This window comes from Xyrauchen texanus, chromosome 15 (assembly GCF_025860055.1).
Source record: "Xyrauchen texanus isolate HMW12.3.18 chromosome 15, RBS_HiC_50CHRs, whole genome shotgun sequence".
In the NCBI taxonomy this organism is placed as follows: Eukaryota; Metazoa; Chordata; class Actinopteri; order Cypriniformes; family Catostomidae; genus Xyrauchen; species Xyrauchen texanus.
Genome location: NC_068290.1, coordinates 8,960,488 through 9,170,494, shown reverse-complemented (window position 1 = coordinate 9,170,494; position 210,007 = coordinate 8,960,488). Strand labels below are relative to the sequence as shown.

At 36.7% G+C, this 210,007-nt stretch overlaps 10 protein-coding genes and 1 pseudogene across 14 annotated transcripts; 2 read left to right on the top strand and 9 right to left on the bottom strand.

The window, feature by feature from the left end:
* Positions 1–2,852: 2,852 nt before the first annotated feature.
* LOC127656215 (CKLF-like MARVEL transmembrane domain-containing protein 7) lies at positions 2,853–5,579 on the bottom strand. The gene is made up of 5 exons (XM_052144419.1): positions 5,268–5,579; positions 4,214–4,390; positions 3,987–4,085; positions 3,642–3,723; positions 2,853–3,424 (listed from the first exon to the last, which is right to left on the bottom strand). The coding sequence occupies exons 1-5, from the start codon at positions 5,376–5,378 to the stop codon at positions 3,411–3,413; spliced, it is 483 nt and encodes a 160-aa protein (XP_052000379.1). The 5' UTR covers positions 5,379–5,579; the 3' UTR covers positions 2,853–3,410.
* Positions 5,580–10,427: 4,848 nt separating this feature from the next.
* Positions 10,428–11,904, bottom strand: LOC127656139 (sialic acid-binding Ig-like lectin 15; annotated as a pseudogene).
* Positions 11,905–14,275: 2,371 nt separating this feature from the next.
* On the bottom strand, positions 14,276–21,662 carry LOC127656403 (uncharacterized). Its single transcript, XM_052144723.1, has 4 exons — positions 21,553–21,662; positions 20,064–20,172; positions 17,172–18,398; positions 14,276–15,692 (listed from the first exon to the last, which is right to left on the bottom strand). Exons 2-4 carry the CDS (start codon positions 20,110–20,112, stop codon positions 15,247–15,249), a joined length of 1,722 nt encoding a protein of 573 aa, XP_052000683.1. The 5' UTR covers positions 20,113–20,172; positions 21,553–21,662; the 3' UTR covers positions 14,276–15,246.
* Positions 21,663–21,822: 160 nt separating this feature from the next.
* LOC127656332 (ribonuclease P protein subunit p25-like protein) lies at positions 21,823–25,250 on the bottom strand. The gene is made up of 2 exons (XM_052144610.1): positions 25,036–25,250; positions 21,823–24,423 (listed from the first exon to the last, which is right to left on the bottom strand). The coding sequence occupies exon 2, from the start codon at positions 24,405–24,407 to the stop codon at positions 23,730–23,732; it is 678 nt and encodes a 225-aa protein (XP_052000570.1). The 5' UTR covers positions 24,408–24,423; positions 25,036–25,250; the 3' UTR covers positions 21,823–23,729.
* A 3,148-nt stretch (positions 25,251–28,398) lies between these two features.
* On the bottom strand, positions 28,399–33,839 carry LOC127656399 (uncharacterized). The gene is made up of 4 exons (XM_052144718.1): positions 33,819–33,839; positions 33,537–33,618; positions 31,712–32,917; positions 28,399–29,830 (listed from the first exon to the last, which is right to left on the bottom strand). The coding sequence occupies exons 2-4, from the start codon at positions 33,574–33,576 to the stop codon at positions 29,403–29,405; spliced, it is 1,674 nt and encodes a 557-aa protein (XP_052000678.1). The 5' UTR covers positions 33,577–33,618; positions 33,819–33,839; the 3' UTR covers positions 28,399–29,402.
* Positions 33,840–39,353: 5,514 nt separating this feature from the next.
* Positions 39,354–59,898, bottom strand: LOC127656203 (IgGFc-binding protein-like). Of its 3 annotated transcripts, none has more exons than XM_052144395.1 (7): positions 59,860–59,898; positions 58,464–58,581; positions 54,548–55,735; positions 48,155–49,719; positions 46,530–46,648; positions 43,465–44,670; positions 39,354–40,907 (listed from the first exon to the last, which is right to left on the bottom strand). In XM_052144395.1, exons 5-7 carry the CDS (start codon positions 46,582–46,584, stop codon positions 40,453–40,455), a joined length of 1,716 nt encoding a protein of 571 aa, XP_052000355.1. In that variant the 5' UTR covers positions 46,585–46,648; positions 48,155–49,719; positions 54,548–55,735; positions 58,464–58,581; positions 59,860–59,898; the 3' UTR covers positions 39,354–40,452. The 3 variants fall into 2 exon arrangements, with proteins under 3 accessions (XP_052000355.1, XP_052000357.1, XP_052000356.1); XM_052144396.1 differs by having other exon boundaries at positions 54,548–55,730.
* A 3,725-nt stretch (positions 59,899–63,623) lies between these two features.
* On the top strand, positions 63,624–69,130 carry aste1a (asteroid homolog 1a). Its single transcript, XM_052143967.1, has 5 exons — positions 63,624–63,737; positions 64,527–65,840; positions 66,459–66,672; positions 67,880–68,039; positions 68,691–69,130. The coding sequence occupies exons 2-5, from the start codon at positions 64,539–64,541 to the stop codon at positions 69,121–69,123; spliced, it is 2,109 nt and encodes a 702-aa protein (XP_051999927.1). The 5' UTR covers positions 63,624–63,737; positions 64,527–64,538; the 3' UTR covers positions 69,124–69,130.
* Positions 69,131–69,152: 22 nt separating this feature from the next.
* LOC127655909 (calcium-transporting ATPase type 2C member 1) lies at positions 69,153–118,951 on the bottom strand. 2 transcript variants are annotated; one of them, XM_052143965.1, is made up of 27 exons: positions 118,904–118,951; positions 108,300–108,404; positions 107,297–107,413; positions 101,048–101,137; positions 100,921–100,956; positions 96,513–96,574; positions 95,157–95,265; positions 93,646–93,801; positions 93,270–93,338; positions 93,085–93,160; positions 92,883–92,949; positions 92,647–92,771; positions 90,294–90,391; positions 89,088–89,183; positions 88,905–88,994; positions 87,639–87,743; positions 85,948–86,104; positions 85,447–85,617; positions 82,469–82,566; positions 81,944–81,994; positions 81,425–81,591; positions 81,255–81,323; positions 80,499–80,615; positions 80,190–80,337; positions 78,530–78,625; positions 76,830–76,971; positions 69,153–72,625 (listed from the first exon to the last, which is right to left on the bottom strand). In XM_052143965.1, exons 1-27 carry the CDS (start codon positions 118,925–118,927, stop codon positions 72,504–72,506), a joined length of 2,763 nt encoding a protein of 920 aa, XP_051999925.1. In that variant the 5' UTR covers positions 118,928–118,951; the 3' UTR covers positions 69,153–72,503. The 2 variants fall into 2 exon arrangements, with proteins under 2 accessions (XP_051999925.1, XP_051999926.1); XM_052143966.1 differs by lacking the exon at positions 118,904–118,951 and adding an exon at positions 110,624–110,654.
* Positions 118,952–127,400: 8,449 nt separating this feature from the next.
* cep85 (centrosomal protein 85) lies at positions 127,401–146,045 on the bottom strand. Its single transcript, XM_052143531.1, has 14 exons — positions 145,819–146,045; positions 143,456–143,504; positions 143,234–143,359; positions 138,732–139,450; positions 136,029–136,159; positions 135,785–135,902; positions 135,519–135,704; positions 134,886–135,038; positions 133,050–133,204; positions 131,834–131,951; positions 131,601–131,651; positions 130,727–130,834; positions 130,338–130,590; positions 127,401–129,254 (listed from the first exon to the last, which is right to left on the bottom strand). The coding sequence occupies exons 2-14, from the start codon at positions 143,487–143,489 to the stop codon at positions 129,091–129,093; spliced, it is 2,316 nt and encodes a 771-aa protein (XP_051999491.1). The 5' UTR covers positions 143,490–143,504; positions 145,819–146,045; the 3' UTR covers positions 127,401–129,090.
* Positions 146,046–148,627: 2,582 nt separating this feature from the next.
* Positions 148,628–166,473, top strand: LOC127655635 (protein LYRIC-like). The gene is made up of 13 exons (XM_052143532.1): positions 148,628–149,105; positions 149,325–149,414; positions 156,516–156,600; positions 158,672–158,887; positions 159,042–159,095; positions 159,213–159,383; positions 159,551–159,610; positions 161,786–161,848; positions 161,954–162,075; positions 162,166–162,273; positions 162,386–162,463; positions 162,551–162,650; positions 165,394–166,473. Exons 1-13 carry the CDS (start codon positions 148,773–148,775, stop codon positions 165,456–165,458), a joined length of 1,545 nt encoding a protein of 514 aa, XP_051999492.1. The 5' UTR covers positions 148,628–148,772; the 3' UTR covers positions 165,459–166,473.
* A 4,471-nt stretch (positions 166,474–170,944) lies between these two features.
* LOC127655636 (beta-1,4-galactosyltransferase 3-like) lies at positions 170,945–208,972 on the bottom strand. 2 transcript variants are annotated; one of them, XM_052143533.1, is made up of 8 exons: positions 208,853–208,972; positions 183,428–183,885; positions 182,729–183,037; positions 181,481–181,716; positions 179,058–179,245; positions 178,264–178,386; positions 177,796–177,900; positions 170,945–176,017 (listed from the first exon to the last, which is right to left on the bottom strand). In XM_052143533.1, exons 3-8 carry the CDS (start codon positions 182,985–182,987, stop codon positions 175,855–175,857), a joined length of 1,074 nt encoding a protein of 357 aa, XP_051999493.1. In that variant the 5' UTR covers positions 182,988–183,037; positions 183,428–183,885; positions 208,853–208,972; the 3' UTR covers positions 170,945–175,854. The 2 variants fall into 2 exon arrangements, with proteins under 2 accessions (XP_051999493.1, XP_051999494.1); XM_052143534.1 differs by having other exon boundaries at positions 183,511–183,885.
* Between the last annotated feature and the right edge of the window lie 1,035 nt (positions 208,973–210,007).

Genomic DNA, 210,007 nt, shown 5'->3' with positions numbered 1-210,007 from the left:
TTCAATCAAGACGAGCCGAGATGGATCCACAGAATCGACGATCTCAGGTAAACAGTTTTATTTGTTTTGATGTTAAATATGTCAAATGTATCTTAGAAATGTCTGGGAAGAGGGCGATTGGATTATTTTACATATAAATGACCTAGACTGTCAACCACATTCATACTACAGGCGCTATGCCCATTGTAGTGAGATTTTTGAGCCAAATAGATTTGAAAGCCGATTCCAAAAGGCAAAAATAATATTTTACGTCTGATAATTAACATTTAAAGCCCTGTTTTAAGATTGTTTCTGATGAAATAGAACGGTTAAGATTGAAAGATTGGTTAGGGTTAGACCACTAGGAGAGCCTTCTGGCCCATATATATCTGCGTCTCATATTGACGCTAAAGGGTGCCATGTGCGTTGGTTTTATGACGCCTTGGTCCAAATTTTAATCTTAACCGTTCTATTTCATCAGAAACGATCTTAAAACAGGGCTTTAAGTGTAAAATACCGAACTTGTCCTTTAATCAAAATGCCTCTGATTGGCCAAACTGCATTAATTAAGCTCAACAGAAAGTGGGTGATTGATTAACGTTATAACACTCAACGCTGCAATCCGCGATAAAGAAAATCTATTGCAGATGACACTTTTCATTTCACATCACTTCATTCGTGACAGCCATAATAGATATAGGACTAGCATAATTTTACGGGGGCATGTTGCCACCTTATCTTTCCCCAAGTCTTTTTTCAGATTTTAATTTAGCAGTTGATCTCGCTACGTACTTAATGTTTAATCACTGGTGTGATTGCACGAGACAATGTGTTAATTATCAGACGTAAAATATTATTTTTGCCTTTTGGAATCGGCTTTCAAATCTATTTGGCTCAAAAATCTCACTACAATGGGCATAGCGCCTGTAGTATGAATGTGGTTGACAGTCTAGGTCATTTATATGTAAAATAATCCAATCGCCCTCTTCCCAGACATTTCTAAGATACATTTGACATATTTAACATCAAAACAAATAAAACTGTTTACCTGAGATCGTCGATTCTGCGGGCCATCTCGGCTCGTCTTGATTGAATTGAATCGTCTTGATTGAACACATGAACATGTGCGGTTCAATATCAACCAATAAGATTCCATGTACGATGTCGCGTTTTCATTGGTCAGTCGTTGAAGCCTTTTCTGATTGGTTGTTGCCGTTTTGACAGCGTTTATGCCAAGAGCAAAGAGAAAGAAATCGAAGAGAAGAGTACTTGGGCATGCGCGAACGCACGGGACACAGTCTAAGCACAAACACGCTTACTTTAAGCGAAGAGGAGAGATTCGCGATTGCAATGAACACGTTTTAAGTGCAGGCATATTCTCTGAGCGAGCGCAGAGAAAATTCTTTCAAGAGCAGCGTGTATCTGAGAGCGCGCGCCCAGTTCCCGCGCGCGAGCAGAGGGATTCGCGCTCGGCGCATTATATTCCGCGCGCGAGCAGAGGGATTCGCGCTCGCGCATAACATTAATGTACTTTCGCGTTACAATAATGCGCTCTCGACATTTGACAGGGAAATAACGCCATAAGATATCTGATGTGTATTTGCAGCGTCACTCCTTTCTATACCCGTATGACCGGGGGAGTCGGGAGTGGCATGCAAATTCCACACGCCAATTCTCATTGGCCTTTTCTCAAGATCAGAGATGTCTGGGCTCTGCAGGAGCGACACCTAGTGTCAACTCATCGACACAACGTCGAGTGAGTGACAGACGGGGAACTGTATATATTTAGCCACCATTGTGAGAAACTCAATATCTTTGTAATAACACAACCACTACCATTTTGCAGACATTTTGGACTATACATACATTTGGGATGACCTACTGTGAAGTAGTCAAAACTGACTTCTAAACACAAGTCTGCACATTTCTACGCTGTTCTTTTTTGGTCTTGTTTAGTCAAGCATATCATTGACATGCTGAACATAAGAAATCAATTACAACAACCAAGCACCATGAGGAAGCGCTATAAATCAGATTTGAGCCATTGGGTAAGCTTTCACTCTGTCCTTGCTGGACAATAAACAGAGCTTGAAGGAGTATTCAGGATGTGCATGAGTCATGTTTCCATATTAGCTGGAATGCTGTTCTAACAAACAGCAGGTCCAATTTCCATCTTGTACTTTCCTTCAGATATTTCCTTACCTTCATATATTCTGCATGATTTTTCACTAAGGAATGTATTCCTTAATATTTTCCTTTCTACCTTAGCAGTGTTATGACAACCGAAGTGAAAGCATTTTCTAAATGATTTGTTAACTTAACAAAGTATGCATATTAAATGTGCATTCCTTCCTTTTTGTTTTCAATGCATTTCCTTGGAAAGGGTTAGTGTTTAGCTAGTTCTAGGCTCTTTTTCCTAGTTTCAAGCACTGCAACACCTACTTACCTGTAAGTACAAGCTGCTCTAGATAAATGTATATGCTAAATGCTTTAAATGTAAATATAAATGGGTACCATGCCTACCATATCATTTTGCTACAAAGAAAAGTCACATTGACTAAATAGTAATAGGATGATTAAGTTTAAAATGGCATTTACTGTTTTTTTTACCATGCAACAAATTAAAAAAAAAAATTGCCATGCAACAAATAACATTTTGGAATATTTTTTGAAAATGTTTATTTGTTACATGGTAATAAAACATTAACTACCATTTTAAATTAATATCTAGCATATTACCATGTGATCTGAGTCCCAAATTCTTCCTTAAGCAGTGGAGGCAGTTGTAGTTTAGTTTTAGTTAGTCTCTTTGGATTGTTCATTTTAATTTGGAAAAAGAGAAGGTAACACAATATTAGAAGTAAATACTTTTTATAGCACAGTGTACAAAACAATGACTCAAAAAGCCAAAAATACATTCTTTAAACTTTACAGTACTGGTGCATATTATAATAATATATGGATTCTGTGAAAAACAAAACTACATTTCAGCTCTAGTAACAATACTTTAAGTCTCACTTCAGTCAAAACCTTCTGTAAATGCAGTAGCTGAATCAAATCTACACCACATGATATGCTGTCAAATAAATGATGTAAACATTCTTGTGGATAAATGACCCTGTTAAGCTACAGACATTTTTGATAAATACACCAAAATATACCAGTTTACTCTACAAATAAACCAGTTAGAGCTGCAAAATTCATGTATGCATTCATGTATATCAAAGTATTGTCCCAGCACTGAGCAGGACAAGATAAGAGACAATTAGATTATTAAGGCATTTAAGTTTTGATGAAAATAAATTTGCTCTTGAAAACAGCATGTACAACATAGTCCCTTTCAGGTCCTTAAAGCACCAATCATATAATCTAGAACAAACTAAGTATGTTCCTTGCTACTTCCTGCTGATAAGACTGTGACTTCCTTCATCTTACACGGCAGCACCTTTGGAAGAATGTTAAGAGGAAATTAAAAAAAACATGCAATAAATCTGAGCAAATTCTGAGTCAATCTACTTGTGTTCTGCCTATTTTAACATTGTTTTTATTATTTCTTTCCTCCTGCATAAAAAGGATTTTTATATTACATAATTTACTTTTATTTATGAACTATTTAAAAAAATAGATATGTATATTTCTCAAATTATGTAAAACAGACTCACCAGTTGGTTGAGAGCCACAAGTGACCTTATAAGAGGTCCATATACTGATTGCAATGAGAAAAGTAGCCATAAAACCAAACACCTGTGAAGGTTTATGTAAAAACAGAGGCATTAGTAGCAGTAAAATAGAAACAGTACTCTGCACATATAACTGTAATTGTCTTTGATGCCAAAAAAGACCTTTATAAGATTTCAAGCACCTCCCAATTACTCTTGCACCATGTGATTCAGAATGACAGATATGCACTTCCTGTTTCCTCTTCCCTATACAAGAGGGCTGTGTGTTTATCCCTGGCCAGTCAGCATCATGTACTGCACATATTGCAAACACAAAAGGGCACTCACAGATCCAGCGACTAAAGCTGAGATCCCATGACTCTTCACAGCCGCAACTATAGAGGCAATAAAGACCAGGATCCCTCCCACAGCATAATGTAAAAACTCCTGTAAAAGAACAGAGTCATTTTAATGTAAATATCATTGAAATGTAACAGAAAGTAGCTAAACAACACTCTCAGTCATTGAGAAAAATAATACATTTTGTTTTAAAAAACAGAACTGTGCTGCCTTACCGTCAATGTCCAATTAATGCATGCAATTTTGCTTTGAAGTCTCATCACGTACATCAAGAAAAAGAAGAGGAAGACAATGAGGAACCACACGGTGACCACCTCAAAGTACCGAAATGCAGAGTAATCGGTCCATCGCTTTTCACAGTGCACACATAGGAAGGCAATCAGAAGGATTACCTGTTCAAACAAAATTTCATTAAACAAATGTATATACACCTTTTGTCCTTCAGTCAAATACTAATGTGATTACTCTGACAGAAATATAACAACAGAAATGACAAAATTATTTTCTCAGTATAACACAGAATAGAAAATCTTTATATAATAAAATTTCCCTTTTTTGTGTGTGTGTTTGAATATTATATAATTTGGAAATATATAAACACATTTTTATCAGTATTAAAAGTGAGCCCCTCTGATATGGTGTATATTACATTTAATGGAGTTAATTCTGTAGGGCCCTTCATTGAGGCCCCACATGCTGTAGAGTAGCAGTGCAAATCTCTCTCATCACTGTGTCCATTTTAGCAGCCAGTTGTTCCTGAGCATCCGGGGTGTGTGAGTGTTAACAACTTATCCCTGCTAGTTAGCCAACTTCCAACTTCACACACACACACTAAAACGAACCCTGAAATATAACCATTCTAAGTAGTGGATAAAGACATACTTGAGACTCTTAATTAACCTTTTTTCCTCTTTTGAGGCTGTTCCCAACACAAAAAAGTCATTTGTACCAATGCCATTGTGCAATGATGGTATAAGATGGTAATGCCTTGACGTTAATTGTGTATTTATTATTAGTAGTAGTAGTATTTAGATTTATTTAAATAATAGGGACATTTTCAGCATTTTCCCCAAATAAAAATACATTTGCTGTGCACTCAAGCAAATAAATTCATTTGAAAGGTCCGTTAATCAGCAAATGATGACACTCTTGCAAAATAATCATCTTCAACATCTACGTGTAAAAAACATCTGTCTGCTTGGATTATATTCATTAACTAATCTTACAGCATGCCATAAATGATGTGACGGATGTATAATTTTCTCTTACCACTTGCCCAATTTTCAGTAGTCCTTGAAATGAACGCGCATAACCGATGTTGCAAAATCCTCCATCCGATGGTGATGTAGTAGTTGTAGTAGTTACAACAGTGTGAGACATTGTGATATATTTCTAAATCTTACGTGAAAGCGCACTTTAATAATTCATAAAAAAATAAAAGCTACATAAAGCAGCTCAACTGGGGACAAATGTTTGAGTCAGTGTTTGAAACACCGCATCAGGGTGTGGCCATCGGGTAAAGTTAATAACTCTTACAGTAACCCTTTTCACACGGAACACAAAGTTGCCTTTGTCCACGAGGAGCGCATGGAGGCTCAAAAACCGCAATCCTCCTGAGGGGCATTTCAATCTCAAGACGTTTTTTGTCTTAGTGTAGATAGTCATAGATTAATCCTATGTTGTTTTAAATCGAATAAATACAAAGAGTGGTACCAGATAAACAAATGTAAATCTACCACAACAAACCTTATACAATTTTTAAGAAGCCTAAAATGTAACGCTTGTACTGACAACGACTACGATTGGTCTATTTTGATCATCGCTGAGAAAGGTAACAGATACACGTGACAACGCCGTCCAAGTGCCAGGTCAGCAGAGGTCTGAGTAGTACTTTTCACCGTATAATCTTGACACTGAGAAATTGTAATAGCAATTGATTTGAAAATACAAATGTGAAGGTTGAAAACAGAACAATTATTATTCAAACCAGTCGTGTCTGACCAATTATGAACAACTTAGGGGACACCAAGCTCCGCCCATTAAAAAGCCCTGTTTGATGCTACTTGCCATGCTACTCGATTGTTATTCTCTCTCTCTCTCTCTCTCTCTCTCTCTCTCTCTCTCTCTCTCTCTCTCTCTCTCTCTCTCGTGTGTGTGTGTGTGTGTGTGTGTGTGTGTGTGTGTGTGTGTGTGTGTGAGCATGTATTTATCACTTTGTGGGGACCAAATGTCCCCATAAGGATAGTAAAACCCGAAATTTTTGACCTTGTGGGGACATTTTGTCGGTCCCCATGAGGAAAACAGCTTATAAATCATACTAAATTATGTTTTTTGAAAATGTAAAAATGCAGAAAGTTTTCTGTGTGGGTTAGGTTTAGGGGATAGAATATAAAGTTTGTACAGTATAAAAACCATTATGTCTATGGAAAGTCCTCATAAAACATGGAAACACAACGTGTGTGTGTGTGTGTGTGTGTGTGTGTGTGTGTGTGTGTGTGTGTGTGTGTGTGTGTGTGTGTGTGAAATCACAATAAGAGGGACTAAAAGCACTTATCTAATTCATTTAAAATGTGTGGTTATAATTTTATTTGTGGTCAAGATTATTTTATACCCTTAAAAGTATATATATATATATATTACATGTTTAAAGAACGTTACACGCAATAGTTTACGTCACATGCTGGAAACAGCCAGACAGCTCTTAAACCAATTTATTTAAAGCTACACTATGGCCTTGTTCGGACTGCCATACTTTTTGATAGCCTGGACTGTCAAAAAACCACATAAAATCAGATTTTTCCAAATCTGTTTCAAATGCAATTGAAATCTGATTTATTCAGATGTGTCTCAGTCCGGATGCTCTGGCTGCTTAATTCGGATTTCAGATGGTCTTTTGCGTCACTCTTAACGTGACACAATGATGACGTCAAAAATTGGTGACTGCAGCATGGAACATCACAATATTTACTCCGCCATCGTTGAGTTTTTCTTGTGCGACAGAGGAGTTCTGCACCGCAACTGGACAGGGCTGTTTTTGGAGAGCGAGATGACGCACCTCCATTTTTCCCTCATCTGTTTTGAAAGCATTGTCATGTGGGTAAGCCTACATTGTTACCAAACTAACCCATGCAGATAGGTTGGTTATGTCTGAATGCGCAAATCTGATTTGATCACTTGCGATTAATAGTGCAGACAGTCTGCCTGAAAAGATCTGATTTGAGAAAAATCTGATTTGCCTGCAGTCTGAACATAACCTATGTAACTTTTGGCCCCCAAGTGGTTAAATATTTAAACTGCATGTGTCTTGCGGAAGGACATTGTTTTGGTTGTGCCTCTGCACAAATTAATGTGGTTCGAGGCACCGGTGTACACTGGATACAGGACATCTTATCAGAGCGAATGGACAAATAAATAATGAAAGACAGGAAAAAAAGGAATATCCGAAGACATGTCATCTGAGCAGATCTTATGTTGTTGTTTTGACTATTTGGAAACATTGATGTTTGAAATAAATGACGCTACAAAAGTTAGGCAACATTTTTTAACATTTCGACATAACGATTGCTAGTCTGATAAGGTCAAACATTGTAATGTTTTTATAACAGCAGGATATTCTGGCCAAACAGGAAATGGTAGTAACTAATTTATATATTGTTCTTGTTACCAACCAGCGGTCAATATAATTTCAAGACACTCATGTACATGGCAAGCTTAGGAATAAAGGATTTATTTATATAAATTATTGCTTTTATAAAGAAAAATACACACGCATGCTAGCAAGTGAACAATTCTGCCCCAATTACAGTATAATTATTGCATTTCACTACACACACACACACACACACACACACACAGCTGTGTGTGTGTGTGATTACACAAGTATTCATAAAACATCAATAAAATATTTTACCTGTTGAGTAAGAAAAAAGCCATCACTGGGTTGCTTTTACATCTTCTCAGTTGTCACCACCTCTGAAAAGCTGTTGTTGAATCACGTTTTATTATGGAATGTGTCACTTTCCCTTTTTTGCTTGCGTCAACACGCACGGGCGAATGACGTATGTATGCAAATTCCTGCGAAATCCGTCCCGACAGCTCTAAAATATAAATAGTTATTATAGGTTTATCAAAGTGTATTTGGGTAAAGACATGGTTTGGAAGATGGATTTTTGTTGCACTCTCTCATTAATTACATGTTGTTATTTTTTTGACCAAAAAAATAGTTACATAGTGTCGCTTATCTTATTTCAACATGAATGTGTGAACATTTTCCACCACAAACAAAGATGCTATCGAAAATGAAGACTAACATTCTCCTACTCTCGGCCAATGGCTGGGGCCCTTGCCAAATCACACAGGATATGTAGTACATCATATGTAACATGATGTTGAAATTGTGTTTATTGATGGTAGAAAGTGGTTATAGAAAGTTTAGGAAGAGAATTAAACCATTTAAGATCACAAATTAATGTATTATGGTTCCTTACGTTGAAACTTTCAAACTCTGAAAACAATCCTCAAATGAATACACATATATATGCATGTAAAGGCCAACAAAGCTGACCCCAAAAATGAAAATCTCTCAACATTTACACACTCTCATGCCATCCCAGATGTGTTTGACTTTCTTTCTTCTGTTGAACACAAACAAAGATTTTTATAAGAATATCTCATCATAATGCAAGTGAATGGTGATCAGACCTTTGTAGCTCTAAAAATCATATAAAGGAAACATAAAAGTAATCCATATGACTCCAGTGGTTAAATCTATGTCTTCAGAAGCAATATGATAAGTGTGGGTGATAAATAGATCAATATTTTAGCCCTTTTTACTATAAATCTCTACTTTTACTTTCAGAAGGGAGTGTTGGTGGTTTTGATCATATCATCAGATCGGGTGTTGGGGGATCGGGTGTAGCTCTGCCCCTGTTCGCTGATGCTGCTGGTAGTAATAAACATGTATCAACTATTAATAAATTATTAATATTAATAATACACAATACTCAAAGTTCCATGTTCAATTTTTCTAGTAGTGACAATTAATTTAATGTAATGGAATAACATTGACAATAATCATTTACATTTCATTGTGGACTCAGCTACGATGATTGAGTACACTTGACGTTGTTTATCTTCGCCACCTAGTAAGGAACATTATCATTTAAGAACATAATAATGTTTGACATATATAATCTGATTTATTTCTCTATTATACTGTATGTTTTTCAGTATAATGTCTGCAATGTATTACTTCCTCAGTTTAATGTTAAACAAAGTCAACTGGACAATTAAATAAACTTTGCATCTTTATACTCACCAACAGGGTAACATTTGACATTGGCGTAGATTGGTGTGTCATTGTCTTGATCAGTGGAGGTTTTACCTGTCTGTACATTTTCCATGTGACTGGAAAATGAAACAATAGTTTTTTCTAATAATGTTTTTCAATATGTGAAAATGTTTTGTACTACAGATGCAATTTTTCAGTTGACAATGTAAAGGAATAACATTCAGTCTTACTGTTGCACGGCTCTCTGCGAACATCGTCCTTTTCGGGGGAGGGGACAAATTACACATACAGCAGATCACAATGATAGCTTAGAAAATCCTAAATATGCTTATCAAAGCTCAAAAATATTGGTACACTGTAAATACTAATAAATATATATATATATATTTTTTTTTTTTGACTCAACTTAAATTTATATTTTACTATTCTTACTACTTTAATAAAGTTGCACAAGGGTGTAGATTTGGCTTGAACATTGTCATTAATAAAAACAACAAAGTGTTAAGTTTAGGGTTAGTACTAAAAGTACTTTAAATGTCTCATTTTGGAATCACAACTCAAATATTTACACATTACTTAAACACTGACTTTTAAACAACTAACTCAAAATTATCACGTACAAAATTGTGGCTGTGTGGAATACCCATAAATCCTTTCGCTTAAATAAATTATGTATGTTTGGTCGAGACAATGGAACGTATGGAGAAACATAATAAATGTTATAAAAAAATGTAGATAGTTTTATTTCTTATGACTTTTGTTGTTGTCTTGTTGTAGCTGGTTGATAGTTTTTATTTGTGTGAAGTCACCATTAGGGTGATTGGTGTTACTTCTGGTGGATTTGGAGCCTGGTAAATTTAAATCGTCCTTTACTGCAGGAGAATCCAAAGTGCCATATGGCTGACCTACAGCTCAGTCATAATTTCCCAATTACTGTATGTGCTATAACTCGATTTAAATAATGAAATAAAAACAACAACACTGTAATCACAGATATGTTAAGTTTACTTGTAACTAGCAAACTGTGCTTTAATAATTAAGTTCACTTTATTTGAGCCAAATAAGTCGGCAAATCAATTGCCATAAAAAACTAAGTAAGGTCAACTAATTCGATTTTACAGTGTACTTACATCTTGTTATCATAACAACAGCAAACATCCCAGAGCACTAAACCATGACAGAAGACCAGAATCCTTTGGAGGAAATGTTCTCTCAGCCCGGCCAAGGAAGTTCACAGCCTGGCAAGTGTACACATCCTGGTCAGAGAAGGGGACTGATCTAATGACTATGAAGTTGCTGTGGTCATTTATATTTTTTGGAAATCTCTCAAGGAGCCAGATGCAGAGGTCCATTTAACATCTGGCAAAGGTTTCCCTTGAGCAATACATGTCATCCCACCCTGATCTGTGGCCTCTGAGTCCAGGGCCAAGCTGATGATCTGTGCTGGAGCTATACAGTGACACACACACACACACACACACACACACACACACACACACACACACACACACACACACACACACACACACAAAACAAAGACAGCATTAGTCATTTCATCTACTTACACTGACCCCCAAAAGTATTTGGACACTTAAGCCACACATATTAATACTGTATATGAATGTCATTGCATCAGATATAATACAAAACCAAGTCACAATATATCACAAACACATTTTTCAGTAAAAGAATTTTGAAAGCTTTTAAATGATAAAACAATACACATTATGCTATTTAAAATTAAGACGTCTGGATGCCTTCTGGTTGTCAACCTTAGAGGAACATGTTCATAGGTATGTACAGTAATCACTGTGGGACAAGTTAGTTCAAAGTAAATGCTCATGTGGGCAAAGAAGGAGAGCTAGTTCTGAGAAAAGATCTGGCATTCTTTGATTGCACATGCAACTTGGTTTGATATTTCTGTGATACATTTTTCGCTATGAAGTTCATAGCAGGGTTCCCACTGTCATGGAACCGCTGGAAATGCACACAATTTTAATCATGTAAAAAGTAAAAATAATGGAAATGTCTATCAGTAAAGTTAAAAAAATATATACATATTCACAACTATAAAATGTTTTATTTAAATGCACTTTGTGAATGCAATCCATAGACAATCGTTTTTAAAAAATCCATATTTACTCAACACAAACCACTGGAAAAGCCCAAGTTCCCCAATACTTGTAGTTTTAATTTCAAGACAGCTGACAGTACAGATTTTTCTTATTTATTCACATGCAGAATAAATCTCAGTCCCTCTCTCACCAGTGATATGAAGCAATGTGCCGATCGTGTTCCGGAAATGATCTTATTTCAACTCCACCCTGCAGAAGTACTTTTTGGTATTATTAAATTACAAGTTAGTGATACCCAAGGAAACGTCTCCTTTTCTGGGGTTACCATGAAGAAAGAATCGCTTTGGTGGTCTGGCATCAGAGCAGTTGTTTTGCCAATTTGTGTTGTTCCAAAAAGTGCACTTAAAAAAGGTGGGTTTTTATAGCTATCCTGCATCCAACAGACATTGATGTTGCTAGTGTAATTATTTTGTTTTGGATGTGTGAAGACACAGGGGAGAACCACCCTTTGACCCATGGAGCCGTGGAGTGGTGGTGGTGTAGTGGTCTAAACCACAGTACTGGTAAACTAGTTATCAGAAGGTTGCTGGTTTGAGCCCCACAGCCACCACCATTGTGTCCTTGAGCAAGGCACTTAACTCCAGGTTGCTCTGGGGGGATTGTCCCTGTAATAAGGGCTCTGTATGTCGCTTTGGATAAAAGCGTCTGCCAAATGTATAAATGTAAATGTAATGTAAATGGAGCCGTTGACCTGAGCCTGCATAGTCATCGACCAGTGTGATGAACATGTTGAACCTGCAGATGAGAAGAAAGCGTTGTCCAATACTTCAAAATATCCTGCACTTGTTCTCATTGGTTACATTTCTTGTTTAACTTTACTTTGATTTTCGTTCTCTTAAAATCAGTTTCATTCTTGCTTTTTAAATTTGAAAAATTTTACCTTTGAAATGACAAATTAAAGAAAGTAAACCAAGCAAAAACTCATGCATCTTCAGAGAGAACATTCCAACAGTCTCACAGACAGGCACTCCAAAATGAAGGTATGTTGACTTAAAAAGAGGGTAAGTTATGACTAGGAACCATGTCCTTGTGTTGTCACCAAAATAGCTATTAGTGAACTGGTAAGTAAGGTAGTTTCCGTTGAATGATAATTTGTTAAAAAAAAAATAATACTTTTCCATATTTACTGTAAAGTGGCTGGAAACGATTCCTCCATCACCAGCATTTTTTCATGTAGCATACTACTGTTAATGATAAACAGGACCTTCTGTATAATGAGAAATCTTTTAAAATTTATCTTATTTTAAGTGTCAGATTAAAAAAATATTTTGAAAGTATTTTTGAATAATTAGCATCACATCATCTCTTCATCGGGATTCTTGTTACTTTTATACAAAAGTGCAAAAGATACAGTTATAAAATAAAATAATATAATACAATATAAAATAAAATAATAATATTTAAATTGTTACCTATTTTTGTTTTCTATTCTTATAGTTTAGAACTGTAAGAGACTTTTCATGGTTGCCCAAAAAGGTCCTTAATTAGATCACATCCGAAGTTTTTTAAATGTTTCTCAAATATGCCGATTGCCCTTAAATGCATACTTCAAGTATTTATTGACCCAGGACTTCATTTCACCTCCAGTACCTCAACCATTTTTTGGAGCTGTGCCCGCCTACACCTCTTTAGTATTCCTAATATCTCTCTTATTAAAAGTGTAACACACAAAAATAGGAGAAAAAAAAAATAAAAATAAGTAAGTGTTGTTTTATTTATTTTATCTTTTTCACTTCCATAAATTATATTTTTATGATTATTTTATATAAGTTTCCTATCACAGGATAACTAATTCTTACTAATAAATAAATGCTATATTCCATATTCGTGTACACACATACATATTGGCCTAACAGAAAAACATAATAACATACATGTTATTTCTTACTCAAGGTGGCACTGTTGTTTCAGTGATTGACTTGATTTATATTTGACATGGCTATTTACAGTTTTTTGCTTTGGCTCAATTCTCAAATAAAAAAATAAAATAATAATAATAATAATAATAATTATTATTATTATTATATATATATATATATATATATATATATATATATATATATAAATATATACATACACACACACACATACATACATACATACATACATACATACATACATAAAAAAAAAAAAACATTTTTCAAAACAATAATTAAAATCCCTGAACAATTAGTTTCTTATTCACTTAAGGAAATTTCATGTGTTTTGGCACATGTGCAGAAAAGTACAATTGTCTTGAGTCTCAGTGAAATTGACATGCAAAATGATCCACTCATTTACCAGAATCTGTCAGATATTACCGTACATGTATATTCCATACGTATCTATGACACGGAATGTTTGTGATGTTGGCCAGACCAACAAGAGTGACAGAATATCCACCAAGAAGATTAGTAGTGCTGTGAGGTATTTCTTGTTTTTTACAGAACTACCGTAGGTGTGAAATTATGTCAGTGTTAAACTACTTTCTCCTATACCATCTAAACATGTAGAGACAAATATGATTAAGCCATTCATAGCTACTTTCTTCAGTGTTTATCAAAAACACTGTGGCTCTCTGGTGCTTTCAAAATATTGCTCTGTTTAGTTCCAGCCTCAGGGGCAGAGGTGGATGGAAGGCCAAAACTTGTTTTCAAACTAAAACATTTTAGTGTGGACATGGCCAAAGTCCAACACTCGAAACGTTGCATCAACGTGCAACTTAGTCAAAGTTGAATAAGCTTGTAAATGTAGTTATGTAATTCAAGCGTGAAAATGTGTAGTCTTTGAAATCATGCGTTCTAGTAAAAGTGTGTCGCTGTCATAAGATAGTATTGGGTGGGGAACAGAGTGAAAAATAAAAGCATGTCAAGTAAATAAAATGTCATTTTTTACTGTGACAAGTTAAAAAAACATTTAATACAAATGTCTACAGGTCTACATTGTTGTTCTATTGACATTCTTTAATAATAATTAAAATCACAGTAATGTTCCTGCCTAGCCTAAAAATGTTAGCTCTACAAGAGGTAGCATGTTTTACATCTAATCTAACATAGGGGCATAACTATGTATAGATACAAGAAAGATAAATATTGAGAATGTCTTACTTGGAATTTAATGTAATCTTTTTTGGGGACTGCTGAAAATACCAGTTCTCTTTGACAGAGAAATGGGATATTTGCACAGAGGAGCAACCACCATACATGTCTAAATCAAACAAACTCAATTCAATCAATAATCAATTTAATTATTTTAATTTAATAAAACTAATTCAATAATAACAAACACAGCTATGGCATTAATTAACAGTTCATATATAATCAACAAGTTGTTATACTAAGAACAAAAGCCTATTTTATCACATTGTTTGGTTCCTTTGACTAAGACAAGAAAATAACTTCAATTACCTTTCCTGAATTAAAAACCAGTGCTTGCAAGGCAGCAAAAGAATAATGTTTAGTAAAGTAAGTTTTAATAAAATTATACACCAATAATGCATCTTTTCAAACTATAGAGAGAGTTTGATTGGTTGACTGATTGATTGATTGATTGATACTCCCTAACTACATCTCACTCTTCATTAATAAATCACATAACCTGGCTGCTTAAAAGAGGCCAATCATTCATCAACATGCAAACATCACAATAACAGTTGCAGTTACATTTTGAATGCCATTCTCAAGTATTTGAAGTATATAACATCCATATATACATAGCATTCCTAAGGCTTAAATTATTTACTAACGTTTGATTAGAGGTTGTAATTTAAACAGATAGAGCCAAATTGCAGTAAAGTGAAATGTGAAGGATTTCACCTTGCAGGCACTGTAATAAGATGTCAGTGTTAAGGTGTCAGATCTGAGAGATGAATAAGATATTTTGTTTGGTTAAAACAGATCGGTTTCTTTTTAGAACAGCAGCGTGCGACCTTCCAACTGAAGTCCTTAGTAGCAACCAGGTTCACTGAGGCACACATGCCTTTCTCAGGATTCTCAGGCTGCCCATTTTCCCAAAAGCTCTCGACCACATTTAATTTGTTATTGTCATTACTGCTGCTCCAGTACCACTCTGTAGTGAACAGGTCACGGCGCAGACTGATCCACCCGTCCCCTTGATCTTTGGCTGTCGAGAGCATGGTCATGTTCGTGACAAACTTAGTCTTGTTCTCAGTAGAGATGACCCTGGCAAACTGATCAAATTTATTAAAGCAATACTGATGGGACTTTGACCAGCTCATTTCATCGGTACCAACTATATACATCTCAGGAGTCACCATACAGCCATTGGGATCTAATGACACACAAAAAAATTGAAAGACTGGAACATTAAAATGTACATATTTATATAAATACAGTTAATATGCATGCTTATGGTTCATCATCAAATTTAATCCTCATGTTCTGTTTGGGGTCTGGGATACACAAAAAGCCTTTTTTCTATCTCAAAAACCATGCGTAACGTTGTAATATCAGGCTGATACTTCAAGCCCTTTCCTAATTTATGAAAACTTTTTATTAAATGTAAATTGCAAATGTTTTTTTTATACATTATTTAGGTCTAAGTAACTTCAGGTGTAGAAACGGAATAAAATCAGTGCTGTCAGTCGATAACTTTTTTAAAATTCAGATTAATCGCATAATTTTTCTTAGTTAAACGTAGATTTAGAAATTGCTGACATTTAACTCTAAAAATGCCTCTTTTTCTGTCTAAATGCATTTATTTCCGTCTTAGAAAATAAAACAAAGCAATATGTAAAATATAATGCTTTATTAACATTTTCCAAGCAATGCCTTCTACAGTATAAGAATGCACTTAAATAGCACCAATTCAAGTTTCATTAAACGTTTCCCAAAATCTAAGTGGGAGTTTGACTAATTGAAAGAAGTAGTCTCCCTGTAGGTTGCATATTCATTGCAATGGGCATTAAATCTCTTAAAATCTCATCCTCCACAATATGAATCTGCTGGTAGACTGTGGCTATCTGCTTAGTTACAGCAATCGTGAAGCCTCGTTCATGATTCGCTTCAGGGAGTCAGTGCCAGCGTCAAGGGCCGCTTCGTACTCCACATGTAATGCGCTTGAAGACAAAATGTCTCATTCTGTGTTTTGGTGATAGTTAAGAGTTAACGCGCTTCTGTGGTAATTATAATACACCTTTAATAGGCTGAAAAATACATAAGTTCTATAACAAGTTCCATCTAGGCTTGTTGTGTACAACAAATAGCATTAAGATGTCCTTTTCCCATCACTTTATCACTGACACTGAATCGTCTCTGGCGTGTGTTTGTGGTGTCTGTCAGTGTAATGAGTCCAGGCGGACAGATCACAAAGGTTCCATCCTTCTAACCAGTGTTTATGCTGGTTTATACTGTATTAACGGTAAATGTGTTAATCGTGATTAAGAAAAATTTACTTTTTTAATTAATTGCATGCCTTAGCGCATTCATTTTGACAGCTCTAGGATATATACAATGAATTTTCAAACACACACTGTAGAAGTACAGTCTTTCTAGCTGTTTACTTTGATTTGCCTTTTTGTATTTTTCAGGGGAAAATTGACTTCAAACAGAAACAGTGATACTAAACTGGACAAAAATCACCTTTCTAAATGATTGCATGCCAACTTTGTGGTAAAACAAAAGGATAAAGCTTCAATAACATCTGTCTACACAAATAAGTGGAACATGGGAGCTCAAACATAAAATGGTAATGTAAATTTCAACAGAACATGAGGGTTAACACACAAACACATACACACACACAATTTACCTGGATCTGCATTTATGGTTATAGCTGAACTTCCATAGACAGGCATGTTTCCATCTGAATTCCAACGATCTATCATATACACTGCAATCTTTGAGGTAATATGCCAGATAGTGCTTGATTCTGTTAAATGCAATACAGTCCAAGAGAACTGTGACTCTGAGCCACCCATATCTTTCCAGTCTGAACTCAAAGGTTGTTGGTTTTTTCGCACACCATCTTGTTCGGATTTGTTTGCAATCACCAAGGCCCCACTGCCTGAAGGATGATGATGTACAAGGAAGCAGGCAGCGAACTTGCTTTTTGGAATGAGGTCCAGAATGAGTCCAGGGCTAATTAACTGGAGGGAAACAGGCTTATCTATATTATACATAAAACCCATACTGATAATTGGGAATGATGGCAGGATGTCTGATGAAACTGGCCCTTGAATCTCAACACTAAACATAGAACCATTATTGATATTGACGGTCTGACTTGTTGTTAGTAGCAGCTGTAGGATATTAGAGGTGAAGGGCAGATAGAAAGTCTCTTTACCATCTTGGTTCCCTGTTATATTTGAGTGGTGAAGCTGATGCAACACCATGTTGCATGAGCAGGGATTTTGGGTGATAACGCATGGATGGGTCAGCAGCACAGCCACTTTGGACGTCGCTTTGATTTCTTTCACCTCACCATTACTCCGAAGCTGGAAAATATCGTAAGGCTCAAGGGTTGTTGTATTTTCAATTTCCTCACCGCTTTCTTTTACCCTTTTGAAGGTGACATTGTTGTCTTTGTTCTCTGCATTGATAACGAGCAACCTAAAAGAGTTGTACCTCACCTCTGTATTTGTCACATCACTAAAGGATGCGACTAGCTTAGTATAATTGAGAGTGGGGACCTGATAAGCTGTTCCAAGATTTTGGTCAGGCTGGACAACATGAGACTGGAATCTCCCCCACCACCCAGAGACAGAAAGCACTGTGATATTTTTATCGCTGGTGATTCTGACAGACATATTGGAAGATGTTAACCGGTATTCCTCAAAGTCCTTAGTAAAATTTAAAATCCAAGTTTTCCCACTTTCGTTGATGACTTTCTTCCTCATTTCACCCATATAGACGGTGACCTCAGTGTACTCATGCAGGCTAGTGATCTTGAGTTGATTGAAGGATTTTTTATAATAATAGGCAACATTCTCTGGGAATGCTGTGATGAAACTCGTCCCACGACTGTCTATTGAAAGCCCTGTTAACATTTAATAACCAGTTACTCATGTGTTAAAGAGTTGCTTTTGCTGCTTCTATGTTTCTAGATTTACTGTACATATTTGAATTGCTTGTGCATTTTAGGCAAAGGTATGGTAATAATATTAAATTAATGCAGAACATATAGTACAAAAATCTTCGTTTGTGTTCAGCAGAAAAAGTAAGTCATACACATCTGGGATGGCAAGAGGGTGATTAAATGATGAGAGAATTTTCATTTTTGGGTGAACTTTCCCTTTAAGCCACATTTTAAAATGTATGACTGCCAATGTGTTAAATAACAAAATATCAAGCCAAGTTGCATTTTATGTTAAAGAAAGATAGCATTTTCAAAATCATCAAAAATCAACAAGTTGTAAAAATCATCAAAAATACAGTAATTATGTTTTTGTAAAGTGGCAAGAAAAGTATTGGGATTAGCTGCTTTTCTGCATTAATTGGTCATAAAATGTGATCTCATCTTCACCAGTCACAAGTATAGACAAACATGATGTGCTTAAGCTGACAACACACAAACAATTATAATCTTTCATGTCTTTATTGAATACATCCCATGAAGCATTCACACTATTGTGGAAAAAGTAAGTGAACCCTTGGATGTAATAACTGGTTGATCCTCCTTTGGTAGCAATAACCTTAATCAAGTGTTTCCGGTAACTGCCGATAAGCCCTGCACAACGTTCAGAAGGAATTTTGGACCATTCTTCCTTACAGATCTGCTTCATCTCAGCCATTTTCTTAGGATATATGGTGTGAACAGCTCTCTTGAGGTCATTCCACAGAATCTCTGTTGGGTTTGGGCTCTGACTGGGTCACTCCAAAAGCTGGATTTTCTTTTTTTAAGCAATTCTGTTGTGGATTTACTTCAATGTTTAGGGTAATTTCCCTGCTGATTGCAGGTCTTCTGAGATCTCCTTTTTGCAATGCATGGTCCAGGACAGCAGATGAATCTTGTAAATAGCAAACTGAAACTGTTTGAATGCTTTTTATAAGTCAAAGTAGCGCTAACCCACACCTCCAATCTTGGTTCATTAATTGGATGCCAGGTTTGCCAACACCTGACTCTAATTAGCTTTTGTTGACATAATTAGCCTAGGTGTTCACATACTTTTTCAACCTACAGTGTAAATGTTTGAATGATGTATTAATACAGTAATTTGTATGTTATTATTTAAAACAGATTGTGTTTGCTCATTATAGTAACTTAGATTAAGATCAAACCAGATTTTAAAGACAAATTTATACATAAATGCAGGTAATTCCAAAGGGGTCTCATACTTTTTCTTGCCGGTGTATATAAAAAGCAATAGATATAGGCTTACTGTTAAAAATAGAAAACATTTATCTGGACACTTTTTGGAGCTCAAATCTTAATGGAACATCTCCTTATTGGTCAAAATTGGTTACAATGCAAGGTCACCAGTGTAAACTTTAGGGGAACTCACATCTTCCACTACAAATGGCCTTGAGACCAGTTGCTAAAATGTGATTGCAAGAGAAGTTAGTTCTGGTCTAGAATAATTTTTTGTAGATGCCACTTGATATTTTGTTATCTAATGCAATTAAATCCATACATTTTAAGAATGGTTTAAGTGTCCAAATACATTTGGGGGTCACTGTATTATGTACTATGCACATTACTTGCCTGGGCTAAACATGCAAATGGTCATCAGAACAGCCAATATGACAGCCATTCTGTTTATGCAGTTCTTCCTGCAACTCCTGAAGCTGGTTTCAGATGTCTGTGTACTAGGCTGCAAAAAGAGTAAAAGCCATATTATCAAGTGGATGCAAAAAAAATTAACTCTGGTAATGTGGTGTAAACGTTTTCACTAAGGAGGCTCTTATTACAGTTAGTCAAACCAGTGCTGAAACAAAACTACTATGTTAAATACCTGATTTCAGTGTATTTTCTTACAAGTCATCTTACTGGAAGTCTTTCTACTATAAATATTACATTTCAGATATAAACTAAGATTTTAGTTACAGCACAAATACATTTGTATTTGACTTCAGCACTATACTGTATGTAAATATATATTCAGACATGTAACTTGGTTGCAGTGGTTGTTCCATTTGAAATGGTTAAATGAGTGACAGTGAGTGTAATTCAGAAAATTCTGAATTACATTTATTTGACCCTATGAGACCACATTCACAATCTACTGATAACAATGTTATTACATTAGATTGAGACATAGTGCATTAGAAGAGGAAACTTTAAACAGCATGTAAAGAAGACAGATTACTTCTCAGATTTCTATTACTAAAGGACGATTATCTACTCACACTTCATTGGGAGGAGAATACGTACATTTAATAATACAAATAATTTAGTTTGTTGGAGATGTAAGGCATTGTTGTTTAAACTAATTATATAAAATCACATATGAGCATGGATAGTTTACTCTTTACTCTATAAAATGTGTTGAACTGCTGACTTACAAAAGACATTTTAAATGCTATGAACAAAAATAATTTTTCAGATTACATCTAGGTGGCTATTTAAAAGACTTTGTTCATCCCTTAAAGAAAATAATTAATTTATTTTAATCAGCACTAGCTATATAACCTTTTCCACATCTGCCTGATTTTCTACATAAAAGCTTTCATATTCTATACATTTTACACCTGTCTATAATTACATTTGTAAATGTAATTGTATTGTCTTGCAATAAAGAAAATAATTTTTGAAGACTTAATATTGATCAACAAATCGTTTTCAATTTTGGAGAAACAAAAAAAATTAATAATTACATATAGCTGACATTCTGAACTGTATCTGACTGGGGAGGGGGGATGCATATTGAATGTCACAGCTTACTAAAGTCACACAAAATTCACCCCAAAAGAAAACATGCTTAAAAATCTAGCTTTTATAAAAAAAAAGTGGCTTCCTAAAAACCCTTTCGAGGAGGAAAAACAAAATACTTCATCAGGGCCAATGCTTGGGTCTCTGAGGGATAAAGGTGCTACATCCACACAGACCAACTTTTGCATTGAGCGGATTCTGAAATATCTGTACACATTTCCTAAACTATTCAATTAAACATATCTGGGAAAGTAAAGATGAAATTATTTTAACCCTACTCTTTTTTTTTTTTTTTTACAAAAAAAATAAAAATAAATCCTACCTTAGATCTGGACCAGAGTTCTTCCTCTATCTGAACAGAACAAGCCGAACATTCTCTGTAGATCAGTGAAGATTTGACATTCAAATTTCATCTTTTCTACTCCATGAGGATTTGCATAAGATGCTGGAGGGAGTTGAGTCTTAAAAACACCAAGCTTCATATTACAAGTGTGGAAATGTAGTAACACTATCAGAATCCATATATATACTTAAAATTAAGTAGCTTTTTGAATGTTGATGTAAAGAAATAATTCACATACACACAAAAAAAACTGTCATCATTCACACAACCTCATGTTGTTCCAAACCTGTATGACTTTCTTCTGTGAAACACAAAATATTTTAGGGAGAATTCACGTCTCACTGCCATCTTTTTTTCTATACAATGAAAGTGAATGATGACAGAAACTATCATACTACCTAAAAGCTCCTTTTTGTGTTCCGCGGAACAACATGTTGGTAAGTAAATGATGACAGAATATTCATTTTTGAGTGAGCTAACCTTATTTTTCTCAAAGGAAAAATTGTGATCAATTGTTCTTCTCTTCCCTGCAATGGAATTTGCCTTTTTATACATCTGGATTTTCTTTTGTTGTTTTAAAATTTGTTTTCTTAGAAAACATTTAAAAAAAAGAAGGTAAGTCTAGAAATGCATTTACTTTAAGAACATATGGCATTTTATCAAGAACATCTTATTTCTCTAATTACAGGGTTAAAAGTTTTTGTAACTACTTCCAGCGAATGGTCTGTGCTTGCTAACATGCTAAAATTGAGTTCAAGCATGGACTGGAAAGTTCTCCACAGCTGATATGCCCAACATTTTGATAAAGCACTAAATATGATTTGTAAATAAACTATATATAAAAATGACTCATAGTTCTGTTTAGCTTTCACAGCAACGTCAGCCACACAACATCCGTATTTGTCCATATACCTTCCTATTTCTAAACCAAATGTTGTGTATTTTATGCACAGACATTTGGCATTCAAAACACACAATTTCCTTTCCTTTGCATAAAGTACAGAAGGGCCAAAAGATTACAATTTTTTGACTTCAGACATGGAAAACCCATGCATAGTGCTGTTTGTAAAAAAATTCACATGCATAGTGTTGGTTTACTTAATGGTCTGAAATACTTCCTGACCAGGTCAAATGACAGAGCTATCACTGTTTGCTATACTCCAGAGGAACCTAACTTTGCATCCTAAATTAATATTTAAATGCTGATGAATTAGAAGACCAAAGTGTATAAACTCTGTTGGCTGATACATCTGTAACACTCATGTTACATTATGTGCATTTTTTTATAAAAATGCACATCCTTAAAAAAATCAAAAGCCAACATGTATAACTGAGAAATCTCTTTTCATTTTTGGGTGAACCATTCCTTTAAGTTTATATATACAGTACTGTGCAAAAGTTGTAGGCACTTGTGAAAAATGTTGCATAGTGAGGATGTCTTCAAAAATAATGACACAAATAGTTTTCATTTATCACTTAATGTCATACAAAGTCCAGTAAACAATAAAAAAAATCTCCTACTTAGAACTGGATACAGTTTTTCCTTGTTTGTTGATAGATAGTTCTATCTATTTAGGCTGTCTCAATCGCTTCGGTCTCTTTATGTAATCTCAGACTGACACAATGTTCAGTGGGGGTGTTTGTGGGGACCATGCCATCTGTTGCAGGGCTCCCTGTTCTTCTAATCTTTTGCATAAGTAATATTTGGGAGTCTAACATTTATATTTCCTATTGACACACTAAAGCTGAAAATATAAATAACCATCTTAAGACAAATGTTTTTGCTAAACATCTTATGTGCCTAAGATTTCTGCACAGTACTGTGTGGGTAAATATATATGTGATAAACAAACTTTCAACACTTTTGGGGGCATTTCTGAGGCCAATTTTAGGGCCACTGCTTTTCAAAGTTTAATAATAATAATAATAATAATTCTGGTGCCTCAAAATACTTCAGAAAATAATTTTATCTCTTCCTTAAAGAAAAAAAAAAAAAGACATTCAGAAATGAGTTCACATTAATTTATCCTGCTTATGTAAATGTCTGTCAGACATGACATGAAATAACATTATATTCAAACTTGAGTCCTTTTGAAAATCTAACATTAGTCAGTATGAGTGATGCTTCAACTAAGAAGGTAGTTCCTATGAAACATTTAATTCTGCCCTCCACCTGCACGACCAAGAGGTTTACGTGCCTTCCCACGTTGTCCCGGCCCTCGGCTTTGCCGTGGGCCCTTTCCTCTGCCAGCCCCTTCACCCCTTCCAACCCCTGTATTTTCTCTCTTCCTCCTCTGTCCATGTTTCTGGCCTGCAGCTTCCTCTTTGAGAGCCTGTGCCCACAAGGCATCAAATGAACCTGGTGCTTGGTAGCCTGGCTGGTTCCTGTCAAGAGAATCTTTGGAAAGCAGTACCCATACACTGGGTACATTTCTGCTGACGGTGAGACTCTCCAAACCTGCCTCAGGCTCCAGGGGCTCCCAAACCTCCTGGACGGTTCGGTAGGCCAATTTGGTGTGCTGATGTAGTCCATGTACACGCCGTTTCATGATCTCCACGCACGTGATGGCTTTGGCTACACTTTGTCCCACACCAGTGAACACGATCTGCCGGCTCAGCTTCTCACCTGAACCAGTGGTTGTCTCTGAATCTTCTTGAGTGGCTGTGTGTTCTGCTGAAGCCCCCTTCTCCTCCATTCGGCTTAAAGCAAACCTCATCAGGTTGCGGATTTTGCTGCCGTCTTTCACCCAAACTTCAGGGGTGTCACTGGGCAGGTCTTGGAATGGAGACAGGCAGGGCTGCTCTACAGTACGTGCTTTCCTGTAGTTCTCCATATCATAGAGTCTTCACCTGTGCATATTAAAGCACCAGATAAAGCTTTTAGAATGATTGTATATAAATCAGAACATCAGAAAACAAGGAAGCATCTGTGATCAAGTAAATTCAAAACATGCAGTGCATACAACATAAAGACCATGTTGTGGTCCGTGTGTGTGTGTGTGCGTGTGATCCTTACTGTTTAGGCCTATTTGTGCAATCTGTTTGATTTTGCTGGTGCTTGGTTTTGTGATAAATCCCAGAGAATCCATTAAGTATATCTATTTAAATGATGGTCAAATGTTTGGACACACTTGACAGAATTTATGTTTCTCATGATCTTCAAAACCTTTTCACATAAAGGCTTAATGTTTGACAATTTTTTTGTAGACAAATAAAAATTGGGTGCAAGCATTATTTAAATCATATAAAAAAATATGATATTCTTCAATGTCACAACCAAGCATCAAACCTTCAATGGACAAGAACAATCATTAAGTTCACGTGGCATAGAGAGAGTAAAAATAACATCAGTACAAGTTAATCGAACTGCATAAGCATTGTAAATACTGTCCTCGAAATCTTTAAATACATGGACACAACACCACAATTCACTGTGGCATATATATTATAGCACAAACTTACTTTCCCTTCCTTTGCTAAAGTAGCACGCTGGCTAGCGAGTTCGGGTGGCTGCGGGAGTTTCTCTAAATAACTGTGGACTTGTGTGACGCTCTAAGAGTGAACTTTAGTGGCAAAGGGTACAAAATATTTTTACAGCTGAGTTAACTATAACTAGACAACAGAGTTGAAGAAATTAAACTGTTTTTCCCCCCGCATGTGCCATGGTATGACGTCAGCTCAATTTTGCCGGTTTATATAAAACGCTGTCGTAAAATGTAGCAAGTGTTTATGGGAAGAGTAGTTTTCCATTTTAAAAAAAAAATAAAAGAATCTTAATTATTATTATGAACATTATTATTATTATTCAGTCATTCTTTTTCTTTCTTTCTTATTTTTTTTGTGTGTAAAAACGTTAATAAGAACACGATATGTATGTTCAATAAACTGCTCATTAGCACAAACATTTGAACATTATAAGATCACATTCACCGAGTGTAATAAATGCAAGGAATGGAATAAAACATAAAATAAAAGATAAAGAAGGTAGGTCATTAGTACAAGGCTCAGCAAATACCCCATTACAGCTAATAAGAATTTTTTTTTATTATTATTTATTGGGCTAATCTAAGTAGGCTACAATCATCAAATTATCGACACAGCAAGATATCAGAATTTCCGTTTATGAAAATAAAATGTGTATACTAATGTAAAATTCATTCTGTAAAGTATTTTGTGACAGTCAAGCAATGACCATATATGGTATGAGGACGATATCGTCTTTTCTCTTTCAGTAAAGTCATTAAACCACTTTTACCAAACAAATTTACCAGTGCAACCACATAGTCCTGTCTCTTATGGATTCATTACACCAATTAAGGTCTCAAATGACAGAGAACCCAGTCACGACATACGAGACAGTATTATTAGACCACATTATTTGTCTTTTATCTTAACTAAGCTGTAGCTGGCAAACTTAGGAACACTGAAAGATATATAAAAAGATACATATATATATATATATATATATATATATATATATATATATATATATATATATATATATATATATTAAGAACATCTGCTTCCTCAATCATTATTTCTTTAAACATTGAATTCGCAAGAATGTCAGTGACCATTAAAGGAAGACATTAGGAAGATGATCTCAAGCTCTCACTGAAATCATGTCACAGTTCAGCAAGTTGTAAGATGGGAGATACGGTTCATTTCTTCGTGTGACATTACAGTTCTACAGAATGTTATTTTATTTTATGTATTTATTTAGGCCTATTTACAAAACAATAACTGTGTGAACAGAATTGAGGAGTGTTCTTGCTAATTACTATATCTGACATTTGCAATTTTCTTTCATTCAAAAGTTACACTTTGATCAAATCGAAGTGAGTATAAGTAAACTTTTAATTTTAAACAATTAAACCATTTTAAACTTATAAAAAATTAATTGAGCAGCATTTCTGTGTGGCAGAATTTAAAATGAAGAGAAGTGAAACGTGTTTTTTACCACACCCCTAACACCATATGTTACTGTCAAATTTAAAGAAGTTAATACACAAAAAAACATAAACTTTTCTGCTGTTTTTTATGATTCCATGCTTGATAAGTGACACTTTCCTATTCAATTAAACTAACTCCGCCTCTAATACATGAATAAATCACAAAATAAAAAAAGATTGTATTAATCAACTACCAACGCATTTTTACGTATCTTCTGCATCTAGTAAAGGTGACGTGTTGCAGAAAAGTGCTTAGAAGAGTCATTTATAAGAGCATAGCTCCTCCAAGCGTTTAGAATCAGGAACTGCTTCACAATTCCCAAAGCAGGGCCTGTACTGTACATGGTGAATAAACCATATATTACTTTTAATCCTTTATTACATTATATTAACGAATAATATGGTTAAAGGAAAGTTCGACCAATCATACCATAATTCATTTAATTTTTTTGCTGCATTTCTTCGGAGACTATTTAGCAGAGACGGGCCACTTCTATTTAAACTGAAGGGAGAAATTGGAACGCCGTACGAAGTCCCGCCTTACAGGTAAAAGAGACTGTAGTGTTTTGTAGTGTAGGCTAATCTGAGGTAAAGACGCACAATTTATGATTCCAGTGTTGTTAGATTTGACTGCTGATTTGAAATATTTGCTTTGATCGTAATCTTCACAAACCGTTTTTGAAATGTCCTTGTTCCCCCATTCAAGTAGATAGTAACTGTACTTTCATGACTGGAAATAGCCTCTCGAGAGCATTCCAAAAATTGCCGACAGTGGACTGACTTGCTACATTACATTGAAATCTTCCAATGTAAATCAATATGCTATTTGTAACACTTCAGAATTCAGAATTCAGAAATACATCTAAACCAAAACATATAAATACAACCATGTAATATTGGCTAAAGTACACAGTATATCTGTGTAAATAAAGTTTGTTTTCCTATTTTTAAATAGTGTACAAAATAAAGGCTAAAATAATAAGTGGGAAAGTTTTGATCAAATGCTGAGTCGCTAAAACACACATCAGTCGTAAACTATTTGTTTTGTTTGACCAGATCTGCTGTTAATTGATATTTGATGACACTTGAGCAGGCATGGTTGAATAAATACAAGACTTAATTTTTATAAGTATCGAGATCGCAATCATATTTTATGCCTGATGACTGGGCAAACTTCCAGTGGTAGGCCCTAAATAATAGCCTGTGGATGTCGCTCTCAGCAAATATGCATATAAATCAGGGAAATAGAAGGGTTAGACAAGAGCACACAGAGTGATTATAGTTCGGGCTGATTACAGTTACTAATGTCATAAATAGGTTGATTAATGATCCAACAATCCACAGGGGTGAGATTAGAGCTATTCAGTTCCTCAAGGAATACATCTGATTCATACAGTCTATGCCAGGGGTGTCCAAAGGCGGGCCATCTCCGACAGCTCCGATGGGGGAGAAATTGTATGAAATTCATATTCAGGTCACTGGATGTCTTTATCACACTATACACCATATTATATTTTACTGCTGTCATTAAACTATTCTTTCATCCTATTTATCTTTTTTATTTATTTATTTATTTATTTATTTTTTATAACATAAACAGATGTTACCATGGATAGTATCACATCATGTTTTTTTGTATACAAATTTATAATAAATTGCTATAACTAACAATAAATATCTGTATTTAAATGGTAAAATTAAAAATTTCGGGCCCCCTGGTGGCTCGGGGGCCCTAAGCGGTCATTTATACCTCTTATAGCTAGAAATGGCTCTGAGTGTATAATAAAAACTCAAGATCAACAACATATTTTATCTTTTATATCATATAACCTTTATATCATACATTTTTAATGTGTTAAAATACACCAAGATGTAACCATAGATAAGTAGTATCTTGTTACAATTATTTATGAAAACATATGACAGACTACAATGTATTTTGTAAGGAATTATGAATAGCTTTATAATGCTTTAAGAACATACATGTATGTATAATGGATTTTTCATAGAAAGTGTAATCCGTTCATTTCAAGTACCTCCCACCAGAAACTAAAAAGGCTGTTGCTATTGTTAAGCATAAAGTCACAATCAAAAATCATGAGATGAGATTTAATGTTGGAAAAAAGGAAAGCACAGACGCATGACACCAAAACTATTTTAATGTTACTAATAATATTACCATCTAAAGTGGTTTAATGGAATATTTCAAATAAATTTTTAATGTATATAATTTACTTAATAAAAGCTTATTGTAGCTAAAATTTTATTGTTGATTTTGTATGTGCAATACTAAATTATATAGTCGGCAGTTGGAGATTAATTCAGCATCTGTTTTAAGTCTCCTCCATACATTCATATCAATATATATATACAGTACTGTGCCAAAGTTTTAGGCACTTGTAAAAAATGTTGCATAGTGAGGATGTCTTACAATAATGACAAATATTTTTCATTCATCACTTAATGTCAAACAAAGTCCAGTAAACATAAAAAAACAAAATTAATATTCAGTGTGACCACCTTTGCCTTTAAAACAGCACCAATTCTCCTAGGGACACCTAGACACAGATAGGATGTTCCAAGCTCTTGGAGAATTTGCCACAGTTCTTCTATATATTTGATAGCTATTGACACACTAAAGATGAAAATATAAATAACCATCTTAAGACAATGCTTTTGTGAAACACCTTATAAAGTCTTTTGTACAGTACTGTATATATTACATTTAGCAAAATGACAAAAACAAGGTGTATGTTGGCTGGTGTGGATTACCTCATTACATAAACTATCTGTGCCATCATTTTCCATTTTAAGCTCATGAAAAGGCATTATGCAGAGTAGAACTAAAATATATTGGTGGTCATATAACTGAGAACTTTACCAACTAGAAGTAATGATTTGTGACAGAGTTAAATAGTTAGGCCTTCTGTAGCATATAGGCAGCTTTTTATTACAGCAGCGAGCATTTTTCCATTTGAATTCATTTTCTGGATCCATGGACATACACATGCCCCTCCAAAAATTCTGTGGATTATTGCTGGCCCAGTTCACATACTTCACAGGGGGTGAGTTTTGACTCTCATCCTGCCAGTACAACTCTGTAGTGAGAAGACTCCGGCGTAGACCGATCCAGACTTGCTCCTGCTGTGAGCTCAGGGTATTGGTCATATCCTTCAGCATATCCTCATTTATGGGGCAAGCGAACTGATTTGTGGTAGTCATGCAGTACTCACGGGACTCAAGCCAAGTCATTTTTTCATTTCCAACTAGGAACTGTCCAGGCTTCACCACACAGCCATAAAAATCTGAATGTACGAAACAGTGATATTTAATCATGTGCTTTGCAACCATTTATATATTTTTATATGCACAAAATGGGATTTCTTACACTGCAAAAAGTGGTCACCTGCAATTGTTGCCCTAATGGCAAAGTTTACCAAAAAATTAAAATTCTGTCATCATTTACTCACCCTAATGTTAATCCAAACCTGAATGACTTTCTCTCTTATGTGGAGCACAAAAGGAGACGTTATGCCAAATATTAGGGACTGACAGTCTCTAGTTATTGGCAGATCAAGCTTGTACGGCCCCTGGGCGAACCCACCAAAAATAGCGCCTTATGCTGCCATCGGCAATGTTTCTTTCTTATTCATAGTTACACACAAGTCTTACACTCAGCTCTTCACATTTCTACTTCACAATGACTCGTTGCGGGAGCATAATTTATGAATTCTACATAAATGATCTATTAGAAGTATGCATAACCATATAACGTTTTTAAAAGTAATTAAATTAATTATAAATCTGTAACTGTAATCTGATAACAAGAATTCATGTAATTAGTTACACTACTCTTTGGACTAAAAAGTAATTTGATTACAGTTATGCTGGGTGAAACTGATGTGTTCCAGTTTGATTAACTGATGTTAAATAATATTTCTGACTTGAATAAAAGCCGTTAATTTAGATTAGTTACCAAATTAAGCAAATTTTTTAGGTTAACATCTTAATTAACTGGTGTATTTCAAGTCAAAATTCTTATATAGCATGTCTAAATCAACCTGACTACACTGGGCTACACTAGCAAAACTAATTTAAGGGTTAGATCAAGTAGAAATTGCTCATTAAGCTAACAATTACAAGTTACCACTTTATACAGTGTTTATAGGATAGTTCCAGGTTCAACACCAGGTTTAGAATTTAAGCTCAATCTAAAGAATTTATGGCATAAAATGTATTACCTCTAAAAAATAATTAATACTCTTTTAATTAAAAGTATTTAGCCAAATTTGCGATTACAGAAAGGCACTTACAATGGAAGAGAATGGGGCTAGTAATAAACGTTAAAATACACACCGTTTCAAAAGTATAGCCACAAGATGTAAACAATATATGTGTTTACATGATTTTAGTGCAATAATATCAGGGTTTTACCTGGGTTTTGGCATTTACCAGATTATAGGGTTTATCTATTTTATGTAGTCATGACAACAAAGTTGTAATATTGGATGTAACCAGGGGCAGAGCCAGAGCCAGGAGTTTTTCAAAGGTGTGGCCAGGCAGGGGCAAGCGATCAGTCTGTGGCGGCACAGAAATGTTCAGGCAGGGTTGAGTGGATACAATGACACCCGGGACAGAGAGGTGCAGTGACCTTGGTGTGTGCAAATGTTAAGTTTGTGCATTTGTACAGAGATGATTTCACCACTAAAGAACTAAATTGTGGCAAAAAATGACCATAAAAATGACTAAAACAGCAATTGCGAGTGGGGTGGCCTATTATCTGTGTGAAGCTAGGAGCTAGGGGGTAGCCAGAGGTGGCCGTGGCCAGCATGGACCGAAGCCTGGCCACCCACTGTATATAACTTCACACAGATAAGGTTCGTAAGTGATTATATCACACTAAAATCATGTTAACACAGGTAATGTTTATGTCTTGTGGCCATACTTTTGAAACAGTGGGTATTTTAATGTTTATGGACTGGCCCCATTGTAAGTGCCTTAAGGTAAGCACGATTTTTGCTCTTTTTATATATATATATATATATATGAGGGACGAGACCAAGTAATTTTTTGTGGTAATCAATTTTATGTCACAAATGCTGTCCAATGATCTTAACTTGTACTAAACCTGAAACATTGCTTTAAAAGTGTACTCATTACAGTGTAATGATAATGAGATGTTTTACCTGGTCTTTCATTTATAGATATAGCTGGACCTCCAAAAACTATTGTGTTTTTACTGTCCAGCATATAAACGGCAATCCTTGATGTTCGATGCCAGATGACAGCTGTTTGGTAGTTTATATTTACTCTAGCCGAAGAGTACTTTGTGCCTGCAATTTCGGTCCATTGAGCCGAAAGTGGACTATACTGTAAATAAACATCATCTTTGCTGTCTGTTTCAGCTATCACAAAGGCCCAACCTGTACTTGAGAAGAACTGCAGCAGGTAGCAAGCAGAGAACATGTTTTCTGGGATCAATTCCATGATGAGGCCTGGACTCAGAAGTCTGAGGGACACGTTTTCTGAAGCAGTTAAGTACTGAGATGCAGTCTGCAGATACGGAAATGGCAGGAGCATTGAGGAATTATTGATAGGCTGTAATTGATTGCTGTTATAAAATAGTGAGGATGTGTTTTGATCCGTTGCCACAAGTAACTCGGTCAGAGCTGCGTTCAAGATGGAGGGCACAACAAAATTTTGACCTTGAAATTTTGTGGGAAGAATCTGATTCATTACCATGTTACATGCACAGGCTGCAGTCTCTGCACAGGGGTGGGTCAGTATCACAGCTATTTCATGGCTTGATTCAACCCTCACCACAGAACCACTGGTCAAAACCTGGAAATGCTGGTAGCCCTCAAGGCTCAATGTCTCTTCTTCAATGTCCGTCTCTGTTTTCTTGAATAATGTGATTTTGTTTTCATTGCCCACTGCATTGATAATGAGCAACTTGAATGTGCTGTATCTCACTGATCCACTGGCTGACATAAACTGGGTGAATGATCCAAGCAACTCCGTGTAGTCCAGGGAAGGGATCGAATAGTTTGTTCCGAGATTTGTAGTGGGCTGAACAACATTTGTCTGGACACTGTTTTCCCGACAACTATAAGAAACCACTGTGATATTTTTATCACTGGTAATTCGGACAGATCTATCGTACTGATTTAGTTGATTTATTTCAAAACTTCCTTGCATTGTCACAGCGCTGGTCTCCCCTGACTGTGCGATAGTTATTGTCTTCTCTGTGCCTCTGTAGGTGACTTTAAAATGTGTGTCACTATGAAGGGCAGTGACTCTTATAATTTCCGTGGAATTGAGTGGATAGAAGTAACCTATGTTTTCTGGAAATGCAGTGATGAAGTCGTTTCCGTAGCTCACTATTGTCAGACCTTGCAAATCAAAATAGTATAAAAAATTTAATTTATTATAATTATTTAAGATCACTCATGCATCAGTACGAAAGTAGCAAAGCTGAAAAACATGTTAACCTTAAAAAATGTGCTTCAAGTGGCAGCATCTAAATGCAATTGTACCATAATGAGCTATTTCTACCTGATCTTACCAATAAAATGAGTTTTGTTGGTGTCACCTATTTTAATCAGGTTGAGTCAGTAATGTTAAATAATAATGATTTAAATAAAACTAGTTAATTTAGACATATCACATGAAGCACATATTTTAGGTTAAACATTTTTTTAGTGTGACTGGTTACTCAAGTCATACATTGTATTTATCATTGCTGAATTGACCCGTACACACTAGGTTACATCAACAAAGCTTATTATTAAGGGTTAGATCAAGTACAAATAACTCTGCTAGCAATTTTCTAAATCTAAATGAACTGCTTTTATTCAAGTAAAAAAAATATTTAATCTAACTAAACCAACAAAAGTCGTGTTTATGGTTTAGATCAAGTAGAAATAGATCTGTGAGTTAACAATTGCATACAACCACTTTCTTAGCGTATGATAAAAAATAAACTTATGGAGGATGATAAAGGTTTCTTACCTTGGCCAAACAATGATGCAATCAGCAAAATAGCAAACATGACTGTACCTTATATTTTAGTTAAGTCGAATGCTGTGTACTACTGTTGGGAGAAGACAGATGCCATATATGTTAGTCTACTGAAAAAGAACTGCTCATGATTTTGGATAACAAAATTTCATATATTTGAAGTATATCAGATTAGCATGATTTGTGTGCCATATAGGGATAAAATATTATCACACTGTCAAATAACATCACATTCCTGTAAAAGCTGATCATAGTTAACATCTAACATCTCACCTGATATCTTTTGCCAGTGCTCTTCTTCTGTCTAAAATCCACCCTGTGCTGGATTCTTATTTCAGTTTAGATACATTTGACTTTCAAAATGTTTAACTTTCTCTCAGATTTGCATATGATCCTGACTACACAAAATACTTTACAACATCCGTCCTTTGGCAGAGTGCCCTATTTTGACATTTTACGCCTTGTCTTCTAATAATAATTCAGGCTTATAATTTGCCATATTATACATTCACTAATTGTGATCAGGTGCATTTAAAAACATGTTTTTGACTAGTTATTTCAACTGCTTAGCCACAGTTATGCAGTGTATAAACACATACAAATGTGGTATTCCCTGTTGCCTACAGTCCACTGATGAGCTTTAAAGTGCAAATAGAGTAGGCCATACTTTTGTTAGAAAAGATAGATAGAGTGGTAAAGGTGTAGTGGTCTAAGCACATAACTGGTAATCTGGTAATCAGAAGGATATTGGTTCGAGCCCCACAGCCACCACCATTGTGTCCTTGAGCAAGGCACTTAACTCCAGGTTGCTCTGGGGGGATTGTCCCTGTAATAAGGGCTCTGTAAGTCGCTATGGATAAAAGCGTCTGCCAAATGCATAAATATAAATGTAATGTAAAAGTTGTTTCTCATAAAAAATTACCTTCTATTAAGTTTTTATTTACATTTGTATTTCAAGCATGCATGTGTGTATGTATGCAGGGTTGGGAGAGTTATTTTTAAAATTTATTCCACTGCAGATTACAAAATACATGCTGTAAAATGTAATTTGCAACGTATTGTGTTAGATTACTTAAAGTCAGTAACGTAATCTGAATTCTTTGGATTACTTTTTCAGCACTAGATTCTTTTCACTTGTTTTGACTATAATCATGTTAACAGCAAGTGAAAAAACATCTGCCAGTACAGCGAGACAAAATAAACTTATATTAAAAATAAATTTTCTGAAAAAAGCCTAAATATCTAATGCAAATGTCATGTACATTTTTCTTGTTTTAAACTTAGTTCTTTACAGGTAAACAAAAAAATTATCATCAAGAATAAGATTTTTACGGTATATACTTGCCCTAATATCAAAGATCTTACTGGAAAATTCAGGATGATTCTGTAAATATGGGCTCTTGTGACATCTATCTGCAGAAATATATCAGTATGCTTTGTCCCCCATGTCCTGAGCAGTACTTACGCATTTAACCCGCTCCCTCGTGGAGGTACTGGAAACCATGGCAGCTATGGGCTGATTAACATGTATAAATCCATGTAAACATCCAAGTTAAGTGTAAATTCCTTTTGCTCTGCCATTCGTGTGATTGACATCTGGAGCGTGAACCGGGGTTACGGAGGCTCCGTACTCTGCATTTAGGGAGAGGTATAGAACTAATGATCTAAATTCTTTCAACACTGAAAACTGCAACTACACTGAAATAACTACTAAAATATATGAAATAGCAAAAGTAGGCATTAATAAATCATGATCTTGCTTTGATTTACATTTCAGCATTATATACTGTATAATGTGCCTGTGGGACATTGTTCAGGTTTTCACTGTAATAATTACTAGTAATGCTTCCGACAAATTAATCCAGATCTGACAAGAACCCTTAAAGGAATAATTTACCCAAAAATTTTAATTACCTTATCACGTACTCACCCTCATGACAGATGTGTATGACTTTCTTTCATCTGCTGAAGAATTTCTCTGCTTTCTTTGGTCCATACAATGCACGTGAACGGGTACCAACATTTTAAAGCTAAAAAATAAATAATCAAATAAGTCATCATAAAATTAATCCATAAGACTCCAGTGGTTAAACCCATATATTCAGAAGCAATATGATAGGTGTGGATTAAAAAAGATCACTTTCACGTTCTTCTTGTGTTTTTGGTGATTTACATTGTTCTCTGCATATCTGTCCCTGCTGGGCTGGGAGAAGAATGTCTAGCAAAAAGGAAAGAGGTAGAGTAGCCAAAAACTGTACTCAAGTAAAAGTACAATTACTTCAAAAACATAATTACTCAAGTAGAAGTAAAAGCACTAACATAAATAATTACTTGACTATCCAGAAGTATCCAATTTAAAGAGTACTCATGTATTGAGTAACTCGTTACTTTCACAAATTACATAATAGACGTTTACTCCCTATATTCCATTACATAATACACATTGAACATGTTATTACAATTATTATTATTATTATTAATGGAAATTCTGTGATCATTCACCATCACGTTGTTCCAAACCTGTATGACTTTCTTTCTTCCTGCAACACAAAAAGGAGATATTAGACCGAATGTTTGCCTGAGTCACTATTTAATTTCAGTGAATGTTATATATATATATATATATATATATATATATATATATATATATATATATATATATATATATATATATATATATATATATATTAAAAGTGAATGGTGAGCGAGACTGTCAGTCCCTAACATTCTGTCTAACATATTTTGTGTTCCACATAATACAAAGCCTCACACTGGTTTGGAACTACATGAGGGTAGAGAAATGATGACAGAATATAAAATTCTGGCTGAGCTATCACTTTAAAGAAATAGTTTACCCAAAAATGAAAATTCTCTCATCATTTACTCACCCTCATGCCATCCCAGATGTGTATGACTTAATTTATTCTGCAGAACACAAGTATAAAAAAGTATATTTTAGCTCTATAAATGCAGAGTACACAACCTATGTAGGGCACCAACCCTGATTGTGGAACACTTGCTGTGTTTGAAACCGCCCCCTATCCACGATATAGTGCACTATTTCGAGTTTTCGCTATTTTGTAGGTGTGTCTGAATTCTGAGTGAGCCACTCGTTACCTACTTTTGTTCACTCATTCTTACCCACAATGCACTCTAATTTCAAGAGTACATTTGAAGTACACTAGATGACGGTTAATTTCCCACAATCCACCATGGGGAAGACGTACGAGCTAGGAATTTATAAATATTAGTACAGTATATATTAAAAATTATGAAGATTTATTGTATTAATATATTTAATTAAATATATATATATATATATATATATATATATATATATATATATATATATATATATATATATATATATATAACTTATTAATAAAAATAACTAATAAGGCACAAGTATTTTAAAATGTAATATGTGACGTTTCTGCACCAGACCCAGAGCTCCGACACTCTCGTCCGAATTCACTCATTTCGTTCTCTTACTGCTGAGATATAGTGCACTAACTGCCATTTACTATATAGGAAATAGTGAATGAGTTAACGATAGTGGACGCAGCCACTCTCGTTGCCACGATCGCCTCATGCCCGCGCACCTCGCTGTGCACGTGCAGAAATGCTGTCTGTTCACGCTCCAGTTGTCGATAATGCGAATGGCAGCGATTAACTTGGATGTTTATATGGATTTATACAGTTAATACGCCTGATGTAGCTGTGATTGTTTCCAGTACCCCGCGAGGGCGCTGAGTAAATGCATAAACACTACTTATGACATGCGGGACAAAGCACACTGATATACTGCTGCACTAATTAAAAAATTTACGCTTAAATACTGATGTTATAAGAGCCTAGTTACAGAATCACCCTGAAAATGACCAACTCGTTACACAGAAAAGCCCTCGTTAGAATTAGAGCCAAAATTTACATGTGCAACTGTGAACTTCCGCTCTCATAAAAATCCCCTTCAATAATCTCTCAATAAATTACACATTAATTCAAATTAAACCCAGTAATGTAACGGCAGTAACGCCACACATTGTAAAAAAGTTTTTTTTTTTACTTGAGTATTAAAATTAATATACTGTATACATTTATGGCATTTAAAACACAACACACCCGACTTTCCTGAAAAATACCTTTCACGAGTTCACTGGTTCATATTGTCCTGGAATGCATTAGACAGATCTTGAGCACAGGATTGAGCTTCAGATCTGAGACCCCCCACCCCAAAAAAAAATTTTTTTTAAAGAAATTGAAAAATAGCCTATATAATTATATATATACTCACCTAAAGGATTATTAGGAACACCTGTTCAATTTCTCATTAATGCAATTATCTAATCAACCAATCACATGGCAGTTGCTTCAAAGCATTTAGGGGTGTGGTCCTGGTCAAGACAATCTCCTGAACTCCAAACTGAATGTCAGAATGGGAAAGAAAGGTGATTTAAGCAATTTTGAGTGTAGCATGGTTGTTGGTGCCAGACGGGCCGGTCTGAGTATTTCACAATCTGCTCAGTCACTGGGATTTTCACACACAACCATTTCTAGGGTTTACAAAGAATGGTGTGAAAAGGGAAAAACATCCAGTATGCGGCAGTCCTGTGGGCGAAAATGCCTTGTTGATGCTAGAGGTCAGAGGAGAATGGGCCGACTGATTCAAGCTGATAGAAGAGCAACTTTGCCTGAAATAACCACTCGTTACAACCGAGGTATGCAGCAAAGCATTTGTGAAGCCACAACATGCACAACCTTGAGGCGGATGGGCTACAACAGCAGAAGACCCCACCGGTACCACTCATCTCCACTACAAATAGGAAAAAGAGGCTACAATTTGCAAGAGCTCACCAAAATTGGACAGTTGAAGACTGGAAAAATGTTGCCTGGTCTGATGAGTCTTGATTTCTGTTGAGACATTCAGATGGTAGAGTCAGAATTTGGCGTAAACAGAATGAGAACATGGATCCATCATGCCTTGTTACCACTGTGCAGGCTGGTGGTGGTGGTGTAATGGTGTGGGGGATGTTTTCTTGGCACATTTTAGGCCCCTTAGTGCCAATTGGGCATCGTTTAAATGCCACGGCCTACCTGAGCATTGTTTCTGACCATGTCCATCCCTTTATGGCCACCATGTACCCATCCTCTGATGGCTACTTCCAGCAGGATAATGCACCATGTCACAAAGCTCGAATCATTTCAAATTGGTTTCTTGAACATGACAATGAGTTCACTGTACTAAAATGGCCCCCACAGTCACCAGATCTCAACCCAATAGAGCATCTTTGGGATGTGGTGGAACAGGAGCTTTGTGCCCTGGATGTGCATCCCACAAATCTCCATCAACTGCAAGATGCTATCCTATCAATATGGGCCAACATTTCTAAAGAATGCTTTCAGCACCTTGTTGAATCAATGCCATGTAGAATTAAGGCAGTTCTGAAGGCTGAAAGGGGTCAAACACAATATTAGTATGGTGTTCCTAATAATCCTTTAGGTGAGTGTATATATATATATATATATATATATATATATATATATATATATATATATATATATATATAATTTGAGAAGGTTTTGAATTTGGTGTTTAAAAACCAAAATGTAAAACCTCTGCTAGAGAAACCATATTAGCACAATTGGACTTTGGATTCAAAATCGTATCATTACTGATAGATGTTGCATTCAACTTCCTACCTGGAAAAGTCTAATGGAAAGTCAGACTTCTAAATTAGAAACGTTTGCTGAGACAGGTGTTTAAATCACTGTCAATTTTATTATCTTTTGATAATCATACACCTTTGGAACAAGTGCTAGCATTGCAGCATTATGTATCAATTTGATTGCTAGAAGTTTATTTTCAGTTATTTCTGATGATATGTTTAATAAATATGCAGTACGTAATGTTCCATACACGTAGCAACATGAAACATCTTGCACTTTTCTGTAATAAAACAAATGTAGGCCTATACAGCCTATGGTGGTGTACTGAAATTCTGGTAGCAAACCAACTGAGCAAAATTGCTTTGCTATTTTATATCATGCATATTTTGATTAAATAAACTTGGAATTTTACCTGTTATCTGCCCATGTTATGCCTGTGTGTCAATGGGAATGTTTGCTTCTTAAAAATACAATAAGCAGCTGCAATCGCAGCAGGCTGCACTGAAAGATCTGCCTAAAGAACATCATAGCATGGAGGTGATAGTGAACTTAAAAATATCATGAGGACAATCTAAACTGTGGAGACCCATGCAAATTCAAGAGTATAAGGATTGAGCCAGAACAGAGGAAAGGTTTTAAACACATACAAAAAAAGGTAGCATACAAAACCAAGCCAAATAGACCTCCAAGTCTTTTTATAGGGCCTATAGATCTTTTATTGCACTGTCTATATTCTCATAAGAGCCAACAGTTGTCATATCTATGAGGATTCAGTTTTATTTTGAGCAATATCAAATAGTTAGGCCATACATTTATATTTATTAATTTAGCAGACTAATTGTTCCAAAGTAATATGCAAATTAGAAAAACAATTACAGGCAACTCATCCCAAAAAGACAGTAATATAAGAAGTGCCGCAAACTAGGGCTATAAACAGATCCACATATTTGTAATATTGTGTGTGTGTGTATATATATATATATATATATATATATATATATATATATATATATGTATATACTTTATTTTATGCAATTTTCTATCAGGTTCTATTGAGCGACTGAGCAAAATGACTGTCACACACCTATTCTGTATTTCCCCACTGGTTACAATTGTGACCAAGAATAAATCTCATACTTTCACTAACTTAAAACAATTTTTTTTAAAAAGCATACATTTTCTTTCATTGGGATTTCCAAGGAGTAAAATACATGTGCCTCTTAGTTGGAAAACAACATTATTAAACAGCTGAAATGTTAAAATCAACCATTTCAAATGTAATTTCATTGAAGTATGTGGCACTTTTGAAGCAGACAGGCCTTAATTTAAAGCAACAGCGCACACTCTTCCAGAAGAAATTCCTGCCAGCTTGGGGTGATACAGAAGCACACAAAGCATTTTGAGGCTCCACTGGGTGCCCATCGGCCCACAGCGTATAGTTCACGTTGCGAACGCTCTCATTGCCAATTTGCCAGTACCACTCTTCTGTTAACAGACTGCGCCGCAGTCCTATCCAGATATCCTCCTGATTTGCATTTTTTTGGAGCCACATGGTCATCTTATCCTGGGCCATCTTGTTGGTTGGGCTGAACATTTGGTAACTTCCATTCAAGCAGTATTGATGGGACTCAGGCCATGTCATGAGATCAGTAGCAGTTATAAACTCTACACCTTCTGCCACACAGCCATCATGGTCTATAAGCACACAAATATACGTTGACACATTTATTCACAATAACTTACTTAATTTATATTTTCATCTAACTCAAAGTAGTATGATAGGCTTATACAGTGGCCCTAAACAGTATTTGGACACTTAAAGAAAAATAGTACAACACACTTTTCAAACAAAACATTTAAGTGAGAAAAAGGTTCTTTAGACAAGAAAAAGTTCTTCAAAATTCATATTTTAAGAACCTTTCACTGAAATGTTCTTTAGAGAACCAAAAATGGTTCTTCTATGACATCGCTGCAAAAAACCCTTTATGGAAATTTTATTTTTAAGAGTATACTACCTGTGTGAATTTGAGGGGAACTAAATTCATATATCGTCAGCATCCGAAAGCTTAAAATTGCTGCCTTTGGAGGCTATATATGGAGTTAGATTGACATCGAGACTAGGACTTAATCGAAATAAAATCAAAATCACGTTATGAACTTTATTATGATGATTATTAAATCACAAAAGGCACCGTTTTATATATATAAATAAATAGTCTGCTCACTTCAAAGTTTATTTGTTCTGGTCTATCTTGTATATATTAAGTTAGAGCATTAGTACAGTGTTTTCAGAGCAGTTCTATGGGTAAGGGCAGCTGGTGAACTTTCTGGTGCCCACTAGAGAGTTGGTGCCCTACGCAGACTCCGTAGTCTGCTTATAGGGAGCGGCGGGACTGCCCTTATTACAATCCCAGCCGTATTTTTGACAATTTGAATATGAAGAAGACTTTTCTTTGTTTCACTGTTTATATATTTATTTGTTTGCGGGTGAATTGAAAAATGGTCTCAGTTTGGCTCTTTTTAAGAGTACTCAAGTGTGAAAATCACTGTGGCCTTTTGGCAGTTGAACATGTGAAAAACATTACCATTTTTTTTTGTTTGTTTGTCTATTATAATCACTGTTCAAATCGCAATATATTTCGAAATAATTGTGACGTGACTTTTTTGTCTAAATCGTGCAGCCCTAATCTAGGCACATCCAAGTGTCATTTGTGAATCATGTCCATTGAGAAGCCTTCATATGGTCAATTTTTAAAAGTAGCATAGATCCTGCCTCCAAAACTAGCATAGATCCTGCCTCCAAAAGTAGTATCCTTGCAGAATCACTGCCTTGTGCAGTCATTGACTGACTGGGCCTGAGATGCCTTAGCTTTCGGATGCAACCATCCACTAAAAATCACCTTGGGACCAGATGATTGTCGTAATACTAATAAGAACAATTTTCTGTTAGTGAGTTCTAAGAAGTGGAAGCATCATTTGTTTGCAGATGCAACTTAGTTTGATTTTTTGTTATTAATACATTAAAATTCATAGCTTTGGATGTGGCATAAGTATCCAAATACATTTTGAGGCCACTGTTCTGTATATCAAAGTCAACATGAAATAAAAAAAAATTCCATTAAAATAATACTCTGGGTTCAATACAAGTTAAGCTCAATCGACAGCATTTGTGGCATAATGTTGATTACCAAACAAAAATAATTTTGACTTGTCCCTCCTTTTCTGTAAAAAACAGTGAGGCATTTACGATGGAAGTGAATGGGGGCAATTTTTGGTGGGTTTAAAATAATTTTATTGGAAAACTTGAATACCAAAAATATTGTTTATGTCTTGTGTCTATGCTTTTGAAACAATGAGTATTTGAACATTACAGATTTGCCCCATTCACCTCCATTTTAAGTACATCACTGTCAACAGATTTTTGCTTTTAATTATTTTTATTGCATTTTTTATCCCCAATTTGGAATGCCCAATTCCCACTACATTGTAGGTCCTCGTGGTGGCGCGGTTACTGTTGGAGGACAAGTCTCAGTTGCCTCAGCTTCTGAGTCATCAATCCACACATTTTATTGTGTGGCTCACTGTGCATGACACCATGGAGACTCACGCTACTCTCCGCGATCCACACACAACTTACCAAGCGCACCATTGAGAGCGAGAAACACTAATCGTGACCATGAGGATGTTACTCCATGTGACTCTACCCTCCCTAGCAACCGGCCCAATTTGGTTGCTTAGGAGACCTGGCTGGAGTCACTCAGCACACCCTGGATTCGAACTTGCAACTCCAGGGGTGGTAGTCAGCGTCAATACTTGCTGAGCTACCCAGGCACCTTGATTTTTGCTTTTTTTTTAAGAAAAGAAGGGACAAGTCGAAATTAATTTGGAGGTAATCAACCTTATGCCAAGAATGCTGTCAATTTAGCTTAACTTGGATTTAACCCGGGATATTACTTTAAGAATGTGAATGATTCATCAGTGTGTGCTATTCCTAAAGGAAATGTTTAATTACTCGCTCTGCAAAGAAATCATGACTTAAATTATCAAATTAAATAAATAAGCCCTATATATTATTATTTATTGTTATTTTTTTAAATAACATAGACATTTAGAGACATTTTGTTTCTCATTGGATATCATGTTTCACTGCAGTGTGTCACACGGTGGAAGTAAAATAGTTAGCACACACCGCTTCATGTTGACTTTAATCAATGTCATGATCACAGTCATAGACAAAAAAGTATCATTTTACCTGGCTGTTCATTTAAAAGTATAGCTGGGCCTCCATAAACAATTCCGCTCACCATCCTCTCAAACATGTACACTCCGATCTTTGAGGTTGGATGCCAGATAATATGTGTGCCATCAAGGGGCACTGATTTTGTGGAGTAATTTGATTTGGAAATGTTTCTCCAGACAGACGTTGAAAGTAAGCCATTGTCGATATGCACATTATGCTTATCTCTGTCTTCAGCAATCACAAAAGCCTCACCTTGTGTGGAGTTGAACTGCACCAGGAAGCAGGCACCAAACATGGTAACTGGGATCAGTTCAATGATGATGCCTGGACTGATAAGCCTGAGGGACACATTGTTTGGTGCAGTAATGTATTGGGATTTCACATCAAGGTCTGGGAAGGGTATTAGCTCTGAAGAATTAGACTGAATAAGTGTTCGAATCAGATTTTTGTCAGTATCTTTAGTTGTGGATGTAACATGTAGCCAAGCTGTGCTCATGTTCCTCAATGATGGCACAACAAATTCATTACCCCACATATCCATAGGTAGAATCTGGCTCACCACCATGTTGCATCCACATATTGTTGTTTCTGCACATGGGTGCGTCAGCAGTAAAGCCACTTTATTACTACTGTATACCATTGTCGCTGATCCACTGGTAGAAAACTGGTAAAGTTCGTAAGGGCTGAGTGTAAAGTTATTATCTTTCTGACCATTCGTGCTGACAATTTGGACAGAGATGGTGTTTGTTATGTTCATTGCATTGATAATAATCAGCCTGACTGAACCATATCTCAAGCTGTTCTGCGCAAACAGAGTTGACTCCTCAATCGAAGATGCAGTCATTGCATTGTAATTCAAAGCAGCGATAGAATAACGTGTTCCCAGATTTGGTGTAGGCTGAACAACATTAGTCTGCACGCTATCTCCTCGTTGACTGATCCAAAGCACCACAATGATTTTATTGCTGACAATTTTTACAGACTTTTGGGATGACATGAAAAAACATACCTCAACATCCTTTGGAAAATTTAAAATATTAGTCTGCCCTGAATGCAGTGTAATATTTCTATCTGTGAAGTTGAAGGTGACCGTGACGATGGTGTCATTATGGAAAGCAGTGATTTTGAGAGCATTCCTGGAGTCTTGTGGAAAGTAGAAGGCAATGTTCTCAGGAAATGCTGTGATGAATTCTTTCCCAAAGCTCACCACTGACAGCCCTGTCAAATCCGAGTATATTATTAAAGGCATAGTTCAACCAAAAATGTAGAATTCTAACAGTACCCTCATGGCATTCCAAACCTATATGACTTTCAGAATAGATGATGAGAAAACATGTTCATCATACCATGTGAACATATGTCTTCAAAAGACATGGAAAATGATGCATGAGCCACAAAATTATATAAATGAACACAACACAGGGGTTAAATGAGTCAGTCTCATCTGCTATTGTACATGGAAATCAGCAATTGTGACATTCTTTAAAATATCTCCTTTTATGTTTTGCAGAAGAAGGAGAGTCATGTGAGTCTATATAAAGGTGAATAAATAATGACAGATATTGGGGTTTTTTTTTGGGGGAGTGACATTTGAATGCTGTTTCTTAAAGATGCTGTAAGTGATTTGTGTGTGTGTGTGTGTGTGTGTGTGTGTGTGTGTGTGTGTGTGTGTGTGTGTGTTTGTGTGTGAGCGTGAGCGTGTATTTATCACTTTGTGGGGGACCAAATGTCCCCATAAGAATAATAAAACCCGAAATTTTTGACCTTGTGGGGACATTTTGTTGGTCCCCATGAGGAAAACAGCTTATAAATCATACTAAATTATGTTTTTTGAAAATGTAAAAATGCAGAAAGTTTTCTGTGAGGGTTAGGTTTAGGGGTAGGGTTAGGTTTAGGGGATAGAATATAAAGTTTGTACAGTATAAAACCATTATGTCTATGGAAAGTCCCCATAAAACATGGAAACACAACATGTGTGTGTGTGTGTGTGTGTGTGTGTGTGTGTGTGTGTGTGTGTGTGTGTGTGTGTGTGTGTGTGTGTGTGTGTGTGTGTATGTGTGGCGTGTATTTATCACTTTGTGGGGACCAAATGTCCCCATAAGGATAGTAAAACCGAAATTTTTGACCTTGTGGGGACATTTTGTCGGTCCCCATGAGGAAAACAGCTTATAAATCATACTAAATTATGTTTTTTGAAAATGTAAAAATGCAGAAAGTTTTCTGTGAGGGTTAGGATTAGGGGTAGGGTTAGGTTTAGGGGTTAGAATATAAAGTTTGTACAGTATAAAAACCATTATGTCTATGGAAAGTCCCCATAAAACATGGAAACACAACATGTGTGTGTGTGTGTAAAATAACAAGCAGAAAATCTCCCTATTATCTGTCAGATATCACTAAAATAGTTACAGTGAAATATTACACCTGTCTCTCTGACAGCTCTGAGATCAGATAGGAAAAAACATCCACACACTGTGGTCAGATTGTTTGTTTAGACAATCAGAAGATTTGAGGCATTTTCTGTAAAGAGGGGCCGTGTCTAATTCAACGACAAAGTCTAGTGGAAGTTCCAGAACATCTAACATCGCTTACAGCACCTTTAAAAACATAACTAATATTTGTTATTGCATAATTAACTGTATTTGATTGGTCTTTCTTTTTTTCTCCCATCATAAAATCATTTAAACTCAAATCAATATTTGCATGTCCATTCACTTATTTATTTGGTAAGTAGTCATGCAACATGTGGAATATTATATAGTCAGTCAGTCATTAATAGCAAATATATAACTTCATGTCAGGGTCCTGGTCACCCTGACAAGGTTCATTTTGTAATAATGACCACATGACTTGTTTCCATACTCATTCATTACTGTCAGCTGTGGTAATATCAAAAAAGAAATGATTGATTTGTTCAAAAATAAATCTAAGTATATAAAACTGCTTATATTTTGTAGTTAAAGCACATAATGAGCACTTTCTCCTAATTTATATTTCATGTATTGTTGTAAATGATTATTTGTGTAAATAAATCGGGGAAAAAATCACTTAAAATGTATGTAATTTAATAGATTACTTACCCTGACAAAGCAATGACATGAAAAATACAACAGACAGCATCTCTATTTTACTCATTGGTTTTATGAGACCAGCGCAGTTGATTTGAGCAGTGACAGCTATTAGTTTTGTATCAGTCAAGCTGGAAAAAAATAGACAGAGACAATTAAGACTGATGGAAAAGTTTGCAAATTAAATTCTTACGCATAATGACAAATTCAAATGTCTGTTTTGTGTTTTTCCATTGCATAATCTTTAAAGGAATCCAATAGAACTTAAGCTACATCGATAGCAATTGTGATATAATGTGAATTACTTTACCACAAAAATGTATTTTGACTTGTCACTAATTTTCTTTAAAGAAAAAAAAGTTACAATGAGGCACTTACAATGGAAGTTAATGGGGCCAATCCGTAAACATTTAAATACATCGAAAGTATAGCCACAAGATGTAAACAACATGCTTGCTAATACGATTTGTGATTAAATCTCTAAACCTTTAACGACGTATTGCTGTAAACTGGGAGTGGTGATGGCGTAGCGGGCTAAAGCACATAACTGGTAATCAGAAGGTTGCTGGTTTGATCCCCACAGCCATCACCATTGTGTCCTTGAGCAAGTAAATGCACTGTGATAAATGCCCTGTAAGTCGCTTTGGATAAAAGCATCTTCCAAATGCATAAATGTAAATGTAATTCTGTGATCCTGGTAGTTTAGTGGTCCACTGCAAAAACTTTAAAGCTCTTTCAACTCTATATCAACACTATTTTTGCCTTTAAACCATCCAAAAATGGGCCCCAGTCTGTCACTGTAACCCAGATGTTTTTAAAGAAATGGAGGGACAAGTCAAATTATTTTTTGTGGTAATCAACATTCTGCCAAAAATGCTGTTGATTGAGCTGAACTTAAATTCAACCCGGAATTTTTCTTTTGTAAAGATTGGAGTGATACATGTGATATACAACACAACTTACACATTGTACATGTCAACATGCTCAACACAGGCAGTCTACGTAATGTAGGTACATACAGGCAACATATTCTGTGCTTGGACAATTAAAAAAACTAAATTGAGGTAATTTTGTTTTTGATATATCAAAAAGAGGAAAGATTCAATGAGTAATTCAAATGAAGCCCTTAAAACTGCCTTCAGTGATTTTACATTTTTGATCATTTTTAAAACAGAAATTTCTGCTCTGCCATCAATTGTGATTTTGAATATAAATATAGATATTATAGAATATAGAAATATTTCAATTCCTATAAAGACATGGGGGGAAATTTCAATGGATTTACAACAGTTGAAAAAATTCTACCTTTGAGGAAATATTCCAAAACACTGCAGACATGAATTTTACTCTTGTATCTATGTTTATCTATCTTACAGATGTGATAGGCACATGAAAATGTCATAAGCATATTTATTTCATTACTCTATTCTTCATATCTGAATGCCTATTGACACTTTTGATCTGAAACCAATACTTGGAGCCTCAGACTTGAATTAAAATCCTATTCCTATCCATCTTTACCATTCAGATTTGAAACACCAGATTTCCTTATCATGCAAGTTCATAAACATTCTGCTCAAGTATTTATGTTAATATCTAACATTCAGTTATATTGAACACTACCAAAAAAGACCTACCTGAAGTGACAAGGCCACAGTTCTTTATCTCTCTGAACAAAATGATTTCATGTGTGTGTTTTTTATGCAGTACAAGCCCATTTTGCATTGGAAACACATTATCACCATAGAACTTTGAATAATGAGATGTTGATGCAATGGCAATTTGTCATTTATCACATGTTTCAAATCACAAAACCTCAGTAGGAATAGTATGCACACACTAGGCATGAAAGCTGAAAGTTTATTAACAGTAAGCAATTAATATTCAGTGGCCCTCAAAAGTATTCAGACACTTTAGCCACATTTAAAATGTATGAATATCTTTGCATTATATATATATATAAAACCAAGTATTTTAAAGAAATATAGTGCAAACATATATTTCAAGTAAGACTGTATGAATATCAAAAACAATAGATTCAAAATCAAGTGTGTGGACACTTTCTAGTTGTCAAATTTGTGGAACATGTCCATAGTTAAAGGGTTGGTTCACCCACTCTGTCGTCATTTACTCACTCTCATGTCAAACAAATTTTGATTATATAAACACAGCTTAATAGGCACATATGTATCAAAAAAATAGTGTAATCTAAATGTTTAGAACATTTTAGAGGTACTTTAATATGCTGAGAATGTTATGTTTATAAATGTCCAAGTAATTTCTTTTTCCAAGTAATTTCCTTAAATAAATTAACTAAATGAAATGACGAAACTAACAAAAATTAAATGTATTATTATTATTATTGTTATTATTTTGTAAAGATAAAGTGCTAATAACTGCATAGAAATACATGTCTCCAGATCAACAGTGTGAGCATTGTGAATAAGATATACATGTAACAAGATATAGGCCTAAATACATTATACATGGTAATAGTAATTTCTTGAGATACATAAAGTCATTATGAACTTCCAGAAGGTATTTGTGAAATAAGCTGAAATCATTCATTTGTCCATAGATCATAAACAAATCCACATCTATGTGTATATATATTAACAACAACTAGAACTACTACTTCTAGTAGCTCAATTAGGTTGGTATATTAACATTAGCTTATTTTAATGATGTATACGGTTTACACAATTTATACAAAATGCTATCTTGTAATGTTATTGTATTTTTTTACACTAAAGTTTAGCAACCACTGTGGCTAGTTCTTACAGACTGAAGTACTTAGCTTGCCTGTAGCAGACAGACTTCAAATTAGTACAGCATTGCACACTTTTCCAAGGGAAATCTTTGATGGAATTTGATGGATTTGGGGATGTTGAAGCACACATGCCCTTCACTTGATCACCGGGCTCCCCAGTTGCCCAATGTGTGTAGCTCACGTTGTATGTACTCATGTTACCCTTCTGCCAGTACCAGTCCAATGAGAACAGACTGCACCGCAGTCCAATCCAGAGGTCCTCTTTTATTTCTTGATCGTTCAGAAAGTTGCTGATCAGCATTTGGTCCTCCGCGGAGGTTGGACTGAACAGCTCACCTTTTGTTAACATACAGTTTTGGTAGGATTGAACCCAAGTCATGGGTGTTGGAATGATTTCAAACCCAGAAGAGTGCAATAAACAGCCAAGGGGGTCTACATGCACACAAACATAATACTCAGTTTTTATGTGGATCAGTTAGATATCCAGTAGTACAAAACAATTAAAGGGAAAGTTAACTTAGAAATGAAGAATCTGTCATCACTTACTCACCCTCATGTTGTTTTAAACCAGCATTACATTTTTTTTCTTATATGGAACACAAAATGATCGTTTTTAATGAATATCTTAGTCAATATTTTCAATACAGTGGCAAGACCTAAAAGTATCATAAAAGAAGCCAAATGGTCTCATGCTTCATATTCCAAATCTTGATGTCCATTGTGGGTTTATGAGCGCTGTGAGAGACATTTGTTACAGGAGAACTTTCACAAAGCACTAAAAAACAACTCAAATTCTCACGGGAATATGTGTGCCATGTGTACGAGCTTCTCGTATAGTGCTCATGATCGTGCAAAAGAATTTGATGGGGGCCATTAATTACTTCAATGATAATTTTGGGTCCTTTTTTAACATGATCGCACAGGAAGTTAGAATGTTGCTTCCAAATATTCCAGTACCCTGACATCAGGCACAAATGCAGAGTTACTGACAAGCGCAATCTACCATCAGATATCTGTGCATAAATTGATGTGTGTTACCTTTTGCTGTGGCGTGACTGGAAGCATATTGCATCAGCCGTGTGAGACGCAGGTTCTTGTCTCGTGAGGAAACCAGAACGTAATTGCATTTTCATAATCACAAGTGTGATTTGAAAAGTAGTGTAGTCTAGCCCAGTGGTTCTCAACTGGTTTTGCTTCGGGACCCAGATTTTACATTGGACATCAAGTGGCAACCCAGCATAGTAAAAAACATAACCTGTATTTAATGTCTCCTGTGCCACATTTTATTTATCTTGCATAGATTTGTTAATGGTTTTCAAGTATTAGGGCATGTATAAAATGACATTTTTGTTGTTGATGTCAAAAATGATTAGGGGGGTATATTAGCCTTTTATATTTATTATCCAGTTTTTTTTCCCTCATTTTAAAAATCATTCAAACAGAACATAAATCACACAGGAGGAAAACTGTCCACAATTTGTCCAGAAGTCTTGGAGTTCCAAACCCCTTCGTGAACAGGTAAGACCATAGATGGCTCCTTATTACAATGATTAGGCCATGCTGCTAGTCTTTCAGATAATAATAAAAACCATACAATTTTTTGAAAAAATAGAAGCCAAAACACATTAAGAAAATTTTACAACAAATGCCACTGATGTAATAAAAATGAGGTAGATACCGAATAGATGAATTAATTTAAATGATAATATTTTTGTATAATATCAGTTACTGTTACTAATGTAAAATCATGAAACAGTTTTGTAAGTGTGATGATGTGTTATTAAAAAAAAAAACATTATTTTGGTGTGTAGAACGTTGTTTTGCTCTTTTCCTCAGTGCTGATTAGCATTTCGGGGCTGCCTACTGTTTGAGAAGTTTCTGTTGAATTTCTCCATAGGGCTTTAAATTAGAAAATTGTCTCTAGGGTTCAAATGAGTCACATCGGTTTTGTGGAAGATCGAGAGAAGCCTGGTTGGACCAGAGAGCAGAGCAGATCTTTAGCACGAGTGGTTCGGTTACACTCACGTAAAACGTCTCGGTTCCCTGAGACGAAGGGAACGAGTCATTGCATAGTAACGCATATGGGAGTGCCTACTTACACTACCTAGTTGAACCTCTCTACAATAAGGCCAATATTCTAATATTGGCTATGGTGTTTGAGCCCCGCCTGTTTTGGCCCGAAACTGTCCACGCCCTCCTCGCAACTGTCCAGGTGACAAAAGTCAGGTGTCCATTGCACAACGCCCCCCCCCCAACCTATGTTCGAAGTATCCATGGTCACCACTTTCCACCTGAGAACTTGCCCCAACACAACACCTCGCTGGAAAAATGCAGGAGCTTTCTATGGTGCTAAAGCAGCTATACAGTGGCGGGATACAGTGATGCGCATGCGCCCTCTGCGCCAAGCATGTTGTAGCACATGGCGCTTCAACCAGCACTGAAGAGGTCTCATGAGACCTAATGGATGCTGCCACAATAAATCCCAATGCTTTCTGAAACAGCTTCAGTTGAAGTGTTCCCCCCTGTTTGAACTGAGACCGACACTGTAGAATGGCCTGAACGCGCACACTCATGAGGTGCACGCACCGCAGAGTCGAGGCGGACTCCCAAAAAGGAGATTTTTTGGCTGGGGGAGAGTGTGCTCTTCACCCAGTTTACATTGAGGACTAAGCTGTTAAGATGCTGAAGCAGTAAGTCTCTGTGCTAGCATAACAGAGCCTCTAATTGTGGCAGTAACAGCCAATCGTTGAGGTAGTTCAAGATGCATAAGTCTCAGAGGGGCAAGAACCGTATCAATGCACTTCGTGAATGTGCGAGGGGCCAGAGACAATCCGAAGGGCAGGACTTTGAATTTATATGCAGTTCCCTCGAATGCAAATCTCAAAAATATCCTGTTATGTTGTACAATTTGGACATGAAAGTACACATCTTTCAGATCTATCAACGCAAACCAATTGTGTGGGTGTACATGCGATAAGATCAGTTTCTGAGTAATCATTTTGAATGGGCGCAATTTAAATGTCTCAGATCCATGATTGGTCGAAGTCCGCTGTCTTTCTTTGAACAAGAAAATAGCAGCTGTTAAAGCCTTTTTGTGCTTGACAATTTGGTACAAACTCTATCGTGTTTTTCATGATGAGATTGTGTATTTTGGCTTGTAATACTGGTGCTTTCACGTGAAACCGGTTGTGGCAAAGTTTATACATTTGCACTGTATTACATCCTTAACAGCTAAAAACAACTTGCTTTACAACTCAATCTTGACAACCCTCTGTGGGCAATTTGCAAAAACGCTTCCCACGTTTTTTTTTCTCTCTTATATGAGTTTATATATGTGTCATTGGTCTCTTACTTTGTATAAGCTACTATGTCTTGTTAATTTGTGTGTTTTGATCATCCATCCATCCATCCATCGTCAACCGCTTATCCTGTGTACAGGGTCGCGGGGGGCTGGAGCCTATCCCAGCTAACATTGGGCGAAAGGCGGGGGACACCCTGGACAGGTCGCCAGTCCATCGCAGGTGTTTTGATCAATAATAATAAAAAAAATACTTCACACTTCGTCCACTGGGGTCAGTGCTTTGAATTTCTGTGAGTACAGATTGAGTTAAGATCAAGAAAATTCAACTTGCTGTTTCCAAATTCACTGTGTGATCAGTCCGCTTTAAGCACTATCCAATGCCATAGGCCTTATTCACGGTAGCACCATCTTTAATTTTTGTTGGGAATGACAAGGCATATCATCAATGGGTTGTGCTGTTTTGGATCATTCAAATGACAGGAAAAAGCATTGAAAATCTTTTTAAAAAAAATTTATTGGTAGACATAAATCTTAAAAAAACACAAGCTTTGGAAAATGTGATGTAATCTAGGAGCTTTATGCAGCTTTATACAGTGCATTTAATTGAAGGGATGGTAAGTCTAACCCTCACAGCCTCATTTCCATTACCGTCAAATATCAAATATGGCGCTACTATGTATAAAATCTTTTGTACTGAAAAGACAGACGAGATATTAATTAAAATGTCTACTTTGTGTTCCGCTTCAGAAAGTAAGTCATACAGGTTTGGAACAATATTAGGTTTAGTATAATGTATTATGACAGAATTGTATTTTATGAGAACTACTTTAATACCCAGTGGCCCCAAAACGTATGTGCACACTTTCAACAAAATATATGAATATCTTGCATTATATAACAAACTGTCAAATCAGGTGGCATTTATTTTAAAGAAATATAGCACAAACACACTTTTCAAGCAAAACATTTCACTAAAATAAGTGTTAATCATAACACAACAGATAATCTATTCAAAATTAAGTATTTGTAGACTTTCAGTTTGTCAAACCTTTGTGGAATTTGAGGGAAACTGACTTATATACAATAATTAAAAATTACTTTTGGACCAGTTGGATCAAATTGATTGCAAAAATGGCTCAGAAATGTGAAGTTAGTTCGAAGAAAAGGTTTAGCAATAAATGAATACATCTTAAATGAAAATCCTGGGATCAATACAAGTTGAGCTCAATCGACAGCAATTGTGGCATAATGTTGATTACCACAAAAATTCATTTTGACTCGTCCCTCATTTTCTTAAAAAACAAAAGCAAAAATCAAGGTTAATGAAGCACTTACACTGGAAGTGAATGAGGCCAATTTTTAGAGGGTTTAAAGGCAGAAATGTGAATATTCATATTTTATAAAAGCACATACAGTAATTAATTTGTTCAAAAATATATAATAATAAATAATATATATTATTTAAACTGTATGGTTGTTTAAATCTTCATTTTTACAATGGTTTTAGTGTTTATGCCGTTAAGTTGAATGCAAAAAACATTTAAAATTGGATATAACTTCACACAGAAAGGTAAGTAAGTAATCTTATCATACTAAAATCATGTTAACATGCATATTTTTACATCTTGTGAATACTTTTGAAATAGTAACTCAAGGATTGGCCCGATTCACATCCATTGCAAGTCTTTCACTGTAACCCAGATTTTGCTTTTCGTGAAAGAACAGGGTGGACATGTCCAAACACATTTTTGTGGTAATCAACATTATTCAACAATAATGCAGTCCATTGAGCTTATCTTGTATTGAACCCCAAATATTAGTTTATTGAAAATGTCCAACAGTGTCTCAATGCTTTTTGGGGCCACTGTATTTGTGTTGATGTAAGAATAATACACTAAACAATTAAAAATTAACAATAATGAGAACATAGCTGTAATCACCATAAAATATGTTGTTTACCTGGCTCCACCTTCAAAGCTATAGCTGGGCCTCCATAAAGAATTCCACTCCTCATCCTCTCAAACATGTACACTCCAATTATTGAGGATGAATGCCAGATGACATGATCACCTTCAACGGTCACGGAGACAGAGGAGTACTCTGATTGGGCAATGGGTCTCCAGCCAGTGGACGAAAGCAATCTGTTATCTATGTACACATTATCCTTGTAGGCTGTTTCAGCTATCACCAAGACCTCACCATGTTTCGAACTGAACTGGACCATGTAACAAGCATGAAACCTGTATTCTGGGATCAGTTCAATGAAGAGGCCTGGACTGATAATTCGAAGGGAAACAGCATCAGAGGCGAGGATGTATTGGGAATTTGACTGTAAAGATGGGATGGACAGGAGATTTGAGGGATAGGGTTCAAAATTAGTGGGTTCTAGATTCGCACCACTCAGTTGAATGTTCATTGCTGATGTCACATGTAGCAAAGTTTCGTTCATGTTCACTACTGAGGGCAGCAAAAAGAAATTACTCCACTTGAAATCTGGACGAAGTTGGTTCACCACTATGTTGCACCTGCAACTTGATGTTTCTACACATGGGTGGGTAAGCAGTACAGCCACTTTATAATCAGCTTCTATGGCGATTTCCGAACCATTGATAGGAAGTTGCACAAGGCCATTAGGATCAAGTATGATTTCAGTGTACGGAAACTGTTGTTTTTGAATTATCACATGGTTACTTACATCTTCTGAGTTTATAATGACCAGCCTGAATAAACTGTTTTTCTTGCTGATGTTTTGACCCATTTTATTGAAGGTAGAAATCATCTCACTGTAATTCAGGCAGGGGATAGTGTAAAATGTATCAAGATTTTTTAAAGGCTGAACAACATGTGTCTGCATACTATCGCCTTGCTGACTGACTGACAGCACTACAATGTAATCTGAACTGTTTATTATGACAGACCTGCTGGAGTGACCGAATTTATATAGCTGAACATTTAGGCTCACATTTTCAGTCTCTCCTGATTGCAGTATGCTAGTGAACATCAATGTGTTATACGAGTAAACGTCCACTGAAGTGTCATTATAGAGGGCGGTGATTTTTAGATAATTTGATGGAATATATGGATAGTAGAAGGCGATGTTCTCTGGGAATGCCGTGATGAAGTATTTCCCATAGTCACATGACTGTCCTGTCAATTCAAAGGTTATTAATATCATCAATGATTTAACCACACACATTGTTACTTTCTCAGCCAACTGAACATTAGGCCTTATTAGCCTGAAAACACTTCTTCCATGTAACACATACAGTGACCCCAAAATTATTTGGATACTTAAGCTTCATGTAAAGATTCATTTCTTTTTTCATTATATAAAAATATCTAACCAAGTGGGATTTATTTATAACACGGCACAAACACAATTTTCAGCAAAACATTTCACAGACAAAAAAAGATTGTAAAAAGTTCAAATAGTAATAAAAGAACAATTAATATACTGTTCAAAATTAAGACAAAAAGGATTTAGACACATTCTGGCAATCAAATGTTTTGTGGAGCATGTCCGTATTAAGGTGTAATGTGAGAAAATACACCTAAGGAGGACACCTGCATGAGCTGACTTTACATCCCCTAAATAAAACGTTTGGACTTTTAACACACTCCCTGAGAGGAAGCAAAATATAGTATAATGAGTAAGTAGCCATCCACAAACAATGTGATCTTTTGTTAAAAAGCAGCAGCTAGACAGACAGCAACAAAATGTAGGGGTCTCAAGATGTGTTTTTCAAAGATAAATTACTTTGAACTTGCCACAGTGGAATTTTCAGTGTCAAAACCATTTAAAGGGATAGTTCACCCAAAAACAAATATTGTCTCATCATTTACTAACCCTCATGAAATCCCAGATGTGTATGACTTTCTTTCTTCTGTAGAAGATAAACAAAGATTTTTAGAAGCATTTCTCAGCTCTTTAGGTCAATACAATGCAAGTGAATGGTGACCAGAATTCCAAAAGCTCCAAAAAACAGTCAGCATCAAAGTAATTCATAAGACTCCATTGGTTTAATCAATGTCTTCTGAATTGATCCAGTTAGTTTTGTGTGAGAACAGACTAAAACAGGACTCTTTTTTTTCCCTGTACGTCTTTACATTGCAACCTCTAGGCACGATCATGATTTCAAGCTCGATTACACTTGCACTTGAGGCATGCACAGAGCGCTAGATGACGCTTTAGGAAGTGTAATCGAGCTTGAAAACTTGAAATGATGTCAAGATATACAGTGAATAAGGAGTTACAATTTGGTCTGTTCTTACCCAAAGCCAACTGGATTGGTTAAGAAGACCACATTGATTTTGTGCTGCCTTTATCTCCTTTTAGGAGCTTTTGGAGTTCTAGTCACCATTTACTTGCATTATATGGACCTACAGAGATGAGATATTCTTCTAAAAAAAATGTGTGTTTAGCAGATGAAAGAAAGTCATACACATCTGCACTGAATTATTTTGCTTTTTTTGTTTGTGGTGTAGTAAATATAGCAGAAAAGATGAAGTACTTTCTACATTTTATAAGTTAGTGTTAGCCTGAACTTGAAAATATCAAGTAAATTCTACATTCAAATATTTACAAATTAATGCTCTAGCTTATAAGTAAATATTGTTTATGATTCATTGTTATTTTTACAATGTGTCATCATGATTTATTCCTTAAGTAGAAAACCTTTACATATGTATTTGCTAATTTGAGTAAATTTTACTGGTATATGAAATAAGTATATTTTACTTAACATTTCAAAACTGGTGTTCCCAGCATGTACTTGCATGGTTTCACTGTTTGCAAGTTTTTGTTGTTACGATTTGTAACTTCTTGTTTTGTGTTGTCTTAAATTAATTTTCTACTCAAAATTACCCATTAATGATCAAATAAATTATCTGTTGATTGTCACCATCATGGTGTTTTTTTTGTACCAAGTGTTGAAGTCTGTATGTGCAACTTTATATCTTTTTTCTATTGCTAGTAATGCAAGGTGATGTGGTCTCACAGACAACATAGCATGCGTTCCCTGTGGATGTGACTCCCGTATCTCATGTGTTACATGTTTAAACATGTTTGTAAGGAAAATTCAAAATGTGACATGTTCTAATAAGATGCTTATTTCAATTTTAGCATGTCAATACATTAAGTAGATTTTACTTAGAAAAACATCTTGCAAAAACTTCCAAAATAAAAATTAAGTAAATCTTACTGGTCATTTTTTTCAGTGTGGGATGGTCTGAGGGCGAGTAAATAATGAGAGAATTTTCATTTTGGGGTGAACTATCCCTTTAAGATCAATCAACAGCATTTGTGGAATAAGGTTGATTAACATTAAAAATGATATACGACTTTCTAATTAAAAGTCACATTTATAGTAAGAAACTCATACAGTACAATGAACTTTAAAATACACAATGTTTCAAAAGTATAGCCAAAAGACAAACATTATACAGTATGTGTTAACATGATTTTAGTGTGATAAAATCAGGGATTTTCTGGCATTACAGTGCAGAGCAGTAATTATAAGTGCCTTAGTGTCTACTTTTTATTATTAAATAAACATGGACCAGGTGGAACTTTTTGTTGTGGTAATCAACTGTGGCAGGGCGGAGGACGGGACCGGGTGTGTAGGATCATGACCCGGCCCCGCCCTCTGCCCTGCCACATCAACATTATGTCACAAAGGCTGTCAAATGAGCTTAAGTATATATATTTATAAATAAATAGTTGGCTTAAATATACTCTATAGTTGGCACTTGCCATGATATTTGTTTTTATTTAATGCAAGGAAATTCATTTCAAAAGTGTCCTAATACTTTTTGGGACCACTGTATGTGTGAAATGGCTCGATCTATTAATAAAGTTAATAAAACACATGCTTACCTTGGCCAAATATTACTGCGACCAACAGAATAGTCAACATGACTTCTTGTCCTTGTGACACCAATATATTATGCTGTGTTGCTGAATAAAGTCACCAAGCTGGTGATTGTATGGTCATCTATAAAGCAAATGACCATTAAGGATTAAGACAATCTGGAATGTGTTGTTTATTTACAACAACAACAAAAATTATATATATATATATATATATATATATATATATATATATATATATATATGTTGCATTGTACTCTGTCTTGGACACATTTATTCTGATTCTGATTGAAACTTTGTAATGCAGCAATTGTTGTACTACTGTCTCCTTAAGATGAATCACTTATGTTGTATTATTCCTCTTTTGTAAGTTGCTTTGGATAAAAGCATCTGCCAAATTAATAAATGTAAATGTAATGTACACTTATGAATGGTTTGCATTTACACCATAGTGATGTCTCCACAAATTTAACTCAATAGGCAGTGACGTGTATCTGTTTTCATATCAATAAAACTGTAGTAACATACTAGAGGTTTAAGTAGAATTCTGTAATGACAAATTCAGTGTTGAACCTTTCTGGTTATTTTTTTCTTTGTTTGTTTTGTTTTACTTTCTCATCAGGATCTACGCAGAAAACCTAAGAAACAAGGCTCAGTAAGGATTCGGTTTCCAATCTAAATGTGAAATTATGAACACTTGAGCAAAGAAAGTGAGTCATATTGTGAAGCTGAAGTCCAGTCTCATTAAAAGCTGTTTGTTATGGGCCCCATAAAATAGAAGGGCCCTGTATTAAGATAAAAAATAAAAAATAATGTAAACGTTTTGTGAACAGTTTCAAATATTACACATTATACTGTTTGGATTAATATAAGACATACTACTGGGATTGTTAAATAATGATTCATACAGAAACACTGTTTGACTCAAATCTAAATAGACAAGGAGCTATCTATTGATTATTTGCAGCTGTACAACTTGTTTCCAGTGTTCAGGAATAGAAAGACTCTTATACAATGGATTTCATCAATATAATTCAAGAATTATTGTAAATCCTTACAGGGTTTTAACTAATTCTTAGTTATTCCATTTCCAAGTGCTTACGTATACTCAACATTTCACCACACAATTTAGTTGATTTTCTTGGACTAACAAAACACAGGGTACACCATGATAACATTTCAAACATAATGCAAAAGCATCATTTAGTTGCAATTTATTTTTTTAGAAAGATATTTTTCAAAATGTAGTACTTTTACAATTGGAAACATTTATGTTTTTTTATTATTATTATTTACTTAAAATGTTTTTATATAATTCAGTTAAATCTTGATGTATTAATAGTAAATCACACAAACAAAAAATAGTATACATAAATAAGTAGCAACACATATATATTCTTACCTGATCAGTGTAATCACAACACTCCTCACTGAAGCAAATCGACTCTATGCTGTTGTTTTATTAACAGCAAAGTATATTTGTCATTCAAAATGCATGCTCATTACACAACTTTGCATATGATGCTTTAGACCTACAAGCTTTTAAAAAAAATACATTACATGAGCCAATTTTATATTCCATGGTGGCAAACAGGGATTGAAAATGAAGGTGAGCGCTCTGCATCAACAACTATATAACTATAATTAGTTTGTAATTAGTCCATTTAAGATTTAAACTCTAGTTTACTTATCTGAGCTCAAGTCAACCATCATGCCATGGTTAGCTAACCCACTCATATCCAAATGTGCTAACGTTATTATAACTCTTGCAAGACACTGATGAGATGTCTTTGCAAAGGTGGGAAATGATAGCAGAGATGAAAATTATGGGGTGTAATGTAGATTAATTAAATCAACTTCATATATGTTAAACCAAAAATTTTCATCATGTCAATAATGGCCAGAGATGGATTCATTTCTTCCTTCCTGGTTTAATTACTGTGCTAATGTTGTTACTATTTATCAGTTTATTTTTTATCTGCTGATCAGTTTTTCTCTTCTAAAGGTGAATGACCATAGTTGACTTAAGCGTTAGACACATTATGTAATGACTGACTAATAAAATAAGGGTACAACAGGTATAAAGGCACACCTTAAGAAAATTAGATTTTCTGGTCACAAAATGTATCAAGATTGAAAGAATGTATTTCTTTTTATTGAATACTGATACAGCAAAATCATTTGTGTGAAAATAAATAATAACAGATTCAAATAAAAAAAGAAAAGGTGGTGAGGAAGCCTTTCACCCCACACTTGGCGTAAAAGGTTTTATTGATATTATGTATATATACAGTCAGGGGCGAAAATTTCATCAAAATGTTGGGGGGGACAATAAACATAACAATTTTCAAGAGCAATTTTTGAAGGGGACACCAAGGGTTTTTTTGTTGTTGCCCCGTTTGCATTTGTATTATTTTATTTCTTAAACAATTATTTTAAGAATATATCATTATATTATTTACAATACTCATATCTTAATGATATTTTAGGGGGGGATAACCCTCAGATAGGGGGGGTCCTGACACTCCCAATCCGCAATTTCCGCCTATGTATACAGTAAGGGCAATAGTTAAAGGGCAGAATTTATCAACTAATGCAAATAATTTTTAGACAGTTAGATGCATTTTGAGTGTCCAATTAAGATAATACTCAAAATAAAAACTTCAGAAAAGGGTGCATAATTTTCTGTTATACGGTCAGGTAAAGCATACGGTCAGGCCGCCTCCACCATGCATGCTATGGCCCTCCTACAGGCCAAGGCATTAAAAAAGCTGCACGAGGGTAGTTCTGATCCCAACGTGCTATAAGAACTGCGCTCAGTGACTACCCTCGCCCTCCGCACAACAAAGGTCACGGCGCGGGCACTCGGGCAGACGATGTCCACACTCGTGGTCCAGGAGCGCCACCTGTGGCTGAACTTGATCGAGATTAGGGACGCGGACAAGGCACGTTTCCTGAACGAGGCCATCTCCTAAGTCTGCCTTTTCGGCGACACCGTCGAGGATTTTGCCCAGCTATTCTCGGCGGTGAAGCAACAGACATCTTGCCCCCGCGTGGCTGTGTGCTCACCCCGTCTGTTCGCTGAGGCCGTACCCCTGCAGCGACACAAGCCCAAGCGGCTCCGCCTCAGTCCGAACCAAGCTCTCGGCCATAGTGTATAGCCCCCTGCAGAAGGTCGACACCCCCTGCCAAGACCCCTAAGAGGTCCCCCATTGGATGGCCAGGAGGAGAATCTTTTGTTTCACTTTTCGTTCGCCGTACCCCGGCCAGCCGGTGGTGATGAGTTTCGAGGATGGCCCAATAGGCCCTCCTCCTCAGTCCCCGACCCGCCTTACGCCGGGTATGCAGAGCAAGTTAAGTGCTTTGAGGACATCCTCAGCACTGCCACCTCAGATTGGAGCGTCGCTCCTCGACGTGGCATTTCCTAACCCCCCGCCCTGAAACCCCACCCCCAGGTACGTCGGATGCAATCCTTCCATTAGTGCCCCTTGCACAGAGTTTGGACATGTGGCTAACACTCTCAGACCTGTTGCGCTGGTTGGCCAGAACCATCCGACTCGGCTATGTGATTCAGTTCGCCCTGGTCCCTCGGCGTTCACTTCACGTCAGTTAAAGGCGAGAGCGCCACCGTCTTACATGCAGAGATCAAAGCCCTTCTACAGAAGAACATCTGTTCTTACGCTCGCAGTAGACTGCTTACACCTGCATCTGCAGTTCACGTAACATAGTTCAGCTGTTGTGCCATTTCATATAGGGACCTCTAGTGTCACTACATCGACACAACATCGAGTGAGTGATAGAAGGGGAACGTCTCGGTTACTGTTGTAATCTCCGTTCCCTGATGGAGGCAACGAGACGTTGTGTCCCTCTTGCCATAATGCTGTACTACCCACTGAAATGTCCGAGATCTTGTCTCAGCTCCTTAGCACAAAACCTGAATGAATCCTGCATTCCAGCTCCCTTTTATACTCGTATGTCCGGAGGAGTGGCATGCAAATTCCACTCGCCAATTTTCATTGGCCTTTTCACAAAGATTTGAAGGTGTTTTGGGGCTCCCAAGAACGATCCCTAGTCTCCCTACATCAGGTAGGGACAGACGTTATTGTTGCTATATAGTGTTATATATATATACTGTATATATATCTCTAGAAGACATTAAAAGACCAAGGCAAAATTATCATTTTCTCTGAACTAACTATTTATAGGTGTAAAATGAACATTTTTGTTATATTCTAAAGTACTGACAACATTTCTCCCAAATTCCAAATAAAAATATTGTAATTTAGAGCATTTATTTGCAGAAAATCTTGGCATGCTCACTACCAGTCTGCTTGAATTTTTGCACCAGGAGTGGCATAATGTCACCCAACATCAATGTGAAAGACTGGTAGAGAGCATGCCCAGATGCATGAAAGCTGTGATTGAAAATCAGGGTTATTCCACCAAATATTAATTTCTGAACTCTTCCTAAGTTAAAACATTAATATTGTGCTGTTTAAAAATGAATATGAACTTGTTTTCTTTGCATTATTCGAGGTCTGAAAACACTGCATCTTTGTTATTTTGACCAGTTGTCATTTTCTGCAAATAAATGCGCAAAATGACAATATATTTATTCTAATATTGAACATTTATTAAATATAATTTTAAGCTTTTAGAAACAAGCCTGCAATATGAACAACTATAAAAAATTATGTTTCATGAATACTTTTTGAAGGCATTTCATGTGGCTATAGAAAACTCAGTGATTCAAGTTATGGTCATTCATATATATATGTATGAATTAATTATATTAATAAATAAAAGCAATGCTAGGCTAACTATATTTTAAAGGAATGGATTATAGCCTTAAAACAATATTTTAAAAGGGTTATTGCAATATTTTGTTTCCATGACACTCGTGTTGATTCCCAGGTTTCGGTTTTGGCGAAAAGTTTTACGTCATCTAAGTTTCGCTTTCCAGTCTGGTTGAATTATATTAATAAATAAAAGCAATGCTAGGCTAACTATATTTAAAGGACTGGATTATAGCCTTAAAACAATATTTTAAAAGGGCAGTGGACAAAAGGATCACGCAAGAAAACGGGGTTGCAATATTTTGTTTCCATGACACTCGTGTTGATTCCCAGGTTTCGGTTTTGGCTAAAGGTTTTACGTCATCTAAATTTCGATTTCCAGTCTGGATTAGGCTATATATCAATCCAGAAATGCAAATCGAATGCAAATACGGTACATGCAGCTCCGAGACGCTTCACGGGGAAAATACGTTCATCGATTGTGGTGAGTTTTTTTTATATTTGTGTGTGTATATATATATATATATATATCTCAACAGAGATAAAATCACAAAAAAATAAAAATAGTTTTTTTTTTATATTGTATATTAATATTTTAAATAATAGTAAAGTTGTTAACATATTTTCATTTAATATCATAAATAAGTATAAATGTATTTCATTTTCAAATATTACAGTGAATATTTCACAAGCTAGGTTTATTCATTGATTTGAAGTCTATTTCTGTACAGCCACATAGCATACAATAATGGCTACCAAAAAGCTGTGAATTTTTTCACTATTTATTGTCCAGGGAAATTATACAGTTCATTGCAAACACGATGACCTTTTGTGACAACATGCCCCAATAGCAGGGAATATTGTCACGCTACATGGGGTAAATTGTCACAATGAAAACTGCCATTAAACAACCAATAATGCTATTCAGCTAAATAAAACCATTAGGAAACAAAATACTTCATGAGACGGCAAAAAGTTTTAAGATACAATATCTCTTTTTGCCAACAAATATTAGAATTAATAAAATTGTATAAACATAAAATTTCAAACAAATGTGACAACATGCCACAATCTGACATTTATCAAAAATGATCTTGCCCATGAGAACACTGTTCAACCTTTTGGTAAAAATACCTTAATTATACTGCTGACCATTGCTGGCCCTTGTGACAACTTTCCTGTGTGACAAATTGCCCCAGTATCTTCAGTCAGTCGATTGATAGATAGATATATTTTTCTTTTTTATATAGCAACTAATATACCTTTCATTTAGAGACTACTCAACATGGGAGTCCAAGGACTGAAGCGCTACATTGAGAATAACAACAGAAATTTTTTGAGGGACCATCCATTCAGAGGCAGTAAACTAATAATTGATGGATGTAACTTTTACTATAGCTTGTACTTTCAGTGTAAATTGGATCAGATGCATGGAGGAGATTATGACGCCTTTGAAGAAATTATCAAACAATTTTTCGAGAACCTCACAGCCTGTGACATTAGCCCTTTTGTTGTACTTGATGGTGGGGCCGATCACACTAACAAAAAATTTGACACTCTCATGGAACGAAGTAAGGACAAAATACAACAAGCCTATGACCTGTCTATGGGATCAAAAGACTCAGTCCTCCCTATTCTCATTAAAGATGTGTTCAGACAGGTCCTTCATAAACTAAAGGTACCACTTGTTGAGTGCCTTCAAGAGGCCGATTGGGAGATTGCTGCTTTGGCTAAAGAGTGGAATTGTCCAATTCTCTCCAATGACAGTGATTTTTATATATTCAACCTCGAGGCTGGAGTCTTGCCAATCACATATTTTCATTGGAGAGAAGTAGAAGTGGACAGCCAGTCAAACAAAAAATTCATCCCAACCAAATATTTTTCCGTGGAAAATGTATGTGCATCTTTTAACCATATGAACAAGGATCTTCTCCCACTCGTCGCCCCCATTTTAGGCAATGATTATACGAAGCTGCAAAATATCAGAAATCTGAGTTGGGAGCAGCACTCAGTACAAGATTGGAAGTTTGCCCGTATTGATGGCTTGCTTCACTGGTTATCCAAGTTTGCAGGTCCAGAAGAGGCCATAGTTGATTTGCTTAAGCTAACTACAGACAAAGAAAAGGACTTTGTCGGTAAAGCACTGTTTGAGGCCATCAAGGAGTATAAGCTAATCTCCGGTTCTCTTGCCCAGTTCTTCATCTCAAAGAAAGTTCCACAAACATCCGGTCCACTGCGAGTCCTACCTAACTGGACCCTGTGTCCCCTGCTTGAAGGAAGAATGAGCTCCTCCATTATTGATGTTCTGGTATTGCAAAGGAACATTATGAGACCCCAGGTTGAAGATTTTGAGCTCCCCAGTAGCAATGAAACCTCTCATGCCATACGACAAGTGCTTTATGGTTTACTCTTGTTGGGAGAACAGCAAACAGAAGACAAACTCATGGCAGCTGATAAAGAGTCTACTGGCACAAGCAAGTGTTATGTAGAGGAGTACGACAGGAAAAAATTAAGACTAACCTGTTCAAAAGTTGAAGTCATAGAGACGAGGGTAAATGCAGGACTTCGACTGGAAACATTATGGAAGGTAAAGATGTCTCAGCACTTTTGTTACACTAATTTTATTCATACAAGCTGCAGTGTATTTAACTTGTAATGAGAAATAAAATAAAAAAGAAAAGATACACAAAGCACCTGTTTTGGTTCCTCACACTGCCATATGGAGAACCGCTAGGCACCCTTTCAGTTCTCTGAGAAATAGTCCCTTCAGTAAGACCATCATTAGCTAAAGGTTTTGATGCACTTGAAATATCAAAAAAGTTATTATAGTACAAAATAGGACATTTAAGACTTGAGTGGCTCAAGTGGCTTTTTCTTAAATTAAAAGATATTGGAGCCACCATATGATTGCCACAGCGGCAGAACCCTCTGGAGATCTAAATACTCCCTTAGTTCCTACAAGAATTAAAGAATTCTAAGGACTGTTAGTGGATCCTTCAGTAACACCATCATAAGGGAAAGGCTTCAAGGCTCCTTGAGTACATAAATAGATTATTTGAGGCTCCTTTAAAGAGTGGCTGGAGGATCTCCAAAACATTCTGCACATGAGGAACCCTAAATGGTGCTTCAAATCTCATTTTATAGATTACAAAAATCTTCAAATCGATCTGTAAATTCTTGATTTCTGTCTTTCTGGCATCTCTAGGAACCACACAACGTGCGGCTTCAGGTTCTCTTGGACACTTTGGGTGTGCCGATTGATAAATTAAAAGCAATCCCCCTTGATCTCCAGCTGCAAGTGTTTGTGACACACTACTGGATGGCAAACGCACAACCTCAGCCGAGCCAAGTGCATCTTTGGAGCCTGCTATTGGGCATGGTCTATGGAAAGCTCTGCAGTTTACCCAACAAACAAAAAGGTACTGACGTCAAAATCTAATTACAGAAAGATGTACTTCTATCATGTCAAAAATAAAGTATAGGTTTTCCCTTCAACCTGGTGAGATACTGCCTGGTGTGTACACCATCAAACCAGTATCCAAAACACAACAAATCTTACACTGACAAAATAAAATATTCTTGAGACATTATTTGGGGTATCTCTCTTATCTAGTTGTCAGTGTAAATAATCTCAGCTGCACTGGTAGATCCCTTTGGAAAGCCTTTAAAAGGGGTAGTTCTCTAAGGCACTCAGAACCAATAAGTTCCTGCAAGAACTCTAAAGACTGCCAACCACCAGTAATATCATAAAGGAAAGTCTTTGAGAGACTTGAAATAGATATTCCAGTTTGTTGAGTAACCTATGGGATAGGTGAGGCACATTCAACAGGTTACCTAGAGGTTCTCCTGAGGGTTTTGCACTGTTAAAATGAAAAGATACTCAGAATCAGAATCAGATTTATTGCAAAGTATGCTTACACATACAAGGAATTTGTCTTGGTGACAGGAGCTTCCAGTGTACAACAATACAAACAATACCAAAAACAGCAGCAAGACATAGGTAATTAAAACAAAAAAGAATACAAAATAAATAAGTATACATATACTTACATACACTCACCTTCAAGCATACACACATACACACACGTAGTGCAAATCTATTACAATCTGTTATGTAAATTTGTGGTCCCATTTGGGGTTCCTCAGCTGCCACACCAGCTGAACCCACTGGAAATCCTCCAGGTACCATTTCAGTTCTCTGTGAAACTCAAGAATAATTAATATTATGAAAGAAGACAATTTTTTTTTCCTAGACTAACTAAAACAACATCGTTTATACCAAGCGTGGCACCATTTTAAAATTAGTTTTATTGAGGGTGGCATTCCGTGTTTAACGTACAGTTCCAGCCATGGAAGTAATGCCAAAAATGCAGGTCTTTCTGTGGATTGCAGCTTTTAGTGCAGCATAGCTTCTTTGCCTTATTAAACTTGTCACGGCTCCCCTTACACTTTTGGTGACAAGTGATCTAATCTGACTTCATGAAAACTGCAATCTCTCTCCATGCATTTGTCATGCCCATTCTGTCTTCAAGAAGTTTGTGTATTGAATCATTATAAAAAAAACTTATGTTGTTATGTTGCTTTAAAAAAGTTTATATGTTGATATTTTGGGGGGTTTGGTTTTAGACACGCTGTTGAGCCTCAAAAAAATGCAAATTCACCAGGAAAGCATCCCTTTGGACCACGAAGTAGCTCATCTATACAGCCAGTGGCAATCCTGCCTATTATGGAGTCTCCATCTCAATCGTTTACTGTGTAATCCACTACAAGAACCAGAGTGTGCAAGGTACAACATTATTTTATTTCTCAAAAACCATTGAGAAAACCTTTACTCATTATTTTAATATCTTGCTCTGGGTTGACTTTTGTCATTTTGATCTCCGGGTTACCTAGATAATCTAGTTATCTGTAACCTTATGTTCGGATTGGAATGCTGGCATACTGATTATAGCATTCTGCACAGTATGCACTGAATATTACATAATGTTTTTTGAAAAATGGTATGTGAAACAGTATACAAGTAGTATGTTATGTTGATATCACATGAGTCATGACCTTATTAACATGTGCATGTTTAATTAAGTGTGTCATCCAGGTATCTCATCAGATATAAAAATAGTTATTTGCATTTTTTATGAAATTTTCTGTTAAAACATCTTAACTCTTGGCAGTCTATAATTAATATATATATATATATATATGTCAAATGATACGGAAGTATGGTTTTATATATATATATATATATATATATATATATATATATATATATAAACATATATATATATAAACCATACTTCCGTATCATTTGACACAATGTAAATGGGACATCAAGCATACTGTAGATAAGAGTAGTATGGCAGTATGGTATTCCAAATATACTGCTGTCATTTACTCAGTCACTACTACAACTAAATGTTTTCCTCTCTCCGGTGTTTAGCCTGTACCGTGGAACACTGGTGCACAAGACTGTTCGAGAGCTCAGCAGAGGCATCACTCCAGATACTCTGCTGGTGAGCGGTTCCTATGCTGAGCAGCTGTTCAGACAGTTGAAGGATGCAGTGCTGAGCTTGATGGATAAGGATGGCATTTTGAAAATGAGTAACAGGAATGGGCACAGAACTGCTGGCAAAACTCCTAATGGCTACAGACATCAAAATAAGCCCATTGACGAACTGAGCAGCTTGTATGAACATTTAATGCATGAGGATATTGAGGATGATGATGATCTTAATGGAAAAGGCAGGAGTAAGGCGAAGACCGAGATGCTTGAATGTCCTTTTACCATCCGTACCAGACACAAGTCCAAATCACGCAATGATACTTATCCCTCTAAGAAATACGAGAGGAGATGCTTTGAATATATTGCTTAGATATCTCCCAAAAGCAATTCAAAGTTGCTGGAACAATCTGGGAAGATGGGGTTTTGACTCTTCCCTCAGTTTTTAAAAAACAAACAAAATAGCATTTACAGTAATGCACTTATGCAAAGTGTTAACATGAGACTTAACCTAGTCTAAATAAATGTATGTACAATCTTTTAACTCCTTTCATTGCCATGTAAAGGCAATAAAGCAGGTAACTTTTGCTTGATGTATCTGCAAAATACTGTATACGTAGAGCAAACAGAAATTACATATGATTTATTTTGATGATGCATAACTACAGTAAAGCAAATAACACATGCTTATACAGGAGAACTGATGCAAGAGCTTTAACAATTCTGATCTTTGCATTTCTGCTTTTAAATTCTCCAGAATGGTTTACCCCAAAAGATGTCCACTGTACTTACAGCATGCATCACTTTATACACAATCTCAGTTTGTTTTTACAAACTGAATGAGTCTGAAAACACTGGTTCTTATTTCCTCATTATGAGAGGTTTTTACAATGCACTTTAGTATGTAATATAATTGAATGGACAGTTTATGTTTGCCAACATAAGACTTTAAATCACTTTATGCCTATAACACTCTTGAAACTCACCAAGCTCTTGTAGTCCTTAAATGTACAGTTGTGTTATTAATTTATGAAATGTACAGCATCTATTGAAGTATTCTCCAAAATGTGCCAAATTTTGGAATCTTTTGATTTATGTTTCTTGCAAAAGGCATGTTTAATTGATGTAAGCATACTACACAAAGATCGACAACATCAAATACAAAGTATTTTTTAAATTTGTAAAAATTTTATTGTACAATTGTGTTTTGAAATAACCACAACAGATTTCTGGTTTTGGCTGTGCAAACCACAATCAAATAAATATAATCTTAAAAATAGAGAAAACAAAAAATGCCAAATAAAATCATCTTTAACCTGTCACCCTTCATGTCTTGTATATACAAGTACTTTACTATACAATTATGTTGCTGTGATTTCTCACAGCAAGAACTGTGCTTGAAAACAGAATGGGCGACCACTACTTTCCACTAATTAATAAATATGGTCAAAGTGGCCATCAATACCAGAGAAGAAATATTATTACATACTGCAAAAACACATTTTTAGGTGTCCCTCAGTAACAAGACCATGCTGGCAAAAGGAAATTAAGTAATATGATGGGCTGCACTGAGGGTTTTCAGCATGGGGGTTTAAGGAGGGGTCTATTCAATAATTCTGCACTTCAACATTTAATCAAATGATCAACCATTTAACCAACAAATAAATCAGTATAATTTAATGTACTACAAATTGTTCACCTAAGATGGCAAGATATTATATAACAGGATAGGAAAAGCAATCCTTTGCTCAGCGAGTAAAGGCGCTGACTACCACCCCTGAAGTTGTGAGTTCGAATCTAGGGCATAATGAGTGACTCCAGCCAGGTCTCCTAAGCAACCAAATTGGCCCGGTTGCTAGGGAGGGTAGAGTCCCATGGGGTAACCTCTAGTTGTCTAGTGTCACTATAATGTGGTTCTCGCTTTCTGTGGGGGGCATGGTGAGTTGTGCGTGGATGCCGCGGAGAATAGCATGAAGCCTCCACACATGCTGTGTCTCTGCGGTAATGCACTCAACAAGCCACGTGATGTGCGCGGATTGATGGTCTCAGACACTGAGGCAACTGAGATTCGTCCTCCGCTGACCGTAGGATTTCGAGCACATTGGGCATTCCAAATTGGGGGAAAAGGTGCAAGTACTCTTGAACTGAGAATTGGGTATTTGTACATTTTAAAGGCTTCAAACTTGTAGTGCATGTGCCTTGGAAGCAATCATAAAATGGAACCCTGTAATCTCAATGCCATCATTAAGGTGGCTCCTATAATCTTCCAAAATAAGTAGATGCAGATTATAAAATCTGACTTTTGCAGTGTATAGTCCAGTCTCTACAGTCTGGCTGTTTCATGGTGTTATAAAATGAATGTATAACCATGTATGTAAAATTATGCTTATCCAGTTGTCAGTGTAACAAGTATGGTGACCTAAAACATGATTTTAAGTGGTCCGTTCCATCGTACACTGAAATAATCATCTACTCATGAACACAGATTTACAGCATTCTCCTATGCAAAGAAAATAAATGATTATTAAAGCATTATTTAGAATTTGAATGCATAAAAGGTATTTTCCATATTGTTCCACAAGCCTCTAACCAGAAATTTTCAAAAGAAAGGTTTTAAAAAGACCAAATACTTTTAATAATAATTATATATACATATACACACACACAAGCTCATAAGTTTGGAATAATGTACAGATTTTGCTCTTATGGAAATTAATTGGTACTTTTATGCACAAAAGTGGCATTCAACTGATCACAGTGTATATTTTACAATTTGAAAAAAATAAAAAATAAATTCTTAAACAAGTTCACATCAAAAAAATCATCCACGTGCAGCAATGACAGCTTTGCAAATCCATGGCATTGTAGCTGTCAGTTTGTCCAGATACTCAGGTGACATTTCACCCCACACTTCCTGTAGCACTTGACAGTCTTTTCGGGCACTTCTCACACACCTAACTCTAGCTGATCCCACAAATGCTCAATGGAGTTAAGATCCATAACACTCTTTTCCAATGAACTACTGTCCAATGTCTGTGTTTCTTTGTCAGCTGAAGACCTGTGAGGCATCTATTTCTCAAACTAGAGACTCTGATATAGGATAAGGTGTTGGAGTGATGGCTGCTGGAAATGAGGTCTGTCTAGATTTGATAAAAGATTATTTTTTTCAAATAGTGATGGGGCTGTTTTTTACATCAGTAATGTCCTGAATATACTTTGTGTTCAGTTGAATGTCACTTTGGTGAATTAAAGTACCAATTTCCTTCCAAAACAGCAAAATCTGTACATTATTCCAAACCTTTGGCCGCCAGAATGTGTATGTATATGTGTGTGTATATGTATATATATGTATGTATATATATATATACACACACACACACACACACACACACACACACACATGTATATATAAAACATAATACATCATTTAAATCATGAAATCAAGACAGCCACTGTATGGACAGATACAGTATCTTATAAATTAAGTTTGTCCAGATCCCACAGGTAGTAGTACAGCCATAAAGCAGCACTCCAAAGCATCTCCAAGGGCACAGGCCAGTGCATTCTTCCACAATCAGCTCCATTTTTGCTGGTCATGATGACCCCAAAAAGGAACTGTACATACAGGTTGGATTCGACGGCTCACTCCTATTTGTATTGTATGGTATGAGACCAGCCCAGACGACATTCCAAACAACACCCAGTCACCCTTCAAGCCACTCCAAACATTCTCTGCATGTGACACAATATGCGTCATACATCATGGAAATCATCATTGTCAGTAGTTTTCTCTCCACCTTTGAGTCTCTCTAATTTCTTTATAACCTCAGACACCACGCACACAGAGGATGTGAGGCCCACCAAGAATAGCAGATCTGTGGGGATATGGTACTTAAATCAGTGAACAGATAAAATTAAATCATATTAATTATGTTTGGCTGCCAATTATACAAGTAAAGAGGTGCTTGAAACTTTGTGAACCCTTCAGAATGTTCTATATTTCTGCACAAATATGATGCAGACAAGATTTCAAACAAACTTCTTTCACGTTGTCATTATGGGGTATTGTTTGTAGAATTTTGAGAAAAATAATGAATTTAATACATTTTGGAATAAGGCTGTAACATAACAAAATCCGCTTTTGGCCAGGCTTAAAAACGGAGGTATCCCGATATTGTAAAACATGTCACACGTGTCAAATGGCTGGTAAGCCAAATCAAGTGGTGTCGCCTGCTCCGCTTTATCCAATTCCAGTGGTTGGCGAACCATTTGTACGGGTAATTGTTGACTGTGTCTGTCCACTTCCACATACTAAAATGGGGTATCAGTAACTCTTAACAGTAATGTGTGTGGCAACAGGATTTCCAGAGGTGATTCCGTTGCACAAGATCACGGCAGCTTCGGTTATGAAGGCGCTTGTGAAATTCTTCACTATTTTTGGACTTCCAAAGATAGATCAAACTGGTCAAGGGTCCAATTTTTTGTCAAATGTTTTTCGAAAAACATTGCGAGCTTTAGGTATTTCCCATGCGGTATCCAGTGCATACCATCCTGAATCACAAGGTGCTTAGGAATATTTGGAGTTCCGCCGGTGTTGTTTGCCGCTCATGATGCAAGACAGGAGTCTCTTGGATTTAGTCCAACTGAATTAGTTTTTGGCCACAATGTGTGGGGACCTTTACAGGTTTTAAAAGATCAATTTCTCTCAGTAGGTCAAGGGCCAGAAACAAATGTGCTTGATTTCGTCACGCAATGTCATGATTGATTACATAGAGCGTGTGCTGCAGCAAAAGATGCACTCTCTCTTTCACAAGAGAAAATGTAATGGCAATATGATAAGAGTGCAATTCTGCAAAGTTTTAAACCAGGGGAAAAGGTTTTGTTATTGCTTCCTTTGCCTCTTGCAGCACGTTTTTCAGGGCCTTACATTGTAAAGAGTAAATTGAACGATACCGATTATGTAATTCATACACCGGACCGTCATAGTAAGACCCGTTTATGCCATGTGAACATGTTGAAATTGTATTCCGAACAATCAGGTAAATCTGATGAGACGAATAACATTTCTGAAATAAGTTAATTTAAGGAAAACGTAGGACCAGTGTTGTCCTTTTCTAACGCTCAGATTAGCGATAATGGTTTGGAAGTACATTGTGAGATGTTCACTGGAAGTTGTTTGAATAACTGAGATTTTGAATTCTTTACAGGATAAATTGTCTTATATACAGGCTGATCCAAAGCCCGATATTATTGTATTGATTAAAAGTTATCCTGCTGTTTAATGATGTTCCTTCATGTACTTCAGTCCTTCAGCATGATATTGATGTGTTTGCTGCTTCACCTATTAAACAACATGTTTATCGCCATGAGGTAATGAAAGCAGAAGTAGAATACTTGTTACAGAATAAGTTTGCAAAGACAAATCAAAGCCCATGGAGTTCTCCTTGTGTTTTAGTCCCGAAACAAGATTACCGATTTTCGAAGAGTGAGTGCGGTGACTGTGCCTGATGTTTTTCCACTACCGCGAGTTGAAGATTGTATTGACATTATTGGAACTGCGCAGTTTATTACAAAATTAGATCTTTTGAAAGGTTACTGGCAAGTCCCATTGACTCGACATGCTTCTGACATTGCTACTTTTGTTATGCCTGATCATTCTGCGCAATATACAAGAATGGCTTTCGGTTTGTGTAATGTGCCGGCGACTTTCCAGCGTTTAATGGAGTTGGTTTTAAGAGATGTGGGACAGTGTAACGTGTATCTGGATGATGTGGTGATTTATTCGTCCACCTGGGAGGAGCATATGGAAACATTATGCACCGTTTTTAGTCGACTCTCTACTGCGTCCCTCATGCTTAATTTGAAAAAGTTAGAGTTTGTGAAAGTAACTGTTACTTACTTAGGCAAGCAGGTTGGCCGAGGAAAAGTACGACCACTAGAAGCTAAAGTAACTGCTATTTTGTCTTATCCTGCTCCCACTACTTGGCCGGAACTGAGGCAATTTTTGGAAATGGCTGGGTATTATAGGTGTATTTGTAAAAACTTCTCTATAGTTGTTGCACCTTTGACAGCTTTATGCAGTCCTAAAATGTCTTTCTATTGATCTGATGAATGTCAACATACTTTTACTTGTGTTAAGTCTCTTCTTTGTTGTGCTCCAGTGTTGTCCCCTGATCTGTTACAGCCATGCAAACTAGAGGTGGATGCGAGCACGACAGGAGCGGGAGCTGTCCTCTTGCAGGATGGTGCTGATGGGCTTTCTCATCCTGTGTCTTACTTCTCCACTAAGTTCAATCGGCATCAGTTGAACTATTCAACCATCGAGACGATGACACTGGCAATGTTTTTGCTCTACAGCACTTTGATGTGTATCTGGGGTCAGTATCTGTACCAGTTGTGGTTTTTACTGACCACAATCCGTTGGTTATCTTGTCACGCATGTACAACCATAACCAGCACTTAATGTGTTGGGCATTGATTGCTCAAGAGATATAATTTAGAGATTAAGCACAAGAAGGGGAGTGATAATATTGTGGCAGATATGCTCTCTTTCTCTCCATCTCCGAGTGCACATGATCTTTTTCTCTTAAGTTGACACACATGTTGAGTTAGCTGATTGAAATTGGCAGATAGAAGACGCCGAGGAGGAGAAAAGAGAGACAGACTTGAGCCAGCCAGCAAAGCAGCGTCTTTATGTGTTATTGTCTTACTATACTTAACATTTTCGTAACTCTTAAAAAAAAAAAAATTCCACGTTAAATACATTGGTTGGTACGTCGTTTGATTTTGTTTATACGTTGTCCTGCGTGAATTCATAAATTTAGTTCACAGCAGTGGCCTTGTTCACTCATTTTTGATTATGTACGTTACCTTTCCTTTTTCAAATATCTTGAGGTCACAACAACCACTCTTTGGTAGACAAACTTGTGTGCTTATGGTCGTTGTCTTGCTGCATGACCCACTTTCTTTTGAAATTCAGTTCATGGACAGATGTCAAGACATTTTCCTTTAGAATTCGTTGGTAGAATTCAGAATTCATTGTTCCATCAATGATGTGCAACCCGTCCTGGCCAAGGTGCAGAATAACAGGCCCAAACCATGATAATACCACCACCATGTTTCACAGATGGGATAAGGATCTTAAGCTGGAATGCAGTGTTCTCCTTTCTCCAAAGATAATGCTTCTCATTTAAACAAAAAAGTTATTTTTTGGTCTCATCAGTCCACAAAAAAAATCCCAATAGCCTTCTGGCCTGTCGACATGATCTTTAGCAAACTGCAGACAGGCAGCAATGTTCTTTTTGGAGAGCAGCGGCTTTCTCCTTGCAACCTGTCATGCATGTTCAGTGTTCTCCTGATGGTGGACTCATGATCAGTAACATTAGCCAATGTGAGAGAGGCCTTTAGTTGCTTAAGAGTTTACCATGGGTTCCTTTGTGACCTCGCAGACTATTACACGCCTTGCTATTGGAGTGATCCTTGTTGGTCCACCACTACTGGGGAGGGTAACAATGGTCTTGAATTTCATCCATTTGAACACAATCTGTCTGACTGTGGATTGGAGGAGTCCAAAACCTTTAGAGATGGTTTTGGAACCTTTTCCAGCCTGATGAGCATTAACAACTCTTTTTCTGAAGTCCTCAGAAATCTCCTTTGTTTGTGCCATAATATAATTCCATAAACATGTGTTGTGAAATCAGACTTTGATAGATCCCTGTTCTTTAAATAAAACAGGGAACCCATGAAATGTAATATAGGATACTTTTCCTCAATAAGTAAAAGGCCATGTATAATATTTTTGTCTCATTTGTTTAATTGGGTTTTCTTTATCTACTTTTAGGACATGTGTGAAAATCTGATAATGTTTTAGGTCATATTTATACAGAAAATTCTGAAGTGTTCACAAACATTCTAGCACCACTGTGTGGTGTTACCAGAGAGCTGATATTTCACAAGCAATTCAATAACAGTGCAGCTGTGACTCTTGCTTGTGTGATATTGCTTTAAAACGAAGTATTTCGATGTGCCAATATACATGATATGCTAAAAGAAAAATTGTGTACAGTGGACGTTGCATACCTAAAATGCTGAGGCTCTCAGTTTGAAAGACCTTCTGCAGAGGAGGGAAATAGATGACCAGGAGTTGGCCCATGATAGAGCCCAGCACAGCGTAGCAGAACATCCTGTTACTGCATAAGCCCATCTCATGCACCATCCGCGTCTGCAGGATGAGAAAAACAGTGGCCTCTGATGATTGACTGACATTAAAGGTGTGCCTTAAAGGCACTAAATGAAATTGCAAAAATAATGACCATCTTCCAAAGCCCTGCTCCAAACTCATGTCATTAGCATAACCAATGTTGGTTTGTCAGGCTGGTTAGGATGCTTGAACAGAGAAATGTTTTGTGCCACAGAGCCCCAGTTGTAACACTTTTGGGGGAAGAATTCTTCAACCTAAGGTTTACTTACAGCTGTCTCTGCACAGGTGTTTCTAATGATTTCCTGTTTTAGTGTCATGCCCAAAATTAAAGGCTTATAGCTCTACAAAAAAGCAATGATGGTCAATTGTTTGGTATCATTCAAAAGCAACCATTTTTAAACGTGTATGATAAATTATTTACACCCTGAGATGTTTTATATATATGTGTGTGTGTGTGTGTGTGTGTGTGTGTAAAATCAGAATAAAAAAGTAAAATATTTGTTCTTTTTCAGGTAGGTCTGAGAAACTGCTTTTGTTTTGTTCCCAATCGTCACCTTCAACTGAGTAAAATGTTGTGTTGATAAGACAAAGCAATCAAAAAATACAGCATTACAAATATTATTAATCCTAGTGTCCAAAAATGTCTCCAAATGTCCGAAAGCCTCTACAAAACAAATAAAACACAATAAATGTACATAAGAACTAATTACACATGGAAATACAACAATCCACTCCCTCCAAAGCATGCAGGCATGAGTCCACCTCTGGTTGAAGCGATCTGAATCCGAATACATTTGGTTTAGTGTTCCATGACGCTGGACAACATACTATATTTCCAATTAAGTCATCTGATCCAGAAAAGCTAATGTGTTTTTAGCCAGATAGCACATTATGTGCAGTGTACACATTGTGCTTGATGTGGATTATCTAATGATCTATGCATCTCATTATATTGTGTGTGGACTCGTTTTAACGGGAATCCCCAGTATGATATGGGGCATTTTACGTTATAAGCGAAAAACACTGCTTATATGTACACATGTAACGTGATTATACCGATCAGGCTGGTAGCATTCTACTCTTTGAGAGCTTTCCATTGACATATGACACATGGCTATTTGATTATTTTTATGTTTTTACAATAAAATGTGCAGTGCAAAATTATTAATAAATTATAAAAACGGAACACTTCTGAATTTTCTGCAAATTTCAAAACAAAGTGTTCAATTTTGGTTAAAATTCCTACATGTATAATAAAGTACAGCTTCTAAGCTTTAGTTGGTCAAGATCGCACTTGTTAATATTTTGATAATAATTTTTTTTCCTCCGTGGGCCAAATCGGAGCTTAAAGGGTTGATAACGAACTAAAAATTATGAAAGGGATTCTGCACTTTTGAGCTTTTGAAACAAGAAGATTCTGACTTCTTACAGCAGATGGCAATGTTTAAGATGCTGTTCACCCCAAGTTCTTCAGGGCACCCTAATCTGCCCCAGTATAAAAGTAAACAGGAAATATACTTGTGGTTCTTATACAGTATCTTCTGCAGAAGTGTTTAAAGGAGCAATGAAGTGCTTATACCTGTGATCTGGAACTGAGAGCGTTGAACATATCGAAGAACACGAAACAAGTAAACGTCATGGTGGTGTCCCGTGGTGTGATCTCATTGTCCCGCAGCTGAAAAAAATTAATAAAAAATACACAAAAACAAAACCAGTAAATTTATATCAGACAGCCATCAAGACAAGACTGTGATAATTGAAATGTACTGCTCTACTCCATTAAACTACAGGACCCTGAAGTGAAGTGGTAAAAAAAATAAAAATAAAAAAAAATAAATCAAGGACATGCTTTGTGGTTTCTTGGAAAGCTGTTGTCATTGTGCCTGTAGCTTTAGGGAGGAAATTATTGTATCAGATTTAATGTAGTTTATCACCTACTCTATTTTCCAAAATGGTTTCGATGCTACTTTCCCCAGAGGAAAAACAACATTGAAAAAGTTTACAACAATACCTTAGTGTTTCTAACCAATTAAATGGAATTAAGTCATTACGGTCAAAAATTATAACATGTTTGCTTGCTTGGACTTTCGTTCAGAAAAGTGAAGTTTTTCAGCATTTATAGATTAATGTAATTAGTACTTAGCATCTGTGCAATAGATGAAAAAAATCAAATACTTCATATAGCTGCAAGCAGCAATATTTGGGGTTCAAAAGGCATAGGACCTTTAAGTGCATGAGTAAAGCATTTTTCAAATAGTCTGTTAGCACCAAAATTTAAATAAAACGGAATCCTTTTCAGCAACATAAGATAAATTATCATCAAGATAAAGTCTTTTTAATATTCCTGATATAGCGCCAACTTATTGACTGATCTCCACCTAATTTTGCATGCTTCTTTAGAATCACGTCATATATGCGTACTACATTTGAAATGAAAAATAGGATGTGGCATTTAGGATTTATGGGCTTTTGGGTCAAAAAGATCAAACCCTTCTTTTCTAATCACCTTGTTATAGCCATGCCAAATGCAAAGTTCAAAATGTATTTGATCATTATCGATCTATTGAGTCCAAAGAATTTGACTGCACTCATTTTGTTTGGTGCGAGTGAAAAACTAGGACTAATTAGCAAAAGTAGATTTTTTAAATAATCTCAAATATTTAACAAACTACTTGATTGAGATTAATGGTTCTTTGAGGCAGTATTGTTCAGAATGAACTGTAACATATGCTATCAATTTTTTTTCAGGAGTTCAGGAGTTATAGCCCAAAACACATTTGCCTTTGTTATAGCACCACCGATTGGCAGATCAGGGCAAGTTCTTGCCCCTGAGTAGCGAGCAATAGTACTACCATGCCACCAAGATTCAGGTCTCCATGATCAGTTTTAGCATAAAATAATATTAATAAAAGTTTAACCCTACAACAATAATAGGGTTTCAGCACTTCATGCTTCAACCCCTAAAAATCATTTTGTAAAGGAATGCCACTTTGCAAAGTAGTACCAGCACGCTGTTCTTTGCATGTCTGTTTGAGAAATAATACAATTACACAGCTAACATATAAAACAAAGTTGTGTGATGCCACTGAACAAAACAACACCATTTATCATGTGCAACATGTAAATAGTTCAGTCATTTACCTATTGACCTTCTGTTTTGAATATAAAATAGAACACAAATGGAAAAACAAAACAGAACACAAATGTACACAAATGGGCCTTCATCACGAGAATATTACCTCTCTCCAGAACACAAACAAAGTTCCGCACACGATAATGAAGGACGACACGAGGACTTTCGCTATCAGACTGCGCGTGAGGATGCTGTCTCGTACATTCCGTGGGGGTTTCCTGATCACATCCCGATCGACAGGCTCCACACCCAAACTAGGAATAATTCATATAATTTAAATGTAATAATTAAAGAATAAACTATTGACAAAACCCTATTAGCTGACAAATAATCCAAATATTTTGGGGGGACAAGTCCCCTCCATGTCTATGGTTGTTACTGCCTTTGATAAATCTGATTGTGATCAGTACATTACCTCTGAGCTGGAGGTCCATCCATGATTATGTTAATCCAGAGGATTTGCATGGCATTCAGAGGGTTGGGGAAGTTCATGAGCGTTGCTAAGGAGATGAGGGTGAGAGCAGCAATGCTCCTGAGGAAGTAAGCAGAGATATTCAGTGATCATTTCAATACTATTCATAACCTCGACTTCAAGGTCTAAGTAGGTGTCTTGTGTATAGCGTAAGTAGTGTGTTCATGTACACATCAAACAGATAATGTTTTTGGCCCAAAATATGATATCAGCCCAAAATATTGCAATCGTATTGATGGATTATTGGGGTCATTTTAAAGACCTCATGAAATCAATTGACAAGTGCAGTTTTTATTCTTGTGTTCATTTATTTCCTTTAGAAACAGTTGGGGTGGGACATCCTGAAGGGTTCATCTTTAAGAAAAAAAAAACTGACAATAGCATTAAGCTTACATCACAGGCATAAACCATTTTTGCTACATGGCAATGGTTTTAGGAGGATTGTATTGGACAGAAATTTGCATATGCCCCTTTGAGCAAGATAAGTCATCAATACAATTGGTCCAAGAAGAGAGATATTACATTTAAAATGAAAAAAATCTACTTAAACTTGATTTAGTCAACTTTTTAAAGCACATTAGCATTAAAATTACCTCAAAACTAAATCAAAACAACCATCCAGACTAAATATTCCAAAAATAACAGATCAAGAGAGCTTTTCTTTTCTGATCAGAGTGAAAAGAGAGCTTGGCAACTCACGTGCTCAGCTGAAAGCGCACAAAGTTTTTAATGTTGTTGTAGATCCCTTTCCCCTCTTCAATGGCAGACCTACAATAAGAAACAAGGCTTGAGGACATTTGCCAACTCAAACGTCACATCAACAGAAGTAAGCTCATATCTTAGTTTAAGAACAGAAACTATAAGCTCACAGGATGGTTTGAAAATCATCATCCACAAGGATCATGTCTGCTGCCTCCTTGCAGACATCAGTGCCGGTCTGACCCATAGCCACGCCGATGTCCGCTGCCTTCAGTGCCACTGCATCATTAACACCGTCTCCCGTCATGGCAACAACTGCACCAATATTCTGTAAGGACTGAAGCCAGGAAAAAAGCACAGAAATTTTTGACAGCTCTGCAAAATGAAGAATGCAATGCAAAACTGCAGGTGTCAGGTGACCATTTCTGGATCAATATCTTTTGTTGGTCAAGGAACAAGATTCCAGTCAAACATACAGTCCTAACCCTAGCCTAAAAATAAGAGGAAAATTATTCTGTATGTTGATAAGAATATTGATCAAGCACCAGCCCTAAACCAAGTCTAATCCCTGAAATCTGTTTGGTTGAAAGCGATATTGTATCAGGACCAACAGGGATGCCATTCCAAGAACATATCCTACTTGGCTAAATAATGCAAAGTGCAGATTCTACTGTATTTGGTACACTTACCTTCACTATTTTTAACTTGTGTCTTGGGCTGGCTCTGTAGAATACCACAATCTGTGGAGACAAATCACGTATCACAGTGCCACTCATTTTAATGGCCAGTGCAAAATTTAATGCTGAATAAAATGTTTCCAATTTATATAATTTATACTTGCTAATACATTCAAGTGTGGTAATTTAAGTCTTTTGTACCGAAAGCACAAGACTTCCAACATGTAGGAGAACATGGGGCAAGACAGCCCTTGGGTAAGATGTAACTAAATCTAATTTAATTTAAGCTCTGAAGGTGTTTTTAAAGATTTCTTGTTTCTGTGGCATACCCCAAATTTATTTCCCCTAATAATATATTGGATGATGCATCATATGCCTGTACATAATCAACGCGTTACAATTTGTCAGCAAATGCATAATGATCTTATGGGGATGTCTTGCCCATAATCTTCTGCTTGAAATCTGTCCACTATCTGACTGTGGGCCTTTTGAACTACAGTGACTCAAAGCTGAGAGTGTATGAATGCTTGTCCATACCCTAGACACTATCTGAGAGAGCTGCTGGAGGTCCATATGGTCGACTTCATCTCCAGACAGAGATTGGGAACCTTTGGTGTAGATGCCCAGCCGACTCGCTGTGGTGGGAAAAAGAGATTAAAATACTGAGTGAATACAGAGACACAGCAAAAATATATGTCTAGAAATGATATAAGAAAATACTAAATTAAAAAATTTAAATAAAATGGGACTCTGGTTGAATGCAAGAGTGAAAATTATGTATTTCTTAACCATGTGTAAAGCTTATTTTTGGATAATCCATTGAACTAAACATTTTGCAAATGAAAGGTACTTGATTTCATATTATTATTTTTTCCTTTCAATTGAAACTTGATGGACTGCTGGTCATGGAGTGCATCTATTGTGCTCTCATTTTCTGTTTTCACAGTGTCTACCCGGCAAGTGAGTGGCTCAGCACAGTGTGACACTACAAAACAAGCTGTGCAACACAATTTGTAGGGTATAGCTTTTTGCTTGTGCCAGTTTTTTAAACTGCACGATAGCAGTCGTGCCCATTTATATAATACGATCTTCCTTGTTTTGACTTGTTGGGGACACCTTCCACTCTGTATTTTATTCCATATTTCTTTGTTGCTTTTGTGTTAATAATGTAGAGCAGTCTTGCCCACTAAATGCTGCACAAATACAGCTCTGGAAAAAATTAAGAGACCACTGCAAAATTATCAGTTTCCAGATTTACTATGTATAGGTATGTGTTTGAGTATTTGTTTTATTCTATAAAATACTGACAACTTTTCTCCCAAATAAAAATATTGTCATTTAGAGCATTTGTGCAGAAAATGACAACTGATCAAAATCACAAAGATGCAGTGTTTTCAGACCTCGATTAATGCAAAGAAAACAAGTTCACATTCATTTTTAAACAACACAATACTAATGTTTTAACTTAGGAAGAGTTCAGAAATCAATATTTGGTGGAATATCCCTGATTTTCAGACCCTGTCATGGCCAGCTCAATCTCAACACCTGAACCCAATTGAAAACCTCTGGAATGTGATCAAGAGGAGGATGGAAGGCAACAAGCCATCAAACAAAGCCGAGCTGCTTGAATTTTTGCATCAGGAGTGGTATAAAGTCACCCAACAGCATTGTGCAAGACTGGTAGAGAACATGCCAAGACGCATGAAAACTGATTGAAAATCAGTTTATTCCACCAAATATTGATTTCTGAACTCTTCCTAAATAGAAACATTATTTATTGTGATTAATATGAACTTGTTTTATTTGCATTATTTAAGATCTGAAAACACTTTTTTGTTATTTTGATCAGTTGTCATTTTCTGAAAATGAATGCTCTAAATTACAATATTATTATTATTTGGAAGAAAAGTTGTCAGTACAGTATTAAGAATAAAACAAAAATGTTTATTTTACTCAAACACATACCTATAAATAGTAAGTCCAGAGAAACCAATAATTTTGCAATGGTCTAGAGTTGAATATCTATATTATATTTCTAAAGGTTTCTATAGATAGTTTATGTTTAAATGAATGCTGTTGATTTAACACGCATTAATTCAGTGCGATTAATTTATATATATATATATATATTTTTTTAATAACGCAATGAATCATGTCTCCGGACTGTAATAAGGAATATTCCTTCCATATAAGCAATTCAAGCATGGAGTGCCACTGTTTTCTACAGAGCAAGCGAATCTCACTGTATAGGCAACGCGCAGCTCAAACAGACAGAGAACTAGAGATGGGAAGATCGGATCATTTTACTGATTGAATCTTTGAGTCATGTTCAGCAAAATGAACAAATCTTTATTCAAGTAAAAACAGCATGTTCATGACTCCAAAAGCATCTGTCTGACGCAGATATACATTGACGGGTCCTTAGAAAAGACCTCATTATACATCTTGAACTGACTGATGAATTTAATTGTAAAAAGAAAAAAAGGATTGCTGTGAACCATAGGCCAAAGATAGGCTTATGTTCAACAATAATTACATTTTCTGTATTATTATATATATTTTTATAAATATTTAAATAGAACTATTTATAATTATTTAATCATTATATATTGAATTGTTATGAGGGGCTTTCCAAGTAAATATTTATGCGATTAATTAATCCAATTAATCGCATACATAAATATTTGCTGAGAAACCCTCTTGCTTCCCATGTAATTAATTTGATTACAAATTTTAACCAATTGACAGCCCTAATATAAATAAACTAACATAAATAAATGTATTAATATATATATATATAAAATAAAATATTTATATATAAATATTTGAATACTGTGGTATAAAATGTATGCAGTGTTAACGGTCAAGGAAATGCTCGTGACGAATGTTTTTTTTGATTTCGACAAAGATAACGATGACGAGACGAAAAAGGCACATCATGACGATAATCAAAAATGTTATTAAAGCATACCGTTTCAGATATTAACAGTGCAAGACAGGAAAAGAAGAAACTTCTATAGGATCTGTATATAAAAGGTATTAGATATAGATTAATCTAACCATTAATAATTGGGGATTTCTCCACTTGAGCTGCGCGAGTTGAACACAGGCAAAATAAACCGCTTCAAAATGGGTTAAATACCTCATTCAAACACATCCTATTTATACATGATTTTAATCACTATAGTAGCCTATATGCACAACGTATATGTAATATAACATCTGCACAGTGAAGTGAATGATCTGGTGAACTTGAACTATTATGATGCGGTAGTCAGAATATGCATCATTTGTGTGGCGTAACTTGCATGTAAATACACCGTTTTGACTAAACTATGAGGTGCAAAATATTGACTAATTTTAAAGGACATTTTCATCAAAAGACTACACTATGACTAAAAAACTGTGGAACAAATGAACACTGAAGGTATGGCAGAATCTCGATTGACACATTTTGTATATCGTTGCATGGTAAATACAGTCATACTGCTGCTAGTCTTAGATGAACTTCGTACCTATTGATACTGCAGTCTCTTGAGAATCGCCTGTGATCATTTTCACCGCCACCCCAGAGCTGATCAGTGTCGTAATGGCATCTTTCACTCCTGCTCTGGGAGGGTCAATGATTCCCACCAGCCCAAGAAAGGTGAGAGCACCCATCTCAGATCCAGAGGCAAACGCCAACACTGCCAGAAAAAAAGGACATGAGAATCAGCTACTGCCAAAGCATGTTTCATCTCAATATTACTGTGTCCTCCATTAAATGCCTTTAATGAATGAAAGCAAAGACAAAGGGATGTCAAAATGATACAGCACTTCCTCAATGTCCTCTGAGAAAACTTCATCTCATCAACACAAGCCAATTCATATTCTGGTGAGCTGCAATAAGTGATACATACTTAATTCAATTATAATTTTTCAGTGAACTATCCATTTAAGCCACAATTTGGTGGTAAAGTGAGGTGACCTAAAAATGTATAGTAAAAGAGAGCCATGAAATCAGTGCCGTTCTTTACCTCTGAGACCCGCAGTGCCCATGTAGCTCTTTTGTTGCTGGTAGAGATCTCTCTGCTGATTGTTCAGAGGCAGATTGACTCCTTTACTGTTGTAGGAAGTACAGAAGCGAATGACCTGCTCGTATGCGCCCTTCACGTATAACACACCAGGCTTGTCCTATACATCCAGATAGATTGGAAATTAAAGGTATAGGCTAATCAGTTAGTCTCACAGAGCCGCAGCATAATGTCTGGTCAACACTATACAGATTATTACGAACAAAAACCAGCCAATTAGACAGGAAGTGGCTGTACGATTGACATGTAAAGTGACTAACCACAGTTTATATTGACATATACGGAGCAACTGAATCTGACATTGATTCACCACAATATTAGACTGGCATCCTAAGAAACTGGCATCCTAAGAAATTGGCATCCATCCGAAAAAACATGTCTTTAAAAATGGGTAGGCTGTGCCAAAACATTTCCCCACACAATCAGTCACTGTGCTGGCTGTTTATTATTAGTCTAAGTCTCAGGTGGAGCATTCATGACCTTGTGTGTATTGGACACAAAAAAGGCAATTACTATATTAAAATAACAAGCTCCAAACTCGTTGACTGACTTTAGCAAAAAATACACAGGCGAATTCACAACCTCCGCAAAAGCACCTGTATGGCTCTGTAGGTGGCTACGACTCAATGGACAGAGCAGCGCAAGTGCAACCAGGCACTGCAAGAACCAATGAGAAGCACAGTGCAAGAATTTGCCATTGAAACCACCCTTGAATTTACTATAGTAATACTTACTGTACTTTAGGCAGAAATAGATTCATATCACTACTTAATCTCTATTAATTTTGTCATAGGCTACATTAGGAGAGTGAGGGAATATAATAAAAAAAAAATGTTTACAACTTTTAAATGTTCAAATTTTGTACTTATTGTTTTTACATGTGTTTAGAGTTGGTCTACTGTTTGTAATTACAAAAATTCCATAAATATTTTTTATAGGAATCATGTTACATCTAACCATGGTAGTGAAGATCCACGCTTCCATGTGCTTACTAGGGTCTTGTAACAAATACTACTGTTAAAACTAATCAATAAATACATTTACATTTTCATAAGGGCAAACACAAAATGCATAATTCCTAAAAAGATAGGATAAAATATTTTATTAGTTTGTAAGAAAATATAACTGATTTTATTTGCCTTCAGAAATTCCAAGAGATTTCTCATTTGTATCAATAAGAACCTGATGAAAGGAGTTCCAACTCAGTCACAAATTAGATGTTAACTTTTTAACAGATGTTACAGATAACCTTACTGTTGTGGATACCAATAAATGTACATCTGCATCTGACTCAAAATCAATGCTGTAATGTACAATGAGAATTTCATTTTTCAGTCATTTCAGTCCAAAATATGCAATATTATTGGTCTTTTCACTTATTTTTTAAATATAATAACAAAACCACTTTTATTATTAGTTTCTGTCTTTGCATTTTCATTTTATAGGCCCCAGATATAGCCCTCCATCTGCTTAAATTTAAGAAATGCAAGGTTCGGTCTGACATTCATGAGGTGTAAGCCTTCTGAATTTATAAACAAAACTTTAAAATTATGCAATGCATCGCGGCGGCGGCTGGGGTAAGGGAATGAAGTTGGGGGGCGTTTATCAAAAAAGGTTGAGAACCACTGGCTTACCTGCTGAGTGCGATGGATGACACGGACTGCCATCCATTTCTGCTCTGAGGAGAAGGGAATCTCTTCCAATCGCACAAACTCCTGCTGCAAACCCTCCAAACCCATCTGTGGATAACAGAAAACAAATGCACAAGTGCTCCGTTAGAGTGAACACAATGATAAACATTCTCTGCCCTCTCGAACCCAGTAAAAAAATAAAGAAAATCCAATCTTTACAAGAGACTGATCAGAGCTGGCCCCATAATGAAACTCTTAGTGGTCAAAGTAGGTCAAAACATGTGGCTTGTTGAGAAAATGTGTACTATCAATTCCCTAAGGTATTAGATGGGTGATTTTTTTGCCTGGTGGACGATAAAATGGGGAAATTAAACCTGCAGACTTAGAATCAAGAAAGGACCCGTGCCACAACTGGTACCAGAACATCACAGAAACTGAGCTCCTTTGTAAGCAAATACCTAGTAAACACGCAAAAGACATTGGCAACCACTTAATATGCCCCAGCAACCCAACAGCATTGTGGAAGTGAGTTATGCATGGGCTCGCACCACTCATTTTCTTCAGAAATTGTAAAAATCTAGTTATCCCACCCCCTTGGGACTTTAAATCAGTTCTCTCAGTTTAATGTAAGAGTCCTGGTGGTGACAACAACGTTGTTACTGTACCAGACATTTACACAACCGGGACTCTCGAGGGAGATGCTGTTGCTACAGTAACCTGTTCTATGGTGTGTGGAAGCATGTCTGTTCATCTTAATTAGCATGGAAAACCAATTCAGTCTGTTTGCCAAAATGAGGTGACATAAGGTGACAGACAGCACCACACAGGCAATTATCCCAGAGGCTGCGTTTCTCATGTTTGCACAAGTGGACAGAGGCAACATTGTGCATCCAACCGGAATGTTACATTAGAGAGAACAATTAATAGCATGTCATGCAGAATGGCGACATTAAATAAAAACTTATTGGAACACTGAAACTAAACTAAAATATATTCAAATACACAGTATATTTCATATATTTACTGCAAAATTAAATAAAAAATGGCCTCAAAATAATTCCAATTTTGACACAAATTATATTAGAAAATTCAAAACCTACTTAAAACTAAAAATATATACTGAAAAACAAACAAAAATAAACCTGAAAAGAGTCTAAATAAACTTAATCTATGTCAGAGGTGAACATTAAACTAAATTGAAAAAAAAAAAAATGTAATTCAAATCTATAATAATCTAGCAGAGACCGTTATTAGCAGGTCATGCAATACCTTCATAGCAAGGGCAATGAGGGCACCCTCGGTGGGACGTCCCATCAGGGTGTTGTTCCTGATCACTGCATCATTGCACACACAGCCAGCCTGTTGGATTTTAAAGGCACACTGTGAATATGTTACTGCAATTTAAGTACCCTTCCAGCTCCGTGTTTTCCACAATAGTCTGCTCAACCTCACCTCTACAATCTTGCTGATGGAAGTGTTGTAGAAGCCATGCACCAACTCACCATCCAGCAACACCTCACCGGCATTGTTGTACCCGACGCCTGTGACCTGTGAAAGAAGCTAATCAGGTCAAGGGCACTGCCATACATAAACACACTATACCAGTGATTCGTGACCCAAAATGGCTTGCAGGTCTGTTTCAACAGGGTTGCAGACAGCAGGGGGAAAAAATGCTACATGCAAAAAATATAAACTGCAACTAACTACAGTATATATTCTATATAGTATATAGTTAAGATGGGTTTGTAGGCCTGTTCTGATTGGGACGTGGACAGCAAGGTAAAAAAAAAGAAAGAAAAAACTGCAATTAATGAAATGCTAACTTTCTATAAGCTTAACTAACCATACAGCATAACAGTGCTTAGTTAGGGTAGCAAAATATTCTAAAATCAAATCAAACTTTTCCTACATATTTTGTTATTGACATGAAGAGGCATCAAATCAAACTACTACATTTTAGTGCAGGAATACAGATTCATTCACAATGAGGGCGAACATGGTTTATGGTGATCACATTGTGTTTTGTGCAGTAAATTAATGGATGCTGGGAGCATGAAACAGTCCAAATTCAACAAGGATCGCAACAAGGATAAACATGGTTTGAACCAGTTTTTGCAGTGAATTATTGGATGCTGAGATCATGAAACCATCAAATGTTTCATTTTTAGGCTGCCACTTTAAGATCGCAACTAGGTTTAAAATCTGAGTCTTGAAGAAAACCAGCTAAGAATCACTTAACCACACAACACAGCTGCTTGATTACTTTTAAGCAGTCTTTTGGCATAATTTTGTTAGAAGCAGCCCACGGGGATGTGAAATAAAGCATGAAGTAATAGACCAAGGTCCTAGTAGCCAAGTTAAAATAGTGAGAAACTCAATCTATGATTTATTAGAGCAGGCCGACAGCACGGCAATGAATTCAGGACAATGCACTGATATCATCAGGCCACTGAGACACTCCTGTTCCTCAGAGAGAAAACTACAAGCATTCTCTTCAGATACTCAGGACTAATGATAGAGATGGCTTAAGGAAAAATGAGCTTTGACTCATATTTTGACATATTTTAAGCAGAGGTATGATGGCATTTGGGCTGAAATATTTCCTCAAAATGAGTATGTGGTCATCTGCATGTCTCCTAATGGTTTTGGGGCCCTTACCTCAGCGTGTTGTCCATCAGAAGTAAACAGGTGAGTGACTGTCATCTCATTCTTAGTAAGAGTGCCTGTCTTATCGGAGCATATGACATTACAGCAGCCTGGGGAGGGGAAAAAGGTTTTCAGGTTATTATATACAACCAAGAGGTTCTTTGTACATTCCATGAAATTAGTGACATTTCTCAAGAATGCAAGTATGAATAGAGAGAAAAGCACCAGCACAGTTTGTGTATATGTATTTATACAGTATATTTTAGGGCTATGAATCGATAAAAATAAAAAAAAGATTATTAAAATGGTAAAGAAAAGTGGACACTGCATTAATTTCATGATATTTTTAACACGTTAAATGGTCAGCTATTAACGTGTTAAATTTCCCAGCCCTAATATAGCTATCTATCTATCTATCCACACACACACACACACACACACACACACACACACACACACACACACACACACACACCAGGCCAAAAGTTTGGAATAATGTACAGATCTTTATTTGCTCTTATGAAAAGAAATTGTTACTTTTATTGACCAAAGTGGCATTCAACAGATCACAATATATAGTCAGGACATTAATAAAGAGAAAAATTACTATTACAATTTTATTTGATTCAGAACTTCTTAAACTACTTCAAAGTGTTCTCATCAAAAATCCTCCATGTGCAGCAATGACAGCTTTGCAGTTCTTTGGCATTCTAGCTGTCAGTTTGTCCAGATACTCAGGTGACATTTCACCCCAAACTTCCTGTAGCACTTGCCATAGATGTGGCGGTCTCCTCGGGCACTTCTCACACACCTTACAGTCTACCTGTTCCCACAAAAGCTCAGTGGCGTTAAGATTCATAACACTCTTTTCCAATTATCGGTGTTTCTATGCCCACTCTAACCTTTTCTTTTTGTTTTTCTGTTTCAAAAGTGGCTTTTTCTTCTCTTTACTGTTGTATATGAAACTGGTGTTGAGCGTGTAGAATTCAATGAATCTGTCAGCTGAGGACCTGTGAGGTGTCTTTCTCAAACTAGAGACTCATGTATTTACTCATGTACTAATCTATTTATCCTCTTGTTTAGTTGTACATCTGACCTTCCGCATCTCTTTCTGTCCTTGTTAGAGACAGTTGTCCTTTGTCTTTGAAGACTGCTGTGTATACCTTTGTATGAAATCTTCAGTTTTTAGGCAATTTCAAGCATTGTATAAACTTAATTCCTCAAAACAATGATTGACTGATGAGTTTCTAGAGAAATCCATTTCTTTTGTGCCATGTTTGACCTAATATTGACCTTAAGACATGCCAGTCTATTGCATACTGTGACAACTAAAAAACAAACACTAAGACAATGTTTAGTTTAATTTAATGAACCAAATAGCTTTCAACTGTGTTTGATGTAATGGCAAGTGAGTTTCTAGTACCAAATTAGCAATTTAGTATGATTACTCAAGGATAAGGTGTTGGATTGATGGCTGCTGAAAATGAGGACTGTCTAGATTTAATAAAAGATTATTTTTTTCAAATAGTGATGGTGCTGTTTTTTACAACAGTAATGTCCTGAATATACTTTGTGATCAGTTGAATGACAATTTGGTGAGCTAAAGTACCAAATTCCTTCTGTCCAAACTTATATATATCTCAAATTGTGATTTTTATCATGGCTGAACTGGTAGCAATGCACATTACTGACTACATTCACAATATAACAATGCTTCTTGTAACACAAATTCCTCTCTCTGAATTAATGTCTCTACTCTGCATTTATATTATGCATGTTCAGTGTGACTGTGGCTGGTCATTTGACTCTGTGGGCGGACTGATTTTTCACATGACTTATGATTATGTAATGCCACTGATGAGAGAAAACATTTCTGCTCTCCTTTGAGTTGACAAACAAGAGGGAAATGCACAAGGTCTTTGAACCTAAGCTGTCTGTTCAGTTTCCTGAAACATTAAGCCAATGTGGAGACCATGCATCAAAGACCATTTACTGCTTGTATTTGTTTTTAGTTGATTGCAGTGTGTTTTGCCAAAAAAATGTCAAGCTGCAACGGTGATGTCTGGTAAATTGCCACTTCTTTTGAAGGTAACAACAAAATGCTCTCTTAAGCAACGTGAACACAAAAAAATTTAAATGTATCCCGTTCTGCACAAACAAGTGCAAAAAACGACAAGTGCTTCCACCACGTTCTTAAGAATCAACTTCTTGAGTTGCTATGTGTTTGTTTGAGAATGAAGTATCAGGATCATAGCTACAGTTGCCAAGAAGAATGATCTTATAATTGAGTGATTGTCAATAGAGGCACAACCAACCAACCAACCAACCAAACAAACAGATTCGACAACGAGGATGGGAGGCGTACCCAGTGTCTCCACTATGGGCAGCTTCTTTATAATCGCCTGTTTCTTTACCATCCTCATCACTCCCAGGGCCAGAGTGACTGTCACCACGATGGGGAGGCCCTCTGGGATAGCTGCCACGGCCAAGCTGAGGAGAGAGCCAATGACGCAAGACTTAAAAGACCAAAAACTACACCTCAAGTCACATACCTGTTAGAATCATCTGTCTCTGTGCTGGACTGATTGTATTACGACATACCTAACACCTATTGTGAACATGTCTAGTATGTTCTTCCCCTGAAGCCATCCAACCATCATGATAACCCCTGAAAATTGGAAGTATGTTAGTGCCATCATAGTAGAAAAGAAGAAATTAGGGTTTGCATATTCAATCAGATGCTATGCATCAGTAACTCATGAAAGTATGATGAATGTTAATTAGACAATCATATAATGTCTACCAATAATCCCGAAGGAATAGAGGGAGAGTTGTTTCCCAAGCAAATCCATGCTTTTCTGTAAGGGGGTTTTGGGAGCCTGTTTGAAAAACAAAAAGAAGACTTGGACATGAAACAAAGGCATTTTCATTGCGACATCAATCTTTTGCATTTTAAATGTGTCCGTTTTACAATTTATGCTTGATTACCTCCTCTGCTTGCATCATCTTAAAAACCTCACCAAATTCAGAATTTTCTCCAGTACCAATGACAATGCCCTGCAATTTAAAAGCAAGCTTTTTAAAAATGTGGTGAAACAATTTATTTTATCTCTTTTTTGGCAGTATAAAATAAAAAAAGAAGAAAAAAAACAAGCAAGGGGTGTGGGATGTGTAGAATTTTGTGAATGAAGGACTCACTTTAAGCGTTACAATTTTACACGGCCCTGCCGCATGATTTTAATTGTTAGAAGTACAAATATTCCATGTAGTCTCAAGAAATACGTTCATTAAAGTTTGACATGTCAATTATAATTTTTTTAACCCCTAAATCTAGAAATTATTAAGTATCAGACCATAGCAGTACCTTGGCCTTCCCACATCGCACCAGTGTCCCCATGAAGGAGATGTTACTTCGTGATGTGATATCGCCATTGGTGGCAGCTGGCTGTGGGGCGGAGGTCTTGGTGCAGGGGGCGGTTTCTCCTGTCAGGCTGGACTCGTCAACTGTCAGATCCACCGCCTGAAGGGCAGAGAAAGGTCATCTTGACTAAAAGGTCATTAGAATCATGCTGCTATTTCAGGACACAGGCACAAGGACCTCTGCCATTTAAGACTAATGTGTAAACTTCACCAGCACATATTTTTCTTTAATGTGAGTTTGGCTGTCACTATAGCCATGTGTACATGCACCATAATCCAGTAATAATCCGATAGCTCAATTGGAATAAAAAACTTTCATGTAAACACCTCAATTGGAAGACAGTCTGAATGGCCTCGGCTTGAATTAATTTACTATCCAATTGAAAGTGTTAGTGCAGATCTCAAGTAATTAATTTTAATACATTTTTCATAAACTGATTTAAAAAATACAGTACTGTGCAAAAGTTTTAGGCAGATGTTGCATAGTGAGGATGTCTTCCAAAATAGTGCCATAATTCATTTTAATTTTTCAATTAACATCATACAAAGTCCAGTAAACATAAAAAAGCCAAATCAATATTTGGTGTGACCAACTTTGCCTTCAAAACCGCACCAATTCTCCTAGGTACACCTGGACACAGTTTTTCTTGGCAGATAGGATGTTCCAAGCTTCTTGGAGAATTCGCCACAGTTTTCTATCTATTTAGGCTCAATTGCTTCAGTCTCTATATCTAATCCCAGACTGACTCAATATTCTGTGGTGGTTATGCCATCTCTTGCAGAGCACCCTGTTCTTCTATTCTAATCTTTTTTTATTTGCAAAATAAGTCTAAAATGTATTTTTTCTATTGACACACTAAAACTGAAGATATAAATAACCATCTTAAGACAAATGTTTTTTGTGAAACAAGCCCTAAAACTTTTCCACAGTACTGTAACTTCTGTAACCATCCAACCAATCTTTCCTACCTACTCTTTCAGAGATGAATAGTTATTGGAAGAGGAATCGTGTGAGCTTCTTGGCATATTTTTATATGCCACAAACACGCCAGAACACACTGAGGTGGTATGAGTTACATAACTTTTAAGGGGGATCTCACACAGGATGTATTCTTGCAGTCAGTCTGCACAGTTTTTTTAATTAGTTGGTCTATGACCATGTATTCATGCCTTAGATGGATACCTTCTGCCACAGTGTCATCTTTCTCTGAATTTTACAGCATCATACGTCATGAGCATCATGATATGGAGCCAAGTAAAAAAAAAGCTTTTAAAACTGAATCTCGATACCCCTGTGGTCAGTTCCATTCTGTTGCACTCAATCTAGCAATTTTGAACTCAACATGTCCCATTTGATTTAGTCACTCTCTGTCTATAAAATTCATTGGAATGCAGAGTTTAGGACAAATGGAGACAGAAAGAGAGATTTTACTATGCATCAGTATCAGTTCACACCTCGAACAGGCGCAGGTCGGCCGGGACTCTCTCTCCCACAGACAGACAGACGGTGTCTCCAGGGACAAGCTCTCGTGCCAGAAGGTGTTCCAGACGTCCTTCTCGAACGCTGGAGGGAGACGGACAGGAGATGGAGAGACGGATGGAGAGTGCGACAAAGGGACAAAAAAGACTGAGCATTGAATGATTAAAATTAGGCCAGTGTAGCCATGTGAACAGATTCATGGCCTGTGGATTGGACAAAGGTCAAACAGTTTAGTGAATGTACCTACAACAGTCTTGGCACCATTTAACTTGAAAACATTCACACACCAACAGAAAATTATTGGTGTGTGAAATGCTTTATTGATTACAGCAATAAGCTATGAGTGGCTGTGCACCAAAGTGGCTTTAAACATTTAAACGATGTAAACTAAAATGGCAGGAAAAGTTGTAGAATGGAAGCCCTTATAAAATGCTTTGCCTACCACAATGGAACAGATAGTGGACAATGCAGATAACAAGAACTAAGGTGGTGGAAAAGGCAGAGAACAGAAAATCGGCCGATAGTTTTTAAAATCAAATTATGGATTGTTTTTCTTAATATTAGTCTTTCCTTACTATATGTTTGTGCTCATTATAGTATGGCACAGGCAGCTATATGAATCCAAAATAACTCATCCAGATGCCAGATGCAGTTTTTGTTCAACAAAATCATAAAAATAATTTGGATGTTGTGCATAATGCAGGAGTTTTAACAAAAAACAAGGCAGAGGACTCTTATTTTGAAATGACGGAGACTTGTAAAAATATGGATTAATATCATTGATGAAAGATTTAGATAGAGCAAATCCACATGAGATGCCAGTGATTCTTTTTATTTTACCTCTGGAGGCAGCTATTTTGCTGTAAACTGACAACATCTGTTCCAAAATGCAATTATCAACATAGATTAAATCGGTAAGCCCGATATATCTGACTACCTCCATATATTATCCCATTGCTAAAGTATTCAGAGAAAAGCAGGGCAACAGACGGTGGTGTGAGCTGAGGGTGCTCTACAGGTGTTTGGGGGACAGAACACAAGGCTGTGGCACGGTCTGGTTTTGAAGTGCAAATATAAGGTTTTGTGTGTTTGAAGTGGTAATCAAGCCTCTCATTCTCAAGCCTCTCATTCTCACTCCCTCCATATATCATCTGAAAGTCTGTCTTTTATGAATTTGGTGGGTGTAAAGCTTTAGAGGATACACCTAGGACATCAAAATCTCACACCCACATGCAGATGGCTTCTAAAATTACACATTATTAATGTAGCAGACAAAGAAAATAAGAGAGAAAGAGAATATTAATTAAATAAAAGCAAGAATGAAAGCTCACCAGTGGCATTCTGGAGGCACAAGTTTTCCCAGCTCCTCTAGGGACTTTTCTGAGCGGTATTCCTGAAATGAAACAGAAAGGAATTCATAGTAAATGTCCACCACACTTAAATACACTCACTACATCCCATTAATCCAAGGGACTTTTCCAAAAACCGAAAATCACCTCTAGGTCCCTCTGACCATCAGGAGCACAACTAGAGTTGCAATGGTATAAGAGTTTTACGGTATGATAACAGTCTCAGAAAATATCACTGTTTCACTGTATAACACAATAACTATTATCAGTTACAATGACCCTTAAAGTAGTGAAAACAGATGTTTTTTGTTTTTTTGTTCTGTTGAACAAATGCTTTATTATAATTGAACCTAGAATCAATTTTTTTTTGTTAAAAGCTAACAGAATTATAATAATAAACATGATTAAAAAAAATAGCATGTAAATATAACATGTTATATAACTAAAGCATGTTAGTTTAAATGTTAGCATATCATGTTAAATTAACTACTAAATGAAAAATAACAATAGCTGTGTGAGCTTTTAAAGTAATGTCCTATGATTATTAACAATTAGCATATACTGCTCCTGTCTGTACCTTTAACTCAGTGGTTCTCAACTGGTTTGGCTTCAGGACAGAATTTACATCAAGTGGTGACCCACCATAGTAAAAACATAACCTGTATTTAATGTACCCTGGGTTGCATTTCCATTTACGTTGCACAGTTTTGTTCATGGTTTTCAAGGACATGCATCAAGTGACATTACTTTTGCTGTTGATGTCAACAACTCTCCCCCCCTTTTAAAAATTGAAGAGCATATTAACTTATATGAGCCCATTATTATCCCGTTTGTTACCTAATGTCAAACATAATTCAAACAGAACATACATATTACACAGAAGGAAAGGCTCCTCGTTACCATGGGTAAGTCAGTGTGGCTAGTCTTAAATAATAGTAATAATAAATAATAACAAATTGTAGTATTTATGACAACATAAATACTTGCTGAAACACATATTGAAACTTTAACTACAACTGCCAGTGTTGATATAAAATGAGGAATTGACCTTTAGATTATTTCATATGAAACTATAACATTTTGTCAAAATACTGTGAAACAATTTTGTAAAGGTGATGTATCATAAAAAAATTAAAATAACGTATAGCACAGTGTTTCTCTTTTCCTCCTCAGTGCTGTTTGGCATGTCAGGGCCGCCTACTGTTTGAGAGGTTTGACTTGACTTCCTCCGTAACGCTTTAAATTAGAAAAGTCTCACTAGAATTGAAATTGGTTACATCAGATTTGAGGTCTGCATGCCGCAATATGGAGGGAAGCCCGGTTGTTGCACGTGTGCACAAGAGAGAAGAGCACATCATGATTGTGAGCTGGTTCAGATACACTAGTGCGAAAGTGCAGATAAGAAGTATTTAGCTGATTGCGAGATTATCATTAAATCTGCCTTGGCAGTCGTAAATAGGCTATCACTTGGGCGGCTGCCAAAATATCTTCAATGGGAGAACCATTGAAGCCATTGTTCTTTCCCTGCCATCCATGACCCAAGTCCGAATAGACCTGCGACCCACCAGTTGAGAAACACTGCTTTAACTCACACACACTCACTCGCTTATGTCAGACCCCCTCGCATGTCTCTGACATATTCTCCATTGCATGTGTGTGTGGCGCAAGTTGACGAGTCAGACGGGCAGTCGAGGAGGAAAGGAGATGTGTACGCGCAAGTGAAATTTTCCATCCGGTTGCAATTTTTCTCCAATACTGTATATAAGCAAATGTACATTGTATGAAAACTGTACATTTTCATACCGTGGTATACCATGAAACCGGTATACAGCTGCAACCCTAAACACAACTATAAATTTTTGTCAGAATAGATGCCATATTTAGCACAGGTCCACAATAAAATGTTTTTCCACAAAGCATGTGGTACAAGAGACTAGGTCGTTGTTTTAAGTGGAGAAAAAAGCTGTTCCAATGTGGATAAGAAAAGGTGGACATGGCCTGCAAACATTAGTAAATGCAAACAAAACCAAGGTCAATATGACTTGATTGTAAGTGACATCTAATTTTCAAAATCTATGTTTTATAGAGGCTGGAATCACAAGATAACTGGCGATATGATATTATATTGATATCTAGTACGATATAAGCGATTCTTTATTTTTGGTGTAAAAAACTACAAAACTACTCACTAAGCACTTTATTAGGAACACTATACTTATACTGGGTAGGGCCTCCATTTGCTCTTAAAACAGCCTCAATTATTCCTGGCATGGATTCCACAAGGTGGAAACATTCCTTTGAGATTCTGGTCCATGTTGGCATGAGTGCGTCATGCAATTTCTGCAGATTTAACAGCAGCACATTCATACGGCAAATCTCCTGTTCTGTCACATTCCAAAGATGTTCTATTGGATTCAGATCCAGTGACGGGGAAGGCCACTGAAGTACAGTAAACTCATTGTCATATTCATGAAACCAGTTTGAGACTACTTTTACTTTGTGACATGGTGCATTATCATGCTGGAAGTAGCCATTAGAAGATGGTTAAATTGTGGCCATGAAGGGATGCACAATACTCAAATAGTCTGTGGCATTCAAGCGATGATTGATGGTATAAATGGGCCCAAAGTGTGCCAAGAAAACATTCCCCACACCAATAAACCACAACCACCAGACTGGACTGTTGACAAAAGGCAGGTTGGGTCCATGGATTCATACTGTTGGCTCCAAATTCTGACCCCATCATCTGTGTGCCTCAGCAGAAATCGAGATTCATCAGACCAGGCTAAGTTTTTCCAGTCTTCAACTGTCCAGCTGTCCGTTTGACGCGAATTCGCGTCTGCCACCCGAGTTGAAAAATCGGAACTTTGGCGTCAATTCGCGCGTTAACCAATCAGGAGCCTAGCTGCCTGCTGTCACTCAGGAGGTAAAGTGACGTAAACTCCCGCTCGGAATCGTTCATTCCAAAATCACTGACAGCTAACTTATGGAGGAAAAACTAATTCTTGCTGTAAGCAGTCACCCAGAATTGTACGATTCCACTTCATATTTTACAGAGACAGGAACAAAAAGGACCTCGCTTGGAAGAGGGTCAGTGAGGAGATTGGGCAACCTGGTAAGTTGTAAATACAAATTAATCTTTAATATTTGTCCACTTCTTTACGATAGAAATGCTACAGTCACTGTAATTTCTTGAACAAGAACATGTGGACATCAAAACATGCAAACTCAGAGCGAGGGTTTACAGTTTAAGCGTCACGCGCGTAAATTTCGCTTCAAACTTTAGTTTTTTACGCGCGTCAATTTCGCTCTTGACGCGCGAATGGATTCAAAGTGGTCAAGCGTATAACTAGACGCGGTAGGCGCGAATTTGACGCGCTATTCGCGTCCGGTGTGAACGCAGCATTAGGCTTTCAGTTCTTGGCTGCCAGAAGTGGAACCCGACGTGGTCTTAAGCTGCTGTAACCCATCTGCCTCAAGGTTCGATATGTTGTGCATTCTGAGATGCTATTCTGCTCACTATAATTATACAAAAGTGGTTATCTGAGTTACCACAGCCTTTGTCAGATCAAATAAGTCTGGCCATTCTCCATTGAGCTCTCTCGTCAACAAAGTGTTTTTGTCCGCAGAACTGCCGCTCACTGGGTGTTTTTTGTACCACATCATAAAGTCTTAAACACTGTTGTGCGTGAAAAACCCAGGGGATCAGCAGTTACAGAAATACTCAAACCAGCCCGTCTGGCACTAACAATCATGCCACTATCGACATTTTTTCCTCACCCATTCTGATGGTTAGTGTTAACGGAGGCTCCTGTCCCGTATCTGTGTGATTTTATGCATTGCACTGATGCCTCATGATTGGCTGATTAGATAATTGCATGAAGTAGGTGTAAACTCACTGCTTCTCATTTTACTTCACAGACTTCAGAGAACTGTTACCAAATCACCAAATGCATTGTTAAATTTATATAAAAGTGTCTGAAATCATTTCTATGTGAACATTTATTTTAAGGTCAGTGTTTATGTTCACAAATAAGTCTGTTTATATTTGACTTTGAACTTTTAAACAAAAAACAGACTTGAGAAGTGAACATAAAATATTAAGTCTGGCAGTCCTTGCAACTTAAAGGGATAGTTTGCATGCAGCCTTCTGAGAGACAATGTTTTTTTTATGTTACTGAACATACAGTATATAGTAATATCAAGTCTTTGCAACTTAAAATCAACTTATTTCTAAATTTGAAGTACATAAACAAAGAACACTGCAACAATACTTTGTATATACCAAAGCCTCGTTGTTATTCATGTCAACTTAAATCTGCCATCTATTCTGACTAAGGGTCTACAGCTTCATTTGTGTGATGTTATTAGTGTAATCTGTTGGTCTTACCTGTACAAAGGCAACTGTAACAACAATAATAATGGCCTGCAAAAAATAAAGATAAGAGTTAAGCAAACTGATCCACAGTTTTACGCTAGCAAAAATGTGACCAAGGAGATGATCAGGAGAAACTTACCACGGTGATACTGACAGCATCATCAAACTGTCGCATCAACACACTGATTACAGCGGAAGCCAGCAGCAACAAGATGAGAGGGTCTTTAAACTAGAAAACAAGAGCAAGAAAGTGGAAATCTCAGAGAGACAAAGACTGCATGAGGGAGCTTAATGTTTCTTGGAATTGAGTCCATTGTGGCCAACATCACAAGGAAGGACTTGTTTTGTTCTGCCTCTAGAGTTGAAGTAGACTAATCACTATTAGCAATAAAGAGTTATTGATCTTTGTCGTATAGTGTGCTTTTTCAGATATCCAAAAAATGTGTTTACAGTCTCTACAAATGTCAAGGAGCCAAAGCCAAAACAGATATGCGGTATCAGCCCACAATACTCAGACGTAATGGCCTGTTACAAGAAATCTATGTTTTGATAGCTAGGGCTGGGTGATATCAAACATTTACAATAGATTTTAAGCAAAATCATACAAGCAGGAGAGCAACAGCAGGACAGAGAGTGTTATATTCCTTTTATATAACAGTTCTATAAACAAGAAAATAAATGTAGAGAAACTGACATTTTAGGCACAATATGACCAACAAAAATAGTTACAATGTTGCAAACCATAGAATTACAACACCTGGAAAACTGCATGACTCAAATTAGTGAAACAGAACTGTTTAACTGCTATCAATGTTATTAGCAGTGCAATCAAATCAACATAGTGAATGACGTGACAACTTAAGCTAATTTTTTCCCAAAGGCTGTAAAAGCAGGCCAGTTTTGCACCCGCTCTGAGTCGAGTAGCGTTAAGCATCTCTTTAACCTCAGTTACAAAAAATCTGACAGAGTTGGGAAATTAAATTCATTACATTAATCAGTTTTTATGAACTGTATGATTCTGTGAACTGGTTCTAAACACTGATTCAACGGTTTATTTGCATAATCATGCAAGTTCATGGAAATCCCACCCAATTTGTAAGCTTTCAATATTTTTAGTAAAAATGTATGTAGGTAAATATTTCTGTTTATTAATATGAATTGTTTCATTGGTGCATATAAAAACACTTATGTTCATTTAGTGCCAAACTGTGTAAAATTCAGTAATATTCACTGTATTTTACTTTTACTTTTTGCATTAAATATTTTAAAATAACTGTTTACATGCATACCATTATGCTGATACACACACAAAAAAATGCTGGAAAAAAAACACATTTACATAAGATTTTAAATCATCAGATTATTTTCTGCTTTTAATGTCAAAACAAACAGTCATGTGCACACATTGGATAAGCTAGAAAAGGTGTTCACATTAGAGGTCGAGCCACAATGAATTTTGCTGATACTGCTAACCAAGCTGGTGGAAAAAGCAAATTATTAATTAACCGTTTTTTTAATAACCAGAAGAATTAAGAATTGTTGCATGACGAAGGTCTATAACTATAACCAAGCCCAAAATTCACTGTGGACTTGGCTCTGTAACAATGCTCTATGTTGCTCTATGTCCCAGAAAGGATTATTAGGAACACCTGTTCAATTTCTCATTAATGCAATTATCTAATCAACCAATCACATGGCAGTTGCTTCAATGCATTTAGGGGTGTGGTTCTGGTCAAACAATCTCCTGAACTCCAAACTGAATGTCAGAATGGGAAAGAAAGGTGATTTAAGCAATTTTGAGCGTGGCATGGTTGTTGGTGCCAGCCGGGCCGGTCTGAGTATTTCACAATCTGCTCAGTTACTGGGATTTTCACGCACAACCATTTCTAGGGTTTACAAAGAATGGTGTGAAAAGGGAAAAACATCCAGTATGCGGCAGTCCTGTGGGCGAAAATGCCTTGTTGATGCTAGAGGTCAGAGGAGAATGGGCCGACTGATTCAAGCTGATAGAAGAGCAACTTTGCCTGAAATAACCACTCGTTACAACCGAGGTATGCAGCAAAGCAAAGCCACAACACGCACAACCTTGAGGCGGATGGGCTACAACAGCAGAAGACCCCACCGGGTACCACTCATCTCCACTACAAATAGGAAAAAGAGGCTACAATTTGCAAGAGCTCACCAAAATTGGACAGTTGAAGAGTGGAAAAATGTTGCCTGGTCTGATGAGTCTCGATTTCTGTTGAGACATTCAGATGGTAGAGTCAGAATTTGGCGTAAACAGAATGAGAACATGGATCCATCATGCCTTGTTACCACTGTGCAGGCTGGTGGTGGTGGTGGTGTAATGGTGTGGGGATGTTTTCTTGGCACACTTTAGGCCCCTTAGTGCCAATTGGGCATCGCTTAAATGCCACGGCCTACCTGAGCATTGTTTCTGACCATGTCCATCCCTTTATGGCCACCATGTACCCATCCTCTGATGGCTACTTCCAGCAGGATAATGCACCATGTCACAAAGCTCGAATCATTTCAAATTGGTTTCTTGAACATGACAATGAGTTCACTGTACTAAAATGGCCCCCACAGTCACCAGATCTCAACCCAATAGAGCATCTTTGGGATGTGGTGGAACGGGAGCTTCGTGCCCAGGATGTGCATCCCACAAATCTCCATCAACTGCAAAATGCTATCCTATCAATATGGGCCAACATTTCTAAAGAATGCTTTCAGCACCTTGTTGAATCAATGCCACATAGAATTAAGGCAGTTCTGAAGGCGAAAGGGGGTCAAACACAATATTAGTATGGTGTTCCTAATAATCCTTTAGGTGAGTGTATATTCACCAGATGAAAAGTTTTTGAATATGGTATATACAGTATACACACACACACACACACACACACACACACACACACACACACAGATAAAAGATGAGGTTTATTGATGAGGAATAGTAAAAAATAAATGAAAAAATAGTCGGTGTAAAAATGTGCACGTAAAGCACTGACCGGCTTTTTAGTTGAGTTTTAAATATTGTCAAAATGCGAGGCATGTGGAATGTTCCGGAAATATCTTAATCTACAAACACCAGTTTCGAAGTCTATTTAAATACTTAAATAGACAGACAGAACATCAAATGCAATGCTTTCTGTGGAGTGACACTACACAGATGGGAAAATTAGCCAAGCATGTTATTTATCTTATTTCAAGGTTCCCTAAGGTCATCTGATTGTCAGTGGCACCAGAAATGAATAATGATAGGCTGGCATAGCGTGAGAAAGTAAAGATTAAAAAAACTGGCAGTGCAAGTTACTTTCTTTGATTGGCCACAGACTGTGTGAGCAGCTCTAATCTACAGGGGGATCTGACAACCGCAAATTAGCAATAAACTGCACTGCACAGGATGAGTTCATAATTTCTTTAGAGCAAGAAATACGGCTACCTTTTCAAAACAAACCTGTCAAACTCTGAACGGTGGATGTGAGGCAAAGATAAAACTAGAAAAGCTTGGCTGCATCAGAATGTTTCAACAGATTCTAGGAGTGTGATCTATGGGTGTTAATTAGGGCTACTGTAGATGATATATTGAATATTCATAAAATTAAGGAACAATAAAACCTTTTTATTTGGCCATTATTTGGTTGAGTTTAACAAACTTTCCTTGTCCTGTGACTTGAGTGTTAAGATCGATTGTCTTTGATTTAAACTTCAGTAGCAGTCTAGTGTTAGATTTCAAATCGACCCTTTGCGAAGTCCCGCCATAAAATAATTTTGGAACAATCCTGTCTTAGCAACTGTTGCTGGGGAATCCATTTTTGCCATTTTCAATGAGAGCCTATGGGAGGTAATGTGTGTTTGAGTAGTTAAGCGGGATTTTTACAACACGATCTGTTTTTATAGTAAATTAACAGTTCAAAGAATCAAAATGAATGTGTTAGAAAACGTATAAGCAGTTTCACTTTCATTATTGTTATCAGGTGTGCAATTGCTATTCAATGGCTCTTTTCTCTTTTCATGTGACTGCGGTAATCGTTTTTCTTTGTTCTTATTCACAATCTCTCATTCATTCCTTTGGGGAGTTCTGCAGAGCTTATCAGAGCGAGCAACCGTAGCCAAGGGAGCGGACCTTAGTTATGGGTCTGACATGACATGTGTTACAAGTTTTGCTCCTGTTTTTTTTTTGCTGGATTTTTACACATGCTTTGCAGTTTTAGAGCAATGGGTATATAAAATATCACACGCTGCAGGGGAACCCACAAAGGCAACAAACTGAAGATAAAAGAAAATACAAATCACCCCGGTTACAGCACTATATTTAGCACGGTTTCTGTCTAGAGTGGATGGAATATTTTCACAGAGAACAGCAGCCTTACAGCTCCATATTGAACGAGAGAGGGTGATGAACTGGGTCATTTTACAGCTTTTAGGCTTGTTCACAATTAACAAATATTTTTGCCACAACATGCCTTTCAATTTAAAAAAAAAGCATCACTAAAATGATCATCAAAATATTAATAACTAGTCTTGACCAACACAAAATATGTATTGTTTTAAAGCTTAGAAGTTTTTCTTTACAATGGTTGTAGGCATTATGCCCAAAACTAAACAAATGCTTTGAAACTTGCAGACAAATCAGAAGTGCTATGTTTTAATAATGTATTAATAGTTTTGCACTGTACATATTTGTGTAATCGGTAAAAACATGAAACTGATCAAATAGTCATGTGTCATATGTTGTTGGAAAGCTCTCAAAGAGTAGAATACATCCGGTCTATTTGTTTTCCTCAAAGATAAAATTATAGTGAGTAAGAGCTAAGTACATGTCTTTGATATAATAGTTACATGTATGTAACATGTTGCTCATAAACTGCGTTTTCGCTTATAACTTCACAAAATATAAACAGAAGATAAAATATAATATTCCATTACCTAGAGGAGGGAATTCCCCTTAAAAGAGTCCGCACACAATGTAATCGCATGCATAGATTATTAAATAATCCACACGAAGCACAATGTGCACACAAAATGTGCTAACTGGCTAAAACATGTTTGCTTTCCTGGATCTGATGACTTCATCTGAGATTATACAGTACATTGTCCATCATCATGTAATGCTAAACCAATTGTAATAGGATCACTTCAAGCAGATGTGGAAGTCATCCAAATATGGGCAGAGAGGATTGTTCACTCTTAATTACATAAGGCCACCAGGAGATAGCACCAAGTACATGACAACTCAATGATGGCCCAAATGACACAGAATGGAACTGAATGAGATCCCGTTACTCATGCGTGCATGCTTTGGAGAAAGAGCACACCTTTAGTCATTGTTGCATTGCATGTATAATTAGTTCTCATGTACAATTATTATTTTCAGTAGTTTCATTTGTTTGGAGAGGCTTTTGCATGCAAGGATAAATTATATTTGAAATGCTGACTTTTGATTGATTCATCATACAGGTGACATGATTGGGAACAAAACAAAAGCTGAGATATGTTAAATCAGTACTATATTTTTGGGTTAAGTTTTTCAGAAACATATTCAGAAGAGTAACACCATACAGTATTGTGACAATACATTGACACATTAGTGATTTTAGCAGTTGTATTATGCATAAACACCTGGACAGTGTTTTGGTTTCATATAGTATACAAACTTTTTTCAACGACTTACAAAAAGTTGCGGCAGCCTCAGTGTGAACAGTTTTCATACATATTTTTCACCAGATACTTTTCTCTTGAAATTTGTATCACTTCGTAATGTTGCTTTTGATTTTAACTCTTTCCCCGCCAAACACGGAATTTTCTGTGTTTTATGAAAAAACGCTTCCCAGCCAAACACGGAATTTTCCGGGTATCCGTGTTTTAGGTGTTATACGGTAAGGAAGACCCGCACGCATATTTTGAAAGCGTGCGCAACTCTTTGATCAAAGAAACAGACTGCGATCGTCTCAAACATGAAGAAGTGGAGTATTGAGAAGCTCAAAATATCAGACATAAACATGCCTTTTTCTCAGCTTTTTGTCTGAAAAAGAACAAATGAAGATAAAATAAAATCGTTTTTTTTGCCTAAAAGCAGAGGCTCAGATCTTTATTGTGATATATAGCATCTTCATATATTCATGGAAGAAAATATTCTGCGAGCCATTAAAGTTTAGCGAAAATCGTCAAAAACCCTGGCGGAGGCTGGCAACTTTTTTTTAAAAACGCTGGCGGGGAAAGAGTTAATAGGCCTTTTATGCATTGTTTACTGAAGCTAAAATGCTTGCGAAAAACGTATTACACAGTGCTTTAGTTTAATCCCTTGGGGTGCAGTTAGTTAGTGACAGACTGCTGTTTTTTTTGTTGGTTATGTCTTTATTTTTTCAGCCAGTCAATATCCTACCTGCAAGATGTATTTTTTCCAGAGTGGTTCATCTTCACTGATATCAAACTCGTTCCATCCGTGGTAAGCGCGGCGTCGTGCTACCTCCTCCTGGGTGAGACCAAACTGCAGGTCAGCCTAACAGAGAGAAAAAGGATGAGAATTAAATGCAGACAAAGGCAGCCTTCCCAAAATAACACTCATAGGATGCGTAACCATGACAACTGACATTAACTGCTAACAAATAACAATGCTGAAGTCATAGAAACAACTATTAAAGCCAGTTTCCTGGAACTTTGGCTTCATAAAGTGAACTGTAAGACACAAACAACAAAGCATTTCTGTTTTGAGAACGACCTTGAGACTCTCTGTGCATTCTATTCAGAAATGATCATCCCTATGCCCTATTCCCTCCAAAGGCTTCATTCTCCCCAGTGGGTGTAGGGTTAAACAAATAATGGTAATTTGGAATGTACTTTTAAGTAACTGTTTGGAAACACCCTACAGCTGCCATCATTGACATGAAGTCATCGTTCATTTATAGCAGAGAGAGCAAAAAGCTGCTGGCTGTGCAAAACTAAAAACAAAGGCAGAGTACAACCAAATTTGACCACATAGCATCACTTTACTCCTTCCCTTGTTCAGTTTGCACTTACAAAACATGGCAGCTTCTGATGGCACACAAATGAAAAACATGTTCTTTCTATCTATCTATCTATCTATCTATATATATATATATATTAAAATAGTAATAACCAAGGTGTATTATTCATGGCTTGAGTGCTTCTCTGAGACTGTGGATAAATGTTGATGATAGTGGATGAATATAGATCTTCAGGGATCAGATGGTCATGTCAGTGGGATGATGGAGAATAGAGACATGGCACAACACACTCTATCATCCATGCAGAGACTGTAAGAGCATCCCTGCACTCTTATCCTACAGTGATTCATTAAGGGACACAGTGTGATAGTAGCATGGGATAGATCTGAGTGGTCAATCATCACCCTCATATGGGCATACCTGCAGTAAACAGGCCACCTCGTTCACAGGTAGTTCACTGGCTTTTTTTGAAGTCACAACCGGAACCATGGTCTCATCTTCACAGAGGGGATGACACTCAGCAAGCTGGGGGAAAAAAAAACAAAGGAAAACATTTAAACAAAACATCAGAGGAAGTGTGCATGATAGCCCAGATGATCACACAGAGAAAATATTCCATTAATTGGTTTTGAACTTTAGAGATAATTCACATCAGATCATTAAGTTAATGCTATCATAACCTAATCTCTCCTCTGAAAAAACGTGAGTACAACGTACAAAGGGATTACAGGCCCGAACTTGGACCTCTTTAATGCTGCACATGGAAACAATAGACATATCAAGGAAGAGCACTTTTTTATGACAAACCAGTCTTAGGAAGTAACTCGGATTCATCAATTTCATCATCTGAAACTTCACCCAACCCAAACTGTAGACTCTGTTACAGAAACAAATCTCCATTTACACAGAGCTGCTGCTGGAGGAAGGGCAATCTGACAGCAATCGTGAAACTCATCAATTGAATTAATGGAACGTATTAGTGCACAAAAGTACATTTGAAGCACTCCAAACAGAATAAAACTACCATTACGATGATGCTTCTAAATGGCGAACATCCATGTTCAGGCAATATAAAGAACATTACATGAACAACATTATAATGTCTTGTCTTACATATGACCAGCTAGCCTGCTCAATGTTTCTAGCTCACTGATTTTTGTACTGAAATATCCTAACTCTGGGGAAAAAAACATAGTGAACCAGATTCAGTTGATCCTGTACCATGATATACATAAATTCCATGTTAAAGATTCTATTTAATAGAAAGAAGCCTATATTTTTACTAGAGCTGTCAAAATTAAAGCGGTAATGCATGCGATTAATTTAATAAGTATAATGCATTGATTTTTCTTAATCGCGATTAACGCACTGGATAAAAACTGGTTGGAAGGGCAGAACCTTTGCCATTTGTCCACCCGGACTCAGTGATTCAGTGTCAGTGTAAAGAGATGGGGAAAATAGCTCTTAATGCTATTTGTCATACAAAAAAGCCTAGATGGATGTTGTGACAGAAATCAAGTATTTTTTAGACTGTGTAATGTGCATTTAAATTACTGCAGATGCATGCCAAGTCTTAACTATCACCAAAACGCAGAATATTACATTTTTGTTTGCTTGCACTTTTCATGCGATGTATCAAAGTTTAAAAGTTCAAAGCAGCCCTTGACACGGAAGTGAATCATGAATGCAGCTTTACAATTGCTGCAACAAAGCAGATAGCCAGTCTGCCGGCTGATTAATATTGTATAGAGGATATAGAGGATGAGAGTTTAAGAAACGTAATGCCCATTGCAATGAATATGCAACCTATAGTTCTTTCAATTAGTCAAACTCCCACTTTAACATTTAATGTAACTTGAATTGATGGTATTTTAGTTCATTTCTATCTTTATACTGTGGAAGTCTTTGTTTGGAAAATTTTAATAAAGCATTATATTGTATCATATTGTTTTGTTTCCTTTCCTAAGAAGGAAATACATGCATTTTGACAGGAAAAGAAATATATTTTGAGTCCAATTTCAGCACTTTGAAATCTGTGATTAATCGTGAATAACTACAAAAAATTATGCACTTTATCACGATTAAAAATTCAATCGACTGACAGCACTAATTAACACTTTCTAAAGTAAATGTAAGTGATGCTTGCCCATGCAAAATACTGATATGTTGCCAAGGTGTTTTATATGGCATTGCTATGAGTGGTTGCTAGGTGGTTTGCTTCAAGTCCTAGTCAAAAGAACTCACCTCCAAGTCTCTGATATTCTGGTCACTAGATGATCCAACAGTATGAGCAATAGTAATAGCCAAGTCATGAATTTACCAATAAGACCCATGATACATTTCAACCTTGAAGGCAGTGTACAAAAATGAGAATATAGCCCAGTGATTTAAGTTTAACCTGTGGATGGCAGTTGAACATAAGTAAGGTTATTAAGATGTAGATTTATTCTTGGGTCATTCGGAATTACCCAAGGTTAAATGTTCTGAGACCATGCACCAGAGAGGCATACTTTAAACAAAATAGGTTACAATGGAAATAACCACATAACAACATGCAAATCTAAACAAAATCCTGCTGTGACTAGATTTCAGGACACAACTGAAAAAAAGCCCGGACAGACAATATGCTCAAGAGCATATTCTAAACATAGACTTTAAGAGAGCTACCCTCAGGTAGATGTCACTGGCAGATATCTTTCAGAAGAATGGTTTACAAAATGAGAGTGAAAGAGAATTAGGGCTACCTCAAATATTCTGTATCATGTGGTGTTGGATACAGCATAAATCTTTATAAAAAACTCCCCATTCAATGTCTCAGCATCTAGAAGTGTTAAAAGCCATTCTTCCAGCACCATCATTCAGCAGGTACAGCGTAAAGATAAAAGGATCTTATTGAAGAGCCAGCAAGTCTCAGCCTGAGCAGATTCCCATAATTAAGAGTGGCAAGAGATTAAACGTGAATCAACCAATACATCTTTCTCCTTCAACTCTCTCTGAACAGTCCTCTCTTTACATTAAAGAATGAGTGCTATGGATAACAGTACACAGCTATGGGATGGGTGCCCTTTAAAGAAATGAGGCCATTTCTCTGCATTTTCCTCTCTGGTTTTCTAACACCCAGTATAACAAGCCATATGGTCAAACGTATGCGGACACTGACGTCTCACCTTTATGTGCTTGTTTTAATTTAATTTCAAACCTATTGGCAAAATAGGGAGTAGCTTCCATTCTACTGGGAAGGTTTTCCACTAGATGTTAAAACATGACTGTGAGAATTTGTGACCTCGAGAGTAAAAATGTAAATTTGTTTTTCCGCTATCGGTTAGGTTTAGGGTTAAGGTTTGGGTAAGGCAGTAGAGTTAATAAAATATGCATTCCTGTTGACTTGTGGTTGACCGATATGAGTTTTTAATGTCCGATGCCATATCCAGATAGCAGGGTTATGTTATGATTTGTGAAACAGAGGAACTTTTGATGCTGATCATGAAATTTTTATTTTGGCTGATAAAATAAGCACTTTAGAGGAAGATATTATTTAGATGAGCACTCGACAGTACAAAACAGTTTTCAGGGAACTGTTAAGGAGACAGAGTGAGAGTCAAACATGTGAGCACTTTAACATTATGAGCTCAGAAGTGTCTATCATGGTTCTGATATGTGGACTGTTTAAATGAGACTGTGTTGCGCACCGGTCTATTACTGTAACACAAGGCACGTAACACAAAAGCCTAACAGTGATTGGTCATTTATATGTCACAGATGCTTAACATGCAAGCAGGCCATTCTCGGCACCCTCACAGTCTTAAGAAAAAAAAAAGAAGAAAAAAAAAAATCAGCCAAAAGGGAAAACGTATAGGCCAATTTATCGGGATCTGTGATATATCGGTCAACCAACATTTACGACAAAAATACAACTTGCTTTTGTCGTCACTCTGTGGACATTTAACTCTGAAACTAAAGATTACAAAAGCTCATACGTTCAACAAGACTTCCAGTTTGGGTCACAGAGGGGAAGTGATTAAAATCTCGGTGAGCACAGACTAGTTTCAGCATCACAACTTTCAACCTAATGTCGCAGTAGGGCTAGTATAGATTGTGGCGATGATATAATGTGTCAATCAATAGAGATTTTGCTATATCATGTATATTGCAATATGTAAATATCTATGTGCACAGCGCTATCAGTAGACGAGGCATCACATGAGACTGAGAGAACTAAAGAAACATGAATAGATTTTTTATGCCATTAAACATTTTTTTTTAAATCAACAGCCGCCAAAGAAAATTCAATGGCTTTCATCTTATCCGCAGGATATTGAAAATGTTTTGTCAATTTGAAAGTCGCTTTGGGTAAAAGCATCTGCTAAATGCATATGCGTAATGTAAAAGCATTACTTCAGACATAATATTTTTTGCAAGAAGTGTTTGTATTTCTTAAATATTAACTTTCAGCAAGAAGTGTTTACATCATTTTGGGTATTTTCTGCAGGCGTTTAATTTTGTTGGATTTTTCAAATATATATTTCAAATATATCATCAAATATTCTATTGATAAAAATTGGAACAAAGTGTGCAGGAAAAGGAGCCATTAAGTGCCTAGCATCTATTCAGGAAATCCTTCAATACTGTTGTGGCAGCGGGGGCGTGGTCAAGCGCCCGTCCGGGAGAGAAAAGCGGTAAGGGCGCTCACACCTGAGCTTAAAAGACAACACAAACACACATGACGGACATGTCCGCTAACGATCTCTCTCTCCCGCACAGCCCTCTGCAGTCGACCTTTAAACCTCACGGAGGCATAATTAGCCTAATACGGGACCGGGTGTGTAGGATCACGACCCGGCCCCGCCCTCCGCCCTGCCACAACTGTGTAAAAAGCATCACAGGTAGCTATTGTGTAAAGCACACAAAGTACGTTATCAAGGCATAGGGTGACACTTTGAAGAATCTAAAAGATAACAGCTTTGATGTGCATAAAATTGTCACGAGATCCAATAATTGCTCAACCTGTCTTCGGTGTCCATTTCCTTTAACCTGTATCAGGAATATCACATGGCTCTAATAATTATTACTGTTATATGCTTTTTGATTGATAGTCTTTTTTTAGTATCAAGTCATTTTTTTATGGTGAAATTCTAATTAGAATGTCAAAAACCAGACGAGCCATTTATCTTCACAATAAGCCAGCGTAAAAAATAAATAAATAAATAAATAAAGCTTTAATTGTTTTCATATCTCCCGGGCCCCCCTATCTGGGTCTCAAACTGTGGCTGGATCTCCCACTGACAGAACTGGGCCAAGTGCAGGTTCAAGGCCATACACACAAAGAGAACAAACTACTCTCTCAGCGCTCTCCATTGGATGATTGGTTGTCAGAAGTCTGCTGTGAGACACAGAATGTCAGGTTCACCCTAACAGAGTTTCCACAGAGTTCAAACTGCACTCTCTCCCATCAGCCTCTCCTTTTCAACAGCTCCTCACAGATAGCAAACTTACGTATAAACAGATCAAGCACACAGAGGAAAAACTCAGTTCACTAAAAAAAAAGTAATAAGTGTCCTTAACACACCTCAGTTTCCACTGAGACACTGGAGGCTGAACATTACGCAGCACTCCTAAACAAAGCAACCACAAATGTGTACAAAAGAGAAATGTTTTTGACTGGTCACACTGGAGGTTTTGAATTTCATCTTTGTCTATGGAAATCCTTGGACTTTTGATAGTCAAAATTTTAAATGAGGGGAGGAGCGAATATAATCTCTCGCCTTGAGTTTAAGGTTAGTCCAGATTTTTCCTTTGTTTATTTCAACAAATACGAGGCCTCCTATTTGCGTCTCAGAATATTTAAAATGTTGTACATGGAAACTAATTTTGTTTTCCAAAATGTCATACAATACAAAAATGAAAAGTGAACAGAAGAATCACATTAACAGTGGTGTAAACTTGGCATAATGCCATAGTTTACTCTATTTAACCATAATTAAACTTCCAAATGAAAACTATCTCTGTGAATGGTACATTTTTTGGCACGTTTTTGGAAACAATCCTCCTAACAGATGTTCATATTTACAGCAGAGAACACGGCTACATTTTTTACTTTCTATATGCTACAAATGCTATCGATTGAGCATAACTTGTACTGAATTTGGAATATTCCTTTAAGTGTGAGCAACAATAAATGCGATGCCTGCCTTAGAAAGCACCACAAATGAGAATACAAAGCTTTCAAAATTTCTTAGAAAGATGTTAGAGACCATATTATAAGATATGAGCACCTTTATAAAGCACAAGAAAAAAAGCTAAGATTACCATTTACAATAGAAACAGCCCGGACTCAGAGGCCATATGATAAATACAAAGAAGTAATTTTAAGTTTGAAAGACATTTCTGAGAAACAGTGTTGTTGAAAAAGAGCAAAGCTTCCCATAGAGAGAGAAAATACTTTTTTTTTTTTTTTCTATTCATTCAAAACCAAGGTAAACAAGGGACCAAATATCCAAACATTTGCTGCTCAGTGGTGGGAAATCGAAAGATTGATTCCACTTGCGAAAGTTTCAAACCTTCAGGAATGCATCACAAGTTACACTACTTCAAAACATGTTTCCAAACCCGTACATCTTAATTCAGCAAAGATTTGTATTCAGCATTTCTAAACAAAACTGGGTTAATCAGCATGACCAGAGATTGTAAACCACACAGAAATAGATGAAAATAGAGGTCTACCAATAGTTGATTTTGCGATACCAATAAAGAAGTTGGTGGAAAAGGCTGATAAATTATTAATGAGTCAATAGTTTTAAAATCAATTTGTAGACTGTTAAACAAATTCTGGCATTGAGGCTACATGAGTCCAAAATGAATAAAATCCAAGATGCAGTTAATTATTCAACTAAAATCCCAATTACAACAAGAACAAAAATGTGGTGCATAATGTGGGACTTTTATATAAAACCAAGCTATTCTAATTGTAGAATCCTCCAGCAGAGGCCACAGAGCAAAAAGAGAGAGAAAAAAAACTATCTGCAGCTATCAGCATAGATTTTGCCAAGAAACCATAGTTCCAAAAATAAACTATAGGCACCGGTTAATAGGTAAAACCAATATATCGTTCTACCTCTGGTATGAAACCACTTAAGACAAAACAGAATGAAACACTTTAGCTAGTTCTCAATCTTCAATCTGTCAAGCAAAGCTAATGCGAGCTTCACAGGGCGTTAGATGCTCCGTTATATATAGATGGGGCAGGGGTTGTTGGGACAGAGGGTGGTTAATAATTTTCCTCCTAGCTGTCTTGACAGGGCATGTAGGCTCCCTGGAACTGTTAAGATAGCAGAAGGATGTCAGTCCACAAGTGCACCTGATGGTGCGGTGGAAAAAAAAGAAAGAAAAGAGAACAGGACAGCAGGATAGGAGGAAATCCATTGGAATGAGGTAGCCGGCTTCACACACACATGGAAAGAATAAATACAGCATCCTCATCATCCATGGACTGAACGGACAGTCGGACACCCATTAAACTCTCCCTCTCCTCCTTTATCAGACACGATAAAAACAAGATAAGTATTGCACACTACTGTCTATTAATTAGGCCTATTTTTGTTGACAAGGCTCTCTGGAAAATTGATTGGTAAATTGCAGTATTATGCAGTCAAATATTTTTGCATTTATAAAACTATATAATCGACCATTGTCCCATATAAACGAGTCTCTCTCGAATCTTCTCAACTAACTAATGACTAAATCAATATTTCATGTCCATTGAACAATCAGGTAGTCATTATGGCAAAACAAACCGCTTACAAGAGCTCTCTACTTCACATCAGCATTCATTTTTTGTACGTTTATTTTCACTAGCGGCTAACTTCTAACCAGCCACATACACGCAACTCTCTCGGTACATGGCTATTGTGCTTGATGGGTCACTCTCTCCCTCTCTGATGCTCTGGCGTCCCTTTTAGGTCTCTCTCCGAATCACTATAACGAGAGACATGTGTTAGGTATAATTGTGAACCATGTGACGAGGCTTACCACTCTCTCTCCCGCAGACCGACACATGATCACGCCCACCATGCACACCGGACATGTCTGGTGGACGACATGGCACATTCTAAAATTCAAAATAATTGTTTTCTATGAATGTATGCACACCGCTGCTGACATACATTGCATGTGCGTAATTCAGCTACGACTCCTGAGGCCGATCAAATTTCTGCCGCGCCACAGTGGGAAACTTGTATGTTTTTCCATTAGGGATGAGCACGAGTTGTCGAACATTAGTTCTGCAACAATTATTCAAATAGAAAAAATACTATTCGAATTTAGCAAAGTTTTGCTTTGCTGGCCATAAATACAGTGAGATGCATGTTAAATCCTGAACACACAAACTGAAACTGGCAGTTATAACAGAATGCACTGGGTGGCGCTGTTGAGTGTGGACACAAGTTGATCACATTTGTTGAGCAAACGGTTCTGTCAGTACGTTCAGATGGACATCAGAAAAGCGGGTTATTGTGAGAATGTGGCGTACTGTGATAAAGTTGGGTTCCTGCTTAAATGTACTGGATAAGGTGTGTACACTTTACTCTCGTATATGTGCAGAACGTCAGAAAGCAGCGTCCCAGTAGCAACGTAATCCCTGCGATGCTTCGGTAAACAACAAACATGGCATCCGAGAAAGATATAGCTAGCTGAGGTAAGGGACATTCCATCAATTAAACTGATGTGTATAAATGAGTATAGTTTACAGAGCATGTGGATATGCTTGTTTTTCTCAACAAAAACATGACATGAGATAAAATATAAACATAATAACTACAATACGGCGAGTGTTTATAGTCGTCCTGTACGTTAACTGCGTCAGTCTACTTCATTAGCGGTTTCTTTTTCTTAGCGTGAGCATAAATGCTTTCATTCTATTCTTTTTTTGTTTTCACGCATTGCTTGTTTAAATATTAAAAAAAAACACAGGACATGATATAAGCTTGTTTTGATTATAATTGGAAGCTTGTTTTTTTAATGGTGATGCAACCTTTATAACAAAATAAAATATTCTATAACGTCTTTCTCTCATTAATTTAATTCATTAATTTAAATAGAATATTCTTTTTTTATGAGCTTAAATATTCGAATACCAAATTATTGATGAACGCCCATCCCTACTTTCCATTAAATTCGACCCAAGCCATTATCAAAGGACAAATATTATTTACTCTAGTCACTACTACTGGATGATATATTGTGTATGTTTCTTTCACCTAGCGTAAACAATATTTTTTCAGTTACAAGTATGTCTTTTGTGGTTTGACAGCTTGAATGAAGCCCATTTAAAGCTACAGTATAGAGAAATTGCATAATTAACAATGCCATTTCAAATCGTTCAGTTTGTGCAGTTACACCAGTTTCATGCACTAACCTGCAAACTCAAACGTCACTTTGTTCATTATTGAAGAAAGGAAAAACCTTGGTAACTTGTGTACTGTCTGCCACATGAACCGCACCAACCCAAACTCAAACGTGTTTGATACCCAGGACACACGCTGTGGTGCTTCTTGTCCAGTGTGCGACTGCTTTAAGAGACAACGAAGGTGACAGAGTGAACTGGTGTTGCCATTTGCAGATCATGTGTAGCTTGCTTTCAAGTGGTAGTTCGCTAAAACTCTGCTAGATAAACAGTAATGTTCGTGTCTTTTTTATTGTATATTCTTTTATTGTGTCATTATTTAAAATGTAAAAAATGGCTCTTTTTCAAAGTTCTTTGCTATCAGTTCATTTAAATGGCCATTTAGGAATTGAATAAAGTAATTTAACTTGTTTTTAAGAGAACAACAATAAAGTTTATCTTTCAAACAGTTTTTGTATTATAATTCAATACCGTGATAAAAGCTTCAACAAATATCCTGATGTGAAAATGTTATAATGTCACATGCCTATTGTGCAACAAGCACAATTGCAAACAATGACACTGACAAGAGTGACTTAACATTCTGAAACTGGTGGCTTCTGATGACAGTGAGATTACCCCACTTGACTTCCTGCCATTGTATCTGATCAAGTCTGATGGCTGTGGGACTCGATGGCTATGTCTGAAAACCTAGTGATCTACCTAGTTAGACAGCATTTTGAGGCATAAGGTTGGTAGATTTGGGGGTTTGAGACAGTACATGTGCTCAACTTCTAAAATAAATCCCGGTCCCACTGTTCAAGCATGATGAACTAGACTGCCACTCGCAGCAGGTTTGTTGTCACTGGCACACCTCTAGTCAACTACACCACACAGTGGCAGTGAACTTTAAACTTTTAAGTATTAGTGAACGACAGCAGGTTGGCCCAGGTCATTTACTTCCTCTCATGTAATGCTTATATGACTGCTCAGTGGCCTGTTTTACGAAAATAATACAACCGTTCCTCTTCTGTGCTGTTTGTTTAGATGGAGATAACAGATGGAAAACAAATGAAATGTTTGGCGAAACCCGGACATAACTACAAATCATGTAGATAAAAAAAAAAAACAGGAGAACCTTTAGTAAAAACGCATTTTAGGTGAATTTGCTCAATAGACAACAAACCAATTTACTACAAACGTGGGTTGTACTACTCTCACCTCTCAATTCAAGTTAAGCTTCTCTAGGCGCCCAGATAAGCAAATGCATGCAAATAAACCTAATACATCCATCGACCAAACTAAACACATGCCACCGTAGGAGCAGATATGGTTCTGTCCGTTTAAACACGGTTGAATGTTATCTTAGAGAGGACAACTGACAGCACATCCTCGCTTTATTAGCCGGCGTATCCCGGTCCCGCGCCGAGCCGCGACAACACGCGTTCGGCTAATGTTTCAATCACATCACCGGTTTTTATAATTATGTTTTCGCTGTGTTTCGTGGTACAGGTTCACACATCACGCATTATAGAACAACGCCTAAACAACTGGGGCTTTGTCTGAGGTTAGCAGTGAGGCTTTTAAAGCCATATAAAGCATTTAAATGGTGTCTGAAAACGGATAATTGTGTTTCCTTGAAACTTACCAGAGGGTCCTTTTTCTTTTGCATCTTCCGTGAGGTTCGTCGAGTCTGTCTGACGGCTGCTGATGGCGTCATCACGCAGGGAACGTGTAAGGGGGCGGGGCGACGGAAAGAGACCTTTCGTTAAACCTTACACGCTGATTGTATTTCAAACAATTGTGGAGCAAACAGGTGGTTGATGCAGTGACATCAATGTATCTCAAGCAATAGATTATAATGTAATTATATGTCAGATTATTTGTCTTTCTCTCTGTCTAACTTTTCTATTTATAAACAATAATACGTTTTAGCCTAGAGACACTACCTGTAAATAGTAGTGTTCATAGTGAAGTGTAGTATAAGAACACACCTACTCATTACTCATTCAAAATTTGTAATATTTTCCACAATTTAGAATAATTTTAATGTCCTCAAAACTACACAAAAACATAAATTAAATATGATGATTATTATTATATTTAATCATATAAATAGTATATTATTATATGCCGGGCACTTGTTAGTTGCTTGTCCCTTAATATCTCCTCCAACTCAGCCATTATTATTATTAATATTATTATCATTGTTATTATTATTATTATTATTTTTATTCTATTTTTTTATTTATTATTATTACTATTGTTATCTCTGTCTTGTTGTTGTATTGTTTGTGAACTTTAAGCTTCTGTCACCAAGAAAAACTCCATGTATGTGGAAGCATACTTGGCAATAAAGCTCATTCTGATTCTGTATGTCTATATTTTTAACCGGCAATATGGTGTATGCAAAGCACGTGACAAGAGCCTCAATCAAAGAAATTGTGAATCGCAGCGTCCTCTAGTGGGATGATGACAGCTAGTGGCAGTTTACCACTGAAAACTCTTCAAACAAAACATCCCAGTGCTGCAAACAAACTTAATGAGTGCTCGCATAAGAAAAATAAAAAATAGGTTAAATGCAATGTTTCTCTAAATATATTGTACAACAGTAAGGATTATGTTATTGTATTGTGTAAATACTCTTAATACAGTTTGCATTGTAGATGCCGTGAAATAAACTTCTGCCACTGGAAATATGAGCTCTCCACTTTCCACGCTGCGGAAGAACAGATGAACTCCCCTACCAGGCATAGAAAGTGAAGGGTAAGCGTTGAATGTAAAATGTTGAAAAATATGTCATCATAATGCTAGAAGTTATACTCACCACTTGCTATTTTTTGTTGTTGTAAAAACAGTTATATAATTAATTATACGATTATGCAAATGCATTGTCATAAGCATGTCAACATGCACTGATCTCACAGGCATTCGTTGGTTATTAAAGGGATAGTTCACCCAAAAATGAAAATTCTCTCATCATTTACTCACCCTCATATCATCCCAGATGTGTATGACTTATTTCCTCTATTGAACACAAACAAAGATTTTTAGAAGAATATTTCAGCACTCAATGCAAGTGAATGGTGGTCAGAACTTTGAAGGTCCAAAAAGCATATAAAGGCAGCATAAAAGTAAGGCTGCCCCTAATAGTCGACCAAACATTAGTCGATGAGAAGAGTCTTGGTCGACCAAGTTTTGATTGGTCGGTTGGTCGCAGAAAAAAATAAATAAACAGAAAGTGGCGAAGTCACGCAGTCAGTGACGGACAGACATGTTCATTTACACGGTTGGTCCATGCGGTAATTAATTATACCGGAAATCCAAAGTGTGGGATCATTTCGAGAGGGTAAAGGATGACTCTAAGAAGGTGACATGCAAACTCTGCAGGCAAATGTTCACCTATCATTCATCTACCTCAAACATGGCTTATCATTTGAATCATGTAAGTAGCCTAACGTTAGCCACTCAGCATGGCTGCTCACTCTAACATTAGATAACCTATATAAATATGTGCTATTAGGCTTATCCAAATGTTCGCGGGGAGTGGGGAAGCTAAATTAGTAACTCACTTACTGCATGTTTAAATTAACAAAATGTTCAGACAGTCTTCTTGCTGGTTTTTCTGACACATTTAGGATCAGTACAGCTTTCAGCTATCCCTTTAACAACTTTGCAAGTTTCATGATGAGTTCATGACTCATAATATGCCCTTGATAAGATTTCTCCATTTTTATTTACTTTGTATAATTAACCACATAAAAAAAGATATATAAATCGATTTCTCATTAGCTTGATAATTTAAAGAACTTGTCAGAAATATCGATACATATAAACACAATTTTTTTCTGTGTTTGTAATCTAGTGAGAGGAAGCCTTATGAAGAAAGGCCAGAAACTTGTAAGGCTTATATTTCACAGTTTTCACATCACAGTCTTAAATTCGATGCTCAAATCAAATTTGATGTTCCAGACTATGAAACAACATTATTCAGAGATATGTTCCCAGTAACCAGGCAGTTTCACATATAATCATTTTTCCACACTAAGATCAAAGGTCATGCAAAAGAAGAAAATCAAAGAAGGTTACTTGAATGCCAATTAACTTTAAAGCGTTTTGCAATTAAGCTAAGTTTGACCATTTATAAAAACTCTACATACAATGTGTTTTTTCTCAAATCGTCGTTCACAGTGAGTGGTTTTGAATCGATGTCGAGTATAATGCAGAAGATCTGTCAGCTTGAGAGAAAGGTGAAAACTCACCTTTACAGAGTGCAAAGTAAGACACTCCTTTAAGTAAGTTTGCTCCTTTACAGTGAGGAAAATAAGTATTTGAACACCCTGCTATTTTGCAAGTTCTCCCACTTAGAAATCATGGAGGGGTCTGAAATTGTCATCGTAGGTGCATGTCCACTGTGAGAGACATAATCTAAAAAAAAAAAATCCAGAAATCACAATGTATGATTTTTTAACTATTTATTTGTATGATACAGCTGCAAATAAGTATTTGAACATCTGAGAAAATCAATGTTAATATTTGGTACAGTAGCCTTTGTTTGCAATTACAGAGGTCAAATGTTTCCTGTAGTTTTTCACCAGGTTTGCACACACTGCAGGAGGGATTTTGGCCCACTCCTCCACACAGATCTTCTCTAGATCAGTCAGGTTTCTGGGCTGTCGCTGAGAAACACGGAGTTTGAGCTCCCTCCAAAGATTCTCTATTGGGTTTAGGTCTGGAGACTGGCTAGGCCACGCCAGAACCTTGATATGCTTCTTACAGAGCCACTCCTTGGTTATCCTGGCTGTGTGCTTCGGGTCATTGTCATGTTGGAAGACCCAGCCTCGACCCATCTTCAATGCTCTAACTGAGGGAAGGAGGTTGTTCCCCAAAATCTCGCAATACATGGCCCCGGTCATCCTCTCCTTAATACAGTGCAGTCAGCCCTGTCCCATGTGCAGAAAAACACCCCCAAAGCATGATGCTACCACCCCCATGCTTCACAGTAGGGATGGTGTTCTTGGGATGGTACTCATCATTCTTCTTCCTCCAAACACGGTTAGTGGAATTATGACCAAAAGTTCTATTTTGGTCTCATCTGACCAAATGACTTTCTCCCATGACTCCTCTGGATCATCCAAATGGTCATTGGCAAACTTAAGACGGGCCTTGACATGTGCTGGTTTAAGCAGGGGAACCTTCCGTGCCATGCATGATTTCAAACCATGACGTCTTAGTGTATTACCAACAGTAACCTTGGAAACGGTGGTCCCAGCTCTTTTCAGGTCATTGACCAGCTCCTCCCGTGTAGTTCTGGGCTGATTTTTCACCTTTCTTAGGATCATTGAGACCCCACGAGGTGAGATCTTGCATGGAGCCCCAGTCCGAGGGAGATTGACAGTCATGTTTAGCTTCTTCCATTTTCTAATGATTGCTCCAACAGTGGACCTTTTTTCACCAAGCTGCTTGGCGATTTCCTGTAGCCCTTTCCAGCCTTGTGGAGGTGTACAATTTTGTCTCTAGTGTCTTTGGACAGCTCTTTGGTCTTGGCCATGTTAGTAGTTGGATTCTTACTGATTGTATGGGGTGGACAGGTGTCTTTATGCAGCTAACGACCTCAAACAGGTGCATCTAATTTAGGATAATAAATGGAGTGGAGGTGGACATTTTAAAGGCAGACTAACAGGTCTTTGAGGGTCAGAATTCTAGCTGATAGACAGGTGTTCAAATACTTATTTGCAGCTGTATCATACAAATAAATAGTTAAAAAATCATACATTGTGATTTCTGGATTTTTTTTTTTAGATTATGTCTCTCACAGTGGACATGCACCTACGATGACAATTTCAGACCCCTCCATGATTTCCAAGTGGGAGAACTTGCAAAATAGCAGGGTGTTCAAATACTTATTTTCCTCACTGTATATTCATCATCCAACTCTGATTTGCTAATAGTTTCAATGTAAGTTTGAATGAATAAGTCATCTGAATAGAGTCAAATATTTCTATTAACGCTATTGACAGTAAATGTTACAAATAAAGGTATGAGTGTTCACACTCAGTGTTATGTTAGAGGTCTTCACCTGTGCAGTTGATGATATTGATCAGGTCTCTTGTTCACCTTGCACTTAATTTCCCTATATGTTCTGTTCTAAAGGCACAGAGAATTGCTATTCTAGAGGCGAGTCTTTTTCAAGAAGAAAAAGGTAATGATTAGATGTTAAACAAACAGTTGTCAAAACTGCGACAGGGATTATCCAGTGCAATAGGGACTACAATTAGAATCCATAATGACAAAACCAATATTATTACCATTAGATATAAAGACTTCCTTTTAGTCTTAATCAACAATCTATATTAGCCATTCATTTTGAGGCTTAACTAGGCATTAAAAATATTTCCCTATAATAATAATTATTTATACAGTATTTATAAACATATACAGTACATTCTATATACGTATAAGTATTATATTTGCATTGAAAGCTTTTTTTTAACATCCAGACACTCCTGTTCAGTTTTCAGACTGCACATGCCCCACAACAGCCATTTCTGCCATTTAGTTCTGAAAAAGTGGGAAAAGCCTTATCTGAAAACCCAATGAGAAATCTTTGTAGAAATGTTTTTTACATCAATCTACACCCCATACCCCATAATGACAAAGCAAAAACCAGATTTTTGATAACTTAAAAAGAAAAAACTGAAATATCACATTGCCATAAGTATTCAGACCCTTAACTCAGTACTTAGTTGAAGCACTTTTGGCAGTGATTACAGCCTCAAGTCTTTTGGGGTATGATGAGACAAGCTTTGCACACCTGGATTTGGGGATTTTCTGCCATTCTTCTCTGCAGATCCTCTCAAGCTCTGTCAGGTTGGATGGGGACAGTCAGTGGACAGCCATTTTCAGGTCTCACCAGAGATGTTCGATTGGGTTAAAATCCGGGCTCTGGCTGGGCTGTTGTCCCTAAGCCACTCTTGCATTGTCTTGGCTGTGTCATTGTCCTGTTGGAAGGTGAACCTTTGGCCCAATCTGAGGTCCTGAGTGCTCTAGACCAGGATTTCATTAAGGATATCTCTGTAATTTGCTGCGTTGAGCTTTCCTTCAACCCTGACCAGTTTTCCAGTCCCTGCTGCTGAAAAACACCCCCCACAGCATGATGCTACCACCACCATTCTTCACTGTTGGGATGGTATTGTGCAGGCAATGAGTGGTGCCTGCTTTCCTTCAGACATACCGCTTGGAATTGAGGCCAAACAGACCAGAGGATCTTGTTTCTCACAGTCTGAGAGTCCTTTATGTGCTTTTTCATGTGTCTTGCACTGAGGAGAGGCCTCTGTCTGGCCACTCTGCCATAAAGCCCAGATGGGTGGAGTGTTGCAGTGATGGTTGTCCTTCCTCAAGTTTCTCCCATCTCCACACATGATCTCTGGAGCTCAACCAGAGTGACCATTGGGTTCTTGGTCACCTCTCTTACCAAGGCTTTTCTCCCCAGATTGATAAGTTTGGCGTGGTCAGATCTAGGAAAAATCTAAAATGTCCAAAACTTTTAAGTATTATGAAGGCCACTGTGCTCTTGGGACACTTCTATGCAGCCAAAAAAAAATGTAGCCTTCCCCAAATCTGTGCCTCAACACAATCCTTTCTCTGAGCTCTGCAGGCAGTTCCTTTGACCTCATGGCTTGGGTTTTGCTCTGATATACATTTTATAGATATACATATACATCTGTGAGACCTTATATAGACAGGTGTGTGTCTTTCCAAATAATGTCCAGTCAATTGAATCTGCCACAGGTGGACTCCAATCAAAGTGTAGAAACATCTCAAAGATGATCCAGAGGAATGGGATGCACCTGAGCTAAATTTCAAGTGTCATAGCAAAGGGTCTGAAGACTTATGACAATGTGATATTTCCTTTTTTTTTTTTCTTTTTATTAAATTTGTAAAGTTATTTAAAAAAAAAAACAGTTTTTTGCTTTGTCACTATGGGGTGTGGAGTGTAACTTGATGTGAAAAAAATAAATATATAATTTAAAGCATTTTAGCATAAGGCTGCAACATAGCAATATGTGAACAAAAAATGAAGGGATGCACTGTGTGTAAATGGTGATCGTTTAAATTTGAGTGTGAAAAATTGCAGACGGCAGCCCGAAAATGCCCCAGAGTTGAAGAGGTTAATATTAGTTCATGCAATAACTAATGAACTAACAATTAACGCTATATTTTCACTGCAATTATTAATCTGTGTTAGTATTAACTAATAAAAATAAAATTGTTCTTCGTTAGTTCATGATAGTTCAAAATGCATTAACTAATGTTAATATATACAACATTTGATTTAAAAAAATTATTACTATATATTCAAATTAACATTAACCAAGATTAATAAATGCTGTTTTGTTCATTGTTACTGTTGTTAACTTATGTTAACAAATGGAACTTTATTGTAAATTGTTAAAAATCAAGCGTCATTCATGAAACACCAGCAGAGAAAAATTGTTTGTAAATAGTTCATAAATCCATTCTTGCGTAATCTTTCCATTGAATGATTTTTCTTACTGTGATTTTGTGCAAGATGACTATAGAGGCATACTTACTGGTGTTTAATATTTTGTTAATTTGTGATTTAGTAGAAGAGATTCTGTTCTGTTTGTGTTTTGGGGGTTACTTATATGGTGAATAGTAGAGATTAAGCTAACAATGAGGACAGGTAGATATTGCACATTAAATTAATTGCTCGCTTCACTGAGCAAATGCTGTGCCAACCATAGCATAGTTACTAAACTACAATCAGTAGTGCTTCAAATCAGCATGTATTTAGCATGCTAACATTATCTTCCTATAATTAGTACATATAAAAATAAGAGATTATTAACATTTAATTTTGTTGGGTTTAACCAATTCAACTTAGGTTCTTTCTACACAGTGTTTGTGTTACAGATAACAGTCATTTTAAGTTAAGAAAACTCATTTCAAACACATGGAAACAACATCCACGATTGAATGAAGTCTAGCCATTTTTTTTGAGTGCACATACAGCACAGAAAGAAGATTGTATGTACATCTTGGATTTTATTGAGCTCTCTGTGTGGCATTTAGGCCAAAAAATGTATATGGAACAGTTCTTCAGAAAGCACCCAGAGACTGTGGTGAAGGCAGGCAAAGTGATTAACATTCGGGACTCAGTGAAGGCTCATTTACAGGTGAGAAAGTACAGACTATCTCAGCTTGTTCAATCCCAGTTCCCATTCAACTAAATCTTCACTTTTTAAGGGCTTCCCTGACGGTGCCAAGAATAATTTGGTGACCATTGTAGAAACACACATCCTGCAGGCCCTGAGAGAAAGTACCATATGACAAAGATACCATTTAAGTTGGTGGGAGATTCTGACTTGAAAAAATGATGTTTCCAACCCATGTTATGCAATTCAGTGAGGCAGGCTCTTCACTAGCAGCAAAAGACATCACCACTATGGGTGAAGTCAGATGGTGAACAGATTTTGGAGGTTGTTGTTGATCAAATGATCATTTGCTTGATTACATCTCTCCACATTTTTATTGTATACCAATACACTGCCAGACAATAATTTGAGCCTCTCTCTTATTACAGAGGACCAGGTGCTGCGCCATGACATCATTAGCACATTTCCACAGCGGTGTCACAGATATTACACCCAAACCCTCCTGTCCTGTGGTTGGACTCCAAATGCGGCATTGGTCCTGCACCCACAAGGTTCAACTCACAGACAGCATGAAGGGGGTGACGCTTAAAGTAGAAAGCATGTTAATAAGTGAGGATCAGATGCTTTGACACCCAGAAACCCCTGTTCAGTTTTCAGACTCCAAATGCACCACAACAGCCCATTTGTGCCATTAGGTGTGAAAAGAAAAATACAATTATTTTAATAAATTTCAGTGAAAATCATTACAGAAATCAAATGGTATCCTAAAATGTTAAAATCAATCTGATAATATAAACATAAAAACTAAGCTTATAATAAAATAATATATTTTATTTCTTATATTTACTGTAATTTATATATATATATATATATATAAAAAAAAATATTAAGACAATTCTAAATAATTACTATATAATAGATTTCGATTATCAAATTGTTTATTCTTTTATACATTTATACATGTTTAAACTTCAGAATTGATTAATAGGTTTATTGACATTTACTGATTTCTCAAATTAATATCAAGAGGCACAAACTTCTCACAGAGAGCAAAGAAACAAAGAATGGCCTTCATCAAATAAAGACTAGCCACTCTTACATGACTGGCCGGGATAAATCTTTTTTTTGTGTGGACTATCAGAATTGTACATACTAAAAACAAATATTCAGCATAAGGTTATGAAATTACAAATCTTTATTTCTAAAAAGGAGATAAACATAAGACCAATAAGTCTATATATAAACATTTAGTGTCATTATAAATTTTTGGCATATGATGCTTGCCTGGCTGGTTTAGTGTTAAAACCTGAATGAAATACAATATATATATATAAAAAAAAAAAAATGTAAAGCATCATCACATTATGATCACACTGGTTAAGAGATGATTCTGGACCAAACATTACAATTTTCCTGGCAATACTCAATCACAATACATATGTGCCCATTTTGCAATCCAAAAATCTTGGCAGTAGCACATTATATTAGACAGAGACACTTAGTGTTTACATTGGTATGTTATGCTGTAAAGCTATTAGAAATTCAGCAATTACAGATTAATTCACAGATCTTAAGGCACCAGGTGTAATGTTTAACAGTGCACTCGCAAATACAATTTTTGCTTCATACGTTTACTTTGTCTGGTGTATTGATTTAATGATCTTATTTTCACAGCCGATCAAACAAATTATGAGCCAGACAGCTAATATAATATGGATTACAACAAAGCACATCCCATCCCATGTCTTATTGGCAAGACCTCTCAATGGAAACTAACCATTCAAACAATTACCATTTATATTTGACAGCAATACAGAGTCTGTAAATACTGTGAGGTACTTGGATCAAAGTAAAATATGAGCGACTTTGAAAATACTGAAACTAATCAGAAAGTGCCGTGTTTAAGCCCATCTCTCCTTTGTGGAACAAACTATATTAAACAGAACATGACTTATATGCAATTGATTTTTGAGTTGTTTAAGGGAGAAGTCCGCTTACCTAACTTACCTTGCATCATTCTGCTTAAAATTGTGTCACTATTTATTGGTCTCCATAATACTGTTTACAACATGACTCCTTACAGTATTAGTGAAATGGTTTGGACATGTCTTTAACATATACGGAGGTTAAACACAAAATGTTTCAATTAATATCTCAAACAACTAGAGATTTTGCCCAAGTTTTTCCTCAGCCTTAAATGCCATGTTTGGTGTGGCATGTTCGGTTTTCTTTGAGATGATAGATGACTCATTAAATGTGACCTGTCATTACATGCGACGAAGCCACGCTCTATAGTAGACACTTTACCATTGTAAAAAAATGGCATGTTATTTCTTAACACAAAAATGATTTATCAGTTGATTGTCAACATCACAGGCATTCCCAAATACATGGAAAGGTTAATATTAAATAACATCTCTCTTTCCACTGCACAAAAAGACGTTTTGGTAAAATATCTTATGAAAGCTTTGTATAAAAATATCCCTCTGATTTTGTAGATTATTTTGTCATTAGTGTTGTTAGCCCGTCGTGGAGAAGGCTTGTTTTCGTAGAGCTTCTAGCATCTCAAAATCTTTGAAAGGCACCAAACGATGATGTCAAACTGTTCTCTTGTTTCAAAGTTACCATCACTGAGCACAAACTGCTTTGTCCAGGCTCACTGAGTGATGCAGTTTTCTCCCATGTCTTGAGCATAACGGTCAGAGATGGTGGTTCTCAGTTCCTCAACTTCTCGTCGTAGCTGCTGAGCTTCTAGTATCTTCATCTGCAGGCCCTCAGGGCTGAGCCAGTCCTCCCACTGCTCTGCTACTGGAGGGGGAGCTGCAGGAGACAAGTTAAAACACATTCAGAGCTGCAACAGTTGACAACGCCCACAACACAGATGATATACAGTACGGTCATTAAACTAGAGTTGTAACAGCACAGAAAACACAGTTTCCATGATAGCAAACTGTCAACATGAGTCTTAATTATTTTAGTTTGGCATCAACGACCACAAAAGAATTACATAGAAACTTGAAGCTTGTTGAAAAATTAACGGAGTATCTCACAAAACCTGTCAAGTCCGGGTCATATTTCACTTCAAAATCCAACATAAAATTAAAGAAATCATATTTTGCTAAAACAAAAAGACTTTTAGGATAATTTAGATATTTGACATTATGAATATTTTTTCACGACAATTAAAATTTTAATTACCGTAATACAAAACAAATCTCATTATTTTAATGAGTAATTTATTTAAAGGTCATTTCACACCAAATCCGAGACACAAGGTATATTCACAGGAGTCCGTAAAAAATGTAACTAAAAACTATTTCAACCCTATAGAGTAGGCAGCGCTGTTCTACTGTATAGGAGTCAAATAGTTTTTGTGTTACATTTTCTGTGAATATACCTTGTGTATATTAGGAATCTGCACCTTCATCTGTTAGAGATCAATACATTGAACACTGATAAGGAATTTATTTACCTAATTTGACATAACTGCTGTTCTTTCAATGGTGTTGATGCATTTTGAGGAGTATATAATCAGTGTTTTTTATGAGAGATGAGTAAACATCCCTGTTGCATATTTATTTGCTCATTTATTTTGCTACGAGTATATTCCAAAAAAGACTCCCAAACCCAACTTATCTTTTTATAATGCCTGGATAATAGGTATATTGATATACAATACACATGGAATAATTTACATTAAGAATAACAAGTAGGCTATACTATAAAATAGGATGCATAATACACGCACGCACATTTTTTACCTTTTGATTTTCAGATTAAATTTGACCAACATGTTTTTAATGAGATTCACCCTATCAGCAGGTGAAGGTAGCAGATTATGCTACAACCAACAATATCTGCATTATGTATTATATATTTGTGGACAGCAGAGGACAAACTCACATGCAATGCCAAGCAGCATGGATAAGTTTGGGTCACTGCCCTGTGCTCGCTGGGTGAGAACGTTGCAGAGGAAGCGGAGGTCACACAGACAGGAGGCCATCTCTCCATACAGCCTCTGGGTGAGCCGGGCACATGCAGGGATCATTGGAGCACTTCTATCAGACAGACCAAGACCACTTGACGACGAGTCACCCTGAAGACGCTCCTGCAGAGTGAGTTTGTGCTCCATCAGCTCCTGGTTCTGCACTGAGAGCTGAAATACAAACAGATACAGATCTCTTTGTGTGCTATAAAACAAAAATGCATGAATGAGCACAATGGTCTTCAAAAGATCCAGCAGGCCAAAACATAAAAGTGTTGCTGTGCAAATAGATTTTTGAACTACTAGCCTCCTTCATAACGGTGCGTAACTGTTGCAGACCCTCCTCTTTCTCTGCAACCTCCTCTCGCAGGGCCAGAATACTGCACTCTTCCTGAGAAAGCTGCTCCTCTAGAGTCTGGCTCGACATATACACACAATATTATTGGTGAAACTAATTTTCAACATGTTCTTTTGAAATAGAAGATAATATGTCATCATACTCTAACGTTCAGAACGCAAAGCTACAAAAACTATTAAATCAGAAAGTCATAGTTGTGATGTCACAACTAAACTCTGCAAAAAATAAACATCCTCTCACTTTCAACTGCTTTTATTTTCAGCAAACTTAACGTGTAAATATTTGTATGAACAAAGATTCAACAACTAAGACATAAACTGAACAAATTTCACGAATTTTAATGTGACTAACAGAAATGGAATAATGTGTCCCTGAATAAATGTCCTACTACATCCTACCTACAGTAACCATCTTAAAGCTGAAAAATGTTATTTCTGTGTGCTGACAAATGGAATTGCACAAATAAACATTGTATTCAAAACGGCTTTCTTAATATGCCCCCCAGATGTGCCGTTACTGGTCCGGGTCTAAACGGGTCTCTCAAAACAAAAAGAGGAATTTCAAAGTGCCACAGAGACAGTGTTTACGGTTTTAAAGAAAATTAACCTCTGAATGGCTTACTTCTAGTTGTCTCCACATATTAAGCTGGGATAGAAGAAATTTTCACAGACATACTTCAGCTTTAAGGCGGTTATTCCTTGCCAGTCATCTCTGGCTTGCTCATTGCATATATCAAGTTACTTTTCTTTGTTAAGATGCTCTGAAAAAACATGTACTGTGAAAAGTGCTATACCACATGAATTGAACTAAATTCAGTCTTTACCCTGATCTGTGAGCCCAGCTGCTCCATTATTCTCAGTTGCTTCTCAATGACCTATAAAAGAAAGATGAATTCAGACTGTACCTTCATATATTAGCACAGAACAAATAAATACTGATCAAGACAAGAAGAATAGTTATGTTTTTGCTCTATTAACAACAAAACCTTTGCTGAATAAAGTATTACTGCAGTTTTTTTTTATCATATCCTCTGAAAATACAGTGAGGGATTAAAACCTTTTTGAGCCGTTGTTGCTCTTCTTTCAAGGTTGTGTTTTCTTCTCGTAGCTTCTCTACATCAAGAGAGGGTAATCTCACCCCATCCTCAAGGCTTTCCTTCACTCTGTTCTGGAGACTAAACAACAGCAAATCAAACAATATTAGGACCAACATCTATATCAACTAAGGTTGTCAAATAAAAAATATCACCTAATTTAAAGGTGTTGTAATCACTATTTTCAATCAAATGTATGCAAAAAAAATAAATAAAAAAAATGTACTGCTTCCTGAATCTTAATTAAATAAGTGTCCTGAGATATCTTACTGGCCTCTGTGACAGCTCTAGATTCTGTAAACAGCAAACAATAATGTGTCTGCAGACCATGATGATTTCTGCCTGTCAATCATCTTGCACGTTCTCGGAGTCTTGTAGATGCAGCTTATTGAGACTTACTGCCATTTTTATACCATGTTGCTCAACAGTCGTCAGATGAGAGCGCTATTTTGCTGCTGTTGTCGTTTCAGACAATAGTTTCAGCTCGTGTCAGTCTAAATAAAGCTCATGGTATCTTTGGAGTGTGGGGTTTTGGAAAAAAGGGGTGTGGCTAATCCAACGGCTCAGTTTGGGGAAATTTTAGAGTGCCTAAAACGGACATTCAAATGCGAAAACTGTGCATTTGAAATGTGGATGTTAGCAAAGCACTAACGCTGTCTTCAGACTGATCACATTCTTTGCAACAGATACAGTTTAACAGAACACAGGTTTCTCGAGGTGCGGTATCTAAAAAACACAGTGATAATGCACGAGACACAAAACAATGACAAAAAGTAGCAAAACAATCATAGACATTCATCTAACTCATGTTTACATAGAAAAACAATTGGTAAACTGGATAGTTGTGAAAAGCGTTCGGTGTCAACAGCACCTAAGGTGGAATCTTGCTCTCTTATCAAATATTCTCAGATTACACAATAGATTTTAAAATATTAAGTCAGGAAAAGGAATTCAATTTGGAAATGTGTCTCAATAATTCCACTGTATGGTCTATACTTGCCGACTTTAAAATGTACATTTATTTCAGATTCAGTCATATTTAAGATAAAAATGTGAATTTAGTTTTTCAGCCCTAATGTGAACTAAAAAAATGTACTAAGCTGCCAGACTAGGCAGGAAGCTGTCTAGAGCCATTATGTAATTTTGTTTAAATGTTTGGGCTTATTTGTTTTCTACTACCTGGTGACTGTTGTAAGTAGTTCTCTCTCCTTGCGTCTTTGTTCTTCCAGTTGGGTCTCTTTATTGCGTACAGCACTGCAGGACTCCGCCAGTTGGACCTCCAGATCTTTGACAGTGGCCTGCAACAGAGATGCCCTCTCCTCCATCTCCTCCAGCTACAACACATTGCAACAGGTGTAATTGTTAGTATACACACATAAGATTGGTGTTCAAAATAGTGGTCGACTGATATGGGTGATGGCAAAATAATACCAATATATTCTGTACTCCAAACAATGTAGTGAATGAGATGTACATAAAATTGCTGAAATAAAATTAACACACTTTCACAACTTTTATCCAAAATTCACTAAAAAACACGCATTCGTGCGTCACACACACACACCTGTTGGTAGGCTTTGGAACGGCTACATGATCAAAATTCACACACTGGTTTTCATGTTTTATGGGGACTTTCCATAGACATAATGGTTTTTATACTGTACAAACTTTATATTATATCCCCTAAACCTAACCCTCACAGAAAACTTTCTGCATTTTCACATTTTCAAAAAACATAATTTAGTATGATGTATAAGCTGTTTTCCTTTTGGGGACCAACTGATTGTCCCCACAACATCAACAATTTCAGGTTTTACTGTCCTTGTGGGACATTTGGCACCCACAACGTAGGGAATACCAGCATACCATTTCTGTATATCTTGTCTATTATTAACCAAATACACAAAAATAGGGATGCAACGATATGATTTTTTTTTTGGCAGATATCGATTTTAACCAAAAACTGTTCGCGAATCGGATACCAATATTTTTGCCACTAATGTTATTTTGTCATCAGATGCACAAAGAGGTACAAAAGCTTTTTATTGTTCTTATAATACATTTCTATTTAAAATTGATTGGATCCATTAAACACAAGACAGGCTAATATATTAAAGAGAGCCAAAATGAAAGATAAATAGAAGTTTTTTTTGTTTGACAAATTCCAAATATCAGCCTATAAAGCTTATTTTGTACATAAACATCTGGTTTTTTTTTTTCAGTTCAAAACAACAGAACTCACATTTGACATGTTTGTACTGTATATGATAGAACATCACAAATTCATATTACGCATATGTTCGGCAATTCCACGGAAATTTCAACCACATCATGAAAAAGTTACGAAATTAACAAAAAATCCTTTCAATTTCTATTGTGTTATAATGGATAATGCAATACAGACTGCTAGAGGGCACCGCTTGCTTACACGATGCGGACTGAATCCCGCTTTTAAGGTTTGTGATCGCACAAGACCATATTGCAATTTCACTCTTATCTCAATCAATCGTGTAGCCTTCATGGATACCATTCCAATGTCTCAGAAGTCAAAACTGGTTTCAAAGCATTTTGGATGGTTTTTCCATGTAACAACGGTTTAGTCATTAATTTGAGAAAGATTCAAACTTAACCCTTCTATATTCTGTGGCCATCATTATTTCTGGATTGTGCATGTGAACTGATAGAGATTTTATAAAGAGTTTTGATAATTAATCATAAATTAACTATCAGTTTTTATGGTGTTGTCATGCTTAAAACCGATTAGACGATGGTTTTAATTTAGTCAATATTTGGCTGATAAATGTCCCTAATTAGAAACAATAACCTCCTGGGGAAAAGGCAGAGGGAGCCTGAGATTTCGTGAGACAACACGGAAAGAGGGACATTCCTCTACTAAGATAACTAATACAATAGGTCTAGATGTATGATCTACGGGTCCTGTGGATATTGAAATGGTATCTGGAAACACAACGAAAGAAAACATCAATCGGAGTTGGCGGACCATCAGTGCTTTACCTTTTTGTGCTGGGCCTGATAGTCTTCCATTGTGGGGAGGTCAGCCAGATATCTCTCAAGCGTCTCAATACGTTGCTGCTTTTCTCTGTTCTGCTCAGACTCCTTCTGGCACTTCTTTTTCAAGCTGTTGATGTGCTTGTCTCGACTGCGGATCTTTATAATAAAGAGCAAATACTACAACATGAGAATTTAAATACAAGATAAAATTTTGGTTTTTAGTGTGCTTTAAAGTCATAATTGCATTATAGATGGGGTACCACACCTTTTGACCATTAAAATTACACCTTGTCTATGCCTGACGTGAGCAACGTCATGGTGTTACATGACTTTTCATGTCATTCATGATAACAGAATTTTTAAAAAAGATTTGAAAAGAGATTGGTATTTGTGAGTGCAATTTCTACTCCATTAATTAGTTTAGAGCAGCGTAGAGCTAGTAAACTTTAATTTAATATAGAAATCTCCATGATTGTTCCTTTTAAAAGGAAGAGAAATCTTCCTGCCCTGGAAAGCATCATTTTAAAATTCCATGATTTTCCATGTTTACCATGACCGTATGAACCTGTATAAAGGACTCATCTAGGGTATGTAGAGGTGGTTCATTTAAGTGAATCAAGCTTCGGATATACTCACCCTCTCCTCTTGTTTCTTGAGCTCCTCTGAGTGTTTTTCACTGCTTTCTTTCAAGATCTCATTCAAACGCTGCATCTCGGCTTCCACAGCACCCAGTCTCCGGTCAGCTTCAAGCTTCTCCTTGGAAAAGCAGTCGTTGCGTTCAGCAAACTGGGCTCGCAAAAAGGCATTTTCCCGCTGGGCTTCCTGTTAAACACACAGAGAAGAGGTTTTGAAAAAGTGTCAACTCAGTTTTGATTCAGAGTACGAAAAAGGTGTATGCTAACCTGTAGTCTCAAAAGACACATGTCTGTGTAAGGGGCTCCATGTCCCATGAGGGCACTGTGCACCTGCAGTTCACTCTCTCGAAGACGTTGCTCCAACAGAGACATTTGCTGTTTCTGCCTGCAATGCACCAGTTACTACATTTATCTCTGAATCAAGCAATTTCAGGCTCTAATGTAAATCATTTTTAAAAAATTCACAATCTTCAGAATTAGATGTTGATCTACACTGAAAGCTTGGCATTACCTTTCAATGATAAATTCTTTGTCTTTCAGCAAGTTTTCATTGGCTTTGATGACAGCATCCCACTTACTGTTTTCTGTGTGAGGAGTTGTTGGATAGAGAGAAGCATATTGTGCACCCCCTCCTGTCATTAACTGCAATAAAGAGAAATTTGCATTTGAAAATGGTATTTCCAAAAATATTTAGGACTACAATGATAACCACAGAAATTTCCACAGATTTCAAAGGGTTGCCATTCACAAAACACAGCAAGACCTTTGCATGTTAATCTATTAACTATCAAATATATAGTTGGCTAATCTGATAATGGTTTTAACAACCAATAAGAGTGTTGTATTCTCAGCTATACCATCAATTCCATATAGTTCCACAGACTTTCTTCATAATCAGCACAGAGTTCAACAATTAAAGATTTCATGAGTGCCTATTGATAACCAAATGGATGTAAATGGGTGTATCCCCTTACAAGTATAAGTTTAAAGATACAATACAATAAAAGTTAAGCTTCATTGACAGCATTTGTGGCATAATATTGATTAACACAACAAATGATTGACTCCTCCCTCCTTTTCTTTAAAACAAGCAGCAGCAAAAATCGAGGTTACTGTGCGATTCCTGGATGGTTTTAAGGTTGAAATGTGAAGTTTATAATTTTATAAAAGCACTTTGATTCTTCTGTTAAAACTCGTGTATTATTTGAGTTGTAAAGTTGTATACATCACTGTTTTTATGGTTGTTTTAGAGTTTATGAAATTGTGTTGTCACAGCAATGAAGTTGTAAAACTGGCTATAACTTTACACAGAAAAGGTTAGCAAGTGATTTTATCACACAAAACGTCTGTAAGCATTAGGGTTGTGCAGATAGACGATGATATCAGGTATCGACGATAGTCAGAGATATCGCCAATAGCTGATGCCTTTGACGATATCATGATGATATTTGGCTTGTTTTTCCAATAATGTATTATTATTATTAGGCTATTATTAATATCATAAAATTAATATTACAATGAATTTGCCCTGCCATATTTTCACATCGACATCACCGCATATAACCGACACTTGCGACACCGACACACACGTCTGAGGATTATAAAAATGAAACATTGAAAATGTTTTAAAAACAGACTACAAAACTACATCCCACATCATAATTAAATTGCAAGGTGATAGACCTATATTCACAAATTATGTCAAGAGTGCTTGTTATCATTCTTATACAGTTTTTGCTTGAGCCATGGTGAAAACGGCATAGTCATTCGTCTGCATTTTGTTTTCTTTGCATAGCACATTAACATAAAATTGTAATGATACTACAAATTATAATACTAATAACACTGCAATAACAAGTTACTGTTATTATTATTATACGATTAAAAATTATATAACCATCCATACCTCTGCAGTGTGGTTCTCCGGGATGAATGTCGTTTCGAGACATTTTGCCTCCAGTTTCCAATCCTCCGAAATATAATGGACTGTCACAGACATGTTTATGTTTGACAACATCTGTGGTCAAAGCGACAAAGTCAGCCGCATTCAAATCTTTAGTTCCCTCATTTTATTGTACAGATCAGGGATAGCAGTGTTGGTGAAGTACTTGCGCCCCGGCAGCTTGTACTGTTTGTCAAAGGTTTGAAGTAGATCTCTAAAACTCAACTGTAAGATAGGAGACCATCTCCTTTGCGATATAATTGGAGACAGCTGCTGTGCACTGGGCCCACATTTCACTGTTTCGTTTGTAAAAGCTCCGATGATAGATGGCTGACTTTGATCTTTGCCGACCACAGCTTTTCTTGGTGCTAAAACCGAAATATTGCCAAATAGGTGACGGGACATTTTCTTTATATTTGTTCGCAAAATGGACAACGATAAATGAGCAAATAAGTACATAATTGCCCCCCCGTGATAATATTGTGTATTGGCGATCTCAAAGGCTGACAATAGGACGATCTGACAATGAAGAAGATCGCACAACACTAGTAAGCATGTATAATGTTTACATCTCGTTGCTATACTTTTGAAACTGAGTATTTTAACATTTAAAGTTTGGCCCACTTAATTTCCATTGTAAGTGCTTCACTGCAACCCAGATTTTAACATTTTATTTATTTAATTTTTAAAGGAGTAACAAGTCAAAAATAATTTTTGTAGTAATCAACTTTACACCACAAATTCTGTCGACTGAGCTTAAAGGTGCTGCCAGCAATTTTAGCCGCCCGGGAAATCCCAAGAGGCTAAGCCGTTGAATTAAACATGCCCAATTTTTCCAAAACAACGCCCTCCAAAGATAGCATTGAGACCATCACCACAGTGTCTTCTCCTAGTTGTCAAACACAACAGTAGCAAAATAGCACCTGACAACAGTTATGAATATGAAATTAAACCTGAAAGATCCACTTCAAATACAACACTATGTGCAAAATGATTGACAGGCAAAAATCACATCAAATTCTTCTGATTGGCTGATCAAAGAATGCATCAGTGTTCAATTTTCTGTTTACAGAGTCTACTGCTGTTATAGAGACCCATGAGATATCACAGGACAATTATTTTGGTGATATCTTTCAGGAAGGAACATTTTCTGCATTCCATAAAAATAAAAAAAAGCTTACAACACATTTAACTAGAATTAAACCTAGAATACTCCTTTAAATGATACATAGCTGTTCCAATTTCCTTTCATGTAAGCAGCAGGACTCTAACCTGCATTTGTTCCACCTGCAGCCGCAGACTCTCAAGTTTCTGCTTCTGCTGCTGCCAGCTGGCCAGTTCACTACAGCGTTCCTGCAGTAAGGGATCATAAGCTCCAGTGTTGGACTGGTCCCTCAAGAGAGCCTGAGTGTGCAGGCCCTGAGGTACAGAAAACATCCTGGCACCAGACCCTGAATGAACGTTCCTTTGGCCATAGGTGTCTGCTGCACAGGCAAGAGCTGCCCTGGTCTCTGGTAATACTTTATAGGTCTGTTCAAGCAAGCCAGTATTTTCCGCAAGCCCGGTCATTTGCAGCTGTTGCCGCACATCCAGGCAAAGGCCCCCGAGCAGAGCAGACTGATTAAGTGTGGGCTCCATTGCGGGTACATCAAACTTCTGGTATTCATCAAGTCTTGTTTGATCTCCAGAGGGGAAAAGCGAGTGGTCGAGTCCATTTACTAGACTGCGATATCTGCTCAGACAATCCGGTTTGACTGAAGTTGCATCTAAATTTCCTTCATGTGGAACGTCCAGGTTGGGCGAGGACACAGATTTGGGGAGGGATGACTTGGAGCTGGATGAGCTAGAGGACGCCCGGGTCTCATCAGCGGCATGTGGCTTAGGCTTGGAGGCCAGAGCTCCAGCCGTGGAGGGCATGACATGTGCGGTGGGGATGGGGATCTGACTGCGAATTGGCTGGAAGGATGGGCTGCTGCCAACGCTGCAGAAATCTAGAACGGAAACAGAGTGAGACATTTTAGCGCATGTCTTAAAGGAACTGTGAGATCCAATGCCAGTTTGGCAGTTTTTTAACATAATAATAACAAAAAGCGGTCTTAAAGGATTTTTTTCCCAACATAGTATCTAGTATTATATTTTGAGTGACAGTTGCATATTTTAAACATTTATTTTTGGTTCAGTCATCTTGGCTTACATCGTTTTTAACACCATGCCAGCTTCTATGCCTATTTTCATGGGAAAAATCAATGTTAAAACATTAAATAAACAGGTAAAACAACTTGGATAAAATCCTATACACTTTATATTAATAAAAAAAGGGTGTCAAAAGAATAAAACAACTTTCTCAGAAGACTAGAAATACCACAGTCCAAATGTAATAGGTTTATGGCTTCCCATATAAGCTAAATATATGAGTGTTTTCCATGTTCGTTTTTAAAAACTGAGGGGAATTACTGAGTTTAAATTATTGTCCGTGGTAATCGAAAGAATGCCACTGATATGCTGATCCATTAGACATTAAATTCATTAAGTATGAAAATAACCTGGAAAACTTTAGACTAATTTAAAAATCAAGTAGTCAAAAATACACAGTGACGTCAAAAAACTTTCCCTTCTCAATTTTATAATGCTGTTATTCCTAAATTCTAACCACACTCTATAAGACATTGTAAAATCTATTTTGGCATCAAGCTGAATAAAAAGTATCAGAAATATTGCACACATTACTCACCTTGCTAGCAGTAAAAGAGATACCTACAAATGAAAACATTTTCATCCACCAAAGAAAGGTGAGCCATTTATCCCTTTATGCTAACTCCAACGTTCTTCCACTGCATCTCTTGAGATTCACTAAATGTTTTGAGCAAACTGTCGGCCTGCAATTGAACTTAAACACACCAACTATGTCTGGCAGAACACAGTCCTTTCAGAAAACTAACATCAAGGTGAGTCTACCTGCTTTGAGAGTTTGTTTTCTCTCTAATGGCTCTGTTAACCCAGGAACGCGCATACACAGAAAGGTTAGCAGTATTTATAGATCACTCTCATGTTACACTGTGAGGTATCTATGTGTGGGCCTCCTACTTTACACATGCAGCTCACCTCTTTATCTCACACACACACGTAATCCATCTGAAGAGCCTTTAAACTGGTTTCCCAATACAACAATTAAATTAGCACACACAAATCAAGTGGCAATTTCAAGAGGAAGGGTCTGACAATGTGCCCTGAGGGTGCTCGGTTTTAATTATCTACAGTACTGTAGACAGGTTTAAACAATTCCTTAGCCAACCAAAGATTATTGGAGTTACAAGAAACACACAGAACAAAACCCAGCCATCACCATCTCAACATCAAGACCACAGATATCCAGCTACATATTTATAACCCCTGAAATGTTCTCCAACACTGCCAAGAAGTTTAGTGTTGCAACTAATTTGGATGTTTAAAATCAAATAAAACCAGACTCTTGTTAGCATGAGTCTGATGTAGTTTCACCAGTTTAGCAAAAGTAATAGTTGCTAGGCACCACATTCTGGTAGAAAACTCAACAGATATAGCTCTTAGTAATTACTGTTACCATGGGCACTTATTCTCGGAGTACAAAAAAACAACAACAGTGGTCAACTGATATGGGTTTTCAATGGTTAAAGCTAATACCTAGAGAGCCATCATCTAGAGAGCAGGGTGGAAAATGGACACTAAATATACAGTATATAATCAAATATATATTATAACAAATGAGACACAAATTTGCATTAAAAAACAACAACAACAAAAAAGTATATTCTAGGTCTGCAACCCAATCAGAGTCTGATGTGTCAGTTTTTCCAAGCATAGGGCAAATAAGGGGCTGTTCACATGCGTTTCGTATTTCTATATAAATGCACTGGACGGACTTCCGCATCTTGTCTTTGTTTAGCGGACAGGACCACAGCATTTTTAGACACCGTGTCAAGCTAAAAAGAATGTCAAAACCAGTTTTCAGCTAATGAACCTGCATCAGTTTGGAGACGTCTAAAAGACTTTACTAACTTCAAGACACAATCCCCCAACACTGTAGGAAAAACAGAAACTGGTTGACTTGAATGTGCTTTACTGTAGATTTGAAAGGCCCAGTCTCACACCCCACATCCACTCTGACCTTCATTGCACACAAACATCAACACCTCCTGCAACCCCTCTCCTCCCCCTCCTGCTACTCAACCTGCACTTAAGATCTGTGAAGTGGAGGTGTGCCGTGTCTTCCGGAAAAAATAGACAAGGAAAGCACAGGGCCCAGACGGTGTTTCACACAGTTGTCTAAAATCCTGTGCCGACCAGCTGGCCCCCATTTTCACACAGATCTTCAATAGATCACTGAAGCAGTGTGACGTTCCCTGCTGCTTCAAATGCTCCACAATCATTCCGGTCACAAAAAAAAAACAAAATCAAAGGACTTAATGACTACAGATCTGTCGCTCTGACGTCTGTGGTCATGAAGTCATTTGAGAGACTGGTGTTGGCTCACCTGAAGGACATGTCAAGTAATTTGTATTGGTATAGCACTTTACACAACACACATTGTTTCAAAGCAGCTTTAAAGAAAATCATGCATTAACAGAAAATGAAACTGTAATATCTATAAAGTCTAAGTCAACATTGTGTAGTTTGATAAAATACGATTGTCGGCTGATTAATCTGACTGGGCAACTAATTTGTGGATCACTATTAAGCAACAAACCATAACAGATCAAATAGCTTTAACACAAGGACATCAACATAAGTTATATGTTGGCAAATTGAACATAGCAATGTTTTTGAACTCACCACACATTTAATACAGATCTTACTCCCCTAGTAACAGATATACTCTAGCTCTCGAGTACAGCTAATCTCTGTGTAATACAATATTTAAAACAGCAGAGAAGAGGAAACAAGACCAGCATCAGACTTTCCATTCAGCACTCCAGGTCAGGCCCTCCTAATGAGACCTCCCATCAGTGGAAGAGCAACACCGCCTGGAGGAATTTAAGGCATGGAGTATAATATCCTACTCCAAATATCATAGGAGTCCCAGAACTATGACCAAACTCTATTGGTATAAATACAACAGCTTAGTCTATTAACAACCAGCAGGAGGTTACTCTCTATTGTGCATATAAAAAAAAGGATTCTCCCTGCTGTTTGATTTGTCAAAGTCAAAACCTGGCCATAAAGTAGTAGAATTTCTTCTTTCTACCTATGATGTAGGAAATGTAATTTCTACGTACTTGGGTTAAAGGCTGATACATGCATAGAATTTTCAGCTACACAGATTGGTCTATTGGTTGAAAAACTTAAAAATGGAGGAAGCTCTCACTTTGGAAGTTTTGCATCAATTAAAGTTTAAATTAATGTAAACATCAATGAAGTGACGCTTCAGGGTTTGCAAAGTTACTGGAGACTGTATATTTTATCATTTTGAAAATTTGTATTATTTATAATTAATTTTTTTTTATTCCAAACAGAAGCCCTGGAGTGTGACATCAGGTCCATTCTGATTCGCCTACTTTCATTGCAGGGTCAAATATAATATTGCATTCTTAAAATCTAGTATTCCTTTTGCCCTTCTTGAAAACATTTCATATTCCAATGTGAAATATTAATTTCAGTTTATTTTACAAATAACAACAATACTGTTAACTTAAAGGAACTGATGATGTCTTGCCCATGAATTCAGGTCTGTTATACAACAGAGCTATAAAGACAAGCAAATGGGCATGGAAATATCTGAATGCTAGCAAAGTTCTCACCTTCTGTGTTGTCAGAGGCCCCTAGCCCCATGTTCCCATTTTCTCCAGTGCCGGACCGCCATCCTAAACGGCTCTGGAACTTTTCAGACACAGCAGGTGTCAGCCACTCAGTGTCGGAGTGCCCCGCTGAAAAATATAAATAACACAGTTTGTGACAATCTATTATTGTTCATGTTTGTTATGATGTACATAACAGATGTTACTCCTCTATTGGACATGTACCTGAAAGTTTGGGGTTCTGGTATTTCTGTGTCATTCCTATGGCAGTCAACTGTGGAAATAAAAATAAAACATGCAACACTGTTAAAACACAACAGTTCTTGGAGTCAGACAACATATGAGAAGTGAAGGATGCATTATGCCCATTAACAAGGTTATAAATTATTTTCTTTTAAAGCAGCAATTTTGAGATATATATATATATATATATATATATATATATATATATATATATATATATATATACTCCGATCAGCCACTACATTAAAACCACCTGCCTAATATTGTGTAGGTCCCCCTCTTGCCACCAAAACGGGCATCTCAGAATAGCTTTCTGAGATTATATTCTTCTCACCACAATTGTACAGAGCAGTTATCGGAGTTACTGTAGACTTTGTCAGTTCAAACCATTCTGGCCATTCTCTTTTGACCCCTCTTATCAACAATTCATCAGCATAACTGCCCCTCACTGGATCGTTTTTATTTTCGGCACCATCAGACTAAATTCTAAAGACTGTTGTGTGTGAAAATCCCAGGAGATCAGCAGTTACAGAAATACTCAAACCAGTCTGTCTGGGACCAACAATCATCCATGCGAATATCTAATTAGCCAATTGTGTGGCAGCAGTGCATAAAATTAGCAGATACAGGTCAGGAGCTTCAGTTAATGTTCACATCAACCATCGGAATGGGGAAAAAATGTGATCTCAGTGATTTGGACCATGGCATGATTGTTGGTGCCAGGTGGGCTGGTTTGAGTATTTTTGTTTTATTCTAAAGTACTGACAACATTTCTCCCAAATTCAAAAATAAAACTATTGTCATTTAGAGCATTAATTTGCAGAAAATGGCAACTGGTCAAGATAACAACGATGCAGTGTTTTCAGACCTCGAATAATGCAAAGAAGTTCAGATTCACTTTTAAAAAACACAATACTAATGTTTTAACTTAGGAATATTTGGTGGAATAACTGTGATTTTCAAATCACAACTTGCATGCGTCTTGGCATGTTCTCATCAGTCTTTCACATCGCTGTTGGGTGACTTCATGCCAATACTGATGCAAAAATCAAGCAAATCGTCTTTGATGGCTTGTGACCATTCATCTTCCATTTGATCAAATTCCATCCAGAGGTTTTCAATGGGATTCAGGTCTGAAGATTGGGCTGGCCATGACAGGGTCTTGATTGAATGTGTGCGTGTGTGTATATATATATATATATTACTCCAATTAACCGTTGAACACATACCTCGGGTCTTTAGATCAGTGTTTCCCAACCACTGTGCCGCAGCACACTAGTGTGCCATGAAAGATTGTCATGTGTGCCTTGGAAAATTATCAACATAATTAAATGCATGAAAAAATTATAATTTCGGGGATCCAAACTCATCACCTTTTGGAGACATTTGGGTTTGCGAACCAAACATTACAAGTAAACATACTAGTAAGATGGACAGAAAACCTGGACAAGTTTTTAAAGAGGAAAAATACTGACGATGGTTAGGCTATGTGGGATAGTGGTGTGCCGTATAATTTTTTTCGTCGTATAAAGTGAGCTGTGGCAGGAAAAAAGGTTGGGAAACACAGCTTCAGATGTGTTTGACAGCCAGTTGTGTCTCATAAACTTTCAGTGTGAAAGTAATTAATCCTGTTGTAGATTTATCATGATTTATTGAATTTTCTCATTGATATATGTAAAATAAAAATACATTCTATTTTATTATTTTCTAATTGTCTTGAAAATGTTTTGAAACTTCTGCACTATCTGGGCATTGTTTATAGATATACGTGCCAGGTCTCAAGACCCTACTATGTAAGAGTGTTTGGTGAAATTTCCAATGCATTTAAAGGTTAAAAAGAGCAGATTTAAATATAGCCAAAACAGCTAAAATCAAATGTCCAGAAGCATTCACATAATTTCCTAAATATGTATAAATATATAAAAACATTTCATATCATATGTTTGCAAGACATTTCATTTGCAAAAAAATTCACATTATATATATTTTTTTATTCGAAACTTATAGTTGGATTTGCCACATGTAACCATGTTTTTGCCAATCGGGGACATTCAAAGCTATTTTACCCATGTAATCCAGTGCAAAAGCCCACCTGGATACAAAACCCATTTCATTTTCTTAGTCAGCACGCATAATCATAAAAAAAACAATAAAACGTGGACACGTTCAAAATGTTATAAAAAGTTACGAACAGGACAAAAAGACAAATTATGCTTCTAAAGGTTTTGCGAACAAGCTCCACAAAGAGCGATACAAATAACCAAAGAGAAAACAAACTCACTAGCACAGATAGCAAAGTAAGCTAACGTAGTTTTTAACACGATTTAAAAAAACAACTCACTTACCTCAACTCAAGAGCTGTAGGGTTATTTGCTCAAGATAACAATGACGAGAATACAGCACAGCCGGAGGGACATTTATGTGCTGCATTACATGAGAGACGCTTATTTGATGATGCTAATGTCAACAACAAAGACACATAACAACCACATACAGTAACCCCGAGCTTCAAATACCCGCGGTGGAACGACTGAAGCTCGAGTTTTTCCAACCGTTTTTTTTAGTTCTTCTTCTCCGCTTGTCCTGCGTGCCACGTTATGTAAGCACGCGCCCTCTGCAGCACGCTAGTTGGTAAACAACTTGCAAAAGGAGCTTAAAGCTGCAGTCGCACAGACCGGTCTAATGCGCGAGCAGACAGGTCTCTGGTGTGAGCAGGCCCTTATCCTACATATCTATTTATAAAAAGCAATAAAATGGCTCACACAAGGCCCATAGCACCACAGATTGAATGCAATTTCGGCCAGTTAAAACAGCTAGTCTGTAAGTCATATATTGCACACGAAATATGTGTTAATTATGGTGTTGTTTTGTATTTTTACCCTCTGTATTTTTATGTATATTGTATATTTCACATAAAAAAAAAATTAATAGTATGCACTATTCCGTCTAGAGTTAGCAGCCAGTGTTTCATTCTAAACATTGCAGTTATCATTACATGAAGGGGCCATCGAACTTAAGAGCTGGTTCACACCAAACACGTTTTTGCATCCAACCATGCTGTTTTTCAACCGTTTTTCTATTTCAACATGCACTACACAGACGTCTTTAAACGTTGCATAGACAGGAGCATCACGTTTTTTACCCTCATGCCATCCCAGATGTATGACTTTCTTTCTTCTGCTGAACACAAAAATTTATTTAGAAGAATATTTTTACCCTGTGGGTCCTTACAATGCAAGTGAATGGGCACCAAACATTTGAAGCTCCACAAACCGTATAAAGGCAGCATAAAAGTACTCCAGTGGTTAAAGCGGTTCAGAAGCAATATTATAGATGTGGGTGATAAGAAAATCAATATTTAAGTACTTTTTTAATATAAATTCTCCTCCATGCCCAGTAGGTGGTGAAATGCACGTAGAACGTGAATCACCAAAAACACCAAAAATAAATAAGAAAGTGATAATGGAGACTGATAGTAAAAAAGGACTTGAATATTGAGATTCGGATCAAAGAACAAGTTTCAACTCAGCAGTATAATCTGACAACTTTGGTATAATAAATTGTGCATTAGCTCAGATCACACTAAAAAATGAATTTTCATGCTGGTCCAGCTAATGAGTATGTGCGTTCTCTAGTTGATTGACAGGCTATGCCTGTATCTATTAGGTGATAACAATGATTGGCTCTTTTACCTGTAAGGTGGGACTTCCTTTTCTACATCTGCCATATTGCATTTTCCAATTTCTCTCATTTATTTTAATACAAGTGTTTCTTCTCAAGAAAAATAGTCTCTGTACACAAGAGCAGCTAATTTAGAAAGATATAGCTGCAGGCAGTGCTTCAAAAAGGGGCAGGAGTTCCAAACTGCCATTAAAGGTTCTGTATACGGAGCCCCTTACTAACCTTAAAGGTGAGTGGAAGTGACATCCCCTTTTGAAGTTGGTGCAACCCCCTTTTGGAGTAGCCACGCTCCTTCTGGTATAACCCGCCCTCTTTTTGAGATTTCACCTCCATGGAACTTGAGTTTTTTCCCCAAACCACATGAATAAACCACGCCCCGCAGTCATGACTAAACCCTCAAAAACGTTCTCATTGGTCATCTCAATTATGCAGTCACTTGTGATTAGTTCAGGCTCCAGAAAGATTGTGAATGAGTCCGATGCTGACCAATGGTAAGATATGCCTGGGCGCAGTTTTCAATAAGGGTGTGGTTTGCGCTCAAGTGGTTTGGGGTGAATAAAATTGTGTGCGGCCTACAGTAGCAGTGCTATCTTTGATTTCTGACAGGAATGACAACGAGACTGTGAGAATAGACGTACAATCTCTTCAATGGGCCGTACTGCAGTTTAAAGTGTTTTAGGATCGTTCTGCAGAAAAAATATTGAAAAAACATCTTTCCAAGAGCATTCAGTGTTTTGTTCTCGTTTACTATTTTATCTTGCACAGGGCGTGCAGTCATAAATAAGGAGACGTACAGCGAGTACCGAACAAACTTGGAACCTTTATTCGTTCACCTGCCTCAATCTTTTACATGTGCTCCAATACCCAAAATCACCAGCAACCCGTCCCTGGCACCGTAAAACAGTGTCGCAAATATTCAGTGCTTACCAGAATATAACATTCAGTTGACAAAAAAATTAAATAATAAACTCTAGGCAATATGAGTTGTGGAAAATCAGATGTGATTTAGGTACAGCTTTGTACCATGCATGCCATTGAAGAGGCGGTATGGCTAATTCTCACAGCCATGCTGTCATGCCCCATAAAAATATACACGTCGCTGCTGATTGGTTAACACCTCTGACACACCCAGCAAACGAGAGAACACGTACCTCAAAGCCCTTTTCACACCGTTTAGAGGAAACATGTCGTTCAACCCGGAAACCGTTGAGATTGAACATGCCCCAGGTGTTAAACGGCGAATGCTTACGTGTAGTAAATATCCGTTGAGTGCTCCATTTGGGACGATACTAAACTTTGAACATTCATACACTACATGGATGAGTGTATTAGTACATTTTGTAAGTGCATAGTGTACAATGTGTTGTTTTGGCCACAGCTAAGGTTTATGCTTACTTGGGCACTTTACACTCCAGTCCAATAGGAGGCGCTGTTGGCGACTTTGTTCCTGCACCTTTAACCAATGATGAGCAGAGGATCAAAGAAGCAGTAGTCATCGGTGGTATGCTGGCGAGTTGCAACAGGCTGGCAATGCAATGTCTTTTCTCGTGTAATTATCACAAAATATCGATCTTGTGAATGATCACACGCCTGTGGCCACACAATACAATACGTCGCAATGGCACCGGGTTGGCAAGAGATCGCGGCACAACATGTGGAGCAGATCACGGGATATGTGAGAGAAATCCTGTCGACCGCCCTCGTCTTCCTGAAGTCTGAGCTGGGAATAGACTTGGGTTTGAATCCCGATCTGTGCGCTCCATGGGTGCTGCTCGTAACGGCCTGGCTCGGTCTGGTTCTCATGCTGGTTTTATGGGTGTCGTTCTGCAGTGGTGTGTCGAAAAGCTTTCCAGGGGAGCTCGAAAACACCAGTCCAGTTCCACCGGCGAAGAAACCAGACCACAAATCTGATGAGCCAAAGAAAAGGAACAGAAAGAAAAATGCTGAAAAGGTTTGGCTATTGTTTACTGACATGAGTGGGAGAATATATGGGCATTCAGGCATCATTTACGCCATTCAAAACAGCAGTTAAAGGGCGAAATGTGTCGTAAATTACCCACTAAAAAGAGAATGACGCTGTTGAATGAGACACGCATCTTTAGAATGGTGCATTATTTCTGCGTCCTTTTGTTTTATGTTTTTAAATGTCGGTTATTTAAATGTTTCACAGAAAGCTCAGAGGAATGGTCTTGCTGTTGAACCACTGGAAGATGCCGAAGTGGTTGAAACTCGAGGACCACACGATGTGAAGACTGACAAGGTAGTGAAATACATTGGCTACGTATACATGCACCCTCATAATGCGATTACGGCAATACTGCGATTAAACTGTTGCTCATGTAAACAGAATATTGCGATTATGTAGGATGACCATATTCTGGTTTTCCAAAATGAGGACACCTTTTTTGGAGGGTGAGGTTAGGGTTCAAAACAGTGTTACTATGAATGCAAACTTTTTAATACAGCGAAAAAGACACTCTATTAGCTTAACATAAATGTATATAAATAAATACAAATGTCCAACATTCTTTTGAATGTCCATGTACTAAAATAAATTATTTGATGCTATGAGTGTACCTTCATTTACTATTACTATGGCCGTGGAAAATTAGGAAATGTGACAATTTGACCTGGTCGCAAAAAGCCTTTATGCTTTGCAGAGCTAATGTGTGCTGCTTAATTACTGCACCTTTATTGGCAACTGACACATAAGTGCCAGCTTTACATGTCATACATTCTGCTTCCCACGGATCTCGACCTGGACAAAAGCATGGGTGTTATTTTTGTGCAAATCTTCTGGAAATTTGCACTTTCGTTTGGGCATTGTTTCCACTTAGCTGTCATTTGCTGCGACTGTCAAGCAACTGTCCGAACACAACAGAGCTTTGTGCATTTGCAGAGAGATTGACAGGCAGGAATTTGGCCAATTGTTGCTGCAAGCCTCTTATAATCGACCAATTGGTGTGCAAGAAGGTGGGACTTACAAAGAGGGGTTGAAGCAATTCAAATATGCCGCACACACACACAATGAAGTATTAGACCAGATGCACATCATAATGCAACTAAAGCAGAATCCTGGACATTTTTGCAAATTTAGAAATCCCAGCTGGTCCAAAAAAAGAGGACATGTCTTGGAAAAAGAGGGAATATGGTCACCCTAGATTATGCTAATAATCAGAGTAATGATAATCGCAGTAAGATATGTGCAATTCACCTGTTTTATTTGCTTTATATTTGGGGTGACCAGATTCCTGCTTGTGGAAAACGGGACAGCCCCCTCCCAGCAAAAATGAAATTGACATATTGTTACCTATGTGCAGATCAATGCAAAGTAGAGGGTGCTTCAGCATCTGTAACTTTGGTCACCTTGTACTTTTCATTGGCAGTAATGTTTCTCAGTGTTTCTCACTGGAGGGGAAATATGGGACAAAAGAGAAATTTTAGGAGAGGGGAAATATGGGACAAAACACTAGACACTAAAGTCAGGACACTAGAAAAAGTGCTTAAATAGAGGACTGTTCCAGGAAAAACGGAACGTCTGGCCATAAATCACATTTCTTCCTGTCTGACCGTGCGCCTACGCCAGTGCTTCAGATGGATGATGTTTCACTCGAGCACAGGTTTGAAAACATTGCAAAACAGAAGAAGCTACACTTCTTGGCTTAATGTTAAACGGCAGTTTCTTGCACTGTTTTACAGCAGTGTTGCTCCCCATATGCAGAATCTATTGCCCCATGGCATAAGAAAACACATTTTCCCAAGATGTGAATGTCTGTTTGTAGTCTTAATTGAATGTCAGCAAGAACACATCAATATCCATCGCGTGTATTCTGATTCACAAACAAGTGACTCTTATGAATCAATTCTCAGTAGTGAATCAAAACAGACAGAGTGTCATCTGATAAACAAACAAATTACTATGAACCAATTCGTTTTAGTGAATATATTGAGACAACGCTTCCAGTGTAGTCGAAAATTATTCTTATTAACTGGTTCTTTTAATAAATTGTTCAAAAAGACTCACACACTGACTGACTTCTTTTCCTTATGCCAAGCTGTATTTAAAGATACATACAGTATCTCACAAAAGTGACCACCCCTCACATTTTTGTAAATATTTGATTATATCTTTTCATGTGACAACACTGAAGAAATGACACTTTGCTACAATGTAAAGTATTGAGTGCACAGCTTGTATAACAGTGTAAATTTGCTGTCCCCTCAAAATAACTCTCACAGCCATTAATGTCTAAACTGCTGGCAACAAAAGTGTGTACACCCCTAAGTGAAAATGTCCAAATTGGGCCCAAAGTAGCCATTTTCCCTGCCCGGTGTCATGTGACTCATTAGTGTTACAATGTCTGAGGTGTGAATGGGGAGCAGTTGTGTTAAATTTGGTGTCATCGCTCTCACACTCCCTCATAATGGTCACTGGAAGTTCAACATGGCACCTCATGGCAAAGAACTCTCTGAGGATCTGAAAAAAATTATTGCTGCTCTACATAAAGATGGCCTAGGCTATAAGAAGATTGCCAAGACCCTGACACTGAGCTGCAGCACGATGGCCAATACCATACAGCGGTTTAACAAGACAGGTTCCACTCAGAACAGGCCTCGCCATGGTCGACCAAAGAAGATGAGTGCACGTGTTGTCTTTGGGAAATAGACGTATGAGTGCTGCCAGCATTGCTGCAGAGGTTGAAGGGGTGGGGGGGTCAGCCTGTCAGTGCTCAGACCATACGCCGCACACTGCATCAAATTGGTCTGCATGGCTGTCGTCCCAGAAGGAAGCCTCTTCTAAAGATGATGCACAAGAAAGCCCGCAAACAGTTTGCTGAAGACAAGCAGACTAAGGACATGGATTACTGGAACCATGTCCTGTGGTCTGATGAGACCAAGATAAACTGGCGGAAACCAGGTGAGGAGTACAAAGACAAGTGTATCTTGCCTACATTCAAGCATGGTGGTGGGAGTGTCATGGTCTGGGGCTGCATGAGTGTTGCCGGCACTGGGGAGCTACAGTTCATTGAGGGAACCATGAATACCAACATGTACTGTGACTAGGGTTGCAGCGGTATACCACGGTTTGAAAATTGACGGTTATCATACCATGTACATTTGCTTATCTACGGTATTGAGAAAAAAATGCAACCGGACGGAGATTCTCACATGCACGTGCACATCTCCTTTCCTTCTAGACTGTCTGTCAGACTCGTGAACTTGCGCCACACACACACGCGCACACACACACATGCATGCAGCAGATGTCAGAGAGAAGCGAGGAGAGGGGGTCTGACATGAGTGTGTGAGTTAAAGCAGTGTTTCTCAACTGGTCTATTCGCACAGCAGGGAAATAACAATGCCATGGTAACTTCTCCCATTGAAGATATTTAATGATAATCTCGCAAACAGCTAAAGACTTCTCATCTGCACTTTCGCGAGTGTAACGAGCTCGCGCTAATGAGCTGCTCTTCTCTCTGGTGCGCGCATTCAACAACTGGGCTTCCCTCGATATTGCGGAGCGCAGACATCAAAACTGTGACCAATTTCAATTCTAGCGAGACTTTTCTAGTTTAAAGTGTTACGTAGATTGTCAAAACTGAACCTCTTAAACAGTAGCAGCCCTGACATGCCAAACAGCACTGAAGAGGAAAAGAGCAACACTGTGCTCTGCGCCTAAATAAATAAATACAAAATGACACACCATCACCTTTACAAATTTGTTTCAGGATTTTACATGAGTAAAAGTAACTTATATTATGACAAAATGTTATAGTTTCATATGAAATAATCTAAAAGTAGAATCTATTAGACCTCATTTTATATCAACAGTGGCAGTGTTAAAGTTTCAAGATGTGTTTCAGCTAGTATGTATTTTTCATAAATAATTTAATGTATTATTATTATTGTTATTTAAGGCTAGCACACTGACCTAACCATGGTAATGAGGAGCCTTTCCTTCTATGTAATTTGTGTATAAATATTTAATATTAGGTAACAAACAGGATAATAATGGGCTCATATAAGTAAATATGCTCTTCAATTTTTAAAAGCGGGAGAGAAAACTTCCTGTAGATTTTTGTAGATCAACAACAAAAATAATGTAACTTGCATATCCTTGTACTGGAAAACCACGAACAACAACATAAAAGGAAGTGCAACCCAGGATACATTAAATACAGGTTATGTTTAATCTATGAGAGCTCGACACTTGATTTCCAATGTTTCCTGAAGCAAAACCAGTTGAGAACCACTGAGTTAAAGGTACAGACAGGAGCAGTCTGGCTGTGCTGTCGTGCGTCTACAGTATATGTTAATTATTAATAATCATAGGACATTATTTAAAAAGCTCACACAGCTGATGTTATTTTTCATTTAGTAGTTAATTTAACATATAAACTAACATGCTTTAGTTATATAACATGTTATAGTTACATGATATTTATTATCATGTTTATAATTCTGTTTATTATAATTCTGTTAGCTTTCTTATTTTTTCTATTTATTTTATTTTCAAAAGGAGACATTTTTTTTACACATACTTCATTAAAATAAATGGTTTCAATTATAATAAATTGTTTGCTCAAAAATAAATAAATAAATAAAATAACCCTTCTGTTTTCACTAATAATAGTAATTGTGTACTACCGTATATTGTGAAACTGTGATATTTTCTGAGACGTTATCATACCGTGAAAATCTCATATTGTTGCAACCCTAACTGTGACATACTGAAGCAGAGCATGATCCCCTCCATTTGGAGACTGGGCCGCAGGGCAGTATTCCAGCATGATAACGACCCCAAATACACCTCCAAGACGACCACTGCCTTGCTAAAGAAGCTGAGAGTGAAGGTGATGGCCTGGCCAATCATGTCTCCAGACCTAAACCCTATTGAGCATCTGTGGGGCATCCTCAAACGGAAGGTCATTTCTTCAGTGTTGTCACATGAAAAGATATAATCAAATATGTGAGGGGTGTACTCACTATTCTGAGATACTGTATTTGCAACAAGATGCTTTTTGTAATATTATTTTATAAAAAAAAGCAATAATCAGATTATTGGCAAGGAGTATGTAAATAAGATTGAAGAGGTTTGCCCAAATCATGTAAACATCTTAATCTAATTATTCCTTATACTCAGAGTATTGGTGTACATGTAAATGTCTTGTTTCTGAGTTGTCACTTTGAAATTGTGGTTTAACTTCATATCATTATACTTACTGTACATGCTGTAATTAAAAGTTGGGCAAGATGTTCTGCCATTTTCCAGTGTACTTTTTTATTAATAGGATCAAGTGGGCAGATTTAATTCATATCAAGCTCTCTTGGCAAGATAAACGCAAGTGTTCATTGCCAATCCATGATTAGACAGCATACATACAGATACAAAACTAATTGAATGCTAAAGTGTAATATGCTTACGTTTTAAGATTTAAAGTCGTTAAGTCTCTGTCATGCACACTTTTGGTTTCGCTTTTGACACTGAAGTGACTGTTTTCAGGCGATGCAAATAGATATGGCAGCTGGTTAATTTGTTTTGACTCTCTTAACAGTCAACTATTAATCACAGAAAAGAATGCATTAAATTTCCCAGCCCCGATACATACTATATATATGTGACCCCATGACCAATCAGAACTTTCCATATATTTAAATCCGATCAGTTATTGGCATACGAACAATAGATACAATATGTGAATATTATAACATTCACTCATACACCGAATACACTTTTTTTTTTAATTGGAAAAAAAAAAGAAAGAAAAACAATCTCTTATTTTCTTAGGTGCAGAGAGAAAGTACGGATGCCTGGAACCGAAGGTGAAAAAAAGGGATTTTTTTTTTTTAGGTGTTTTAAGGCCTCCATGAGCCAATCTTTTAAAAAAAAATATTTAATGAGCATTTGGTACCAACCTCGGCCACCTGGTGCCACTATCAACAAGAAATAAATCTTATGCTTACAAGGTTATAGAATGTCTGTGGTACTTTATCTGTACATTTATAGATTTATAGTTCTAGTATAATACAATAACAAGAATGTTTTGCAAATCGAAATAAAGAAAAAAAAATATTAAACAGTCTTCTAAATGGTCTGCACTTATATAGCGTCTTTTTAACCTTAGCGGTATTCAAAGCGCTTTACACTGTGTCTCGTTCACCCATTCACACTCACATTTACACACCAAGGCGCTAGCCTGCCATTGGGGTTCAGTGTCTTGCTCAAGGACTCTTCGGCATGTGGAGTCATGTGGGCCGGGAATCGAACCACCAACCCTGCGATTAGTGGACAACCCGCTCTACAAACTGAGCCACAGCCGCTTCTAATACACGAAATCCCACAATTCAATGAATATACCTCAGGTTACATATGTTTCATGTGGCATTTGTTGTCAAGTGTGAAATGGGAGTTAATTGTGAGTGTTTGATTCCCACCATTGGAAATATCGATGCTGCTGTTGCTATTGCACTTTTTTTTTAATTGTTCTATGTAAACACGCACTAGATGTACATCTTTGACTGTTGCAATGCCTCTAGCTGTGTTTTCAGTGTTAAGTGCTGTGTTGAACGCCTTATTGATTTGACAACAAATGCCATATGAAACGTATAAGCTGAGGATCATTTAATTGTGGAATTTCATGTATTATAAGACTTTCTAACATTTAAATGTTTTTTTTTATTATTAAGATTTGCTAAACATTCTTGTTAATGAAGTATACTATAACTATAAATCTATATATAAATCAACAGATAAAGTACCACAGGGATTCTGTCACTTTAATAAGATTTCATACTTTGGAGATGAAAACTACTCACCTTTCAGCTAAAATCACTTGAAAGGGTTACTTTAAACTTAAACACTTAAAATAAATCTTTAAATAAAACAAAAAGCTTTAAAACAGCAAACAAATCAATGTAAAATATACATCTGCCTTTCTTACCTTCTTCACCTCTCATGAGTTTAATGATAGTGGATGAGATTTGTACCACATGCTAATTGTAAGCTAGCAAGAAAAAAAATTCTCATGTGTTGCCTCTTGAGGAGAATAAAAATGAAGGATATTCTCACGACGGCACTGAGACACCTAAAAATAATGGTCACCAAGTGAAAATGTTGTTTCACCTTCCGGTTTGGGCTGAAGGTTTGTATGGTTTTTAACCTTGTATCAAACACCATATGTGTTTATTTGGAGTCAGAGGACATTGATTTGATATTACCATCTGGACTTGCAGATGGAGCAAATCTGATTTAGATTTCTGCAGTTTGACTGAGCAATGTCTGGTGCAAATCAGTTTTTCTTTGTTATGGAACAAGTTTGTACAACAAATCACCATATCTTGTAATTCTGTGTGGCTTTAGGCAAAAAAGAATAAGAAAAAGCCAAAGCAGCCTGTTAAAGAGAAGAAGTCCTCTACATCCACTGATGGCAAAGAACCTGATGAAGGTATATGTGATGGCTAAAGGTCAAAGGCAAACGGCTAAAGACACATCTTTTCCATGAGCACTTGAACATACACTCATAATATATATACACATACATAAATAAAGTGTATATATATCATTCTTATTGCACTCTAATTTCTGTTCTGATGCAAATGAAACTTTGTAATGCAACACTTTTCATACTACTGTCTTCTTAAGATGAATCACTTATGTTGTATTGTTCCTCTTTAAGTCGCTTTGGATAAAAGCATCTGCCAAATGAATAAATGTAAATGTAGGTATGATTTGATTTACATGTAGTAAATGGGGAGATGAAGAATAACTTGTCAATGATTTTTGATCAACATCAAGATTTTAGTTTTCTTTTTTTAAATAAATGTGTTGGGGAAAGTGTATATTGTAGGTGCTGTGACATTTCTCAAAGTTTTTATTCACCTTTCACAAAGTTTATTTTAAATGGTGTGACAGTTTTAAATAATAGTCTCATTTGTGTGTGCTGAGTGACTCCAGCCAGGTCTCCTAAGCAACCAAATTGGCTCGGTTGCTAGGGGGAGGGTAGAGTCAGATGGGGTAACCTACTCGTGGTCATGAATAAGTGGTTTTCACTCTCAATGGGGCGTGTGGTAAGTTGTGCGTGGATCACGGAGAGTAGCATGAGCCTCCCATGCTGTGAGTCTCTACAGTGTCATGCACAGCGAGCCACATGATAAGATAAATGGATTGACTGTCTCAGAAGCGGAGGCAACTGAGACTTGTCCTTCACCACCCAGATTGAGGTGAGTAACCGCGCCACCACGAGGACCTACAAAGTAGCGGGAATTGGTCATTCCAAATTGGGAGAAAAAGGGGATAAAAAAGTATTAGTATAAAATAATTAGCAATATGCTGAAACATATTTAATTGAGAATAGCATGTAACACTGGAGGACAAGTATTTAATGTCAACTACCTATATAACTATTTAATGTAGTAAAGACCAAATAATTTGCTTAATGGATAGCTGTGACTCAAAGCTCAGTGTTTATTTGCATACAGGTGTCAGTGTCATTATTCAGGGTTCCCACCCATCCTGGAAAACCTGGTATTTTGCAATGGAGTTTTCTAGTCATGGAATAAAATAAAAATACAAAAATGTTGTAGTAGTAGATGACAGAGAGCGGATCCCTCTGAAGCATGCAGCACATTCTGTAGGTCCCCTTCGTGCCACCTAAACAGCACCAACCCGATATTCTTCTCACCACAATTGTAAAGAGCGGTTATGCCAGTTGAGCTGGTTTGAGTATTTCTGTACCTGCTGATCTGGGATTGTCACACACCAGTCTCAAGAATTTACTCCGAATGGTGCCAAAAACAACAATCATCCAGTGAGTGGCAGTTCTGTGGAAGGAAACGCCTTGTTAATGAGAGAGGTCAACAGCCAGACTGGTTCAAACTGACGAAGTCTACGAGAAGAATAACATCTCTGCTATTATGCTATTCTGAGATGTGGGTTGGTGCTGTTTTGGTGGCACGAAGGGAACCTACACAATATTAGGCTGGTGGTTTTAAAGTTGCGCTGATAGGTGTAGATAATTAAATAACAGCTTTTGGGGTTTAATAATCACACTGGGCCAGTTAAAAACACACAGAAACATCTTAATAAAAGCTTGATTGAAATGGGGGACCAAAACTATATAGAACTACTGTATAGTAATGTAATGTTTACTGTGATTAAATAATAAAAATGTATTAAAGCAATATCTCACATCTGATGTTTTTTTGTGCAGCACTTAATGTTTTTAAATTCTCCAGTGTTGTTTTGAGTTGTGTTGAGGATTTTGTAGAAAAAACTTCATTTGATAAAAATAATGCAATGTTAAAAATGTATAAGTATATCTGTTTTCATTTGATTAGACACCACTTTTGTAAAAATGAAAATTAAACCATGAATATAGAATTCAGAAAAACTAATCTTAATATACATCATGACCTCTAGTGTGTTTTTGCTTAAATATTTCAGAACATAAAATGACCTAGAAAATTATGCCTGGTAAAGAGTAGGAAGGCTGATTATTATACTGTCATATCTGTCAGGTACCTGGGAGACCAAGGTCAGTAACCGCGAGAAACGCCAACAACGGCGAAAGGACAAGACTCCGGGTGATGGGTCAGCCAGCCCAAAAGCAACAGCGGTGTCGATTGCCACTAATACCATGGAGCAATTCCACACTAACACCGAAGAACCTGAAATCTTCATCACCACCACCACCACTACTGCATCTGCACCTACAGTCCAAAGAGAAGTGGATGGTATGTTTACCACTGGAGTCAATTAAGAAACAATATTTTGACTATATATAATCACGGTTTGTAATTTGCTTTCCATTTTCACATAATTGATGAACAGGCTTGAATATATTATCAGAGAATCTGAATTATTCTCTCCTGTTTTCTCACTTTTTAGTCGATCCACCTCAAATTGAAGCAACTTATGTCCAAGAGACTGTAATTCCGCAAGGTAATCGCATTTAATAAAAATTAGAAACGCTGTCTTCAATGTTGATTAATGGGTGTCAGAAATGTGTTTTTTGCATCCGCATTGATCATCGATTACACGCGTCTTCTGGTCTTCTAGTGACCACATGTTGGGAGGAAGTGCTGTCTGTTAATAGTTCTGGCTGGAGTGATCTTGGCCTGCAGCTTCCTCCTCAAATGGCCAGTGTTCAGGCAGAGAGCTGGACCAGCATGTCTCTTCCGACTGAGCATCAGACTACTGAACCATCTATCTGGCCCCAAGATATGGAAGGTACTGAAATGAGTATTATTTAGCTCAAATTCTTAAAAATATGTCCATGTCATGAGTGTCCTCAGTCTTGCCTTATGTTTTTTTCTGGATAAAACAGTTGCAAATAAAAAACAAATAATTTTTTTAAATTTTTTTATACATATATATTTGACATTTTCTTAATTCAGGCTCATGGACCATTGTGGATGGATCGCATATTCCAGTCTCATTCAGTGGATTAACTGCTGGTAATTATTACTTGTGAAATGTATATGTTACCTAGAGCTGAGAACCTTTTTTCCCTGTAATGCTTACTGTAGTCACATTACACAGTGTACTTAAAGATACTTAAAGAATTTTTATTTTATTTTATTTGATCAATTAAAGGTATATTCTGTATTCAGTACGAGTTTAGAGCAGTCAACTGCATTTGTGACAATGTTGATTACCACCAAAAAATAAATACATTTTAGTTGTCCCTCTTTTTCTTTAAAAAAGAAGCAAAAATCGAGGTTACAGTGAGACACTTACAATGGAAGTGATTGGGGCCAATTTTTGGAGGGTTTAAAGGCAGAAGCTTATTGTTTTATGAAAGTGCACATTCATTCTTATGTTAAAATTTGTGTATTATTTTAGCTGTAAAGATGTTTAAATTATAGTTTTTATAGTCAATTTTTAAATTAAATATAACTTTCCACAGAAAAGGTTAGCAAGCGATTTCATCACAGTAAAATCATGTTAACACACATTGTTTGTCTTTCGGCTATAGTTTTGAAACATGAGTATTTTAACATTTATGGATTGGCCCCATTCACATCCGTTGTAAGCAGGGCCGTATTAATGCAAGGGCTTACGTTTATTTTATATTGAGGAATAAAGTTATTTCATCTAAAGATTAGCAAACGCTACAGTTAGATACGTTGTCGAGCCACCAAAGGCTGAATAAGTATGAGAAAATTTTTTCATAGCCCTTAGATTGATGTCGCCCCAATCTGATCAGCTGCACGTGTGTGTACTCTAAATGAACGTAACGTAGGTTAACAACATGGAGACTGATATAAAAGCAGGTAAGATTTCAAGTGTGATTGAAGCTTCACTTCATTCTGCATGTATACAACGGCTTAATTACACAATGATGATTAATCGACTTTATAGACATTACAGTTTTATCGTCTGTTAATGCTGATATTCTGTAAAGCTGCTTTGAAACGATGTGTGTTGTGAAAGGCGCTATACAAATAAAATTGACTTGACTTAATGATAATCATTTATTATTTCATATTGCTGCGCTGCTAAGCCTGTACCTCACATTCCTGCTAGAGGGCACTGTGTGCTCACACAGCACTGACAGAAGTGGTGAAAGCAGTTTGTCAGATTTTTAAGCACAGCTGTTTTACATTTAGTAAATTGCGCAAGGCCATATTCCAATTTAAATCTTAATTCAATCAGTAGTATCAATAATAGAGGTCAAAGTCAGCAGGTTGCAAGCGTTTTCATTTTTTTCCATTTCCATATTTTCACGTCCGTAACGCAAGTTCATTTCCTGATTCAAACTGGGGAAAAAACTTGTCTAGACAAGTTTTCTGATGTCTGGACACTTTTTCGCAGGGGTTTGTGATTAAACTTGCAAAGTGTTTGATATACAATGAATACTTTCTAGATAAACTTTAGAATATTTAGATAACTGTCTAGATAGATGTGATTTTGGAAATGAATGCCTACATTGGCTAAGTATTTGGCAGTTTTCTTATTTTATTTGAATATATCTGAGCATTTGTGTTATTTATAAGAAAATTAGATCTTATTTTATTTTACATTTACCATGTTTGATAACTTCCTGTGTTGTGCTCTTTGTGTTTTGTACGTTTTTCTTGCACATCTATTTTATCTATAAAGAAAAGTGCTTTGATATCCCTAACCAGGTTGCCTTGCATTCTAATAAAGAACATAATATTTTAATCATGTTGACATTTTTAGTAGTATATTTAAATTTGAAAAAAAAAAAAAAGACCTCAATCTTGAATTGTCCTTTAAGTCTGAAAAAAAATCTAGATTTTCGCCCAGCCCTAAATTAAATACAAATTTACCTTATTAATTTTCTTAATAAATGGACTTGTTGTTACTGTGCATGATTCATCAGTGCTATTTCATTAAAAAGGCTACAAAAATGTTAGCTTTTTTTATAGTCTTCCATCAAAATGTAATAACTTCAGTATTAAATTATATTAACCATTAATATCAAAGCTTAACAAATCTTGATAGATAAATATTGTCACACTCGTTTATTTCCTTAGAAATATTTCATTTTAGTCAGAAACGTGTCCAATTATTATTATGGATGTTATATGTGTTGCTAATGTGGTTGTAAACTATTGTTTTCATTAGCAAAAAATAAATTAACATCTTGTACTGTGTGTTTGCAGTCCCTGACTTGAGTTGGAGCGCTCATCCTCCTGTTCAAGTGGATGACGAATGGTCTGGAATAAGTATGAAGTTTTACACACAAAACCTGTTCTAGTGTATGTTAAAAAAATACATTTAAATTCTCAGCATTATGGAACTCTTAAGAATGGCTGTTTTTGGTTTCTTAGACAGCACATCTGCTGATCCATCGTCAAATTGGAATGCTCCATCAGAGGAGTGGGGCAACTATGTGGAGCAGAAGCCAGTGCGCAAAGCACAGATGGAGAAACCAGTCCTGGAGGTGGCACAGGTTGGTTAGGGATGGAATTGAATTCTAGTTTCTGACCAAGCAGTCGAACCAAGTGTGACAATGTACCATTTTCCTTTTTCCATTTATTAGGAGTCTGATACTGAGAAAGAGAAGGATGAAGCAGGTGCCCCTGGTAGCGGTAAAGCTAAAAAGAAGAAAAAGAAAAAGAAGGTAGAAGATGCTGGAGCATCTGCTCAGGTGAAATTAACAATCTTTCCATGCCCAGATATGAACCATAAAGTGTTGATTGGCTACTCCTGACCTAATTAATTGACACTAAATATTTTTCTTTGATTCTTATCTGGTTCAGTCCCAGGTGAAGGCAGAGAGAGATGCGAGCGCTGCAACACAGGCACAGAACGCAGCTGGAATTATCTTAACTGCCAGGGTGAGGATTTTTTTATTTTTCCACATACGTCAGGCTTTTAGCACCCACACTGCAGGTCACGTGTAGTTGTGTTGTTCTTTCCCACAGACACGTGTTGAAGTGTCACGTGCAGTATCATCAGCTCCTGTACAAACACAGCAGAGACCGGAGCCAACTAACAAGCCCGCGGCATCTTTACCAACACAAAGTACGTTTAACCTGTTTTAAGCCTTCAAAGTCCAATAAGAAAGTCAGTTTAATGTGATTTTTTTTTCTCTCTCTCCTATAAGGACCTATGATCTGCTTGAGCATATATAGTTAAACAATGAGGGCTTTATGAATATTTATGGAAATATTCAAGGTTCAATACCAGTTTAGTTCATTCAACAGCATTTGTGGCGTAATGTTGATTACCACAAAAAAATTATTTAGACTCTTTTAAAAAAGCAAAAAAGTGTTTCAGTGAGTCACTTAACATTGGAAATGAATGGGGCCAATGTTTGGAGGGTTTAAAAGCAGGAATGTGAAGCTTATCATTTTATTATAGCACTCGCATGTGTCATCTTGGACTTACACTGACACCTAGTGGCTTGTATGCAGCATAATTTTAAATCAATAGTTTTCAGTTTCAGATGCCATTGTAGAAATTGTGTATTCACAGACAGCCATGATTTATTTAATCAATGAGAGAAAGTGTCATATAACAGGACGGTTACTGAGATTAAGCGAGTAATATTCAGCTGGTTATGTGATTCCAACATGACAGCCACCATGTGCGGACCCTCTCCATGTAGAATAAAAGAGCATTTATAAAGTTACTGATATGAATGGAGTCTTCGTTTTAATGTGAGTGGCCATGATTTCCTACATGTATTGCAGAATTACAATTTATGGAAGCCCTGAACCGCACTATGAAAAATGTTTAGGTGTTTTAATGCTTTCCTGAGCCGCTCTCAATAATAAATAATTTTTCCTCAAAAAGAAATAATTAAAAAACAATTCCTCTTTTTTTTTCTTTCTCCTGAAGAGGGAACACATGAGGGGGAAACTTTTTTTTTTTGGCTTGCTAGCTTACAATTATCATGTGGTACCTACCTTGCTCACCAGGTTCCACTATCAGTAATCATGAAATCGTAACATATCAGATGACAGCTGTGGTACTTGATCTGTTGATTTATAGTTGTATAATACTCTTAACAGGAATGTTTTGCAAATCTAAATCAAGGCAAAAACATTAATAATGTTTGAGAGTCTACTAATACATGAAAGCCCACAATAAAATTAATATACCTCAGGTTACATGTTTCATATGGCATTTGTTGTCAAGTGTAAGAACTGGAGTTATTTCTAGTTGTTTTATGGCATTCACCACTGGGAATATGGATGATGCTATAAATAATGTGCTTTTAATTGTTTTTTGGCTAATGTAAACCTGCTCTAGATAGATGTCTTTGCCCGTTTGGATACCTCTTGCTTTGAGAGAAGGAAAAAATATATATTTTGAGAGAGAGAATTTTTTTTGTAGGACATATGCTCAGGAAGGCACTAAGACACCAAAAAACAAAAAACAATTCACTTTGCGAATTGTTTTTTCACAGTGCGGTTCAGGGCTTCCGTAACAATTGAAGTCTTAAGGAGTTTGCACTTTTAATACTTCTGTTAAAACTAATTTATTTGTATTATTTGAGCTGTAAAATGTTTAAATCATCGTTTGTAAAAGCCTTTTAGGGTTTATGGCATTACATTGTCATGGCAACAAAGTTATAAAATTGGAAATACAGTATCTTTACGCAGAAAATGATAGTAAGCGAATTTATCACACAAGTCATGTTAACACACATGTTGTTTACGTATTGTTTTTTTTTTGCTTTTGAAACGGAGTATTTTAACGTTACTGATTGGCCCACATTTGCCCCACTGTATCTCAGATTTTTGCTTTTTCTTTTTTTAAGAAAAGGAGGGACAAAACAAGTCAAAATACATTTTGTGGTAATCAACATTTTGCAACAAATTCTGTCGTATCAGCTTAACTTCTATTGGACCCAGAATATTCATTTAACACTGTTAAAAATTTTTTTAATCCGAAGTATTTTATTTATAAATCAAATCCAAATGGGACATTTAACAAAAGTAATTTGCATTCTTTGTATGTTGAAATTGAACTATTATGCGGAAAAACCCTAATATCACAAAAACATTGTGCGAATAAAGCCACGTATCCCATGTGTTCAATAGAATAAAATGATCACTAACGTAGAAATTGTAGCCACTATGAATATAACTACGATGATAAAATACTCACACAGACAAAACATTCTAGAAGAACTTGTCCCATGTTTGGGAGTAACAGCGCATCACAAAATTCTGGGAGGTCTGCGTGTGTGTGTGTGTGTGTGTGTGTGTGTGTTCGTGTTCCTCCCACAGCTCTTTACCCTACAGATCTATATATATTTTTCAAATGTGTCAATAAAACTGCTCTTTGGCACAGTTCAAGTTTGTATTCATTTTATTTACTCTGCAAACTCAAAGGCTTTGGATTTTCAGGACATTGTTATTTTGGATGAGCATAGCAACATTTCAGATGTGATTATTTGTCCGCTGGTTAGTCCAGTTATGAGTGAACTATTCAGTCACAATACTTTTTTGATGTGGATCATGAATTCATAATAAATTCAGTAGGAGTTTATTCATTAAATGTGTTTCCATCATAGTTTGTGCATTTCACGTGACTGAATAAAAAAATGTAACCACCGAATGTATACGTTTGTTTGTGCATTTTGGAGATTTGATTTGCATGTTGGTGTTTCCATCCAGCGGTTTTTATGGAATATCCCAAAATGAGCATAAAAATACATGGATTGAAACCCAGCTATTGAAACTCAAGTTAAATAATCACTCACTTTCTTTGTGTGAAACAATTTCTGAGATATTTTCTATTTTTCCTCTGCTAGAAAAAACAGAGGACAACTGGGAGTCTCCAAAACAAGTCAAAAAGAAGGCACGGAGAGAGACATGAGTGTGTTGCCTGTGTACAGAAAAGAGGAGACAACATATGCAATCTTTGGGTTGTACAGAAATTCGCACTTGATCACTGACTGTACTTTTTTGACACCCCTAATTCGCTGTCTTGTGAATCCCATCCCAGTGTCCCCATCCCATGGGCATCTAGACATTGTTCCATAACATTTCACATCATACGAAGGGACACTTAAAAATCAGAGTAGTCTTTCTTTAAGTACATTATTTAAATTGGAAATTTGTATTTGCAGCTAAATGTTTTTTTAAGAAGAAACTAGATCCTCGGTTCTTTTCATAAAGCCTTCGCGACATATCAAGAGCTGTGTGACCACGACACACTTATGATATACACACAGAGATGTAAAGGGATCTTTTAGTCCTGTTGAATTCCAAGGAACCAATAGATCATTGTTGACCTGTACCATGAGAGCATTTCAATCTTCATTCATGAAACACTGGGGCAGCCAGGCTAAACGGAGTGCGCTAACAGATGTACTTGAAGGGAAATTTCACCCAAAAATGAAAATCTGTCACTTACTCACCCTTGTTCTTCCGTGGAGCAGAAAGGAGATGTTAGGCAGTATGTTAGTCTCAGTAATCACTACTGAGACTAACATACCCTTTTGTGTTCCATGGATTAAAGAAAGTCATATGGGTTTGGAACAACATGAGAGTAAGTATTTGGAGGAACAAGTGTGTTATACTGTGGAAAGGAACACACAAATCAAGCCATATGTGTGAACCGCATCTAACTCTAAGAGACTTGAGCACAAGAAGATCATGCTAGTATAAGACAAACAACTTTTTAACCTGCTTTGGTGAAGTAGTAGTGATGCCGGCCAGGTGTTTGTGATCAATGTTACAACAGGTAAAGCAGTGTCAGGACAATTCCTATGCCTTAACTTGTGTTGTACATGATGGCAACAAAGATCTGTCAGTTGCATGCAGTTTCTTCTTTCTTTTTTTATTGTGTCTTAAGTCATGTTTAACAAGTAATAAAGAGTTTCTTTCCACACCTGCCTCAGTGCCTAACATTTACTCTTAGCAGATATTTGCCTAATCAGTTTTATGTAATGTCACATGCATTGCTCATTGTACCTAAATAGCTTACAAAATGTATTTGAATAATGTAATGGCGCAGAAAATCCAAACTCAATAGCATGAACTTTCGGTTTAAAGCGGTTAGTATAATATGTGATATCAAATCAAATCCCTTTATTGTTACTCAACCATATACACAAGTGCAACAGTGGGTGAAAGTCTTGGGTGCAGTTCCGAGCAACATCGCAGTATGACAATTACAATAAACATCTGTGATTTACACATAACACTGTTTGGACATCTTGTTAAACAACACAATATACACCATACGCCTAATAATCTACAATATACAGTATATACAAAATAAGACTGTATACAATAAACATACACTGTACCCCCAATCTCCATGTAATCAGTTGAAATACATAAGTGTTGTGTTGACATTCAGCTGTCGGTTGATGGTCAGATGCCAGTGTGTTATTAAGAGAAGTATAAAATCCAGTCCAGTCTGAGGCTAATATAAGTATATATGATATATATGTATCGTGAGTGATCAAGAGTTCAAAAGTCTGATTGCTTGGGGGAAGAAGCTGTCATGTAGTCGGCTGGTGCGGGTCCTGATGCTGCGATACCGCCTGCCTGATGGTAGCAGTGAGAGCAGCCCATGGCTCGGGTGGCTGGAGTCTCTGATGATCCTCAAAGCTTTTTTCACACACCGCCTGTTATAGATGTCCTGGATCTGCCAGACACCTCCGATGATGTGTCTGGCAGATCGCATCACCCTTTGCAGGGCTTTGCGGTTGTGGGCGGTGCTATTGCCGTACCAGGCGGTTATGCAGCCAGTCAGGATGCTCTCTACAGTACTGGTGTAGAACTGTGTTAAGTGGCGGTTCATTCCAAACTTCCTCAGCCGTCTCAGGAAGAAGAGGCGCTGGTGAGCCTTCTTCATAACGGCCTTAGTGTGGACGGACAATGTGAGTTCCTCAGTGATGTGGACACCGAGGAACTTGAAGCTGCTGACTCTCTCCACTGGTCCTCTGTCTTTCCTCCTGAAGTCCACCACAAGCTCCTTGGTCTTACTGACGTTGAGGGAGAGGTTGTGTTCCTGACACTAGCGTATCAGAGTGTGCTCCTCCTCACATCATCAGTATGATCAATACTACTGAAAAACCTGTTTTATGCAATGTACTAGATGTCCACTGCCTCCTGGGGAAAGTTTCTGTGCTCTTCTGGAAGTAGAAGACTTTGTAAAGTCAACCCATTGAACTGTGATGCACATGTCTTTTTGCTATAATATCTTTGCTGATTTTGATAAAGTAACAGTGTTTATGTTGTTACTGATATTTAAAAATGAGTATTTGCTAAATTGAAGCAACATGTGATTCTGAAGTGAAAGAACAATCTGGCTTTATAGAGATTACAAATGTTTGGGAGCTTGGCAATGATAAATTCCTCTCCTTAAATGTATGAAATTACAATTCAATTTCAATTGAAATGTCAAATTCAATAAAAATAAAACACACACATACATTTTATATATATATATATATATATATATATGCATATACAGCTCTGGAAAAAATTAAGAGACCACTCCAAATGTTTCAGTGTCTGTTGAATTCCTCCTAGAATGTTTTTAAGTCAATTTTTTTAACTCGCCCAACATCAATATGAAAGACTGGTAGAGAGCGTGCAAGACGCATGAAAGCTGTGATTGAATTGTTTTTTTTCTTCGTATTATTTGAGGTCTGAAAACACTGCATTTGTTATTTTGACAAGTTGTCTTTTTCTGCAAATAAATACTCTAAATGCAATATTTTTATTTGGAATTTGGGAGAAATGTTGTCAGTAATTTATAGAATAAAACAAAAATGTAAATTTTACTCAAACACATACCTATAAATAGCAAGTCCAGAGTTTTTCCAGAGCTGTATATATATATATATATATATATATATATATATATATATAGTATATCATATATATATATATATACACAGTATCTCACAAATTTGTAAGTACACCTATCCCAATTTTTCATGTGACAACACTGAAGAAATGACAATTTGCTATAATGTAAAGTCGTGAGTGTACAGCTTGTATAACAGTGTAAATTTGCTGTCCCCTCAAAATAACTCAACACACAGCCATTAATGTTTTAACTGCTGGCAACAAAAGTGAGTACACCCCTAAGTGAAAATGTCCAAATTGGGCCCAATTATCCATTTTCCCTGCCCGGTGTCATGTGACTCGTTAGTGTTACAATGTCTGAGGTGTGAATGGGGAGCAGTTGTGTTAAATTTGGTGTCATCTCTCTCACACTCCCTCATACTGGTCACTGGAAGTTCATCATGGAATTTCATGGCAAAGAACTCTCTGAGGATCTGAAAAAAATTATTGTTGCTCTACATAAAGATGGCCTAGGCTATAAGAAGATTGCCAAGACCCTGACACTGAGCTGCAGCACGATGGCCAAGACCATACAGCGGTTTAACAAGACAGGTTCCACTCAGAACAGGCCTCGCCATGGTCGACCAAAGAAGATGAGTGCACGTGCTCAGCGTCATGTCCAGAGGTTGTCTTTGGGGAAATAGACGTATGAGTGCTGCCAGCATTGCTGAAGAGGTTGAAAGGGTGGGGGGGTCAGCCTGTCAGTGCTCAGACCATACGCCGCACACTGCATCAAATTGGTCTGCAAGTCTGTCGTCCCAGAAGGAAGCCTCTTCTAAAGATGATGCACAAGATAGCCTGCAAACAGTTTGCTGAAGACAAGCAGACTAAGGACATGGATTACTGGAACCATGTCCTGTGGTCTGATGAGACCAAGATGAACTTATTTGGTTCAGATGGTGTCAAGCGTGTGTGGCGGCAACCAGGTGAGGAGTACAAATACAAGTGTGTCTTGCCTACAGTCAAGCATGGTGGGGGGGTGTCATGGTCTGGGGCATGAGTGCTGCCGGCACTGGGGAGCTACAGTTCATTGAAGGAACCATGAATGCCAACATGTACTGTGACATACAGAAGAAGAGCATGATCCCCTCCCTTCAGAGACTGAGCTGCATGGCAGTATTCCAGCATGATAACGACCCCAAACACACCTCCAAGATGACCACTGCCTTGCTAAAGAAGCGGAGGGTGAAGGTGATGGACTGGCCAAGCATGTCTCCAGACCTAAACCCTATTAAGCATCTGTGGGGCATCCTCAAATGGAAGGTGGAGGAGCACAAGGTCTCTAACATCCACCAGCTCCGTGATGTTATCATGGAGGAGTGGAAGAGGACTCACTTTTGTTGCCAGCGGTTTAGACATTAATGGCTGTATGTTGAGTTATTTTTAGGGGACAGGAAATTTACACTGTTATACAAGCTGTACACTCACTACTTTACATTGAAGCAAAGTGTCATTTCTTTAGTGTTGTCACATGAAAAGATATAATCAAATATTTACAAAAATGAGAGGGGTGTACTCACTTTTGTGAGACAATGTGTGTGTGTGTGTGTGTGTGTGTTTAATTCATATTGAATTTTACATGCTGGATTGTAATGTCATACATTTAAGGAGAGGAAGTTGTCATTGCCAAGCTCCCAAATATTTGTAATCTCTATAAAGGCCAGGGTGTCCTTTAACCCAGTGATTTACTTCTGTGCATGTATGGGCTTAAGATAAACTTAAAATATTACATATTACATTTTTTTTTTTAAATCACATATTCCATAATTTTCTATTAGATTATTATCATCGCTCTGAAGTGCTGGTTTTCTTAAAGTGACAGTACCATTTTAACTCTTGTCAAACAAATGTATGTAAACTCCAAGAGCTAAATACTTGCAAATAATACAATTGATCACAAACAGTGACAGCTCATCATTAATAATAAATGCAATTTCATACTAATCCTTAATATTAGGAATAGTATTATTACTAGTGAAAGTTACAATTCTTGATACCAGTAATTACATTGGTACTAGTAAAAATGTTAATTCATGATAATATTTTTATAGTAATACTCGCAGTAATACCAATTCTTTATATCAAAATGGAATTTCAACTAATAAAAAACATAATTTTTATATCTGTAATTGCATTTTTACTTGTAGAATTACACAATTATCAGTCACTGCTTTTCATAATGCAATTACAGACATACTTATAATGTTATAATCAGTTGAGCTGCTTCACTAATCTATCTGAATCATTAGTGAATCGATCTGAATGAAAATGATTTTAAAAATAATCATATGGAATAGCCATGAAAATTCACTAATCAAAAAGAACAGGAACTGTGAAGCATTGCATTTACCCAGGCTTAAAAGTGAAAAGCCCAGATATGTATTTCACTGTCGTGCAGTAATCTTTTTGTGAAATGCATAAGCATTTTTTGCCCTCCCTTTACACCAATACACCAGTCAGTCACAAAAAGACACAAGACATTTAATACATTAACATATGTTTTATTAAATCATCGTAAGGCCACGGTGTAGTGTGCAGACTTTGTAAAAAGGATAAAATGACGCACATCAGAGCACTGCTCATCGAAGAACTCAACCTAGATTGCCGAAGCCCAATAATGCACATTTAGAAACATCTGATCCATCAAAACCACCTGAGTAGCATAAAGCCTGTGATATGTACATGTAACTGAACCCTCCTATTGTCTTATGGCCATTTATGACCCAGGCCAGGTAAAGAATAAGTTATAAATGCCACATAGTTTTTTGTACTGAAACCAAACATTGTGACTTTGTCAAGACCATAAAAATAAAAACCTAAGTATTTTTTTGATGTTGCACATTTTAATTAAGAGAAATAACAATTTAAAACAAACTGTTCCTTCCACTGTCTTAATGGTTAATGGTCAATTTTGACCCGTATGGGAAGAACCAGTTGTGACCATTTACCTTCGAAATTTCTGAATGTTTTCCAGCTTTGAATATATATATATTTTTTTACATTTATGAATCAAAATTAGCTAAAAATATTACAAATTTAGCCCCTAGCCCCCTATACTGGTCTTTAACTTCCCCACCTGTTTCACGGGGAACTGCATCTTTCCCACAAATTGCATACTTTCCTCTAAAACAGGGTTTTGCACACATGCACATCCACACACAGACACTAGTCCAATATTTGCCAAGTTTTTAGATATTTATATATATATATACATTTTTTATCTTTAAAAATGATGTTGCTCCATTAATATTTGGTATACATTATTCCCCCCATCATAATACACTTTGGGACAACAATAAAAGGGGAGTCTTTAGTTCCACTGTACACTAATCAATAATATTTGCATTTTGAATGTTTTTCAATATGGATCAAAATTGACCAAAAGGACAACAGGAGGGTTAACTATATCTTTCATTGCTGAAACAACGGAGCATATTTCTAATACATTCCATGATATGAATAATTATCAAATCTAACTTCTCAACTTTCATTTGTGATAAAAAAATAACATGCATTTTAGGAGCTTAATTGAATGTTCCAAGTTCAACTCAATCGACAGCATTTGTGACAATATTGATTTCCACAAAAATGTTTTCGACTCGTCCCTCCTTTTCTTTAAAATAAATAAGAAAATCGAGGTTCCAGTGAGGCACTTGCAGTACAATGGAAGTGAATATGGGCCAATTTGTTAACATTAAAATACTCACTTTTTTCAAAGTGCAACCACAAAACAAAGGACATGTGTGTACACATGATTTTAGTGTGAATAAATCACTTACTAAACTTTTCTGTGTAAAGTTATAGCCAATTTTACAACTGTTTCCATGACGATGTAATGTCAACAAATACTAAAATTACAACTTAATCAACTTTACAGCTCAAATAACAAGTTAACAGTAGAATTAATGCAAATGCTTTTATAAAAATTATAAGCTTCACATTTCTGCCTTTAAACCCTCCAAAAATTGGCCCCATTCACTTCCATTGTCCCCAGTGTAATGTCATGGTTTTTTAATTTCTTTAAAGAAAAGGAGAAACGAGTCTAAATTATTTCTTGTGGTAATCAGCATTATGCCACAAATGCTGTCGATTTAGCTTAACTTGAATTGAACCCGGAACATTCCTTAAAGAGCAAAGCACCCATTACATCATCATCACATGATCATCACGTGACGTGTTACGGTCAATCAACAGCAATAAGCTGATGTATGGGTCAAATTGAACTTGGAAATGAACGTACCGGTAATTGAAATTGAACGTAAATGGCCTCATTGTAATAAATGTAGACCAGTACTGTTGTCAAAAGAAAAGAATCATTCTTGCTACAAAACAAAAACTTAACATATGAATTTTTGGTTTCTCTGCATCCATCACATCAAATACATTTATAATGAACCAACACTAGATTTTGAAATGACCCATCACAAGTTCCCGATATCGTACAATATAGTGAACCTCACAAAGCCTGTTAAGAACATGTCTGGCCCATTTTTCACCTGAAAGGATAATAAAGGGATAGTTCACCCAAAAAAGAAAATTCTTTCATCACTTACCCTCATGGCATCCTAGAGGTGTATGATTTTATTTGTTCTGCAGAACACAAACAAAGATTTTCAGAAAAATATCTCAGTTCTGTTGGTCCTCACAAAGAAAATGAAGTGACCAAAACTTTAAATATAGCATAAACAAGCATAAACAATCCATCAGACTCCAGTGGTTTAATCAATGTCTTCTGAAGCGATCCAGTTGGTTTTGGGTGAGAACAGACCAAAATGTAACAACTTTTTTCACAGTACATGTTGACATCTGCAGTCTCCTTGGCGATCATGATTTCAAGCTCAATTATACTTCCTATAGAGCCATCTAGCACTCTGCACCAAGCACTAGGAATTGTAATTGAGCTTGAAATCATGATTGGGCCTAGAGACTGCAATGGCAAGATGTAAAGTGACAAAGTAATATTTTCACTTTTTTCACCCAAAACCAACTGGATCACTTCAAAAGACATTGATTAGACCACTGGAGTCATATGGATTACTTTTATGCTAATTAATCTCTTTTTTGGTGCTTCAAAAGGCCTGATCACCATTCACTTGCATTGTATGGACCTACAGAGCTGAAATATTATTCTAAAAATCTTTGTGTTCAGTGAAAGTCATACACATCTGGGATGGCATGAGGTTGATTAAATGATGAGTGTATTTTGTTTTTTGGTTGAACTATCCCTTTAAGACTTGTTTTATTTTTTTGTATTGTGACATTCAAAAACCTCTACTGTTGATACTAAAAATACTATTACTGAGAATCGTCACTGCGAACAAATGAAATAACAAAATGACTATAAAATGAACATATGAAATGAAAATAAGATCTCAAAAGTAAAATATACAGATGCATTACGCTAATGAGAATTTGAGAAAAAATTTGCTTAATATCAAAATGTCACAATGCAAAAAAACCTAATGATCCTAAAAATGGGCTTTATTCATTTTTAAAGCATAATGCAGTTTCCAATTTTCATTATGAAATATGACCCAGACATGCTTTCATGAGATTCACTGGAAGAAAGCAGAGCTGTACATTCATCTTAAACATTCAGAACAAACAGTATCTGAAACAAACAACATATGATCATCCAGTTCTGTCAGTCTAACAAACTCCATCATACATATACACATTTGAGATGCAGACAACCATACACTCATTTACTGATACATATGGACTGAGCAGTCTACTACATCCATGTCTCTGGCAACCTGACAGTAAAAGAGCCCCTTTCAAAATGTGGAGGGACTGAACAACATAAGTGTTTCTAAGGTTTATTAATCAGCTTGGTAGAAGGTATTGGCATATTTGAGGTTAACATTAGCCAGTGAAGGCCATAATTCAGTCTAATTCTTAGTATTCAAAGTAAAACTGATGCTGATATTTCCCAAAATTGATGAGAAATGTTGCAGTTATGAAATGTTTGAAATGTACAAAAATGAAATTGAATCATGCAATCGCAGAGAAATAATAAAGGGCTTCATTCATTTAACACAAGCAGAATGAATTCTAAATCATGCTTAAACCTTAATTCAATCTACCAATTTCTTTAAGTACGGTTGTACAAACTTTAGGATGCTCAATTCATTGGAACAGTTTACGCGAGGTTTTCCAAACAATTTGCACAAATTCTTTCTGCTTGTGTTTCTATCAATGAGCTTCAATGTTTTTCTAACAATTTTTCAGATAGAACTGTATAATTGGTTGGTCAATTTCATTTGAATTAACAAGCTGTGCGGTCAAAAGGAAACGGAAACGGATTCAAAGCTTAAGTTTGTATAATTAGGTGTGTTAGCAAACATTTCAATTTGACTCGGGTGACAATGCTTTCTGAACTGATGTGATATGTTCTCTCACCAAACGGAGTGATAGAGATATATTCAACATGCCTATCACTAATAGAGCCAAAAGAAAAACCATTACAAATGCTCAATCAAGCAAATCAAACAAAAAAATGCAACAGAAATTCATGCAGGTAAAATATGATGTCTTGAATGGAAGCGCATTGATTATAAAGCCAACCAAGCGCAATAACGACAATTCGGGAATTAATAAATAAAAATGAAAAACACCAGTACATGTAAAGTGGTTATTACTACCAAAAAGAGGCCAGAGTTGGAGTTACTCAAAATGAAAGATTAAAGAAATAGTTCAACTAAAAATGTAAATTCTTCTTTTGTGGAAAAAAAAAAAAAATCATATGCATTTATAACAACATGAGAGTGAATAAAATAACCAAATTTAAATTTGTAATTTTTGGGTGAACTATCCCATTAAAAAAAAAAAAAAAAAAACTCCACTCCACACACCTGCATAAAGTTACAGTACTAATTTACTGGACATAATGCACCGGACACGGAGTAGTGCAGCAAACAATGCTTCTTATGCAGTGGCAGAAAACGAATTTAACCATCTCTATGTCAACCATGGGCAACACTTCAGTCATCATATGAGAAATGTAAGGAGAGAGTGCAGCTTGATTCTAAGGCAACAGAGGTTTTTAATGGTGCCCTTGGGCACAGAGGATGTACGAAGAGTTTGTCCATTGGGAAACACATTCTTCCTTCAGAGTGATCCTTCACTGAAGAGGCCATGAGTTCCTGGAAAGGTCAGTACCAGTTATCTTCTGCATCCTGAAGGAGAAATTGAACCAGTATAAGATGTCAAAATTTGGGGAAGAACAGACCAAATAGGCAGAGAATATTGGGACCACTAGGTGGCACCACAGTCACAGAAACAAGGTCTGTGGTGCAATAAAGGCAGGATGTCTCTTTTGAATCACTGGCCAGTGTATATGGAGAAAGAGTTCTGCAGGCTGTGCTGCACTGGCACAAGGAAAGACTGCTTGGCTAGTCTGACTAGGAAGCAGCTTTTTTTGCCAGATACAGGCCTTTCTCTGTGCCAATGTTGACGGTGATGTTGGTGTAAAGTGGTTGGTAATCCCGAGACACAATCTCGTACTCCACCGTGTTCATACCGTCCACTTTCCATGTATGCCGGGTTTTTGCCAACATGTTAAACCTGCATGGAAGAAAATAGTTTGGTATTTCAACATCTAATAGTTAAGTACTTGGTTTGTGGTTCTCAACAGGTGGGTTTTGACACACAAAATGTGTTGCATATCTGTTTTGATAGGGTCACGAACAGCAGGGGGAAAACAATGCAAAATTCAAATACACTCACTGAGCACTTTATTAGGAACACTATGGTCCTAATAAAGTGCCCGACGTGGTCTTCTGCTGTTGTTGTAGCCCATCCGCCTCAAAGTTGGATGTGTTGTGCATTCTAAGAATGCTATTATGCTCACTACAATTGTACAGAGTTGTACATTCTCCGTTGACCTCTCTCATCAAGTTCAAACAAACACTGTCTCACTGCTAGCAATTCACCTGTTTCAGTCATCTTTTCTTTCTGTTTATGCTGTCTCACTAGCTAACAAAAAGAAAATACACAAAATGATTTACTGCCCTCAAGTCTGCATGAGAATCCCAACGCTGCTCTTTTCCATAACATTTTCCCAAAAAATATTGTATGGAAGAAACGTTCATATTGAACTACTTTAACTGGTGGCTAATTTTTGGAGCACAGACTTGGACTTACTCAAAATAAAATGGCTCATGGGAGATTATGTACAAAATTTAGAATTAAAGAAAAATTAATTATTTCGAAAATCTATTTGGATTAAAAATATTTGACACCGTCTCTGCTACAACCTAAAAACTCAATGGAATGCAGAAGTCACAGGTTTTACCATGTTTTAGTTCTAATCTCTGGGTGAAAATGCTCTACTTTGAGTTTTATCGATCATTATCTACGTCGAGTGAATTTTCTAAAAAGCTACTTCAAAGCCTGCAAGATTACCACATTCATTCAATTCCTTGACAATATACACACATTCACTCTTAGTCTTGAGCCTGATTTGCTGAAAACTTCTCCATTAATGTTTTCACATTCACAGTTATGAATGGCATATGAATCACCTACTCTACATGACATTTTCACTTAAAAATGGCAAATTTGCCAAATGGTGAATATAGCTGGCACCTTTGGAAATTACTTTTGGTTTTCAATCATAAAACAGAAGACAAACACTGCATGTTTAGTTAGACACTTACTCCTTACATGACACTAACACTCTTAACCTAAACTGCTTGCTGACGCATGGTGCTGGAATATAAATAATCCACAAGGTTTCCGCTTACCATCTTAAACTTGAGTCCCGCCTTCATCGATTTGATTGGCTATCTCATATGACATTGGCGAGAGGTGTTAGACTACAGAGCATGCTAAAAACGTACACTTTTTTAAAACCATTATGTTATTCCTGCAACAACTTAAATGGCAATTATACAGCGGTGCATAATGGACTGCAGCAGAACAGCAACAAGGATATCAATTATTGGTGGGGACAATCTGGCCATATCTGAATATTGGAGGGGACTTGTCCACCTCAAGTCCCCCTCAATGTATATTGTGGTTATGGCCCTGTTTACATGGTCATTTTAAGTTTAGCCAAAGAGTTAAATTCAAGTTAAGTTATATTTCAATGTATGAGTTATCTTACTCAATATTTCAAGTTAAGAGCAATTAACTTGTGTAGTACACATTCAAAATCTGAAAGTTCTATCAATTTAAACTTGGGAGTTTTTTTAACTTAAAAATTGGATGCAACTAACAGATTAACATTTTTAGGTTTACAGAGCAGAAGATGAACAGAAGAGAAGGATTACCAAAAGATATGATGAAACATTATCACGTCAGTTGCATTTAATAGACAGTTGAGGAAAAGGAGATTGTACCTTCTGGGATTCACTTCATTGCCCTTGTCATGCTTGTGTTTGATCATTTTATATCTGCCCACTTTTACAGCAGGGCGACTGATCAGCATTCCTCCGAGTGAAACCCTGAGATTGAAAAGAAAACAGATAGAGAAAGTTAAGATACAGATGCAGAAAAATAAGAGAATGAGCGTAAATCGCAACTAAATTGCAACAATATTTGCTCCTATGTTATTTTTATGTGTATTCTGGTAAGTATAATCAATAATACATTTTCTTACAAATCTACTAAAATTGTCTGTGGTTACATTTGAGCAGCATCACCAAAATGCAGTTTTTAAACATGGCCGCATGGCTTAATGTCAGCTCTGACACAACAGCAGGGCCCCTACAACACAAAAGCCTCTCCATACACACACACACAAAGCATATGCTTACACACTCAACATCTCCAACGCATTGAACACAAGATGAAACACACTTACTCACCGGATTCCGATGTCGTCATCTTCGCCTCCCCAGCCCCAGTAATTGTTTGGGAACCCATTCATCTTGAGGTACTGCCTAGGTGTCAGAGCTGACACTCCTCCAAAATACATCTTGTAAGGCAACCTGATTGATAACAAGAAACATAATATTCATAAATATTCTTTATGCCTGCTTTGCATGTAGTGCTGGCCAATATATTGAAAATTCTAAATATAGACATAGACCGATAATAGGTTTGACTGATATTTGATCAGTTCTTTAATATTGGGTTTACAGATGAAGTTGAACACAAAAGACTTGACATTTTAAATATTAATTACGTGAGGGGCTTTGAACAAGTGTATAATGCAACTAAAATTGTTCAAATTAATACTTTGAAGACTGCACAAAATTAGTTTTTGCAGCAGTTCAACAGAAGTTAGTGATAAATGATGTGTTAATGTGCCTAAATGCAGAAATAAAACAATAATTAAAAGTTGGTTATTCATGTTGGTTATAGGACACTTAAAAAAAAAAATCTGTATCGTATCGGTCATTAAAAACAAATATTGGTCAATCAAATTATATTTGCAATGATTTACTTGCTAAAAAAGAACAACACTGCGAAACTTGCAATGATTTAAATGTGCTTTTATTTGGAAATTAAATGTCCTAAAGACTGCGACATTAAATTACTTTTGCAATTCTTCCCTGTCTCATGACTGGGAGAGCTTTTTAAAAGCGTTTTAATATCCGATCAATATGTGCAGGTGTTCAAGAGAACCTAATGAATTTCAGACTAGCTGAAGACTTACTTGTAGCCAAATTTGTCCATGGCAATAGCGGCATGTTTGGGGTGAGTGTCGCAGATGTAAGTGTTGCGGTCATCTTCGGGAATCAGGTCTACGTCATGGAAGAAGAGACAGTCCCAATCCTCCTCCCTCATGGCCTCACGAAAACCCACATTCATCAACTTCGCTCTGTTAAAGGTGTAATTACCAGCCTAAACACCACACACACACACACACACATTATAATGGAACAGTCTACAGTGATAAGTACTGAATCAACAGATTTATGATACTGTATAGTGTCCACTAACATAAATGGATGAATACCATTGAATCCAGTGACACATAAACAGGTAAAGACAAAATAAAGCATTCGGACTTGAAAATGCAGTCTGCTTTTCTGTGTACATTACGACTGAATGTATAACGTGGCTAGGATTCAGAGGCCAGATTAATGAGGATTACTTTCTAATCCTTGCCCTCTGGATGTGAGGTGGGAATATCAGAGTCTCAAACATAAGATGGTTTTCTTTTTATGGTAATCCAGTGTTTTAATGTACATGTTCAGACTTCTGAGTTTGCATTAAATAAGTATTTCTCAGAGGACAAATCAATGGCATGGCACAAATCTTATAAAAAATGTGAAATATTATTATTACTATTTCTTATAATAAGAATAATAATGTTTGTTTGTTAAATATTTAACACCAAGCCAGCTTTCATGGCTATTTTAAAGGCAGAACATTTTTAAATACAAAAAAGGTATAGAATAATAATAGTTAAAATCCCTTTGTGCGTCATCATGGGTGAATTCTATTTTAGGATTGCAATCCCATTAAGCCTATCTGGTCATGAATTCTTGAGCAAAAACGATTCAATTCCAAAAACTGTAACAATTTCATGTCATAGAACTATAATCCTACATAAAACTGTCTTAACCTAGGTACAGAACAATAATAAATCCTGGGAATGTTGTTGAATCAGGTTTGAATCTAGCACATTGCTGCAATAGTTTGAAAAACAAAAGGATTTTGTGTGTTTTCGTAACTATTTCCAATAAAATGACAGATCGGTTGGAGGGGGGGACTTTTAGAATGAGTAGTACAGGTTTGCATCTAGATGGACCGCTATAACAGGATAAAGTGATTACAACGGAGCACTATTTCTAAGAAGAAACAACAGAAGGCACAGTTGAGTTGTGTCATTTTAGACTTTTAGATTTTAAATGTAACCAAGCAACAAAATATACACTCACTTAACACTTTATTAGGAACACTATGGTCATAATAAAATGCCTCATGTAGTCTTCTGCCTCAAGGTTCAACATTTTGTGTGTTCTGAGATTCTATTCTGCTCATTACAATTGTACAGAGTGGCTATCTGAGTTACCGTAGCCTTTTTGTCAGCTCGAACCAGTCAGGCCATTCTCCATTGATCTCACTTATCAGCAAGCCATTTCTGTCCACAGAACCGCCGCTTACTGGATGTGTTTTGTTTTTGGCACCATTCTGAGTAAACTCTAGAGACTGTTGTGCATGAAAATCCCAGGAAATCAGCAGTTACAGAAATACTCAAAGCAGCCCGGTTGGCACCAACAATCATGCCACGGTCGAAATCACTGAGATACATTTTTTCCCCATTCCAATGGTTGATGTGAACATTAACTGATGTTCCTGACCCGTATCTGCATGATTTTATGCATTGCACTCCTGCCACACAATTGACTGATTAGATAATTGCATGAATAAGTAGATGTACAGGTGTACCTAATAAAGTGCTCTGAGAGTGTATCTTTGTTTTTGGTGAGAAACAAAACTGACCAGTTTTGTAGGTAACGTTGAAGGTATTGCAACATAGCATATTCAAAGTCCAACATTTTTAAGATTGTATTCATTTCTATAACTTTTCCATGCTTGTTAATCACAATTCTCCATTCTCTGATATTCTCAAGTTTCCAAGACACTGGAAACAGAGTAAAAAGAAGAACAATTGGCTTGTTTTTGTTTTTCAGATTAAACAACTTTCACCTTAAATGGAAATTTAAGATAGAAAGACAAAATATTTTATTTCATGGTTATAATTCCAGAACAGGCAACACATTCCTGGCATAGAGCCCAAAAAGAGGATCAAAATTCCTTGCCATTTCTCTGAGATGTTTACACAATACTGTGGGCAAAATAGTTACTTTGTCATAGGGACAATGTTTTAATAGATGCAAAATAAACTTTCACTGGCGGTTAGAAATATATGTTGCTAATAAATTCTCAATTCACCAGCCATTAGTACGAATGGGAACAAGGATTTTCAAAAGGCATGGAAAACATTTCTATTTGTACAAGTAGAATTTGTTTCCCAGCAAATAACTTCCTGAATTGCATTCAAGCTAAAGCACTTTTTGTAGAGGCGGACTCTGTTAAATGCCACAAATGTAAATTAAGGTGATGCACCTGGTGAATGATATAGATGCCATAGTTGAGCTGCTGACGCTGAAGAAAGGGATGCAGATAGTAGAGGAGGAACTTAAGGTGATGCTCTCTACTTCTATGGGGAATGATTATAGCAGTTCGGTGGCGTGCCTCGCAGTTCGGTGGCCTATAGCGCCCCCCACGGACAACAAGTGGATTCTTTCTCTCCACCTCGGCAAGTGTAAGCCCAGAAGGGAAGGTGACATGGATTGGTCCACCTGGATATAAGAACAGAAGTGTGAACAGTAACATCTACTGGCTGAGGAGAAAACAATTAGCCTATTATAAAATAGATAGTTCACCCAGACATTTTTTTTATTCTGTCACCATTTATATGAATCGCCATTTGTTTCAAACTCGCATTCAGTGCTTTATTCAACGAAACACCAGTCACTTTCACTGGATTTTTTTTCATACAACGAAAGTGAATGTCAACTTTTAGGTCAACAATCCCTTTAAAGGAAGTCTAAGAGCCCAAAATGATGGAAACATGATATACCATGTTAAGTACTGACTAACACGCTGCAAAGTGGTTGCTCTAGTTAAACACCTAGATATCAGAAACCATGACTGGACTTGTGTGTGTTCTAGAAATAAACCAGATATAATGGTTACATGATCATGTTAACTATGGGTTATAAAAGTATTTATAGTACATTACTGTGTATTGTAAATATGGTAATAGTGATACTGAAAAGGTGGAATGTTTTTCCACATAGACTTGCCACCATCACAATTTGTTTGATTTTGCACTAATCAATAACTACTTTGCATTTTCACTTTAAAACAGACACCAGACACTTATTATAGAAATGGTTTTAAAGCAGAAGCATGTAAAATAAACATATGTTTTCAAAACAGCTTTATGAATATGCCCATTGCTTGCAATTGTTCAAACAGTCAGATAGTCCTGCCCCCAACTTACGCCATTGGTCGAGTAACATTGCTGGGGCAGGTCTTAGCGGGTTGCTCAAAACAAACGAAAATAATTTTTATAGTGCCACAGAGACACAGTGTTTACATTTTTCTTACTTGTAGTTGCCTCTGCATATTAAGCTGGGATAGAAGTATTTTAACACTGAAAAAGTTACATATTCAGCTTTAAGTCAAGTCTAAGTGAAGGAGTTCCCTTGCACTTCCTGTTATGGCAAACACACTTGAGATGATGGACGCACAATAGAGAGATCAGGAACCTCACAAAACAATGCCAATGGGAGCTATCAAACTCACCAATCAGAGGAGACTGCTTGGGGCAGTAGGGCAGGTCATCTTTAGTCAGAGTGTGGCCCAGTAGGGAAAGGTTGGCATAGACGTCCGTGTGGTTCCGCCCACCGACTACATTTCCCCCTGCAGAATCCGGTTTACGGAAAATCCGAAAAAAATAGGACACTTTTTTCTGGTAGCCCTCTCTGGAGAGAATAGCCATGACTACCAACTGGACACCCAAGAGCATGATCAGGTAGCGCCATTTGGACTGCAGCGTGAACATGGTGAGGGCCAAGGAAGCAGTACTCCAAGTTTGAGAGTCAGATAAATGATCTGAGAGAATTCAAGTTTGATAATTATAAGGAACTCTATGTTGGTCTCATTCCTTGTATCTCAGATCCTTCAGACCAACAGTATTACTTGTAGTACATGCAAACAGAAAAAGCTTATATAAAAGCTTAAAAAATAAACAAAGGTTATAAGGTTACGTAAATTAGACTGATATGGCGCTATGAAGCTTGGAGACGTAAACAAATTATTATTTTCACAGATTGGAAGACATGGATTAGATATGTTAAGTAAATATTTGTGATGTAAACAACAGTTCAATGCAGCACACGGCACTTCAGATGTGTTTGAAGAAGCGACTAAGGAGAGATATAATTTACTCCAACAACAGACTCTCAGAGCGGTTGCAGTTTGAATTCAATTCACTTTGCTCACTGGCAGTCTTTCAGGCTTTTAATATATGACTCAAAACAAAACTGCCAGTGGTCCTCTGGTGTTGTCATGATATAATGATTTACCCAAGCTTCTGTCAACTCCACCAGAACAGTAGGAACCAGGAGGAAGTGTCCACTTGAAGGAAACGGATTGTCTTGTTCCCCAAGTTTTGTTCCCCAAGGGTCCTTAACAGCAGCACTCATGAGAAATCCAGTACAACCCTCATGGCCCCTTCACAGCAAAGGATGACATAGCTTGTGGGGGCCAGAGTGGTCATGGGGTGTGTATTATGTGAGAGAAATTGTGTATGTGTCCTGGATATGTAGGAGGGGAAAACTAAGAGGAGGGGGGAGGCACGATATCCAACACCCACAGCTATTGTCCCATTCTGTCGCTGGGCAAGGGGAGTGTCCAACACCCTTTCTAACGCCAGTTGGTCCAATGACAGGAGTAAGTGCCTGAAAACAAAGAGGGAGACATGATGACCCAGAGCAGTGGCTTTACATATGTTAAGTTTGTTTATTAGCCTCCATTCCATGACAACTCGTGCTTGTGCACAACCAGGGTGCAAAATTAACAATCACTAAGTGGCAAACACAAACATTGGCTTTGGTGACAATTTTACAAGGCTGTAAAATTAAAATATCAATATTCTGTCAATTTAATCTAAAAATGCACATACAAATGTAAAAACTGTTTTCTCAACAAAAACCTGACATGAGATACAACATAAACATGATAAATATTATATTGTTTATAGTCGTCAAGGATGTTAACAGCATCAGTCTACTTCATTAGCGGTTTTTTTTTCTTCACTTTGCGTGAGCTTAATTGCTTTCATTCTATTCTTTTTTTGTTTTCACGCATTGCTTGTTTAAATATATATATATATATATATATATATAAAAACACACAGCACATGATATAAGCTTGTTTTGATTATAATTATAAATTGTTTATTTTTTTTTTAAATGCTGACGCAAACTTTGTCTAAAAAAAATTATTTTACAACGTCCCTTTCTTTATTAATTACCTTCATATAAATGATAAAATATTCAAATATTTGTTTTTATGAGCTTAAATATTAAAATACCAAATTATTGATGAATGCCCATCCCTAATTCACAGTAGCAGTTTACAGAGAGATGGAGACTTGCTTGTATATTATGCTGTAATAGACAAAATTATATTTAGCAACAAAGGAAAACAGTCGAAGAATCCAATTGTCATGAGAACAAATAGTTTACCATTTTAGTAAAAACATTTATGGAAAACACGGTTTTGCTAATTCACTCGCAATTGTCAGGTGTCAAAAAGTACATTTTGAACCCTGTGCACAACTGTTGGACAGCAAACACTACCAGCTTGTGTTGATCCCCCCTCCATTCCTCTAAAATGTGTTTAAATGAATAAACCCTGTACTTGGTTCCAATATGGCTGACATCCCAGATACAGGCCTTGCCTATTAGGAAGGAGGCAAACACCCTCAGCAGGATGGCAGGAACTTGATAAAACCAGAGTATGGCTTTGGCCCCAAAAGTCACATCATTCCTGCTGGGAATTCTGTCCCACCACCAGGAACATTTGCTTGAAAAGAGACATGGGACTTTTTCCAGATTCCAACCAGCTTCATTTAATCTGCCTGACACAGTCTGGTAGATCTGTGCTTACAAATCAATTACAGATCATTAAAACAGCCTCTCTGGCCAATAATCCTAATCTGGGAAATAGCTCAGGGATTAGTGGATAGCACGAAGGTAAGACAAGTGAAGTGTGAGTGTGCAAACATGCATGGTCAGTTGACTCTGGCAACAGTTGGTTCATTTTCAGTAAAAAAAAAAATGACTACTGTACATTAAACTTAATAAAATAAAATTGTCTTGTAACTCAGTGAATGTAATTTAGAGGTATTTTTAAAAGATGATTTTGTCCAATTTATTGTTAGCAAGCACGTTTAATACAACCTTTTAAGTCAAGGCACAAGCTGAATTGTCAGTTAAGAGCTAATGATTAATCATTGCAATAATTGTCGAATAATCGTTAGTCAATTATCAAAATTATCATTAGTTGCAGCCCTATATTTTTAAGTAATGTTAAAGACAACTTGATATTTCCAGTAATGACAACTTTAGGGTTTACAGTACACAAGTTAAAGACTGGAAGGAACCGTTCTTCTGATAACACCTATTATAGCTGTGATTATAGCTGCATTCCAATACTAAGCTTCCTGTTCATTCATAAACACTAAGGGAAATGTTTTGTCTGTGGTAATCGACAGTATGTTTCAACATACATGAAGTTGAAAATAACTGCTGATTTGATAAAAACTTCAACGTATAACCTCAATGTGCAGCGCTTGAGTTTAGAAAGCAACATGTTACAATCCAAGACAGTTACATTTTATCTATGAAATGGAATAGATTAAATAATCATTGTAGAGGCACTTAAGAAAAGAGCTTTCTGGGAAGGGACACTAATGCAAAGTCAAGCATAGCAGATCTGTAGCCACTGAACTGGAACAAGGAAAGGGAGTGATAGAGAAGCAATATTAAGATGGGATAGAGATTGAATACTTTAGAATCAAGAATTCATATTGGTTTTCTCTTGCCTTGCCAAAGCCCCCTTAAGGTTCTAAAAAGTTAATGTTCTATTAAGTTTTTGTTAGCCAAACCAACCTCCAACTAGAGATGAAACAGTATGAAAATTTCATATCACATTTAGTGCCAAAAATGTTCACGGTTATCAGAATTATCATGGTATTGTTCAAATGTGTTGGAAATTTTCAAAAAGTACTGATACACACTGAAATCATTTCACTAAGTTTTATATTGAAAACCAATTCTTTAAACAAGGGAATAGCAAATGTTAGAGATGTCCCGATCGATCAGCCGCCGATCAAAATCGGCCGATACTGGTCTTAATTCCATCATCGGTGATCGTCCGATCATGCCTAGATTTAGGGCCGATCTTTTTTGCAGCATGTAGGGAATCACACATATACTGCTCCTCTAATGAATGAGTGCTTTCTCAGCCCTTGAAGCATGATGGAATGGCCTATGGAGGGTGAGTTGTTGGCAATTTTAAGCATTCACAAATTTAAACTTTCAGACATGATGTAACTGAGATGAATATGCCGGTTTGTTTTTTTAAAATGTGTAAGAATTACATGTGTATGAATATTACTTTGCCCATTTTCTAGTGTCGCTACGGTACTTATTCAGACTCGTTGCACAGTGAACAGGAAGTGGATAAAAATAAACATGAAAATACATGATTGTGACAATCAGACGTTGTGTTGAGTGTTTTTTGAGGGCTTTTAGCTTTACTCTCTTTAACATGACCTCTATCTGTGACAAAGACTTGCACTCTTCAAGTGCTCTAAATATCTCATCATCAGTCACTCATCCCAACTTAAATCAGATTAATGTTGGTCACAATACCACTAATAATAAATATAACTGTTTAACCTTCATGCATTTGCTTAATAATTAGTGATTTGTGTTACAGCAAAACTCAAAGACAGTAAACAGACCATAGATATTAATGATTTCTCACTGGAGCAGTTTTAGAGCTTGTTATGAATATATTTTTCTTATTTTTGAATGCATTTCTGTGGTGTGTGATGCTTTCATGGTTTTTACTTGTTGTCAGTATGTCACAATGGCATTTTGATATTGACAACAGAACTATTAATAACCATTTCATTACTGTTGAACTTGGGCCTGTTCAAGTGTAACTGTTTATGTCACTTTTATGTGGAATTGCGAAATTTTGAATACATTTTTTGTTGTGACTATTCAAGTCAAGCTGTTTACACCATTTGTAAGTGTATGTAAGATATCTATTCATCCATAAAGAACTCAGTGGATTTGTGATTTATTTTTGCACCTGAATATTAAAGTTAAAATAAGCTATTAAACCATTCTAAGTAGAAGTTGATTTTATATGTGAGTTTTATAAAAATGGTAGCTGCAATAAGTTAAATGCATTAAGCTGAAGACATCTTTTAGTTTCTTTGTTTACTTGGTTATTATTGTAAACAAAAACAAAAAACAAACAAAAAAAAAGGAAACAGTCTGCAGCTCTAATATCTAGGCAAATACAAGTATTGGATCGGGACTCGGTATTGGCACATATTTAATATTTAAATATCGGATCGGGGGCCAAAGCTGATTGGGACATCCCTTGCAAATTTATTATTAGTGTTGTTACAATAGACACTTGCAGCCAAAATTTTGAATAATGTACAGATTTTGCTCTTATGGAAAGAAATTGGTACTTTTATTCACCAAAGTGGCATTCAACTGATCACAATGTATAGTCAGGACATTAATAACGTGAAAAATGTATATTACAATTTGAAAAAAATTTAAGAACTTCTTAAACTACTTCAAAGAGTTCATCCAAAAATCCTGCATATGCAGCAATGACAGCTTTGCAGATCCTTGACATTTTAGCTGTCAGTTTGTCCAGATACTCAGGTGACATTTCACCCCAAACTTCCTGTAGCACTTTCCATAGATGTGGCAGTCCCGTCGGGCACTTCTCACACACCTTACAGTCTAGCTGATCCCACAAAACTCAATGGTAGGGATGCACCGAAATAAAAATTCTGGGCCGAAACCGAAAATCCAGGATGCACTTGGCCGAAAACCGAAACTTTTTTTTGTACCTATTTTTTTTGTGTATAATTGTATTAATATTATACTTTTTCATTAATTTTATGAATTTAATGAATCTGAATTGAAAAACTACAAACCAATAAAATAAATCACACTTTTATTGAAAGTAACACCAATATTGGACAAAAAATATATTAAAACATTATTAAATATTATTCTTCATTCAGTTCTGTAAAAATCTAATTTTACAGATTTTATTAACAATTATCCAAATAATGTAAAGTTTTAGAAAACTATTATATATGCAAAACAACAGTAATGAACTTAGCTAGCATCTTTCAAAAAGTTTAAATATGCAACAGTAATTTTAATTAAAACAAAAAGGCAGAACACAGAATGGCAGAGGGCCTCTATTCCACTGATCTATATATAACTATAATATATAATATATATATCAGTGCTCTATTCTGTTTATGTAAACGTATGTAGGCTACACTTTAAGTGAAAATTATTGTGCAAAACAACAGTGCAAAACAGCAGTAATTGAACTAAATCCAACCTCAACTGTAAAAGACAGATGTATCCTCGAGTGAAGAACAAGTGTAATGTAATTGCTATACACATCATATTAGACCGCTTTCTATTTAAGTACAAGTGACAGGTTTCTCTTCAAGAACAAAAGTTGCTAAACTTTCTGACAGTCTCTCCTGTCAGAAAGCTCATCAAGAACATGAGATGCTGCACTGAATAGACTCTCACTCTCTGTGTTGGTGCTTGGGCAGATAAATACCTGTGCGCCATCCGCGCAAGCAAAGGAAAGCGTCTTTGTTTATGCGACCATAGTCAAAGGGATTGGCGCTTCTGGCGTAGTTCCGCTAGATACGCCTCAAGTTGTGTTGTAGCTGCGCTAGTTGTGACACTTTCCTGTAGAATCTCTTGCTGTATTCTGTATATATATATCTTGAAAGTTCTGCTGAACAAACACTACAGATCGCAAATGTGATGTCCTTATCAGAAACTTTGAAGAATTTCCACACCGCTGACATGATCGGCCTTTGTTTGGTAGCGCCGTGATAAGGGCTAGATCGATCCAGAGTGAAATCAGAGCACTGAGGGGCGGGGCGAGGAGGTATATATTTTCGGCTCATATTTTCGGCCTTTTTTGTCTTTCGGCCGAAAACCGAAAGTGCCATTTTCGGCCGAAAATTTTCGGCAGCCGAAATTTCGGTGCATCCCTACTCAATGGTGTTAAGATCCATAACACTCTTTTCCAATTATCGATTGTCCAATGTCTGTGTTTTTTTTACCCACTCTAAACTTTTCTTTTTGTTTTTCTGTTTCAAAAGTGGCTTTTTCTTCTCTTTACTGTTGTACATGAAACTGGTGTTGAGCGTGTAGAATTCAATGAAGCTGTCAGCTGAGGACAAGTGAGGCGTCTATTTCTCAAACTAGAGACTCTGATGTACTTATCCTCTTGTTAAGTTGTACATCTGGCCTTCCACATCTCTTTCTGTCCTTGTTAGAGACAGTTGTCCTTTGTCTTTGAAGACTGTATTGTACACCTTTGTATTAAATCTTCAGGTTTTTGGCAATTTCAAGCATTGTATAGCATTGACTGACGTGTTTCTAGAGAAATCCATTTCTTTTTTTTGCCATGGTTGACCTAATATTGACCTTAAGGGATGCCAGTCTATTGCATACTGTGGCAACTCAAAAACAAAGATAATGTTAAGCTTCATTAAACAAACCAAATAGCTTTCAACTGTGTTTGATATAATAGCAAGTGATTTTCTACCAAATTAGCAATTTAGCATGATTACTCAAGGATAAGGAGTGATGACTGCTGGAAACAGAGCCTGCCTAGATTTTATCAAAAATGACTTTTTTCAAATAGTGATTGTGCCGTTTTTTTGTATCAGTAATGTCGTGACTATACTTTGTGATCAGCTGAATGCCACTATGGTAAATTAAAGTACTAATTTCCTTCCAAAACAGAAGAATCTGTACATTATTCCAAACCTTTGGCCACCAGTGTAATTATTATTTTTCTCACACACACAGACAGAGTCAGACACAGACAGAGACAGACACACACGATTTGGTCCTTCAGAAGGCTGAAAAATCGCTGTCACTGCCTTCCGCCATGTTTTCACACAAAACAAACCCACGTTGCATGCTGTGCCTACATCAGACTGTTGCTAACTTCGGTCGATGCTGGACAGTATTTACCGTGAGGTTTTCAAACCGCGGTAATCAAACATGGTTAGGGTTGCAGCGGTATACTGGTTTCACGGTATACCACGGTTTGAAAATTTACGGTTATCATACCATGTACATTTGCTTATCTACGGTATTGAGAAAAAAATGCAACCGGACGGAGAATCCACATACGCGTGCGCATCTCCTTTCCTCCTTGTTTGCCTGTCAGACTCGTTAACTTGTGACACACACACACACACACACACACACAAACACGCAGCGGAGAAAATGTCAGAGAGAAGCGAGGCAGTCTGACATGAGTGTGTGTGTGAATTTAAGTAGTGTTTCTCAACTGGTCTATTCGGACTGAGTCGCGGACAGCAGGGAAAGAACAATGCCATGGTTCTCCCATTGAAGATATTTTGCGGCCGCCCAAGAGATAGACTATTTAGGACTGCCGAGGCAGATTTAATGATAATTTCGCAAACAGCTAAAGCAGACATGGGCAATTTACGGCCCTCCACATGGTTTAATGCAGAATTTTTTCATTGGACATTTCAGTTAACTAGCATTGGGACCTAACACATCTCCTCAAGCAACATGCTCAGGGTTGCCAGATAAGAGATGCAATACCCCCAGTTTGAGATTTATACTTGCGCAAATTGGAAATATTCCATCTATATGTTATATAAATGCAATCTGGCAACCATGCACGTCTCGCTTTCCCCTTTGAACAAACTTAGCGATCTCTAGTGCAATATTCTGCTCAAGGAAAAGTGTTATACGGCTACGGTGTCCATTCTTAAGGCTGCTTGTGACGTTTGGTGCTACTTTGCAGGTAAACATTCTCAGTGATTAAATTAAATATAAAAGTAGATCTCGGCATCATTGACATGCAAGCAAAAGCAAGCCAGAGATGAATATGTAAATGTATTTTTTATTTGTGCAATTTAGAAATGCTGAAGTCCCTTCACACCTGTATGTTCTTGCAGTAATCATTTATCATAGTCATGCAGCTTGTGTTATTCATAGAGGAGACCCGCATCATGACCCTTTTAGCATGTAAATGGGTAATGTTTTAGAAAAAAATAAGTAAAATAAGTAATAAATTAACAGGGAAGTAGAGTTGGTAAAATACATTTATAAGCTCAGCTTTTATTCAGTTTTTTAATGCCTGATAGAAAAGTATCTACCTTAGTAGAACACTACAATACTTTAGGCAATTGCAGAATAGTCCCATTAGTCACAGATACACTTCAGAAAATTGAGTACACAACTATTTCTGGGCTTAATAGATACAGAAACCAAATCAATGCAGAACATTGAAGCATCACAGAACCAAAATAGTTACAAATATTAATATTTGCACACCATCACCTTTACAAATTTGTTTCAGGATTTTACATGAGTAAAAGTAACTGTTATATTTTGACAAAATGTTATAGTTTCATATGAAATAATCTAAAAGTAGAATCTATTAGACCTCATTTTATATCAACAGTTGCAGTGTTAAAGTTTCAAGATGTGTTTCAGCTGGAATTAATTTTTCATAAATGCATTAATTTATTATTATTACTACTATCATTTAAGACTAGAACACTGACCTAACCATGATAATGAGGAGCCTTTCCTTCTATGTAATATGTGTATAAATATTTAATATTAGGTAACAAATGGGATAATAATGGGCTCATATAAGTAAATATGCTCTTCAATTTTTAAAAGGGGGAGAGACAACTTCCTGTAGATTTTTGTTGATCAACAACAAAAATAATGTAACTTGCATGTCCTTGTACTGGAAAACCACGAACAACAACATAAAAGGAAATGCAACCCAAGATACAGTAAATACAGGTTATGTTTAATCTATGACAGCTCGACACTTGATTTCCAATGTTTCCTGAAGCAAAACCAGTTGAGAACCACTGAGTTAAAGGTACAGACAGGAGCAGTCTGGCTGTGCTGTCGTGCATCTACAGTATATGTTAATTATTAATAATCATAGGACATTATTTAAAAAGCTCACACAGCTGATGTTGTTTTTCATTTAGTAGTTAATTTAACATACAAACTAACATGCTTTAGTTATATAACATGTTATAGTTACATGATATTTATTATCATGTTTATAATTCTGTTTATTATAATTCTGTTAGCTTTCTTATTTTTTCTATTTATTTTATTTTCAAAAGGGACTTTTTTTTTTACACATACTTCAATAAAATAAACGGTTTCAAGTTTCAATTATAATAAAGTGTTAGCTCAAAAATAAAAAAATAAATAAATAACCCTTCTGTTTTCACTGATAATACTAATTGTATAACACCATGAAATCGTGATATTTTCTGAGACGTTTATCATACCGTTGCAACCCTAAACACGGTTTTAATGATAATTAAAATTTGAAACAGCAATACTAACTGCTGGGACTTTTACCATGGTTTATCATGAAAGTGGTAACCGTTTCATCCCTACCTACTACCCTAAACCTAACCGATAGTGTCATTAAAAACCTAAATGACGCTAAAGCAACCACGTCATTTTGTGGTGCTTCTATGACACTTTCTTATTTTTTTTTAATTTAATCATGCTCGAACAAGCTTCTAAATATTGTTGGTTATGTAATGCTAATGTTAAAATGTATTGTCTTACAAGTCATGCGCTATAGTAAATGTTTAGATGTCAAAAGACAATTCTGTGTAAATCTTGTTTGATCACTGATATTGGCATTAGCATTAACAGTCGACCACATATTGGCACATAAACGTTAAAAATACAGGAAAATGTCAATTTTGCACAATAACGATCTGTTTAGGAACATGCTCCGGCAAATACTGAGCAACATGCTGAACAACAGAAGGTGCGCATTGGCCGTAATCATTGTATTTATAAGAAAAGTAAGAGTGAATACAAAGATGAGAAGATTCAAACCTTAAGAATTCTTAGCCAACTCAGCAAGATGAATGATGGCAGAGAAATGCTGGCTGGAGTTGCAGAGCATCTGGATTGCATGTGTTAGATTATAAGAGCAGTAGAAGAGAAGAGCTTTGTGAGGGCTGGATTCCCTGGAACTTGCTGCCTGCTGTCAATCAAATCTTAAGAGAAAACAATCCCTCGTTCTCCTGCTTTACTGTCACACAAGGTCATTGGTCAATCTATCAGCCAATCCACCAACATCTGTCCATGTATAGCAAACCATGACTCTCCAAAGCCTACAATATCACTCAAATACACACCATCTGTACTGTAAATCGCAGCGTTTACCACAGTGTGACTTTCCAAACAATGCTAGAAAAGGTATTTATCATGTCAAAGAGATACGAATTGGTTTTGAATATCCATTTAGTAGAGAAGCACAAACAAAGGTCTGAAATAATCAAACAAACAAGCTTGTCTCAAGTTCAATGGGTTAGCCACACCTTAAAACCACACGTTAGTTAATACTTTATACAAATGGAGGAATAAACATCAAATGGACGTGGCACAAAAAAGGCATTAAATAGTTTTGTGTGACAAAGGCGTCCCGATTCATTCTTAAATCTAAAATGCATGATAAATACAATATAAAAGTACAGAGCAACTGTTGGATTTTGTTTACAATGGCGCAGCTGGGGACAAATGGTTTCACAATTTCATATGTACAAATGGGCCTGTGAGCCCCATGCACTTTATAGTAACTACAGGCAAAGGTGCCACATTTTAAGGACTGGGCAATTTATATAACATCTATGTAACCTAAAGGGATAGCCAAGCTTACCAAATTTGGAAAGTGGCAAACTTGATGTGTCATACAAAAAATGGGATTGTCCTTTATAATTAATAATATTGTGAACGAAGAAAAGTTTGTACGGGTTATTGGGTCAAATACATTGATGAAAAAATATCAATATCCTGACCGTGGGCATGTGGTATTAGTTAAAGGTGACATTCTTTTGTGCAAAGGATTTAGGCTAGTATGTGCCTGAAACAACAGTACCAGGAACTGTATTACTCAGCTTACTGAGGCTGCTTCTAAAGATTCACTTGGAAACAATGCCTTTCACAAGTGTAAAATACTATCGTCAAATATTACTTCTGATCTAAAATGCTTTATGTCATGTAAGCCGGTCACGATTAATATTGGAATTAGAAAGATCTAATTTGAGACAACCGCGGTTATTGGGCATTCTAATTCCAATCACATTTGAATGCCCAAATCAGGGAATTTTAAGCAAATATACTGTATAAATGCCATGAACGGTGCGTTTGTGTGTCATGCAGTTGAACTCTGAGTGTTACGGGGCGTGTGAAGAGCTTCCCAAGTGCTCTGAATCAGAAACACATGCAGGAGTTTGGCGCGAACCAAATATAAAATATAAATAGATAAAATATTTATAAAATATTATATAAATGAACAAGTATAAACTGTGATAGTGAACGCAAATGCTCCGGTTTCACTTTAAAAGATCGTGTAATGGCAAATGTTCCTGGTTCATATACACACAGTGACACAGAGGAAGAGAGACACACAAACTTTATTTCTGTGGCGTGATGAGATGATGAAAATAAATCTCCAAGGTTTAGTTTCATAAGAAACAAGGGCTCATGGGTTTAATCAGAGCATTAAAATAACGTGTGAATGTGAAGAAATTAGGACAGAAACAGTTTACTATTCCATAATATAACAAAGTATTATATAAATATAATAATTGATAGATACATATTTCTTAAATAAAATATATAATGTAAAATATACGAGTTCAAAAAACAACAGTGTAAATTTAAAATTTACCAAAACTTAAGTTGAGCAAAATTAGAAATATTTTGATCTTTAAAACATAATTTTTCATGTCATTCATAGGTTTTTAAAGCCTTAAGGAAATCACATATCCCCATTTTATTATTTGATTTTGATTTTTCAAGTGTACGAAGTACATATGCAAAAAAAAAAACACACCTTAAGAAATATGAATTAGAAGAAATAATACAATTATGACAAATAATCGTGAAAACATGTAAAGAGAAAATTAATCGTCATAGCCCTAAAATAGACAATTAATCGTCATAATCGCAATTATTTGTTTGACAATTAATCATCATAATCGTGATAGCCGCAGCATAGCATTTAGTACTAAACACAAACTCTTTTCTTCCATTAGATTTGTCCTGATCTACATGTTGCTCATCTTATCAGTGAACTGCAAACCTTTCATCTAATGACAACAATGACCAATTTCAATCAACTTGGATACATTCACACAAGTCGGTACACCAGGATCTGATAATAAAGTAAAACAATAAACATAAGAACAGGGGCCGGATTTACAAAACATTCTTAAGAAAATTCTTCTTAACTACCTTTTTCTTCTCAATTTCTTAAGAAAAAATGAAAACAAATTATGTATTCCTGAAAAAGAAACTATGCAAGTTCTTATCTTTTGCCTTAAGAATGTTCTTAAAGGTTTTAATCATTTAAAAAGTTTTACTTCTAAAGAAATGAACAGTAATTTTGAAGCATATGTATAAAATCATGAGAGATGAGTCATATTAGTAACCTCTAGTAATGGAGCAGGGTCTCCTCATGGGGGCAGCCATGTTAGCATCACATGACCAGGCAAATACTACTCACTTAATCTCAGTAACTGCACCATTATTGAACACTTTCATTCATTGATAAAATTAATCCTGGATAACTGTGCAGTGTATTTCTTCAATGGCATTGGTAACTTATAAATATAGTGTACGAATGATGTATGGCCCAATGAAATCAATGTAATTAATTTTTTCAGTTTAATTAAGTTACATTTTTCCACAAATTCCATGTTTTTCCTTTTATTTTTCCTGAATTCTGAGTTTTAAAGTTAAATTACATTTTATCGTTAAAATAAACTAATTAAATGAATTCATAGAATTGTAATCAAATGAGATCAGAATAAATGAGAACCAAAACACATCATTGGAGTTTGCTTTTTTTATTTTTTATTTTTTTTGGTAAAATACAGAGCTGCACACAAAAGCACCACAGTTTTAATGAAAGCAGGTTTGATAAAACTCTTGCTTGTGATATATTTTTAAATATAATGTAATTATTATTCATATATTATTATTGTTATCACTACTACTACTCCATTTTACTGTATACAGAAGCAATACATTTCTGTCCCATTTTTTAAATTTCACACATCTAGTTAAATGGAGATCGTTGATGTGATGTTTTTGATGACTTCTTACCTCCGGAAAAGCTATTTGCTGTATGGTCTAATGTGCTTATTAAACCGCTAAAGGCTATGATTTAATTATATAAACATATAATCTGTGCTGCTCTTCACAGTGAATTGCTCTGCTCTTTGTCATTAAAACAAACACAGAGCACACGAGATGTTAATAATGGCTCCACTGGCTCCCACGTAATTCGAACCATGATCACACAATGTCAAAGTCTATCATTTTATTCTTAGGGGGGATTAAGATGTCGTTAAGAAAATATTTGAGAACTTTTCAATAATTATACTCAGGAACATTCTTAAGAACTTTATCGTGAATTCGGCCCCAGAAACTTCCATGGCTTCCACTTCCAGATGGCTTCCACTCTATGGTGACAGCAAATACACAAGCCAATGCCTGTTGGGGCTAACTAATCCTAGAACAAACAGCCATCTAGTTGAGGAAGTCCCTTTTTACATAAGAACAAAACAGATGGATGCCAAATATCTAGATGAGAACACACACTGATTAGCCAAAACATTATGACCACCTGCCTAATGTGATGTTGGTTTTCGCATGCCATCAAAACAGTGTCGACCCACCAAGGAATGAACTCTACAAGACCTATGAACCACAGGTGTCCTGTGGTACCTGTGTTACGTCCAGAGACGTATTCAAATGGTTGGTTTTAAATGTGTTTTATTGAATGTGTTTTTATGTGCTTTTTCCTGTGTTTCTTCCTGTTTTCCCTTTGGCTCCTCCTACTCCATCTCAGGTAGCTGATTGTCTTCAGCTGTGCCTGCTTACCAGCCCAGGCAGTAGTAGCATAAAAGCAGAGAAGAAACAGCCCAGAGAGAGAGAAATGTTGCCACAAGAGCTTTCTCCAGAGCATTGTCTTTGTCCTGCCTAGCTTGTTGTAACAGATTATAAATTAGTTGTGAACACGATAACTGCCTAACGTTCTACTTTAGGTATTGTATCCCTATCTTTGTTTGACTGTTGTAAGTGTCTAACCGGTATTACATGTGTTTATTTGGAAGCTGTAGGGAGGTAGGTGCCATTTTTGTTGTACTCCGTTTTTTCCTGTTTTGAGGCCAGGAAGGGAGCTAGATTAATATTGTGTTATTTATTTTCTTTTCTTTGTAGGGTGATAAGAGGTTTACTACTACAGTTAGGTTTGTTTGTTTGTTATTTTGGCCTTGCCCTCTCCTGAATCCATTGCTTCCCTTTTCTTGTTTACTAATAATACCTTGTCCTTATTTCTGTAATATAATAAAGACCTTACCAGTAATTTGTTTGATTGTGGTGCTGTGGCAGGGCTCAGACTAATACTCTTTAAACTTGTAGTCTTTGTTGCGTCCATTTATACCCCAAGACTTCTTTTGGGACATAACACCTGGCACCAAGATATTAGCAGCAGATCCTCCAAGTCCTGTAAGTTGTGAAGTGGAGCTGGCGTGGATCTCCAGCACATCTCACAGATGTGCAATCGGATTGAGATCTGGGGAATTTGGAGGCCAGGGTAAAACCTTGAACTCTTCATCATGTCCTCAAACCATTCCCGAACAATATGTGCAGTGTGGCAGGGTGCATTTCCCTGCTGAAAGAGGTCACTGCCATCAGGTACCATTGCCATGAAGGGGTGTATCAGGACTGCAATGAGCTTTAGGTAGGTGGCACGTGTCAAATTGACATCCACATGAATGGCCGGACCCAGGGATTTTCCAACAAAAAATTGCCCAGAGCATTACACTCGCTCCACCAGCTTGTCCTCTTTCTACAGTTCATCCTGGTGCCATCACTTCAAGTAAAGGGCACACACGTACACAACCGTCCACTTAATGTTAAATAAAAAACCGTGACTCAGACCAGGTGAGGTCCACTGATCCAAAGTCCAGTTTCAACACTCACGTGCCAATTTTAGGTGCTTTTGACAGTGGACAGGGTTTACCATGGGCACTCTGACTGGTCACTGGTTACGCAGTCCCATCCGCAACAGGGTACGATGCACTGAGTTGTTATACACTTTCCTCCCGTAACCATCATTAACATTTTCTGTAACTTGTGCCTTCTGTTGGTTCGAACCAGACGGGATAGCCTTTGTTGCCTCGTGCATCGATGAGACATGGGCGCCCAATACCCTGTCGCCAGATTGGGGTTTGTGCCACCTCGGTAGGTACTCACCACTGCTGACTGGGATTACCCCACAAGCCTTGCAGTTTCAGAGATGCTCTGACCCAGTCATCTGGCCATAACAAATTGGCCCTTGTCAAAGTAGCTCAGGTCTATATTCCCACCCATTTCTTCTGCATCCAACACTTTGACTACGAGAACGGATTGCTCGCTTTCAATCTAAATGTACCTAGACCTTGGTATGTGGCCTTTTTAGGAGATGATCAACGTTATTCGCTTCACCTGTGAGCAGTCATAATGTTTTGGCTCCTCAGTGTTTTTAAAATGAAACACAGGTGTCCTGTAAACATTAAAAAGGCCCCAAGAACCTTGAATCTAGACTTTTTAAAATGACTAAATCTGACAACAGTGTTCCTACACAGTCAAAAATCTTAAATGATTGCACTCACAAAAAGCAATTTTTTGCTGCTGAAATATTTGCTGAATACGATCATAACTACAAAACGTTATAGGGCCCATTGAAAAAATAAGGTTCTCTGAAGTGATCCAAATTTAATCAGGTACAGTCCATATTGGTTTCACAAATCTTTACATTTTCTACCAAAAATTTATTTAATGACTGTAGAAATGTCATGTGGTGTAACCCTAAAGTAAAATGTAATAAAATAGGCTTTCCTTTCACCTTGAATAATGACAGTGTATGCAGGTCTAAAGGTGTCCTCTCTGTTTTATGATTTTTGTCACATGACACAAAAAAAAGCTACTGATATTGGTTACACCACATAATTTTGATTTGGTCAAAGTTAAAGCATTAATCATATTTTAAAAGAAAAAACTTTAAGAAATAATAATAAAACAGTATTCTGCACTACTTATGGCAACATATCTTTTTTCAAGAATTTCATCCTTAACCCTTAAATGCATGGGTATTTCACCCACAGTCTTGCACTGTTACACTCTTAAGCCAGGTGTACATGGTGCGAGAGGTTGTGAGCCCCTGCACACATGACAATCTATTTTATCAGATAATCATACAGGTGCAACCATACACGACACAACTTTATGTCCTGGCAAATTCCAGAGCAATCGCATTCATTTTCGTGCCATTTATCAGTTTAAGACATAAAGCCAGGGGACATTGCTTTAATTCCTCGTAGCTTGTGATTTAGAAATGAAAGAAAAGAATTTCATGGACAGAGGCTGCATTAGCTGAAAACTCATCTCTAGATTTAAAAGAAATTAAATAATAAATATTTTGGATGAATTATTACAAATGCTGTCCAAAATTTCAGATTTCAAAGGGAGGCTGTGTGGTTTTATGACTGCATACATCAATCATAATGTCAGTGTGTTGCTGCTGCCAGTTACTGAATGATAATAAAGTGCACAAAATGTACAATATTAAAAAGTGTGGAAAATTCATGCACCGGTTCAAGTTGGTTATGCTTGGATATAAATTAAGCACAAACATGAAATTTTGTGCAGAATTCTGTGTAATTTTAGTGGAGTAGACTACCTGAACTATTCAGCTTTAGATGTAGGCTACATCCTTCTCATCTGTGTCACTGCTTGCATGCTGATAGCAGACATTCAGTAGAAAATCGGTGATATCTTGTCCATGTAAATGTACTTTAAAGTTGCACATAGCCAAGTTGAAAAATCTTGTTTTAGTGCAGCGGTTGATTGACAGGTAGAACTTTCAACCTAGAAGTCCTTGGTGTCACCAGACACTCGCTTAGGGAGTTAAAAAATTAATCACACATCCACTATCGTGTGCATATACAATTATTACAGATGCTATATCCCCCTAAATCAAGCCCTAGAATTGAAACGAATGCTAGTAGGATGAATAAAAATGGTCCATGACAGAAATGTAAAAACTCAGAGTGATAGTGTGGAACTGGGCAGAATGCTTGTACGTGCTCATTGCCAACCTGGATACAAAAAAAAATGATATTCTATAAAGAACGTTGTCTTACTATTAATGATTTTTATTTGACTAAATAATTGCAAAAAATTAGGGCTGTCGATTTAAAGCGTTAATTCAGTGCGATTAATTTTACAAAAAATAATGCGTTAAAATTTTTTACACAATTAATCGCATGCCTGCGGACCATAATAAGAAAGATTCCTGAGAAATGCAAGCTTGTAGTACCACCGGTTTACTCCAGAGGGCAGTATGTGAAACTTCAGCTTTATGGACAATGCACAGTTTATATAGTGAAACAACCCTTCAGCAGCACAACACAAACATGCGTTATGTTCTTGCGTTCAAAACACTTGGAGCGCAAATGCGAACTATGGGATCTCAAGATGTGTTTAAAGATTGAGTATTAAACTATATTTAACTTGACACAGTAACCTAAACATTTTATGTTTATGACGCAACGCACCAGAGACGCTACACAAGCATGTCTGACGAAGGTGTAAATCTCAAACTGACTGACCAATTCAAAATGGAAAAGACAATTTCTACCACAGTTTCACTGTCAATTTCTTGCATGCATATTTTCAATGTAAATTTCCTGAACACCAAAAGCCATGCATTAAAATAAAAGATTTATTTTATCTAGCCAAGTTTATATGATGATGTGTAAATGTCGCAGATTCTGTCTTCATTAAACTGATTAGAATTTTAGAAAAGTTCTGAAAAAAATCTGTCTTTATTTTCATGCAATACTGTCAATGAGATTTCAACGGTATAATAACCATCCATTTTAAAACCGAGGTGTATATAGTGAAACCTTGAAACAGTTACATCCCTACTGCCTACATGTCAGGAACATTGCGATGATTATTTTTTTAATTAGGTAGATGGGGAGGCATTTTGACTCTCTAGTCAGTCCCCGCTTTACATTAGCGGCACAATGCACGTTGTGTGTGTTTCGCACTTCTGATTTGCCAGGTGTTTCGACTGCACCATTTACACATTAACAGTGGGGGGATGGGGATCAGAATCAGATGACAAGGTGAAATGTGTTTTAATGATAACAATTAATGTATTTATCTTGTAAATACATATACATTCTATTTTCGCTGATATAAGTCAGTAAGTCAATTGTTGTACTTGATCCCATTAAGGGCACCACAGACCTTTGCATGGTCCCCCCTGTCATCTGTACCCTTTGACCCCCCCCTGACGGCAGGCCTGACTAGGGATTTTGTCTACTCATTTTGTACTCTGCCCCTCGAGTACTCAAGTAATTAATCAATTACATGATCATAACTGTATATATTATAACATGTCTGTCAAACGTCTATGGCTGCTGCATTGCAAATTGTTGTTCCAATGTACCATCTATTCATTATTATAGGCTGTTATAAAATGTACAAAAGATTGCATAATTAAAATATAATGCATAATATTTTGGCATTACGTAAAGATTCACTGCCCAACTCTGAAATGAGCACAGCGTGAGTGTGTCTGTCCATATGTTCCTTCAGGTTACCGTAGTAATCGCGAACCAGTTTTTTTAGTGACTGTCTGAACCGTCTATTTTCAAAAAACAGGAGATGCAATAACCATCAGGTTTAAATATGCATGTTAAGTTGAAGTTCAGTTTTGAAGATGGTGCATTGTGTTCCATTTAGCTGTGGTCTGTCTAGCTGTTTGAAACACTCGCCTGCTGTACACTGCCACACGCGCCTGGTGTGTGCGCACGTGTATTTGTCACCAAATATTCGCTCTTGTGAGGAAAGCCGCAATGCTCTGTATTATTGTTGCTGTGATTCATTAAGCATTTCATTCAGCCCAGAGAGTCTAAATTTCCACCTTTGAACTGGGGAAAGTGCAAAGGAATGACACTTTATATCGGACATCTAACTTGGAAACCTGTGTGGAAATCTGCATTAATTTTGTCAAGATACAGGTGTGTTTTATGTCATGCAGGGTAGGGAGGTTTACAGTCAGTGACAAACACTTTATTAAATAATATCCATTAATGAGTCAGGGTTCTTAAATGAAATGATAATAAAACATGTTTAACAAACGTTTTGAAGAGACAGGTTCAAAACACAGTTAATTATCCTCTCTTTGTTTTGATGATCGTAACGATAGCATTGCAGTGTCTTATAAGTTTGTTTGCTATGTGACGTCTCTGATAATCAACGAACCCCTAAAAATCACAACGTAATCAATCTCAATTTAAAATACGATCCCTCTTTGCTGTCAGGTAATTGTCACTGGATTTCGAATTAAGTGAAATGTCACATCCTGCTATCATCGTTTTCATGAACGATCATTGCTGCCACGTCAGATTACCGGAGTACTTGTGCCCATCCCTGTGTACGCCTGCCTTTACATATTCGTGTCTTTAGAAACAACACCTCAACGGACCCATTTTGTACTTTGTGGTTTCTACACCACAAAACTACGGGGACAGCAAATTCCTGAGTGCAAGCAAGACAACCTGCTGCTTGGATCTGTTACCAAGCAATAAGTTCCTGGGGGACCGAAAACTTCGAACCCATTAAAAAAAAAGAAAAAAGTGTCTCACACAGGAAAACAAAGCACAGCAATTGTGCAAAACATAGACACCAGCCATCAGCAGTAACTACCACTTTTTCCTTTTCTAAATGCATTCTAGACTGATCAAATTAAACATGAATGATGAAAATAATCTAAATTAATGATTCACACTGAAAGGCTGAAATTCTGTTTGATCCTCAAGCGGTTCATAGATCACCTCAAAAGCAGCACAAAGGCATCAGCACTCTTATCGCAGTATACTGTAAATCAGCTCTTCCCTTCATGTTCAAAGAGCTTGCAATCTTATTGCTTTCTCATGAAGATTTCGATAAAGTTTATAAAAAGAGCCACTTTTTTCACTGTGAAACTTAAACTGTTCTGGCAAATGCAGAGCTGCAGCCATATGAAAAACCATTTATAGATTGCAAATCTGATGAATTTGCATGTCAGTGGTAAAACCAGTCCTGAACATCGGTAGATTTACATTTCACATTTATTCATTTGGCAGATGCTTTTATCCAAAGCGACTTACAAAAGAGGAAAACATAAGCGAATCATATTAAGGAGACAGTGGTACAAAAGTGCCATATTACAAAGTTTTACTAGCATCAGAATAGTATTCAAAACAGATTAAAGTGCAACAAGAATTTATTTATTTATTTTTTAGTGACTGGTTAAGTGAAGACAGAGAGCGAGTCAGCTTCACGAATGGAGTTAGGAAGGTAATTCCACCAACGTGGTATGATGATGCTGAATGTCCGGAAAAATGTTTTGGTGCATCTTTGTGTTGGTACAACAAGGCGACGTTCCTTAGCCGACCGCAGGCTTCTAGTGGGCGTGTAGCTCTGCAGAAATTATTTTAGGTATGTTGGAGCAGACCCAGTGACTGTTCTGTATGCCAACATCAGAGCCTTTAATTTGATACGCTCATCAACCGGCAGCCAGTGGAGAGAGACAAGGAGTGGGGTAACGTGCTCTCTTTGGTTCATTAAAGACCAGACGTGCTGCATTCTGGATAATTTGCAGAGGTCTAATTGCACATACAGGGAGGCCTGCAATGAGAGCATTACAGTAGTCCAGTCTAGTTATGACAAGTGACTGAACAAGCAGTTGTGTGGCAGAGAGGAAGGGTCTTATCTTCCTGATATTGTAGTGTAAATCTACATGTCCTTGCGGTCTTTGAGATGTAATCTGCATAATTTTGTATGTTATTGATTGTTACCCCTAGATTTCTGACCATTTTGGAAGGCATTACTGTAGTTGCACCCAGCTGCACGGTGATGTTGTGTTCAACAGCAGGGTTGGCTGGAAAGACAAAGCGTTCGGTCTTGGCAGGGTTAAGTTGCAGGTGGCGTTCCTTAATCCAGGCCGAGATTCGAGCAGTGAGATTCGGTACTGATAGTAAAATAAGTAGATATTATAATATGTAAATACTGATAGACACTTCCCTCTAACGTAAACCAGGAATAGAAGTGTTTAAGCAATTATTTGATTGATTTGTTTTTATACAAGTAGATTTGAACATAAAAGAGCTGCCCTAGAAGAAATGTTATTATTTTAAGCTGAAAGTAATCCTGTAAACAGATGACAATAACATAACCAACCTCTTAGGTATTGATGTTTATCCGACCTGAATTGTAAAACCTGTTATTTTGCCTTTCCTCGCAGCTGTGTGATATTATGTTACACAAGGTTGAGAAAACAAAGAACAGACTGAATTGCCTAAAAGAAAGAAACCAGTACCAATAAACTCAAGATATTGTAGTGAACAACCATTGTTAACTACTAAAATAACATGCTACATGCATTCTAGACTAATCAAATTAAACAAATTATGAAAATAGTTTAATTAATGAATCACACTGAAAGGCTGAAATTCAGTTTGATCCTAGTCATGCATTTAGTATGTTATTCAAATGTTATTTTTGTAGTTAACCATGGTTGTTTAGTAAAATATCTTGAGTTTACTCGGTACTGGTATCTTTCCTTCAGGCAATTCAGTCTGTTATTTGTTTTCTCAATGTTGCGTAACGTAATATCACACAGCTGCGAGGAAAGGTAAAATAACGGGTTTAACAATTCAGTTCGGATAAACATCAATACCTAAGAGATGGTACAAAGTAACATTTAACCCTTGTGCTTCAATTTCAGTAACTCAGAGTTTCTTAGAGGTCAAAAATGTCAGAGTAAAAACTGGCATAATAATATTATAAATTACTATTATTTTCCACTTTCAATTAGTTAATTTGTTTTAACCAACATCAGTCCTGATCATGCTACCAAATATTCATACATTTTCAGGATTTTAACCCTTTAAATGCCCATTTGTTTATATAATGGCATTTAAAGAGACTCGGCACATACATCCATCACAAATGGATCTAAAAACAAATGACTAAATAGTGTCAAATTTTCAAAATATTTTCAAGACAATTAGAAAATAATAGAATAAAATATGTTTTGATACAGTATATGTTGATGCTTTATTTTTCATTTATCAAAGAGAAAATGCAAAAAACTCAGGACAAACCTAGAACAGGATTCATTAATAAAATATATTGGGCTGCACATAACACATAAGATACACAAGTATTTCTTCAGGCACTTTGAGTCAAAATAGATGCACAAATTACAAAATTTCAGTAATACACCCAAATGGCAATAGTCATATCATACTGTTCATGTGTTGTACTTGCTTTAGTTTACTTTTATGTTGTTTCTTCATCAAATAGCAATGTCAAATGTAAATCAAGTCAATCACTGGCACAACATCGCCACCTTTTCACCATTGATGCAAACAAAATCAATGTGATATAGCATTTATTTGTATGAATATAGTACTAATTTCTCTTGAAATAAAGATATCTTGTGGTAGTAAACTTATATAGATATGAAATGATAAAAACAAAATGGAAGTGCAAAAAAAAAAAAGAAAGAAACGACTCTAATGACCCGTATACACTTTGGTACTTAAACTATTATAAAAAATAGTTGTGTTCCATTATATTATTTTTGTGAGTGTGTGTCTGTGTGAGTTTTGTTGCTAAATACTTTGTTGATTTATTGTTTATGTGTCATTATTAATTTACTATCAGACCACGGGGGGTAGGGGGTTTGGAGGGAAGGGTTTAATTTCATATAATTTGATTCCGTATTTCCTGTCATGTTTATTTAATCTGGAATTAAACTGGAATCAATAAAAACTGTTAATAACAAAAAGTATAAATTAATTCTCAACTGACATACTTCCTTCAACCTTGATGGTCTGAAATGAGAGCGCTGATGTAAAACAACACCTCAACTGACCCATTTTGAACTTTGCAGTTTCTACACCATACAACTACGGGGACAGCAAAGCCCTGAGTGCAAGCAAGACAACCTGCTGCTTGGATCTGTAACCAAGCGATAATATCCTGGGGGACCAAAAACTTCGAACCCATTAAAAGAAAAAGTGTCTCACAGGAAAACAAAGCACAGCAATTCATTATCAGGAATAGCTGTGCAAAAAGTAGACACACGCAATCAGCAGCTACAACCACGGAGCCTCACAGAACGTGGAGGCTCATGCTACCCTCTGCAAGCCACGCGCAACTTACCACATGCCCCATTGAGAGCGAGAACCACCAATCGCTACAACAATGAGGTTACCCCATGTGACTCTACCCTCCCTAGCAACCGGGCCCATTTGGTTGCTTAAAGAGACCTGGCTGGAGTCACTCAGCACACCCTGGATTTGAACTTGCGACTCCACTTTTTCCTTTTCTAAATGCATTCTAGACTAATCAAATTAAACATAAATGACGAAAATGAGCCTAAATTAATGAATCACACTGCAAGGCTGAAATTCTGTTTGATCCTCAAGCGGTTCATAAATCACCTCAAAAGCAGCACAAAAGCCTCAGCACTCTTATCGCAGTATACTGTAAATCAGCTCTTCCCTTCATGTTCAAAGAGCTTGCATTCTTATTGCTTTCGCTAAAGTTTATAAAGAGCCACATTTAACTTTTTTCACTGTGAAACTTAAACGGTTCTGGCAAATGCAGAGCTGCAGCCATTAGTTATGAAAAACATTTATAGATTGCAAATCTGATGAATTTGCATGTCAGTGGTAAAACCAGTCCTGAACATTGGAACTGATAGTATAATACGTAGATACTTCCCTCTTACTTAAACCAGGAATAGAAATGTTTAAGCAATTCTTTTACTGTTTATTTTATATAAAAGTTGATCTGAACACAAAATAGAGCTGCCCCAGAAGAAATGTTATTATTTTAAGCTGAAAGTAATCCTGTAAACAGATGACAATAACATAACCAACCTCTTAGGTATTGATGTTTATCCGACCTGAATTGTAAAACCTGTTATTTTGCCTTTCCTCGCAGCTGTGTGATATTATGTTACACAAAGTTGAGAAAACAAATAACAGACTGAATTGCCTGAAGGAAAGAAACCAGTACCAATAAACTCAAGATATTGTAGTGAACAACCATTGTTAACTACTAAAATAACATTTGAATAACATGGCAATGACTTTCAAATGGTACAAAGTAACATTTAACCCTTGTGCGTCAATTTCAGTTACTCACATAAAAAACCTGCCATAATAATATTATATATTCATATTATTTTCCACTTTCAATTAGTTCATTTGTTTTAACCAACATCAGTCCTGATCATAGCTACCAAATATTCATTCATTTTCAGGATTTTAACCATTTAAATGCAATTTTGTTTACATAATGCCACTGTTGTTTTTTCACACACACACACACACACACATTTCTCAATACACGCATACATAACACACTCTGACATCCATATCAACACACCCACACAATTGTGGCTGCATCATTTATTAAATTGGCCTGCAGTGCTCTATAATACAGCAAACAGAAAGTAGAAAAAAAGCTTGTATTTGCTCCATAGGCTAAACATGAGCAAAATTGCACCATTTGGTAGAAAATAACACAAATTACAATTTTGAAGAATGAAAAAATTCATTTAAAAATGAAAGCATAATATCAAAGAATTCATGATTCAATTGGGAAATTTTTGTTCTGTAGTTCTTGAGTGTAACTACTTTGTGTACACTGTGTATTATTATAAATGTATTATATGAACTGAGGTACAAATATGAAAATTCATCCAAAAATACACACCTTTGGCAAAATGTATGCCGTTGGCATTAACACAGCCAAACTTATCGAAGAAAAAAAAAAAAAATGAAATGAAAGAGACAAAATTGGTCCCGAAGGTCGCACGAGGGTTAAAACAATACTGTCCTCCATACCTTGTTCTCTCCGCAAATAAATGTAAATGATGTAAATTAAGGTGGAATTGTGCATATGTATTACACTTGCACAAGCCAGCAAACAGTTTTTATTTTTCTTCTGTGTAAACCACATATACATCTGATAGACATGATTATTTATCAGGATAAATACTATAAAAATAGATTCTGTGACGTGTCGTGATTGTTAAACAGCCACAGCTGTTGTCACATCAAACACTGACTGTAATTTCACACTATAGCTGCTGAAGTTGGCTTTACTTATGCTATATGAGTCATTAGAGCGCCTATAACACTTTAGAAAGCAGTTATACCACAAAAATTAGGATTTGTTGTAGTTCTTAACTTGGGAGGAAACGATGCTGAGCCGTCTGTCGTCACATACAGCCAGTGCTGTTAGCTACAGCAGGCTAGCACAACTGGGGCTCCTCACAACCTCACTCACTAACCCTCAAAAAAGGTGGGAAAACTACACCTCAACAAATTCCAATGGACGAGAAAACATTTCAAAAAGACACGTTAGAACTTACCCGATTAATCTCGATCAGTTTGGTGGACTATTTTCTCTTGTATTCCGTTACTTCTCTCTGTTTTTTATGACTTCGACTTGCTCCCCCCCACCCCTCACAGTTGTCCTGACGGAGTTGAAATCGCCCAGCATGCACAGGAAATGATGCGCGCTCACGTTGCCTGTGCTGTGGTTTGCGCGCTCACCGGAGCTCTACCATTCTTTTTTTCCACACGTCAGCCGTCCAAGTTTCATACATCATAAAGGTGTGAACATGGGGGGATTTTTTTTCTTCATGCAAAGAAAATACATTTGTAAACGTGTCAGATGACTTGGCTCCATCATATATTCTAATTTAGTCCTTTAAAACATTAATATGAGTTTTGTCAATGCGATGAATAATTTATTTCTTGGTTGACAATACTGATCACAGTCAGGGGCGTTGCTAGACATAAAGGTATACTGGGACACAGGCCCCCCATTACTCGTATTGCTTTTTGTTCTTTCTTGAAAGACTGCTGCGTGCAAGAATGCAACACAATACACTATACAAACCTTGCTTAACCCACTATTCCTATACTGCAACAAGTACTGGGAAAGGTAAACATGTAGAGATATTGATCTTTATGAAAATATTTATTTAAGTATCTTCAACATACTGTACATGAACATTATCAACATGTTTTATGGCATAAAATGCAAACATGCAAATAACAAAACCAGAGAAAAATTTCCTGCACATTTGCATTCTTCTATATTACACATTACATGTCAGGAAAACGAATCGGTTACCTAACGTAACCTCGGTTCTCTCTAGACGAGGGAACGAGTATTGCGTAAGCTAGCTTACGCTACGGGAAAGATTCATCTTTTCTGAGATATTGAAGCCAAAAAATTATCCTTAATTTTGTATCATTTGTCAACTCAGTGCAGCAACTGCAGACCTTGAGCGGGCTAGCTAGCGAGCTCATTGGTTGCTCTGCGGCAACTGCTGCAGCCTATAGATCGAACTTGGGCGAACTTCGCGTCCAATGAGAGGCGTCCGCGTGCTTACTGCATCAAAGCCCGCCAAAATGGGCGTGGCTAGAGTGCATATAAGCGTAGTTCGTAGGCTGGAACCCTGGTTTTCATTGAATGAAGCGAAAGTCGCTCGTGAGCGCTGAGCACGGCCGGCTAC

Bases quoted from the DNA above. Each gene is read 5' to 3' on its own strand.
- LOC127656215 (XM_052144419.1), bottom strand. From the start codon at position 5,378: ATGTCTCACACTGTTGTAACTACTACAACTACTACATCACCATCGGAT. The intron at 4,391-5,267 runs GTAAGAGAAAAT...TTGTTTGAACAG, and splicing joins TACTGAAAATTGGGCAAGTG to GTAATCCTTCTGATTGCCTT. The intron at 4,086-4,213 runs GTAAGGCAGCAC...GTTCTTTTACAG, and splicing joins GCATTAATTGGACATTGACG to GAGTTTTTACATTATGCTGT.
- LOC127656403 (XM_052144723.1), bottom strand. From the start codon at position 20,112: ATGGCTGTCATATTGGCTGTTCTGATGACCATTTGCATGTTTAGCCCA. The intron at 18,399-20,063 runs GCAAGTAATGTG...AAATGTTAACAG, and splicing joins CATTTGCATGTTTAGCCCAG to GGCTTTCAATAGACAGTCGT. The intron at 15,693-17,171 runs GTAAATTGTGTG...GTGTGTCATTAG, and splicing joins AACCATAAATGCAGATCCAG to ATCCCAATGGCTGTATGGTG.
- LOC127656332 (XM_052144610.1), bottom strand. From the start codon at position 24,407: ATGGAGAACTACAGGAAAGCACGTACTGTAGAGCAGCCCTGCCTGTCT.
- LOC127656399 (XM_052144718.1), bottom strand. From the start codon at position 33,576: ATGTTTGCTATTTTGCTGATTGCATCATTGTTTGGCCAAG. The intron at 32,918-33,536 runs GTAAGAAACCTT...TTGATTTGCAAG, and splicing joins TGCATCATTGTTTGGCCAAG to GTCTGACAATAGTGAGCTAC. The intron at 29,831-31,711 runs GTAAAACATCTC...TCGTACATTCAG, and splicing joins ATCTATAAATGAAAGACCAG to ATTTTTATGGCTGTGTGGTG.
- LOC127656203 (XM_052144395.1), bottom strand. From the start codon at position 46,584: ATGAGTAAAATAGAGATGCTGTCTGTTGTATTTTTCATGTCATTGCTT. The intron at 44,671-46,529 runs GTAAGTAATCTA...CGGATTTGACAG, and splicing joins CATGTCATTGCTTTGTCAGG to GGCTGTCAGTGGTGAGCTTT. The intron at 40,908-43,464 runs GTAAAATGATAC...GTGTGCTTATAG, and splicing joins ACTTTTAAATGAACAGCCAG to ACCATGATGGCTGTGTGGCA.
- aste1a (XM_052143967.1), top strand. From the start codon at position 64,539: ATGGGAGTCCAAGGACTGAAGCGCTACATTGAGAATAACAACAGAAAT. The intron at 65,841-66,458 runs GTAAAGATGTCT...TGGCATCTCTAG, and splicing joins GACTGGAAACATTATGGAAG to GAACCACACAACGTGCGGCT. The intron at 66,673-67,879 runs GTACTGACGTCA...GTTTGGTTTTAG, and splicing joins TTTACCCAACAAACAAAAAG to ACACGCTGTTGAGCCTCAAA.
- LOC127655909 (XM_052143965.1), bottom strand. From the start codon at position 118,927: ATGCAAAAGAAAAAGGACCCTCTG. The intron at 90,392-92,646 runs GTACGCCTCCCA...TCCCCTCCCCAG, and splicing joins GCCCATAGTGGAGACACTGG to GCTGCTGTAATGTCATATGC. The intron at 78,626-80,189 runs GTAATATTCTCG...AATTTTTTTCAG, and splicing joins TGTTTGTGTTCTGGAGAGAG to CTGCGGGACAATGAGATCAC.
- cep85 (XM_052143531.1), bottom strand. From the start codon at position 143,489: ATGACACAGAAATACCAGAACCCCAAACTTTCAG. The intron at 133,205-134,885 runs GTAAAGCACTGA...AATGTGTTGTAG, and splicing joins ATCAGGCCCAGCACAAAAAG to CTGGAGGAGATGGAGGAGAG. The intron at 131,952-133,049 runs GTAGTAGAAAAC...GCTGTTGTTTAG, and splicing joins CTACTTACAACAGTCACCAG to TCTCCAGAACAGAGTGAAGG.
- LOC127655635 (XM_052143532.1), top strand. From the start codon at position 148,773: ATGGCACCGGGTTGGCAAGAGATCGCGGCACAACATGTGGAGCAGATC. The intron at 149,415-156,515 runs GTAGTGAAATAC...GTGTGGCTTTAG, and splicing joins ACGATGTGAAGACTGACAAG to GCAAAAAAGAATAAGAAAAA. The intron at 158,888-159,041 runs GTATGTTTACCA...CTCACTTTTTAG, and splicing joins AGTCCAAAGAGAAGTGGATG to TCGATCCACCTCAAATTGAA.
- LOC127655636 (XM_052143533.1), bottom strand. From the start codon at position 182,987: ATGTTCACGCTGCAGTCCAAATGGCGCTACCTGATCATGCTCTTGGGT. The intron at 181,717-182,728 runs GTGAGTTTGATA...TCTTATATCCAG, and splicing joins CAAGCAGTCTCCTCTGATTG to GTGGACCAATCCATGTCACC. The intron at 179,246-181,480 runs GTGCATCACCTT...TGTGGTGTTTAG, and splicing joins GCATCTATATCATTCACCAG to GCTGGTAATTACACCTTTAA.